The 243,793-nt window shown below is 42.0% G+C and overlaps 1 protein-coding gene and 1 long non-coding RNA gene across 2 annotated transcripts; one reads left to right on the forward strand and one right to left on the reverse strand.

Annotated features, from left to right (window-relative positions):
- Positions 1–21,195: 21,195 nt before the first annotated feature.
- CLNK (cytokine dependent hematopoietic cell linker) lies at positions 21,196–235,135 on the forward strand. The gene is made up of 19 exons (XM_054253475.2): positions 21,196–21,308; positions 36,193–36,245; positions 124,249–124,320; positions 136,816–136,844; positions 150,429–150,466; positions 156,420–156,561; positions 157,480–157,586; positions 163,832–163,877; positions 181,663–181,688; positions 181,902–181,921; positions 183,287–183,397; positions 192,339–192,366; positions 196,113–196,131; positions 198,251–198,332; positions 202,323–202,363; positions 207,142–207,275; positions 212,344–212,421; positions 218,241–218,396; positions 231,229–235,135. The coding sequence occupies exons 2-19, from the start codon at positions 36,235–36,237 to the stop codon at positions 231,373–231,375; spliced, it is 1,287 nt and encodes a 428-aa protein (XP_054109450.1). The 5' UTR covers positions 21,196–21,308; positions 36,193–36,234; the 3' UTR covers positions 231,376–235,135.
- On the reverse strand, positions 158,307–160,407 carry LOC128931638 (uncharacterized). The gene is made up of 3 exons (XR_008480306.2): positions 160,318–160,407; positions 159,892–160,048; positions 158,307–159,767 (listed from the first exon to the last, which is right to left on the reverse strand). It is a non-coding gene; the product is annotated as an uncharacterized LOC128931638 (long non-coding RNA).
- Positions 235,136–243,793: the final 8,658 nt, after the last annotated feature.

Raw genomic sequence — 243,793 nt, forward strand, 5'->3', positions numbered from 1 at the left:
ACCATGTTCGGGCCATACCCACCCTAGTCTCTTAGCACTCAGATGCCAAATTGACCACCTTGGTACTACTGGACACATTTAGGACTGAATTTAAGAGAGGAAGAGGTCAAGCCAACAGGGACCAAGTCTGCTTTGATTAACCTGTGCTGCAAATCTGTTGGGTGCCAGACATTTCACCAGACACTTCATAAAATTGTGTCATTTATTGCTCCAAGGTCAGAGCTCTGAGCTTCAAAGGTGTGTTAATTACTCCCTGCTTCCACAGCCAGGAAGCAGACTGCCTAATATGTTGGGTACAGGGAGGCTTGACCTTGTGGACACAAAGACTCTATCAGCACCAGCTGCTTTGGGCAGAGCGGTCATGACCTGGGTCTAGAGGCTGTGTGTTGTCTAGGCAGCTCCACCCTGCCCAAACTGGAGGGGCAGACAGAGACCTACTGCAGCATATGATTGATCAAAGTGGAGGGCGGGAAGTGGTCTGGAGGCTGCAGCATCCCCAGGGGCTCAGAGTAGGGAGCTGGTATCAGACAGCAAGGAAAAAAATATTTTTCAAATGGCAAAAGAAAAATTAAGTTTGCAGTTCCATTGTTGTGTGTAAAAAAAAAAAATCAAGAATAAAAGTAAAAATGGTTGTAAGTTATTTTATCCTGAATTTATTTTTAAGGCCAATGACAACAAAAGAGCTCTTTTACATGAGTCATTTTGCAAAACAGAAAACATAATTTCCTGAAATGACATTTTACAGAAGCTTAAAGGAAACCACTATTTGACATGAGAAAGATGGATTGCAATTACTTGGAGTCTCTCTCTCTCTGTGCCTCTCTCTCTCTCTCTCTCTCTCTCTCTCCCCCCCCCTCTTTTTTTCTTTCTCTAGAATGTCCTTTTTGCTCCCTTCTTTGGCCACATATCATTTTTGCAAATCTCAAATATATTACTTTATCAGAGAGGTTTTCCCTGACCAACCCCTTATTTTAAATAAGATTCCCCTCCACTGCCATATGCTCTGAGAGAATATTGTACCATTTCTTCATAGCACTTACTGAAACTGTGATTATTATTCTGTCTGTGTTTATGTGACAGGTGCTCAGGATATCATGAAATACAATCCATGCACCACATGACGTTTCGGTCAACAACAGACTGTATATACAACAGTGGTCCCGTGAGATTATAATACTGTATTATTACTGTATCTTTTCTGTGTTTAAGTATGTTCAGATACAAAAATACTTACCACTGTGTTACAATTGCCTCCAGTATTCAGGATAGTAACATGCTGTACATATTTGTAGCCTAGGAGCAATAAGGTAATATAGTCTAGGTGTGCAGTAGGCTACACCACCTAGGTGTGTGTGTATAAACTTCATGATATTGGCATAACTACAAAATCACCTAATGACATGTTTGTCAGAACATACGCCCCTTATCAAGTGACACATGACTGTATAGAACCAGAAAATATTCTGCTCTTTGGAGCTTACAGTGAGACAGTTTCTGCAACTCTTAGTTATAGTAAGGAATGCAGAATCCAGCAAACAAAGGGCTTTGAGACAAGAAACCCAGGAGCACGTAGCAGGGGGTGCAGGCAAGTCTTGCCTAGACATTAAACAAATCCCAAAACGTGTTTTTCTTAGAAATGTGTTTTGTTCTATTTATCCTACCAGTTCACTCAGTATTGGTCACATATCATGTACTCAACAAATGGTTATTGAGTAACTTAGACAAAAAGTAGTTCATTCCTGGCATGTGGATAAACAGTGTAGTTAGTGCCTGTGGCTCCAGGTTCAAAACTGAGCCAAACAGGTCTAAAAATTAGACATTTAGACTGTTATCACTAACCTCAAAGCCCATGCCTACTCTTATCTTTGAGGTGATACTAAACCTAATTAATCACTTTTTATTTTTAACTTAATTGTCCTCTGGGCTGAAGACTGTCCTGTTGATGCCATCTCCATAACGAAACACACCTCATATGACATGCACTTCCACTGGACTTTCTCTCTGTCTCTTAGTGGTCCTTCTCACAGTCATCCTTGGCTATTTCTAAGCTGCTGGCTCCTCAGACTTTTCCCTCTGTTCTTCTACCCAAGACCAGCATAAATCAAGTGAAAAGGAAAAGTGCAGCTCTTATCTCAATAGGGGTTCATTTGCTTATTTTACGTGTTTAATAAGCACTTATAAGTTATAGGCACTATTCTAGGTGTTTCATAAATGATAATTCATTTAAGGCTGATAACTTCTACAACTTAGGAGTAAGCCTGGCCAGAGACAGGATTCCAAACTCCTATCTAAGAAATAGTAGTCCCATATTCACCATGAAATACTACACAGCCATAAAAAAGGATGCGTTTGTGTCCTTTGCAGGGACATGGATGAAGCTGGAAACCATCATTCTCAGCAAACTAACACAAGAACACAAAACCAAACACCGCATGTTCTCACTCATAAGTGGGAGCTGAACAATGAGAACACATGGACATAGGGAGGGGAACATAATACACCAGGGAGCCTGTCTGGGGATGGGGGGGGCTAGGGGAGGGATAGCATTAGGAGAAATACCTAATGTAGATAATGGGTTAATGGGTGCAGTAAACCACCAAGGCATGTGTAAACCTATGTAACAAACCTGCATGTTCTGTACATGTATCTCAGAACTTAAAGTATAATAAAATAAAATAGAAAAGAAGTGGCAGTGCAAGAGCATGGCATCTAGAGAACTTGGGCTGCACCACTATCTCCTCCAGAACACTCTTTCCTGAGAAATAATTATGCATGTCGCTATTCTACAAGCACAGCTGTAAGATGCGCTTAGTGCTTCTACCCAGATTTGCTGCCTGTCAGCACTTCTGTCTCTATCCATCCTGTGATGTGCATGCATCATTCTCAGCAGATCTCCCAAGTAGCTCCAGCCCTAAATAGCCAAAGTAGGACTGACTTCCTCCTGCCTACTTGATCTTAGGTGTTTCCTTCAGCCCACCTAAACTGGCCATACTCCTCAGCACCTTCCTCTTCTTCACTTTCATGGCCCATTGTTTTCAAGTCTACTTTTTGCATATTTCCCAGTCCATCTTAGGCTGAGTGTTTTTCCTGCCTGCAATGTCCTGTCTTCCCTTGGTATCTGGACACTTGTGAGAGCCTCTCAGCTTGTCTCCTTCCTTGCTCCAGGTCTTTACCCACAAGTTTCCTCCTGCAAATGACATGGAAAATGGAAATTAGATCATACCACTCCTGTATGTAAAATGTCTTCAATGGCTTCTCATTGTCTTCAGAATAAAGTGGGGATGTCTTTACATGCAAGGGGCATGGTAAATATGCTGACCTGTCTAGTGTCACCTCTTGGTTCTCATATCTTCACCACCTGTGTGCCAAGTGGAAGATCTGCAATCCTGCCGTGTCCTCTCAGTGCCTTTGCGTCTGAATAGGCAGCTCTTTCTGCATGGAATGTGCTTCCCACTTCTTCTGACTGCTTAACCACTCCTTCTCCCACTGACCACTGCTGAGATGGTGTGAGATTCCTCTTAAGAGTATGAACTCTGGAGCTAGTCTACCTGGATCTCACTTTCAGCAGATGTACTTGTTCTTGCTTGGCGACTCCATGTCACCTCACCTTTCTGTGTCTCATTTTCCCATCTATAAGTTGGGGATCATCCAATCTACCTCACAGAGTAACTGTAAGGATCAAATGCGCTAATAAACATGATCCCTTTTATATGGTGCCCTGTAGCAAGCACTATGAATGTTTCTTAGGATCCACTCCTGCATATAATCAGATTCATGTCTGTATGCTTCCATTCACAAAACAACTTGCCTATTTTCAGCATCTCACAGCACAACAGGCTCTTTGAGAAAGAGGACTGTGTTTTATTTTTCCTTCCAGCACCTAGCACAGGACATGCAAGGGCTAGGAGTTCAGTGAAGGTTTGCATTAGCAGCAAATAACGCTGGTTTTCAGCTGGGTTCTCACACACACAGCCTGATACAAGGGGCTCAGCACACACATGTTTAATGGAGGACCTTCAGCCACATTGGCTAAGAGAGAGGCAAGGAAGATAATACTTTTAAGGGGGAGACTTTATTTTACATTCACAGGCAATAGATGCAACCAAGACTTAAATTGCCAATGTCTGCTTGCAAAACCTATAACACAAGTTTACGCATTTCCTTGTCAGAATATTGACAAACAAATGAAACAACTATAATTCATTCATGGCTAGGAAAGTTGGATGGTGGCAGCCCCGTGGACATCTTTAAAGAAGAATTGGAAGAAGGAGTTGAAGGCTTAAGGCAATTTTGACTAAGCAAAAGTTAGAGAGCTGGTAAAGCTGTTACAGGTGCAAACGGTGATCACGATTTTCCAGCAATTTAATTGTAACAATTTGCTGAAATGTTTCAAGCAATAAAACAGTGGACTAATTTTATTTTCAAAAATCAAAACATCTGTGTAATTACATGTGTATCATTTTGTACATATACAAAATACACATATACATATAATCAATATTTTCATTCCACAATGGCACTTGTATATTAGTTTGCTGTTGTCTACAAAAACACCATGTTTATTTTACTGTATGAAAGATATAGGGATTTTTGTAAGTAATTTTCTCCACCCATGCTTGCTGCCTTACCAGCTTACAGAAGAATGTAAACTCTTTTACGAGCCACCTGCACCGAATAAAGGGTCGCATAGCTTAGAGTCCAGAGGCCTGAGCTCCAGCATGATCACTGCATTCAAGCTGCATGACTAAGAAATCTTTCTCTTCTCTATGTCCTGAGTTTCCTTATCTGTGTTATCTGTAAAATTCGAAATGTCACCCACATCACAAGTTTGGTTCTGAAATTTGAATGAGGTAAAGATTTTTGGAAACTGTGAATCCCTGTGAATGTATAATAGCAACCCACCTAAGTCTGTCTTGCACGAAAATAAATAATTCCAAGATCTCTGTAAAGTCAACCTGAATATTTATTTGGCTTTGGAGCTAGACAGACTTTGATTCCAAGGTTCAGGTTCCACCTGTTAGCTGTTATTCTAACCACAATTACCTCAGTTTCTTGTAAAGTAATTATATCAATCTCAAAGCATTTACTAAATGTATCTGATGTTGGATATACCATGTAGCCTATCTCATTTATCATAATTATCATTCTCACCTTCTTGGCCCCCAAAGTCAGCATGTTCTTCATCTCATTATGCCTTATTCCACAGACAGCCATTTTTCCATAGATAGCCATTCTTCCCTTCGCAAAACCTTTCTTCTCTGATTTCTGTGAAAATGCAAAAACTTTATGAGTACATTAGTGTTCTCCACACAAACAGAGCTAATAGGCAACACATATATACACACACACAATGGGTGTGGTGGAGGGCACATGTAACCCCAGCTACTCAGGAGTCTGAGGCAGGAGCATCACTTGAACCTGGGAGGTGGAGGTTTCAGTGAGCTGACATTTTGCCACTGTACTCCAGCTGGGGCAACAAGAGTGAAACTTCATCTCAAAAAATATATATATGAAGGATGTGCGTAGGTTGTATACAGATACTATGTCATTTTACGTAAGGGACTTGAACATCTATGGGTTTTTTAATACAATTCTCACAAATAAGGATGACTGTGTGTGTGTGTGCATGTGTGTGTGTGTGTGTGTATACACATATATGTGATATGTGTGTGTGTGTATGTGTGTGTGTGTGTTTAACAGACAGAGAGAGAGAGAAAGAGAGGCAAGGATTTGGCTCATACAATCACGGAAGCTGAGAAAGTTCCAAGATCTGCCATCAGCAAGCTAGAGACCCAGGAAAGCCAATGTGTAGTTTCAGTCTAAGTCCAAAAGCATGAAAACTGGGAAAGCCAATGATGTAAGTTCTAGCTGAAAAGGTGACAGCCTTGAGACCCAGAAAGAGTCAATCTTTAAGTTGGAAGGATGGAAAAGACCAATGTCTCCACTCAAGCCACCATGACAAAGAGTTCCCACCTACTCAGTCTTTTTGTTCTATTTAGGTGTTCAGTTGATCAGATGAGACCTACCCACCTGCAGTAGGGAGGGCAATCTGCTTTACTCACTCAATTGTTAATCTCATTCAGAAACACCCTCACAGTAGCACTCGGAATATGGTTTGGCCCAATGTCTGGGCACCTCATGGCCAAGTCAAGTTGACTCATAAAACTAACTGTGGCAATTAGAGTTCACAAGAGCTCTTTCACTGCTTAAGTTGAAAGATGCTCCCTGACCTTTCCTTGCAGGTTTTAGTTAGGGGGTGAATGCATCCGAGAAATGTGAGAATTTTGGAAGGTGTTCTATCAAGAGACAGAAGGAACAGGTGGATCTGTTTACGGAAGAAAAAAGCAGAGAGCACAAAGAACAAAATTAGCTTCACAGATTTTCGGAAATATGAACAAACCTGTCTTATGCATATTGTCACATTTATCTTTCTATTAGTCACCCATTTATTCATTTATGTATTCACTTAGCAATTAACATTTACTAAGGGCATAATAGTGGCATGGGTATTTCACCAGGTACAAGGGTCAAAGATTCAACTGCAGTATGGACCTTGCCCTCAGAGTGTCCCTGTAAACTTGACCATGTTTATAAATGTATTCAGAATAATGTTTAATAAAACCCTATCATTGCTAGTTGAGAAGTTGCCTTTAATGTTACCTAGTATAAAATCACCATCACCCATGACACCACTCTCACCACCAATTTGCAGACATGTGACTATAGGAACTTACAAGGAACTTACAAACCACCTCCTGAGTTAATAGTTTATGGATGTTCACCTCTCATGAAGGTCTCCATTCTGAACTACAATCTGCTTATTGCAGCTTTTATGCCCACACTCCTACTCATGTTACAGAAATTAACACAAAACAGACATATACCCTGTTCTGGCCTTCATGGTTCTGTGTGATGATTATCATGATGGAGACAATGAGGATTAGTATCTATGATTTCTTGACATATTATGTATCATGGTTCTTTTATAATGAGCCGCGTTTTATTCTCACAGATCCAAAAAATGAAGGCAAGTGGGCATTGTCCAAAGGAGTAGATCAAAATTTAGAAGGATTGGGTGCAGTTCAATGTTCCCAAGAGAGTGAAGAGCCAGGTTAGCCTTGGGAACCACTAGGCAGCTTCACCGAGGAGGAGCCAGCAGAGAGGAAATTAAAAGCAAATGTATTCTCTGCACACTCAGTGGCCTTCCAAAGTAGATGAAGAATATACTCTGGCATGAGAAGCCATTCTTGTTGGACTGTTAAACTTGGAGAATAATTATTTGGGGAGGGGAAAGAGGTGATAATTATTTTCTCTCTCACACTGTCATCCATTGCTATAATCCTGTTTTCATTGCACTTATACTTGCAAGGACCACCTGTGGCTTATTTTGCTCACCAAGAGAAAGGATGGACTGGAATTCCCTGGAGAGACTGACCCCAGTTCCAGTGGAGTCTTCCTCATTAAGGCAGTTATGCAGGCTCATCTGACATTGTCTTAGTTCTCAGAAGCCCCTGCCTGCTCAAGTATTCATGTCTCTGAACTCCGGATGTTGGATGAACCACAGTAAAACTCAGGAATTCCTCATGAGAAACTTTGGGGTGGGAGAAGGCATGGGGCCAACATCAGTGAGATCACTGCCTTGAATCTCCATGGTAACCCTGAGTCCAGGTGCACAACTGACTTTCATGAAGGGATTTTAATATTTCTTTTGCAATCTTGTGTGTCTGGAACCATTCACCGGTGGCAGAAAATGTGGAAAGGTTGAGGAGTGACAGTTGGGTTTCCTAGTCATAGCTAGAGATTTTTCAATTGTTCCAAGAAAATAGGAAGCCAAAGATTGATTCTACACCCTGACCTTCTTCCTCAGTCTAGACTAGACCGCTGGTTCTCAGGCTATCATGTGCATAAGAATCACCAGGAGAACTTGTTTAGAATGCACAGTCCTGCGCTTGAAATTCAAAGATTTTAATCACTGGTCTGAGGGAGGTCCCTGGAATCTGCATTTTTAACAAATCTCCTGATTGATCCAGAGAGAACACTGTAAACTCAATCTTAGAGGGAGCCTATCTTGACGTGGGTTTCCCAGAAAACAGAGCCTAAAGCATTTATGATTGACTACGTCATTTGAGAAGGCAAACCTAGGGAGGCTGGAATGAGGGCAACTGGGAAAGCGGCAGGCTAGGGGGAAGAGCCAACACGAGGAGATGTTCAGCTGCTGATTTTCTCATATCATGCCCAAGGAGTTGCTCCATCTCATTTTCTTGTGGCGCTCTTCTCCTATGTCCCTTATAGGCCACTATGTCCTGAGGAGTTTCTCTGGAGGACAAAAGTGCAGAAAGCTTATTTGCCAGCTTACATCTTCCAATGTTAAAGTTAAAACCCAGAGTTTCAACTCCTCTAGACTGCCCGGTGGTTGGTGCATGGACTGCAAGCAAGCCCTAAAGCATCTCATGCCTCAGCAGCAACTCAGTTGCTCAGTGCTCTAGCAGGAAGCTCAAGGTGGAGACATCAGGCTGGGTGCTGGCAGGTTGCAAAGTGGACGTGGAGCAGGTATACAGACGGAGCCGGTGAAGCTCATGGTGAGTGTGACTGTACCTAGAGCTGGGTCTAAACAGGTGACGTAGGACCAAAGAACAGCAAGTCCAAAAAGACCTGTAGTGAAGACCCATCTGATGAAGATTCCAGGCTCAACCTCTGGGGATACAGAAGCAAACTCCTCATGTCATCTACTTAAAGAAGAAGCTCTAGGCCTGGTGGGGTGGCTCACGCCTATAATCCCAACACTTTGGGAAGCCAAGGTGGGTGGATCATCTGAGGACAGGAGTAGAGATCAGTCTGGCCAACATGGTGAAACCCCATCTGTACTAAAAATACTAAAATTTACCAGGTGTGGTGGCACATGCCTGTAATTCCAGCTACTCAAGAGGCTGAGGCAGGAGAATCACTTGAACCAGGGAGGCGGAGGTTGTAGTGAGCCAAGATCGCACTGTTATACCCAAGCTAGTCAAGGAATGCGCCACACTCTGAGATTTAATTATGAGTCCTTTATTATGCCGGCAACTGAGAGGTGGCTAACGCCCAAAATTCCCTCTGCCCCTAAGAAAAAGTTAGGTGGTCTTTTATACCCTAGTTTTGAAGGGGAGGGGGAACCTAGATGAAGCAAATTTCTCACAAAAGCAGAGTAAGCAAAAAGTTAAAAGATAAACTAGTACATTAGAAATAAAACAATGCCAGGTGCGAGGGGTAAAGCTGTCATGAAAGACACACAACTTACAGATAATGAGGGCTCTGGGCACTCAACAGCACCTGCATTCCCAGGCTCTGCTGGTGCCACTTAACTCTTCCTCTTATCAACAAATGCATTCCTGGAGGTGCCCAGTGTCAGCCTGCCCCAGCTACATGCTATAGTTACATAGTCAATGGTGGGAACATAACTAGAAGGAAGAAGCTATGATGGAGTCTGTCCGGCTCAGGAAGCTAACATAAAGCCTGAGCAGCTTTTAGTCTGAGAAAGAGAGAGTTAGTTTTAGCTGGCAAAAAGCAGGTTATCACAGCACCACTACACTCCAGCCTGTGCAACAGAGTGAGACCCTGTCTCAAATAAAAGAAAAAGAAGAAGCTGTAATTGTGAACGAGGACAAAATGAGATTCTCGAAGACAGAGCAGGGGAATTGAATGTTCTGTGGGGTAATAAATGAAACTCTGAGCTGGAAATTCCTCTCCTCTTCCCCCTTCATTATGTTTACCTCTATGTTGTAGAAAATGGGCTGGTGCACCACGTACTTGGAAAGCTGGCCTTGTCCAGGCTGTGGGGATACAGAAGCAAACTCCGAGAATATGACTCAGAGGAGAGGGTTTTATCCCCCATCATCTCTTGCCTCTGTTAGCATAAGACCTGGGAGGCCTTGACGGGCCAGGACAGGCTTAAAGAGAATCAGGTACAAAATGGGCCACTGAGTTTAGTCTGAGAGGAAAGGAGAAGCATGATAGAGCATGGAGTTGGCCAGGTATGAGCTAGTTAAAGCACAGACTCAGCTGCTTTCTGATTTTATAACATTCAAGCTCTCACAGCTTCAATCTCCTTCTTTTTATTCATTTTTAATTTTTAATTGACAAGTAAAAATTGTCAATTAAATTATAAATTAAGAAATAATAATTGTCAATTAAATAATAATTGTCCATATATTTAAGGAGGACAATATGAAGTTATTGCATATGTATACATTGTGGAATAATTAAATCACACAAATTAGCAAATGCAACTCACATACTTAACGTTTCTTTGCGATGGGAACATTTAGAATGTATTCTCTTAGCAATTTTGAAATCTATAATACATTACTGTTAACTATAGTTATCCTGCTTACTAGAACTGGCTCCTCCTAACTGAAACTTTGTATCCTGTGACCAACACCTACCCTTTCTCGACCACTTCTCCATCCCTGCCAGACCTCTGGCAATCACCATTCTACTCTCTATTCCCATGAGTTCATTGCATGATTATTCACAGCAGGCAAGATATGGAAATGACCTAACTGGCCGTCAACAGATAAATGGATAAATGGAATATATTCAGCGTTATAAAAGAACATACTGTCATTTGCAACAACATGGGTGAAGCTAGAGGACATTATGCTAAGTGAAATAAGCCAGGAACACAAGGACAAATGCTGCATGATCTCGTTATTTTTAAATGAAAATAATGACCACCCCTGAGAAATAATGGTAGTATAACACCACAACATAATACAGTCATGAATCACCCAATGACTAGGGCAAGTTCTCAGACATGCGTAGTTAGATGATTTCATAGTCAGGCAAACGTCGTAGAGTGTACTTACACAAACCTAGGAAAGTATAGCTTCCCACACAGCCAGATTATATGGTATAGTTCATTCTTAGGCTTCAGATTTGTAGCAAACTATACCATATAATACAGATTCGTAGCCTAAGAACAATAATCTAGGTATGGTGGGAAATTACAACGTAATAGTTACTATTTGTGAATCTAAACACATCCAACATGGAAAAGGTACAGCACAATTATGGTGTTTAACCTTTTAGGACCTTCGTTGCGTATACAGTTTATCATTGACCAAAACATCTTTATGCGGCGCATGCCTATACATGCCCAGGTCTGAGGACTAAACAGATGCTCAAGCACTGTGAGTGCCCTTGTTCTTTACCTCAAGGTGTCTAAAGGTGCGAATGGTGAGCTGAAGGCCCACGCCTGGTCCCACCTGCTCGGATAGAAATTAAATAGAAATTCAGAATCTAGTATGAATCAGCAAAAGAGGGAGTATATTTGGCTGTACTTATGTCATTGGTGCTTCTGCTGCTGAAAAGACTGACACGGCAATTGTAGGATGCTGGGGGGTGATTTAGGGACCGGGCCTAAGAATGGTTCCCTCGCCTCTACCACAAGCAGTAGCAAAGGCTGGAAAAGCTGGTACACCATCTCCAGAAGATACAGCAGTATTTTTGTTGAAAAGCCTAGAATATTTGACTGCGTTATCTCAAGTGCTATTTAAACAAATTATAGCTCCTATTCCCAGGATCTCTGGCCACTGGAGCTTCAAGATGGTTTCAAACAGCAATCTCCTCACTCTGCAACACATGGTTATGGTCTATATGCATCCCTAAGAAATCTCGTATCCTTAATTTAAGATCATATTTATTAAAAACAATGGTTTCCCTGAGGATTAAAAGGGATAGGGAACTAAAAATGTGTAATCTTTAGGCATAAATGTGGGTTTTCTATAGGAATTTTCAAAACAATGATGCATCAGAGTGGTAAATATATGGCTCTATATCAGGCACGTAGGGCTGCTATAACAAGTGCCACAAACTGTTTGGTTTACAACAAAAGTGAGTCCTCTCAAGGTTCTGGAGAACAGAATCCTAAATCAAGATGGAGACATGGCCATTCTCCCTCCAAAGCATCTAAGCGCGGATCGTTCCTTGCCCCTTTCAGCTTCTGGCAGCCATAGGCACTCCTTGGCTTGTGGCCACATAACTCCAATATCTGCCTCTGTCTTCTCATAGCTGTATTCTCCCTGTGTGCCTCTGTTCCTTCAAATGCAGTTCTCTTTTCTGTATATCTCTCCTTTTATTAAAAGAGTGCCAGTTTTCTTGGCTAAGGACTACCCTAGTGACTTCATCTTAACTTGATTACATCTGGAAAGACCCTTTTTCCAAATAAGCCCACATTCTAATGTGAGTGGGAGTTAGGACTCCAACACATTTCTTTGGGACAGGCAATTCAACCCAGAACAGGCTCCAAAACCAAAATATCGCTGAGAAATCCAGTCTGTAATTATAACCAACTTCGCTCCCGAGTCTCTTCTCCCATCAGCGACATCAGAATCACTTCACATTGCTGTAACATCTACTAATCCCTTTGACACTCACTGTTACCAGACTCCTTATATCAGGCTCAAGGATAACCAAATAAAACAGCTGTGTTGCAAGCCCAGATGGTTCCTGAATGGCCCAGAATCAGTGCTTCCTCCCCAGCTGAAGTTTGTGGTATATACGCTAACCGGCCTATCATGAAAATTATGTCCCCAGATTAACTGATCAGTATATATGCTCAATCCACACAAGATAATCTCTCAATACAGGAGCCATAACTTGATATAACACTTAGTATGGACCAATATGGCTTAATGATCAAATTATTTGGCATAAATTGTGAAGTATATTTAACCCTTTCTTTTCCTCTTTTCTGTCTGCTATTCTACAGGACTGAGTAAGTGCACTTTGCAGGTGCCCGGAGGAGAGCATGAACAATACAGATATATCCCAAGTCCCGTGGAAGTTTTATCTTTTTTTATTAATATTTGCTGATCACCTACTATGTGGCTGAGGATGTTCTACATGTTAGATTTCAAGTGAGACAAAACCCCGCCCCCACATAACATGCATTTTGAAAACATTTTCTTGTTTTCTCCTTATTGTGCCTTAGAATTCTTTCCTCCACATTTTGGATTTGTGTAATCTCCTTCTTAGGATCTTAGTCTGCCATAAAATATTTTGAGAATTTCCTTTTCTTTTCTTTCTCTTTCTTTCTTTCTTTTTTTTTTTTTTTTTTTTTGAGATAGAGCTTTGCTCTTGTTGCCCAGGCTGGGGTTCAATGGCACGATCTCAGTTCACCGCAACCTCCACCTCCCGGGTTCAAGGGATTCTCCTGCCTCAGTCTCCCAAGTAGCTGGGATTACAAGCATGTGCCACCATGCCCAGCTAGTTTTGTATTTTTAGTAGAGACAGGGTTTCTCTATGTTGGTCAGGCTGGCCTTGAACTCCCCACCTCAGGTGATCCCTCCTCCTCAGCCTCCGAAATTGCTGGGGTTACAGGTGTGAGCAATGCCTGGCCTATTTTGAGAATTTTTCATGCATGGATCTGATCATTAGGGAGCCACGCTGCCACTCAAAATCCCAGTCTCAGAGTGTTCGTGTGCAAGGAGACCAGGGGACTGTGCAAAGACATCCAGGCTTAGAACCCAAGTCGTGGGATCACCAGTTGCTGCCTGTGAAGGCGGCCCTGCCTTTCAATCTTGCTATGTCTCTGTTAATATACCGGCAAGGAAAAGTGATCTGAAGGTTGAAAATCTGAGCTTGTCCTTGCCCAATAGCTTACGAGCTGCAGGATCCAGGCAAGACTGGGAACTTAACCTCTATGTGTCTCAAAAAATTATGCTGAGGAGTTTGCACGTTGTAGACTAATACTTCAAATGAAGGAAAGCAAAGTACAGGAAAATGTTGGGAAAGTGTCAGTTACTCTATTTATACCAACCATTATTATTTCTATTTGCCTTAAAGAGAGGAAAGTAATTCTGGTTCCCTTCTCATTCTTTCTAGAGAAGAAAATTAAAAAAAAAAAAAAAAAAAAAAAAAAAAAAACGTTTAAAAAGAGAGAGGCAGGGAGAGAGAATGAGAAAGTTGAAAAGTCTTGTGTCTGTATAAAAGTCAAAGGTCTGATTTTATTTTAAGAGTTGACATTGGCTTTGTTTCTCTTATCTTCTATTCTAGGAGTCTCCTTGTCCCACCCGTAGATTAGTAATCACACGTGCTAATACAAAGCTCACCAAGCGATTCTTTGGTGGTGTTTTGTGCTGTTTTTTTCTTTCTTAATCTGATTCTTGCTTCAAGACCTAAATTCAACCAATTTGAGGACAGATGGTGTGGGACTCTTTGCCCTGCCAATTTGGAGACCCTGGCAACAATTCAGCCCCTGCACAGAGAGGGAATAATGTCGTCAGCATGGATTCAAAATACTACAGTGTTTTTAACCTTGGGGAAAAGTGTTTGGCACATAACCCAAAGCAGATTTTTTTGTTGCTGTTATGGATAATGTCACTCCCAGCCAGATTTGTCTAAACAAGGCTCTGCTCAAGATAAATTGCTAGCAATGAATACAATTTAAATGTAGAATTGAGAAACATAGCTATTCTGATCCAGAACGAGATTTGGAACTGAGGTCTCTGTCTTGGTTCTTCCCCCTACTCACCTTAGTGGCCAGTCACTTCACCTAGTTGGGACTGCACTTTCTTATTTGAAAAGGTGAGGTTTAGACTATTATCATTTCAGTTCAACTATTGCTGAGCGATGCAAGGTGGGTCTTTGGTCTTGCAATGGATTCCAAGATGAGAAATAACTGTGGCCACCCTCAAGGAGTTTTTAATTTATATTAATACATATTATACACCCAAAGCTAATTCTTCCCTCAGAAATTCTCATGAGTTTCCTCTATTTGGAAATCTCTCCTCTCCAGAGCTTCACTTGGTCTTTTTCATCACTCAGACCTCAGCTCAAACCTCACCTCTGCAGAGATGCAGACTCAGACCTCCCTATAAAAGGTTCCCACCCCACACATCACAAGCCACTCTTCAATACCCTGTTGCACTGTTTTGTTTTTTTTTCCTGAGACAGAGTTTCGCTCTTGTTGCCCAGGCTGCAATGCAATGGCCCAATCTTGGATCACCTCAAACTCTGCCTCCTGGGTTCGATCAATTCTCCTGCCTCAGCATCCTGAGTAGCTGGGATTACAGGCATGCTCCACCACACTCAGCTAATTTTGTATTTTTAGTAAAGATAGGGTTTCTCCATGTTTGTCAGGCTGGTCTCGAACTCCTGACCGCAAACGCCTTGGCCTCCCAAAGTGCTGGGATTACAGGCATGAGCCACCCCTCCTGGCCCATTCATTTGTTGCACTGCAGTTTCTCTTACATGTTTACTTATTACTGGCATTTCACAAGGTCCAGTCGCCTCTGCCTCTACCTGCTCCCATGGCCTCAGTAGAACAGAGCTACCAATGTTCTGAGAGCCCTCGTGGCGACAGAACTGAAAGGGGACAACAGGGCATGAATGAATCTATCACTAGTGTTGTGAGAACTTGGTGACTCTGAGACTGGTATAGGCAAATGTATAACAGCAATAATGATACCAAAGCTTTCTCAAAAGTATAACAATAATGATACAAACACAGGGGCATTATTGTAATGATTAAATTCTGCATTCATGCAAAGTGCCTAGCACAATGATAACATATAATGAGGTCTTAATTAATGTTAGCCCCATGAGGTTCTTCTGGGGAAAAGTAGTGTGAGCTCAGCAATGAATTTGTAATTAATGAATATTTATTAATTGGTAAACTTTTATCATTTTTTGGAAGAAGAATTGGGAGAGGTAAAGGAAACCAAGGCAGAGATTTTCAAAAAGAACTTTTTCTACATTCACTTATCACCTCTCCTTCTGTGATTTCCAAAGAACCTAGATATGAATGCAACAAAATCAGACTAAGAAACAATACAAAAATCAGAAACCATGTTATGCTCAAAATGACTGATGAGCTCTTATACCGAGCCCTGGATTTGCCCATGTTGGGTTCTTCTGTACTGTGGGATACTTTAGTCAGGGTGGTTGGGCCAGAAAGCAGGAGACACTTGGAGATCCTTGCTGGAGAAAGGTAGGAACACCCCCACCCCAATGTAGTTCCCAGACTTGACTAGAGGCGTTCGAATGCCAACCATGTTTATTTACTGAGGTGTTGACCACGAAGTCATTTCTTAGCAGCCATGAATATTGTGTAACTCATGCCGTAGACCGTGGCAGTTAAAATTCAGAACATCCGAAATCCAGCAGAGGACATGACTTAAGTTCACATGGAGCTTCCCCTTTCAAGAGTTCTAGCGGTGTGAAAAAGAAATCACAGTTAATTGTGGGGAGGCTCATAGCATGTGTCCTGAAGGAGACAGGCCATGAGATGAGATGGGAACAGCAATTAGTGTGAGTTGAGCTCCTCTCAAGGGCCTGGAGTCAAACTGCCCGAGGCACCAATGTAAACAGGTGCTAAACTGTAATAAATCAGAGATACTGGCACTAATTAACACAGGTTTCCACTCATATAATTTGTTAAAAAAAAAACATGGGTTGTAATCCATTGAAGAAGCTAGCACTCTGAACTAGGAATTCTTTAAACAAACAACACACCCTTCTGTGATACTGTTCAATAGTTCTCTTTTGTTTTGAGGCTGTGTGTGTGTGTGTAAGTTGCAAGGTGCAACCCCAGGCCTGGAAACCAGCCTGAGACTAGCTGTGACAGGAGCCTGAACTTGGCAGTCATTACCAGCTGAAAGGATGAAACCAAACACTGAATAATGTCAGGGTGTTTACCCAAAACCAGGGACTTCTTTCATCATTTAAATTTGTCTTGTTGGAAACATTTCAAAAGAGGACAGGGTATAGTGGCTCATACCTGTAATCCCAGCACTTTGAGAGGCCTAAATGGAGAATTGCTTGAGATCAAGAGTTTGAGACCAGCCTAGTCAACATAGGGAGATCCCACCTCTACAAAACTAAAGAAAGTTCACCTGGTGCAATGCCGTGTGCCTGCAGTCCCAACTACTCAGGAGGCTGATGCAGGAGAATCACTTGAGCCCAGGAGTTCAAGGCTGCAGTGAGCTATGATAGCGTCACCACACTCCAGTCTTGGTGACAGAGTAAGATCTTGTCTCAAACAAACAAACAAACAAAACAAAGAGAAGAATAAAGAAAAAGAAAACTTAGTTAGCAAAAACAGCGAGAAAGTGGTAAGGTTAGGTAAGGTTTTGCCATCTTTTATTTTTCCCCCAGCACACTGCCTCAATTTTAGAAAGAGGAAGTGAATTAAGAATCAAATCTGTTTCTGCACAAAATGTTTATTCATAAGAAATCTGTTTCTTGGGGGAAAACTGGGTGGCAGGTACTACATAGGACCTTTCTGTGCTATTTTTTTTCTTTCTTGTGAGTCTGTAATTGCTTCAAAATTAAAAGGTTAAAATAATAAAAATGATATTTAAAGCATAGATAAAAATGTCAGTTTTTTTCTCATACACACTAAATGCATAGCCGAAGCTGAAAAAAATTTTAAACATGTTCTGTTTGAATAGATTTCAAGTAGTTAACAGATGTGTTATGCCCATATATTCTTACCTGCCTGTATTTGCAAGATAATTTTATCATTTCATGCATTAACAATGATAGGAGATTAGTAGTAACAAACTCTTTTTAAAGGAGAGAATCGGTCAGGTTATGTAACTCGTCTACATTTATCCAATTAGTGTAACTGGGTGGGATTTGACCTAAGCCAGTGTAACTCCAAAACCTGACAGTCACCTGGCAAATTAGCCTCCCAGCAGGCCATGCGAGAGCCAGGCAAAGTGGCCTCCCAGCAGGCCATGCGAGAGCCAGGCAAAGTGGCCTCCCAGCAGGCCATGCGAGAGCCAGGCAAAGTGGCCTCCCAGCAGGCCATGCGAGAGCCAGGCAAAGTAGCCTCCCAGCAGGTCATGCGAGAGCCAGGAAAAGCTCTTTCCCAGTCATCCAGGCACCATGGTCCTACTCGAATATGATTGACCTTAAAAGTCCTGTTTGGGATTTTTCTCCTTGTTTTTTGCTTGCTTGTTTGTTTGTTTGTTTTGCTCCCTGTAATTCTTCCACATGATCTACCCAAGAGTTTCATGCCTTGAGTAGATTATCCAGAAAGTAAAAACTTACCAAAATCGGTAGGTCAAGCATTGACTCAGAAATATCCCATTTGAACATAGATTCAGCTCTCTATATATGGCACATACTCCATTCAATCACTTATCCGCAGCTGAGTATTTCTGATGGTCCCATACTATGCTTTAGTGGCACTGTGAGACAGGCCCAACAAAAGCCATGGGGGCTAATGCTAATTATAGCTAGGCACATACTAGACCTTTGCAGGAGGTAAGTAATTTTATCCTAATAGCCACTCCTCCAAGTAAGTATTATTATCCTTATGTTACATATGGCACCCTGAGTAGTCAAATTCCTTGCCCAGATCTAGGCACCCACTCTGTGACACATCTGGATAATTGTAACCTGGTTGGCAAAACCCATATGTCTCTGGATTTATACTTCTTATTATGACTCAGGGTCCATGAACACAATAAACTATGAAAGAGGGGGATGGGGGATAAGAGGCAAGAAAACTCATAAAGCAACGAACACAAAACGAATGATCACCCAAAGAGAAGATGAACACAAGGGAGTCCCTCTAACTGTGGAATGTGGGACAGGCAGCAAGAACATGCGAGTTAGAACTTGCGGCTGGCCTCCCTTGCTGCTTCCTTGCTCCCTCTCCATTCTAGCCACCTTTTGCTATATAGGCTTTTCCAGTGAGCTATGCTGTTTTTCCCACCCAGGCATCCAGAATGACAATACCTTTGGTCTTAAATGTGCTCCCAGACACCTGCTTTACTCTTCCCTTCTCCCCTCCCTCCTCTTCTCTTTCCTGCTTCCTTCCTTCTTAGAAGCCTTCTTTGTTTCTTCCTTCCTTTCTTCTTTCTTCTTCCCTCCCCTTTTTTCTCCACTTCTGGTCCAGCAAATGTCTACTTATTATCAACACCCCAGCTTTCTTGGCACCTCCGCAGAGGAAATCTTGCCTGAACTCACAGAGTAGAACCCATTTGCCTCTTACACATTTCAGACCCTCTTTGTTCCTATCTTAATGGTTTATTTCTTGTTCAATACCTCTCTATCCTATTAGATTCTAAACTCCATGAAGGAGGGACAAGATATTTTTTGCACCTATATATCCCCAGTGCCCAGTGCCTGGTAGTAGTGGGTAGAGGATGTGAATATCTACTTGTCAGGTTTTGGAGTTATACTGGCTTAGGTCAAATCCCACCCAGTTACACTAATTGGATAAATGTAGACGAGTTACATAACCTGACCGATTCTCTCCTTTAAAAAGAGTTTGTTACTACTAATCTCCTATCATTGTTAATGCATGAAATGATAAAATTATCTTGCAAATACAAGCAGGTAAGAATATATGGGCATAACACATCTGTTAACTACTTGAAATCTATTCAAACAGAACATGTTAAAATATCTACATGTTTAGTCAATACATGCCTGATCAGTAAATGCAACTATTCATTACATTTACTAGTAATTGTAGTCTTATATATATCTGAAGTCCATTCATTTGTTTTCACCTCTTCTACGCCATAAGCTCCATCAAAGGATTAGGCACATCTCTTACCTAATTTTATTTTTCAGCACCTAATAGAGCTCCTGATACATGGTACATATTCAACAGATAATGAATTAATGAATGATATTCCAAGAAAAATGCTATAAATATCACCTACACTGTTATCAACTTTCTCATTAGACCAAACTGTCTTCAGTTCTTCCTTGGTAAAAAGCAAGAATATTCATAGACTTGAGTTCTTATTGTGGTCTAGCCATCAATTGGATGTGAACATGGATTTTAGATTATTTTCCAATAAAGACCAAATAATTCACTTTTCTGTATTAACCTCTAGAATAATTTTCTCCCGCATTCACTCTGAACTTGGCCATGTGACCTGCTTTGGCCAATGGGAGCATGGCAAACAGGATGCAATCAGAGGCCTGGAAAAGGCTGGAAGCTGGGACTTCCCCTCTCCCACTATCCTTGGAGCCCCAAACCCACCATGTAAATGGGCCAAGATGGCCTGCTAGATAACAGGAAGCTATGCAGAGGAGAACCGAGGCACCTGGCTGACATGACTGCCAACCAACAGATGCATGAATGTGATAATCCTAGATCATCCAACTGCCTCCCAACCCACTAGCACAGATCAGTTGATCAAGTCTCATTATGGGACAAATATCTCCCTGTTAAAGTTCATTTGTTAAAGTCTTAAGCCCCTAATACCTCAGAATGCCATCTGACTTAGAGACAGGGTCTTTAAAGAGGTAATCAAGTTAAAATCAGGTGATCAGGGTGAGACATCATTCACTGTGGCTTCTGTCCGGATTAAGAAGGGGTAATTTGGACAGACACAGGGGGAATGCCATGTAAACACAAAAGCAGGGATACAAAGACACCCACAAGCCAAGGATAAAGATCTGGAACAGATCCTGCCCTTACAGCCCTCAGGAGGAACTGACCCTGCTGAACACCTTAATCTCAGACTTCCAGAGGCGAGGACTGTGAGACAATACAGTTTGAACTTGTGTTTTGTTTTGTTAGCCACTCAGTGCTTGGGACGTTTTTATGAAAACTCTAGAAAATTAATATAGGTCCAGACCAAAAGAAATGAGCAAGTGACACACACACAATCATGAACTAAATAAAATGGTTACCACTTTAAGCCCCTGATGCGGCAAAAGCTAATTGATAAAGTGGTTAAATTACTCCAGTTTCCCTAGTCTTCAGTGTTCACAATTACAAAATGGGGTTTAAAGTATGCTCCTTACATGGTTATTAGTGAGATTAAGGAGGATAATGCTGGCAAGTTGCTTAGCAATGTGACTGACTCGTAATTAGCATTCATCGAGTGCTTATTTTAGTGTTTTCCTTGGGGTGTATGTTAAGTCAAAACCAGAATTATTTACCCAAGGAAATATAAACCTCTACCTTTGAATTTATTGTAAATAATCTTGGAGTTTGTTATGCAATTCAGCATCAATTTGCATAAAACTAGAATGTCAAGTCCCTAGAAGAGGAAACAGGTGCTAGGGTCGGAAGATTTTAGCCTCTGAAAGCCTCATTTATTGCACTGCAGCCTAAGAAGAGGAAGTCCTGCTGGCCCTTGGGTCAGAACTCTCAGGTCTGTGGCTGCATGTCACAGGAAACCAAACCTAAAAGGGACCTATCAGGAGGTTTTCTGCTGAAAGGCACTGCTCAGCATTGAGAACAATTCAACACACGGCCTTACTAATTTCCAGCACCCCCGAGATCTCTGCATTGCCTCCCCTCATCACAGGAGACGGTCGCCTCAGCCTTTGGTGCCTTCCATGCTGTTCAGGTAAACTCATTAGGCCAGCTTGTCCGAGTGGGCATTTCATGGTCATCTCATTATAAATGATCATAGGAAAGACTTGAGCACCAAGCCAACATGTGTTTCTAACATGGAAGTCTGGGCCTTCTCTATAGCATCAAAGGAGCAAGAAGAAAGTCCTTAACTCAATTGTTAAAAGATTCTTTCATTCTTTGGGAGAAGGAATCAAGATACTTGCCCATAGAAAATTGAAAGACTAAATGTTTTCAATCTTCTTTTCCTGGAGCTTGGACTCCCTGACTGTTTGCAACTGAAATCTAAAGACCAGGCCCCAAGGCTGGCTTTCCTGGCTGATCTTCATTAAGAAAGCCCCCTAGAAAGAAAGCCTCCATTCAAAGTAGGTCATTCAAAGTAGAAGTTAACTCCTGGAGCCCTGTGGAAATATATTTTTAACATTTTCTAAAGTAATAGGATTTTCTTTCTGCTTTGGTGTAGAGGAGACTTAGACTTTGGAATCACACAGACATCTTTCCACTCACGTGAGTGAGGAGCTCAAAAGTGAGGTTAAAGTTGGGGTTAAATCCTTACTCTTGAAAAGAGCCAGGAGTCATCTCTGCCTGGTTTTTCTTGGATAAAGCAAACTGGAGTGGGACAGAAAAGAAAATAACTACCATCAAAAGATAGATACTTTGATTTTAAAAGGTGTTGATATGTCTAAACTTTTTATCAATACTCTTTTTATTAGTTTACACAGTGTTACTCATCTGGCTTATCTGTTACCAGTGTCACTTGTCTGTTACCTACCTGGCTATTTCTCTGGTTGTCTCTCTTCACCTGTGTTGTGGCACAGCATCTCAAAAGCGTTGTTCTTTGGATTCCCAGGGGTCTCCCAACCCACCAGGAATAAGCATTGCAAATATCAAGAAGACAATGGTAGACCTAGTTAATTGAAGGCCTACCAGAGAAATGGCAGAGCTTCAGAAATCCTCTGAGAAGTTTAAGATACGATATGCCCTAGAGAAGCAGGAAAGGTAAATGGCATTTACTTACCTCCAGCTCCTGCTGGCCTAGAATGTTGGCTATTACTTTCCCCAGTTTACATATGAAGAACTTGAGTTATCTAAGTAATATGTGCAAGGTTGTCCAGTCACTAATGTCAGTAACAGAATTCAAAAGGAAACTGATTTTCCTTACTGACTGATCGGAATGGTGGTCAGTGTTGATCGCAGTTTCACAGAGCTCATCCTTAAACTCATTCCTGAACAGTTTCTGACACTGACCATCTAAATGGTAGTATCTCTTTCTTATTTCCAACCAGCCCTCTCAGATGACCCTATAGGCAAGACTATTTGAAAGCCAATGCTTATAATTTTCTGTATTATTTAGCCAGCTCTGGCCTGAACACCAGGGGATTCTGTTTCTTGCTCACTTTGCCACAAGTCAGGTGCTGTCTCAGAAAGACTGTAGGATTTGACACTTGACCAAAATGGTGAGGATCATGACTCTGTCACTTGTACCAGGAATGTTGCTTCACATCTGATCCTCAATTTCTGCATCTTTTTAATAGAGTAAGATCATATAAAACCTGTATTGACAGTTATTTAGCCTCAATAATATAACATTTGTATTACACGAAATATGGTATATTCTTAACATTTAGTAGATATTCAATAAGTGTTGCCTTCTTTCTCCATTACTTTCCTTTCCTCACTCTAAATTGGCTCTGATTTTTTTTTCATAAAATATACCCACAATTACCATGGAATTGATTACAACACATATGTTTACACATATTATATTTTAATCTCATTAGAACATAGTGATATTCTACAGTTGTATAGCCTTCTGTAATCTAGGTCTATGAATACATATTTTCTTCTTGAATGATTTTAACAACTTAGTGAAGTAGACAGAGCACACATTAGAGTATTTAAAAGATGAAACTGAAGCTTAGAAAAGATGAGGATAGACAATATGGTGAAATGGAAAGACACAGGGCTTCACGATCATCAAAACTGGATATGAATCCAGTGTGTGACTTTACGGTTTGCCTTTAGCTAAGTAGCTTAACCACTCAGATCTTCAGTTGGCTATTGTTGGTGTTGTGTAATTTGAAACTGGGTGGAAGAATACATTTTGTGTGTCGCTGTAAGAGTGAGAGCAAATGTGCACACAGTGTCTGACACAGAAGGGACAGCCAGGAACTGGATGAATGGTGGCTGTGTGGTGTTATGCCCATAGTCACATGAAGAATAGCAGAAAGACTTGGAAGTATCCTTTTCCGAATCCCAATAGATGAAGCAGTTATATCCACTATCACAAGCTACTGACAACATCTGCCAAGACTTCAGTTCTGCAGTTCCAGGCTGTACCTAACCCCCAGCATGACAAACAGAGAGACATAAAATGGTCAAAGGGGCTACATTATTAACCAGAGAGATAAGTATTTGAATATAAATTATATTTATGATTTTTAACAGATTGTACCATTCACTGATTTTATCAACAAAACTAAGGAGCATCAGGTTAGAGATCAGCAATAAAGAAAAAATAACCACACATGCACACCAAACAAGAATTGTATAAAAGGAGTTATTATAGGACTACTTTCTGTGTTTATTATTTATTGTTTGTTACTCTTGTGGGCAGAATATTTGGGAATAATTATCGTGATTATTCTGCTTAATTTTAATCATGTGTTCCAAAGACCAGTGACTTATAGGTTACCATTTAAGTGTTTTTAGACAAGAAATGCTCATCATTTCTCATTTTTTAGAAGGCGTACTTAATTCTTACGTTACAAAATCGAATTCTGAAGTTCAGGCAGGCTCCACACATGTCTGTTTCATGCAATGAATAACAAGATATGCTATAAATGAGACCCAGGTCCACCTGAGCCTGGAGCTCCTGCTCTCTGCATGGTACGCAATCAGTGTCCTGCTTGTGTGTCCCCGGTCACGGTCAGAGCGTCACTGTATTCCAAACTAGCCAATGGCATTTCAGGAACTCCTAGATACATCACAGGCATTAGCCAAATATGTATTTTAGTCGTTTCTTTTAAATTTCATGGGTGATACTAATTGAAACACAGCTTCCTAAAAACTTATGCATGAGAATCAAAATTCCATTGTGTTTAAATGGTACTGTGGTTTGTCATGTGATCTAAGATAAGCCAAAAAAGTCTAGATGCAACATGAAAAGTTAGTATCTTAATATCCATGTGTTTGGGTCATAATCTTTAACTATGGTAGGTTCTCTGTTCAATTTAGTTTAAGATAAAGATGAGGGCTAATAGCCCAGGTCCAAACTCTGAGAAGCCTGAATTTTTGTGGATTGCCTAAGGAATCCCATTTCACCATCAGGTTTTGCAGATCCAGAAGGCTAATTTTATCTGAGCCACACAGAGTTGGTGGAGCTCAGGAGGTCAGTCCACTCTGGCATGCTGGCCTATGCATCTGTCTTTGGTGATTTTGTTCAAGTGTACTCAAATTATAAGTTCAGATAATTGGCATATTCCCTCCCAGAAGACAAATGTGCACAGGAAACTAAACTGCTGTTGGACAGTAGCTTGGTGAGCACAAAGGCAGAGCTGCATCATTTCAATAGCTGGATTTGCTAAGCTATAGGTGGTCTGATGCCTTGGTGGGCACCTGGAAAGCCAGTCTGCCCAATGGCTACCTGCAAATATTTATATACCAGGATGTCCTCACTCATGGGCAAGTCTAGGAAATCTCCCAAGCAGCTTTTTCTGTCTGGGCATTTTGCACAGGACACCTCCACACTGTCCCCATCCCAAACTCCTAGTTCTCTACATGCTCTTTTCACTACACCATGCCATCCAGTCATTGAGACATGGATAGCCTGGGTTTGAAATCAGTTACTTCCTGGCAATATGATTATTTAACTTCTCGGAACCTCTGTTTATCCTTTATAAAATGGAATAAAAATATCTACGTCTTGATTTTGTGGTGAGAAGTGAGATTTAGTACATAAAAATGCATATCATGGTGTCTAGCAATTGCTAAGGACAAAGTCAATGGTACTGGCTGTTATCATCATTGTTAGCATTCTGATTAGGAGTTTATTTTATATTTAAACAAACCTTCCTTAGATTCTTGGCCTTTTGTCCTCTTTTAGGAAATTTGACCTGAAGAAGTCCTATTTTAAGATGATTTCTACAAAAAGCTAATTTCTTCATATTCTTATTTATTTTTTATAATTCATCTATCAAAGCCCTGGTGGTGTCTCACAATTCGTCAAATGTACTAATCTTCTGAAAATGTTAAGATTTAATGAAAAATGATAGAAATTCTTTTGGAATATCTTCCTAGCCAATCTTAAATTCTCAGAGTCCTTCATGGCACTGATACATAGAAATTATTCAGTAATTGTCTGTGGAACTGTACTTGCATAGCAGTTATATACTTTGCAAAGTGCTTTCACTTTCATCATCTCATTTGGTCTTCAAAGTAATCCTGTGTGCAAAGAAGGATGAGCACTCACATAGCTTCATCTTTCAGATTAGAGAAACTGAGACTCAAGTTGCAGAATTCACTGTATAATTCAGCACAACTGGGCTGAAAGACTTGCCTCCCATCTTGCTAGATAAGTGATCCTGAATAAAAGAAGAGAAAAAAGACGTAGCTAATTATGCAAGGGGAAGTTTAATTCAGGAGTTAGGTTCTAAATGTACTTGAAGTTACAGATGAAATGATGATCTCATCTGGATCCGCACTGTGCATTTGTTCAATGGACTGGCTTGGCTCAGGAAATGTCTGCTGCACAGAATGACAGGATTGTTCAATACTGAAAAATCTAGGTCATTTGGATAGTTGCTGTATAATGGAAACTAAATTAAACAAAATGCCCTACATACAGTTCTTGTAAGCAGTAAATGGTATTATTATTATTATTATTACTTGTATTAGTCCATTTTCACTCTGCTGTAAAGAAATTCCCTGAGATTGAGTACCTTATAAAGGAAAGACGTTTAATTGACTCACAGTTCTGCAGGGCTGGAAAAGCCTCAGGAAACTTACAATCATGGCAGAAGGGGAAGTAGGCACCTTCTTCACAAGTTAGCAAAAGAGAGGAGCGAGCAAGGGCAGGGAAAACTGCCTTATAAAACCATCAGACCTCCTGAGATCTCACTCACTATCACGAGAACATCATGGGGGACCCCCTGCCATGATACAATCACCTCCACCTCCCTTGCTCCCTCAGCACCTAGGGATTACTAATTGAGATGAGATGTAGGTGGGACTAGAGAGCTAAACCATATTACTACCATTGTAAATTGTATTACTTTTTTTCCAGTCTTGATTAGACTATCTGGGCTTTTGTGTTCCTCTTTTGGATTTTAAATTTCCCTGAAATTTTTTTCAGGCTCTCCTGATCATGAAACAGCTCCTCAGAAAATCACCAGTATACAGCAGATGCTTAATAAATTGCAGTGTTTTGCCATTGGCTTTTAGATGCCCATGGGGATGGTGGGGTTCACTGGCTCTATCTTCACCCCATCTTCACCCAAGGACCAGCCTGTAAATTGTGGTAAATAAATAGCAATCCCTAAGTCTTAGTTTATTTTCTTATACATTTTTTTCCTGTAAAATTTGTCTTCAGTGCCACCTCAATGCATTAATCAATCAGTGGAAGAACAATCACAGTTGGGTATGTTCTGATTTAATCCAGGGCTAGAAGTACCTGCCCCTTGTCAGTTGGTTCTGCCATCATTTATGAAAGCCAAAAAAAAAAAAAAAAAAAAAAAGAAAAGAAAAATAGGGGCAAGACAGAGGTAAACTGAAAAATAATAAAATATAATATCTGTTAGGATTTTGGCAAACTTGGAGATTATTTTTCTACAGTCTCACTTTATGTGAACAGTAAAATCACTTTAAAAATAAGAGCAGAGAGAGGCAAAATCCAAGGAAAAGAGGTGGAGGAGGAGAAGGGAGAAAAATAAAGGACACAGGAAGGAAAGGAATATGAGAAAGCTAAATGAACAAGAAAAGGGATAATGAAAGAGTCTGTTCACCACAAAGTGGAATAAAAGGAGAAAGAATCTTACCACTGAAGAAGAATACTCTTTCTGCGGAATCAGACAGCTGAAGAGAAAAAAGGAATTTTTTTTTAAAACAAAACTCAACAGGATTAATAAATTCAGAAACTATAGATTGCATCAGTTCATTAAGAGTGTTTTCAAAATCATTTAAAATAAAAAATGAATGCATAGTCACATTGCCTTGAGATACTTAAGGGAAGTTGCTCATTACCAAGACAGTCATAAAGTCTTATAAAAATATTCCATACATAATAGCACAAAAACTAGGAGAGCAGTTTCTCTTACCCCTCAAAAAAAAAGAGGAAATCTATAGTAGCCATCCATTTGACTTCAAATGCCTCTACTCAATGGAAATCCAATAAAATTAAATGTTATATTTAATTAAATTTAGCTGATTGACCTGACCAGGGTATAGAATTAGAAATCCAATCAGCATATATTTTCCTCTAAGTATGAGCATCTCTAAAATGTAACTTTCTCATTTTTGATATGAAAATTAAAGAAAATACATATAACTCTGAATCGTAACCAAATGAATATAACCTGCATCTGAGAAATCTTGATTGCAACATGTTTACTGAAAACCCCTACATGTGTGTGCAAACACAGACACACATAGACACATACACACATACACCCACACACTCTACTGTCCTCTTCTCCAAATATACACTAATTGCTGTCTTTCTCAATTCCAAAAGACATTTACCATTTTGGATATGTGTGATATGATTGTGCAGAAGGAGTCAGATGTGTATTGTGTGGGTTTTATGTTATTTTCCTGTTTTCCTGTTTTAATGAGGAAAAAAGCCTTAAGCCTTCATATAGACCTTAGTGTCCAGCCTTGACCCAGTTTTAACTGCACGGCTACCTCCTACCTTCCTGGTTCATTCAAAGCATTTCTTTAGCCATTCGCAGTTTGCTTTTGGTCATTTCCTATAACTAGAAAGTATGTTGTAGCTATTATTAGAATGATGTTTCCTAAGATTTAAAATAAACAGGGACCAGTATTTTTATGAGCATTATTTTCTAGGAATAAGTAAGTAATGTTTGGGAGCAAAACGATTTCTTTACCCTAAAAGAAATTTTTTCTTCATGAAATATTAATTTTGGGTCAGGTAAAATGCAGCAGCAATATTTATGATAAATGTCTCTTTGCAAGCTCAGTTTGGTAGTACTGGTGATTTCCCAGTGGATAACAAGAGTTCTCAAGGATAACAAGGAAATGCGATTTCTTGCATTACGTATTTCCAATTGTTTAAACTGCTTGTATTAATTATTCTTGGATTAAGACATACAGCAAAATCCAGCCTATTTATAAAACAAGGCTGTGCTTCCTAACGCATTCACTCAGACCCCAGGTGGGTTCTGAGCTCAGAAGCAGCCATCAGGGTTTTAATTCCCAAACCGAATGTATGTTCTTCAGAAATCTTATGGATACTTTCATCTGCAGAATGCTATTTTCTTTATTTTAGTTTTCTAAAATATAGGTGTGCTTTTTTAACCCTCAAATCTATTACCTCTTTTTTTTTATAGTTTACATTCTAGGATTCATGTGCAGAACATACAGGTTTGTTACATAGCTATACATGTGCCATGGTGGTTTGCTGCATCCATCAACCCATCATCTATGTTTTAAGTGCATGCATTAGGTATTTGTCCTAATGCTCTCCCTTCCTTTGCCCCCTCCCCATAACAGGATGCAATGTGTGATGTTCCCCTCCCTGTGCCCATGTGTTCTCATGGACTTGGACATGGGTATGGATGAAGCTGGAGGCCATGATTCTCAGCAAACTAACACTGGGACAGAAAACAAACACTCACATGTTCTTACTCCTGAGTGGGAGTTGAACAACAAAATCAAATCCATTATCTTTACAAAACATTTTTTAAACCACAAATTACTTAATGAGATGACCAAATATAATCATTGAGACCATCAGCTCCAAAGCTGTAACGCTGTTTGGTCCAAATAGATGGTTGAGACAGGGGTCTCTCTACTCAGGATATGAGTCACCCTGTGCACCTCTCTTTGACATGGTCCCCTTAATACCTGGAGGAGAGTACAGTGAGCCCTGTAGGGAGATAACACACACCACTTCTCAAACTGGGGTTCATTTTGGTTCCCCAAAGAGTTCCAGGTCAGGGTTTATAAAGTATATGGGAAGGTATTAATGAAATGAAAGCACAGCAATCCAACCCAAAGTAAATTAATTACGAGCATATTCTGGCGCTTTTGCCTAGGCTTTAGGGCCTGATATACACTCAGGCGATTCTATTGCCCATGTTGGCATTTGCAATTAGATTTGCATTGGCATCTAGCACTTAGTACAGTGGTGTTTTTCCTGCTGGAGAAGTAAACTAGCATCATGAAAACAGGCAGCCTCTCCTTGTGGACTCCTGGAGGACCCTGGGCTCCTTTGCACCTCCACACTGCTCCACCCAACACCTCTCCTTCTGCCTGGTCCAACCCTGATGGTGAGTTCCTGAAGGTAGGGCGTGGTCTCCTCTTGAGACCTTCAGAGCTTCTTTCAGCTTCCCCATGGCAGAGTCGACTGTGGACCTATTAATATCACCCATGCCAAATGCCCTGCTGAGACTCTGGATTCCACAAGCAGAACGGACAGATGACACCCCAGTGTCACTTCTCTTTGACAGAGAGAGCTATGGCCTTTATTTCTGAGCCTAACCAGGAAGAGAAACTGAAATAAATGCCTCAATTCCTATAGAAAGTGAATGCACAAACACCATGAGATGTGCTCTGTTTCTGGGGCATTCCAGCTTCTAAAGGTCCCCTAATCAAGGCAAGAAGAGGTCATACACTCTTTGATCCAGGTCAGATCTTAAAGTAAGACCCCTTGGAGAAAGTCCTGGAAAGCTGGGGCTCCAGAGCCTCCACTGCCACAGGCTGGGGATCCTGCCTCCCCTTCTATTATCATGGCCCACATGGGGGTTGGAATTACTGCTAAGGAGAGTTGTGGCAAAGCTGGGTAAGAGACTGTTCCACAGGAAGCTATGTAGATTCCTCTGGGGCTTATTTTTCTCTGTGCTCCCAGACACCTTATATTCCCCTATTTTTTTTACAGATCTGTATCTAATGTCACTCCGTTACAATCACTATAGCACTATGGAGAAAACAGATAAACACAGTGATGGCAGAGACCATGCCCTGTGCTCTGTAATTCTTAGTATCTGGAATGTGACTGGGACATAGTAAAGCCTCATAAATAGTTGCAGATACAGTAGTAAATGCTACCCTGTACAACTGCAAGAATTTGGACTTTACTTCCTCACTGCCTATAAATAAGACCTGATAGAGAAATTGATGCTTGACATGATTAGAAACCTTTTCCATGATCAAATTGTTAAATGTCTGGATGTGGTAGGTTGTTTTTTTTTTAATTTTCACTAAAAATTGACTCTAAAATAACCCTAATCCTGTATAGAGGATTATTAGCAAGCAGTGCCATTTCCTAAATGTCTATTTAAGATGAGTTTGAAAAGCAAGGTGGATGAGCATGTGATTATTTTGTGCTTTCCCTGAGAATGAGAAAATGTAGGTGTGTTCAGTGACAAGCTGCCAGAGCGTGGTGCTGGGCAAATGGAGAAGGGAATAGATGACACTAATGTCCACTCTCTTCTGCCTCCCTGCCTGTTAAAATACCTGGGACATTTACCCAATGTCCATGCCTGGGCTTCTCCCTAGTACAACCGAATCAAACTTTTGGGGGCATTATATATTTTGAGGTTTCCAGGTAATTCCAAAGCTCAGGCAGATAGAAGATTCTATGACTACATCAGTGGTTATTAGCAGCAGGTAAGCATCTTTCATTTCTAGCTAAATCCAGTGCCACTTTAAGTCACTTAAAGTGATATAAGGCATTTAATTAATCTTCAAGTTCAGGTTCATATAATCACTATTTCCCCATGTCTTAGATAGAGTATTTTTTCATGTAATCCTCATAAGAGTGCTAAAAGGGAGCTGTTGTGTTACTCCCATTTTATAGATAAGCGCATGGAAGTTCAGAATGGTTAAATGGCTTTCCCAAAGCACTACTGTGAGAAACAAATTCACCTGTCCAAACCCAAAGAATGGACTCCGAGATCCGGAGAACGGCAAACGTGAGACTTTTCATGGCAGTCTTGCAACATCCTGTGTTTAGCATGCACTCACACCCGGCACAGTCTCAACAAGCAATTTATCCGGTAGTGCGCAGGTCCCTCCCCAGTTTCCTCATAGGATGAGTACTATGGGGTTCCTATCTTCCGTGACGTCGCCTATTTATTGTTAGGCAGGGGCTTTAGGTCTTCTTTTTTTAGGGTTGTCTTGCTGCACTTTGCAGCCGCCCACAATGCACCACAATCCTAGTTAGCTCAGGGGATCTTTAAGTATTTGATTTATGACCTAAGCAGCTGGGCAGGCTGGTAAGAACAGATAAAGTGACCTATTGCATACTAGTAAACTATTATCTTTGACTAAAATTCTTTGGTTTGGGTGAGGGCAACTACGTTGGAAGAAAAGCTATTTCTTCTGTAGTTTGCTGACCTAAGCCGATTCAAGGCACTTTGTCTTGGAAATGGACCACGATTATACATTATTTCCTTTAAAACTAAAACATGTCAGGACCAGTGGGCTTCAAATGCTAGCTGATTGTATTCGGCCAGGTAGAGCCAAGTACTTCACTTTCATGAATTTCAGTTTGGTTTTGTATAAAATGAGGATCATAATACAGACCGTGTGAGGTTACTGAGTTGGGGAGACGGGAGAATGTATAACAGGTGATCTATGCTCATTCCCTTGTCTTTGAAAATGCACACATCAGGAAGGGAAGGGCCTGTATTGTGTATAACGTATTACCTTCATAAAGCTGGTGAACAAAAGACTCTTTCTGACTGACTCACCACATCCTTTACACGATGACTAAGATCAGATCAGAGTGTGGTGCTGTCAGTGTGTCAGCCCTTCTGAGTAGAACACAGCTCTTTGCCCTGTAGAATGCCTCTCTTGTCTTGCTGATGACACTGTGTGGCTAGCTCAGTCTCTAGCATGGGTTGCTGAGACCTCAAATTCTGCTTTTTTTTTTTGAGATGGAGTTTCATTCTTGTTGTTCAGGCTGGCATGAAGTGGCACGATCTCAGCTCACTGCAGCCTCCTCCTGGATCCAGCAATTTTCCTGCTCAGCCTCCCGAGTAGCTGGGATTACAGGCACCCACCACCACGTCCAACTAATTTTTTTTATTTTTAGTAGAGATGGGGTTTCACCATATTGGCCAGGCTGGTCTCAAACTCCTGACCTCAGATGATCCACCTGCCTTGGCCTCCCAAAGTGCTGGGATTACAGGCATGAGCCACTGTGCCCGGCCTCAAATTCTGCTCTTTAAAATGATGGAAGAATTTGGGTTCTCTCTATATTTTTAAATTCTTCTAATACAATAAATTGCTTGCATCTCTCAAAAGCTACTAATAAAATATTTTTAGCTTTTACTCACAGTTTAAGATACAAGTCTAATAAGCACTGATGTTAACAATCAAATAATATACAGAAATTTATATAAGGCAAAAATTAAGGATTCCTCCCTGATCCCTCCAGTTTCCATCCCTGCTATCCTATGTATTAGCAATTTGTCAGAATCTTCTGCAGTTTGGCTCTGCACAGAGCTCTATTGGAAAAGACAATAAGATATAAGAAATGTAATGGCAAACTCTAACTTTTGAAACCATTTTTGTCACCAATTATTGATGGATTGTAATTTTTTTAATGAAACTATTTCCATTTCTTTGAGCTGAAGAAGATCTATTTGGCCTAAGCCGCTCATTTTTCAAGTGAAGAAACCAAACCCCAGAGAGCTCCAATGCCTTACTGAAAGCTACATGGTGCATGGCAGGGCTGGGACTGGAAAGCAGCTTCCCTGGCCACCTTGCCAGACCTCTAACTGGAGGCAATAAGCCTTGCAGAGAACTGCCCTGCATCTGTGGTCCCCTTACGCTGTACATGAGAACTGGCCAAGAGCCAGGCATGCCGGGAGCCCTCCGTAAAGACCGGTTTATTTTGTCCTATTTCAATGCTACTTAATGCATTCGAAAGAATGGAGTAGCTGTACAAGCAACTGTCATTCAGAGGCAGATACTCTTTTTCCTTTTTGAGACGGAGTCTTGCTCCTGCCAGGCTGGAGGGCAGTGGCGTGATCTTGGCTCACTGCAACCTCCGACTCCCGGGATCAAGCGATTCTCCTGCCTCAGTCTCCCCTGTAGCTAGGATTACAGACATGTGCCACCACACCCGGCTAAATTTGTATTTTTAGTAGAGACGGGGTTTTACAGTGTTGGCCAGGATGGTCTCGATCATCTGACCTTGTGCTCCTCCTGCCTCGGCCTCCCAAAGTGCTAGGATTACAGGCATAAAGCACCACCCCCTGGGCATGTGGTAGATGCCCTTATGGGATAAGGGATGAATTTGTCCTGTATGACTGTAATCCAGTAATTTAATCTCTACAAATATTAATATTCAAAAATTGGCATCAATAACCCTACATACCCAAATATAACATGACTGATGCTAAAGCAACCTGCAAATATTGCTTTGTTATACAAGTAACTGCATATCCGTATTTCATAACATTTCACAGTTTGTAAGACATTTTCATATGCACCAATTTATTTCACACTTAAGACAGGCTGTAAAAGAAAGATACTGATGCTACTATTTATAAACTAGGAGAGACCAAGTGATCCTCAAGGCCACACAGCTAGGTAATGACAGCACTGGAACTGAACGGAGGTCTCTCAACTTCCAGTCCAGCACCCTTCCAGTATTTGCTGTGCATTCTTTATTTTACACTAATGAAGGCTCAAGTCCTCTTTCCCACCACCAGGATGGAGACGACTTCCACATGAGGCCATGAGTTAGACACTCTACACACTGTCCACACTGGGCCATCTGTGAATGAAAGCCTAACAGCCGCCTCCCCTGTCCCTGCTGTCAATATTGACCTACAAGCATAAGATAAGGGGATGAGGCAGCGGGGTGAGGGCAGAGGAAAATACACAGGGTGTCAGAGGACATACAGCTTAGTTCAAGTTCTTTAGTATGTGTTACCAGTATGGGTTGAAGATCACACAGTTCAAGTTCAAATCCCATCCCCTGGCAAGCACGATCCTTGATCATCTCAATCCAAGGGACTTTCCCTTGATCTTTTTCAGGCACTACCAACATCCCAGCTATCGATCCTTCTAGTTTCACCAAAATGTGCAAAGCCACTCTGGCACAATGTGCATTGTAACATCTTCACACCTTTACACATGATGTTACACTTGCTCGGAACACCTTCCTTAAGTTTGAACCCAGAAGGCCCAGACTTACCTGGTAAGATGCAGTTCAAGTATTCTCTCTTCTATGAAGATCACCTCGGCTGACTCTTCAAGATAGAGTTAGGATTTGTTATGTTTTGTTTTACATTCATCTTTTTGTTGCAAAAGATTTTAACAACAGCCATCATGGAGAGATGCAGAGACTGTAGAAGTAGCTTAAGGTCAGAGACTGTGTCTCACTGGGCACAATATTTGCACAAAGTAAATTTTTAGTAAATGGTAGTTTCCTAAATCAATGGATGAATGAATGGATGGATAGATGGGTGGCAGAATATACTAAAAATGCTTAAGGTGTGGTGGGGTGCCACATGCTGACAGGTTAGGAAGTGGAAATTTCTGGGTTCTCTGGACCTTGGCTCTTATTGAATATGGTTGTTCTTGGTCACATAATTTAATCTTCCTGCATCTCATCCTTAACTGTGAAGCCCACTGTCTACCCTACTCCACTCAGCTGGGAGCCCAGGGAAGTTGATGGATATTAAACCATATTAATAGCTCCTTGTCCTTGGCTTCCTATTGAGTTTGGCTAACGGGAGATAGCATCAGGAGATCCAGGGGAGAAGGAGCATGAGATGGAGATTTTCATTCCACTCACCACAGCTCCCTCCCTGCAGGTCCCACAACTGAAAGCCACAGCTCCTCTTCCTGCAACCCAGGAAGAAAGCTCTGTCTCTGTGTCCCAGTGCCCACCTGGTCCCCAAACCCCTCCAAGCCCAGGCATGTGACAGTACCCTTATGTTACCACCTCCAGATACTTCACTGTCTCCTGTTCATTTGTTCTACTCTGCCCACACCTTTTAAATGGTCTCCTTATTAAGCTGTACTCAAATTACCCAATTTGACAGTGTCATCTGTTTCTTTCTGGAACCTCAGCTGATATCCTTTATGCCTCTCAGGGTCTTTGAGTAGATTATATGTGATTATTGATACGAGGCCGAAGCCCTTACTGAATACTCCTAGCGTCTCTGCTGCTAATGTATATAGTAAAGTAACATAATCTCTCCTATGTGGGTGAATACAAGGCTCAAATAAAATGTTGCATTCTATGTAAAGGGATACAGAACTGTAACTTCCAATAAATATTTCATGGTAAAGTCACACTTGGAAATGAAAAGCACCCCTTCTCCTGCCGGCTCTGGCTCGGAGCAGAGCCAGCCAAGCCTGGCTAACGTGCCCTCGGTGCCCAGGGGAAGCACACAATTGCACGCCAGGGAAAACCAGGCTCAGTTTATGTTTGCTCAGCTCCCGGGGGCAGATGGGATGAATGCTGACAGAAAGAGGACAGCCTGTCAGAGAAAGAAATCCCCTCCCCCACAGTGTTCCAGAAATAAGCAATTCTTGACCTGGATTGATTCTCTTCCTGTCATTTCCTCCAAATCAGCACCTGCATCCAATTTTAACAAGAAGCAACGGCGGCTTGTTCCCCAGAATTAAAACATGGTGTGGATGTTCCAGTAACGAGTTTGCTTTTGTTTCCACAGGCTGAGTTGAAGATCCCTCTTATCTGCTGGGTGTCAAGAACTATGAACAGGCAGTAAGTACCATGGCATTACTGCAAGCCCCAACTCCCTTTTCTTAGCTGAGACAGGACATATTTCCTGGAAGATGAACTAAGAAATGATGCCGCTGTGCCCCCTCTGCCCAACATGGAAAGGGGATTTTCTGAGGCCATGGTTGAGAGTGTGCGCTTTGGTGTTTAGAAAACTCTTTTTTCCAGTAGCTGCATTTTCTTAATGACAGAGCACTGGTTCTCACCCAGCATGGGGATGTGGTGGTGCAGGGATGACATATCCCAGCACCATGATGCTAGAAGAGCACCCAGTCACTTTCCATCCCTGGGCATGAGGGACTAAGTAAAAGGAAGTGGTGTATGCACTTTTTCCCACCGGAGGAAGCCTGGAGTTCCTTTCTCTTTGTGGAACCCAGAGAGTGGTGTGGTCAGTCTCAGACACCCAAATTTGTGCCTGAAATTAAAAAATGCCATCCTTTACAGTGAAGAAAAGGACCTTGAAATTGGCAAAGTTTGGTGTCCCAGTTTTAAAACGAATCTCCTTATCTATTTATTTGCTTTATTTTGCCAGTCAGAACGGTAGTTTTGTTATTCCTCTTTGGTGTGAAAAGCGGAGTGATTGTATTAGAAAGAGCATGAGTTTCAGAGTCAGACAGACCAAATCCCTTGCCCTGTCATTTTACATCTGTATACTAATGGAGAATGATGATATCCTAACCCTCTGAAAGTTATGCACGAAGTTAATTAACCCTCTGAAAAGCAGAATCTGACTTGGGGAGGAGGACTGCCTGGCTTCTGGGTGGATGTCTTGATCCTAGAGGGAGGCTAGGGGACAGAACACGATAACCAGGCAATGGCTGCATCTCGCAAGTGGGCACTGGCTGGAGGGCTCTGGTCCAAGAGACAAAGGGAAGAGCAGGTGGGAGAGCAGCTCCAGCATCTCAGCTACCCACGGATGCTGACAGGTGTCCAGGTGGAGTGACCTGACTCACATCCAGGCCCAAGGGATGAGAAGTCTGGAGCTTCTGTTCTTCCTCTTGCCATGAACAGCACAGCAGGAGCTCTCTGGCATGTAGTCCACAGATGGGCTCCTCACTCAAGGAAGAATTAAGCTCATCAAGCAATCCTTCTTTGCCAGGAGTTATGACCTTTTCCTCCTCGAGCCTTAGAGCAAGACTGGGTGGCTAGTGATACAGCAGGTATCACTAGCTCCCTGGAAGATGAGCTTCTTCATTGCAATGCCTTGTCTGAGATGACTCAGAGCATTGAGATGAAGGTGGAGCTGGAATTCAAGTCTGTCTGACTCCCAGTTCAGTGCTCCTTCCATTCTTCTCCCCACCGTGGGAAACAGAGAAAGCACCAGTAAGGCAGTCAGGGCTAATGTCAATCCAGGTGAGCTGGTTAACCTGTGGTTGCACCACAAAGGGGATGAACTCTCAGACCCAAGGTTGGCATTGGGGACAAACATGGCAAACAGCAGTTTCATTGTAGGATAGATGAATTAGAAGTTTGCGTTGATGACATAACCAGCACAGCGGGTGTATTAGTGTCCTGGGCTGCTCTAACAAATTTCCACCACATGTATGGCTTAAAACAGGAGGACTCTATTTGCATACAGTTCTAGGAGGCGGAAACTCAAAATTAAGAGGTCGGCAGGGCCTTTCTTCCTCCAAAAGCTCAACAGAAGAATCCTTCCTGGTCTCATCCGGCTCCCGGAGGCTTCTGGCTTTCCTCGCCTGTGGCCATATCACTCCACTCTCTGCCTCCATTTCACATGGCCTTCTCCTCTGTGGCCATATTTTCTTTTATTCTTCTCACCTCAAATCTCCCTCTGGCTGTCTGATATATACATATATTTGTCATTGGATTTAGAGGTCACCTGGATAGTCGGAATGATTTCTTATCAAGATCCTTAACGACATCTGCACATTTTCCAAACAGGGTCGCATTCACAAGGGTCAGGGATTTGGATATAGACGTGTGGTAGGGCCACCATTCGGTCCACGGCAGCAGGCACTACCTTCACACTCTCTCCTCTTCTTGGGGGGCAACGTGGGATGGCTTTGAAAAGTGTGGCAATATTTGCCAAGAGCATTTGCCTGGCTTTGTAGCTGAGATTCCCACCCCTTCCATCTCTGCTTCTATGTCTTTTAATAATTCCACCCTGTGCCAAGGGCCTCTTCTATAAGAGGAGAGGTTTTCCCCTTTTATGAGGACTTTCAGTGGCTTTGGTTTTTAGGCAGGGAGTTGGTCTCCGTTGAAGCTTTCCAGAGGGAAGCTTTGTGGTTTCAGCTTTGCAGTCAGGTTAGATCTGAAGCAGGCAATGTGTAGACCAGAGGACAGTCAAACCATCACCATTTCACAAGCATTAGCTTCCTCTCATTAGGATGAGTTCACGTGGAGCCCACACACTTGACTCTGACACCTCAACATTAGGCACCCGCCTTGATGAATAATTCTTCTCTCCCGAAACTCAGGGCATCTTTTTTCTTCCCTAATCCCAATCTCTTCTTTACTCTTTCCTCTTGTGCAGCCTCAAACCAGTCAATCCATATGGGATTGCTGCTGGCCTGTCCCAAAGTGAAAAGCAAATATTAAAATTAGAATCCCCCCTGCACCATCCCCCCTGCCGGTACACTTACACATTAAAGAGAAATGCATAAGCTGGCACTATCCAAATGAAAGCTAAGATGCCCTAGTACACTCTGTGTTTTATTCTCCACCTTCAGGTTTCCCGTCCAGGGTGTCCTGAGCTGGAAGATGATGTTGATCTAAGTGCAGACTGCATGCCAGCAGTGTCAGCACCACCAGGGAGCTTGCTAGAAATGCAGAACCTCAGCTGCTACAGCATAGCCCAGGCATACTGAGTCAGAATCTGTACTTTTACAAGATCCTCAGTTGATTCCTGGATGCGTTAAAGCCCGAGAAGTGCTGAACTAGATCGGGAGTTCTCAGCACCATTTCCTTCCCAGCACACTTGAGAACTCACCTACAGTAGTCGCCAAGGCATGACTCAGAGAAGGCAGCCACATATGGGGCTGGGTGTGAGTATCCTTTGGAAACGTGTGCCCCCCATCACCATACACACAGAGGTTTTTGTTTTGCTGTGCCTTGTGGGGTAGTACTCACTTCCTCTGTCAAAATTATTAACCCAGCCAATTCAAGGTAGTAGATTTTAAACCTGAAGGAATATTAGAACCATCAGGGAGGCTTTAAACAAAAGCAATTTTGATTTCCTTCCCCAAAGCAAAGAAACCAGAATAGTTGGATATCAGTCTTGTCTTTTATCTGTTAATGCTCAACTGAATGTAATCTACAGCCGCTTTTGTGGAATAATGTCTCACAATTCTGTAACCTGGAATTTCTTACAATTCGGACCTGGACTCCTAAGCAGACTTTGTAACTACAACTAATTTCCTACTGTCTTAGTCTTCTCAGGCTGCTATAGCAAAATAGCTCAGACTGGATAACTCAGAAACAACAGAAATTTATTTCTCACAGTTCTGGAAGCTGGGAAGTCCAAACACATGGGGCCAGCAGATTCTGTGTCTGGTGAGAGTACTTCCTGGGTCATACATAGCTGTTTTTTTTGCTGTGTCTTCACATAGTAAAGAAGGGAAGGAATGTATTTTCTGGGAACTCTTTTATAAGGTCACTAATCTCATTTCAGGGGAGTTTTGCCCTCTTGGCCTAATCACCCCCCAAAAGCCCAACCTTTTAATACTTACCTTGGTGATTAGCTTTCAACATATGAATTTAAGGTGTTCAAAAGCATTTAAATCATAGGAGTATCTCTCATTAAGCACTTTTACAATGAATCAATTAATAAGTACAAATGAATGGATGATATAGAAATACATATTTTATATGTACACGGTGATGTGAACCTATGGGCATCTCTAAGTGTCGTTGGATTTAGGGGTCTCACAATATAAGCATATGCACACATATTTGTATATGACTGTATTAGTCAAAAGCACTTATTTGTTGAGTGTACATTTCACGCACCTCATTTATAAAGATGAATCAGATCTAGTCTCTGCCCTCAAAGAAGATTAGCCATATGTAGAGAATTCTTTCAGTATTACATAGAGTGATGAGAAAACTCCACAAGTAGTAAGAAGAGGTCCTGATGGCATGATTCTAAATTGCTTCTGAAATTAGCAGGCTATTTTTCATTGACTTTCCGTGCAACGAAACTTGCAGCTTCCCTAGCAATGCATTAAACTGCAGAAAGCCTCATTCCTGGATGCTGTTAGAGAAGAGCGGACAGACTCAGCAGTGGCCCCATTACACCGCAGGGGCTGGATAAGGGCATCTTGGGGTTTGGTTTCCAGTACCTCTTCATCATTCTGGACAGGACTGATAAGAACCTTGACGCTGTGGCTCTGAGTGCTTGGGAAGAGACAAAGTCACCCAGGTGATTGCTTCCGGACTCTTTCCAGTAAGCCAGTGTACTGTACTGGCCTGCCAGGCTCTTTTGGAAATTTGAGTGAAAGACACTCTTGCACATCCCAGATTGGGGATAGATCAGGAAGCAAGGGTCTCCAGAGTGTCCACTTTGAAATAAGGCTTAAAAAGTTACTAAGCTTGTTTTGTTCATTAGCGAAATTATCCCCAGCACTGATGGAAATTTTAGAAAATACACAAAAATACGCAGAAGAAAATGAAAATTACCAATTATCCTAACACCCAGCACTAACTTGCTACAGTTGTCTTAGTTCATTTTTCTATATCTACAGGTAATATCTTAAAATTTTAGAAAATCTGCTTTAAAAACTCATTCTTTTAAGTCATTCACTTAATAACAATGTTACCTTTTCTGACCATTGTCCTACATGATTAAATTTTCTTTAGAATCATGGTGTTTTGAAGCTGTGACTTAAATGAGGTTTACCACCCCTTCTTCATAATTTCAAAGTCAAAGGGCTTTGAAATACTGAAAAGCCTTTATAGCGAATTTGACAGAATAACCTGACATGCAGCAAGCTAATGTAAGTCCTCATTCATCCTAATTAATCTATCACATTTCATTACAGAAATATTAGCATGTTTAATAACCAGAGGTTGTTCCAGTACTCACTGGAAATAGTACATAGTAGACAGCACATGCACTCATTACTTTTCTAAAATCCACAATATTCTGAATTCCTGGCCCCAGGGATTTGGATCAAGGCTGGCAAACCTGTATTTTATTTGGCAGTTTATTTTATCTTGCCCTTGGTGTTGGACATTTAAGTTGTTACCTATAGAGTTTTATGAGGCAGTTTTATCACCAAGATTAAACTTAACACTATATACTGTAGAAGTATTAAAGCAGACAGTGTTGTGGTGCTTCCCAGCTGCCAACACTGTGTATGTGGCATACATTTGCTAACTCTATCCTAATTGTCTAATACTATGTAGGAACACGAGTTCAAATTATCTAGTAATAACCTAGCACTTCTTTTCTTGTATATGGAGTATGTATTTCCTAGTTGCTTGTTTTATAAAGAATTTTGATGGTAAACAAAGCAGTAACATACAGGTAGAGATTTAGAGGTGGAGAGAGTCCTAGAGGTATAGAATTCCACCTTACACACATGGTTATAATTTCCTTAGCAATAGCTCTGTGAGACAGAATTGAGAATCTTCTCAAATACTCTTTTGAAAAGAGATTATCTCTTCTGAGGCGATGACTTAGGAAACAGCAAGAAAATTCCTCTTTGTATTAATGTCAACAAAGCCACCTTCAAGTCAATGTTAATCATTGACATTTTACACTTTCCTAGGCAAAAATAGTGATATATCTCTGCAATGCTTTTCTCACTTGAATTCAGTGTTTCCTTTCAAGAAAAAGCATGAAAAGAACACAGAAATTGTTGACCCTTTCTGACATGCCAGGCACCATGCTAGTCATTTTCCACGAGGACCTGTGTCATACTCTGCTCAGCACTAAAACAGCCTTCCATATTGCCACATAAGAACAACTTTCCCAAATTCAGGTTCAGGAGTAAAACCGACATATTTCTGACTCCAATATCTGTGGTCTTATGTCATAAGACACAGTGATTAAGAACATCTCACTTGTGTATTTCTCATCACGGATACATCACCCGAGTGAATGACTGTTTTGCTCATTAGAGGCATATTTTCTCTTTGAAACCTTGCACAATAAAATGTATTCAATCCCTAGGTGGGGATGTATATCAGCTCCTCTTGAGAGGACTCAATGTCTGGCACACAGGAGATGTCCAATAGATGATACTTCTCTCTGTGTGTATGAATGATAAAACTCCATGTAAACTCCAGATCATTATTTGCCTCCATGACATGTGTGAACAACCCCTGCTTTCAACCACCAGGGGTACCTTCATTTTGATTTGCTGGAATAAATAAGTGTAAATCCCACTGAATCCAGGGAAAATGAGAACCAGCAATTTTGGCACCCTGAGATCAGAGTCCTACACCCAGCTGTGTAGTCAGTATGGCCGTCCTCCTAGTTACCCAGAAGTAATTATGAACCGACTCTTGGGCCAACCAGGTCTGTCCTCTGTTGCTATGAAAGTCACATAGGTAGGATTCAACTTCGTGGTTGGCTGGTAATTAAAAAGCTGCAAGCTGTGAGGGAACATAGCTGAGATCCAGAGAGAGACTTGGCCGGAGGTTGCAGACATGGCCAGTGATACTTTTGCAGGAGCAGCGGGTGCGGTTGGCTTGAGATTCAATAAAGATGGTTGGTGATGAGGAAATAGAAGATTTTAAGACAGTCTTCTCTCTCTCTCTTACTGGCAAGATTGCCAGCTGCTGATAGAACTAGTTGACTTAACCAGCTTATCACCACTTGGGAAAATTCCAGCTGAACAAAGTCTCCTGCTGACTGTCCACAGGTTAGAGTTTTCATCATTATGGTCTTTGAAAATGTCACACAGAATAATAAAGGCTCTGATGTATTTAACACATGAGTTTATTGTTATCATATAAGTAATGTGCATTCTTTGTAGAATATTTAAGGTACAAAAATATATACATTAAAGGAAACTACCACTAATTGAACCACTGAAAAATGGTAAACAGTATTGGATATTCTCTTTTAGGCTTTCCAGTACATCTATGCATTCTGTTTTGTTTTTAATTGATGTATCATATGCATAATGTTTCCCAACGTTACTATAGTCATTTTATAGCTATGCAATCTTTCATCCCCTAGGCATCCCACATTTTATATTCTTCCACTGCAGGAAAACAACACAACTCATGAACCAATTTGACAAATTCAATTAACATGATCATGCCCAAATATTAAGAGGCTGTGTTTGATTACATGGAACTAAGGAAAAACAATCATCCTAGAAAATATTGTGAGCTAAGCCAGTGTTTAGAGAGCCTGAACCATAATGACAGTTTGTAATAGAGTAGTATTTGATTATAAAAACATACAGGGAAATCAGTAATAAGGTCCAACATTTATGGTTGCTATTTTCCCCATGAAGTCCACACCGCTGGTCATTTGCATGTCTATAATTTACACTGACCCAACATTCCCCTACAGATGAGACATAAGAAGGTAGAGAAGTTGACCTCAGGAAAACTTTGGTCAAGTTCAAGTACACCTGATAGCAAAATTGTAAAATGATTGCCGAAAGTTTTGAATTAATATGATTTGGGGCCAATATCAGAAAGTCCTAGAAAATGTATCCACTGGAAAGGGGAAACAAAGGAATTCCTGGAGCTCTAGATGCCTAAAATTTCAGAATTCCTGGTAAAGAGAGATCAGATCACAGTAAGAGGAGAGGAGTGCTGGCCACAGCCAGGTATCAGTTGCCTCCAGCTTGGTTTTTCATTCTTGCCTTCCGTTCTCTACATTGTTTTGTGGGGGTGGGGAGGATTTTTTCTGAGAGAGGTCAGAAAGGATTCTGTTGAGGTAATCCATGAAACGAGATGATAAAGTCAAATATTTATCTGTCTCCCACGGTGGGAAGAACAAATACTCCAATAGAAGCATCATTCTGCAGTAATCTGACAGAAATACTGCTTGTGCCATGTGCCGATGGAGCTGTGACATTTTAGGAACTTAGCCCCTCTGAGCCTCATTTTCTTTATTAAATGAAATGGTAACTATCTCAAAGGGTTGTTGAGAAAATTAAGTGACTTAATGCATACAAGATGTGTGGCACTGTGTCTGGCACTAGGGAGCATGCCATAGGTGCTGTAGCCAATTGAATCAGGTTGGTGCAAAAGTAATCACAGTTTTAGCAATTACTGTTTTCTGTTTTGTTTGTTTTTTTGTTTTCTTTTGTTTTGTTTTGTCGAAATGGAGTTTTGCTCTTGTTTCCCAGGCTGGAGTACAGTAGCATGATCTCAGCTCACTGCAACCTCAGCCTCCCGGGTTCAAGCAATTCTCCTGCCTCAGCCTCCCAAGTAGCTGGGATTATAGGTGCCTACCACTACGCCCAGCCTATTTTTTTGTATTTTTAGTAGAGACAGGGTTTCACCATGTTGGCCAGGCTGGTCTCAAACTCCTGACCTCAGGTGATCCACCCAGCTTGCCTCCCAAATGGGCAAATACTTTTATTTTATTTTATTTTATTTTATTTTATTTTATTTTATTTTATTTTATTATTGCATTTTAGGTTTTGGGGTACATGTGAAGAACATGCAAGAGTTGCATAGGTACACATATGGCAGTGTGATTTGCTGCCTTCCTCCCCATCACCTATATCTGGCATTTCTCCCCATGCTATCTCTCCTCAACTCCCCACCCCTAGCTGTTCCTCTCCTATTTCCCCACTACACACCCCAGTGTGTGATGCTCTACTCCCTGTGTCCATGTGTTCTCATTGTTCAACACCCACCTATGCGTGAGGACATGCTGTGTTTGATTTTCTGTTCTTGTGTTAGTTTGCTGAGAATGATGGTTTCCAGGTTCATCCATGTCCCTACAAAGAACACAAACTCACTGTTTTTGATGGCTGCATAATATTCCATGGTGTATATGTGCCACATTTTCCCTGTCCAGTAGCAAAAACCATGATTACTTTGACACCAGCTTAATATTTTCCAGAAGTGGCTACAAAAATATATCCCACCCCAGATACTTTTCTGCAGTGTATCCTGGACACTCCCCATTCAAGGACAAATCTTTTTCTCCACCCCACTTAACTTGCATGGGCCTACAGCAGTTGTGACCAACAGACTGTGACAGAAGGGACACTATGTCAGGTCTGTGCACAGTCTTTAACTGTCTGGCCAGCTCTGTTTCCTGCCTTTAGAAGCCAGCTTCCACCAAAGTCATGCGCTGTGACCGTCCTACTGTGAAGACACCCAAGCCTTGTGATGAAGCCCTGGGGAGACACCCTGCAGAGAGATAGAGAGGCTGGTGGCACTAGGCACCCACCTTGAGAACCAAGGATCCAGTCCGGACATTCAGCTCAGTTCAGCCCTGAAATAACCATCTGAATGAAACAGCACCAGAGAACCCTAGAGGAAACCACCAGCTGAGAACCAGGAGAGATAAAAAACAAATCGTCATTTTAAGCTACTGTTTGGGAGTGGTGTGTTAGGAAGCGACAGATGACTGAAACATATTGTCCACTGTTTATATCATCACCACAATCCACGCTTCAGTCAAGGGCCTTTCCTGTTAGATATTCAGGATACAATTTAAAGATTCATAGGGCTTGATACTCCACCATGAAGAACATTCATTGTAGGTGAGAATCACAATAAATCAGCAGTGATAGTGGCAGAGCAGGATGCTAATAAGAGGTCGTCTGTTCTGAGTGTGTGCAGTGTGCTAAGAGGACACAGACGAGTGTGTGGTTTTTCTACTGGGAGCAAATATTGGCAAGGGGTGTGGTGGCAGTAGAGGAGACATCCTCACAGAGGCGGTGATGTGGGCTGACCTTGAACAGTGGGATGTTACCAAGCAGCAAATGGAAGAAGACAGTGGGGATAGATTTTCTCAAGTAATTCCAGCAGCTGGAGAACTTCTACCCAGATTTACTGTAAAGAATAACATTAAGATTGATAATTTGACTTATGTCACTCAGAAACTCATTCTGAGTAATTGGAGAGTTAATTCGAACTACTTAGGATAGATGGTGGAATTTGATTTTTCCTATCTCTCCATTGGCGGGGAAAAGAAGAAGCTGCAGTGCAAAATCAGAAGGAGAATAAAGGCCTGAATCTGACGGGCAATTTTTAAAATCCTGTGTTGGCGGGATGGATTCTGCTGCCCTGAAATGCTTCCTCTCGGGTAGGCTGCAATTAGAGGCATTTGTGCTGCCATTTGCTGCCATTGTTGTTTGTTTGAACAAAAAATTCTGTGAATAACGAAAATTCTACATCCAGTTCATCTTCTGTAGATTTTTCTAAGAATTCTATCTGCAAAGATCCGAAGAGTTTCATAAAGAAGAGGCATGAAGTATTTCTCTACCAGCTTTGTCAAGGTTTCATTTTCTCCTTTATTTTTTCAATTGTTTTAAATATTGATTAGATACAAAGAACAGTAATAAAATATGCATGAGGCATAAAAAACAATAAAATATATTAGATGTGTGTGTAGATTCTCGGTTTTTATAAGTTATCATTAATTTTGATGTTTTCATTCCACCTTTCATGTTCCCAACTGCTCACCTCCAACAGGCAAAAACTATCCTGAAGTTTGGGTTAATCATTCACTTGCTTTAATCTTCAGTTTATATCATGATAAATACTTTGGTTTTGCTTGTTTTTGAGATTCCTGCCAAAAGAATCATGTTACAGATTTTATCTTGCACCCCGACAACTGGTTCTACCAGTTATGAGCTATGAGATCTTAAGAGAGTTAATAAGCCTCATCATACCTGTTTTCTCATCTGCAAAATGAAAAACAAATAGTGTGGACTATGCAGTATTCTTGTGAGAATGAAATGAACTAATTTATATAAGACATTTAAAACAGTGTCCAAAACATAATGTGCTATGTAAATGTGAGTTCTGATTGTTCTACAGTCCGTTTTATGATTGTCCCAATGTACGTTCCAAAGATAATCCATGCTATTGTGGATAGCCATACTTCTTTCAATTTCAGGGACATATAGTATTACTTTATGTGCATGTAATATCATTTATTTACACACTCTCCAGTCAATAGACGCTTGTGTTGTTTCTTAAATATTGCTTATGCCAGTGCTGTTAAAAACATTCTAGTTTGTACAAGTGTCTTAAAGCATATATTCAGGAGTATCTGTATAGAAGGTATATTCCTAAGATTAAAACTTCTGAGGCTCAGAGTAGGGATACCTCCAATTTTACTGGGCAACGTCACAATTGTCAAAGCAACCAGGCTTTCTACCCACAAGTGTGCCTCAGTGACCCAGTTTCTTCATGACCTTGTCTGACTTCCGTACTGGCAGTTTTAATTGTTACCAAACCTGTAGGTGGCGTTAGTCTGTATTTTGTTGACTATGGTGTAGCTAAACATCCTTTCAGATATGTATTGGCCATTAAGCCTTTCTCTTCTGCACACAGTGCCTGTCAAATCTTTTGCCCACTTTTCTGTCAGGCATTTGTCGTTTTCATATTGATTTGTATGCATTATTTATTTATTCTGTAAACTTTTCTCAGTTTGTGACTTGAGTTGTTGGTCTCTTTTGATATTTCCTTTTGGTGACCATAATTTTGGGGCAATGAGTCATAGCAAACTTATCCTTATAATTCATTCATTTTGTGTATTGTTTAAAGAAATTTAATATGAGATCATAGCTTCCTACATTGAATTGCAAACATCATAAAAACTGCCTTCCCTTTTTAAATCTTTAATCAGCCTGGAGTTGATTAATTTGTGTATGAGGTGAAAGGGTTTGGGGGTCTTTTCTTTTTTTTCATGGATAAATAATTTACTCAGCACAGTATATTAAAAATGCTATCCCTTCTCCACTGACCTGCAATGCCAGCTCTGTCATAAACCAAGTTTTAGTATGCGGGTGGTTCTGTTCTAGGTTTTCTTTGCCATAATTAATGTATCTATCCCATATCAGTGCATGTGTCCTAATTAGTATAGCTTTATTGTAGCTGATAATATCTTAGCATTTATATTCTCCAGCTAGTACTTCAGCAGGAAATTGGCTCTTGAATGGCTACTCTTTCATGTAAATATAGAAAACACACACACACGTACACACACTTTTGGGATTTCGTGTTGGAATTACTTCAAAATCTACAGATAATTTAGATGATATAATGACATCTTTATGATGTTGAGTTCTCTAGTTCATGAACATGTTATTTATCTCCAGAGAGACCAAAAGACAGAGAGAAATTCTTCAACATAATTCCACAATGATTCATAATTTTCTTTCCAAAAGACTAGACCTTAAATTCTTTTGAGAAATCTTCTTTAGGCATTTTACTTATTTTAATAATATTGTAAATGCTAAGATATCAATGTTTCATTTCTTCATGTCTGTTGCTGGCATATATTTTTTTATGATGATGCAGACATCAGGATTCCTAAAAGTTTGATCAATTCTAATAATCTGTTTATTCGTTTATGTTTGTTATATAAATAATTATATCATCTGTAAATAATTAAATTTTATTTCTTCCTCTCCATTTCTTTACTTTTTTTTCCTTACTTGACTACACTGGTTAGGCTAGATTAGAGTGGTGATAGCAGCCACCTGCATTCTAAATCTTAAGGGATATGCTTTAATGTTTTACCGCAAAGTACAAGTCTTGTTTTCAGACTTAGATAGGCTCTGAATATCAGGTTAAAGACGGGTATTCAAAGATACTTAAAATATATATATATATTTTAATCAATATTTTCCATATTTATTAAAATGATTACATATTTTTCCTTCTGCTTTTCTTAATTAATAATTTATATTAATGGGTTTGCTAATGTTAAACAAAACTTGAATTTCTGAGATAAATTCAACTTGGTCATGACATCTTATTGTTAAAATATTGGTGCAGTGTCTCATTAATGAGTATTAATGAGCATGGCCTGTAATTGTCTTTCTTTCACTTTCCTTGCTGGTTAACATCACATCTGTGCAAGCCTCATCAAATGGGGTTGCCGTGTATTTCCCAGTTTTCTATTCTGGAGAAGATTCTATTTAATGGGGAACACATTGGACCTTTATCAGTAAACTGATCTTGGATTGGTATTTCCTTGGGGGAAGATTTTCAGCTATTGGTTCAATATAGTAGATGGTTATAGAAAGATATTTAGTTTTACTATTCAGCTTACTTTGTGAGTAATTTTCGTTGCTATATATTTTTCTAAACGTGTTTGTTCACTAACATTCTGTCATCATTTCAAACTCTGTTGTGCCTGTAACGGTGTTCCCTTTTTCATTTCTAACTTTGTCTGCTGGCGTCCTCCCTTTTGTTCCTGATTAAGCTTGCCAGAAGTTAATAAATTTCAGTAGTCCTCTATATTTTCATTTTATTTTCTATATGAGTAATTTCTTTTTATTATTTCCTCTGTTTGGTTTGTGTTCTCAGCAATATGAGTTTGATATTTCACCAATTCACCAACTTAGGTGCTTTGTTAATTAAAATTTAGCCATTCTTTTCTACTATATTTCACAAATCTGCTTGATTGTTTGTATGACTCATTTTTATTTCTATATGAAAGTTTCTTTTTCTTTAGTTAAACAGAGTATTTATACTTTGTTCACATGTCCACTAGTGGATATATGACATATAACATCGGTCCACTAATTTTAGCATCTAGACTGAACAGCTAATCCAATTGTCTGTTGTTTCTTCTAGCTCTTGCTTTGCTGTTGTTATCTGAGGGTTTCTTTTTTTTTTTTTTAATTTTGTCTGCATGCTCATATTTCTTAGAAATTAATCCATGGGAATGCTTTAAGGCCTGGGTTGAAAGTGTGCTCCTCCAGAGAAAATTTGTATTTGTTTTGTCATTTGCCTAAAGGAACTATGAAAACAGGCCTTCCTTACATTACTCAGATTCAAGGTTTCTAGACAATCTAGGCTGAAAGCCCACACATATCTGTTAATTCACAGGAATAATTGTGTCCCGTAAGTACCAATGTTTGAGCGTGCAGAGGTAGGCTTATCTCTAGTTCACCCTTACCCTGAGAGAGCAGCTCTTTGGGAGCCAGTTTTACACAAGGGGTGTCTCCTACTAGATTCTTTCTCTTCACTCTCTTGCTAGATTATTCCACAGAGTAGAATGTCTGAGCTTTGTACCAACTCTCCCATGTTCTGCCAGGCCATGAAAACCAAAGACCATTTTCCTGTGCATTGGCAAAGTAACCAAGGAGAAAGCAGATTTCATTTCTCTGCTTCTCTTTCTAGATTCTCATCTTTATTTACCTTCATTTAGATTTTGGGATCTCTCTGAATGCTCCCTACTTTTGGCATCTATTAATTGAAAATAAGCTTAGTTTTTTTTAAAAAAAAAAAAAACAACTTTTTCTTCTTTTGCCTGCCGCCATCCACATAAGATGGGACTTGCTCTTCCTTGCCTTCTGCCATGATTATGAGGCCTCCCCAGCCATGTGGAACTGATCCAACCGCAGAGTTTTTGAGAAAACTCGGAATTGGTCTTTTCTCGGGGACAATAGCCTCAATCGGTAACATCCCTCTTGATGTTGCCAAAAGTAGGATTCAAGGCCCTCAACCAGTTCCTGGAGAGATCAAGTACACAACCTGTTTTAAAACAATGGCAGCAGTCTATCAGGAAGAAGGAATTTTAGCTTTGGACAAAGGCCTGCTTCCTCAGATTGAGAGACTTGGACCAGGTGATGCAGTGCTGCTGCTGCTTTATGAATACACCTCTTCATGGCTTCAGGAGAACTGGTGTTTGCCTAGGAAGTGATTTTCCCTCTTGAGATCATGGATATTTGGTATGTAGCACCATGAAGAAGAGAGGCTATTATCAGCCAGGTGTATAATTATGAATGAGAAAACTGTTCAAAAACAAAATATATTTTAATACTTTAAAATTATCTTTAGACAACTTGAGATGATAGTTTGGGCCATATATATAAAACTATGAGAAGAAAAAAATATATCAAAAACTGCAATTTGAAAAAATTATTAAAAAAATGTTTTTAAACTGAACATAGAAAAATAGCATACAAATCATATATTTCATAAAAGAAGTATAAACTTTGTCTCCAATATTGCCCTTTACTCTCTCATTTTCAATGAAAATTCACTGCATTGATCAGTATTTTCCCTAAGAGGTCTAGAAATGGTTAAACCACCGAAAATAAATCAAATTATTCAAAGAAAGACTGGGTTAAAAAAAAAGTTAAGCCAAAATTTAAACAGTTTTTATAATGAATTAAATTTTTCAGTAAATAATATTTAAAGAGCACAAGAAAAATGTTTTTAAAGTGCACTAAAATGACCTTTTAAGAAAGTTTAATGTTATGAATCCTACTTGAAAATGTAGATCTGTTGGTTCTCTTTAGTAACTATGCACATCTCAGCTCTGTTTTCTTACACCTACTTTATATCTCACACTCCTGTAAGATAATAAACAGGCATTTTCAAACACTATTTGAAACAATGTTGAAACACTGTTGTCTAAGCATGTATTTTTAAATTACGATATTCAAAATCTCTTCTAATAAGTAGAAAACCTGAAATAAAGTTAAACTACTTTCCTCTACACAGTTCTCTTTGAAGACCAGTTTTCTTGATGAGATATTTTCACGTTAAATCACAAGTTGGAAGCACTCTTTGGACCCATTTGTGCCCTTAGTATTTACATCCAAATGCCTTTGTTCAGCCTGCTTACCTGTGCCATTCTTAGGAAGAATGTATAGAACAGAAATGCATTTCCAGGTCATTGGTTTTAAACGACAGCTTCAGGTGTGACGTCGGCTGTCTGCAATATTAAAATGTATATGATGAAGGGAAAAATGTTCCAAAAAAGAAATACCCTCAGCATTTCCAAGGATTACTATGCTAACATGTACCACCAAAAACAGCTCCTTGGTCTTGATGTAACCAAACTTGATTTTATGTCTGCATCCAGAAATGATGCTGATTCAGTAGCTAAAGTCAACAAGAATACCTGAAAGTCACCATGACACCTGTCCTAAATTACTACTATGGGTTATTCTTACTATGGGACTATTTTGCTAAAGCATCTTGAAAATAAAAAGTAAAAGATAGCATGGTAATTATTACTTTTCATTAATTTAGAGCATTTGAAGTATAAAAATAAAAGACTTTTTGACATACTCTCTCTACGTAAAAAAAAAACTTTGCTCCTGAAGGTTAATCATGATATCTATTTATTATGCTACAAAAAAATAAACAATATACTCCCTGTGGCATTCAATTTCTTATTTTCATTTTAACAAAATTGTAGTTAAAAATAGAGAGGAGGATTTTATGTTTTTCATTCCATCATCGATACTCTGATTTTTACATGAAGTAACACGTCTGTTCTTTGCTTAATGTGATTCGCCAACATTTTACAAAGGCACATTTGATGAACAGGAACTAAGTTCTTATTGCAGGCCAAACTTTGTGCTATTCCTATTCGAATACATTATCTCGTTAGATTTAATCTTCAGAGATAAAGGATTCAAGAGCTACTCTATATATTAAGATGCAAAAACGAGATCTTGGTTTGAGAGATGAAAGAGAGAACGATAGCTGAGGTTGGTAAGTATAACCTGTTCAACCTCTCATTGTCAGGGAAATGTGAAATAGATAAGATGCATGAGATGTTGGAGATATCTTTGAGAAGGGTTTTGTTTGTACTGAGCTTCTGTGTTCTTTCAAGCTTTGGGCATGAATGTCTAGAAGAATGGAACAAAGGAGAAACCATTGACTCAGAACCAGAAAGCCAGAGCCCTCATATTCTCTCCACTACTCAGAACCTCTATGAACCCAGGCAAAGCCTTTACTCTGTAAGCCTTGGATTTCTTTATTGGAAAAAGAGATGTAATAACTTCTACCAGTTTTCTCCACCATCTTTCATATGCCCATGCTTGAAATGGCAGAACTTTTGATCATGAAGATAGATGACTACAGCTGCTGTAACAAGAGATTATGTGAGAAAAGATTAAGCTTTGAAATCCACCAGTTCAGGATTCCGATCTTTTCTCCGCTAGATAAGAGTTTCATGATATAATGTATGTAAAACACATGATAAATATGTGGCATTGAGTGTCTCTTAATTTTTAGTTCATTGAACTTGGAGTCCTGAGACAATAACAGCTCCAACATATAATGGCATTTGAGATTCAGATAAACTGGTCAGTTTCCTCCTCTCTTACATAAAGCAAAGATAATAATGTATGTCTCACAAGACCAGTCCCCTGATGCCACTTGAGATAATACATGGGAAAGGTCTTAATCACTTCAAAAGGACCACAAATATGAGATATCTCATTTCATGGTAATTTGTTCAGTGAGATATTTAACTAAAAATATCAGTAACAAGATAGGGAGTCTTTCCTATAACACCAGGATTCAAGTGAAATATGAGATATTATATTATTTTTTTCTGGTTTCTAGCCTGTGTAGAAGGTGAATCTTCAAGGTCTTGTAGTGTCTAGAGAGGAGTCACAGTGAAATCAGTGGATTTGATGCAATAAGATATAGAGGAATGAGCACTGATCTAGAATCTGGAAATCCAGGTTTCGGTTCAGAATCTATGACAACTTTTTGAGGATAAGAGAAGGAGCACCTATGGGATCTAGGGCAGCTAATATATCTATGTTCAACAGGTTTGCATATCCATCACCTATAATAGTTTCTTGCATGAGTCAGGTCGATGAATAAGTGAAACAATTTTTTTACAGTTTGTTTTCCCTCTGTAAAATACTGATTATAATGCCTACCTCTTAGAATTACTTGGATACATAGGAAAGGCTTCACCTAGGACATAGTAGTTGCTTAATATAGAGTATGTCCCTCCCTGAACTGCTAATAAGAATCTCATATTTGTATCCTAGGTGGATTTAATATGACTTATTTTTCTACAAGTCAGAGCTCAACCACATGTCTATAAAATAAGTGCTCTTTCTAACTCCAAAAGGCTATGTCTTAAATTCCCTTCTTGTTCTTCACTGGAATTAATAGCAACAAACAAAAGAAAATGAACAGATTCTGCTGGCAAAACTCAAAATCCAAAGGAGACACATGTATAACTATTTCTCAGTCTTCAAATACTTCAAAATCCACCAGCTCAGATGCCTCATAACAAGTAGTAAGATAGGAGACAGAAACTGAAAATGTCCAAGGACCTCCAACAAGCCTGAGATTCTGTGATAAGTCCCCATGTTTCAACAGGTAGTCACAGAGGGAAATGGTTGAGAAAATGAATGATCTCTTGATACATAATAAGTTTTTGGTGGTTACTCCAGGGCCAGCCTATGATGAGCTATAATTTCTGTATATCACACAGAGACTGGACCCACTTATTAGAGGTTAATGAAGTAAGACTCAGTCCTTATCCCTGAGGATATGAAAGGCTATAGGGATCTGGAAGGCACACAAATGACAGTATCACCTGGGAAACACATGGATAGAGATGTATACAATGTTCAGTGATGGCAACAAAAAGAGAATGAAAAAACCTACCCAATGATAGGCTGTCTTGAAGACATATGTCTTCAGTGGAGTCTCAACAAGAAGAGTCTTGATTCAGTGATTTCTTCCTGTTGCCAAATCTATGACTTGTGAAATCATGCACACAGTTTGTTCACAGAGTTACTGTAGGAACATCTGAACAAAGTTGATCTTAAGGGATAACGAATAGTTAAGAATAATGGTTTGAATGCAGATGTTTGCTCTCTTGCAGAACATATTTTACCCATGATAATGTTCAGCCTTACATGCTAGGGAAAAAAAAGAGCAGATGAGAGAAGAAAGCCCTTCTCTATCTTGATTGCAGTGTGGCTGGGATGTCATATTCCATGCCAAGAAGCATGCAGCTTGGTGGCCCACTTCTGTCTTCTCCATTTCTGTCTTTCACAGGCTAGTTTCACTGGCACTGAGGAATTTCTTCCTGGCAAAATGAATTTGCTTGGGCACATCTGCTCCAAAGCTGATAATATGTCTTGGAAACCCATTATCAGGCCATTTCACTTAGCACTTCAAGTCTTGGGTCTATTTCCTGAGCTGACACATAAGTGACATAGACTGTCTCTTAAAACGCCACAGCTCTCTGGATTTAAAAATAAACCTTAACCTTACAAAATTCAGCCTTTAGTTCTCTTTAGGCTTTATTTAAAAGAAACATTCAAGTTAACTAAAATGCATTTAGAATTTGAAAAATTTTTTAACTTTTTAATTGATATATAATAATTTTATATTTCAAAAGTATGGGTGATATTTTGATACAGGTATACAAGGTATACTTGTTAAATCAAGGTAATTAGGATATCTATCACCTCAAACATTTATCTTTCCTTTGTGTAAAGAACATTAAAATTCTTCTCTTCTAGCTATTTTAAAATACACAATAAATTATTGTTGACTCTAATTTCCCTACTGTACTCTTGAATACTAGAAGTTACTTCTTCTATCTAACTGCATTTTTGTACCCATTAAGCAACTTCTCTTCTAAGAAGTTATGTACATAGTTTTTTGTTGCTGTTGTTGTTTTGTTGTTGTTGTTGTTTGTTTGTTTTGAGATGGAGTCTCACTCTGCCACCCAGCCTGGAGTGCAGTGGCATGACTTTGGCTCACTGCAACCTCTGACTCCCGGATTCAAGCAATTCTCCTGCCGCAGCCGCCCGAGTATCTGGGACTACAGGCACGTGCCACCACGCCCAGCTGATTTTTTGTGTTTTTAGTAGAGTTGGGGTTTCACCATAGTGGCCAGGCTGGTCTCGAACTCCTGACCTCGTGATCGACCCACCTCAGCCTCCCAAAGTTCTGGAATTATAGGCATGAGCCACTGCACCCAGCCTACACATGCAGTTGTAATGAAAGTTTATCTGTGTGTGCATATGTGCAATTTTATAAGTACCTACTATGTATCTGGTACATATATTATCACATAAGCTAATCCTAAATATTGAATGAGGTTTAAACATATTATTATATTTAAAGTAAATGATTAAGCAGTTAAGTATTTAAATTCACATCCATCTGACTTAAGCACTTGTATCATTTCTATTTAACCATGTAAATTTATAAGGGTCTCAACCCTCGGAAAGGAGAGGAATAGATATTTCAGGATGAATATAGAATCTTAAAACAGTAGGGTTAAATGCTCCCTCGAAGCACATTTATTCACTGTGCAGGCATTTAGTGTGCTCTGTAGTATGGGCTGAGCAATGAGTAGACTCTAGGGACAGTGACATGAAATGTCTCCGTCTGTCCATCATCATTCACTTGTGTCTTCACATCATACTATTAGCTGCTAGAGGCAGCGAGGCTCAAGGCTGAGACGTAGGGTGGATGCTTGACATTGCAGGGGACACCTACCCAAGGCTGGAGCGGAATCCCAGAGAGGAAGGAGATCAGGGAAGGCTCTCTGGAATATGTATTTATTTTCACCATTCACCCCACTTCCTTTAATGGCTCCAGGTCAACTCATAAAGGTATTTCAAGATTCAATCACAGGCAAAGTAAACAGTACGTGCAAGTGCAGAAAGATGCAAGATGCTGACCCAGCTCTGAACCGAGATCTTCTAAGCCTTCAGATCTAGCTAGGATTGGCGTAAACGCCCTTTTTATTCTTTGTAGAAATTTGAAGCCTTGCTGAAGAAGTATATGAATCCCCAGAACGACTATCTTCTCATAACTGTCACTGGTTCAGAGTACAGGGCAGAAATTGAGAAGCAGCAGAAAAACTGACTTGACTTAATATCTAGCTGAGCCATATTCAAGTCAGTGAGAAAAGGAAGATCAACAACACCGATCCTGTTTTGATTTTAAAATTTGATTTTTATTATAAATTGTTTGCATTAATGTTATGTTTTAAACATTGCATTCACGTTGATTACTGACATTTTTTGGTTCCCTCTTAAATTTTGCTCTCAATACCAGTGCCTCACCTGCCTCACCCTGTTCTTCTTCCTGAGCCTCCACTATATTCCGAGTTGCACAGTGTAGACTGGCTGGGCTCAGACTTAGGCTCTGCCTCCTCCTAGCTGGGAAACAATTTACAAGTGACCAAACCTCAATGTTGCTCAGTTTTCTCATCTATAAAATGGAGACAGTTGTGAGGTTTAACTGAGTCAATACATGGAATGTAGAAGAGAACCAAACACCTAGAAAGCACAGTTGTAAGTTGTTATGAAAGCACCTAAATAAACATGAGCAATCGTTGCTCTTCCTTCCCCCACTATAGCAATAGCCAAGACAAGCAAAGCTTCGTCTTTGTATGTGACACAAATATGCTCTATGTGTGAAACAACTTAAATCACCCAAAAGACAGATTCATTCCTTGTGACTACTTCGCGTGCTGCTCCGCCCCTCATATGGCTCAGCTTCCTGACATCCCACGGGCTCCCCCTTTCTCCCTTCACTAAGGAGGGTATCCTTCTTGCCTTCTTGCTTCTGCGTTGCCCCAATTAGTCTCTATATTATACATAACACTTTGATTTTTTTCGAGTCCTTTCAAAAATCAGTTTCAGGCCTGCATTCATAGCCATGCTCACTGAGATTCACAGTAGAGAGAAGGAATTTCCATGTAACATGATCTAGGGAACTATAGTTGTAAAGCATCTAAGAGCATAAAATAATTGAGGAACATAAGATATTTGAAGTGGTTGGGGAGCCAAAGATGTCATGGTGGAATTTCCCTCTGGGACATTTAAACATTTATTTGTGACGCTGAGAGTTGACAACTGAATTGGTATTTTGGCATGTTATAAACTAATTTGAACTCTGATTGGGTGTATATTAAAAAGTGGAAGACATGTGAGAGTGGCGATACTGGTGTAGCCCCTCCCTCACCCATCCTGTACCTATCCTGTTGTTATACACCTGTGCATGGCTGCATAGCTTTCTCCCAGTGTTTTCTCCTTTGTTACTTTAGCACCTGTCCTTGTGGAAGCAGGAAATTACTAGACAGTAGCAGCAAGAAAAAGAAGGAAAAAAAAAAAAAAACAGTCACTATTGGGCAACCATGATAGACTATTTTCTTATTTCTGAACTGTAGGCACAGTCGGAACAAGGACTGTGTCTCTCTTCGTCATTATTTTATCCATCTCAAGGATATATAGCACCGAGCCTGTTTCAGAGTAGGCATCCAACACACTTTCTGTCGATTAATGAGTGCTAGAGCAATTGATTAAAAGGTGAGCAGAAACTAAAGTTGGTATCTCATGAGTGTGAAGTCATATCAGTTTCTCCCTCTGCAGCCATCACAGAGAGGAGTAAATATAAAGAAATATTTATAACTTGCAGGAAGATGCATTCTTCTCCAGGTGACGTGAGTTAGAAACACAGCCAGCAGAGAAAACGTGAAGGTAGGAATCACATACTAGCCAAGATCCAGAACATTTACATCCTGAAGTTGGACCACACAGTTTTAAGTATCATGTCTGTTTTTCCGTTTGTCTGTCTGTTTTTCTATACATGCATGTATATATAGCCCGTTTTGTTCTAAGTAGATGTATCTGTCATCCATCAATACAGATTTTCCAGATACCAACTAAGATAAACATTTAAAAATGTGAGTTACAGCTTTGCAGCATTTAACATTTTAAATGTCCTTCAGTATTCACTATTTTCCGTACCCTTCCCAGGAGCTTAAAGGAATTCCAGAGCAAACATAATTCTTGCCATTTTAGAGTTGTGATAACTGAGGATTAAAGAATTTAGATGACTTTCCCAGCTACCCATATATAAATGGCAGTGCACCCAGTGAGTTAGATTGGGTCATTGTTGTTTGCACTGATTACTCCCCCCCCCCACGTTTTGGTATATAGATGAGGAGACTTCAGGGCAAAGTTTTAATGACTTACCCACTTGTATACAGGTCCAAGATGCACTAGTACAGTCAGATGACCAGTTTTTTCTTTCTAATGCTCATGATGTCTTCTCGCTCCTCATTCTTTTCTCCCTGCTTCCATCCTGGCAGTCCACTCTGCCTAGAAAGACCTTTAGGATATAAATTAAAATGGTCTACCTTTAGGGTATAAATTAAATGACTCTCCAGAAAAAAATGTCCCTTGTTCTCTGAACCTCAAGGAACATCCTCTCTGTGCCTGTTTTCTCTCCCTTTGCATTGGTTCATGTCACCGTGGCTTTTCAATCAGAAGCTCCCTGAGGGCAAGTGCAGCGTCTCAGCCATCTCTGTATGATGTAGCACAATTCTGAGACATGTCAGGCATGTGGCAGGAAGAAATGGACGTAAAGTAAGAGTGTATATGGCAGTGTATGCTGAAAATAGTAAAGAACTATGTGTGTGGCCAATTTCTGTGTTTATTTTTACTTTTATTTATGCTTTTGCCTTTATTGAAATTAACTTACACAGTTTGTTTCTCATATGTTAGGTCGGTGTATGAGTCCGTTTTCACACTGCTCTAAAGATATACCTGAGACTGGGTAATTTATAAAGAAAAAGAGGTTTAATGGACTAACAGTTCCATGTGGCTGGGGAGGCCTCACAATCATGGTGGAAGGCAACAGGCACATGTTACATGGTGGCAGACAAAAGAGAATAAGAACCAAGTTAAAGGGGAAACCCTTTATAAAACCATCAGATCTTGTGAGACTTATTCACTACCATGAGAACAATATGGGGGAAACCACCCCAATGATTAAATTATCTCCAACCAGGTCCCTCCTACAACATGCAAGTATTATGGGAGCAACAATTCAAGATGAGATTTGGGGCCGGGCACAGTGGCTCACGCCTGTAATCCCAGCACTTTGGGAGGCTGAGGTGGGTGGATCATGAGGTCAAGAGATCAAGATCATCCTGGCCAACATGGTGAAACCCAGTCTACTAAAAATACAAAAATTAGCTAGGCATGTGGTACCTGCCTGTAGTCCCAGCTACTCGAAAGGCTGAGGCAGGAGATTCATCTGAACCTGGGAGGCAGAGGTTGCAGTGAGCTGAGATTGTGCCACTGCACTCTAGCCTGGGGACAGAGTGAGACTCCACCTCAAAAAAAAAAAAAAAAAAGATGAGATTTGGGTGGTGACACAGTCAAACCGTATCAGTAGGAAAGTTGTATTTTTGAGAGTGCTAAGTTAATGGATGATGTACTTGAAGGACGCATTTTTGTCATTCATTTATTTATTCATTTATTCACTCATTCAGAAGAAGAGGTCTAAAAGCACTCCCAGCAGCTGGGGGAATAAATCTCTGGGACAGCACCTCACAGTACAGTATCCACTACAGTCTTGACATAATGTTTGGATTCTATCCCAAGGGCAGTGGGGTCTCCATAGGAGTGAGAGTAGTATCTGCAGTTACCCCTCTACTCCATATAGGCTCCTGTTTCCGCTGAAGTCATGCTGTTCTCTTACTACAGACTCAGATTATCAGAAACCCCAAAGATGGGAACCACTTACTGTCTCTCTGCCTCCACAGAGGCTTCTGCTTCAACTAGCAAAACCCCAGTAACAATAGTGCCACTCCCCATCCCTCTCATACCAGTTCTCCAGCCCCAGCAGGCCTGTGAAATCCCACTGAGTCAGCCCTCCACACACCCCTAGCAAAGCTCCCAGGCTCCCACTCCAGCTGTCCCTAAAGAGGTTCATTCTTCTCTGCTTAAGGGTCAAAATCATGCTAGAAAGTTTAAACGTGATTCCCTGTATTCTCCCACAGCTTCAACACGCCCAAGGCAAAAATCCTACAGAAATCCAACGCTTTAATTTTTCTACATGAAAAATAGCCCTGACATGCTCAGGAGTTGAGGACTGGGCAAGCTTCCAAAGGCAGCTGCCACGAGGCCCGCTTAGCTGTGGCTTCACTTCTGTAGCAAAGGTCTGCCTCTGAAGCTTGAAGCACAGGCTCCTAGGTGAGCACTTCCTGCTGGCTTCCAGCGTCGGCTTTTTATCTGCCTATAAGTAGGTTTCACGTTGCTGTTTATAGTTTTTGCTACAAGGACAGTTCCTGGGCAAGGAAGCAGAAGCCTGTGGTGCTTGGAAGAAGGCAGAAGCATGATGATGGAAGAGGAAGAACAATAGTAACAGCTCACACTAGTGCAGCCCTTCCCAGTCTGCATCTCAAGTCTGGTGATGTGAACTAATAGCCTGGCCATGAGATCCATATTTTGTTAAGGAGGTGGAAGTGAAGAATGTGTGTGCAGTTTCCTTAATGTTGCATGGCAGCTAGCAATAGAGGAAGAATTATAATATAAAAGGTGTGTGAGTATGTATATGTGTGTGTGTGACACAGAGTGAGAGAGAGACACTTTCAAAACCTCTTCAAAAATTTTAGTCCATTGTCCTCCTCCATACAGCAATGCCCTAAATAACCTCCTTGCCAGAGGCTTCAGAAACAAGAACCGTACTCACTGCCTTGAGAGTTAGACTGTAGTGTTATTGATTCAAATGACTGAAGAACAATAGCCCATCATCACACTGAAAATAGAAGGTAGTGTGGAATAGTGAAACAAAGCCCAGACATTAGAAATTGGGCACTTGTGAATTGCGTCTTAGTGATATTCCACTTTATGTGCATTATGGAAGAAATAACTTCATATCGCAATGCCTCCAATGTTTCACCAATGTAGCAGTAATTTCTTTCATGAGAGAATATTTGTCAGGCACTCAGAGCAGCACTATCCAACAGACCTTTCTATGATGATGGGAATGTTCTAAATCCGCTCTGTCCAGTATGGTAGCCATTTGACACATGTGGCTATTGAGAACTTAAAATGAGACTAGTCCAACTGAGAAACTTATTTTTATTTATGTTTAAATGTTTAATTAATTTTAATTTATATTTCAGTAGCCACATGAATGCATGGCTACCATATTGGACAGTAAATATCTAGAAACTACTAATTTATGGTCTTAATTGTTCTCCATGACTTATATAACCCGAAAGTCTTTTCGTTTTATGGATGAGGAAACTAAGTCACTTCCTAGAGGAAATTCCACTAGGCTCTCATAGGGGTATCTCATGCCATTAGTTGGTTCCCAAGCTGAGAGCTATAGAGAGGCCCCTCTCCCCCAGCCCAGCAGGACATATGCAAGCCCTAAAGCCAGTTGATCATGGCCTGAGCAGAGAAAGTGCTTTGGACAATGAGCCACAGCCACTGACAAAGCATTATTCATTGTGTCATTGCTGAGGCATCCTGTCTAACCCATTCCGGTCACCAGCGGGAGAGGCTGGCTGCGTAAAGGACTCAGAGCCATTCAGTCAGTTTCATGCAGCCTCACTCAGCAGTGCAAGAAAGGACCTGAAACTTGATGTTCGGCTCTTTTTGTATGGGCCAGAAATGTCTCTAACTCACCAGGTAAAGAATAGTCTGAAATGCCCACTTCAATACAATGATTGTGGGCCTTAAAGGATGCCTTTTGGAAGGCATCTGATATGAGCCGAATTGTGTCCCACAAACATGTGTATGCTGAAGCCTTGACCCCAAGCATCGCAGAATGTAGACTGCATTTGGAGACAGGGTCTGTACAGAAGGAACTAATTTCAACTGGGCCAATTAAGTTGGTCTCTAAGCCAGTGTGACTGATGTCCTTATGAAAAAGAAATTTGGGCACAGATGTACAAAGGAGATCACATAAAAACACAGATAAGACAGCCTGCTACAAGCCGAAGAGAATGGCCTCGGGAGAAACTTGATCCCAGATTTCTGGCCTCCAGACTGTGAGATAACACATATTTGTTGTTTAAGCCACCCAGTCTGTGGTTCTTTTCTACGGCAGCCCAAGCAAACTAATACAGCATTAATTTGATAAATCTCCCCAGATGAATCTAGCAAGAAGCACAGGTGGCAGGTCCAGCTTTAATTCATCAAGGAATGATAATCATAGCAACACCAGTGTCAACAGCAACAATGGTCACAAACAATGAAAGCATTATAGATTTTCACAATTACTATACCCCTGTCATGTACATTTTCAAGTTCACAAAGTCTATATTTAATAAAGCTGAGTCACAAATATTAATTCCTAGACTCCTCAACCCTGGGCAAATCCCATGTCATCATTTCATATACCTGCTTTTCACCAAAGCTACCTTTGATTCAGGGTTACCATTCTCCCCAACTTTCCTAAGACTGTTCACGTTCATGCTGTTTTCCCAGAGTAATTATTAGTAGAGCCCCTTTTCCCCCCTCAAAGCATCTGGATGTATATAATTTATTATATAGTCATCCTACATATAAGCTATACTTAATAGTGAAAGTTTTCCCAGGGTGGTTATGAATCCTCACTAGAGCATGGTGGCTGTCAGTACGGTAAGGAAATGTCTATTGGCAATCGGTGTTCTCACAGGCACACCTGTGGGTGCAAACGCAGGCTGAATGTCAGGCTGTGGTGTAGAAAACATGGCACAGTTAAGGGCTAAATTCAGGAGACCAGTACCTTGGTTTGGACCTGCCACTGGCTTGCAGTGAGAGCATAGGTGAAATGAGAGAATTAAAGTAGATGACCCTGTGCTCACTCCAGCTTTAATTTTCTGGTTAATTCAATAATCACCTAATGTGTTTAAGGGAGCCTTTGAGAGAGTATGCAATAAAGGAGGAATGATGGTCATGGTCCAGGAGCTGGGAATCTTTTGGAAAGGTAGGACATACGTGTGATTCTAATGCTCCAAAATATCTGAAGAAACAACCTTGCAGTAAAAAAAAATTTTTAATTGTTACTTACCACATAAAGGTCTATTTTTTGGTTCTCACAAAGCTTGTTGTGAGTACAGCAATTCTCCTTGGCAGATTTCTTCCAAGCAGTGATACAAAGGTTCCAATCTTGTAGCTTCCCCATCTGGAACAGGCATCTGAGGCTGGAGATGGAGAACTGGGAGGCAGTAGGTACAATACACTCCCTTTTGTTCGAGCCCTATTGTCTGGAACTAGTTGCACGGCCTTGCCTAAGGCTGGGAAATGTGGGAAAGCACACGGGTCCTCAATAAGCAATAGGTGCCTTTGATGAGCAACCTCACAGAATCCCGAGAATGATAGAAAAACATTTATTTGCTGTTTCCATGTCCTTAGCAGCCTCTGCAGTCTACCTGTAGTAGGCACTTGGGAGGCCCTGCTCCATCTGCAACACCTGTGTGCACAGAGCCATAGTGCCCAGCCTGGGGGAACTGTTTCTCTCCTCAGAGTCACAAGTGTGGGTGGAGTCCAAAGAATGAGAGAGGGACAGGAATTTACAAAAGAGATATATATTGGTATGATAGATGCTCTACTTTGAAGAACTGGGAAGACTTAAAGACCTTGCCTACAAAAGCTTTGGTGGGAAGGATAAAGTGGGGGAGCAGTGACCAGACAGCACCTTTACCAGGTAGCTTCCATCCTTCCAAATTCAGTCGTAATCAAGCGTTTCAGCCTCACAGATACAAGGTCCTGCCTGCATGCCCTGGCTCCAGACACACTCCCAGGTGTGTGGTACGAGAGCTGTCTCCATGCCTTGCCATGCTGCTGTTCCTTCTGCTATGCTCTCCTCCCCTCCCCTCTACCCAAGACCACTCAGGCCTCATGATACATTTAGGTGTCATCTGCCTGTATGCTTTCCTAGGACGGCCATAACGAAGTGCCACAAACTGGGTGGCCTAAAGCAACAGGAATGTATTTTCTCTCCCATCTGGAGGCCAGAAGTCTGAAGTCAGGGTTGTGAGCAGGGTCGTGTGCTCTCTCCTGTCTTCCAGTGTCTGCTGGAAGTCATTGGCATTCCTTCCCTTCCAGCTGCATCACTGATTGTGCTCAATCCTTACATGGTCGTCTTTCACTCTGTGTCTGTGTCTTCACATGTGCTCCTCTCTCTGTGTGTGGTCCTCTCTGTGTCTCTTCTCGTCTTATAAAGGTACAGGTCATATTGGATTGAAGACCCACCCTACTCCAGGATGAATGGAATTTACATCTTAATTGCTTCTGAAAGACTCTGTTTCCATATAAATTCACATTCACAGTACCAGGGGTGAGGACTCCAACACATCTTTTTGGAAGACACCACTCAACCTTGACAGCATTTGGGAAGTCTACCCAGCCTTCCTCAAGCAGAATTACTCCCTGCCTCCTCTTTGTTCTCATTAATCATAGACCGTCTGTTATGTTTGTTCTGTGGCAGGAGTTAGCGATTTGCACATCTTCCTTTTGCACTTTGTGAGAAAAGCAAGTTGCAGAGAACACATCTCATGTGCCATTTGCATATCTCTAGCAGCATTCCTCATGAAGCCTGATGCTGTGCAGAGAAGCCTAATCTAGAAGAAGAAAAAAACATGGATTTTGGAGACAGGCATTCCTTTCAACCCCAAACCTGCCATCTCCTAGCCATGTAACTTTGGACAAGGTCCTGTAGGTTGCCCTATAGGTTGGACAACCTATAAGCACTTCATTTCTTCATCTTTGAGATGGAATGATAACCCAACCCAACCCATTTAATTCATGAGAAGAATTTATTGGCTTAGAAAACTGGGAGATTCCAGAATGTATCTAGATTCAGACAGAGCCCTATGCAAGGATTTAAAGGACATCAGCAGGTCCCTCTCTCTTGCTCTCTCCATTTCCCTGCTGATGCTCTGCAGTACCAGCTTTATCTTCAGACAGTCGCTTTCCACGTCCAGCAGAGATGGTGGAGAGTGTCTAAGTATATATCATCTGGAGAACATGCTATTCCAAGGAAAGAAAAGGCCTCCCGCTCTTGGTGAGAGCATGTATTGTACAGCCAAATTCCTGCCAGGAGATTAGTGTCAGAGGTGGACAGGATCAATCAGGCTCTGCCATAGGAAATAGAGCAATCTGATTAGCCAGGAAGGATCAGCCACTTCGCTGTCCAGAGAGGCAGATCACGTGACTGAGAGCACTACCAGTTGAGGAAGTTGCCGGTCACAATGGGGCAGTCAGAATAAGCAACATGTGTCCAACACAAGATGTCGGAAACTCAGGAAAATCACAAAGCTTCATAAACGTGTTGTAGCATCCAACCTCCCTTTAAATTCTTGTCAAAACTCTGAATGCCTAAATAAGTAAATAATATAGCACTTGACCAGTTGGCAAATAGGTTGTCAATCTAGAAACCAGGTTAGAAGATGCTTCATAAGATTGTCATCTCTTTTGAACGGGGAAATAGTCAAAGGGCTGTGACGATGGGAAAAGCTCTAGACCGGGAATCAGGAAAGCCAAGATGTCCACCTGCTTCAACTGAGGAGCCATGCAAGTGGGACAGGCCTTTCCTCTCTCTGGGCCTCAATTTCTGCCCAGAAGTCCCAGTCCCAGTCCAACTGCTCGTTTTCGCAAATATTTTTTTCCAGCAATGATATTCTCAGATCCTCCTTCATCTCTAATGACTTTCACTAATCTGAATAAACCTGAAGGGAAAAGTGAACTGTTCTGCAGGAGGTTTGCATAGGAAGGAAGCAAAAAAGCTTCAGAAGGCAGAGCAGTGACAGGTATCTCACAAAACCAAGGTTACGTGGGGAAAGCTGGAAATGCAGAGGTGCCTCTGAAAAAGCAGTAGGGCAACTGAAAGTACTTAGAGTAATTAGCGCTAAAAATTCACAGTCCTTGAGAGCGCAGTGTAAGCCCAGTAGGCAGAATCCAGGCTGCTGGGTTATTTTCTCTTCCTTAGATCAAATGTGGAGAGTTAGAAAGCATGAAGCTTGAGTTGCAAGGGAAATGACAGGCAAATGAAGAAAAGAGAACTAATTAACTGCAGCCTCGTTCCCCAGATTACAAAGGGCCGAGTGCACACAGCAAGCTGGCTGGGAAGCTGGGAACAGTGGGGTCTCCAGGCTTGCCCACTGACTTGGTGCTTATGTGGGGCATACCTCTCAAAATGACCATCCAGGTGACTCCTTTTATATCCAAAAATCCCCTTGGAAAAAAGCACTTTTTCAAGGCAAATAATCAACCTTCCTCCCCTAGCCTCTACTCTGTGTCCCTTCTCTTCTCATAGGCCTTACTGACGACCCCGATGGCCTCCGTTTCTCTTCTCTGACTCTGGCACCTTCACAATGCAAGTATTGTCCAAGGAGAGTGAGTTCCACAGGGTGACGAAGGAAAGGGCTCAGGGTGAGTCCATCAGTCTGCACCCAGCTCTACCTGTGTGATCTTACACAGGGGCCTCAACTATGCTGTATCTCATTTTCCTTGTCTGTAAAATGGGAGTTCTAATTCTGACCTCACCAGTTGGCCTAAGTATTAATGGGAAATCAGTGCATACCTATTACCATTATGTGACTGAGCACCCAGCATTGTTTAACCTTTTCCACTACAACCAACCTCAAGGGGCTGATACAGGGAACAAATGAGATATTGTAACTGAACATGCATACAATATCTAGCACAGATTATACTATGATTTCCAGTTCTATTACCATTTGAGTGACGGATTTTGTCTGCTTCTGTATGTACGTCCTTCAATCCCATTACATTCCTACTGTTTGGTATGATATGAAGCAGTTATAAATGAGTGAAGTACAAGAATGGCAGAATTCTTCCTCTTTGGAGACCTTGCAGATAGACACCTGCAAGCATTGGTTCTAGGGTCAGATGTTTCTGGATTAGGCACGGGTCTCTGTCAAATTTCCTAGCTCGTTTTCTTCACTTGCAAACCATGAACACAATCAAATTCCCCATGTGGGGAATGAGAATTCAATGGGAGAATGTTGATGAAATGTTAACCTATCATCTGGTACGTAGTAAGTGCTCAGTAAACGTGTGCTTGCATCTGATGCTCTGGGAAAGCCACAGCCCATTAGTTGCAACAAAGCTGACGAAGAATGTAGCTCATGCATAAATAATAATGCTCTTGACTTGAGAGAATGCACATTCTCTAAACTTAAGAACTTTTAACTTAGCTTCGATGCTATAAAGGCAAGGAATATCCAAATTTAAAATGCTTCCAAGCTGGGTGCAGTGGCTCATGCTTGTAATCCCAGCACTTTGGGAGGCTGAGGTGGGCAGATTACTTGAGGTCAGGAGTTCGAGACCAGCATGAAGAACACGACAAAACCCCATCTCTACTAAAAATACAAAAAGTAGCCAGACATGGTGGCGCATGGCTGTAATCCCAGCTATTCAAAAGGCTAAGACAGGAGAATCACTTGAACCCAGGAGGTGGAGGTTGCAGTGAGCTGAGATCACAACCCCTGCACTCCAGCCTGGGTGACAGAGTGAGACTCTGTCATAAAATAAAATGAAATGCTTCTGTTATGAGAGAGTTAGCAGCCACATCTGATTATTTGGGCCTAAGTCTGAGGCATTTTACAATAGTATTTGGTTCCTAATATATGATGAATGCAAACGTGGTGAGAGCATGGGAAGTTGTGCAAATGAAAATTGAGAATTTTTCTGTGAAAACTGAATAAAAATTGCAAAGGTAACGTGAGTGTGTGGCATGATCTTTTCTTTTTTTTTTTAATTTATTTTTTTTTATTGGATTTTAGGTTTTGGGGTACATGAGCAGAGCATGCAAGACAGTTGCGTAGGAACACACATGGCAGTGTGCTTTTCTTTCCTTCTCCCCTTCACCCACATTTGGCATTTCTCCCCAGGCTATCCCTCCCCACCTCCCCCTCCCACTGGCCCTCCCCTTTTCCCCCAATAGACCCCAGTGTTTAGTACTCCCTTCCCTGTGTCCATGTGTTCTCATTTTTCATCACCTGCCTATGAGTGAGAATATGCGGTGTTTCATTTTCTGTTCTTGTGTCAGTTTGCTGAGGATAATGTTCTCCAGATTCATCCATGTCCCTACAAACGACACAAACTCATCATTTTTGATTGCTGCATAATATTCCATGGTGTATATGTGCCACATTTTCCCAGTCCAGGCTATCATCGATGGGCATTTGGGTTGATTCCAGGTCTTTGCTATTGTAAACAGTGCTACAATGAACATTCGTGTGCATGTGTCCTTATAGTAGAACGATTTATAGTCTTTTGGATATATACCCAGTAATGGGATTGCTGGGATCTTTTCATTAGTAAGAACATTCAGAAAGACAAAGAGAATTCTGTTATGTTGAAAAATGGCGGCAATGTGCACCAAGAACGTTTAGCAAGAGATGAGGAAAAGTGAATGTTGGGCACTAGGCTAGACCCAGGGTCCAGTGGTGAGCAAAAGGAGATGTCCATGACCTTGTGGCATTGCAGTGTAGTGCAGGAAACAAATATTCCACAAATAGTCACACAAAGCTTGTAGATGCTAAATGAAAGTTGTGTAGAATGATATTGTGGAACCCTATGCATGTTGCTTGGGCGGAATTAGAAGCCGCTTTCCCCTCCTGATGTATTCCTGTTGAATCCCTGCTAAGGGCTAAGGACACTGTCTTCACCCTTTGTGGGCTTGGAGACAGAAAAAAATGATGGTGGACATGGCAGAGGTCAGATGGAGAGAAGTGGGAAGACCCAAGATAGTTTGGAGGGAAGATCTCCAGTATTGGTTATGAACTGGTCCAGAGGCGTGAGATGGTCAAGGATGATGCCTGGATGCTCGTACTGTATAGCTGGGGGAAAGAAGGTGCCATTCACTGAACCAAGGAAGTCTGGGAAGATGGAGTTTTGAATGTTAAGAGTTATGTTTTGGATATTTTAATTATCAGATGCTTGTCAGGCATCCAATTAGAAGCAGGTGAACTAGGCAAAAGCTATTCATGCCTTCAGCTGCCATGTTATACCGCAACTCAACCTGCAAACCAGGTAATGTGTACATTGAGCTTTCTATTTCTGAAACAGAGGGTAGGTGTTTCAATAAAAAGACAGACCTCAGACACAGACACATTTGAATCCTTATCCCATTGTCCAAGAGCTGTGTGTGATATCTGAAAGACAGTTGAGAAAATCCTCTGCTTGTGTGAGCTTCACTAAAAAGTAAAGGTAACTGCTATGTCACAGAGTTGCTGTGAGACTAAAATGAAAATTTTCTAATTGGCAGACACCTCCATTGAAATACTTCCCCTTTTACTTGTTCATTTCCCTTTCTCTCCCCTATATCTCAGTTACTTGGTAATGAGGCTAGAGTGAATTAATATTAGACATGGAATCAAAGATTACCGAAATTGTTCTGTAATGTTTAAAATTATTTGCCTTGCCCCTAGTTCCTGACCATTGCATATACATGTCTAGATTGATTGATCAATCAGTCACCTATCCACCAAGGATCCTCATCTTATTTTCACACAACACAAAGATCTGAAAAACATTCAGCTGCCCGTAATTGTGACCTTTCCTCACTTGCCATTTCATTTCCTTTTCTCTTGGTCTAAGTATCTGTGGCCAAGGCAGTATTTCCTCTCCCACCTGTCTCTGGTTTCCAGCCTTCTACTTACCCAGTGCCACCCATCCTAGAACAGAACATAATTAAGTGACTTCCCACAGAAAGCAGCTGGAGCACTCAGCCTTTATGAAAGAGCTCGTACCTTAGACACTTGGACATGCTTTTCCATCAATATGCTCCAGGCAGCAGTCACTTGGACTCTGCTTAGAACCTATAGAGTTCTTTGGGGCTGACCTCACCATGTTTACCCAAAGACTGCTAGACATCGGGAGGAGCAGGAGGGACACAGAAGGCCAAAATGGAAGCTTTCCTTAAACTATGAGAGTGGATCCGGAAATGCTGATTCCCTAAAGCAGCACTGGCATTTGGAACCAATGATCGGTGAGGAAAAGTCAGGAAATCTCTTCCTTTATGTTTCTCCTTCATACACTGTGTAAATAACATCACTACAGCCCTTATTTATTTCTCCATCCATTTATTCCTTCAGCAAATATGCATGGAGTTAAACAGCTTGGTCTAATGAGAGAAATGCCCTTAATTCTGCTTACCTGTATATAAGCAGATGCCCATCACAGCACCTATAGTGTAGTGATGCCTAGCACAGTGACAGGCCAGTGGTAAGCACCCCATAAATAATGGTTTATTGTTATAATTACTGAAGAAATGTACAAATGTATGAATAAATGAAAAGATGGGCTGAAACTTGATGAATGAATGAATGAGAAAGAAGGATGCTAAGTTTGTGTAGCTAGGGAATGGAAATGAGGTGGACTTGGGGAAGGTATATAAGCCTTCCCTCTCCGTCTATACGGCTATTATTAATTTTCTTGGCTCTTCCCCTCCTAGAATTCACAGCCTATTTGGAGAGATAGTGGCTCCATGATATGTGCTGTGAATCCACAACACATAGCCCAGAGCTCAGTGTAGAGTGAGCAGAAAGAGTGGAAATGACTCTGAGCTTCTGGCTCAGCAGACACAAGTTGGATTCCCAGCTCTGCCTGTGAGAGCCTGGGACAGTCTTTTGAGCTCATCGGATCTTTATTTTTTCCTTGAGAAAGAGTCACAGGAGCTTCTCTTACAGAATGGTCACAGGGTCCAGTGGGTACACGTGTGTCATAGTAACTTGCCGATCATCAGCTACTATAGAAAGGCAAAGTTGTTCAAAGAAATTAGCAGGCTCAGGAATGAGCAAACAGACAACAAGCCAGATTCAATTTCAGTTCCAATCTATAATATTTCATCACTGTCCACAAGGATGATGAATCTTTGCAGACAATAATCAAATTTTCTGGAGTAGGAGCAAGGGAGGCTATTCTCTGCTTTATCCTTTAATTATTCTCAATCTTGCAGGTATTTCTTTTTCCCCAGGATCTCATAGATTTTGCACTGCCATTGTCCCTAACACCATGCATGACCTGCCGTGGTCCCTAACACCATGCATGACCTGCCGTGGTCCCTAACACCATGCATGACCTGCCGTGGTCCCTAACACCATGCATGACCTGCCATTGTCCCCTAACACCATGCATGACCTGCCATTGTCCCCTAACACCATGCATGACTTGCCATTGTACCCTAACACCATGCATGACTTGCCATTGTCCCCTAACACCATGCATGACCTGCCATTGTCCCCTAACACCATGCATGACCTGCCATTGTCCCCTAACACCATGCATGACCTGCCATTGTCCCCTAACACCATGCATGACCTGCCGTGGCCCCTAACACCATGCATGACCTGCCGTGGCCCCTAACACCATGCATGACCTGCCGTGGCCCCTAACACCATGCATGACCTGCCATTGTCCCCTAACACCATGCATGACCTGCCATTGTCCCCTAACACCATGCATGACCTGCCATTGTCCCCTAACACCATGCATGACCTGCCGTGGCCCCTAACACCATGCATGACCTGCCGTGGCCCCTAACACCATGCATGACCTGCCGTGGCCCCTAACACCATGCATGACCTGCCGTGGCCCCTAACACCATGCATGACCTGCCGTGGCCCCTAACACCATGCATGACCTGCCGTGGCCCCTAACACCATGCATGACCTGCCGTGGCCCCTAACACCATGCATGACCTGCCATTGTCCCCTAACACCATGCATGACCTGCCGTGGCCCCTAACACCATGCATGACCTGCCGTGGCCCCTAACACCATGCGTGACCTGCCGTTGTCCCCTAACACCATGCGTGACCTGCCGTGGTCCCCTAACACCATGCGTGACCTGCCGTGGTCCCTAACACCATGCGTGAACTGCCGTGGTCCCCTAACACCATGCGTGACCTGCCGTGGTCCCTAACACCATGCGTGACCTGCCGTGGTCCCTAACACCATGCGTGACCTGCCGTGGTCCCCTAACACCATGCGTGACCTGCCGTGGTCCCCTAACACCATGCGTGACCTGCTGTGGTCCCCTAACACCATGCGTGACCTGCCGTGGTCCCCTAACACCAAGCGTGACCTGCCATTGTCCCCTAACACCATGCATGACCTGCCGTGGCCCCTAACAGCATGCGTGACCTGCCGTTGTCCCCTAACACCATGCGTGACCTGCCGTTGTCCCCTAACACCATGCGTGACCTGCCATGGTCCCCTAACACCAAGCGTGACCTGCCATTGTCCCCTAACACCATGCATGACCTGCCGTGGTCCCCTAACACCATGCATGACCTGCCATTGTCCCTAACACCATGCATGACCTGCCATTGTCCCCTAACACCATGCATGACCTGCCATTGTCCCCTAACACCATGCATGACTTGCCATGGTCCTTAATACCATGCATTACTTGCTATGGTCCCTAAAACGATGCATGACTTGCCGTGATCTCATGCATGACTTGCCGTGGTCCCCTAACACCATGCTTGACTTGCCGTGGTCCCTAACACCATGCGTGACTTGCCGTGGTCCCTAACGCCATGCGTGACTTGCCGTGGTCCCTAACGCCATGCGTGACTTGCCGTGGTCCCTAACACCATGCATGACTTGCCATTGCTTGGTGAAGACTGAGGGGATAGGAGAAATTTTTATTTTCAAAGATTTATGGAATGTTTTTAAAGCCTTGAAAATAAACAAATTTGAAGAGGTTCTAATTTTGGAAAGCTTGAGAGAGACTGTGGCTCTCTGTTTGTAAAAGAATTTCCCAATGAGCAGCCAGCACAGTAGGTAGTTCCTGATAGGCTCACCTTCACACTGCCTTCCCTGCTGAGCTCTATAGTTTGCAACACAGTGTCTTGAAAACTAGTTGGGCCTGAGAGACATTGGCCTGGGTGGTCTCTTCATGAGTAAATGTGCGATCTCCTTGAGGTTTGCTGAAACACTGAAACTTGTGCTGAGGTTTTCTTGATGTGGGCATCCCCTTGCTGATGCCTGGTGGGTGTCAGTACCTCCTCACCCTGCCCCAGCTGTGTCCACTTCTGATCCCTAAGATGTGTAATCATCAGGGTGCCTCATATGTGAACATCCCATGACCTTGACTCTCAGGCTGCCAGCATGTCTTGGGAAAGGGAGCCTGCCTCACCTCTCTTCTGGAAAGCCCAGGCCACGTCGGTGCCAAGAATAAAGCACTATGTGTTGAAGAAGGACCTGCACTCAACCTGTGAGGGAGGCAAACATAGGTGCAAAGGGAAGATGTCTCCTTTATCCTCTGAAGTTTCACTGATAAATCAATTCATGAAAGGCAGATTAGTTGAAGAAAATGCATACAAATTTATTTGACCGTAGTTACAGGTGAGCCCTTTGGATGAAGCCCCAACTCCACCATGGGGCACAGAAGCCTATAAATCGTCTTGGGGTTACAGAAAGGATGGGGGCATGGGAGCTGGTCATAAGGTTATGGGAGCAGAGAGAAGAGGACTTCTGCTGAAGGATGTTAAGTGGCTACTAGGGAGAATTTAAGAGGCTTAAAAACAGGCAGTCATCCGGGGCAAGCTCTGTTGGGCCCGCAGAGCAGACAACGGTTTGTGACAAAAGTCCGTCCAGGTGTGTTGACAGATTTTAGCCTTCTTTCCTGCAATATGGGTTCAGTTCATGAAATCTCAGAGAAAGGGCAGGAGATGACTGTTTTCTTCTTTGGAGGTCTGGACTTTAGGCAGACAAGGAACTTCGGTGAGTCTTATGCTTTGGGAGATATGGCAAGATGTAGGGGGGCCTGAAGGAGCTTAAAGCACCTGGTTCAGTTCAGCATGTACAAAGTATCATATTTTGGGGTATCAGTTTCTGAGCCCCAACACAGGCATTGCAGTCTTCACTGAAGAAGGAGCAGAGACCACTGTGCACACTTCGTCCCAGGGAATGAGGAGTTGAGCCCATCCCTGCCTGCCTCTCATGATTTCATCCTCTGCTCTATTCTCAATGTGCTGGGCCAGATTCTAGGTACTGTCATATCCGAGAGAGCAGGATCTCTCATATCCTAGATACTGTCATATCCTAGAGGGCAGGATCTCTCATATCCTAGATGCTGTCATATCCTAGAGAAACAGACACTCCGTTTGACAAACTTAACATCAATACAGACTGAAAAAAAGTAAATAATCTCATACATGAATATTTGCAAACAACTCTGAGGTGATTTCATCTGAGTTTTGAGTGTGCCTTGAGTTGAAATCCGAAGGACAATTGGAAAATTCAGCAGAATGAAAAACACAAACAAGCCTCATCTAAGAGAACTGCATGGAGAGAGGCCTTGAAGTGAAGGGAGAAAGGCCTTTTAAGGACATGAAAGGTCAGTAAGGAAGTTTGTGTGAGGAGGAAACATTGAAGTAAGGCTTCGGAGACTATTAAAGACCAGGCCATATAGGTCCATGGGGCATTGTCCCAACAGCAAGAAGCTATTACATGTTTTGAGGCATGAGAGTCATATAAACAGATACACACCTTGAAAAGTTTCCATAGGCTGCTTTCTGGAAACAGATTGGAGGAGGCCAAGAGGGAACATGGAAATGCCAGATAAAAGGCTGTATCCAAGAGAGAGGTGGTGGTCTCACAGCCTGCTAACCCTCATGCCCCACGTCAGTCTCTCTAGCAGCAGAGTCCAGGACCTGGATTCTGGTGCAAGAGAATTATAGGGGGGTGCTTACAGGAGAACCCTGCAGGGGAGAGAGGAGACGGAAGGAGGAAGAAGAGTTATGGGGAGGTCTGACCTAAGCCTGATTTCTCAGTGAGCTCTGGAGCTGTACTATATCACAGACTTTGTGCAGCCCAGAGGTGAGGGGCTCAGGCAGTCTGTAGCCCAGGATGCCTGTCGGGTGGGAGTGGGGAACGCAACCTCTCAGACATCACCAAGCTCTATGGCCTCTGTCAGTCAAAGGCAACCCTCCCAAAAAAGGATGAAAATGATTATCTCAATTGACGCAGAGAAGGCATTTGACAAAATTCAACAGCCCTTTATGCTAAAAACCCTCAATAAACTCGGTATCGACGGAACGTATCTCAAAGTAATAAAAGCTATTTATGACAAACCAACAGCCAATATCATACTGAATGGGCAAAAACTGGAAGCATTCCCTTTGAAATCTGGCACTAGACAAGGATGCCCTCTTTCACCACTCCTATTCAATATAGTACTGGAAGTTCTAGCCAGAGCAATCAGGCAAGAAAAATAAAGGGTATTCAAATAGGAAAGGTGGAAGCCAAATTGTCTCTATTTGCAGATGACATGATAGTATATCTAGAAGACCCCATCGCCTCAGCCCAAAAACTCCTGAAACTGATAAGCAACTTCAGCAAAGTCTCAGGATATAAAATCAATGTGCAAAAATCACAAGCATTCGTCTACACCAATAACAGACTTCAAGAAAGCCAAATCAAGAACGAACTGCCATTCACAATTGCTACAAAAAGAATAAAATACCTTGGAATACAACTCACAAGGAACGTAAGGGACCTCTTCAAGGAGAACTACAAACCACTGCTCAACGAAATCAGAGAGGACACAAACAGATGGAGAAACATTCCATGTTCATGGTTAGGAAGAATTAATATCATGAAAATGGCTATACTGCCCAAAGTAATTTACAGAATCAATGCTATCCCCATCAAGCTACCATTTACTTTCTTCACAGAACTGGAAAAAACCACCATGAACTTCATATGGAACCAAAAGAGAGCCCGCATAGCCAAGTCAATACTAAGCAAAAAGAACACAGCGGGGGGCATCACACTACCGGATTTCAAACTATACTACAAGGCTACAGTAATCAAAACAGCATGGTACTGGTACCAAAACAGAGATATAGACCAATGGAACAAAACAGAGGCACCAGAGGCAACACAACATATCTACAACTATACAATCTTTGATAAACCAGACAAAAACAAGCAAGGGGGAAAGGATTCCCTGTTTAACAAATGGTGTTGGGAAAACTGGCTAGCCATGTGCAGAAAGCAGAAACTGGACCCCTTCCTGACACCTTACACTAAAATTAACTCCAGATGGATTCAAGACTTAAACATAAGACCTGGCACCATAAAAACCCTAGAAGGAAATCTAGGCAAAACTATCCAGGACATAGGAGTAGGCAAGGACTTCATGAACAAAACACCAAAAGCATTGGCAACAAAAGCCAAAATAGACAAATGGGACCTAATCAAACTCCACAGCTTCTGCACAGCAAAAGAAACAGTCACTAGAGTGGATCGGCAACCAACAGATTGCAGAAAAATTTTTGCAGTTTACCCATCTGACAAAGGGCTGATATCCAGAATTTACAAAGAACTCAAACGGATTTACAGGAAAAAAACAAACAAGCCCATTCAAAAGTGGGCAAAGGATATGAACAGACACTTTACGAAAAAAGACATATATGAGGCCAACAATCATATGAAAAAATGCTCATCGTCACTGGTCATCAGAGAGATGCAAATCAAAACCACATTGAGATACCATCTCACGCCAGTTAGAATGGCGATCATTAAAAAATCTGGAGACAACAGATGCTGGAGAGGATGTGGAGAAAAAGGAACACTTTTACACTGTTGGTGGGAGTGTAAAGTAGTTCAACCATTGTGGAAGACAGTGTGGCGATTCCTCAAGGCCTTAGAAATAGAAATTCCATTTGACCCAGCAATCCCATTACTGGGTATATATCCAAAAGACTATAAATCGTTCTACTATAAGGACACATGTACACGAATGTTCATTGCAGCACTGTTTACAATAGCAAAGACCTGGAATCAACCAAAATGCCCATTGATAATAGACTGGATTGGAAAAATGTGGCACATATATACCATGGAATATTATGCAGCAATCAGAAATGATGAGTTTGTGTTGTTTGTAGGGACATGGATGAATCTGGAGAATGTCATCCTCAGCAAACTGACACAAGAACAGAAAATGAATCACTGCATATTCTCACTCATAGGTGGGTGATGAAAAATGAGAACACATGGACACAGGGAGGGGACTACTAAACACTGGGGTCTATTGGGGGGAAAAGGGGAGGGCCAGTGGGAGGGGGAGGTGGGGAGGGATAGCCTGGGGAGAAATGCCAAATGTGGGTGAAGGGGAGAAGGAAAGAAAAGCACACTGCCATGTGTGTTCCTACGCAACTGTCTTGCATGCTCTGCTCATGTACCCCAAAACCTAAAATCCAATAAAAAATTTAAAATAATAATAATAATAATAATCTGTCAGAAGAAAAAAAAAAAAAGGATGAAAACAGGAGTAGTGAGTAATCACCCTGAAGCAGCAGAAGGAGGAGTTCCCTGACCCTGACAGTACCTACTGCAGCTCCAATCATGGGTCCAAGTGGCAATGTCGTGTGATCAGTGAATCAGACCCAACGTAACACTCTATGCTATTAAGTAGAAAGCAATGACGATGGTGTGAAATAAGTAACCAAACAAAACTTCCCTGGCGAATGGATTTTTAAAGGTATTATTTCCTCCAAAAGCCGGAACAGAGGGAGAAAAGGGCAAATCTGGGGAGTGGGGGGACGATTCTCATTTTGTTCAGGCTCTGAAGTCCTGTTGCAGGGCCAGGCTTTGAGGTGTGTGTGATGTGCTTCCTGTTCCGCAGGAAAGTGGTAATTGTGTTCCAACCCCTGAGCCACCTTCCAGCTCCACAGTCCTGTGGCTAGTCCTGGCCCCCTGGGAGGTGGCTGTAAAACTCAGTGTTCATCAAGTAAAACCAACTCGTTCTCTGTGGATATCAACCCTCCTGCCAACAGCTTCGAAGAAAAAGGAAAGTGTAAGTCTTTCGGAAGGGAAGGGGAGACTGCCCTGGACAGCCCTTTGACCTCTCTGCTGAAGTCGTAGTTGGTTGGGTGAAGCTCACAGAGCCTGACTCTCATGAGAACCAGATTCTAGCGCTAGTCTGTGGATGAATGTGGCACAAAATCTCTCCGTTTTGCAGGTGAAGAAACTGAGGCAGGGAGAGGTGAAGCAGCCTGCTCAAAGAGCACAAGGGTAGAGAGAGGCAGAACCAGGAGTAAAGCACGTGTCATGACACCCCATGTCAGACATTAAAGTACACGTCTGCAACCGTGAATTTGGAAAACTCTTAAAACCTGACAAACTGTAATGCAGTCATCAACTATGATTTCAGGGAGGTACCTCTCATAATGCATATATCATAATGCATATATTTTTACCAAAAATTTGTTTACATATATGTGTGCCATAAACCAGAATATGTCAACATTTGAATTACATGATTTGTGCTTTCCTGTTTTTTCTTCTACTTTTCTCAATTTTCTCCACGTGTTAATTTCATAATAAAAATAATCTATAAATATAAACTTAAAGAGATCAAGACCATCCTGGTCAACATGGTGAAACCCCGTCTCTACTAAAAATACAAAAAAATTAGCTGGGCATGGTGGCGCGTGCCTGTAATCCCAGCTACTTAGGAGGCTGAGGCAGGAGAATTGCCCAAACCCAGGAGGCGGAGGTTGCAGTGAGCTGAGATCGTGCCATTGCACTCCAGCCTGGGAAACAAGAGCAAAACTCCGTCTCAAAAAAAAAAAAAAAAAAAAAAGGTTAAAAAAGAAAGGAAAGGTGAGAGCGAGGAGGGAGGAGCTGACTTTCTTCAGTTGTCTTACAGGAAAGAATTTGGTGTGAATAAATGACATTCAAGAGAATCAGAGGAAAGGCAGATGGCTTGATGTGGGTCAATGAAATAAAAGGCAAGAGAAGGAGAGCATGAATGTGAAACAGAAAGGGGAGAGAGGAGCCGTCTGTCTAGAATCCAGGCATCCTGGAGATAAAAACTGCTCAGATCATTGCCCTCAGAGCAAATCTCACTTCACAGATGTAACAATGGGACACTGGGCTCCGAGGCCACTTCCCCAAGTCTGCAGGCACCGAGGCAGAGCTGTACTGGGCAGGCGGACACTGCACAGTGGACGAGGCATGAGCCCTGGCCAGGGAGACCCAGGTTTGAAGTCAGCCGCACCCCGTGTCCCCCAAGATTCAGCCTCTACAGCTGAAAGGTGGGAATTATTTCCACATACAAAGGCTTCTGTGAAGGTTAAATTAAAAGGACATTGAAACAAATGTGCCCAGTACAGAGATGGTCACAAACATTGGCTTCCTTCCATATTCTAGAGAATTCCTTTCCCTTCTGAGAACCCTCAGCCTTGAGCTACGCTGGTCTCAGACACATCAGTAGGAGTTTGATTGGTAGCGTGGTGGACCGGCGTTAATTCAGCCAAAGTGGAAGGCTTGATGTTGGTACTTCTCCCCTGTCTCTGTCTCTCTGTTCCTGTCTCCGCTTTTCTGACTCTCAGGTTCTCTATGTCTCTCTGTCTCTGTGCTTCTCTGTCTCTGTCTCTCTATATCTCCTGCTGTCTCTGTCTCTCTGCCTCTTCCTGTCTGTCTTTGCCTCTCAGTTTCTGTCACTCTGTCTGTGTCTCTCTGTTGCTCTGTCACTCTTTCTGTCTTTGTTATCTCTCTGTCTCTGCCCCTCTGTATCTCTGTCTTTCTGTCTCGTTGTTTCTCTCTGTCTCCCTGATTCTATCTATCTCTCTATGTGTCTATCTCTCTCTGTCCCTCTGTCTCAGTCTCTATCTGTCTCTGTCTCCTGCTTTCTGACTCTCTGTCTCTCCCTGTCTATCTCTGCCTGTCTCTGTCACTCTGTCTCTTTGTGTCTCTCTCTGTTGCTCTGTTTGTTTTTCTGTTTCTGTCTCTCTTTATCTCCTGCTGTCTCTGTCTCTCTGCCTCTCCATGTATATTTCTGCCTATCTGTCTCTGTCACTCTGTCTCTCTTTCTCTGTTTTAATCTCTGTCTCTGCCTATCTCTATCTCTGTGTCTCTCTGTCTTTCTGACTCTGTCTCTCTGACCCTGTCTCTCTCTGTGTCTGTCCTACTCTGCCTCTATCTGCCTTTTACACACAAGCACATGCACCCACCCACGCCTGTAGTACAATAACCATCTGGCGTTCTTCATTTCCAAAGTCTATTAATGATCTCACTGGGTCTAAGGGGACCAGTGAGAAGAAGAGCAACGAACCCAGAAGGGCCAAGCTCAGTGCAGAGGCAGCAAGGAAAGCAAACACAAACTGTTGAAATAACCTGCCAGTGGTGTCAGCCTGTCATGTTTGCCCTGTCTCTCCCCTTACACACCAAACGCCTCCCTCTGCAGAGTGGAGAACAGCTCTGCTTTCAATGACATCGGTTAATGTTTCCCTGTCACAGCAATGCTCAAATCCTGTCAGCCATCCCCAGGGCCTGGTGGATTGGCCTGTTAAAATCTTGCATGGCTTAACAGCACCATGGGCAGGAGATCTTCCTATCAAAGGCATCTCTGAGCTAAGGCTACTGTGATCTTGGTGTGCCTGCAGCTTTGGGCATGAAAGATGCGTTCACATTCACAATGCCAGGATGGTTATTATTCTACTGCCCAGTAAAACTACTGTGATTTGTCCTTGGAAACTACCAAGAAAGACATCACAGTCTCTCGTCTCTGAAATCAGAGAAATAGAGTTGAGAAAATGTTAAATTCAACCTGAGTTTCCACCCATGTGTTTAGAGACGTTGGGCTGGTCAGCTCCCTCTGTAAGTCTATTTCTCAGCCATAACACAAAATGTTTGGGCAGAATCACCATTTCCCAAGGTGTGTTCCTCCAAATGCAGGTCATCAAGATTCTGCAAAGGAATCAAATGAGTTGTTTCATAACCAAACAGTATGGGAAGCAGCTCAAACTCTCTGGAGTTTCATGATGCTTGTTTGCATATTAAAGATCCTGAAAAGTCCTGCAGAAATTATGCCTGTTGTGTTTGCTATCAAAGAGGTTTAAAAAAAAAAAACTACTGGACACTAATCTTTGTGGAATATCTACTGTTTAACATGGCTTGAGGTTATCTTCATCAAATAGCTACTGTGTAACATGGCTAGGGGTTAGGGCTCAGCATAGCACGTTAAGGCTCACCTGTTCCAGCATCTGCATTCCTCCAGCTCACATGCTCTGGATTGTTTAGATTGTGTAAAACACTAAACCATTTAGGCTATTGACTTTTCCACCTAGGGATGGGGAAAATAAAAAGCATTCTTTTCAGAGAATTCTAGGTTGTTGCAATCACTGGCACACTCTCATTTCACAGGAATGTATGTTTTAGGCACATCTCAACTTTTCAAGTTAGATACGTACCTTGCTGCACATAATATTTAACATGTTTTCTTCCTTTCTTCACTTTTCTATACTTCTTATCTTTCTTCAATCGTGTACATTTCTTATCCTTTAAGAGAAGACCTCGCTGTCCTGACTTGGGAGTTTCACCAAAGGTTTTCTAGGGCTGGGTTCTTCTTCTGTAGCAACTGTATTTTTCTTTATCTGGGTACTTTTCACACTAAACTGAAATTGCTTATTTGCCTATTTCCCTTCTATACTAGGAGTTCCTACAAGACAGGGTACAAAGTTTTAAGTATTTTATCACCTGTAGTGGTTAGCATTTAATATCTGAAACTCACTTTAGATATTATTTATATATCTAATTCATTTAAACACTATGTCAGGTACCATCTTATTTAATCCTCTCAATTATCCAATGAAGTAGAAGCTGGCCCTTCACCTGATTTATTGATGAGGAATTGGAGGCTTAGAAACATATCCTGACATTGCCTAAGGATTAGAGGCTGCATAACTACAAAGTTAGGGGCTGAAATTTAAACCCAGACAGTCATATTCCAGAACTCTTACTCTGACCACCATATTATATTACCCAGAGGCACTGAGGAGATGCTCGGCAAACATTTGTTGAAAGAGAAAAGTATGAGGCTTTATTAAAAGAGCATTCCATAAGACAGCTGCTTCTCTGATTTTACATACTCTGAATCTTGGAGCAAATAGTCTATCGACCCTCTCTAACCCAGGTATCTGTCTTGAAAAACCTAGAGAGGGATTTATTAAGTCAGGAGTTCATGAAGCCAATCAATGTGTTTACTGAGTAAAGAGAGACTCATTTTCTGGAATGAGAACTGTATGTAATATAGATTTGTAATTAATATTTAACAGCTTTATCAGGGTATAATTTACTGCTATGACCTAAATATTAGTATTTACCCCAAATTGGTATCTCAAAGCCCTGGTTAATCCCAATGTGATAGTATTTAGAGGTGGAGCATTTGGGAAATAAATAGGTTTGGATGAGGTCAAGGGGATAAAGCCCCTATGACAAAATCAGTGCCCTTGTAAGGGATGAAGGGACCAGAGCTCCCTCTCTCCAACAAGTGAGGACTGTTTGTACGCCTCACTTGGGGAAGCAGCTGTTTGTACGCCAGGAAGGGAGCCCTCACCAAGAACTTGACCATGCTGGCACCCTGATCTTAGACTTTCAGCCACCAGAACTGTGAGGAGAAAAAACTGTGTATGATTTAAGCCACCCAGCCTATGCTATTCGGTTACAGCGGCGCAAGCTGACTAAGACATTTTCATAATAAAAATCATTGTTATATACTCAAAATGGGCAAATTTCATAGCCTAATTTTTATATGCATTTGTACTGCTGTTCCATCCACCAAACCATGACAACAAGTTTTAAGACCAAAATTATGTTCTTTCTTGGCAAAGAACTGGTGAAAACTTCCAGATGGTGTGGGTGCTCCCTTTCTGCCTTATACTGTTTCAACCAAGGTTGTGCAAAGACCTTCTTTCCTCATGCCCGTGTTGCAGTTAGCCATAAGTTGTTATAGCCTGTCACCTCCTCTCATGAATTGTTAGCACTCAGAGGAAAATGACATTTGTTTTACATTTTTAAATGAACCCAAGAATAAGCGAAGTGACATACTTGTCTGGAGAAAACACAAGACCGAAAATCAGGTCACCCAAGTTTGCCTCCCAGCATCACTCCTTTATTTTGCCTTTACAATTAAAAGTTAAATACATATAGATAAATTAACACTATTTGCATACAACTTTTATTTATTTATTTTTTATGATTATACTTTAAGCTCTGGGATACGTGTGCAGAATGTGCAGGTATGTTATATAGGTGTACACATGCCATGGTAGTTGACTGCATCTACATAGATATTTTGCCTAATCCTATCCCTCCCCACCCCCTCACTGCCCAACAGGCCCTGGTGTGTGATGTTCCCCTCCCCGGGTCCATGGTTCTCATTTTTCAACTCCCACTTATGAGAGAAAACATGCGGTGTTTGGTTTTCTGTTCTTGTGTTAGTTTGCTGAGAATGATGGTTTCCAGCTTCATCCATGTCCCTGCAAAGGACACAAACTCTTCGTTTCTTATGGCTGCATAGTATTCCATGGTACATATGTACCACATTTCCTTTATCCAGTCAGTCATTGATGGGCATTTGGGTTGGTTCCAAGTCTTTGCTATTGTGAACACTGCTATAATAAACATATGTGTGCATGTGTCATTATAGTAGAATTATTAATAATCCTTTAGGTATATACACAGTAATGGGATTTCTGGGTCAAATGATATTTCTGGTTCTAGATTTTTGGGGAATTGCCACACTGTGTTTCACAATGACTGAACGAATTTACACTCCCACCAGCAGTGTGAAAGTGTTCCTATTTCTCCACCTCCTCTCCAGCATCTGTTGTTTCCTGATTTTTTAATGATTGTCATTCTAACTGGCATGAGATGGTATCTCATTGTGGTTTTGATTAGCATTTCTCTAATAATCCGTGATGATGAGCTTTTTTTCATGTTTGTTGGCCACATAAATGTATTCTTTTGAGAAGTGTTTGTTCATATCCTTCACCTACTTTTTGATGGGATTGTTTGATTTTTCTTGTAAATTTGTTTAAATTCCTTGTAAATTTTGGATATTAGCCCTTTGTCAGATGGATAGACTGCAAAAATTTTCTCCCATTTTTTAGGTTGTCTGTTCACTCTGTTGATAGTCTCTTTTGCTGTACCAAAACTCTTTGGTTTAATTAGATGCCATTTGTCAATTCTGACTTTCATTGCCATTGCTTTTGGTGTTTTAGTCATGAAGTCTTTGCCCATGCCTATGTCCCGAATGGTATTGCCTAGTTTTTTTCTAGGGGTTTTATGGTTTTAGGTCCTATGTTTAAGTCTTTAAAACATCTTGAGTTAATTTTTGTATAAGGTGTAAGGAAGGGATCCAGTTTCAGTTTTCTGCATATGGCTAGCCAATTTTCCCAATACCATTTATTAAATAGGGAATCCTTTCCACATTGCTTGTTTTTGTCAGGTTTGTCAAAGAACAGATGATTGTATATGTGTGGCATTATTTCTGAGGCCTCTGATCTGTTTCATTGGTCTATATATCTGTTTTGGTACTAGTACTATGCTGTTTTGGTTACTGTAGCCTTGTAGTATAGTTTGAAGTGAGGTGGTGTGATGCCTCCAGCTTTTTTTCCTTTTGCTTAGGATTGTCTTGGCTATATGGGCTCTCTTTTGGTTCCATATGAAATTTAAAGTAGTTGTTTCTAATTCTGTGAAGAAAATCAATGGTATTTTGATGGAATAGCATTGAATTGATAAATTACTTTGGGCCAGTATGGCCATTTTTACGATATTGATTCTTTCTATCCAAGAGCATGGAATGTTTTTCCATTTGTTTGTGTCCTCTCTTACTTTCTTGAGCAGTGGTTTGTAGTTCTCTTTGAAGAGGTCCTTCACATTCCATGTAAGTTGTATTCCTAGGTATTTTACTGTCTTTGTAGCTATTGTGAATGGGAGTTCACTCATGATTTGGCTCTCTGTTTGTCTGGTATTGGTGCATAGGAATGCTTGTGATCTTTGCACACTGATTTTGTATCCTGAGACTTTGCTGAAGTTGCTTATTGGCTTAAGGAGATTTGGGGCTGAGATGATGGGGTTTTCTAAATATACACTCATGTCATCTGCAAACAGAGACAATCTGACTTCCTCTCTTCGTATTTGAATATGCTTTATTTCTTTCTCTTGCCTGACTTCCCTGGACAGAACCTTTAATATTATGTTAAATAGGAGTGGTGAGAGAGGTCATCCTTGTCTTGTGCCAATTTTCAAAGGGAATGCTTCCAGCTTTTGGCCATTAAGTGTGATATTGGCTGTGGGTTTGTCCTAAATAACTCTTATTATTTTGAGACACCTTCTGTCAATACCTAGTTTGTTGAGAGTTTTTAGCATGTAGAGGTGTTGAATTTTATTGAAGGCCTTTTCTGCATCTATTGAGATAATCATGTGTTTTTTGTCATTTGTTCTGTTTATGTGATGGATTATGTTCATTGTTTTGTGTATGTTGAACCAGCCTTGCATCCAACGGATGAAGCTGACTTGATCATGGTGGATAAGCTTGTTGATGTGCTGCTGGATTGGGTTTGCCAGCATTTTATTGAGGATTTTTTTTTTTTTTTTTTTTTGAGACCAAGTTTCGCTCTTGTTACCCAGGTGGGAGTGCAATGGCGCAATCTCGGCTCACCGCAACCTCCGCCTCCTGGGTTCAGGCAATTCTCCTGCCTCAGCCTCCCGAGTAGCTGGGATTACAGGTGCGCGCCACCATGCCCAGCTAATTTTTTGTATTTATAGTAGAGACGGGGTTTCACCATGTTGACCAGGATGGTCTCAATCTCTTGACCTCGTGATCCACCCGCCTTGGCCTCCCAAAGTGTATTGAGGATTTTTGTATCAATGTTCATCAGAGATACTGGCCTGAAATTTTCTGGCCAGTTGTGCCTCTGCCAGGTTTTGGTATCAGGATGATGCTGGCCTCATAAAATGAGTTAGGAAGGAGTCTCTCTTTTTGTGTTGTTTGAAATAATTTCAGAAGAAATGGTACCAGCTCCTCTTTGTACCTCTGGTAGAATTTGGCTGTGAATCCATCTGGTCCTGGGCTTTTTTTGGTTGGTAGGCTATTAATTACTGCCTCGATTTCAGAACTTATTATTGGTTTATTCAGGGATTCGACTTCTTTCTGGTTTAGTCCTGGGAGGGTGTATGTGTCCAGGAATTTATAAATTTCTTATAGATTTTCTAGTTTATTTGTGTAGAGGTGTTTATTGTATTCTCTGATGGTAGTTTGTATTTCTGTGGAATCAGAAGTGATATCCCCTTTATCATTTTTTATTGCGTCTGTTTGATTCTTCTCTTTTCTTCTTTATTAGTCAACAAAATATATCTATTTTGTTGATCTTTTCAAAAAACCCACCCCTGGATTCACTGACTTTTTTTAAGGGTTTTTCATGTTTATCTCCTTCCGTTCTGCTCTGAATTTAGTTATTTCTCATCTTCTGCTAGCTTTTGAATTTGCTCACTCTTGCTTCTCTGTTTTTTTTTTTTTTTTAAGTGTAATATTAGGGTGTTGATTTTAGAACTTTCCCGCTTTCTCTTGTGGGCATTTAGTGCTATAACTTTTCCTCTAAACATTGCTATTGCTTGAACTGTGTCCCAGAGATTCTGGTACACTGTATCTTTGTTCTCAATGGTTTCAAGGAACTTATTTATTTCTGCCTCAATTTCATTATTTACCCAGTAGTCCTGCAGGAGCAGGTTGTTCAGTTTCCATGCAGTTGTGTGGTTTTGAGTGAGTTTCTTAATCCTGAGTTCTAATTTGATTGCACTGTGGTCTGAGAGGCTGTTTGTTATGGTTTCCATTCTTTTGTATTTGCTGAGGGTTTTACTTCCAATTATGTGGCCAATTTTAGAATAAGCGTGATGTGGTGCTGAGAAGAATGTATATTCTGTTGATTTGGAGTGGAGAGTTCTGTGGGTGTCTATTAAGTCCACTTGATCCAGAGCTGAGTTCAAGTCCTGTATATCCTTGTTAATTTTCTGTCTCATTGATCTGTTTAATATTGACAGTAGAGTGTTAAAGTCTCCTACTAGTATTGTGTGAGTCTAAGTGTCTTCGTAGGTCTCTAAGAACTTGCTTTATGAGTCTGGGTGCTCATGTATTGGATGCATATATATTTAGGATAGTTAGCTCTCCTTGTTGCATTGATCCCTTTAACATTATCTAATGCCCTTCTTTGTCTTTTCTAATTTTGTCAGTTTAAAGTCTGTTTTATCAGAGACTACGATTGGAATTCCTGCTTTTTTTTTTTTTTTTTTTTTGCTTTCCATTTTCTTGTTAAATATTCTTTCATCCCTTTATTTTGAGCCTATGTGTGTCTTTACATGAGAGGTGGGTCTCCTGAATACAGCACACCGATGGGTCTTGATTCTATCAAATTTGCCATTCTATGTCTTTAAATTGAAGCATTTAGCCTGTTTGCATTTAAGGTTAATATTGCTATGTGTTAATTTGACCCTGTCATTATGATGCTAGCTAGTTATTTTGCCCATTAGTTCATGCAGTTTCTTAATAGTGTCCATGGCCTTTACAACTTGGTATTTTTTGCAGTGGTTGTTACTGGTTTTTCCTTTCTATGTTTAGTGCTTCCTCTGGGAGCTCTTGTAAGGCAGGTCTGGTGATAACAAAATCTCTCTGCGTTTGCTTGTCTGTAAAGGGTTTTATTTCTCCTTTACTTATGAAGCTTAGTTTGGCTAGATATGAAATTCTGGGTTGAAAATTCTTTTTGTTAAGAATACTGAATATCTGCCTCCAGTCTCTTCTGGCTTGTACGATTTCTGCAGAGAGATAGCCTGTTAGTCTGATGGGCTTCCTTTTGTGGGTAACCCAACCTTTCTCTCTGGCTTCCCTTAACATTTTTTTCCTTCATTTCAACCCTGATGAATCTGAAGATTATGTGACTTGGGGTTGCTCTTCTCAAGGAGTATTTTGTGGTGTTCTCTGTATTTCCTGAATTTGAATGTTGGCTTGTCTTGCTAGGTTGGGGAAGTTCTCCTGGAGAACATCCTGAAGAGTGTTTTCCAACTTGGTTCCACTCTCCACATTACTTGCAGGTACACCAATCAAACATAAGCTTGGTCTTTTCACATAGTCCCATATTTCTTGGAGGCTTTCTTTGTTCCTTTTTATACTTTTTTCTCTAATCTTGTCTTCATGCTTTATTACATTAAGTTGATCTTGAATCTCTGATATCCTTTCTTCTGCTTGATTGATTTGGCTATTGATACTTTGTATGTTTCGTGAAGTTCTCGTGCTGTGTTTTTCAGCTCCATCAGGTAATTTATGTTCTTCTCTATACTAGTCATTCTAGTTAGCAATTCCTCTAATCCTTTTTCAAGGTTCTTAGCTTTCTTGCATTGGGTTAGAACATGCTCCTTTAGCCCAGAGACGTTTGTTATTACCCACCTTCTGAAGCCTACTTCTGTCAATTTGTCAAACTCATTCTCCATCCAGTTTTGTTTCCTTGCTGGAATGGAGTTATGATCCACTGAAGGAGAAGAGGTGTTCTAGTTTTCGGAATTTTCAGGTTTTCTTGCACTGGTTTTTTTCTTATCTTCTTTGTTCTTTGAGGCTGGTGACTTTCTGATGGGGTTTCTGTGTGGACGTTCTTTTTGTTGATGTTGATGCTATTCCTTTCTGATAGTTTTCCTTCTAACAATCAGGACCCTCTGCTTCACGACTGCTGGAGTTTGCTGGACGCCCGCTCCAGTCCCTGTTTGCCTGGATATCACCAGCAGAGGCTGTAGAATAGCAAAGATTGCTGCCTGTTTTTCCCTCTGGAAGCTTTGTCCCAGAGGGGTACCCACCAGATAACAGCTGGAGCTCTCCTGTATGAAGTGTCTGTCAAGCCCTGATGGGAGATGTCTCGGAGTCAGGAGGCATAGGGGTCAGGGACCCACTTGAGGAGGCAATCTGTCCCTTAGCAGAACTCAAGTGCTGTGCTGGGAGATCCACTGCTTTCTTCAGAGCCCATAGGCAGAAACAGTAAGGTCTGCTGAAGCTGTGCCCACAGCCACCCCTTCCCCCAGGTGCTCTGTCCCAGGAATATGGGTGTTTTATCTAAAAGCCCCTGACTAGGGCTGCTGCCTTTCTGAGATGCCCTGCCCCTGACCAAAGAGGAGGAATCTAGAGAGGCAGTATGGCTATCCACTCCTTTAAAACTATATGACCACAAGCCTCAATTTTCCCATCAATATAATGGGACTAATATCTCTTATAACCCCAGGTTCCAGGCTGGCTATGTCTCCAACAATCTATATGGTATTTACCAAATAAAGGGGTAGAGAGTGCAAAGACTTAATATATTTTTTACTCTTTGAAATCTTTGATGCCTGGATTTTAAGAACTCAAATTTCCAAACAAAAACTTTTTTCTTAGTCTCTAAGCAGCCATTGTTTCAAAACCACTTGCTTTTATGACCTAGACTGCAAATAACAAGTCCTGTTTTGCTCAGATGAAAGAGTGATTTGAGAACCATTTAACGGTGTACATTTTCTCAGCATCGCAATCACAGAAATACCTGGGCTAAGTGCCTCAGTGCTGATCCACTGTGAAAATTTGCAGAGTGTTCAATTACCCCTAGAATTGTTCATCTCTTACCTGAGGAGCCCCAGAGTCTAATCACAGGACAATAAGCTGCAGTTGAAAAATTTTTCACAGCACACAAAGAAAGTTCACAGAGAAGCCACAGCCCCCACAACCCACCTGGAAAGTGAATTGTTCTGCTTTTTCAACACACGTATCATCCTTTTCTTGACAGCGTGTTCTTAATGTCTTCCTGGAGAGGACAGAATAATAAATAATAACAATAAAACTGACATTGGTTTAGCAGATCTAAGGACAGAATAATTCAAGGGCTATAGAGTCCAGTGACTGACATTTGTAGATCTTAACTGGATCTGATTGGATTCAGACACATGTCAAATTTCTGGACACAACTTGATCAAAGATTATCTGTCCCTTTATTTGGTAAATATCCTATAGATTTTTAGGGGCATAGCCAACCTGGAATCTGGGGTTACAACAGGTATTATTCCCATTATACTGATGGGAAAATTGAGGCTTGTGGTCATATGGTTTTAAAGGAGTGGATAGCCATACTGCCTCTCTAGATTCCTCCCCTCTGGGCAGGGGCAGAGCATCTCTGAAAGTAAGGATAATACTCATTATCCAGTGGGTATCCTATGAGTCCTCTTGACTGGACCCCAGAATAGAAAGACCTCCAATCACAATTGGTTTTCTTGGATTGAATTATAGACTTCTTCAGTTATTCCTTATTCTACAAACATTTAATACAGGTCAACTATCTTCCAGCAACTATCCTTGGGGCTGCAATTAGAAGACAGGTAAAATACAGTCCCTGCCCTCAAGAATCTCCCTGAGGTGTCCTGTTACCATTCTGCCCTCTCCAGGAAGACAGGTGCAGGCAGGCACCTATTAGATGCATCTTCTAACAGGCACCTATTAGACACACCTTCTATTGTGTTTCAATAACACCTTCTATTGTGTTTCAAGAACAGGCAAGCAAGCCAGCAGTTACAGTACTGTACTGTCAACATTATAAGAGAAGTAAGAACAGAGCACCAGGAGAATTAGGAGCCATGGAACAGGTGCAGGCAGGCACCACATGCTAAAGAAGGCAGACCTGCCTGGATCTCGATTTTGAGAGCAGAGTAAGAACAAACTGACTCTGGAAGTGTGGGGGAGCCCCACAGCCTACGCATGAGAAACCTTATGAATATGAGATGCTGCATGCCCTGTGAGGAATGAATGGCACCTTTGTAGCAAAATGTAAGGTGATGGGACAACTTTGTTAGACAGAGCCCCACTGAGTGGCTCCAAATAAAATCAATAACAATTGTTTGACAGTTAAGTCAGTGCCTAAGTGAGGTGATTTTAGGATAGGTGGATTTCTGGCATTGATGTTGATTGACATGGATACTCTGGGTGACAAACCTCTCTGAAAAGGACAAAGCAATGGATTCCAAATGAATCGACAGCCTCCTAGTAAAATGATGCATCTGAGGAACGACGCTTGTTACAGCTACTACCTATCCCTATCATGTGACTGGAGTATACAGCTTCCTGATTCCAGATTCAAATCTTTCATTTTCATAGCGAGGAGTTGTGAGTGCTTAGGCTCTGAGGAAAGGGAGGAGGATGGGTCTAGGAAGATGAGACACAGGCTCAGTTCTCTTCCCTTTTCTTAATGCACAGAATTTCTCACTTGGCTGTGGAGAGCAGAGAAACGAAGGGACTGTCCAGGCCACAGATTTCTCACATTCTTGTGTGAAAAGAAAATGGGCTGGTGAGTGAGGCTCCCTCTTTCTGTACCATTGAAACCCACTAGAGAATATTCAGACAGAGTATTGTGGGAAAATGTCCTGGGCTTTGAGCCAAACAGCAGAATCTGGCCTGCAGCAGCCACTTACCTCTTGGTGACTGAGGTAGGGTTTTTACCCTACTTAGACTCAGTTTCTTCATCTGTAAAATAGAAATAGTAATGCCAGCTCCACACAATGCAGGGAAGACTACTTGAGAGTCTTTGTGTGGATCACACAGCACAGCATGCTGACCGCCTTTCTATTTGTGGCTGTTTGTTTTGTTCTATCTTTTGTAGATCATAGAGATCTATTCCAAGCCATTCATTTGCTGAATGCCCCTTTTCCTTTCCCTTTTATTTATTTTCCCTTTTTCCACCCCAACACCCCTGTGTACACAAACACACTTATGTTTCCTGCAGAAATGAAGCTAATTCTTTTTTTGTTTCTCTTTTTTTTAAAATACATATTTTTTATTGCACTTTAGGAAATGAAGATAATTCTAACACTCAATTAGTGAAGTCGTTGCCACACAAAGAGCAGCCAAGGTGCTGTGAGAGGGAGGGTGGCTCATCACATTTCATTTCATTCCGAACAAGGTTAACCACATCGTTATTACCAAAACACAGTCCCAAAGGCTCCATCTGTCTCTCATTGATGTCTATTCCCGGTTTGCTGGCAGCAGTTCAAGGAGTCTGACCGGTATCGAAACACAAAGCTCCTGAAACCAGAGTGCGTTTATTTTCCTAGCAGGTGATTACAATGCTTAGCTCTAATTTAGCGTGAAAAGGCTCCAGCGATTGCCTTTGGAGATAGCTGGGCACTGTTAGCATGAAATACAGCACTCGGTTCATGGGTGTTCACCTACCTGCAGGTGTAGCTCCAGAAGGGCTAATGTGTTATCAAGTTGCAGTGGAGCAGAGCAACTGGCGGTATAGAACACAGAGCTACAGACAGCTTTTCCGCGGTCAAAGACAGAGCCTGAGACACTCATTGATGATTGGTCAAGGCTAAAAGAATGCCGGCAACATGTACTTATCTCCTGAACCTTCTTTTAGATATAAATTTATTTAGGCATACTGTATGGTTTGGTTCTGTGTCTTCACCCAAATCTCAGGTCCAGTTGTAATCCCCAGTGTTGGAGATGGGGCCTGATGAGAGTTGATTGGATCCAGTGGTCAGAGTCCTCCTGAGTGAGTTAGCACCATTCCCTTGGTGCTGTTCTCGTAATAGTGAGTGAGTGAGTGAGTTACTGTGAGATAGGGTTCGTTAAAAGTGTACAACACCTTCCCCTTTTCTTTCTTGCTCCTGCTTCTGCCATGTAAGATGTGCCTGCATCTTCTTCACTTTCTGCCATGATTGTAAGTTTCCTGAGGCCTCCCCAGAAGCAGAAGCAGCCAAACAGGGTTCTCCTGTACAGCCTGCAGAACCACGAGCCAATTAAACTTCTTTTCTTTATGAATTACCCAGTCTAAGGCACTTTTTTATAGCAGTGCAACAATAAATGAAAACAGCATGTTTTACACATCATATAATGCACTCATTTTAAAGTATACTATTTAATGATTCTTTAGTACATTCACCAACTTGTGTAACTATCACTATAAATCAGTTTTAGAAGATTTCCATCAACCTAACATGATTTCTTATGCCCATTTACTGTTGGTAACATTGCATTTTATTTCAGTACCTCACCCCCACCCACTTCTCCAGACAATTACTAATCTTCCTTTGTCTTTACAGATTTGCCTTTTCTAGATTATTCCACATAAATGGAATCATTCAATAGGTGGTCTCTCGTGTCTGCCTTCTTTCACTTATCATAGCATTTTTGAGGTTAGTTGACATAGTATGTGCAACAGTTTATCCATTTTTATTGCTAAATAACATTCCATTGCATGGTTATACATTTTGTCTATCTACTCACCAATTGATGGGCATTTGGGTTGTTTTCCATCTAAGGCTCTTATTGATAATACAGCTAGGAATGTGAGTGTGTAAGTCTTTGTGTGTACATACATTTTTATTCCTCCTGGGTGGATGCCTAAGAGTGGTATTACTGGTTAATACGGTGTATCTGTGTTCAGCTTTTTGAGAAACTGTCTCCAGAATCTTGATTCTTTTGTAGAAGCTCATTTCCTCTTTGCTCTCCAACTAAAACACTAGTGATTCAAATGTAAGGAACATCCTTCCACATGTCTCCCTACAGCCCAGGATGAAAATCAAAAACAGAAGGAAACAAAGCTGTTTTTTCTCTCCTGATTGCATTCATAGTAGAAACATGCAGAGTTGGAACCATAAAATGAGCCTGCCAAGGAAGTGATAAACTCTTTTTTCCCTCTTTTTCAGTCTTTTCTGGCTATATGGTACAAGTAAAACAAAGTAACAGTAGAGATAGTGAAAATCAAACCACAAGCTTCAAAAGTAGTGTCTGACTCATGAATCACCAGCTAAAGCCTTTATTTTTAATGTTCTGAGCAAAAATTAACTATTATGTCATTGCAATTTAATTTACCAGAGAGTTTTGTGCACCTACCAAGTGCCTAGTACAGAAAATGATGGAAGTAGAAATTTCAAATGAATAGGCTGGGCATGGTGGCTCATGCTTGTAATCCCAACACTTTGGGAGGCCAAGGCAGGTGGATCACCTGAGGTTGGCATTTGGAGAGCAGCCTGACCAACATGGAGAAACCCCGTCTCTACTAAAAATACAAAACTAGCTGGAAGTGGTGGCACGTGCCTGTAATCCCAGCTACTCAGGAGGCTGAAGCAGGAGAATCATTTGAACCCGGGAGGTGGAGGTTGCAGTGAGCCAAGCCATTACACTCTAGCCTAGGCAACAAGAGCAAAACTCCATCTCAGAAAAAAAGAAGAAGAGAAAAGAAATTTCAAATGAGCAGCTTATAGTCCCACTGGTGAGAAATCTGTATCTTATGATTACATGCCACACTGTAGTTCATAAGGGGATTTTGGATATTTTTCTCCCCTTTTGCACACATCAATCCCATTAACAAAGATTATTTTAGGGGAGAAGAGGAAAAGGAAGATTGAACTTGGAATGGTCCCCAGTTTTACATCTCCAGCTATAAACAATAGATACTAATTAGTATATTAGGCAAGGGATAAGGAGGTTCTTTAATTTATATATGTATGCATTGGGATGAGGAGGGGAGGAAAGAAGGGAGGAGAGGAAGTTCTATGGGATTTTTGTTTCTTTTGTGTTGCTATTCTTGAAAGGATAGTAACATTAACTTATATTGTCCACTCACTCTCACACTACACCTAAGACACTATTACTGTTCGCACTTTAAAGATAAGAAGCATGTGGATCAGAGCAGTAAAATCATCATTAGGCCAGAGGCCCAGGGTTTCATTCCAGGTGTGCCATGTACTAGCTATTTCTAGCCCCGAAGCTGAGCTCGTTCTACCAAGGGATGCTATAAAGGGCAATGCTTTAAGGTGGGTTAGCCAGCAATGTTCTGGTAAATTTAGTAAATGTTGAACAACTCTCTAGAAAAAAAAAGTATGCCTATATATATAAAGTGTGTGTGTGTGTATATATATGTGTTTGTGTGTGTATACATGTATATACATATGCATGTATATCATATACATGCGTATATATACATACATACATATATCAATATATATACCAGTGACATTTATAACAAAGTTGTGTGTATATATGTGTAGATGTATACACGTGTGTATGCACGTATGTATACACGTGTGTATACATGTATATACGTATATATGTATATATACGTATATATAAGTATACACACGTACAACTTTGTTATAGATGTCACTGGTATAAAAGATGTATAGTACATAACTTACAAATAATAAAATATGCAGTACTCCTCATTATAAATTCCATATAGTCAGTTGCTTCTCATAGAATGATTTCATTGATTTTTGCTGAATGCTCCTTTTTTAGCAAATCTGTGGTTGCAATTGACAAATGATTATAGTTCTGACATCAATATTGGTTGATATTTTCCTTTATAGTAAGGAGTAAAACAAAAGTACAATGACAAAGAAATACGAGAACTTCACCTTTTCTTCAGAGATGTGGGCAACTTCTTTGTTGAATCAGATAATAGTTTTCGATACTGGAAGAGTGCATCCTGTTTTGTGCTATTCACAGTGTTATAGATATTGACACAGCACACTTTTTAAGTTAAATCTGCTTTATTAACATTTCCTCCATTATCTTCTGAAGTCTAATGTGTCAACAAAGCAACAGACTGACTTGTAGTACGTGCCAGTTTCTATGGTGTAAATACTCCCGCTGTGGCCAATGTCTGGCTGCAACTATGACTTCACTAAATTGAAAGTGGTGAAGAGCTGAAAGTAGAATATTTCCACCATTCAGATAAAATAGATGTACATAACATCAAGACCATAGATAATAGCAAAAGGTGATAAATAATTAGAAAGTGACGCATCTTGTATATTCATTATCTTTGCTCTTTTAGCCTAATTTATTCAATTATAATTTTATATAATTTAATTTTTAATGATGACTATTTAAAAACTGGTGTGCAAAATTCCTGAAAATTTAATGCAGAAGTCAGCTGTGCTGGGGAGCATAAGCCAGCTTCAGCACACCACTGATAACCCAATATTGCCTCTGCCCTTCTTCTATGTCTCCATGCAAGTCTGACATTGAATGTGTCCTTTATTGCTGATTCTCTATGAAAATGTTGCGGGCTTTACCAGAACACTACCATTGACTAGTTGACCTTGGAAAAGTATTTGACCTCAGAGAGTCATTTCCTTATTTGTAAATCGAGGATGATTGTCCCTTCATCTTAGCATCACTGTAAATACAGGTAAAGTAACCAACCAGCACTGTGGCAAGCCAGCATACCTGCTCAGAAACTATGAACTTGCACTCTCATCTCCCTCTCAAAAGTCCTGGGGTCTATACCTGGAGCACGTGCATGGAGAACTCCACTGGCCCTTCTTTGCTCTTCTTTTTATTTGTTTATTTTTATTTTTATTTTTTGAGACAGAATCTCACTCTTGTTGCCCATGCTGGAGGATGGTGGTGTGATCTCAGCTCACTGCAACCTCTGCCTTCCAAGTTCAAGGGATTCTCCTTCCTCAGCCTCCCAAGTAGCTAAGATTACAGGCACATGACATCAAGCCTGGCTAATTTTTGTATTTTTTAGTAGAGATGGAGTTTTGCTATGTTGGCCAGGCTGGTCTTGAACTCCTGACCTCAGGTGATCCACCCGCCTCAGCCTCCCAGAGTGCTGGGATTACAGGCATGAGCCACTGTGCCTGGCCTCTTTCTTGTTTTGTAAGATAGAGTCTCACCCCGTTGCCCAGACTGGAGTGAAGTGGCACAATCTCAGCTCACTGCCGACCTCCACCTTCTGGATCTAAGTCATTCTCCTGCCTCAGTCACCTGAGTAGCTGGGATTACTCAGCTAGTCAGGATTACCTGAGTAGCATGCACCACCATGCCTGGCTAATTTTTGTATTTTTAGTAGAGATGAGGTTTGGCCATGTTAGCCAGGCTGTCTCGAACACCTGGTGTCAAGTGATCTGCCCTCCTGGGCCTCCCAAAGTGCTGGGATTACAGGTGTGAGCTACCATGCCTGGCCCCTTCTTTGCTCTTCTAATCTCTGTTTTTAATGTACCCAGAACTGATAGTGACCAGATGGCCTCTGTGATTAGGAGAGCGGGTCCTCATAGGAATCAGTCACCACAAGGCTCTTTACGTATTGATTTTTTGATCCTCACAATAGTTCTCTGAAGTGTTCTCATCAACTGTATTGCGGATAAGAGAAATAAATCCCAGAGGGATCACATCGACTTTCTCCAACTTGAACGTGCACACAGATCCGGTGGCCTCTCATTACAATAAAGATCCCGATTCATTGGGGCTGGGGTGGTATCTTGGATTCAGACTGCCTAACCAACCCTTGGGAGATGCTGCTGGTCTGGGGACTACTCTCTGACTAGCAAGAAATGGGAATGCCCACGCTGAAAATCAGATATGGGCCAGTTAGCCAATTTCACATCCCACGCTGTTAATGTCCATTATATTCAACCTTCTGGAAAAGCATGAGTCTATGGAGAAGAATTCCTGGAGAAATAGGAGCATTATAAATACCTGTCGAACCAAGGAAGAAAACTCAGCTCTTCCTTAAGGGAACCGGGGCTCTTTGTGGATAAACCTAGCATACCCAGGTCACCTGGCATCTCTGTAATGACAGTGTTTACCATTATTTGAGCCACTCATCAATGTGCTGGTCACCATACACAGAAGATGTCTAACATCCTACAGAAATCTCCTACCAGCAGGCTCTCTGCAGACATCTCACCCAGATCTGCCAGGGGAGGAAAATTTAATCACAAAATTTACTGAAGTTTGAGCCAAAGACTCTCAGAGCCCAAATCATCTAAATTCTTACATTATAGCTGGAGAAATTTCAGTCCGGAGAGGGCAGGCACACCATGAGTCTGAGGTTGCTTTCTCAATCTCTGGTTGGTATGGTGGTGGCCACTGAGGGTGCTCTAGGCACTCAGGGCCCTTGGTCAGCACCTGGCTCCCTGCTTCCTCTGGAATCCTAAGTAAATGCTCCAGGTGGGACAGAACCTGTCCTGCAGGATGTCAGAGACAAAGCCAGCTTTTCCTGCAGAAACCCCACAGCTGATGTGACCAGCCCTGTTCTCCTTTCTAGCGAGGCTGACCTCGACCACCCCAATGAATGTTTGCACCCACCTACCCACCCCACCCAGCACCCTGATTCTGGCATCTGCTCTGTGGTCCTTCCAGAGCACCCCGTCACCTGCTAACATGCTATACCCATTCCTGATTCATTCTGTTTGCTCTTGCTGTCCTTCTCTGTTCCATGGACAGAGACCCTTTCTTGCTTTGTTCCATAAGAGTTAGGCACCTTCTTTATTTTGTTCACTGATATATCCTGAGCACTGAGAGTAATTCTTGGCCCACACTGAGAACTAAGAAAAAATAAATGTGTTGTTGAATTCATTTTGGTAAAAATTTCTAGCCTAAATACTTATTGAGGACTTGTTCTATTCCAAGCATGGTTGTAAGCATTTTGCATGCATTATCTCATTTAATTCTCAGAATGTTCTCAAGATAGAGCAGAACCTAAACACCCTCAGTGCCAAATGCTGCTATTAAACAGTCCCCAGGGAACACAGATGAGATGAATTGTAATGATTAACTCTGACCCTGGCTTTCTAGGTTTGATTATCTTCTGATAAGTACTTTGAATACTCATGTCACCAGACAATGCAAGAAGATAGATCTGCCGCAGCCCAGAGCTCATCAGCATGGCAAAGCAACTGTGTACCAAGGGCAGTAGATAAGCCCTGGGGTAAATCTGGGCTTCTAGCTGCTCCCCATTTCCATGAAACCCAGCATGATACAAAAGAAAGAAAGTCTTTGGGTCAGATAGGCCTGATACTGAATGCCATCAGGCATTTACTACTGTGCAGCTGCAAACAATAGACTTTGCCTCCCTGGGCTTTTTCTCCCTATCTGTAAAGTAGAAATATGGCTTAACCTGAAGTGTTGTCAATAGGAATAATTGAGAAATGGGTCGGGGTGGGCAGGAGGCTGACACACTCAGCATGACACTGTGGAAGTGGTACCTTTCACAGGCCAATGCATCCATTGCCTTTTGTTTTGGGGAATGGCTTCAAACTCAGGCTTCTCTCTTGGGACCATGACGTTGGACGGTCCTCACACAAAAGCTCAGTTGTGTCACTTCACAGCAATCTGTATGGAGCTCTTCCTGTGGGCAGTGGCCCCTTCTAAGAGCTGAGAATATGGAAATACAAAACATGTCTTTTGTTTTCTTTCACTGAGAGATAGGGGCAGGTTTCATCAGCTCTGTCAACACTCAGTTACTGAGAGGATCAAGTGAGATGGGCCTGGCACCAGAAAGCTTGCCTTCGAAGTTGACCTGTGCACCTTTTCACTGCAGACACTGTGGGAATAGGGGCTGTGACATGCTGCGTTTACCGTTTACAGACAGAGCTCTGGCCAATTGTTCATGATCGTTGCTCTTTGGGGGCAGAAGGGGAGCTGTAGGGAGAGTGTGGAGTGTCAGGGACCAGACCATGGAGGGCCTGTGAGCCATGTTCCAAAGACAGACTGTGACCACAGGCAGCAGGAATGCCCGATTTGAGAATGAGGATCCGGGCTGCAACACAGCAAATAAATTGGAGGAAGTGAGAAGTAGTGAGAAGGAAGGGGAGAGAGTGCTGGAGATTCCCAGAGGACAGAAGGCAGGACCCACCACCAGGAGCCAGCACATCATCAGACCTCACGCTCTCTTCTCATTTCCCTTCCCTACCCTGCTTTCCCTTCTTTTCTTTGGACCTGCTGGAATCATAAAGTATAGTAGTGAGAGATGGAGAAAAGACTATTTTTTCTGGGGGCTCCTTCTCCGGAAGCCCCTCCAGCACTCACGGGAGGCCCCTCCTAGCTTTCCTGCAGAAGAAGCTGCATCATTCATGTTTTGTTTTGTTTTTTTTTTGAGACTTAGTCTCCCTCTGTCGCTCAGGCTGGAGTACAGCCTCTACCTCCCAGGTTCAAAATGATTCTCATTCCACCTCCCAGGTTCAAAATGATTCTCATGCCTCAGTCTCCTGAGTAGCTGGGATTGCAGGCATGGGCTACCATGCCCAGCTAATATATATTTTTTTTTTTGAGACAGAGTCTTGCTCTGTCACCAGGCTGGAGTACAGTAGCCCAAACTCAGCTCACTGCAACTTCCGCCTCCTGGGTTCAAGAAATTCTTATACCTCAGCCTCCCAAGTAGCTGGGATTACAGGCACAAGCCACCACACCCAGCTAATTTTTGTATTTTTAGTAGAGACAGGGGTTCACCACGTTGGCCAGGATGATCTCAATCTCCTGACCTCGTGATCCACCTGCCTTGGCCTCCCATAGTGCTGAGATTACAGGCATGAGCCACTGTGCCCAGCCTGATTTTTATATTTTTTGTAGAGATAGGGTTTTACCATGTTGCCCAGGCTGTTCTCAAACTCCTGACCTCAAGTGATCTGCCTGCCTCAGCCTCCCAAAGTGCTGGAATTACAGGCGTGAGCCACCGTGCCCAAGCCATTACATCTTTTACACTTGGGCTTTTTATGAGGTATCTAATTACCAGGTGCAAATCAAGTTTTTATTATGAGTTTTGTGTATGTGTGTGCGAGCGCGCTTGCTTTTTTCATGGTATTTTCTATCACGCCTCCAGAATCTTCCAGGTATGACCATCTATAAATTAGATCCCACCCAGAACACATCTATGGACCTATAAAAAGAGTAATTCACTGTTGTTATTGCATTTGCCCATTACATACATTGATGGTGTGTTAAAATCCACATCCCCTGACAGTCAAGACAGAGAAAAATAAAAGGAGAAAGCATTTGAAAAGATGAAATGTAAGGCCTCTCTGTGTAGGTTCGTTTATTTCTTCTTGCTGAATCAAAATTTAAACAAAAAAGAAAAGGAGGCAAAAAGCTTTCATGGGGTTTCTGGAAATCTGGGCATCAAGGATTCAGGATTAGTTTCCTGTTTTCTAAATTAGATCAGCTTTTTTTGTCTTTCTCTTTTTCTTTCCTCAAGAAGATTAAAAAGAAAAAAAAGCAAGCCTTCATTTAAAAGGCACATAACGAGGCTTAATTAGAAAATTAATACTAAAGAAGTCAAGGCCAAATAAAAGGGACCCAGATCACCTCAGACAGAGCCAGAAGCTGTAACGGAACCTTCTCTGTCTCTCAGCATCTGGTTAGCTTGGAGGGATGATTTCACTTCCCAGGGTCTCATTTTTCTCATTTGTAAAATTGGCAGGTTCAAGCAGATGATATGTATTTTTCCATCTAGCTTCATGCTTTAAGATTCTTTGAGACTACAACTCTGGGAAATGAAGGAGCTAAAATCAAATGCCACCCTCCAACTTTGCACCTGCAATCCATAGGCAGTGCTGGTCCATTCTGGAATACTCTGAATCCCTTTTCTGCCTCAGTAAACAAGAATTAGTTATTCCCTTGAGGCATTCCTGCCTCCAGCAATCTTGGATCTTCTCATGCACAAATATTTCCTCTACTGCTCTTCTGTGTGAGGGTCTTGACAGGTGGTCCCTAATGTCAGGAAACCCAGAGTTTTGGTAGATGTGCACACAGATGATGACTGTGCAAGTGGCAGTCCCTGAAAACCAAAGTCTGATCCATTTCAATGGAGAACCCAGCGCCTTACTCTGAGTCAGAAGCTACAAGACAGGAATGCCTCAAGGGAATAACCAAATCCTGGTGGACTCCAGGGACTGGAAGAAGATCAGAGAATGAGTTACCTCCTGACCAATAAGGAGTTCTGACTAGGTATAAATTCAATAGGCAGCTGTTAGAGCTGAGTGCCAAGGGATAATCGAGCCAGAGCCAGGTAGACTGTCCTGAAACCCGGCAGCCATTCAAATCAGGAGTAAACAAAAGTAGGAGTATGGGAAAAAGAAAGGAAGGGAATGAGAGCACCTTGCTCACTGGCTTGGTTCCCAGTCACTTGACTGTCAGCTTCATGAGGGAAGCACCTATTCAGTCTTGTTTAATGTGACCCACGCCTGTTATGAACTGAATGTTTGTGTCCCTTAAGTTCCTGTGTCAAAATCCCAACCACCAATGATGGGATTAGGAGGTGGGGCCCTTGAAGCCCTCAGGATTGGCTTTAGTACCCTCATAAGAAGAAATATGAGAGAGATTTTTTTTTTTTTTTTTTTTTTTTTGGCCACATGAGGATACCACAGGGAAACAGCTATCTGCAAATCAGGAAACAGGCTCTCACCACGTGCCAGTTGTGAGGATACCTTGAGTTTTGTACTTCTCAGCCTACAGAACTAGGAGGGATAAATGCTTGCTATTTAAGCCCCCAAGGCTGTGGTAATTTGGTATAGCAGCCTGAATTGACTCAGACAATGCCTAATACGATACCCAGCCCATGGTGGCTACTTAATGCATATCTGACTTCAGGATAACATTAGGGTTTTCTTCCCAAGTTTAATTCAGTTCAGTAAGAATTTTCATCATTGTTAAGGAATTGGTTCCCATGACCCAGACACAGAGCCCTTTAGGAATAATCAACAAGGATGCAGAAGGAGAGGCATGGGGTTCAGGATAAAGCTGGGGGCTCAGGAAACACAGCTGTTGTTCACTAAGGAGAAAGCAAGCATCATTCTAGTTCACAGAGGAAACATGTTATACTCGCCTAGATAGATTTCGGAAAGATGGTTGGAAAGGATGGCATCTGTGCTGGTACCAGAGGACCAAAGGAGAATTGGAAAATGTAGAGCGGGGAGAAGAGGAGGAAAAGGTAGAGAATGGGCCTAGTAGGCCAAGGAGACTGCTTGAGCAAAGTACGTCTCAACTTCCTATATTTCAGCTGAGTGAGAAGTCCAGTGTGCTTGGACTGTAGATTGCAAAACAAAACTGAAAAGTTGAAATGATTACTAAGATAAAATTATAAAAGATCTTTGAGTGGAAAGGGATTCGTGTCAAGGAGATCAATGAAGGAATTCTTGCAGGGGTCCAGGAGAAATATCAAGAGGCTTTGGTAAGCACAGGCCACTCCAAGTTCCCATGCCATGTTACATATGCACATGTCTCAGAGTACATGGAATTTTCAGGACTCTTCTACTAGACCTTCAGCTGCTGATAATTCAGGACTCCTTGTCCTCTCTGTTTAACACAGGGACAGAAAAGTGCTCAGGACATAGTTGGTTATCCACCATGGACAACATCAAACAGCCTCAGTCTCTGATTTTACAGAAGCATTAACAGAGCTTAGAGTTATGAATGGTTAGTGACTTAGTTGAGTGACACAATGAATTGATAAAATAGTTAGGGCTTGGCTGGGCACCATGGCTCTTGCCTATAATCCCAACACTTTGGGAGGCCGAAGAGGGTGGATCGTGAGGTCAGGAGTTCAAGACCAGCCTGGCCACTATGGTGAAACCCCAACTCTGCTAAAAATACAAAAGATTAGCTGGGTGTGGTGGCATGAACTTGTAGTCCCAGCTGCTCTGGAGGCTGAGGCAGGAGAATTGCTTGAACCCAGGAGGTGGAGGTTGCAGTGAGCCAAGATCATCCACTGCACTCCAGCCTGGGCAACAGAGCAAGACTCTGTCTCAAAAAAAAAAACAAAAAAAAAAAAAAAACAAAAAACAGGGCTCAAACCTGAATCACACAGCCAAGCTGTCAGTTCCATTCAGCTGGCTGTCCCTGGACTTATTGTCCAGGATTGTGGCTTCAAATGAAAACTCCACAAATGGGAAGCACTGACAAGATGTATAGGACTCTCTGAGCAAGGTCCCTAATGCTGCAGCTGCTTCTGAATAGAAGTTTGTCTTATATTTGAGTCATGTCCGCAACTTTGGCCTACAGACATATTGCCAGGCGGGACAAAAACAGCCTCCAAATTCAGTGGGTTGTGCTTCCTCGCATGCAGATGCCCAAGGAGATACAGTACTTTATAGGATTCCAATCTCTGAGCAGGGTTTGCAATCATGTCTTATCATCGGTGTCTGTTTCCCAGCAAATGAAGCTTCCTGCTAGATCGCAAGGCACAGGTTCACTGCAACAACTCAGATCAGGAGAGAGCTTGTACTATGGCCAAATGATAGATAACAAGGCCCACTGTGTCTTTACTGGCAGCTCAAACTTCAGTATGACTCAGATGGGGGAGAGCAAGCGTGCCACAGCAGGGCAGCAGCAACCCGTTGGGAACCTCTCACCTGTCCTTGTTCTTTTTAGCAGAAACCAGTTCAGAGCTTTGCTCAACTCTTGTGAGATCCATCAGCACAGACACTCTTAGGGATGCACCTTCTCCCCCATTCCTCAGACACCCAGGGTTGCCTAGAATGGACAACCAATTATCAATAGTATCTGTTCATTGAAGTGACAGGTTTTAAACCAAGATATGACTAACTATAGGAACCAACTGGCTAGAGGCCCTGAGCCTCATTTCTCCTCTGTAAAATGAGGACAACATGTGTATCTGATTTAAGAGATTGTGAGGATTAAATCAGCTCACCCAGGGCAGTAGCTGCAATAACCAAGGTGCTTACTACCTGTTAAAGATGGTTTTTTTCCCTTCTATCTGTCTAGAGGCAATTTCCAATGAATACATCTTTATGATACATATTAGTCAGAGCTCTATAGATAAACAGAATCAACAGTATGTATATATAGTCATGCACCACATAACATTTAGGTGAATGATGGGCGTCATATATGATAGTGACCCCATAAGATCGTAATGGAGCTGCAAACTTCCTATCACCTAGTAATGTTGCAGCTGCTATAACACTAATGCAACACATTGCTCACATGTTGGTGATGATGATGTTGGTGTAAACAAGACCGTGCTGCCAGCATATAAAAGCATAGCACATGCAATTACATAAAGTACACAATACTTAGTAATAATGAATGGCAATGTTACCGGTTTATGCATTTATTAGCTTATGCTTTTTATTATTATTTTAGAGTATATTTCTTTCACTTATATATATATTTTTAAAAGTTAACTGTAAAACACCCTCAGGCAGTTTCTTGAGGAGAGATTCCAGAAGAAGGCATTGTTATCATAGGAGATGACAATTCCATGTGTGTCATTGCCCTGAAGACATTCCAGTGGGACACGGTGTTGCAGCGGCAGGCAGTGATAGTGTTGACCTTGACCCTATGCAGGCCATGCTAATGTGTGTGTGTCTTAATTTCTTAACTTCTTAACAAAAATGTTTAAAAAATAACTGATATCCAGAATTTACAAAGAACTCAAACAGATTTACAGGAAAAAAACAAACAAGCCCATTCAAAAATGGGCAAAGGATATGAACAGACACTTTACAAAAGAAGACATACATGAGGCCAACAAACATATGAAAAAATGCTTATCATCACTGGTCATCAGAGAGATGCAAATCAAAACCACATTGAGATACCATCTCACACCAGTTAGAATGGCAATCATTAAAAAATCTGGAGACAACAGATGCTGGAGAGGATGTGGAGAAATAGGAACACTTTTACACTGTTGGTGGGAGTGTAAAGTAGTTCAACCATTGTGGAAGACAGTGTGGCGATTCCTCAAGGCCTTAGAAATAGAAATTCCATTTGACCCAGCAATCCTATTACTGGGTATATATCCAAAGGACTATAAATCGTTCTACTATAAGGACACATGCACACGAATGTTCATTGCAGCACTGTTTACAATAGGAAAGACCTGGAACCAACCCAAATGCCCATCGATGATAGACTGGATTGGGAAAATGTGGCACATATACACCATGGAATATTATGCAGCAATCAAAAATGATGAGTTCGTGTCGTTTGTAGGGACATGGATGAATCTGGAGAACATCATTCTCAGCAAACTGACACAAGAACAGAAAACGAAATACCTCATATTCTCACTCATAGGCGGGTGATGAAAAATGAGAACACATGGACACAGGGAAGGGAGTACTAAACACTGGGGTCTATTGGGGGGAATAGGGGAGGGACAGCGGGGGAGGGGAGCTGGGGAGGGATAGCCTGGGGAGAAATGCCAAATGTGGGTGAAGGGGAGGAAGGCAGCAAAACACACTGCCATGTGTGTACCTATGCAACTGTCTTGCATGTTCTGCACATGTACCCCCAAAACCTAAAATGCAACAAAAAAGAAAAAAAAATAATAACAAAAATTTTGAAAGTTTAAAATTAAAGTTTACGGAATACATAAATAGCAAATATCTTAGTGCAGCTATACAATGTATTTTTGTTGTGTTATTATAAAGGTCAACATTTTAAAAATTGAAACATTAACAGAGTACAAAAGTTAGAGTAAGCTAAGTTTAAAGAAAAAATATTTTTAAAATAAATTTAGTGTAGCCTAATATACAGAGTTTCTGAAGTTGACAGTAGTGTACATTCATGCCCTAGGCCTCCACGTCCATTCACCACTCACTCACTGACTCACCCAGGGCAAATTCCAGTCCCGCAAGCTTCATTCGTGGTAAGTGCCTTGTATTTACCATGTGTACCATTTCTTATCATTTTCTATTTATTTTTACTGTACCTTCCTATTTTTAGATATCCGTAGATATACAAGTACCATTGTGTTACAGTTGCTTACAGTATTCAGTAATATGTTTTTGGGTTTGTAGTCTAGGAGCAATAGGCTATACCACATCACCTGGGTGTGTAGTAGGAGAGTCTATGTTTGTGTCAGTACACTCTATGATGTTCATACAAGGACACATTTCTCAGGTCATATTCCCATCATTAAGTGAGAGAGAGAGCACGCAAGAGAGATTTATTTTAAGGCATTGGCTCACAAGATCCTGGGAACTTGCAAGGTTGAAATCTGTAGGGCAGGCTGGCAGGCGAGAGATTCGGGTAAGAGTCGATGTCGTCTTAAAAGTAAATTCCGCAGGGCAATAGGCTGGAAACTCAGGCAGGCTTTTTATGTTACAGTCTTGAGGCATAATTTTTAATTTCTTCTTGTTCAGGAAACCCTAGATTTTGCTATTAAGGCCTTCAACTGATTGGATAAGGCCCCCACCCACCCCCACCATTATGAAGGATCATCTGCTTTAGTCAGAATTTACTGATTTAAATCTTAATTACATCTAAGAAATAGCTTCACAGCAAGGTCTAGACTGGTGTTTGAACAAACAACGGGGCACCATAGCCTAGCCAAGTTGACACACAAAATTAACCGTCACACCATGAAACTGCAAAGGCAGTGAATGGGTGACAAGCAGTCATTAAAACATCCCATTGGCAGAAATTCATTATTGGACGTTCCTCTCAAGTTCCTCCATGAAGGGTCACAAGCTCAAATTTTCAGGGGGTATTTCACAAATTAAAAACATGAGATAATAGGGAATGAATGGTGGGGCCTCGTGAACTTGAAAGAATAGACCCTAATCACATATATTTAAACTTTAAAAAAAAAAAAGCCGTGACAAGAAGGCTTTTTGTGCCCTGTGCTCTTGCCAGGATGGACGGTGATTGGCATCTAGACCATGGTGCATCCCAACCCTAGACCCCTCACTTAGTTGCTCAAAGAGAGTGCTAAAAATCTCCTAGGTTTCGAAGAAGTGTGTGCAGGAATATGCAATTTGAAAGTTTACACCTAGCACGCTTACAGCCTAGGGACCACATGGAATGAAGAAATGGACATCTATCACTTGGCTACAGTTCTAGAACTGCAGCTTTGCCTCTCTGTTATTGAATAAGCCACATTTCTGACCTGGCTGAAATATGTTAATTACCAGCTGCCCTTCTTGATGCTACTGGTTGTTCAACTATGATATTCTTTAGTCATTTGGGGCTAGAATTGGGCCCTAGAGAATAAATCTGATCACAAACATGTAATCAATACATGAGGAAGGTACTATACCCCACTCTTTCCCATGTGTACATTGGGAATCAGATTAACTGCATAGCTTGCACAGTTGGCAAAGCTGCATTCATATCCAACCATTCTACTCACTCCAAGGGGACACCTGCCCTCAGGATTACTCCTGCCTTTAGCCCATCCTTTCTCCTTCTGATTCTCTTCTACTGAAAAATATAGCCAAAGCCCATCTTCGTTTCTTTGCATCCTCAAACTCACTAAAGAAAAGAGTCAGAATCCAAGATGATCTTGTACTACATTCTGTGAGTCTCCATCCAGGTTTCCCCCTCAACCTTCTTTGGGAATTGCCTTGGCTGAGCAGGGTTGCCTGACCTGAGCAGCCCACACCCACTGACTGGGCCACCCAGCGGTGCATAGACCTGGCCTTCCCACCCCAGTGTGGGACACTCAGAAGAGCCCTCATTCCCTGTGGGGGCCACTGAGGCCTCTGTTGCAACTACATCATGGCCCATTTTTCCCTCTGCCCAGTGCTGCCTCTTTCTCTTCCCCACGGGGGCTGGTCCCAGGAGCACTCCAGAAAATGCTTTCTGCATGGCCACCTCTGTCTCAGAGTCTGCTTCCTCAGGAGCCAAACCTGTGGCAGTTCCTGAAGAGACGAGACATGTGATAAAGAAATTCAGCAGGATGGGGACAGAACAGGACTGTCCTCACAGGATCGTTCTGAGGATTAAATGGATTCACATGTGGTGAAATACCAAAGAGGACCAGTTAGGTGAAAATCTTACTTAAGTTTCTCACAGTTCTGATTTCATTATAATGATAGCCTTATACCTTATTATCCTTCATGATGTTTATATCAAAAATCCAACTGTAGAAGACCCTGGAAGACAATTGCGGCTTAAGAGCAATTTTAGTGATTTTTCAGCAGCCTGCAAGCTCACTGTGAGTGTATAGAATGAGAAGCTTCTGGAACAATCAGAACTTAAACTAAAAGTCCATTGAGAGAAGTGTAGTTTCATAACAGAAGAAATGGCTTCCTTTCTGGGCTGGTCAGCCTGCACCTGCTATATTGTGTGTAGCTGGGAGCATCTCACTGTAAAAGTGAGAAATTAGAGGAGAATGACCAAGATGGGTTCGAGAAGATGTCTTTAATTCTTGGAATAGTCTTCACTGTCAACTCACTGTGTCACCTGTCTGGCAGGTTCAACCCCTCGCTGGTTGTCACCACCTACTGAAAGCCTTCCTTGACTACACCATCACTTAAATATTTGACAAGCTTCTTCCTCCTTTTTCTTCTAGACCATGGGTACATTATTTTTATCACTGTGCCTATTGCATTGCCCGTGTTTGGATGTGAGTCTGATTCATTTTTTCATCTCTTAGGACACATGAGATGTTCAGTGCCTGCCTTTCCTGTGGCTGCCATAACAAATTGCCGCAAATCACATATACACCTGGAATACCATGGAGCCATAAAAAACAATGAGTTTGTGCCCTTTATAGGGACATGGATGAATCTGGAAACCATCATTCTCAACAAACTGACACAAGAACAGAAAGCCAAATACCGCATGTTCTCACTCATAGGCAGGTGTTGAACAATGAGAACACATGGACACAGGGAAGGGAGCATCACACACTGGGGTCTGTTGCAGGGGGCTAAGGGAGGGACAGTGAAGGGGGAGGTGGTGGAGGGATAACATGGGTAGAAATGACAGATATAAGTGATGTGGGGATGGAGGCAGCAAACCACCTTGCCATGTATGTAACTAAGCAACAATCCTGCATGATCTGTACATGTACCCAGAACCTAAAGTACAATTAAAAAGAAGAGAAAAAAAATTGCCACAAACATAAACGTACTGGCTGAAAACAGAGATTTACTCTCACCATTCTGGAGTCCAGAAGTCTGAAATAGCAGTTTAGCTAGGGTCGTGCTCCCTCCAAAGCCTCTAGGGGATGGTTCTTTCCTGCCTCTTCTGGCATTTAGTGGTTTCAGGTGTTCCTTGATTTGTGGCAGCATCACTCCGGTCTCCGCCATCTTCACATGGGTCTCTTCCACAGCCTCCTAGTAGAAGAACACCTAGCATTGTATTTAGAGCCCACTTTAACCGAAATTCATCTGATCTCAAGATCCTTAGCTTAGTGGCATTATTAAAGATGCTTTTTCCAAATAAGGTCACATGTACAGTTTTTGGGTAAACATACAGCTTGGCACACATCGTTAAATCCACATATCAGTTCAACTACACTGAACTGGCTTCTATTAGGTCTACATGAAAAATAATGAGGGTCTGCAGAAGGCAATTTCACAGGGAAAATAAGAGAGACATGGCAAGGAAAACACGAAGGAGGACTAGACGGGCGTCAATGACTGGTCACGCAGGAGGGAGATGCAGAAAGGGAAAAGGAAATCAAAGATCACTGCAAAGTGTTGGACCTGAAGGTGCTGGAAGGGTGCTCAAGAAAAGAGGCTAGACTGTGTGGGGTGATGTGCTCTGTTTTGGCAGGATGAAGTGATTGCAAGAACAATTATTTGGTTGGTTCACTGATGTTCTGTGCCTCAGTTTCCCCACAAGCCTATGGCACTTCTAGCTTTCCATGATGTGCTGAGGTCTCAGTGCGATCAATTAGCCTGTGTTGGTTCCCTGGAGGACACTTGACCAGTGTTCATCACAGGCAAATATAGAGCAGCAGTTAAAAATGCTTATGTGAGTCATTTCACTATGTGGGTGGGATGGGCTGAGTGGACAGTAAAGACAGCTGGTCCCAGATGTTTGGGGCCTTGTAAAATGATGTGCTTCTACTTAGGAGACTAGTAAATGGTCCTGTCCTAGTAAATGGTCCCAAAGTGTGGCAGCCAACCTGGGAACCTTGAGCATCTCCTTTCAATGTCAAATCCCAATTCAATGCAAAACAAACAATTTTGCCCTATTACTCTTAACATTCTTTAATAACATTTTCTGTGATATGTTGAGAGTTTATAATTCTTTCAGCATTGTACACTTTTTAAAAGTATCCCTAAAATCTGAACACAGGATTCAGATTTAAGTCAGAGAAACCTGGTAATGCTTGTTGCTCTTTGTAAGTATTTTAAAAACAGGCTTTAACTACTCACTGTCCAGGCCTACATGACTATATTTTCCAGCCTTGTTAATATTTTCCTTCAATAATCCACTGTAGGAAGAACAGCTCCTCCTGCCCATTCTCCATCCTCCCCACCTGCTTTCCTTCTTTCTCATACATTCCTCTGCCGCTTCCAGCTGGGCCTCCTCTGGATTCCCCTGCAACATAACTGACACATACTCTGCAAGAGACGGGCAAACTGATGCGGAGCCCTGGTTCTTCCCCCTACTGGCCTGGTCACCTGGAACTATATCCTCTCCACTCTAAGGCCCGGTTTCCTCATCTGTAGCATGGAGCTGAGAAGAATGCCTGCCCATTTACTACTGAGGGTTGCTGCAAACATGGAATAAAAAGAGAGTTTGAGTTCAGCTCTCTTCTTTAAAAGGCCAAACCTCTTCAGCACCTTAAGCATCATAACGTGCGAGGGTTCATTTGTGTAAGATGCAGGATCTTTTTTCTGTTGTAACAGGCACCAGACAGGTTCTCACCTTCATTAGTCTTCTTATGGTAGATGGAGTCATCTTTTAGTTTCTATTGTCCTTCCGAGCAGCCCTTTTTCTCCCATTTTACACAGCAACATAAGATCAGCATTCTTCCCAGAAACACACTGGCTCCCAATGACCCTCCAAATAAAGTCCACATTTATCGGTTTGCTATTTAAGACCTTAGTTCTAATACTAATAAATACTTTAAAACGTAAATTTTTATAGGGCTTAAGAGTTTATTAAGTTTTTTATATACCTTCTTCTTTATTTTTTTATTACATTTTAGGTTTTGCGGTACATGTGCAGAACATGCAAGATAGTTGCATAGGTACACACATGGCAGTGTGTTTTGCTGCCTTCCTCCCCTTCACCCACATTTGGCATTTCTCCCCAGGCTATCCCTCCCCAGCTCCCCGCCCACGTTGTCCCTCCCCTATTCCCCCCAATAGACCCCAGTGTTTAGTACTCCCTTCCCTGTGTCCATGTGTTCTCATTTTTCATCACCCACCTATGAGTGAGAATATGCAGCATTTCGTTTTCTGTTCTTGTGTCAGTTTACTGAGAATGATGTTCTCCAGATTCATCCATGTCCCTACAAATGACACGAACTCATCATTTTTGATTGCTGCATAATATTCCATGGTGTATATGTGCCACATTTTCCCAATCCAGTCTATCATCGATGGGCATTTCGGTTGGTTCCAGGTCTTTCCTATTGTAAACAGTGCTGCAATGAACATTCGTGTGCATGTGTCCTTATAGTAGAACGATTTATAGTCCTTTGGATATATACCCAGTAATGGGATTGCTGGGTCAAATGGAATTTCTATTTCTAAGGCCTTGAGGAATCGCCACACTGTCTTCCACAATGGTTGAACTACTTTACACTCCCACCAACAGTGTAAAAGTGTTCCTATTTCTCCACATCCTCTCCAGCATCTGTTGTCTCCAGATTTTTTAATGATTGCCATTCTAACTGGCGTGAGATGGTATCTCAATGTGGTTTTGATTTGCATCTCTCTAATGACCAGTGATGATGAGCATTTTTTCATATGTTTGTTGGCCTCATGTATGTCTTCTTTTGTAAAGTGTCATTCATATCCTTTGACCATTTTTGAATGGGCTTGTTTGTTTTCTTTCTGTAAATCTGTTTGAGTTCTTTGTAAATTCTGGATATCAGCTCTTTGTCAGATGGGTAAACTGCAAAAACTTTTTCCCATTCTGTTGGTTGCTGATTCACTCTAGTGACTGTTTCTTCTGCTGTGCAGAAGCTGTGGAGTTTGAATAGGTCCCATTTGTCTATTTTGGCTTTTGTTGCCAATGCTTTTGGTGTTTTGGTCATGAAGTCCTTGCCTACTCCTATGTCCTGAATGGTTTTGCCTAGATTTTCTTCTAGGGTTTTTATGGTGCCAGGTCTTATGTTTAAGGCTTTAATCCATCTGGAGTTAATTTTAGTGTAAGGTGTCAGGAAGGGATCCAGTTTCTGCTTTCTGCACATGGCTAGCCAGTTTTCCCAACATCATTTATTAAACAGGAAATCCTTTCCCCCTTGCTTGTTTTTGCCAGGTTTATCAAAGATTGCATGGTTGTAGATATGTTGTGTTGCCTCCAATGCCTCTGTTCTGTTCCATTGGTCTATATCTCTGTTTTGGTACCAGTACCATGCTGTTTTGATTACTGTAGCCTTGTAGTATAGTTTGAAGTCCGGTAGTGTGATGCCTCCTGCTGTGTTCTTTTTGCTTAGAATTGACTTGGCTATGTGGGCTCTCTTTTGGTTCCATATGAAGTTCCTGATGGTTTTTTCCAGTTCTGTGAAGAAAGTCAATGGTAGCTTGATGGGGATAGCGTCGATTCTGTAAATTACTTTGGGCAGTATAGCCATTTTCACAATATTGATTCTTCCTATCCATGAACATGGAATGTTTCTCCATCTGTTTGTGTCCTCTCTTATTTCTTTGAGCAGTGGTTTGTAGTTTTCCTTGAAGAGGTTCCTTACGTTCCTTGTAAGTTGTATTCCTAGGTATTTTATTCTTTTTGTAGCAATTGTGAATGGCAGTTTGTCCTTGATTTGGCTCTCTTTAAGTCTGTTATTGGTATATAGTAATGCTTGTGATTTCTGCACATTGATTTTTATATCCTGAGACGTTGCTGAAGTTGCTTATCAGTTTCAGGAGTTTTTTGGGCTGAGATGATGGGGTCTTCTAGGTATACTATCATGTCGTCTGCAAATAGAGACAATTTGGCTTCCACCTTTCCTATTTGAATACCCTTTATTTCTTTTTCTTGCCTAATTGCTCTGGCTAGAACTTCCAGTACTATATTGAATAGGAGTGGTGAAAGAGGGCATCCTTGTCTAGTGCCGGATTTCAAAGGAAATGCTTCCAGTTTTTGCCCATTCAGTATGATATTGGCTGTTGGTTTGTCGTAAATAGCTTTTATTACTTTGAGATACGTTCCATCAATACTGAGTTTATTGATGGTTTTTAGCATAAAGGACTGTTGAATTTTGTCAAAGGCCTTCTCTGAATCAATTGAGATAATCATGTGGCTTTTGTTTTTGGTTCTGTTTATGTGGTGAATTACGTTTATAGACTTGCTTATGTTGAACCAGCCTTGCATCCCCTGGATGAATCCTACTTGATCATGATGGATAAGTTTTTTGATGTGCTGTTGCAATCGGCTTGCCAGTATTTTATTGAAGATTTTTGCATCTATGTTCATCATGGATATTGGCCTGAAGTTTTCTTTTCTTGTTGAGTCTCTGCCGGGTTTTGGTATCAGGATGATGTTGGTCTCATAAAATGATTTGGGAAGGATATCCTCTTTTTGGATTATTTGGAATAGTTTCAGAAGGAATGGTACCAGCTCCTCTTTGTGTGTCTGGTAGAATTAGGCTGTGAACCCATCTAGACCTGGGCTTTTTTTGTGTGGTAGGCTCTTAATTGCTGCCTCGACTTCTGACCTTGCTATTGGTCTATTCATAGTTTCGGCTTCCTCCTGGTTTAGGCTTCGGAGGACACAGGTGTCCAGGAATTTATCCATTTCTTCCAAGTTTACTAGTTTATGTGCATAGAGTTGTTTGTAATATTCTCTGATAATGGTTTGAATTTCTGTGGAATCTGTGGTGATTTCCCCTTTATCATTTATTATTGCATCTATTTGGTTGTTCTCTCTTTTATTTTTAATCAATCTGGCTAGTGGTCTGTCTATTTTGTTGATCTTTTCAAAAAACCAGCTCTTGGATTTATTGATTTTTTGAAGTGTTTTTCCTATCTCTATCTCCTTCAGTTCTGCTCTGATCTTAGTTATTTCTTGTCTTCTGCTAGGTTTTGAGTTTTTTTGATCTTGCTCCTCTAGCTCTTTCAATTTTTGACGATAGGGTGTCAATTTTGGATCACTCCACTCTTCTCATATGGTCACTTATTGCTATATATTTTCCTCTGGAGACTGCTTTAAATGTGTCCCAGAGATTCTGGTATGTTGTGTTTTCGTTCTCATTGGTTTTGAAGAACTTTTTCGAAGCTGTGAGTTCTGAGTTAGTTTCTGAATTCTGATTCTAGCTTGATTGCACTATGGTCTGAGAGACAGTTTGTTATGATTTCAGTTGTTTTGCATTTGCTGAGGAGTGCTTTACTTCCAATTATGTGGTCAGTTTTAGAGTAGGTGTGATGTGGTGCTGAGAAGAACGTATATTCTGTGGATTTGGGGTGGAGAGTTCTGTAAATGTCTATCAGGTTTGCTTGTTCCAAGTCTGAGTTCAAGCCCTGGATATACTTGTTAATTTTCTGTCTGGTTGATCTGTCTAATATTGGCAGTGGAGTGTTAACGTCTCCCACTATTATTGTGTGGGAGTCTAAGTCTTTTGTAAGTCATTAAGAACTTGCCTTATATATCTGGGTGCTCCTGTATTGGGTCCATATATATTTAGGATCGTTAGCTCTTCTTGTTGTATCAATCCTTTTACCATTATGTAATGACCTTCTTTGTCTCTTTTGATCTTTGTTGCTTTAAAGTCTATTTTATCAGAGATGAGAATTGCAACTCCTGCTTTTTTTTTTTTTTTTTTTTTGCTGTCCATTTGTTTGGTAAATCTTCCTCCATCCCTTTATTTTGAGCCTTTGTGTATCCTTGCCTGTGAGATGGGTTTCCTGGATACAGCAAACCGATGGGTTTTGGTTTTTTCATCCAATTTGCAAGTCTGTGTCTTTTGATTGGTGCATTTAGCCCATTTACATTTAGGGTTAATATTGTTATGTGTGAATTTGATACTGCCATTTTAATGCTAGCTGGCTGTTTTGCTCATTAGTTACTGCAGATTCTTCATTTTGTTGATGCTCTTTAGCATTTGGTATGTTTTTGGAATGGCTGGTACTGGTTGTTCCTTTCTATGTGTAGTGCCTCTTTCAGGAGCTCTTGTAAAGCAGGCCTGGTGCTGACAAAAATCTCTGAGTATTTGCTTGTTTGCAAAGGATTTTATTTTTCCTTCACTTATGAAGCTCAGTTTGGCTGGATATGAAATTCTGGGTTGAAAGTTCTTTTCTTTAAGGATGTTGAATATTGGCCCCCACTCTCTTCTGGCTTGTAGAGTTTCTGCCAAGAGATCTGCTGTGAGTCTGATGGGCTTCCCTTTGTGGGTGACCCGACCTTTCTCTCTGGCTGCCCTTAGTATTTTCTCCTTCATTTCAATCCTGGTGAATCTGACAATTATGTGCCTTGGGGTTGCTCTTCTTGCGGAATATCTTTGAGGTGTTCTCTGTATTTTCTGGACTTGAATATTGGCCTGCCTTACTAGGTTGGGGAAATTTTCCTGAATAATATTCTGAAGAGTATTTTCCAGCTTGTATTCATTCTCTTCGTCACATTCTGTTATACCTACCAAACGTAGGTTAGGTCTCTTCCCATAGTCCCACATTTCTTGGAGACTTTGTTCATTCCTTTTTGCGCTTTTTTCTCTAATCTTGGTTTCTCGTTTTGTTTCATTGAGTTGATCTTCGACTTCTGATATTCCTTCTTCTGCTTGGTCAATTTGGCTTTTGAAACTTGTGCGTGCTTTGCGAAGTTCTCGTGTTGTGTTTTTCAGCTCCTTCAATTCATTCATATTTTTCTCTAAGTTGTCCATTCTTGTTATCATTTCCTCAAATCTTTTTTCAGATCTTTTTTCAAGGTTCTTAGTTTCTTTGCATTGATTTAGAACATGCTCTTTTAGCTCACGGAAGTTTCTCATTACCCACGTTCTGAAGTCTGATTCCGTCATTTCATCACACTCATTCTTCATCCAGCTTTGTTCCCTTGCTGGTGAGGAGTTTTGTTCCTTTGTAGGAGGTGAGGTGTTTTGGTTTCGGGTGTTTTCCTCCTTTTTGTGCTGGTTTCTTCCCATCTTTATGGGTTTATCCACCTGTCATCTGAGTAGTTGCTGACTTTTCAATTGGGTCTCTGAGTGGGTGCCCAGATTGTTGATGATGAAGTATTTCTGTTACTTAGTTTTCCTTCTAACAGTCTATCCCCTCTGCTGTAGGACTGCTGAGGTCCACTCCAGGCCCTGCTTGCCTGGGGTACACCTGTAGCAGCTGCAGAATAGTGAGGGGTGCTACCAGTTTCTTCTTCTGCTATCTTTGTCCCAGAATGATGCCCGCCAAGTGTCAGTCTGATCAGTCCTTTTTGAGGTGACTCTTTGGATATACAGGGGTCAGGGAGCTGCTCTAGGAGGTGGTCTGTACTTTATAGGAGCTCAAGTGCTGAGTTATGAGCTCCATTGATCATTCAAGGCTGTTAGGCCAGTACAGTTAAGTCTGCTGCAGCAGAACTCATAAAACCCCATTTTTCCCTCAGATGCTCTGTCTCGGGGAGTTAGGGCTTTCTTTATGAGTATCTGTTGCACCTTCCTGCCCAGCTAGAAGGCAGTCTAGTGACTATTTCCCTGCCAAGGCTCTGTCCTGCTGCCATGGGCTCCGCCCTGTTGCTGTGGGCTCCACTCTACTGTCATGGGCTCTGCCCTGTTGCCGTGGGCTCTGCACTGCTGTCGTGGGCACTGCCCTATTGGCAGAGTCTCTCTGTTATGGCGGGTTGCCTTGGCAATGGCAGGCTGCATCAGCAATGGGAGTGTACATCAGTAGGCGTGGTATGCCTTGTTAATGGCAGATGCCCCTCCCCCACCGAGCTGCACCATCCTGAGTTAGCTGTGCCTTCAGTGAAACTCTCAACCCCGAGCGTTTCGAGTCACCGTTTTGTTTGTCCCTGTGGGGGTGGGACCCGCCAAGCCTGATCACCTGGCTCCCTGCCTCAGAGCCCTCCTTTTTTTCTTTTAAGTTGAATGGTTGACTCTCTCCCAGGTGTTTCAGTCGGCTGCTGTTAGGGCACCGGGATGTGTGATTTCCCGTGCAGCGACCCACCGCACCAGCTCAAACTCTCTTCCCAGGAATCTCCTGGTCTGGCTCACTGTCCAAGTCCCATTTAATCAGACGGATATGCTAATCTGCCCTCCCAAATCTCAGATTGCTGGTTTAACAGGACACCCAGACCAGTGCATTCTGTGCAGAGTGCTGCTGCGCTGTGGTGCCGGCTGAAACCGCCTCGCGAGAGAAAACAGCTGTGCTGGCATCCCGTGTCTCTCCTACACCTGGGAATTTCCCCGTTCTGTGGGCAACAAAGATCTGTCTGGAAATGGGGATTGAACTCACCCACTGCGTCTTCACTGAGAGCTGCAATCCTGATTTGCTCCTTCTGCGCCATCTTGGCAGTCCCCCACTCTTCTTTATTTCAGCTATGCAAATACTGTATTGTAGAATTGGTTGGGATATTAAGTGAGTACAGTTATTTACATAATTATGCCATGCAGGGTGCTAAGTGCTTGGGATAAAAACAAGAGACAGTCTTGTTTTTGAGGACTCTGCAGTTCCTTGGTGAAGACAAAGTTTGAACAGATATACTAAGACCAGGGAAGTGTGGTAGTAGGGTGACAGGAGGAGGGGGTGAGGAGAGACACTTGGCAGATGCCTCTGTGTACCTGCCATGTCGTTCCATTTGCCCCAGTTGCCCCTTTCTCTTCTCTACCAGTCAGAATTCTACCTGTCAGAATCCTACCTGTCCTTTAAGACCTGGGTAAGATGTCACCTATTCTACAGTGTCCATCCACTCTAATGGCCCAGAGTAGAGACTAGGCCTAATGCAGGGTTAGGTTAGACACAGGGTAGACTTCCAGCACTTAATTTTGTTCTTTAATGTTCACAAATGTCTTGATTTTACAGATAGTAATAAAGACACTGTCTATGTAAAGGTATCTCCACTCATCCTCGAATACTCAAACCCACATGATCGAACCTGAATTACAGATGTTGTTCAACTTTTTAATATAGTCATTATTTTTCAAATTGAGTTTCTAAGACAACATTCCACTGTCTGCCTGCAGTTTAGGGAGCTTCTAGGATTAAATTTTACTGGAACCAGAGAAGTGAAGATGCAACTGGAAGGGTCAGGATTATTTGTAAAGCTTTACTCTTAAGACAGGATAGAAGATAGCTGACTCTAGAAGCTTTCTCAAAATTCCCAACCTGTGGCGAGATATTGGTCAGAGTTCTTGTACGCACACACTGAAAACTGTTAGCGATGTATACCTGGGAGTGACACAGTTGCATTCGATCATAGTAATAGAACATAAATGACCATGGAGCGTGATCTATGGCCGGGGAAATTGTATATTGCCTTGTGTCCACACTCATCATGCTTTCAAAATATTAGCTAATGTGCATTCATAAAAGACAATGTGGGTACAGAACAAGTTAATGTTACCACCATAAGGAAGAAAAATACCTAATCCAGGAGTAAACTTGCTCTGTAGGAAAACTGTATCAGTTTCTACAGGTAAAGGGAAGCAATAAAAACAACAGAATATAATTTGTTTGAATCCTGATTTAAGCAAATCAATTGTTAAGACTTTGTAGGATTATAAAAAACTCGAGTATAACTGGCTATTATGTGAGAACAAAGAATTATGGTCAATTTTGTTAGATATGATAATAGTATTGTGGATAAATGAGAAAATATATTTCTTAAAATGCATACTGATTATATGGGGTTCAATGACATTATGTCTATATTTAATTCATCATACTTTAATGAAGAAAAACCAGGGCTGGGCATGGTATCTTATGGCTCTAACCCCAGCACTTTGGGAGGCCTAGACAGGACAATCACTTGAGGCCAAAGGTTTGAAACCAACTGGGCAACATAGTAAGACCCTATCTCTACCAAAAAAAATTAAAAGTTAGCTGAGTATGGTGGCATGCACCTGCAGTCTTAGCCACTGGGAGGCTGAGGTGGGAGGGTTGCTTGAGCCCAGGAATTCAAGGCTGCAGTGAGCTATCATTGTGCCACTGCACTCCATCATGGGCAAGAGAGACTCTTCTGTAAAAATATATATATATTTTTTTCCACCGGGCATAGTGGCTCATGCCTATAATCCTAGCACTTGGGGAGGCCAAGACAGGCAGATTTCCTGAGCTCAGGAGTTTAAGACCAGCCTAGGCAACATGGTGAAACCTCACCTTTTCTAAAATACAAAAAATCAGTCAGGTGTGGTGGCAGATGTCTGTAATCCCAGCTACTCAGGAGGCTGAGGCATGAGAACTGCTTGAACCTGAGAGGCGGAAGTTGCAGTTAGCTGAGATTATGCCACTGCACTCCAGCCTGGACAACGAAGTAAACTCTGTCTCAAAAAAAAAAAATGTATTTTTAAAATTAGAACAAAAGAATAAAGGTACAAATAAACCAAATATGACTAAATCTTGGTAACTGTAGAATCTGAGTGATGGCAATGTGTTACATATTATCCTAATGTTTCTTCCTTTGGGGTTTGTTTGAAATTGAAACACTTCATAATAAAACATTATTTAAAAGACAAAAAAAAAAAAAAGGCCAAACCTGATTATCTAGAAGGGTCACAGGTAGCTCCCAGGCTTTTGGGTTCTTGAGGCACCTAGGAAGAAGTTGAGAAATTCCCAGACTGTGTCTCATACTCCCAAAATTGGCTTTGTTAAAGCCATGTAGGCAAATGCTACATGGGCTGTCAGGGCACAGAAATTATACATATAACCTCTCACTAAGAAAAAGGTCTGTGTCTGCTGGAGAATAACCAACTAGAAAGACTGAGAAAATGGTTCAATGTTTATCTGAAACTTAGTAGAGAAGTCAGAGTGCAGATGGAAATTTGAGGGCTCCTTCTCAGTGAAGGGGGTAGGTCAGAATTCCCCTGGTATCAGAAAGATTCAAAGGACTCTATCCAATTAACTACATGGTTCACTATTGTGTATGCATGAGCCCATATTCACAGGCCATTTATGTATTTGTTATCTAGGTATCTATTCATTATAACACAAACATTCCTGCAAGCATGCAGGGTCAGTTACCCAGTGTCCTGGGAGAGAAAAAGATGCCCAGGATACAACCTACCCTTGAAAGACTCCAGTGCAAGGGGACACGGACATGGATGTGCATAATGAATGCATGTACAGGGCATTTGAGAAGATAAGATTCTTTACTCGTGTATGGCCTGGCTCCCTAAACACACTAAAAACTCCGGGAGGCAGCATTCATCTGTTCTTTAATTACCATACCCTATTGCCTAATGCAGTGCCCTGGCATGGAAAAAACCCAATAACTGTTTGTCGGGTAAATGAATGACTGGACTCACAAACAAACGAAATGGATGGCAATAGATAAGTATGCAAAAGTACCAGAGGGACTCAAAGCGGAAGAAGTACAAATGAATTCATAGGGATGTCATATTTGAACTTGACCTTGAGGAATAAAAAGCATTTTGCCAGGCCCAGAGGAGGCAAAAAAAGAGTAATTAGGTCAATAATGGGAGCATTAAAAAGAAGTCTGGCCAGAGGTCACAGTGTCGGGTGACCTGAGGTCACAGTGTGGGGTGACCTGGCAGAGAGAAAGGGTAGCAGGAAATAAAGGAGCAACAGAAATGGGATTCGGGGCCACTGGGGCAGGAATCTTAGCGATTGTGGTTAAGACTTTGGGTTTTATCTTGCAGGAAATAGGGAACTGATGAAGATTTTCAAGGAGGTGACTTGATAATATTCTGCAATTAATAACTAGAAAGGTTGTTCTTGCTGCAGTCCGGTGTATGGAATGGAGCCCAGGAGGCCAGGAAAGCAGTTAGTGGTAGATACTGGAGGCCCCCCTAGAGATACTGCAAGCAGAAGTAAGGCTGAATATGTTAACTGGCTTATGGGAGTGACAAATAAGAGACAGAGTCAGGAGGCATGTAGAAAATCTGACTGTTCGAATAGGGTAACAGGTTAGGATGATGGCAATGACAGAGGGGAAGGAATGGGAAGACTCAAGGTTAGCATCTGGGATATGGTTTGAAAATCATGTGAGCAATGGAGCCTCTCACTAGGAAAAAGGCCTGTGTCTGCTGGGGAATAACCAATTAGAAAGACCCAGAAAATAGTTCAGCGTTCATGTCTGGAACTTGGTAGAGAAGTCAGAGTACAGATGGAAACTTGTGAATTTAGCTGTATTCGGATAGAAAAAAAAAACGACGAATAATGGAATATGTGAAATAGTGCAATAATGAAATTTGAAAATAAAAAATGGAAAAATTAAATTAATTTTAATTAATAAATAATGAAATAAGTCATCATCTTTCTAGATGGTCAATTTATATAGTGACAAAATAAGTCCAAACAACTCACAGATTTTTTAATTTATTATGTTCTGTTCTATGGGCTACAGGCAGAATCCCTGTAGATGAAGAGAGAACCCCAAGTCCTCATGAAGTATTTCCTGGACTTCTTTAGTTTTGTGTGTACATGCATGTGTGTCCATGGAGCTCCTTGGTGGGCCAGGCACTGACCCATAATATTGAATTAATATATTCAGCCTGACTTCTGCTTTTAGCAACTCTAGGCTGTCCTCCAGCATCTACCCCTAACTGCTTTCCTAGCCTCCTGGGCTCCAATCCACATACCAAACTGCAGTGAGAACAACATTTCTAGTTATTAACAGCAGCATATTATTAAGTCACCTTGAATTTTGCAGGCTGCTAAGCCCTGCAAATCTCTGCTGTGGTGGAGATGGAAGATCAACAGTCAGATGTGAACACAAGTTACCAGCTAAAACAAAAGTAAAATTAAAATTCAGGCAAGTGCTGTGAAGGAGCAAGTCTGAGAGGTCGAGGAGGATTCTCTGAGGAAGTAGCGCTTGAGCTGAGTTCAGAAGTAAGGGCTGCAGTTAATGAGAATAAGGAAGACAAGGGCATCCGAGAAACAGTGAATGGTACCCGAAAGAGCCCCATGGGTGGGAGCAGAGAAAGTCCAAGGACCAGGGAGAGGCAAATTTACCCCAAGTGGAATTGTTAGGACAAGGAGGGTAACCAAGCTAAGGAGGCAGTTTCCAGGAGCATTGTGCAAGGCTGAGATTTGAGGAAAAAATCACCAGTCAGTGTTTGATAGAGCTCATGAAATGACTACAGAAGAAAGGAAAGTGTGTGAAACGTGGCTGATTAGATGAACTAGGAATGCGTAACAATGATGGTTTATGACAGTGGATATATTTAATGAATGTTAGCAAATTAACTCAATGAAAAACAATTTAATCTTTTCATAGAAAGTGCCTTAGCAAAGTGCCTAAATGATATGGGAGCTCAATAAATATTACTTGATCAGAGTTGCTAAAGAGTCTGTCTTCCCACGTTGGATAATGTTTGCTAGATTTTTATCAAATTCAACAAACATAGGAAAACATCTGAGACATTGCTGGGCTCACGGTTGCTGTTCCTCAAATTTCTTAACAGCCTCTCATCAACCATGTGGCAAAAGTATGATATTTTACAGAGGAGACAGATACTGGCAGAGCTTAAGGAAGATACCAAGGTCACCCTGCTGATGAGGGACAGGCAGCCCACGTCCTTATCCTGACTGGGCACTTATTCTGCCTCATGCTACTGTTTTCTGTAAAATAAAGCTCTTACATTTAAAAATTAGGTAACCGAATTACTTTAAACATAGATTTTCTTTGACCTCAATGGTACCGCAAAGACAGATTCAGAACTATGTGTGAGACGTAATTATTTAAATCTAACTGGGTGGTTGTTTCTATGAATGAATGCACTTAATTAATTTTTTCCCCTAGCTTCTTGCTTTTTCCCAGCTGTAATTTATTTTCTTTCATCCCAGGGGCAATAGAAGGACAACTAAAGAAGGATCCAACGATTTGAAATTCCAGAACTTCAGTCTGCCGAAAAACAGGTCAGAATATTTACTTGTTTATTAATAGAGGAGTGAAAAAAAATTGTAATTCTGTAGCAAATAAGCTGAGCATCACACACACGGAAATTGTCAGTGTGATGGAATGACCGGCAGTGACTTAGAGTCAGATAGAGACCAAGGTGCAGGAGAAGGGGCTTGGCGGGGATGGAAGAGCCAGCTGGTGTGTGATACAAACCTATGCTGAGAAGCCCCCACCTCCACAGCTTTGCAGTCCAGAACTCTTTCCACTGACCCCTCCCAGGCTCTGAACAACCCCAGAGAGAGCCAGTGATGGGAGGTTTCTATTCCTCTGCCAGTGAATGATTTGAATCATGGATCATGGATCAGGCCACAAGTTTGCCTTGGAGTCTCATGGCAAGCAGACAAGAGACAGCCAAGTGCTTGCATTGTTAGCTGCTTTGTCCTTTGATTGAGAAAAACGTTTACTGAGCAGTTATGGCATCAGAACTTGCAGAGGCTACTGACAATGCAGAGACAAAAGACAGTCTTTACCTCAAGGGCCCCGCAGACTAGTCAAAAAGCTCAGAATCGAGTGCTAACTTGATGGAATTACTGACAAGAGACAAGACCTAAAGTCAAATCCAGCTCTGTGCTGCCCAGCGCTGTCCAGCACACTAAACCTGGGCCACTTCCTCATGTGCAGAACTGTTCTCCGTTCTGCACATGAGGATGTGCAGGCAGGACTCCCTGGCCAAGCCTTCGTGGGGTGGCTTCTATTCCTAGAGGTACCCAAGGGTCTTCACAAGCTATATTCATCCTCCAATCCCAATTCAAGTCCATTCATCAGACATCCTTCAATCCCCCCTACTATGTACCAGACACTAGAAGCAGTCTTGGAATCCTAAAATGTGCCGGAATAAATAGTTCCCCTAAGCAGACTGAGTGAATGCCAGTAAGATGATAGAATACTTGAGGTGTTTTTTTAAAACCACTTTGAGATGAAGGAAATTTGTGGATGTTCTCAGATTTCTTTAATGTTTACATTAAATACATTTGAATAATGCATTTTAAGTCCGTTTTCCTTATTTCTTGACAATAGCAAGAGATGGGAGATGGAAGGTTTCGAAGCCTTCCTTCAAATGGAGAGCGTTGAAGCAATTACATACATCAAAGTAATATTTACAGTTACATTTGGAGGGAAAAAAAAGACAGAGAGAGAAGAGCAGTGCTTTTTTCTGAAGCAAATTATTTCAGAATGTGTCATAGCACTCTGAAGATAAATTAAAAAGAGCAACAGATGATGTTTTTGCAACCTGTTCCAAACTATTTATAAACCTAAATTTTAAAAAAATCTATAGACATACAAATCTCTATACCACTGCATATTTTATAATGAATGTATTATATGAATATAAACTACTATTTGAGATATATAAATCAACAAAACTGTCTGAAAACTACAAATTTTTGTCTACCATCTTCCTTTAACTGTTAACCAATGTATTTACTCCTGTAAAATTTTTAATTATCCATATTTGATGATAAGGTAAGGAAGAAGCTACTAGTGGGCAGCACTGCAGTGTAGAATGAGTCCATTGGATCAGATCTCAGCTGACCTGCTTATCAGCTGTGTGGCTCCAGTCAAGCCTCTTTTCATTCCAACACCTCCTGTGTTTTAGAAATGGTATTTGAAAAAGTAGACTCTCTTGTTCACTATTAAATCTCTTGCACCTTCCTGTATTCACATAATAAATGGATGACCCACAAGGTATGCTAGGAATAGAGTAGGTTCTCATTAAATAACACGGACTAAAAGTCACTGAGTGCTCACTATGTGCTAGGTGCTGTTGTAAGAGCTAATAGGCAACTCGCACTGGATCCCAACAATTACACACTTATTAGTCTCCTTTTTACAGGAAAGAAGAATGCAGCCCAGAGAGGGTGAATAACTTCCCTCGAGGCACAATGGCTAGTTGTAATATGGCAAATGGCAGCTGTAATTATTATTATTAATATCGACAACCCTGGTGCTCCCCGCCACTGCTCTCATGCTACGTTACGTGTGGGAATTAACTCTCCTGAAAGCTCAAGAGGGCTGCTTCCCCCACAGCCCAGCCACCCCAAGCTCAAAAGCGCATTGACCACCTGGTAATAAACAAAATAAAATGCCAAGCTGAGTGCTGGTCCCCACTTGGATGATACGGCCCGGGAGGATCTCCAGGAAAAATGCAGATCACATCCACATTCATTATCTATGACCTGTCTGCAACATTGAGATGAATGTGTTTCATAACATCCCATGAAGATTATCTCACTAAATCCCCAGTACCCACTTTTATTTTGTACTGTTTCCTCATGTATATAGTGAAAGAAAAACACCAATTGATGTTTCTCGGTTAAATCCAAATTCTGCTCAATAACTGAGCCCTCGATATGCACCAGCACTTTGGCATTTAATCTTCACCATAATGCTCTAACGTAGGCATTTGTATTCCAATTTACAGATAGGGAAAAATAGTCTAAAGAGGGTTACATGTTTTTGTCACAGTCCCAGTAGAAATTGGTACCAGTTGGATTTGAATGCAGAGTCTAGCTTCAAGTCAAGGACATTTCTAGGTTCCAAGTAATCAAAACTTCCTTATATGTCAGCATATCCATATGAATGCAGGTTTCGATTCTGAAGAGTCACTAATCTACTCATGTCAAGTCTCCCCACCATGAGGAGGGGGCATGTGCGCAGCCCCTGGAAAGCCCAGCCACATCTGTAGCAGGGAGGCCTGGCAGCTGCGGTCCCTAGAGCATGAGCCTGGGACCAGCAGCTTCAGCATCATCTGGGAACTTGGTGATGCAGATTCCCAGACTCTGGCCTGTTGCACCACTTCTGGTGTACCTGGGTTGAAATAAGCCCTCCCTGTGGGTTCCAATGTTTGCTCAAGTTCGAGAACCTCAGATGGAAGCCTGGTTACCAGGAATACAAACTTCCAAGTTGGAGTGAAAGGCCCCTGGGCTGGAATTTTGCTTTGCCCCCACTTGCTGAGTGACAGTGAGTGAGGTGGAGGAAGTAAGATGGAAGGTAGAGGATGGTGGGGAGATGGGAGAAGTGGTGGGTGCAGGAGCTGTTTTCCCCACTGGGAAAATGTCTGACCCCTTCCATTAACCTCCTTAAGTTCTCTTTGTTGGGCACTGGAAAATTCAAAGATGATCGAGACGTAGTCCCTGACACCTGCATGCTCTGTCTGGTGGGAAGCAGAAGAGTGGGTGTGAACTATAAAATACATACATAACAGATCGTAAGCCTGTGCCATGCACATGGCAGACATACACACAGGACCAGGGAACAGGAGGGACACAGGGTCAACTAGGGAGCTGAAGGGCTTGCCAAGTCCTCACTAGTGAGCAGCAGCACCAAGGTTCCAATCCAAGTCTTCTTGCCAAGCTCCAGTCTCCTTTCCATCCCCTACCCTTGACAGCACTGCTGGGAAAAGTGTCACCACACTATCCACATTCAGCCCCTTCCCATTCATCACCTCATTGGCTATGGACTTCTTCCTTTCTGCCATAGCGCTTGCAGCAATAGTTAGGTCCAGGGACAAAGTGCAGGCAGCTGTAATTTCTCAGGGCCCCTGAGGCCCAGTGCCCAGTTGTCATCCTTTGGAGACTGCAGTCTTTTTTTTTTTTTTTTTTTTGAGACTGAGTTTCACTCTGTCACCTAGGCTGGAGTGCAGTGGTACTATCTCAGCTCACTGCAACGTCCGCTTCCCAAGTTCAAGCAATTCTCCTGCCTCAGCCTCCTGAGTAGCTGGGATTGCAGGCACCCACCACCATGCCTGGCTAAGTTTTGGAATTTTAGTAGAAATGGGATTTCACCATGTTGGCCAGGCTGGTGTCAAACTCCTGACCTCAGGTGATACCCACTCTTTGGCCTCCCAAAGTGCTGGGATTACAGGTGTGAGCCACCACTTCGGGTCTGGAGTCCTCTTCTATTCTGTACACTGGGAGGCCCTCTACTGGGCCCTTCCATCCAGGTAAGACCAGGAGCCGGCTGACTACCACCTCCGCCTGCTCTCCTGACTGCTCTGGTCTGTCCCACCTGCCCTGAGCCACTGTAGCCCTGAAACAGCCATAAGGGTCACTCTTCTCACTGTGGGCCACCTCCCTGTCAGAAGGCATAGTGCCATCCAGAAAGACCTCACAAGCAGAGAGCTTTACTACAGGTTCTAGGTTCTTTCACAGAGGATGCAGGGAATAGAACATGGTGCTCCACTGGCTTTCCGGGAGTTGCCCTCAAAGGGCTCCTACAGAGTAGATGCTCAGGCCAGGCACTATGGCACACGCCTGTAATCCCAGCAATTTGGGAGACCGAGACGGGTGGATCATTTGAGGTCAGGAGTTCCAGACTAGCCTGGCCAACATGGTGAAACTCAGTCTCTACTAAAAATACAAAAATTAGCCAGGTGTGGTGGCAGGCACCTGTAATCCAAGCTACTAGGGAGGCTGAAGCAGGAGAATCCCTTGAACCCAGGAGGTGGAGGTTGCAGTGAGCTGAGATTGTGCCACTGCACACCAGCCTGAGCAACAGAGTGAGACACTGCCTCAAAAAAAAAACTAACAAACAAACAAAAAAATTAAAAAACAGAGTACATGCTCAAGAAACACTGGCTGATGGGAGAGGAGGAAGAAGGGAGAACCCAGGCAGAACCGTGGGGTCTTACATTGTGGATACCCTGGGACGGTGTTGATCTGTAGCACACCAAGAGCCTCCCATGGTGACTGGCACTCACTGGATACTTAAATAGATGTGAAAAAGAAACTTTAATAGCGAGAGAAGGATGGAGAAAAGAGAAAGTGGGGGAAGTTGGGGAGGTTCAGAGAGGGGATGAAAGGATTTCAGGAGTTGTTCCGCCCACTAGAGGGATGTCTGAGCTAAAACAGGTCCAGCAAATCATCCTGCTACCCTGCTTGTCTGCTGCAAAACCCACAGAATGTCAGATCTTTTGGTTTTCATTGTCTAACATTTGTTGGGAGCATTGATAGGAACTGATAGGAACAGGACTATAGCTTACACAGACATGTTTTCTGCCTTCAGAGAACTTAAAATCTAATTGAGGAAAGGAAAAAACACACGATTTTACCATATGAGAGTTAAGTAATAAATTAATAATGATATGTCTTCTTCTAGATTTACTAAATGCATGATTTGAGCAAGAAGTGCCACAGGTGCTCAGAGGAGGGAGGAGACCAGATGGGCCCCAGCAGGTCAGGCTTCTGAGGAAGTGGGAGCCTTACTCAGCTGGGCGGGTCTTGGGGATATGAGCTTGATGGGAGTTCTGAGCAGCACCAAACACCTCCAGTGTTTTCTCCAGGTTCCCTTCAGGGAATTGCATGCCCCATATATTTCTTATAAAAATAAAATAGGTAAGAGGAGAATTCTTGAAACCAATTGGGAATGCCTTCAAGAAAGAACGAACCCATGTATTCACTTATTGAAAATGAGCCTTGGCCTGACTCCACCTTGGAGAGAATTTCATCTGGATCAGGAGAAGCTCTCCAATCTCTAATCTTTAATGAAAAGGTACAACCAATTTAGGGGAATTTAAGTGGAACTTGTGCACACCCATGGAGTAGGTTCCTACCACGCGCTAGACACTCCGTTGGCCTTGCTGGGATTGGACAGGTCCATGGGTAGACCCAGACGTGATCTGCAGTGTATGTCTGGACCATCTCACTTCAGGATGCCCCTCTTTTCTATGCTTCCCTGTGCATGTTCATGTGGCATTCATTCACACAGGCATTCACTCATTCTCTGTCATATAGCAACACATTGCTGTGCACATGCTCCAGGCACTGTATTAGGCACCAGGTCTCCCTTTTAGGAGCTAGAGGTTCAATGTAGGAAGTCTGAGAATTCAACTTGCATTCTGTTTTAGTTATGTCAGTGTAAGTTCCATTACCATGGCACCAGGAATGTGCCCAGCGAAGGAGAAGAGGGCATTGGTGGCCACATGGGAAGCAAGATATACAGTATGTCCAGGCCATCACTACCTATTCCCTGGAACATTGTAAAGCCCACTCCTTCTCTCCCAAATCAATGCTGTGTGTTAATATGTTACTTCTATGAGACACAGTTCTAAGCATCCTTTAGCCTTGCAGATGTCCACACTACTTCTAGGATGACACAGGCTTTGCTAGTTCATCCCTCCAGATTCCCTACTCTCTGAGCACATGGTACATTTCCAAACCATAGTCCCCACAGCTCCACTATGTAAACATTCCACCTTTGAGTGGTGGAGACAAAGGAAGGAGAGATGTATCATCAAACAGGCTCGGTGTGATTCCCAGGGGGGCTAACCTCAGCTAGCTAATCCATCTGCAAAATTAAAGGGTTAGTTTATTGTCTTTAATGTCTTTTATGGCACTAGTAATATTTTATAATCGCCCTCAAATTGAGATAAAGGTGCTTCCACCAAGACTTGCTATGAGGTTTGGGTGAAATCATTTTTGTAACATGCTCAGTTCCAGATGCAGGGCGGACATTCAACCAGAGGGAAGAAGGTGATGATGAACGCAGAAACTTTCCACCCTTCCTTGTTTTTCACTAGATTATATTTAAAATGAGTAACTCTTAGAAGTATAAATTGTCTTTCCAAATTTAGGGAATCTTATTCTAGAGTAGCCTTTTAATTTCAGGGGACGAACTTAAAACGAGACATGGTGCTGAGCCAGTTAATTTCAGAGGTTTGAGAGAGAGAGAAGGCTGGCAGTGTGAAATCACCCTGATCATTTCCCGAGAGTTTTGCTGCTGAATCCTGGACTAGTAGTCGGTGCCTGGGGAGACCCAAAGGACTGCATACCACACACGAGGGGGCAAAGAAAGATTCGTCTCCATGCCAGGAGCTTGACCCTGGAGACAGAACCAAATCCCTCTCTGTGGGACTGGACTAACACACCATGCAAACTCTGTTCCCATGGATAAGTAGAAGGCAAGCATGCACGGTCCACTTCATCAGAGCCAGTTCTGCTGGGCAGCAGGAGAGAGAAGTGGAGGAGGGGGATGAGTTTACTTCAGTAGCCTTTAAAAATTAAAAATTATTAACTGTGTTTAATTATTTAAAAGTATGACAAATTAAAAATAATTCAGAATTTAACATCGGTATTTGTAATGAGCTTTAAATATTAAACACCACAGGCCTCCAGAGGTCAGGCTTGTTCACTTCCTGCCGCAGTGTTGACACCTGCTTACACACACCGGAAATAGCAAGGAGGACGTGCTTTCTTCAGGCCCAGACGTGAAGGGGAGCAGAGATAGGGAAGGCAGAAGGGTGGCTGCCAAGTTATAACACCATCCAGCTGTGGCCCGTGCGCACATGGCCATGTTATTGATGCTGTTGACAAAAGGAAGCTGGGTGCATCCTTGTCATTCCCTGGCAAGCGGCAGCTTACTAACACATGGGTCTTGCTTGAGTGCAGATAGAGTGCATCAAATCTCCATGAAGTCTGCTAGCAGTTCCCTTCATTAATCACCCCGGGCTGTCAAGTTGCAGCATGTTAACACAGGAGTCCTTTCAGATAGCTCCTCCCTTGCTTGTGTCAAGACAATGTCCACAATCCATCTAGGCAGAGCTCTGGTGTTCAGGACAGCTCCCTGATCTCCCTGCCTCCCAGACCCTAGGCGGCTGTTCCCAGTCCTCCACTTTCTCCTTCCTGCTTTGTTTCTGCAGCTCTCTGGCTCACAGCAGCAGGCTCAGCTGGAATAGCAGCACCATTCCCTGTTTTGCTGATGCTTCCTCTGCTAATTCACTTGGCTTGCATTGACGCACGGAGAGCCCCAGGGTGCCTAATCCCGGAAGATGTGACATATGAATGAGCACCATCACTCTGGAGCCCCACTGAGAGGCAGAGTAGATTAGATAAACCACTTGCACAATGCGGAGGAAGCTCCCAGACGAGAGAACTCCGCGGCTAAGCTGCTGCTGTAGGCCTGTAAAGAAGAAGGGATTTGGAGGGAGTCAAACAAATCCCAGCTCTGCTGATTGCTTGTGCCACTTCAGGCAAGATGCTGAATTTGTCTAAATTTTAGTTGCAATCTACAAAGCGGAGCTTAAAATGCCTAAAGCCTGAGTCTATGCCTTAAACGTCCGCATCACCGCCAAAAGTTTCCTCCCACCCTCTTTACTTATTATTGTGTGTACATCAAGAACAATTAACATAAGATTTACCCTCTTAGCCAAACTTCAATTCTATGATATAGTACCACTAAGTGTAGGCACTGTGCTAGCCAGAAGATCCTGAGAACTATGTACCTGGTCTAACCAAAGCTTTGTACCCTTTGACTAATATCTTCTCATTTCTCATTTTTTCCTCCACCCAGCCCTTGGAAACCACCCTTCCACTCTGCCTCTATGAGTTTGACTATTTTACATGTATCATAAAAGTAGGATCATGTAATATTTTCCATTCACAAGTATATACTTATATCCAGCCTCATCGAGTTGTATACGTTAACTATGGATGGGTTTTTGTATGTTAAAAAAAAATGGGCCAGGTGCAGTGGCTCACGCCTGTAATCCCAGCACTTTGGAAGCCTGAGGCAGGTAGATCACGAGGTCAAGAGATCAAGACCATGCTGGTCAACATGGTGAAACCCCGTCTCTACTAAAAATACAAAAAATTAGCTGGACATGGTGGCGCGTGCCTGTAATCCCAGCTACTCGGGAGCCTGAGGCAGGAGACTTGCCTGAGCCCAGGAGGCGGAGGTTGCGGTGAGCCGAGATCGCACCATTGCACTCCCGCCTGGGTAACAAGAGCGAAACTCCGTCCCAAAAAAAAAAAAAAAAAAAAAAAAAGTAAACAGGAACATTGAATTTCAAAGTAAAATAAAAATTGTGAAAATGAATGTAAATGGGTTGAACAGACCATTAAAAAAAAAAATGCCTGCCAGCCGGAGTGGAACCTGCCTCGGTACATAAACGGGTTATTTTCCCTTCTGTTTGGTGCCACTCTTTTTAGATGTCAGAAGACTCAGTTCTGCCTCCAAGTGTCTGAGACTGTGAACAACCCACTGGCCGCTCTAGGCCCCAGTTCTCCCATTTAAAAACCTAATGCATTGGACAGCATTGTCCCCAACATGCTTTTTAGCACCAGCTTGCCTTTGAGTCTAAAATCCAGATAAGGCCAGGGTTAGAAGATGGCCAGAACTCTAGTTTAAAAGCCAAAGTTTTTCTGGAATCTCAGGAACACTTTGCCTTCTATTTGAAATTCCTGAGCTCAGATTTGCATGCCGCTGGCGCTGGATGCTCTGCGTTCAGGCAATGGGATGGCTTGTCACGCTTATATTAAGCTCACTGTACACAGTCACAAAAACGTATCATTTACATTTCTCATGTCATGAGTTGTAAGTCCTGGGAACCTTTTGAGGCCTTAATCAAAGACCAAGATGTCAGAGAAGAGGCCATATGTTTTAAGTGTCAAGAGAAAGCTCTCAGGCCCTCGACAAATGATCTGCTCCTCACTGGCTGATTTACTGTTAATTTCTGCAGAAACTCCGGCAGCTTGAAAGGGTGCCAACTGTTAATTACAAGGGCTCTGAGGTCGCAGCTGCATGGTGCAGGCTTTGCCATTTCCTATAGGCTTTACCATTTCCTGCAGGCCTGGGGTAGGGGAAACAATTGGGACCGGAAGGGCGGATAGGCTGGTGTCAAATCCCTCACTCTTAGAGGTTCTGTGCAGTGGGCAAGTTTCAGAGCCCTCTAACCCCCCTGTTTCCTATTCTGTAAATTTGAGGCAGTAACAGTAAGACCACGGGTCATTTGGGGGTTTAAAAATGATGAGCAGGCTGGGTGCAGTGGCCCCCACCTGTAATCCCAGCACTTTGGGAAGCCGAGGCAGGTGATTCACCTGAGGTCAGGAGTTCAAGACCACCCTGACCAACATGGAGAAACCTTGTCTCTACTAAACCTCGTCTCTACTAAAAATACAAAATTAGCTGGGCATGGTGGTGCAGGCCTATAATCCCAGCTACTAGGGAGGCTGAGTCAGGAGAATCACTTGAACCCGAGAGGCAGAGGTTGCAGTGAGCTGAGACCACGCCATTGCACTCCAGCCTAGGCAACAAGAGTGAAACTCTGTCTCAAAAAAAAAAAAAAAAAAAAAGTGGTGAGCAGAAGGCAGCAACGTAGGCTGAAGTCAGACTCACCTCGTAGACCGTGGTCTCCTGGTTACAGATACCTTACTGCTTACCTATTCTGTGCCCAATGTCCCAGACACCGAATAGACCTCATAAATATTTACATCTGGCGTGTGTTGCGATGTTGAATTAATTGCTCCTATGACGCACTTTGATTGCCTTGGAGGAAAGCTGTAATGCAAAGGCCTGTGATTATTAAAGGCACAAACAAGTCAGCTCACGGAAGCAGCGTCCTCAGGAGCCTTCCACTACCTTGGGGCTTTTCAAAGCATTGCCCACAACCTAGGGAAAAGGTGTTTCCAAAAGGACCCCAACCAAAAGTTGGATTGTGGCTGTGCAAAGACCTGGTCAGAAAGTGAGACCAGGCGTGGTGGCTCATGCCTGTAATCCCAGCACTTTGGTAGACCAAGGCAAACAGATCACTTGAGGTCAGGAGTTCGAGAACACCCTGCCCAACATGGTGAAACCCAATCTCTATTGAAAATACGAAAGATTGGCCCAGTGTGGTGTAGTCCCAGTTACTTGTGAGGCTGATGCAGGAGAATGGCTTGAACCTGGGAGGTGGAGGTTGCAGTGAGACACACTCCAGTGACAGAGTGAGACTCGGCCCCCCCAAAAAAAAAAGAAAAGAAAATGGGCAAAGACATGTACAGATAACTTACCAAAGAAGACAGATAAATGTCCCAAAACCTTTCGGCAAAAAAGAAATTCAATCTCACTAGTCATTAAGGAAGTGAAATGGGTAAAATGAGGAATCAAGTGCCACGTAGGCAAAGTGGTTCTAAGGTATAGATTTAAAGGTGGTGAGATACAGTGAGACGATCACACTCCATGGGTAAGACTATAAATTAATATAAATTGGTGCAGCTCATCCAGAAAGCTACTGAGCAATAGGCAACAAGGGGCCTAGAATGTTCATGTTATTTGACCCTCTTAATTGTGACTGATAACATGTCTCTATAGAAAGATTCAGAGATGAGGCTTAAAGATTCAAAGATGCAGGAATAATACACACGGCAACATGATTTTTAGGAGTAGCAAGAACCTAAATGCCCCTTCGAAATATGTGGATCAGGGGTCTCCAACCCCGGGCCACAAACCAGTACTGGTCTGTGGCATATTAGGAACTGGGCCGCACAGCAGGAGGTGGACAGTGGACTAGCGAACATTATCATGTGATCTCCGCCTCCTGTCAGAGTAGCTGCGACATTAGATTCTCATAGGAGCGCAAACCCTACTATGAACTGTGCGTGGGAGGGGTCAGGATTCATGCTCCTTATGATGATGACCTGAGGTAGAACAATTTCTTCCCTTCATCCTGAAGCCATCCTCCACCCCATCCGTGGAAATAGTCTCTTCCAGGAAACTGGTCCCTGATGCCAAAATGGTTGGGGACCACCGAGGTAGATAATCAGTACCTTGTTTTTGAATAACATTTGAAGATATAGAATGTATTTGTAACATCAAACTTCTACACATTCTTTTATATTATTTTTTCAAGAGATCTTGCTAGGTTGCCCAGGTTGTACGTGAACTCCTGGGCTCAAGTGATCCTCCCGCCCCAGCCTCCTGAGTAGCTGGGACTACAGGTGTGTGCCACCATGCTGGGCTCTTTTATATTAAATTTATACTGATAAAAGAAAAACTTCGCAGAATGGAATTTAAAGGAGCTTAATTGAGCAATGAATGATTTGAGAATCCGGTGGCCTTCTCAGCAAGAGGAGGCTCAGAGACACCAGTGCAGCCACATGGTGGAAGAAGATTTATGGACAGAAAAACGAAACTGATGTATAGAAAACGGAAGAGAGGTGGTACAGAAACAGCCAGGTAGGTTACAGCTCAGCGTTTGCCTGATTTGAACAGTTTGAACCGTTGGCTACATTTGATTGGCCAAAACTCCGTGATGGGCACAAGTGAAGGCTACTGTCCATTTACACCTCCACTTTTTATAGTTCATGATGTTCAGAGAAATCTTTAGGCAGAACTTAAAATATGTAAGGAGGCGGTTTTAAGCTAAACTTGATTTAACAACACGTCCATGTGTTTAAATGTATGCATGCACCTTCAGGTACGTACGTATGCAGCTATGTACATGGGAATAACCAAAATATAATCTGTGGTGTTAATTTTTATTTTCTTCTACAGGCTATTTTCTAGAAAATAGAAATATGTACAATATTTCTATATATAATAGAATAACGTGTGACTTCAGGTCTATGATAGAACATACATAACGTAACTTCAGAGGCTGACTTGTGCAATGACCCTTGATGGCTGCCTGTTCCTATGTGGGGGATGGTCAGTGGAGGCAGAGCAGTGGACACTTAACTTGGTTCTCTTTTCTGCCCTAGGTCGTGGCCTCACCTCAATAGTGACACAGGTGAGTTGGGGCTCTCTGTCACCTAAGTGGTGGGAATGGCAGCAAGGGTCTGTTGGGCTGTTATTTCCATTTTTTTTTTAATTTCAATAAAACTATGGCCTATTCGAAATGACATTAGCTACTAATGCCATTCCTTCCAGTTGCCCCAGGGCGCGGCCTGATCTGTGACTCTCGCAAGCTTTGGAAACTGGCTGGCCGGATGGGGATCCTGGCTCTCTACTTAGCTGTGCAGCTTGGGATGAAGCACAGATCCTTCTGAGCCTGAGTTCCTTCACCTGTGTAATGGGTATAAGTCTACCTCAGTGCCGGTCCTGTGGCGACTCACTAGTTTACCCCCAAATATGGGTGGAAAGAATGAATGGTTCAAAACCCAGCTTTGATGCTTCTCCTGTATCTCTCTTCATAGCCTATCTGCTGGTACTAGACACTTAAAAGGAGCCCATTAAAGTTTGAGTAAAAGTATGTACTATTCATCCGGGAGGGTTATTATTTCAGGGAAAGTCCCACAGAACTTCCCTAGAAAGCTGATGTCTACAGATGACTGGAATGGGGCAGAGAAATGGAGACATTGTCCAGAGGAAGCATGCAAAGAAGTGATGGAATTGTGAAGAGTGACGCCACCAGCAAAGGAATTTGCAAGTTTCACCCTAGAACACATTGGCACATATAACTCAGCATGTCCCACCCAGCAGCCAGGAGAACTAGGCAAAAGCAAAAGTGAAACTGGGAAATACGAGTTTACACAGGGAACGGGCCTCCAGCCTTAATCCCTCTTACAGAAATAGTTTTCATTCAGATTCCCAGTCAGGCCTAACCAAGGCTATGTTCTCTCAAGGTCGATGTTTCCAAATTGTGTGAGGGTCGTTAGTATCAAATGCACCTGTCCACCTACCTGCACCTAGCATCCCCTCCCAGCCTGCACTGGCATCCTGGAGGATAGAGAATATTCTAAGGGGGTTGTACCTGGGAATGAAGTGACTTGTCTGATGTGCTTGGTGACTGGTCAATCGTAAAGCACACAGGTAAAATAGAGCAGCTAGCTCCACCTGCCTGTACCCTCTTTTTTCCATCTTGCTCCTCTCCTTGGTTAAGACAGGAAGAAACACACAGATGGACATTCCTTTTCCTTAACAACAATCTAAACACACCATTAGGAAAAAGTGAACAAATTGAAACCCCACAAAAGTCCATTGAGACAAAGTCGCCCAGGCCAGCTCATACACACTCAAACGGACACCTTACTAAAAACAGCAGCAAAGCATGACATATCAGTCTGTCAGAAATGACAGCCCAACAGACTATGCATACTTATGAATCAGCGCAGGCATACTTACGAACCACTACAAATGTCTGCTCGAGTACAGCAGACCTGATATAATTAAGATATGCATGAGGATTTACAAAAAAGACGGTGCCTGACGGCGGGATCTATAACATTCCCAGATACTTCAGGTTGTTTTTAATTTTTTACGATGGGATTATTTGAAAACAGGAGAGGGCATTCATGTGAGAAAATACTATGGAGCCATTAAAATGATGATGATGAAGCATATTTATGGTCATGGATATGTGGATAGCATGTTATTTTGTGAAAAAGGTAAAAACAGCATACACAGAGTGGTCATACATGTATAAACTGTGCAGTGTGTGGGGTTATGTGTGTGTATCAGTGACTTGACTATAACCAAATATTTGTATATTTGTATTATTTGTTTGCTAAGGTAACATTTTAGTACTGTTTATTCCCTTGTTTTTTGCATATCTGTGTCTTATAATTTTCTACAGAAGTGTATGTTTTTGTAAGCTAAAAACAATCTATCAAAAAATATTGTTTAGAAAACTTTTCCAAGCCTGGGGAAGACACACACACTTAAACTGGGACAACCTGTCAAGGTCAGTACCTTCTCAGAGGCTGAGACACAGAGAACAGTGCAATGTTTTCCATGAAATAAACTCATGAGTTTTTCTCCTTCCACTAAATAAATAATGAAGTTGGAAAAGACGGCCCTATTTAGAAAGTGGGTCCTTCTATCTTAAGCCTCCACATATAATAAAAGCATTGATGAAGATAGATATTAGCTGATTTGATTTAAAAGACAAGAAATTTCATTTTGTCCAGGAAAATGTTACTTTTTAGTTTTTCTCAGGAAAGCAGTCTTTAAGGTTGATTTTTCCTTCTTGTAAAAGAAAAATTAATTAGGATTTTAGGACAAGAGGCAGACAGGCAGGTATAGAATATGTGAGCATTTAATGCCCCCTGCTGGCTGTTTCTAGATGCTGCAATGCCTGTATTTAGCGGAGGCTGGCATCCTCCTGGTTCTCTCCCCAAGGTGCTGGGAATCTTTGTGAACAGGAACAAATTGAAAAATGACAGTTGAATTGCTGGAACAAGCCAAGATTTTAAATCATCCCAAGATTGGTAAACCCAGGGATTAACATTATCTTCAAAATTCAACTACAACAGTTAAAAATCACAACAATTAAAAATGAATACTTCAGGGTTTAAGCTTTTTGGCCAGTGTATAAGGCCAGGAATCCTTACTTTTAACAAGATAGTTTCAATTCAAGTCGTTCTGGGCCATTCTTCTTTAGAATTGCTGGCTGAGGGTTAAAGAGAGAGAAAGAAGAAAATTATCCAGACTGTTCCCACCAAGAAGCTGTTCTCAATTCTCTAGATAACAAATGTCTCTACATTTTGTTTGAATTTTTAAGGAGCACTCAAGGAATGCGACGGAAGGCAGCTGCCTTCTCTATCACCATTCACCCATTCATCCATCCATCCATTCAACCAATATGTGGTAGATCCATATAACCAGCTTTGGGCACAGATGAAAGAAAGAAAGAAAGAAAGAAAGAAAGAAAGAAAGAAAGAAAGAAAGAAAGAAAGAAAGAAAGAAAGAAAGAAAGAAAGAAAGAAAGAAAGAAAGAAAGAAGAGAGAGAAAGAAAAAAGAGAAAGAAAACAAAAATTAAAGGTCCTGGTGACTCAGGTAGTCTGAGAATGTATTACTGTATTTTGTAGATAAGGAAATTAAGAACTAGAGAACAGAAGTCAATTTCCAAGGGCCACCTGGTGAGAACATTATGCCTGTTTTTCAAATTCCCATTCAATGTTTCCTGTGTAGCTATTTCTGTGAGTTTGGACTATTTGTGGCTTAGAATTATTAGCTCATAATCTTCAGATCAAAGAACTGCTGTTCAGTGAATAAACTAAAATGCTCAGAGAGCTAGATCACTAAGTCTCTCTCTCTCCTCTCTCTTTATATGTGTGTATGTGTGTATATACACACACTCATATATATACACAGTCCTGTGTCACATAGTAACAGATATGTGTTCTGAAAAGTACATCGTTAGGGGATTTCAATATTGTGTGGACATCATGGAGTGTGCTTACACACACCTAGACTGTGTCGCCTACCACATACCTAGGCCATATAGTTGTGCTTACACACACCTAAACTCTGTTGCCTACCACATACCTAGGCCATATAGTATGGCCTATTGCACCTAGATTACAAACAAAACATCCTCTACAGGATGTTACTCTGCTGAATATTGTAGGCAGTTATAACACAATGCTAAAAATGTGTGTATCTAAACACAGAAAAGATATAGTAGAAACACAACATAACTTACTGTAAATGGAGCTTGCGGGACTGGAAACTTCCCTGGATGAGTCGATGAATGAGTGGTGAGTGAATGGGAAGGCCTAGGGCACTGTAAGCCAATGGAGCCATTCTCATCTCTTCACTTAGGCTACCTTAAATTGATACAACTCTATTTTTTCTTCAATAATAAATTAACCTTAGGTTGCCATAACCTTTACAATTATAAATATTTAAAGTTTTGTAACTTTTTGACTCTTTCCTGATAAGACTTACCTTAAGCACAAATGCACTGTAGCATTTTACAAAAATGTTTTCCTTCTTCATATCCTTATTCCAGAAGGTTTTTCTGTATTTTTACTTATTTTTTTAATGTTTTAGCCAAAAACTAAGACACAAATGGACACATGAGCCTAGGCCTACACAGCGTCAGAATCATCAATATCACCGCCTTCTGCCTCCACATCTTGTCCACTGGAAGGTCTTCAGGGGCAGTGACAGGCATGGCGCTGTCATCTCCTAGAATAACAATGCCTTCTTCTAGAACTTATCCAGAGGGACCTGTCTGAGACTGTTTTGCAGTTCACTTTTTCTAATAAGTAGAAGGATGCTTTAAAATAACAATAAAATTGGCTGGGCATGGTGGCTCACGCCTGTAATCCCAGCACTTTGGGAGGCCGAGGCGGGTGGATTGCCTGAGGTCGGGAGTTAGAGATCAAACTGACCAACATGGAGAAACCCCATCTCTACTAAAAATACAAAATTAGCTGGGCATGGTGGTGTGCACCTGTAATCCCAGCTATTCAGGAGGCTGAGGCAGGAGAATCACTTGAACCTGGGAGGCAGAGGTTGCAGTGAACTGATATCACACCATTGCACTCCAGCCTGGGCAACAAGAGCAAAACTCCATCTAAAAAAATAAATGAATGAAAAGTAAAAAGTGTTATCTAGTAAACACATAAACTAGTGTTATAGTTATTTTATCATTATGAAGTAGTACATACTGAACATAATTGTATGTGCTAGACTTTCAAATGACTGGCAGCACAGTGGGGTTATTTACACCAACGTCACCACAAGCACGTGAGTCCTGCACTGTGCTATGACGTTATAATGGCTACAACACCATGAGTAATGATACGAATCCGATGAGTGGAGGAACCGCAGGGTCCTTAGTCTTGTGCCAAGCTGGTTAAAACGACACAGACACGTGTAGAGTCGTTTTAAGGAGTGCAGAGTTTAATTGGCAAGAAAGAAGGAAGGAAGAAGAAAACAGCTCCCTGGTTCAGGGACAGAGGAATGGGGGATTTGAACAAAGAGAAAACCTCATGTATGGCAGAAAAGTGGTTGCTTATATGAGGAGGCTGGAGGAGGTGGGGCCTGATTTGCATAGGGCGTAGGGGATTGGTTTGACCAGGCATGTCATTCATGTAGCCTGTGAAAAAACCGGCCCTCCCACCTTAGCCTTTTAATATGCAAAGCAAGGTGCCATGATGTTCTACACAAAGAGAGGGTGCAGATGTGGGGCTGGCCATGTTGCCAGGCACATGTCGGGCAAGGGCAAGAAGGGGGCGGGAATCACCATGGTTGTGTGGACCCGGTTTCTAGTGGCTTGCCTTTGCATATCAAAGCTTGCCAGAGGCTCTGAGAGCTGGGGCTTTCCTGCTAGATGAGAAACGTTTCTGGAGCTGCTCTAAAAGAAACAAAAACTTTCCAAGGACCCTTTCTCCTCTCTATTTGCCTAAAACAATTTCTTAATAACTCCTGTAACAGTAATAGGAATTTTTCTGCTCCATTATAATGTTGTGAGATCACAGTTATCTATGTGACTCATCATTGACCAAAGCATGGTTATGTGGCATGTAAATGCATATTTTTTCCTATATCTGCCTCTCTCATTTCCTTCTTCCTTCTTTTCTTCTTCCTAATTATAAGCCACATAGTCAAAACTCATTGACTATCATAATCCTTTACTCAGAAATGCTGAAAAGGAATACAAGGAAGTTGATTCCCCCTTTCCCTACAGACATAGACTGACGCCAAACTGAAGATGTTGTGAAGTGTGGAACCTGCCAGGGGAAAGGGCATAGACTACCGTATTTCTCATTATACTGTGGTAAAATCAGCTTGATGCCCTCTACCCCCAAATGCCGTATGGTTCCTAAAAGACAGAAACAGAGGATGGCCTCACAGTATAGAGAAAAGAAAGTGTGTGGGATTGTCAATCCAGACCCCAGAGTCTGAACCCTGGTTCTCTCACACCAACAAGGCTTAGGACCTGAGGATGAGGAAAAAGGAAATACAGCTACATACACACAGTCCCCAGCTTGTGCCTGGTGCTTTATAAACTTACTCAATTTAGCTTCACAGGACTGCTCTTATTATTCTCACTGTATAGACAAGGTAAACCAGCCAGGCACGGTGGCTCATGCTTGTAATCCCAGCACTTTGGGAGGGTGAGGCAGGTGGACCACTTGAGGTCAGTAGTTCAAGACCAGCCTGGCCAACATGGTAAAACCCCATCTTTACTAAAAATACAAAAATTAGCCAGGTGTGGTGGTGCACACATGTCATACCAGTTATTCAGGAGGCTGAGGCAGGAGAATTGCTTGAACTCTAGAGGCAGAGATTGCAGTGAACCGAGATCATGCCACTGCACTCCAGCCTGGATGACAGGGTGAAACTCCATCACACACGCACACACACGCACACACACACACACACACACACACACACAAAACAGATAAGGTAAAACAAGTCCAAGAGACGTTAGAAGATTTGGAAAGAAATCAGTGAAGTAGAACTCAAATCCATAACAATGCACTTGTTGGTGTTATGTGCCAGTTTTGGCCTCTGTATTTTTTTAAATCTTATAATAAGGGGACACCCAGATGATGGTGGCCACTGAATCCCTGTGCCTCACAGCTGAAGGGGAGCCAGCTTAAAGAACCCTTGTGAAGAATCAGCAGGTGGATGTCAACAGAGTTGAATGCTGGAAAATCCACACATTTTGTTTAAAAATCAGCACTAAAAATGAACAAGTTCTCGATATAGATCTGAAAGTAGAGCTAACGACCTAGGCTGAGTGAGAAGGATTTAATCGTGAAGTAAAACTTGAAAAGACAAACACAGAACACAGCATCTTGATACTGGGCGCTGAGCCAAGAAGTTATCCTCTGGGAATTATGAGTTGATTTCCCACCTAAATTCCATTGACCAAAACTTCTCAACAGCCATTTGAGGGTAGGTACTATTATTCCCATTCTACAAGTTAACCCTGGTTAACTGAGGCTTATAAGTAATTGGGTTTGCCTAAGTTTACATCGCTCAAGAGTGACAGGGCCAGGATTTAAACCTGAAACTTCTCGACCAGCTCCCATGAAATACATGCTGCCTTCCTCTTGCCTTTGATCAGCAGCTCTGCTCTGTTACTGCCAAACACTAACCTCCATAAGGAGATAAAACATCAAAGACTGCAAGGCACTTAAAAAAAATCATGGGCCTTAAACACGATAGATGCTTATTTTTTTCTCTTATATAAGTCAAGTCCCAAAGTAAGCAGTCGGAGGCTCTTTGGCAGCTCTGATCCTGGAAGTCCTCAGAGACCCTATTCTTCTTGCCTTCTTGCTCCCTCCCTTGTATTGGCCTAATCTTACAGCCTAAAATAGTGATGTCTGTACTCCAGGCAACAGGATGGAGAAAGAAGAGAAAAAGGAGAAATAAAAGGTGCAGCCCGGGTACACTGGCTCAAGTCTGTAATCCCAGCACTTTGGGAGGCTGAGGCAGGTAGATCATCTGAGGTCAGGAGTTCAAGACCAGCCTAGCCAACATGGTGAAACCCCATCTATACTAAAAATACAAACCTTAGCTGGGCGTGGTGGTGGGTACCTGTAATCCCAGCTATTAGGGAGACTGAGGCAGGAGAATCGCTTGAACCCGAGAAGTGGAGGTTGCAGTGAGCCGAGATCATACCACCGTACCACTGCACTCCAGCCTGGACAACAGAGCAAGATGCTGTCTCACACACACACACACACACACACACATACAAAAGTGCATAAAAACTTCAGGAAGTATCCTAAAAATTGTGACTTGATTTTCCACCTAGATTTCATTGACCAAAACTTGGACTCATGGCCATGTGTAGCTGCAAGGAAGATGTATAGTTCCAGGTGACCGTGTGCCCAGCTAAACAGTGAGGGGTTCTAGTACCTGAGAAGACAGAGAAAATAGACATGGGGAGACACACAACTGTCTCTGCCACAGAGTGGTTAGTGACAGGTAGCCAGGACTCACGGACCTCTCAATTTTCAACACATATTTTTTTAATTATGCTTTAAGTTCTGGGGTACATGTGCAGAATGTGCAGGTTTGTTATATGGTATACACGTGCCATGATGTTGTGCTGCATCCATCATCCCATCATCTGCATTAGGTATTTCTCTTAGTGCTCTCCCTCCCCTATCCTCCTGCCCCCGACAGGCCCGGGTGTGTGATGTTCCCCTCCCTGTGTCCATGTGTTCTCATTGTTCATCTCCCACTTATGAGAGACCATGTGGTCTTTGGTTTTCTGATCTTGTTCAACACCTATTATTAAATCTAGCTGGCAACCTCCAGATTTGGAGCCAACCCTGATCATCGCCACACCTCTCCTTCCCTTCTTCACTCCCCCAAGTCTTCTCTTGTAACTGAAATGAAACCAGAAACTGGTTTTGCTTGGGGGACCTGTCTGGCTTGAGAACGTCTGAGAAACCTGCTAATTGACTTTCCTTTCTAGAGAAATAGAAAGTGCTAAACCTCTGCAAGCTTCCTAATTTTATTTCTCTTCTCACACAAGATAAGCATATTCTTGCCATGGGACCCACTGGGAATTCTTCCAGTCCAGGATTTCCTTTGAATGTGAATATCCCACGACAACAGCATTTGAAGGTCCACTGGCTACCCTGTCCCTGAAAAACCACTAAATGGGGACACAGATGAAGGCACGGTCCTGTACCTCCAGAGACTTAAGCTCACAGAAGTTTTTCCAAATGAAAATAATCCAAGAGTCTCTATTTACTTAATGGCCTACCTTCCTTTGGAAGGGAATCAGAGCTTCTAGGTTAGCGGTTCTAAAACTCTGGGGTGATAAATGTCACCATAGGAGCTTGAGGAGAAAAGCAGACTGGTTGAATTGGTTTGCTCTGGGGCTCAGGTTTTGCCTTATTTACTTTTTTCAGCTCCCAAGGTGAGGCTGATGCAAATGGTGAGGAGACGCCAGTTGGATGGGTATTGGCCAAACACCCCTGTCATCCTTGGCTGGGCTTCTGTAGGTGCGAGAAGAGCTGCTGAAGGGCTAGAGTAATTGCCTTCTGCCTATCAGGAGACCCCCTGGGCTTTACACGGCACATATCCATCTTCACTTCCCTCTTAAGAATAACTTTCAGAGGGACATTGGTTTTTTTTGCAAAAAGATGTTTCCTTGAGGGAAACATGGAAGTCAGTCATTCTCTGGAGCTGTCTGATGTCTGTAGGTGATGAATGACCCTCCACACATGCACACAACACAACCATAACTCTCCCGGGATGCAGATGTGAAATCTACTGAGAAACTCTCTTTCTCTTTTTTTCAAAATGGCCCTAGGAAGCCAATCTATCTTTCAGGTCCAGGAAGATGCAGAGGCCTGAAAGGGTTTGGGTGAGCCACTTTGGTGGGGACCCAGGTCCACGAGAGGAAGTGTAAAGCTCTATTCCCTCAGCACTGGAGAAGGAAGATTCTGCCGCAGCTTCGTGGCTCGGCCATGTTCCTGCTGTACCGGATGCTGTATTTCACAATTGACTATTTATTTATTGTGCATTCGCCATATGCCCATCTTTGCTCCACGTGGGTTGCAGAAGCCCTCAGGAGCCTGAAGTCTTGCCATTGCCTGGGGGAAGGCAGGTAACACAGTCTGTAACAGGATTATTTACTGGCTGGCTTTGTTCCTAAATGCTATGGAGAAATTTTTTTTTAAGTATGAACCAGGGAGGACTACCATCTATAATGAATAAACTACAAATGTTAGCAGAATATAGTATAGGTTTGTTTCTTGCTCACATCACCATCCAATGTGGATCAAAGGAAGGCTTTTTCCAAACACTCATTCTGATTCACCTCCCTTTTACCCAATGGCTTCCATCATCCCCATGGGCCTCAGGGTCTCTGTCCAGCCACCGAGGCAAGAACAAGATCATGGAAGGTCAAGTAGGGCAACCTAGAGTCCATCGCAGCCAACGCCCCAGGGACGAGAGGTCCATGCTGTGCCCACCCACCTGCCCAATGCAGGGGAAGGAGAGATACGTACAGCAGCCAAGCACTGCAGGGAAAGGAGGCTGGCCTCATGTACACGTGTGGGCAACATTCTCACTGTCGTACCAGGTGCCAGGGGTGGTGAGGAACGGGGCTGCAGAGGTGCTTTTTAATTTTTACCTAACATCAGTGGTCAGGGAAAACCACTCTGGGGAGATGACATTTCAGATACAGTTGGATGGTGGACAAAGATCCACGCATGGGCAGAGCCAAGAAAAGAGGGCTCTAGACAGAGGGATGGTGTGTGCAAGCTCCTGCAACAGCATGAGCTGAGTGTGCTGGGAGACTCAAGGGAGAAGATTAGGGAATTTAGAGTGAAGGAACTGAAGTTTAAGAAAACTATAGACTGGGCGCAGTGGCTCATGCTTGTAATCCCAGCAGTTTCCTAGGCCAAGGCAGGTGGATCATTTGAGGTCAGGAGTTCAAGAGCAGCCTGGCCAATGTAGTGAAACCCCGTTTCTACTAAAAATACAAAAATTAGCCGGGCCTGGTGGTGTCCTCCTGTAGTCCCAGCTGCTCGGGTGGCTGAGGCATGAGAATCTCTTGAGAGGTTGAAGCCACTGAAGTCGGAGGTGAGAATGAAGTAGAGGAAGAGTTTCATGATTATTATTACAGAATCGTGAGACTGGCTTTATTCCAGACGATGGAGATAGCTACAGGCATTACCGTAACGAGCATTTGCAGGATGGGAGATACTGGGCTTAACTCAAAATACAATAAGTACAAGTGGAAATTTATAGCCAAGGGAGCAGGGTGAGGGTCTGGGAAAGGAAGATTACAAAGAGAAAGCCTTTTGTAAAAAAAAAAAAAAAAAAAAAAAAAAAAAAAACGAAAAGAATAAAGCCAGAAGAAGATGTAGAAATGCTTATCATTTCATGGTTCTTCTTTACAAAGGGTGGGGGCAGAGGTGGATTCTGGCTAAACTGACCTGAAAGGATTCTTGCTGAAGGCAGGCCAGGGTGATCAGACATCCTCATGGAAGGAAGGTGGCAGAGGAGAGCCCTGATTAGATGAGAGGTGGAGGGTGAGCAGGCGTGGAGAATGGGAGATTCTGGCTAAACCGACTTAGTGGGAGTCTTGCAAAAAGTGGACAATGCAGAGATGAATGTGGAATCCCACAAGGTAGGGCCTCATCAAGAAGAGAGTTCACGGGAGCCTGACTACAGTTTGGTCCTGGAGAGAAGAGGCAGGAAAGGGATGAGACCAGAGAGCAGGGTGGAGGCAGGTTGTGCTGAGCTCTGGGGGCCACACCGGGCACCTGGACTGTAGGACATGGGCAACAAGTGACATGAACTGATGCACAGTGTTAGGACCATGCTTTAAAATGGCATTTCCAAAACTCGGCACCGATGGCACAGATAGGTACTCTAGGAGACTGAGAGATAAAGATAATTCCTTTCCTAAAGAACACGCAAGAAAGAAGTCATCAGATCCTGCCTATTTGTATTTCAGGGTCATGGTGAGTGAGACAGAAAATACATGCTTTAACAATTCAATGAAATTGATGAGGCCTGGAGTGGTCAGAGAGAAAAGCAGGGAAATTGGAACTGAAAGGACTGTGAGCATCTGGAAAGCAAAGGGGAGGTGGGAGGGAGAAGGGGCTCCAGGCAGGGTCTACACCAGCAGACACAGAAGGGGCATGAAGCGTATTTGGGGAATCCAGGAGAGTCTCAGGCTGGGACGCTCGCCTCCGGTGAGAAAAGAGACTCCGCAGCTCCCCGAGAAGACATCAGCATCATGACCGCACTCCTTGAGGCCAATTGCCTAATATGAAATTACACTGAACCCTGAATTAGATGGTGGCGTTGTTTTCCTGGATAACGAGGGCCAGAACAGGTCCCCAATAATTCTGAGCGCATTTGCTCTTTCCAGGCCAGCTGGTCGTTGATGGGTGACCTTAATAATTTAACTTGATTCATGAGAGGGTACAAATTGCTGCTCTAAAGGGCTGGAAAATGTGTTGCTTTCTCGGCCAGGGATCTCAGTGGGGATGTAATTGTGCTGGGTCAGGAAGGTGTCATCAGCGCCCCAGAGCTGCTATCCAACCACAAGGAAGGGCCGGGTCCGAGGGCAGGTACAGGCAGGATTCTGTTCCTCCAGGCTCATTATTTCAAGGAGATTAGCTCTGTCTCATTAACACTCCTTGTATGTACTGGTCCTAGGCGAATTCCAGAACTGTGTTTCCACCGAGCCAAACTTGCATTAATTTGTACATTACACCTTAGAAAAGACTTGGGCATGCTGATACAATTAACAACCCTTTATTTCATATTTTGGTAAGATAAGGGAATTTAAAATGAAAGAACAAAAGTTTAAGGAAATAATAGGTCAGGCACAGTGGCTCATGCCTGTAATCCCAGCACTTTGGGAGGCCAATGTGGGCGGATCATTTGAGGTTAGGAGTTCCAGAGCAGCCTGGCTAACATAGTGAAACCTCGTTTCTACCAAAAATACAAAAATTGGCCAGGCGTGGTGGTATCCTCCTGTAAACCCAGCTTCTCAGGAGGCTAAGGTATGAGAATCACTTGAACCCAGGAAGCGGAGGTTGCAGTGAGCTGAGATCACACCACTGCACTCCAGCCTAGGTGACAGAACAAGACTCCGTCTCAAAAAGAAAATAATAAAGCCAGAACAAGATGTAGAAATGCTTATCATATCATGGTCCTCTGCAATACCTAGATCACATTCAGAAATTTATCCTGAATTTCTCAGCATCCAAAAGAAGAAGGGAAATATCCTTACATCAAAGCAAACCAGTTGCTAAGAAGCATGCAGCTTCTGCTCCTGAGACCTGAAAGGAACTTCTCACACATGTGCTAATAAAGAGAATTTGGTTAAAAGAAACGATTTTTTTTAAATGTCTGTTTCTAATGCTCGCTGATGCAGGCTAATAGCAGGAAACTACAATGCAATTTAGGAAAATAAAGTTTATGAAGAACAAAAAACTGCAGTGGTTTTGAATAATCCGAGGATAAAATTTTAAACACGGAATACTGTGTGGGCTGAATGACCCTAGGCAACCTTCCAGAAAACAAGCCCAAATAAGAGTGTTGAGTGCTGAGAAAAGGCAACCGCTGTGTCTTCATTCAAAAGACACCTGGTCCATAACTCAATTGTTCAATAGGGGGTCTTGTGCCTGGCACTAGGAATAGATAAGTGAGTAGCTATGTCTCCTGTCCTCAAAATACTTATAGTCTATTTAAGGAGACAGATGTATGGACAGATTATTGCAATTGCAACATGCCGTGTGTGCCTTGTGGGGGAAGAGAAGGGAAAAATAAACCTCATCATTAGCTGAGCTGCTGCTGGCTCATGACTCGGGGAGCAACTGATATGAGAGGTCTTCTAACATTCTGTTTCTCTAGCAATGGGAATTTTGACCTGCTGCAGCAGCGGTGAGGTTTCTTACCTCCAGGTCACTGTTTGATTTAAATTTGATTTTCTTTTCTCCCTTTTCATTGTCCCTGTTTTCCAAGAGTAAAAGGTAGAATGGGAAATAAAGAAAAACGCACTTTAGTCTTGAAAAATTACAATCAAGATAAGTTAATTAAAACTGACAAAACATTTCTGTAGAAAAAGTGGGCCCAGCCTCTCTGATTTTGGAAGCTACCACAGTGATTAAAATAACACTCGATCTGCTTGTGTTGCAGGCCAGTACCAGAGGGTTAACAAGCCTCTCCCCGACTGGGTAAGTCAGCTGCTTCCCCTATCTATTTTTCTCAGTCTTTCATATTTGCAGAGTAGGTGGATTTTTTTTCAAGGTACTTGGTGAAATTTTTAAAAATCAATAGCAACGACAAGAAAATAATAATAATAAGTTTTCCAAGTGGCATACTTTCCTGGCAAGAAAAACTACGTTTTAATTCTTGGGTATAAAACTCTATTTCAATTCCTCAGCTATAAAATGGAAATAAAAATTAATTAACATGGTCATTGTGAAGGCCGATAAAGTGAAAATACCAACACACTGGGCTGGCAAGTGCATTATGAGAAATGCACTTCCTAACACTCATAGTAAAATTTCAAATTGAGATAAACTTTCTTGAGAGCAATTTTATAATACTAAGTAAGTAACATCGAACATGTGTTAGAAACATAGTCTCCAAATTCATATGTTGATATGAATTACTGCCTTTGGGCAGTAATTAGATTTAGATAAGGTCACCTGTTAGGACCCCCCATGATGGGGCTGGTGACTTTATAAGAAAAGAGAGACCTGGGCCAGCGCTCACCCGCCTAGCATGTGACGCTCTGGGCCATGCTATGATGTCGTAAGATGGCCCTCACCAGATGTGGCCTCTCAACCTTGGACTTCCCAGCCTCCAGAGCTGTAAGAAATAAATGGATTTTTAAATCAATTAGTCAGTCATATATTCTGTTATAAGAACAGACATGAACTAAGATAACACCATTTGGACAGAGTCAAAATTATAGATGCAACCACACCTAGAACCCTTCGAATTCTCTGCTCTTTATTTTCGAGGTGCAAAACAAATTTTATTTATTTATTTATTTTTAATTTTTAGAGACAGAGCCTCACTCTGTTACCCAGGCTGGAGTGCAATGGTGTGATCTCAGCTCGCTGCAAACTCCACTTTCTGGGATTCAGCAATTCTCATGCCTCAATCTCCTTTGTGACTAGAATTACAGGCACGAACCACCACGTTTGGCTAATTTTTGTATTTTTAGTAGAGACTGGGTTTTGCCATGTTGGCCAGGCTGGTCTTGAACTCTGGACCTCAAGTGGTCCACCCGCCTCAGCCTCCCAAAGTGCTGGGACTATAGGTGTTAGCTGCCACACCCAGACATGCAGAACAAATTTTAATTCTTTATGCTGAGTTCCACTGGGGATGTGGAGGGGAGACTCGTTTGGGCCCACCTACCACATCTGTGATCTTCGTGACTTTGGAAAGTTACCAATTCTAGTTTTTATATTTGTAAAAGGAGGATAAAATTTCAGCTTTGAGGGCCAGATTGGGGAATGTGCATGAAAATATGTTTCTTTTCATCCTTTTGAGCTCTCGGCATCACATGCTGCTGCTTAAATCTTACAAAGCTTCACGTTTTAGCACCTGGATTTCACTCTCAGGCCCAAATGAAAACCAAACACAGTTTTGCAAATGAGGCAAGAGGTGAGCATTCTGAGATGCAGGGAGGATAAACAATTGCTCGGTGGCTCCACATGATGATGAAGGAATGCAGGATCAAGAGTCGTGTCCCTGCTTATGTATAACACAATGCTGGCTGCAGATTCTAATGCAGAGGTGCATGTCCCAGAATTCCTATGATGACCATTGCATGTGAGTGCATCTGTTGGGGACTGGTGTCCATTCCTGCCAGTCCAGCATTCAGACCCAGAGCCTTTGATGAGTACCTGTGTTAGTCTCCTAGTGTTGCCATCACAAAGTGCCGTTATCTGGATGGCTCAAACAACAGAAGTTTATTGTCTCATGACTCTGAAGACCAGAGGTCCAAGATCAAGAGAACTATCCCCTTGTGATGCAAATGACTACCCTCTCCCTGTGTGCTCACATGGCCTTTCCTCAGTGTGTACATTCAGGGAGCCGTGGGGAGAGAGAGGGAGAAACCCAGAGAGAGAAAGAGAGAACTCTCTGGTGTCTCTTTTTATAAGAACACTAATCCTATCAGATAAGAACCCCTTATGACCTCATTTAACCTGAATTACTTTTTTAGAGGTAACATCTTCAAATATAGCCACACTGATGATTAGGGCTGCAACATACAAATAGTGTGTGAGCAGGAGGGCGTAGGGTGGGGGTAGAGAAACATTTAGTCTCTAATGATAACCAGAGCAAAAACTAAGGTTAGAGAGAAGTTGTTAAGGCCATCTTTTATGGTAACTGTTCTTATTAACAGTACGGATATGTCGGAATCCCATTTTACAGATGAAAAAACGAAGCTTCAGGGCGAAGGCATATCTCCAATGTAGCAAAGTGAACACTTTAGTCAAATGAAGAGTTTAGTCCCAAGACACTTACTCCACCTCAAATGAGCAATACCAACAGTCTATAACCTGGTGTCCTGGCTCCATTTCCAAAACGGAAAAATGACAAAAAATGGCAGCCTCGGCCAATTCACTTGGCGGGGGGCGGGGCTGGGGGTTTATGATCCCATAGAATTTTCTCAACTATGCATTTTACCTAAATTCTCTCACCTAAACTTGATTGAATGAATTAGAATTTCAAAAGTGATGGTACCAGCTTTAGCACAAAATTTCACCTTGCAGTTGCTTTTATTGTGATGGTGTTACGTTTTAGAACAACATACAGAGAGTGGTGTCACTTCTTGAGGCCCATGCTTAACGATAAAGACCCAAATAACTGCATCAGTCTTCCGTTGCTGCCATGACACTTCCCCACAGATTTGGCAGCTTGACCACGTATTATCGCACGGTGGATGCAATCAGAAGCCTGGGCACAGCATGGCTCAACTAGTTCCCCTGTTCTGGGTCTCACAAGTCTGAAAGCAACATGCTGGCAGGGCTACATCCTCCTCCAGGGGCTCTGAAGAGGCACTTGCTTCCATAGCATCCAGTTCCTTTCTGTTGTAGGACTGTGGTCCCCATGTCCTTGCTGGCTGACTGTTGTCAAATCCTTCTACTGTTGAATTCTCTGTAAATTGTCCTTCTCCAAGATCACTCCTTCTTTCTCTTCTACTTCCTTTCTCTGGCTTCCTCTTCTGCTTTTTAAAGCAGCTGTTTTTGAGATAAAATCTACATGCCACTGAATTTACCCATTTTATGAGTCCAGTTCAATGGCTTTTTAGTATATTCACAGAGTTGTATAACCATTACTCCAATCAATACATTTTTATCATCTCAAAATGAAACGCACTTTCCCTCTTCCCCCAGCCCTCGGCAAATATCAGTCAACTCTTTATTTGTAGGTCCTCCTGTTCTGGACATTTCATATGAACAGAATCATGCAACATTCTCTTTTGTATATGACTACCTTCTTTCATTTAGCATAATATTGTCAAGGCTCCATCTTATAGCATATACCAGTATTTTATTCCTTTTCATTGCTGAATAATATTCCCTTGTGTGACTATATAACACTTTATTTACTTATTCAGCAGTCCATGGACATTTGGGTTATTTCTAATCTTTTAAGAATAACACTGCTATAAAATATGTGCTAGTTTTTGTGTGAATGTGGAATTGCTGGATTATATGGTAGCTCTGTGCTTAACCTTTTGAGGAACTGCCAAAGTGTTTTCCACAATAGCTGCACCCTATTACATTCCCATCAGCAATGCATGAGAATCCCAAATTCTCCACATTATTGTCAATCCTCAATATTATCTTTTTAAAATCATCTTGTTGGTATATATATGGCTGACATCTCATTATGCTTTTGATTTGCATTTTCTTTTCTTTTTTTAAGATGGAGTCTCACCGTCACCAGGCTGGAGTGCAATGGCATGATCTTGGCTCACTGCAACCTCTATCTCCTGAGTTCAAGCGATTCTCCTGCCTCAGCCTCCCAAGTAACTGGGACTACAGGCACATGCCATCCTGCCCAGCTAATTTTTTTGTATTTTTAGTAGAGGCGGGGTTTCGCCATGTTGGCCAGGATGCTCTCGATTTTCTGACCTCCTGATCTGCCTGCCTTGGCCTCTCAAAATGCTGGGATTACAGGCGTGAGCCACCATGCTCGGCCAATTTGCATTTACTTTTCTTTTTTTTTTTTTTTTCTTTTTTTGAGACAGAGTTTCACTCTTGTTACCCAGGCTGGAGTGCAATGGCACGATCTCAGCTCACCACAGCCTCCACCTCCTGGGTTCAGGCAATTCTCCTGCCTCAGCCTCCTGAGTAGCTGGGATTGCAGGCATGCACCACCATGCCCAGCTAATCTTTTTTGTATTTTTAGTAGAGACGAGGTTTCACCATGTTGACCAGGATGGTCTCGATCTCTTGACCTCGTGATCCACCGCCTCAGCCTCCCAATGCATATCCTTAATGTCTAATAATACTGAACATCTCTCCATGGGATTATTGATGATTTGCATATCTTCTTTGAAGAAGCATCTATTCAGATCCTTTAGCTACTTTAAAATTTGGTTATTTGTCTTTAAATCATTGAGTTGTAAGAGTTTTTCATGTATTTTGGATTTAAGCTCCTTATCAGATACATGATTTGCAAATATTTTCTTCATTCTATAGTTGCTTTTTTATTTTTTGTGGTCTTTTGAAGCACACAAGATTTTCATTCTAATTAAGTTCAATTTATCTATTTCTTTTATTGCTTGTATTTTTTGTTCCAAGAAACCATTGCCTAAGCCAAGAAATGAAGATTTACTCCACTATTTTAAGAGTTTTATAGGTTTAGCTGTTAAATTTCTATGCATGGCCCATTTGTATTTAATTTTTGCACATGATATAAAAAAAGAGGTTTGACTTCACCCTCATGCATGTGAATATCCAGTTGTCCTCGGACTGTCTGTTAAAAGACTATCCTTCCCATCAGCGAATTGTCTTAGCACACACTTAAAAATCAATTAACCGTCAGTATGAAGGTTGACTTCTGGGCTCTCAATTATATTCCATTATCTACATGTCTGTCTTACTGCTAATACCACATGTCTTGATTACTGCATCTAGGTAGTAACTTTTGAAATAAGTGTCCTCCAACTTTGTCTTTTTTTTTGCCCAAGATTGTTTTGGCTATTCTTGGTTCTTATTTTCATAAGAATTTTAGGATTATCTTGTCAATTTTTGCAACAACAACAAAAAAAATAAGTGTATCAATTTTCAAAGTGTTTCTATTTTAACAGTGTTAAGTTTCCCAATCCATGATCATTGCTTGTCTTTCCATTATTTAGGTCTTCTTAAATTACTATCAACAGTGTTTTGCAGTTTTCAGTGTACAGGTTTTACACTTCTTTTGTTAAATTTATTTCTATATATTTTATTCTCCTTGATGCTATTGCTAATATAATCATTTTCCTTTTTAAAACATTTTTGTACAGATGAGGCCTCACTCTGTTGCCCAGGCTGTTCTCAAACTCCTAGCCTCAAGCAATCCTCCTACCTCAGCCTCCTAAAGCACTGGTATTACAAGCACGAGCCACTGCACCTAGCCCATTTTCTTTCTATTTTCAATTTGTTAGCACTAATTTATAGAAATATGAATTTTCATTACTAGTATATAGGAATACAACTGAATTTGGTATATTAATCATGTATGACACCTTGAGGAATTGTTTATTAGATCTAATAATTTTTTAGTGAATTCTTTAAATATAAGATTATCTTATTTGCAAATAGGTCCTCTTTTTGCTTCTAAGGGCTCATGTGATCACATTGGTCCCACCCAGGTAATCCAGGATAATCCCCCTATTTTAAAGTCAGCTGATCAGTGACCTCCATTACATCTGCATTGTCCCTTCACAGTAGTACCCAGATTAGTATTGATTAAGTAATCAGAGATGGAAATATTGGGAGATCTCTTTAGATTTCTCACTAGCACAAGAATTAAGCTTCCATTTAAGACCTCAGATGCTAGACTCTTAAATACTTAACTTGCAGCTAAGAAAATCTACTCCACTCCTGCACTGTAGTCTTTCTTTGTCAACATTGTACCTTCCTTTGACTCACTGGAATGTTACCACCTGCTTAGGAAAGAAACTTTCCTGCACTCCTGGATGGAGCAAAAAGCCGCAGTAATGATGACTACGAAGACCCTGAACTTCAGATGGAAGAGACGTGGCAGTCGATTAAAATCTTACCAGCCCGCCCTATAAAGGAATCTGAATACGCAGGTAACGTTTGGGGGTCTGCCTAAAATATGAAGATGCATGTACCTGCTGCCATATTGCACACTATTTAAAGGTGCGATTTCTGAATTAAACAACCCTAGGTTAACATCTGCCCCTGTGACTTACTAGCTGGTGACCTTGAGAAAGTCTCTCAAATTCACTTTCTCTATCTGAAAATAGGATTCATAATAATAGAAGTTGCCCTAGAGAGCTCTTTTGAAGATTAGATGAATGATGCCTGTTGAGTTCTCACCAGAGGACCTGGTACCAAGCCAGAGATCTGTAACTCTCAGCCACTGTTATCGTGATGCCCTCCTTTAGCCCTAGAACAAATGATGAGCATAACAGAGGGTGGACAGGCAGGGATGGGGCAGCGTGGGAAATGTGAAGATGAGGTCTGCATAGAAGGCAGATTTTTTTTTAAAAAAAAAAGGCTTTTTAATTTGGTTAATTCATTTTTCACTCAGCCAGCCTATGAGCATCAGCAGGGCATGACAGCAGAGCTGCAATTGTTAAGAATAAAGAGGACCTAATTTCTAATTTCACACCTGCCTCTGTCTCTAACTGCAGCACATAGGGCAGCTTCAGCGAGTTCCTTGAGATAAAACACCCTATTGTAAGGGAAAAGAGAAAGCATTCACAATTTCCGAGGGCCTGAACCACTAAAATAAATCTATTGAAGTGTATTTGGAGAAAAACATCTTGTAAATGATGATGACTTTTTTTGTTCATTCATTCAACAAGCATTCATTGAGCATCACTATGTGCCAGTTTCCATGTTAGGATTGATCAGGGCACACAAAGACAAACAATGCATGATCCCTCCTAATTGTATGTGTTTGTAGATGTGCAGATATTTTGTAAATTGTAATGTGCGGAGTCCACATAAGGTATGACTTTAATATTTTTCTGTTTGCACAGATACACGCTATTTCAAGGGTGCAATGGACATTTCCCTTCCATTAGACACCAGGACCTCTATCCCCATTGGACAGCAAGCCTGGAACACACAGACGAAGTTGGAAAGAGTGAGTAAAGGCTAGACCTTGTGACCCAAACATGTATAGGGCTCTTCCTAACCAGCCAGAAACTGCCCCATCTCCTGTCCCTCAGGCGATCTCATTAGGGAAAGAGCAGATCGAGCTCATTGAGATGGACAGGAGGTGACTCTTATGACTGGTAGCATCATGACCCTACCTCTAGAAGCAAGGAGAATTCAGATGTCTTGAAGATTGTGAGCCAGAGAGCAAGCTAAGGACATTCACATGCTTCTCATCTAATGTTCATTGCATTCTCCAGAGAAAGAACATGAACTCAAGTCTTTCTCATCATAATATAAGATTTTGTCCAGAGTCTCAGCCCAACGTGGTGAATTATGAGCTGGGAGGTAAAAGTAAGTCATGAAACTTCTCTAAGCCTCCCCGTAACTTTATCTACCAAACAGGGAAAAACAGAAAATCCTACCATGCTTATTTCAAAACGCTGTTTGAAAGCTATGAAAGATAATTTTGCACCACTGAACTCCAGCCTGAGCGACAGAATGAGACTCTGCCTCAAAAAAAAAATCTAGTAAATGCAAATGCCATAACTGAATACATAGAATTTTATTTTTAATAAAACATTTCCTAACACTCCATTTTTTTTTTTTTTTTTGAGATGGAATCTCACTCTGTTGCCCAGGCTAGGGTGCAGTGGTGCAATCTCAGCTCACCACAACCTCTCCCTCCTGGGTTCAAGCAATTCTCTGCCTCAGCCTCCCCAGTAGCTGGGATTACAGGCTCCCCCCACCATGCCCGGCTAATTTTTGTATTTTTAGTAGTTGTGGGTTTCACCATCTTGGTCAGGCTGCTCTTAAACTCCTGACCTCGTGATCTACCCTCCTCACCCTCCCAAAGTGTTGGGATTACAGGTGTGAGCCATCACGCCCAGCCAACACTTAATTTTCTTAATAGAGAAATGCAAGAGATTGCCCCTGGGATTGCAGTTATCCGTCATAACATTGTGGTGCTCGTCACTGTCAGTATTTTCTATGCAGATGTCTGTCATACAAGGGAGGCCTAATTGTTATGTATATACCTGCTTTGTTTTTCTTCTCGCAGAAAGTTCTGGTTACAAAACAATTTCCCATGTGATAAGCAAGCATTCATAAACATCATTTTTATAGATAAAGCATAACCCATTATGGGATTTTCAAATTGTTTTACTAAACCACTCAGTGAAGACATTTTAAAGGCTTTTAATATATATTGTAAAATTTCCTTTCTAAAAAATTATTTCCATTTACCCTCCCAGAAGCCCTATATAGGAATGTCCACCCCCTCAGAAATATCATCAAAACTGGCTATTATATTTTCAATTGCATTTTTTAAGAAGAGATCTCACTATGTTTTTTTTAGTTTGCACCACAGTTATGATTGAGTATTACAGTGCTTTCAAATATTCCTCACGCATTACATATTCACATTGTCTATTTAACTTGAGGGATTCTGTTCATTTGGACAGAAAAATGAAACTACAAATTTTACCAAGCAAGACCGACCGTTTACACAGAAGATATCTGATAGAGATTAAGGGGGCAAGACGACTGATGAAAAATCAAACACTTCCTTTTTACACAGGCACAGCAATGATGGAAAAACACCTCAATCATTCACTCAACAAATTCATTCAAGAACTGTGTCATCAATGCCTGCTAGGATCAGACACAATTATAGACTCTAAAGATACATCCGTGAACGACCAATTCCCTGCTCTCAAGAAACATATATGCTAGTGGTAGGAGACCAATAATAAATAAATACACAATAAACAATAGATAAGCAAATGTGCTTTGAAAAATAATGATAATGCAGGATAAGGAAGGTCAAGGAAAAAAATTCTCAGTAGAGATAGGACTGAAAGAATGAATGCCATTTAATCCTTAAAACAATCTTGCACCAGGAGCGGTGGGTCACCCCTGTAATCCCAGCACTTTGAAAAGCTGAGGCAGGTGGATCACAAGTTCCGTAGTTTGAGAACACCGTGGACGATATGGTGAAACTCTGTCTCTATTAAAAATACAAAAATTAGCCAGGGTGGTGACAGGCGCCCGTAGTCCCAACTATTCAGGAGGCTGAGGCAGGAGAATCACTTGAAACGGGAGGTAGAGATTGCAGTAAGCCAAAATTGCACCACTGCGCTCTAGCCTGGGCAACAGAGCGAGACTCGATCTAAAAAAAAATAAAAATAAAACACAACAATCTTGCAAAATCATCACTCTCATTTTAATGGCTCCAATTTTATAAGCTCTGTGCCTTTGGACCTGTTACCCTCTCTGAGCCTTCATGGTCTTACCTGTAAAATTCCATTACTGTCATAGTAATACATAGAAAACACAGTATTTCTATGTACTTTCAGCACAAAGGCTGAGGTGGGAGGATCACTTGAGCCTGGGAGTTTGAGGCTGCAGTGAGCTGAGACTGTGCCACTGCACTTCAGCCTGAGTAAGATCCTGTCAAGAAAAGAAGGAAAGGAAGGGGAATGGGGAGGGGAAGAAAGGAAATGGAACTTCAGTAAGATCCCATGAATGGATCTTTGTACTTCCAGCCTGAAGCACAAAGCAATCAGTCCATAGAGGACATCTGTATGAGGTCAGGTGCTATTTTAGCCCCAGCACCTAGCATGGTGCCTTTGTAAGAGGTTTTCAACACTGATACTGGTTAAATGAATGAAAAATAACAAACTTTCAATCATTTGAACTCAAGCTTTAAAAATAAATACCTGTTTAATAGGAAGAGAGACAGAATCCTTCCCCAGTTCAACTTCCGTTCACGAAGAAGACTTTCTCAGTCTGACCTTCAAAATCCTTCTACTTTCCTGCTATTATTTGCTACTGTCGTCAAGATCCGCATCTAGGGCAGTCCCCTAGGGGCTGTGTGAGAGGGAGGAGGGCATTTCAGAACACTCATCACCAGAGCATAAAACACAGTCACGGAAGGAGCATTCCAGGGAGACTGGACCAGCGGCTGAAGGAGGGAACGCTGAGCCAAAAGTTGAGCTGAACCTTCCCTGTGAATGACTGACAATCCCTTTTTACATATGTAAGCCTTCATGAGTAGAATTACTGTTTCACAATGGACAATTCTCATCTGATTATTTTAAAAACAACCGTGCCAGGATTTAAGCCTTTATTCTTACACTTTCCGTTCCTTCGTATCATGTTTGTAGCTTCCTGTTAAAAACAAGCTTCCTTTGGTTAGATGGCTTTGTAGGTGGAACTACAATCTCAGTACATTAAGCCAAGTGAAATCATGCGAGGAAAAAGGCTAGGGCAAGGTGTGCACGATTTTGGAGGGGCATTGTCTCACGAATTCAACACGTGTTTGGCCTCAATTCAGATAAAGAAGAAGTTTTAGCCAGGTGCAGTGGTTCATGCCTGTAATCCCAACATTCTGGGAGGCCGAGGCAGGTGAATTGCCTGAGCCCAGGAGCTCAATCAAAACCAGCCTGAGTAACATAGTAACATCTCATCTCTTTAAAAACATGAAAAAAAGAATAGCTGGGCATGGTGGAGCATGCCTGTAGTCCCAGCTACTCTGGGGACTGAGGTGGGAGGATCACCTGAGCCTGGGAGGTTGAGGCTGCCGCGAGCTGTTATCCTGCCACTTCACTCCAGCATGAGTGACAGAACATACAAAACAGAAACCAATGCGGGGGTTGTTTTACTTTTGTAATCCATGTTGTACATGCCAAGCATTTATCAAGCAGATTATCTTTTTTGTGGCAATCTCATTCGTAGGAGTTGATTCTCACTAGTTCTGCACATTTTTGCTGTGATTAAACTATCTGTGAAATGTATCTTCAGCCAGGTGTGATGGCTCACACGTGCAGTCCCCATGTTTTGGTAGGCCGAGGCAGGTGGATTGCTTCCGCCCAGGAGTTCAAGACCAGCTTGGGTGACATGGTGAAACCCCATCTCTACAAAAAGTACAAAAGATGCATGCCTGTAGTCCCAGCTACTTGGGAGGCTGAAGTGGGAGGATCACTTGAGCCTGGGAGGTCAAGGCTGCAGTGAACTGAAATCATGCCACTGCACTCCAGCCTGGATGACAGAGTGAACTCCAGCCTGAGCAACAGAGTGAACTCCAGCCTGAGCAACAGAGTGAGACCCTGCCTCAAAGGGAAAAAAAAAAAGAAAAAATGAAATGGATCTTCAATAATTTTTATATGGGCCAGTTCTTATCTAGACCCTTAGATGGGTTACAACTGTCTTGCCCATCCTTCTATTTATTGAGCATGTACTGTGTACCAAGCACTGTGCTTAGCGATGAGGGTAGAAAGGCGAACCGGTGTCCACAGTCTAAGGGAGGAGGCACTGACCCAGATGGGCAGTTTCCATGTTCTAGGAAGTGCTCAGATGGAGGTGAGCACACCAGTGCCTTTGGAGGAGTCTTAGGAAAGAAGCCATGCAGTGCAGTAGTACATGCTGCGTTGTGATCAGTGGTGCTCGGTGGAATGTTTCGGCCCCCCCAGGGACTTTTGACAAAGTCTGGTGACATTTTTGGTTGTGCTGACTGAGTGCTACTGACATCTAGTGGGGAGAAGACAGGGATGTTGCTAAGCATTGTACAAGGCACAAGAATTATCTGACCCGAATCTCAATTCTCAATAGTGCCCAAACTGAAAACCAGTTAAATGCACCTGTGAATCGAAGCTCCTACTTCTCTTTGCTCCTTCGCAGTCTAGCATTGCTACAGGCACGTAGTAGGCACTAGCAAATATTTATCTGATAGAAATTGGAACTCTCCCCAGGGGTAGGGCAGGAAATATTCCTGGGCCTGGGAATTCTCTAGTAGTACTGCTGACCCTGAGCATGGAAGTCCCGCCTGAGATGGAGACAACGGGGAACATCTGCATGCGTGACCAGGCTAGCAACGCAGGGTGGGGCCTGAGCACTGAGAGAGACTCCCTCTGTGGAGCAGGCATGCAGGGAAGACTAAAAGACGAGGGTGCAACGAGAACATCGAAAAAACCCTCCAGCACCCCAGTCACCGTAAGGTAACTCTGGAGAAATTGGAAGCAAGTGGTGCAATGAAGGAGACAACGGCCATGATTAAAAAATCCAACCAGCACTCAACCCTGACTAGATATAACCCAAAGAAGAAGGGCCATGCCCTTTCCAGGCATAAATACTGTGGTTCGATGTTCCACAGAGGATAAGAGGTGACAGGGTATTCAATGAGCCCCTGACCCACCATGCCCAACTCAGCCTGGTGCCAATCAAGACTAATACGAAGAGCCTAATGTTAAGCTGGGCTTAAAGGTTTTCAGAGACATAGGGAACCCTTTATGACCTTCCTCTTCTTCACCCTTACGTCTTCCCATTGTGTACCCCTCAATCCTTCACTCGTGTCTTTAATAATATTAATAGTTCACTAATGTCTTTAATAGTGACACATTTATTCAGTGTGGTTAGTGTGTTCTTGACACATTGCATGGTGTGTTCTGTGTTATCCTCCCATCCTCAAGAAGGTATCAGTGTTTTTCTTACCTCCATTTCACAGATGAGGAAACTGAGCCTCAGAAGGCCGAGTAATTTGCCATGTCCTCACAGTCGGCAGGAGCTGGAGGTGGAATCCTAACGCAGCCCTTGTCACAAGGCCATACTCTGACCTGCCCGCCTCATTGCCTTCATGTACCTGATCCAATAGATGGATGTTCATGTTAACTCAGAGACATGAATGAGGCCGAGGTGGGTGGATTACAAGGTCAAGAGATCGAGACCATCCTGATCAACATGGTGAAACCCTGCCTCTACTAAAAATATAAAAATTAGCTGGGCATGGTGGCGCGTGCCTGTAATCCCAGCTACTCAGGATGCTGAGGCAGGAGAATTGCCTGAACCCAGGAGGCGGAGGTTGTGGTGAGCTGAGATCGTGCCATTGCACTCCAGCCTGGGTAACGAGAGCGAAACTCCGTCTCAAAAAAAAAAAAAGATGACAAATCTGAAGTTTATAATATACTCAATGCTTTTTACAAAGCCAGCAATAGAGGCAGGATTGGTTCTCAACCCCACATGTTTTTATACCAAACACCCCTCAGGCCACTGCACCCTTCACTGGCAGGGGTGCATGTATTTATACTTGTTTGCTGACAGCCAACCATACATTGAAAACCAGAGGGTTTAGGGACTTATGGCTTTATCCTGGGGAACCTCACCACAGAGAGTGTCGAGATCACAGATGGTCTCATAGTCACAACTGAAGATATAATGGTGCCACGTTGTCTTGTACAGGTGGACAAACCCATGTCCAAGGACATCAGGAGCCAAAACATAAAAGGTAAACTCATGTCACACGAAGTTTAAACGTAAGTATGAAAACATTTATTTTGCTTCTGAGAACCTCTTGCATTGTTGTTTGTGGTCATGCGTGATCTTAAGCAAGGTGATCTACTTAATTACACTTCAGGAAGTTACTAATTTTAGACAGAGTCTCGCACAGTTTACGCCTATTTATCACCTTACCTTATTAATGATGAAACTGATTGTGAAAACTCACATTCTCTGTGGTGCAATTTTGCAAATGAATTGTTTTGCAACATATGGATTGCATTAAATATATAATCACGTTATCTCTCTAAGCATACCCCCGAAAGTCACAAGATAGAAATCTAATTTTAAAGCGTCGATTAATTAATATGAAAACAGATTTTAAGGCTTTAGGCAAAACAACTCAATTTGAACACAAAAATGCAGGTACGAACCTGAAAGCAAATAATCAATTTCAGTAGTGCTAGAGGCATAAATGGAAGATAAGCCACAGAAATCTTAATGATATTGTATCCATTATAGCTTCTCTCGTCATTCCCTCATGCCCCTATCTCCTCTGACAATGTTTTACTGGAAAAGATGACAGTGCCAAGATTTACTGTCCCCAATAATTGAAACATATCAAACTCACTTTTCATGTGTCTAATGCTATCTTCTATAATGTATTACTAGCACCATCTTTTCTTTAAAGGGACGGTGTACCAGCAAGGGTCCCAACAGGAAATAGACTGCACATTCAAATTAGGATAATTTAAGGAAATGTATGCCAAAGGAACTATTTACCAGGTGTGGGCAGTATAGGGAGAAGAAGGGATGGTGCCAGAACACAGCTAACAGCAGTGGGACTGGCCCTACCCCCAGGTGCAAAGGGATGAGGAGACAGTTACTGAAAACTACAAGGAGCACACCACCTTGAAAGGAGCAGTGGTCACTGGACGCCACCTGCCCAGGTAGTCTTGGGGAGAAGATCAAGGGAGTAAACACCGAGCTCTTTCTCCAACCTCTCTGTGACCTCCTGCTTGGGCTTTCCAATGGGTACACCTAACTAGAAATGAGAGGACAGGGCAGTCCCTGTGTGTCCTTTCTGGTCAGTGTCCCAGGCAGAGAGCAGGGTAGAGCAGGGTGAAGCGGGAGGGAGGTTCTGGAGGGCAGATGGAAGACACTCAGAAGGAAGCACCAGCGCAGTGGAAAGAGCACGGAGAAGAGCTGAAACGCAAGCACACTCCCGGGCTGTGTAACCTTTCTAAGTCCTCCTTCTCCTTTTTGTCAACCAGCAGGTTAAAGAACGGCTGGTGAATTAACATAGAGGAAGTATTTTCACTTCTCTTAACAGAGAAAGGGATGGGCAGCATAGAGGGATCACAGACCAGACCAGGATCATCTGATACACAAATGGCCTCAGTCATCATAATATGCTTTGTAGGCATTCATTGAGAAATGAGTCCTGGAGAGAAATCAGATGAGAAATTAACTTCACAATTGCCATCTTATTTACAGTTCACTATGGGCATCCACCCTCATTTCTTTGGCTGCAGAAATTTATTTGACCATTATTTCACATATCAGTATGTCTGTTTACCTATCACCTGTATGTTTATCTACCTTTGCCTCAGTTCACAAAGATATTAGTTAGTAAAAGCTTGAACAATGAAACAGAAGAAAATCTAGATAGAGGACATAATTAAAATGAAGATAAAATGTAAGATTCCCAGGCACACATCACTAAATTCTATTCTGGTTAAATTGTGAATTTGCCTCTGAGCTACCTGGTAGTCTAAGCAAAAAGGGAATCAAGCTTCCTTACATGATATGAATTTCCCATTACAAAAAAGAAACCAGTTCCTCAGGGAAAGCACCAAAAACATATCTTTCAGGATTAAGTTAGTGCTGTGTCTGTTTTACAGCAAATGTTGGCTGATATATGAGTCCCATGACCACAAAAATATGAGCATTTTGTAAAGCAGACTCCAGTGTAAGCTGAGACCACGACTGCAAAGAGGACTTCAGTGAAAGCAAAAGGTTCAGAGACGTTGAGGCTTTTGGGGTGGGGCAGGTTGGGATGGAGGACTTCTTCAATATGAGTTATTTTTTTTTACATCATCCTCCCCTTCATCTCCATAACTGATGGTTCCCCATCACCATGCAGAGCCCTAAGCTACCATATCTAGAACAAGGCTGGAAGGGGGAAAATTAATATGAATGCCCCCCGTTTTAGGATCAGGCATCTTGCTGAAAAAATGCTTGGATGATTTATGTGTTTATTACAAAATTCTGTATTTTTGATGCAAACAGATTCTCAGATAATTTATTCACTCTCATGAAATGTCATAAAAAAAACATCGGTTGTTTCAGTAATGGCAGAATTTTATGGTGATATTTTTCATCAAGTTGAGCAGTTATAGATTTATGTTAATGTACATTTTATGTCATTTTTCTTGCAATCATATTCTGACATTATCTGGAAACTGTCAGATTTCAAGAACTTATCTTCCCTAAGCTTGACTTTTTGTTTTTCATTCCCAAAAAATGGGTGAAAGTTTATTTGGCAGCAAAGTATTTACAATACAAGTTATGTGTGATGAACCACTAGCATTAACCACAGATCTAGAAGAAATCATCTTATTTCCAGATAGGGATAGCTATAATTTTCAAATATAGTGTAGCTTATTTTCCTAGAAAAACCAAAGCTGAGAATAAAAGAAGCTAAACTGCATTTTCTCTTTGCTGTAGATGTGAACCAAGCACAAACTCTAAGCCAATTTCCTCTGAAGTGACAAGCATACCATATACAAGAATAAATTTATAAAGAAATACAATAAACCTCCAAGAAAAGAAAAAAAAAAGAGAATTATGCATAGGCTAGTGAACATGTATATCCAGAAACACGAGCTGATTGAAAGGAAGCAAAGTAGAATTCCACAAAATGCCATCAAAAGACCTTTATACTAGTTTGCTTTTAGACGAGTTTAGATGCTGAAGAAATTAGAATCAGAAATGAGTTTAATGTGGGTCAATTCCCTCATTTTACATAAGGAAGCTTAGCAAGGGAAGTGGTTTGCTCAAGGCCATCGGCAAATAGTCACAAGACCAAAGCCAAGGTTTATTCCACTATGGTAATGTTGCCAGGGTTTTCTGTGTTGGCTAGTGTATAAAACGCGTTCTGCAAACTCTCCCTCACATTCCGTAACTAATATCCCATTCATCCAGACTATACAAAGCGCAGGGCCAGAGTGAATTGATAGATGATACTGCTCCCTAGTGGCAGAACTTGGCAACACACAATATTGCAATAATGAGATGTGGTATCTTCTGTCCTTTGCAGAAATAACTCGCCTGAGGTTGCAGAATTGATCATCAATAAATGTAATATTATTCCCCTAGCATTTTTAGATGTAAATGTATTTCGGTCACAACCCGTGACTCGAAAGCAACAGAGACATTGATATAATGCTCATTCGAAGTTAACGTTGACTTCATGAAATCACTCATTAATTGAACTAAAGAACAGTATTTTATCTCACTACCACACAAGAAAAATAATGCAGCTCCGAGAAAAGGAAAGGAATCTGTAACTGCTTAATGTAACAAATTCATTTTCTGATAGAGAGATATGAAGTAGCCACAAATAGGAGACTGAAAAAGTATTTAATAAAAGAAGCTCCAGAAAATGCATATCCCCAAATAATAATTCCCCAGTGAAGATTCGGTTACCAATAGCATTGCAATGTACAGAACTGCCTTTTGCATAGGCAAAATCTGCTCCTCCCCATGAAACCATTTCAGAATGACTAGATATGCATGCATAATGAAAAACACTTTTTCTTTTCCCTGTAATTTTGGGGTGTTCACTAGAATCAACCATCCCAGTTTGCTCTGGATGGAGGGATTCTTCAAAAGCAGGACATTCCAAATGAAAACCAGAGACGTCTGGGGTAAACTGGAACAAGTGGCCTCTATACCTACATGGTCAGCAGAACGGAAAGGTTATTTTGTTTATTTAATCAAAAGTTTAAAAAAAATAGCAGAATCTCCATGATTCAGCCCCTCCTTGTAACTGAGACACACCATCCCTCACAGATGCTCGAGTGGCCCAGGAGCCTCACCACCTTCCCAGGAAGCGCACGCTACCTTTAAGCGGCCCCAGCCCAGCTGTTTACTTTCAGCTCCATCTGAGAAACGGCAGTGTCTTCCTACAGCCTCCTCCCACTGGTCCTTGCTCTAAGTAAGAAGCAATGAATGAAGCTCTAAGAAGCTCAAAGTAAAGTTATCTGAAACTAATTGTGTGAGCTCTTGAGAGTCATATTAAATAAAAGGGAAAGCCAAGTGTGGTGTCTCATGCCGTAATTCTGGCACTTTGGGAGGTCAAGGCAGGTGGATCACCTGAGGTCAGGAGTTTGAGGACCAGCCTGCCAACATGGTGACACCCCATCTCTTTTAAAAATACAAAAAAAAAAATTAGCTGGGCATGATGGCTTGCACATGTAATCCCAGCTACTCAGGAGACTGAGGCAGGAGAATTGCTTGAGCCTGGGAGCAGAGGTTGCAGTAAGCAGAGATTGCACCACTGCACTCCAGCCTAGGCCACAGAGCAAGACTTCGTATCAGAAATAAAATAAAATAAATAAAAGGGAAACTCTGAATGCACTAACCTTGAGAAACACTGAGTTAAACAAAAATAAACAGATCATCTTTACTGCCCAAGTTTTTAGAACATTGTGGATCTCCAGAGGGGGACAGGGCATGGAGCATTTATAACATACATGGCCATGGAAGCTGCTTTTTCTTGGGTCATGTTCTTTGGCCCATGCTCCTTAGAAAACGTTTGAGAAAAGCCTAGACCGACACATATATTAGTTTCAGTTCTAGGTTCACAGTACATTTCCCACTCAGAGTGGTTTCTCGGGTGTTATAAATGATCCATTGTTTGGGGCGGATATTCCTCAATCTATGAAAGCCACATCTATAGACATCTTGCGGACATAACTGCTTCCGCCCTGCGTGCTCTCCCTTCCTCTTCCTGACAGTCCCTGGGGGTGTGTTGGACAGCGATAAGCTTGCCCTCTCTCTCCTCTACTTAGTTTTTCCACAAATCCACATCACAATGTGAAGAAAAGGCCATTAATAATAAACATGAAATTGGAGTCGTAAAAGTTGCTTGCATGGAAAGGATCGAGAAGATTGTAAAGCAGGAGGAAAATGGGCACACATGTAACCACCAGAGGAGTTCTTCCTGCCCACTGCGTAAAGAGAGACCATGGCAGTGCCATAGAGAAAGAGCTGACCACGCCACGTGGGAGATGTTCATACTCAAATCATCTTATTCAAAGCTCATAGGTTAGGGGATTTTCAAAGGCAGTTTGGGGGAAGGGATGGGAGGGCAAGTAACAGGTGCTTGCTGCTGATTGGTTGGTGTGGGGATGAACTCACAGGGGTTTGAAGCTGTCTTCCAGCTGACGAACTGTTTCTGGGTGAGGCCACAGGTTGGCAGTATGATGGAGCCATTGGGTTTAGGTGGAACCATAGATATCAGACGTGCATGCCAAAAACGAGAAAGCGATCTTCAAAGGCCACTCTACAATAGTGGGGTTATTCGCAGGAACAACTGGGGAAGTTGCATGTCTTATGAACTTGGGAACAATGGCTGACAATCATTTATGTCTGCGCCTTAGCAGGACTTAGGCTGTTCTCTTCTCCACAGCCTGATGGCTTCCCGTTAGCTTTACAAAAGTGACTGAGTTTTGGGCAAGGCCTATTATCATTGAAACTATAGCCTGAATGTCTTCCAAAGTTAGCTTGTCCCAATAGTGCAGGAGTAGTTAAGGGAAAGGCAAGATGGGGAGTGAGTTAGCTTAGCTTACTATTAATATTATAATTCTCTCACGGATAGAATCTTCACAAAGGCAGTTTCACATAGAAGGAACGTGTATCTCATTTCATCATAATTCAACCAATAATACATAGTACCTCTTATGTGCTCAACACTAGGGCTGCTGTGAGCAGCCTGATTATCCATAAGCCCCATAATAAGCACTCTGTTTATACGTCTGTTTTCCAACTAGACAAAGAGCTCCCGAAAGGGAGGACACACCGCGTATTTACGACAGTTACAACACTGCCTAGTGTGCTTGTGTGATCCTAGGCCACTTTGTTTAAAATTACCTCATGCCTGGGCACTAAACTGGCCCTGAGTCATGTGAGACCTTAGGCCTGGAGGAGCCTGCAGTCTGCTGATTCCTATACTAAGTATTGTGGGAACTCAAAAAAGTGCGTACTTAATTCTGCCTTGGAGGAAGAATTGCGTCTCCCAGGAGGGCTTCATAGGACATTTGACTGAGGTGTGAGACAGTGTCCTCAGGGGAAGTGATGTGTGATATGCAGAAGCAGCTGAGGCCCTGTGCAATGGTCATGCCTGTAATCCCAGTGTGAGCTAATATGTCAGGCTGAGGTGGACGGATCACCTGAGCTCAGGGGTTCAAGGCCAGTCTGGGCAACAAAGGAAAACCCCATCTCTACAAAAAATACAAAAATTAGCTGGGTGCGGTGGCACATATTTGTGCCACCAGAGAGGCTCAGGTGGGAGAATAGCTTGAGCCTGGGAGCCAGAGGTTGCAGTGAGCTGAGATCGCACCACTGCACTCCAGCCTGGGTGACAGAATGAGACCCCGTCCCAAAAAAACACAAGAGGAAGAAGCTAGAAGGTGGTTGTTTAAGTAATGCTGGACTTGGTGACAAGTAGCCCTGGGTTCGAATCCCAGCTTTACTGCTTCCCAAATATGAGACCTACAACAAGTAATTTTACCTCTCTAAATTTCGGTTTCCACGTGTATAAAAACAGAGAAAACCGCACCTACATCCTTCAGTATTCGACTTCCTTAAAGGTGAAAACCGACACAAACCCATGGCACTGTCCTTGACACATAGCAGACGTGCAGCAAAGGCACGTCGAACTGCGCTAGAGTTTGTCCTCCTTCCTTTACCCTCTGTCCTTCTCCTAGCTCTGGAAAGTTTTCCAGACTCTCTGAAGGCCCAAAGCAGTTTCACATAGAAGGGAAATACATCTTATTTCATCGGAATCTTATTTCTCATGCCCTGTGGAGATTTTTCTTTAGCATATACAGTAAATCACTTAGATGAATGTATAAAATGTTTTAGATGAACTTTTAAAAATAAGCTAGATGTCTCAATTACAGAGACGTTGGTTTATGAAACATTGTCTTCCTGACAGCAAACACCTGGCACCGGATGGGGCACACGGTGGATGAGAAGTGGCCTCGTTTTCTGGGCTGGCACCTGAAGTTTGCTGTCTCACAGAGTCTCACAGCCACATAGATCGAGGATGCAGACACACAAAAAGTGAGGTTAAGAGCAGAAAATTTACAGGCAAAAGAAAGAGAATAGCTCTCTGCTATGGAGAGGGGCCCCAGAAAAATGGGTTACCAATCTATAGTGACACAGGGGGTTATGGATGAGCTAGGGAGGAAGCACTGTCTGTTGTACATAGGGCATGAAAACCCGATCAGGACCAGCTGTGCCATCTACCTAGGGCAGGCATCTCTGGCAGCCCCACCTCAATCTTATTATGCAGGTGGGTTCTCAGCCTGAGCTTCTCCATGCTGCCCATTTCCTTCTTACTGCACACGTGCTAACGAAAAAAGGGAAGATGAGGATTCCGTGGTGGGCATGCCTGGCCCAAGGTAGCCATTTTTTTGTTGGTATAGCTGCAGGCCTCCTCCCCGCCCCACCCTGCTACCGACCGCACAAGCTTCCAACTTCCTTATCTATTTTTGCAGCTCAATCTTTCAGGCTCTTTGTTAAAAAAGAAATGATTTATTGGGCTTTTTTTTTTTTAGAAGAAAAGTTCTGCTGGGGACTCTTTTGCCCTTACTATCTGCCTAAATAATTTCTATTTCCTGTATCAGATGCATAGCAAATATTTCTCAAATTAAATCTGTAATGTAGCCCATTTTAGTAGTTTAGTAGGTCCTAGAAGCACCTGGAGATGAGGCTGTGGCCTCAATCACACATTGGCATTAGGTGGGCACCTGTAGAGGGGCAAGTCAAGAAGCCTGGGTGGCTTCTGGCCCCATTTGTCTCTTTCAGAGTTTAGCTATATTATATTCCTTCGCTGGGCCTTAATATCTGATCTGTAGAACTCAGTGGTCCAGCATTTTGTGAATTCATGGATATGATTCATGCATACAAATCCAGCTACCCTACCACCCATATCATCCTCTCCTTTCCCTTTCTCTATTCCCTGAGATACTCAGGTCAGGGGAAAAGATATCACCCAGGCTTCCTTTGGAAAAATGTTTCTATCCCACATCTCTCACTAACCCTAGCATGAAAGCAGCTGAAGTACATGTTCCTAGGAAAATACACTTTCTGACCTTATTCGAGGAGCCGCTAGAGCAGGCAGGTTTCTCCCCCATCCTTGGTTTTGCCTAACTTAATCTCTTCCCATTGCAACCCAAACAGTGGTTTCAGCAGTGTGTGGTTTCAGCAGTGCATGTGATCAATTTCTGGAAGTTTCAGCAGACTTGGAGAGGTTTCTCAAACAGGCCTTGCCAAATATACATTACTAGCCACTTGAAGCATAAGTTGCTTCTGTGGACTCCTCCATAATTAATTATCAGGACATCATATACTAATGGTTTGCTTTCATAAATCATAAAGGTCTTAAACACAATAAATTTTTTGATTGAGACCATGTTCATCTAATTTTGTCCCAAGTCTGAATCTCTAATGACAGAGCATTACACTTATGTTCTATTTCTGAAAGTGTTGATTTGCATGATTGCATTTCATAGTTAAAAGGTATTGTAGCTGGGGGTGGTGGCTCATGCCTGTAACTCCAGCACTTTGGGAGGCTGAGGCTGGTGGGTCACTTGAGCCTAGGAGTTCGAGAAAACTCAGTAGCCTAGGCAACATGGTAAAAGCCCATTTCTACATTAAAAAAAAAAAAAAAGAACATTAGCCAGGTGTGGTGGCGCACACCTCTAATCCCAGCTACTCGGGCGGCTGAAGCAGGAAAATTGCTGGAACCGAGGCAGAGGTTGCAGTGAGCCAAGACCACACCACTGCACTCCATCCTGGGCAACAAAGTGAGACTTGGTCTCAAAAAAAGGCGGGAGGGTATTGCGCATGTTATATATTTAGCACAAATTGAACAGTAGCTAAGTGAAAAACAAAGACAGCGGTCCCCCCTTGTCCCCAGTGTCACTTTCCACAGGTTTAGTTAACCATGGTGAACCGAGGTCTGAAAATATCCAGTGGAAAATTCCAGAAATACACAATTCCTAAGTGTTAATTTGCACGCTGTTTCTGAGTGGCAGGATGACATCCTGAGCAGTCCCGCTCCAGTCATTTCTTGGTCCAGCGTTTCCGCTGCTGTGTCCGTTACCCACTCGTTAGCCGCTTAGCAGCCGTCACGGCCATGAGATCCCCTGTGCGGTATCGCAGTGCTTGGGTTCAAGTCACCCTTATTTTACCTAATAATGGTCCCCAGGTACAAGAGTAGTGATGCTGGCAGTTCTGATTTGCCAGACAGAAGGTGTCAAGTGAGTCCTTTCAGTGAAAAGGTGGAAGTTCTCAACTTGAAAAGGAAAAAATATATATTGTATGCTGAGGTTACTGGGATCTACAAAAAATGAATTTTCTATCCATGAAATTGGGAAGAAGGAAAAAAAAGTATGTGCTAGTTTTGCTGTCACATATCACCTTTATCAAAGGTCTGTCTGTATATTTAGGAAAAGCATAGGACATAGAGGATTTATTCCTATCCTCAGTTTCAGATATCCACCGTGGGCCTTGGAACATTTCCCCCCAGGATAAGCTGGGGGGGGCTACTGTGACTTCAGTGTACATTTACATAGTTTATTTTTAATAATGGCCATATGTAAAACCAGTTCACAGAATTCCTGAAAGTTAAGCAAGTGCCCCTTGCAAGCCAGCACCAGCCACCCTAAAGAACAATCTCTTAACTCTTTCTCGTTCTCCAAGAGGCCTGCCTTTAACCCTCCCAGAGCACAGTGATATTGACAATGTCTTCATGGTTTCACCATAATGAGTTGTAGTGGAAACAGTCAAACCAAGGTGCATGGGATTCTGCAACCATGCTATGCCCACCTCAATACAAATGACCCCAAAAGCAGTCATTTTGACAGCTCATGTGACATCTGTCTTGAGACCGAAAAGCAGAGTCTCTGGGCAGATGGTGCTAATTACACCCTATGACCATGAGGTGGCGAGCATGCCGGGCTTCTCCAAGAGAAAACTGAAGATGGGAAAGACTGAACAACTGTTTGGCTCCTCTTGTTTGACAGAGAACTTTTCCTAGCATTTTAGAATATTTGGGTACTTCACTAGCAGGGTGAATTCCCATTTTCCCTCTAATTTTTCATACCATTATAACAGCAGTAACTGCAGCTGTACATTAAGAAGTGTGCCTTGAAGTGCATCAATGCATCTATTCCACACAGGAATTTCTGTGAAGTATAAATAAGCACTGCTTACTCCTCCAGATGGGGAAATCCATTCACTCCTCAATCCATTAGCTTATTTCATAAACATTTGTTAAACACTTGCCATGATCCTGCCCACAGTATGAACAGAATCAAGATTCAATCTTAACAAATTCAGCTCCAATGCTCGCTCTCCTCTAAATATCACAAATACTTGACTTACTATTGCTTTATTAAATAAAACCCCCAAATTTAAAAAAGCTTGCTAGAATTTATCTGAATTAGCATCAAAGCTGTAGAACAGTAGATAAGCTACTTTGCTTGTTTGATCCAGTTTTTTTTTCACGTGCAAAGTTCCTTAAAGTTCACTCTGACCTCTTACTTTGAAGGACTTTGGTTAAGTGAATCACTAAGCAATGAGTAAGTGAAGCTCACGGCATTAGTGGTTGCCAGCTGGCATTTTTGATGTGGCTGAAACCCCCATGGATTTTTGTAGCTATTGCTTATATTATCCTACAGAAGAGTCTTAAAAGTGAAAGAGGAATGCTAAGTGATGCTAGAAAAAAATTCTACATTATAATGACAACATAGGACACATGGACAGTGTGTCATAAAGATTCACCCTGAGTAACACAAAAGACCCTGAGTGGCCAAGGCAATCTTGAGTAAGAGGAACAAGGCTGGAGCCATCTACACCTCCTGATTTCAAATAACATGACAGGGCTGCAGTGGTCAGTGGTACACTAAGCATGTCCACAAGTAGGGCAGAGTGCAGAGCCCAGAAATAAATGCGTGCATTGATTAAACTAATTTTTGACGAAGGCATCAAGAACACACAATGGAGACAAAATGGTCTCGTCAAAGAATAGTGGAGAGACTAGATATTAACATGCAGAACAGTGCAGGACCCTGGTCTCACACCATTCAAGGAAATCAACTTGGGGTGAATTAAATCAACTTGGGGATATACCCCAAACTACAAAACTCCTAGAAGAAAACATGGGGAAAAGATCCTTGACATTGGGTCTTGCCAATGACTTTTTGGGCATGAGACCAAAAGGACAGGCAACGAAAGTAAAAATAAACAAGCAGGGCTACATCAAACTAAAAACCTTCTGCCCAGCAAAGGAAGCCATCAACAGAGTAAAAATGCAAACTATGAAATGGGAGAAAATATTTGCAAACCATATACTTGATAAGGATTAATATTCAATATAGGCAAGAAACTCATACAACTGAATAGCTGAAAAAGAGCGACCTTATTGGAAGATGGGCAAAGGATCTGGGTGGACATTTGTCCAGGGAGGAAACACAGGTAGCCAACACATAGAGGACATGGTTCTCAGCATCACTGGTCTTCAGGGAAATGCTACTCAGAGCCACAGTGAAATAGCACCTCACAACTCTTAGGATGGCTACTACTTAGAAAAAGGTGGCAGGTGTTGGCAAGAATACGGAGAAAAGGGATCCCTTGCACACGGTTGGTGAGAATGTGAACTGGTAGTGTCATTATTGAAAACAGAATAAAATTTCCTCTAAACAATTAAAAAATAGAAATACCATATGATTCAGGAATCCCACTTCTGAGTACATATCCAATTGAAAACGGGATCTTAAAGCACCATCAGCACTCTATGTTCATGGCAGCATTCTTCACCATAGCCGAGCTATGGAAACACCGAAGGGTTCATAGACGGGTGAACGGATAAAGAAACTGTGGAGTGTACATGCAATGGAGCATTTTCCAGCCTTAAGCGGAAGGAAATTTTTCCATTTGTGACAATATTGACAGACTTGGAGGGCATTGTGCTGGGCCAAAGCAAGTCAGACATAGAAAGACAATACTGTGGAGTCTCACTTACATGTGGAATCTAACACAGTCAGACTCGCGGAAGCCAAGGGCAGAATGGTGGCTGCCAGGAGCAAGGCGGAGGGAGAAATGGGAAGGTGAGGCTTAAAGGGGACAAAGCTTCAGTTATGGTGCATAAATAAACTCTGGAGATCCACTCTGCAACCTGGTGCCTATAGCTAATGATACTGTACTGGGTACTTAAAGTTTGCCAAGAGGATAGATGTTAAGTGTTTGTATCAAAAAGTAAAAATAAAATAAAGTAGCAATAACAAAAAGGGCAGGAGCCAACTTTGGTAAGTGACAGATATGTGGTGGTGACGGCTTCACGGATTCGTACTTATCCCCAGATTCAATCTTATGTGTACAATAAATTTGTAAAGTTCTTCTGTGTCAGTGATGCCTTAATGAAGTGGTTTAGAAAAGATTCACCATAGTTAAGGCAATGTTTTTACCATGTTGTTCAAGACTTCATGTGATCTGGGCACTCTCCCACCTCTGCCATCACCTCTCTGGGCTTACTCCCACCTTGTACTCATCCCACCTGCCATGATTCAAATGTCCCCTCCAATTCTCATGTTGAAACCTTATCCCCAATGTGGCAGTATTGAGAGGTGAGGCATAAAGGGGTAATTGGATCATGAGTGCTCTGCCCTCACGGATGAATTAATCCATTCATGGATTAATGGGTTAATAGATTAATGGATTGTTGTGGAAGGGGAACTGGTGGCTTTATAAGAAGAGACACCTGAGCCAGCATACTCAGCCCCCTTGCCAGCTGACACCCTGCACTGCCTCAGGACTCTGCAGTGAGTCCTCTTCGGCAAGAAGGTTCTCATAGGTTGCACCCCCTAAGCTTTGGTCTTCTTAGCCTCCACTACTGCAAGAAATAAATTCCTTTTGCATATAAGTCATCACTTAGTTTCCAGTATTCTGTCTTAAGCAACGAAAAACAGACTAAGACAGAAAATAGCCACCAGGAAGGGGAGTGTTGCTGATAATTAATACCTGAAAATGCGAAGCAGCTTTGAAACTGGGCAATGGGCAGAAGTAGAAGAATTTGGAGGCGCAGGACAGAAAAAGTCTCAATTCTGGTGAAAGCTTAGGAGACAAGAGGCTAAAGTTTGGAACTTCTTGGTAATTAGATAAGTGGTTGTGGCAAGAATGCTGACAGAGATACAGACGGTAAAGGCCATTCTGATGAGGTCCGAGGGAGAACTGAGGCGCAAGATACTGAAAACTGGAGTAAAGGCCATTCTGATGAGGTCCGAGGGAGAACTGAGGCACAAGATATTGAAAACTGGAATAAAGGCCATTCTGATGAGGTCCGAGGGAGAACTGAGACGCAAGATACTGAAAACTGGAATAAAGGCCGTTCTGATGAGGTCCGAGGGAGAACTGAGGCGCAAGATACTGAAAACTGGAGTAAAGGCCATTCTGATGAGGTCCGAGGGAGAACTGAGGAGCAAGATACTGAAAACTGGAATAAAGGCCATTCTGATGAGGTCCGAGGGAGAACTGAGGCGCAAGATACTGAAAACTGGAGTAAAGGCCATTCTGATGAGGTCCGAGGGAGAACTGAGGAGCAAGATATTGAAAACTGGAATAAAGGCCATTCTTGTTATAAATTGGCAAAGAACCTGAATGAATTGCTTCTATGCCTGAGGGTTTTGAGGAAGGCCAAACTTGAGAGTGATAAACTAGGATATCTGGCAGAAGAAAATTCTAAATAAAATATAGAAGGAGGCTGGGCACGAAGGCTTACGCCAAAATCCCAGCACTTTCGGAGGCTGAGGTGGGTGGATCATGAGGTCAGGAGATTGAGACCATCTGGTTAACATGGTGAAACTCCATCTCTACTAAAAATACAAAAAGTTAGCTGGGCATTGTGGTGCATGACTGTAGTCCCAAGTACTTGGGAGTCTGAGGCAGGAGAATCACTTGAATGTGGGAGGTTGCAGTGAGCCAAGATCATGCCACAGGCCCAGATTTCTAGGATGGAAGAAAGGTTTCAGGGGACAGGATTGGGGTATGTCTACCAGCTTACTGCCCACAACCACCCTGGGACTCAGCTCCATACACCGCAGCATAGCACTTCACGACTGCCTGGCTCAAGCAACCCCAGCTGAGATTCTTGTACTGAAGCTCTGCAACGTACAAGTCATAAACCTTGGCATTATCTGTGTGGTGCTAATTCTGCAGGCTTGCAGAAATCAAGAGCTGTGAAGGCTCAGAAACCTCCACCCGGATTTCAAAAGATGTCATCGAAGGCCTGAGCACCCAAGCAGAGACTTGGTGCAGGTGGAGACATTGCAGAGAGCCCCCACTAAAGCAATACAAAGCAGATATGTGGTGTTGAAGCTAATGCAGAGTCCCCACCCGGGCAATGCCTAATGGAGCCATGGGAGCAAGGTCACTGCAGAGAATTCCCACCAGGGTAATGGGAGTGAACCTGCCACCAAGACCCCTGAGCTGTAGAGCTACTGGTGTGCAGTGCCAATCTGGGAGAACTGGGTGGCCTAAGCCCAACAAAGCTATAGTGGTTGGGCATCCTGAAGGCCCCAGTCCTTGCTCCAGCGTGTACAGAATGCCAGACATGGAATAAGAATAAACTATTCTGGAATCTCAAGACCCAGAGTCTTCTCTCTCGGGTCTTGTTAGCCCTTTCTTCTTGCTTCTTTCTCCGTTTTGGAATAGGAATGTGTACCTTATACTTATCCCAAGATTGCATCTTGGAAGTAGATAACTTGTTTTGATTTCATAGGCTCAAGGATGAGACTCTGAACTTTGGACTATTGAGTTGGTACTGAAATGAGTTAAGGCTTTGGGGCTACAAGGATGAATGAATATATTTGTATGTGAGGGCATGCATTTTGGTGAACCAGGGGGTGGAATGCTGGTTTGAATGTCTCCTCCAAAACTCATGCTGAAACTTCAGCCCCAAGGTGGCAGTATTGAGAGGTGAGACCTTTAAGAGGCAATTGGATCATGAGGGCTCCGTTTTCATAGATTAATCCATTCACAGATTAATGAATTAATGGGTGTTGAGTTATCATGGAAGGAAGACCAGTGGCTTTATGAGAACAGGAAGAGGGACCCAAGCTAGGACATTAGCACAGTCAGCACCCTCGCCATGTAATGTCCTGCACATCTTAGTACACCTCAGAGTCCCCACCAGCAAGAAGGCTCTCACCACGTGCACCTGTGTGTTCTTGGACATACCTAATTTCAAGGAAATCACCGAATTTTAAGTATTCTGTTTTAAGCAACAGAAAATGAATTGACACCCCCTGAGGACCTTTGCCCTTGCTGTTTCCTCTTCCAGAAATCCCCTTCCCAAGATATCCACAGGACATGCTCCCTTGCTTTCCTCAGGCCTCTGATTTCATCTTCTAACCACAGATGCCTCCTCAGACCAGCCAAAAACACAGTAGCCCAGCCCCAACTCTCCGGGCCCTGCTGTCCCCCAGTCTGCTTTATTTTCTGTGTAGCACTTGTCATCACTTGTGAATGTTTATTTATATTATTGTTTACATATTTCCTAAATTCTGCCACTGGAATGTAAGTTTCATGGGAATAGCAACTTTATTTGTTGGTATGATATAATTTTTATTTTAATTATAAATACATTAAAAATGAGTCTATGCCTGACACATACTATGCGCTCAATAATAAATCAGTGAAATAAAAGAAGATAGATGTCCCATTCAAAACTCACAACCCCCGAAGCAAACTGGGTAGGTATCTTGAAAACCGTAAATGGAATTTTCCTATTCAGCTACAGGAACTCAGTCTCTTTATTGAATTCTTTTTCCGGTGAATTGAACTGATCCCCAGTAGATATAGTGGAAAAAGTTCTCTTGGAAAGCCAGCATCTAGTTTTTCAGGGAAAGTCATCAACGCAGGCAGCAAGATGATCCACCAGGGAGCTCCGGAAGTGAGGCCAATAAACAATCAAATGAAAGGAAATTAATTTATGTTTTCTAATTTTGTGGCTTAAGCAAGCATCATGTGACCTAAGCTTTTTTGTGATTTCCTTGAAGTAGTCAAAGATCTCACATCAACTAGATTGCTCCTGTTTTGAAGTACATCCTGGGTCATATTTTGTGTTTTCACAATGCCAAAGACATACATTACTTATGGGTGCAATCAGTGTTTGCAATTCACATAAAGAAGTTAATCCTACCTATTGCAAAGTGTCTTTCAAAACTGAAAACAGAAAGGAAGAATGGTAATTTTATTCGTATTCTTTGAAGTAATTATCTTAGACCTAGAAGAGCCATTAAAATTATACAGACCAGTTTGTGTTGTGTTGTGTTGTGTTGCTGTGCGTTGCATTGTGCCAGTTGGACCTTTCACCAAGAGGAATCTAAAGAGAAGGTACAGTGGAGAGCAGGCTGAAGTTAAGCCTTTAATGACATGGGGTGGTAAACCAGTAACCAGTCCCCCTGCACCCAGGCACCACGGGACTTCCAGGGGAAAGTGCAGGGGGCTCTTCAGCACATGGTTAAAAAGTACTCATTTAGTCCAACCTCCTTGTCTCACAAGTGAGGAGAGCAAAGGGAACTCGGTGCGAAGCCACCCAGCCAGTTTTCAGTGGAGGTTTAAGTCTCCTATAGCAGGAGATAGACATTTTCTCACTGATTTCCTAACAGTCCTATCAAATAGCATTTATTATAACACACCCATTTTTAGAGATAATCAAACATTGCTTTTCCAAGGAGCCTTCTTCTGACAACTCAGACTAACTTAGGTCTCCCACATATTCTTTGTCTTCTCTATTTGAAATTCTCATCAGATGGTTGGTGATGCCTTCAGTGCAGGTCTACCCACTAAGGTATAAACCCTACCAGTCATCTTCACAGTCACATCCCCAGAGCCAGAAGCTTGGCCTGTGAACACCCCAGCTAGAAGCACCTTGACAGGAAGGACTGAATTTGTCTTTTTACCCTAGTGCCCGGTACTGTGTTTAGCTCAGATTAGAAGCTCAATAATTATACTGAGTCGTATTACAGAAATAAAACTACCGAGAGGTCAGACGAGTCTGTTTCAGGCTCTACTTGGGCTTTTTCTAGGGTTAATTGGCCTGGAGAAATTATCTCACCTAGTTTGTCCTTAGTGTTTTCATCCATAAAATAAAGAAGTTGGATTCTGGAGGTCTTCAGAAATTATTCTATTTTGAAGAGTCGTACCACATGCAATGAAATCTTCATTCTACCATTTACTCACTGGGTGAGTATAGGTGAGGTATTTAAGCTACCTACGTGTCAGTTTCTTTGTTAACACAACAAGGGTGAGGATTTAATAAGACCACATCACTAAAGTGTTTATTATTATTCTGGGTATCTCATAAGATCTCAACAAATATTAACTGATGTTATTCTCAATATTATTATAAATAAAAATGATTTTCCTGTAAGCATGTATGAAATCAATGCTCAATGACATTTTCCATAAATTCACTGGTATTCCCTCTTATGTTTTAGGAGACACATCTTTAAGGAAGAATAAGGTAGGAGAAATCATTAAAATGCATTTGTTATTCATTATGTACTTTAGAAGCATAGCAATATAGACAATGCAAAAGCTCACGCAGCTCTTGAAAAATATGTCCTATAAGTCTGGTCACAATTTGTCATTTCTACTTGTAAACCAAAAAACTGTTAACCATTGGCCCTACTCACAGAACAATAAACTTAATTTAGGTTTCTCCTTTCTTTTTCAGATTCCTTTACCACCTCCTCGGTAAGACACCTTAAAATAGCATTTTGTTTCTCTGTACACTGAAATAATTTGTGCCAGCATCTGAAAAAGAGAAACACAAACATTTGACATTGAAAACCTAATATTATTTCAGAGAAAGAGATGCATGTAGAGAGAAAGAAAAACTAATATGAGATGTTCGATGAGCAGGATTAACCAGGCCTTCATTCATCCATTTAAACATTTATTCAAAGTTATCTATTCAATATACCTTCACTCATTATTTCTTGATGAATGTATTCCTCCCTTGTTTCTTTCTCTTCCTCTCCATTCTTTCAGTACAGAAATCTGCTGGATGATATGCTGGGTATACTTCTGGTAGGCCTAGATTCATATGAAAATGGAATATGCCCTCAAGGAACTTAACAATATATAAGTATCTATTTATGTGATATATACACAAATACTATTACATGTATACATATCTATGGAGAAAAGAGCAACAGGCAGCTGCAGAGGCTCTGAGTGACTGGCCACTCTTGCTCTGTTTGGGACCCATGAGCACCTCTGCCATGGCATGCCTTACACTCTCTGGCAATCACTTCTTGACTTCTCTCTCTTCCCTTCTAGAGGGAAGCAGCTTGAACCAAAAACTTTATCTTTTTCCTCTCTATATCTCCAGCATCCACCAAAGTACCTGATACATTTTATGAACAAATGATTGAATGAGTGAATAAAATGAGTGAGTGAGGCGTTCACTGACTTTCAAACATTTATATATATATATATATATATATTTGGAGGCAGAGTCTGGCTCTGTTGCCCAGGCTGAGTGCAGTGGCATGATCTCAGCTCACTGTAACTTTCATTTCCTGGGCTCAAGTGATTCTCCTGCCTCAGCCTCCCAAGTAGCTAAGATTACAGGTGCATGCCACCATGCCTGGCTAATTTTTGTATTTTTAGTAGAAATGGGGTTTAACCATGTTAGCCAGGCTGGTCTTGAACTCCTGACATCAGGTGATACACCCACCTCAGCCTCCCAAAGTGCTGGGATTACAGGCCTGAGCCACCAATCCCAAACACATTTTTGTATTTCTTTGGGTAGCTCTAAGAACTCAGGTCTCCTAGTCTGGGATGAATGGAAGGCTGTTATCATTTTCTCCACAGGCCTCCTAAAGCCAAAACAGGTGCACTATGGAAGAGCATGTGACTCCCTGTAGAAAATTATATCAGGCCCTTTATAAAACAGTGCCAGACCTGACCAGGCTTCTCCGAAGTTAGCATCCCAAAACTGGCATTTTCAACCCAAAGCTGGGGACACTGAGGGCAGAGCAATGTGGATTCAGGGCCTAAGGCATCACTGATGCAGCAAACCTTCTCAGGACCCTACTCTGACTCTCCACGCAGGCCTCTGATCACACTTCCGAAGAAGTACCAGCCCTTGCCCCCTGAGCCGGAGAGCAGCAAGCCATCTTTCTCTCAGAGACACACCTTTCCGGAAGTCCAGCGAATGCCCAGGTGAGAGATTCATCATTAATGGTGAAATGGCCAGCATGAGTATGGGGATGGGGGAGGGGAACAAGGGAAACCAAACAAAGTACCTGTCAGAGCAGGCTCCCTAATGGGCGGGGAGTGTATTGGTTGGTGGCTCACACCTGTAATCCCAGCACTTTGGGAGGTGGAGACAGGTTGATCATGAGGTCAGGAGTTAAAAGACCAGCCTGACCAAAATGGTGAAACCCCATCTCTACTAAAAATACAATAAAAATTAGCCAAGTATAGTGGAAGGTGCCTGTAATCCCAGCTACTCAGGAGGCTGAGGCAGGAGAATCAGTGGAACCTAGGTGGCAGAGGTTGCAGTTAGCCAAGATCATGTCACTGCACTCCAGCCTGGGCAACACAGTAAGACTCCATCTCAAAAAAAAAAAAAAGAAAGAAAGAAAGAAAAGAGGTTTAATTGACCCACAGTTTCACATGGCTGGAGAAGCCTCAGGAAACTTACAATCATTGTGGATGGTGGAAGGGGAAGTAGGCATGTCTTACATGGCGTCAGGGGAGAGAACCTGTGTTCAGAGCAAATGAGGAAGAACCTCTTATAAAATTTTCAGATCTCATGAGAACTCATGCACTATCATGAGAGCAGCATAGGGGAAACCGCCCATGATCCAATCACCTCCCACCTGGTCTCTGCCTTAGCGCCTGGGGATTACAATTAAATATGAGCTTTGAGTGGGTAAACAAAGCCTAACCGTGTCAGTACTAGAGGAAACTAGTCCTAGAAACCTATGTTTTGATTCTTTGCAGGAAATACAACTTCTCTGTAACAAAATGAGTTATTGAAAGAATTGCTCATTTGTGGCCTGAATTAGTTAATAAAGAAAATGTCAAATGCCAGAACAGAATCAGCATATTTTATGTAAGAACTGAAAGGGGATTCAGACTATTTCAGGACCGATATTGGCCCCCAGCTTCCCATCACCCAGGCTGGAGAAATATAGCCATGCTTGAAAACTCTTTTATCAAAAACATTATTGCCTTTATGAAAAATAAATATTATAAAACCAACCCTCTGGCATTAAATACCGATGATGGCTCCTTGTTCCCAAATGTGTGGGACATTTGGCAGCTGCCGCTAATCACAAAATGTGACAAACTCGAATGAACCTATTTTATTTTCCCAAAAGAGTTTAAATTTCCAAAATTACCTTATTTTGAAAGTCAGAAAAGAGATTAGCGTTTTCTCCTTGTTTTTGCATAGAATGAAGGATTTTTTTTCTTATTTTTCATTCTTCTTCAATCTTGCATCAGCGGTTTGGGGCACAGGCATTATTTAGTGAGGAAGCATTTCGTATGAATACAGAAACTCAGGCTCTCAGGCTCATTTTGAGCTTCTATGGGAAATCCATTCATCACTGAGTCTAATGGGGAGCATTAAATAGCCTAAAATGTCATTCCACCTTCTGTGGTGAATGTCTCTTCAACTTTTCCCCTCCTATAGCCCCACACAAGCATAAGTCTTCTGAGAAACACCCTCCGTGTTGTCTCTCCCATGGAAGACCCTCTTTTCTGTTCCCTTTTCAACTGTGATGGTGCTATGGGAAGGAATAGAGGCTCTTAAGTCTAGTTTCAAATGGTCTGGGTTTGTATTAGTTCTCACATTGCTATAAAGAAATACCTCAGACTTGGTAATGTATAATGAAAAGAGGTTTAATTGGCTTACAATTCCATAGGCTGTACAGGAAGCATGATTCTGGCATCTGCTCCGATTCTGGGGAGGCCTCGAGAGACTTACAATCATGGCAGAAGGCAAAGGGGAAACAGGCTTGTCTTACATGGCAGGCTCAGGAGCGAGAGAGTGAGGGAGAGGTGCTACACTCTTTTTTTTTTTTTTTGAGACGGAGTCTCACTCTGTCGCCATGCTGGAGTCCAGTGGTGGGATTTCTGCTCACTGCAACCTCCACCTGCCAGACTCCCAGGTTCAAGCAATAGTCCTGCCTCAGTCTCCTGAGTAGCTGGGACTATAGACATGTGCCACAACACCCAGCTAATTTTTGTATTTTTAGCAGAGATAGGGTTTCACCATGTTGGCCAGGATGGTCCTAGTCTCTTGACCTCATGATCTGCCCGCCTCGGCCTCCCAAAGTGCTGGGATTACAGGCATGAGCCACTGCACCCAGCCTACACTAAACAACCAACCAGATCTTGTTATAACACCTTATCATGAGAACAGCACTAGGGGGATGATGCTAAATCCTTCATGAAGGACCTGTCCCCATGATCCAGTTACCTCCCCCCAGGCCCCATCTCCAAAAGTGAGGATTATACTTCAACATGAGATTTGGGTGGGGACACAGATCCAAAGTATGTCGAGGTTGAAATTTAGATTCTACTTCTCATGAATGGTGGATCTGGGGAAGTGATTCTGAATTAGGGGTGACTTTATCCTTCCTCTCCCCAGTGGACAGTTAGCAATGTTTGGAGATACTTTTGGTTGCAACATCTTGAATAAGGGACGTTACTGGCTTCTAGAGAGTGGAGGCCAGGGATGCTGCTAACATCCTGTGGTGCTCAGGACCACCCCACAATAGAGAATAACCTTAAAAGGTTAATATTGCAAAGGTTGAAAACTTTGCCTTAGCTCTTCTAGCAAAGTACTAAACTAACCTTTTCTAAGCCCAAGGTTTTCCTCTGCAGTAAAATACAAATGATATTAACATCTACTACCTACCTCATAGGCTAAGGTGAAAATTAAATGAGCTAATTCCTATAAAGTGCTTAACAATGCCTGGCCAGTACCTATTTTTAACCAACATGTATTACACTTTTATTACCTTGGCCCTTCTCCATTGGTACCTATGTTACTCCACGAAGGGGTGGAAGAGGAACTGACTTGTTTCAGTACCCATATAACCTGGCACAGTGCCTGAAATATGGTAGTTGTTGGGTAAATATAAATTTCCTTCTGCAGCTTTCAAAGGAACCCAACCAGACCGGGAGTAAGCAGATTTGCGGTGCTTTGATTTCCATTTTCAAAGAGGAGAAACTGGGAGGCAACAATAATAATAGACCATCAAAGCCATGCTGCTGTGTCCTCAGAATTGGAAATGTAATATGCTGCATTTCTAAGACTCCTGGTGAAACAGTGTAATATGTAAACGGCAGATCAAACCTCGGAGAAGGAGACAGAAAATAGGATCAATACAATATTGAGATGCATGCAGTGGCTCACACCTGTAATCCTAACACTTTGGGAGACCGAGGCAAGTAGCTCACACATGGCAAGGAGTTCAACATCAGTCTGGCCAACATGGCGAAACCCAATCTCTACAAAGATACAGAAAGTAGCTGGGTGTGGTGGAGCATGTCTGTAATCCCAGCTGTTCTGGAGACTGAGGCATGGGAATAATTTTAACCCAGGAGACAAAGGTTGCAGTGAGCCAAGATCGCACCACTGCACTCCAGCGACAGAGGTCAACAGAGGGAGACTTTGTCTCAAATAAATAAATAAAAACTAAAATAAAATATTGAAGATGATGAGGTTGTTCATTGTGGAGAAAAGAGGATTTTATCTTCTTTCTGTTTCCTCGTGCTGGAAAGAACAGTATCGTGGGACCCAGTAGCAGTGAGTTTGAATCCCAGTTGAGCCACTTTTGGCTGTATGATTTCGGAAAAGCTCTTTAACAACTCTGAGTTTTGCTCTTCTTATTTATAAGAAAAGAATAACCTTCCTCATGTGATAAAGTGATGATGAAAAGGTATGCCATTCCTGTAAAGTGCCTAGGATAATATCTGTCACAGCACAGGAAAAGAAGGAAAAAAGAAAAGAAAGAGAAAGCAAGTAAGCAAGAAAGAGAAAAAAGAAAGAAGGAAGGAGGGAGGGAGAGAAAGGGAGAAAGAGAGAAAGAGAGGGAGGAGGAGAGGAAGGGTGGAAGGGAGGGAAGAAGGGGGAGGAAGGAAGGAAGGAAAGAAGGAAAGAAGGAAGGAGGGAGGGAAGGAAGGAAGGAAGGAAGGAAAGAAGGAAGGAAGGAAAGAAGGAGGGAGGGAGGGAAGGAAGGAAGGAAGGAAGGAAGGAAGGAAGGAAGGAAGGAAGGAAGGAAGGAAGGAGAAACCCACCTTCTCCCATCTGTTCTTAGCAGAATTAGGAAGCCAGCATCCATAACCCTATACTTTTCTAGAAATAGAGACTGTGTTTTATAGAACAGTCGTTCTCATCCTGGCGTTACACTTAAAATAATTAGAAAGCCTATTTTAAAGCACTATGTCCAGTATCTATGTTAATTGCTCTGAAGTGGGACCTGGGCATCAGAATTTTTAAGGCTCCCCTGGGTGAAGCTAATAGGCAGACATGGCTAAGAACCCAGAGGGAACCAGGTTCGAGGAATACATCCACCACGAAAGCTTTGAAGGTGTTTAAGCCTTATCTGTGCCCGAGTTTCCGGAGTCTCACATAATGCTCACTCGACTGCCAAATGCATCCCTCTGTGGGCCCAAATCGCACCAGTCTATTGGGTCACTGTCTTGGTGATGTTGACGTCTTTAGAAGTTGCATTTGATATCTCTGGGGGTCCTGTAGTTATAGTTTGCATTTATTTAATCATTTTTAGATGTGTTGAGGATCGGGCTGGATCTCTTCACTAAAACACCTCAAGAGAGTAACTACATTTCCTCTTATTGAATTTTTCCACCAGACTTGTAAAGTATGGTTTCCTAAGCCTTGAAAGGGTAGAGTGCCTAGTTCAGTGGATGGCATACATGCTCAGAAAAATAGTACTTCCCTACTCATTGGGCACCAAGCTTCAAAGAAGTTAGGTAACTCAAAATCACAGGGTTGCCATTTGACTATTTAGGGGAGAAAAAAAACCTGCACAGCCCCATATAAGACACTGGGGATACCACGATAAATGCGACAGCTTTGCTTCTGAAAGTAAGAGATGTACTTTCAAATTCATTTTTTAGCAGGGCCCACATGGGTAGTAACATCATCATTAGTGATGCCCAAGTCCCATGTAATCAACCACATAAGGATATTGCTCTGAAAACAGACGGAACTTTGGCAATCAGAGCTTCTGCAGCCGAACCATGCAGCAGAGTGCCTGCCCCCTCTCTGCCAGCTGTTGGTAAGGCACTGAAATGAACTGCCTTCCCTAAGGCAGAGGCCAAGATTTACATCTGGCAATCAACTTTATCAGTGCAGGCAGTTAGACAGCTACAGTCCTTTGCAGCAGGCTGTGCTCTCCCTGGTTGGCCGCTGTGGTTCCAGCTATTGTGTTTCAGGCCCCATTTGTCTCTGCCAGCTCTGCTATTCTCTTTTTTAAAGCTAAGCCTTGATTTCACAAAACGATTACTGAATTGAAGCCATTCAGCAAAGGAACACGTCACCCCAGTCATTCATTGACAACTCAAAACCAGAAGGGAACTTTGGAGAATGTTGGCTGGGCATTCTCAACCACTTACCCTCCATCATTATGATTTTTACACTGTCCGTGTACTTAACGATTTTCCTGCTCTGCTCATTTTTTCAACTTAAATAAATTTACTTAAAAGAAAGACATAATTATCATAAATAACTTCAATAAAGATAGCTTCAAACTGAAACTTTGAGCTCTGGGGAACTTTCCCTCTGATAAAAGGGAAAGTAAGCAAATATTAGAAGGGTGTTTCATATCTACTAACCACTGCATTGAGCCTTTCTCCTTGACATAATATGAAAGACAATTAAAAAGGGAATAACTTTTCTATGATGGATCAGTTGCAGTTTTAATACGATTGTCCATGCACCAAGTAAAATCATCCTAAGTAACAGCAAGAGCAATCAACAACATTTTCTGAGTTGTAACTACACACAAGCCCAGTGTGAAGTCTTTTATGTGTTAATTCATTTAGTATCAAAACAGCACTATGAAAAAATCGATATTACTATCTCCAATTTACTGATAAAAATGAAGAAATTGAGAGGTCATTGTCTCATATGTTCTTTAAGCTTTAGTACCCGCAATGGCCCAAGGTGCAGGGTTCGGCCAAAATATCATTTAAATGGAGGACCCAATCTTTAAGAAACAAAACACCCCCTTGCCTAACTGTGGCTTTCCATTTTCTTTTTCTTTCTTTTTTAAGTAGAGGCAGGGGCCTCACTGAGACTCCTGTCCAGGCTGGTCAAACACCTGGCCTCAGGCAATCTGGCTGCCTTGGCCTCTCAAAGTGCTGGGTTTACAGGTGTGAGTCAATGCACCCAACCAGCTTTCCCTTTACAACCAGCAATGCCGGCATCACATCAATTCATGCAATCGCTACTGCAAAAATATATGCTCTGATGATTTGGGAAGTGAAAACAAAAAAACTTTATAGATATCAAGAAACCATGATCTCTTAATAGAATGTACGGTTATGGAGATACACAGATTTGTATTTATGAATGGAAACTATTGATTTTAAAGTACACACTTCATTATTATTACTGTTTTTTAGGTTGTTGCCATTGGGGGAACTGGGTGTAGGGTACACAGAAATGCTCTGTATTATTTCTCACCACCGCACGGGAATCCATAATTATCTCAGACTAAAAAGCAAATGTGAACGTTAAAATGTTCTGCAAATGTAGAGTGTTATCTCATTCCAAATAGTTTCCACATCACATTCTTTCATTAGAACCTTCAACAATTCTCTTCACTACTGTCTGGATTTATCAGTTTTACATGTGGGAAAACTAAGCTTCAGAGAGAGAATTTAACTTATCCAGGGTGACAGAACCCACAGATGACAGAGCAAGAATAAAGTTCATTTAAAACTAAGCCAAAAACTAAGGGAGTCTCAGGAAGGCCTGTATTTATAGTAAAAGGTAATATACTTATCTTTGTAATGAGGACCTCTTATGCACAGGAAAAAATTGTGAAAATATTAATGACCGTGGTTTTTTTGGCCATCTTCAGTGGACAGAACTTGCACAAACATGTGTTCAAAGCTCTCGAAGAGTTAGAAACTCTTGTTTGCACAGAAATGCCTTCTTACCATCACTTGGGTTCTCAGTTAAAATTCCATTTATGAAAGCTGCACATTCCAAGCCCTAGCTTTCCTGAATCCTCAGATTTCAATCTATAAAGTGTATTGCCCTATTTATAAATCTAGTGATTTTATCCAAACAGAAAGACAGTCACTCTGCTTATTCTTCCACAAATGTTCAACCAACTAGAGTGAGATAGGTTAAAGAATCTTAGTAAAACTGTTACAAACTCAATTAAATCTTCTTAAATATTTGAAATATCTTCATACACTTAATGTACTTGATTTTTAAGTACGTCTACTGTTGACAGGGCAGGTTTAAATGCTAGCCAACAAAACTTTAACAATTTCTGTAAATCCAGTAAAGTAAATGTATAAATTAAAAAAAATAATTTCTCTTAAACAGTTCAAACTCTTTAAAATGGAAACAAACACATCTTGACTCTTCTAACTAACTTCAAATCTACATTTCAAATTGAAGCCATACAGCCAATCTGTCAGTTTCCTTAATATGCTGGCTTCTTAAACATTAATACTGAGATTAGCCACATTTTAACCCCAAAATAATTAATACTCTGGCTGTTTGTTCTACTTCATTACCTCTATTCAAATCTCTTTGTCTTCTCAGGTTTCTAACTAAAATGGGGAGGGAGGGTGTAAGATGTAAGAGGCTCAGACTGTGAAACCTCAGTATAGTTGCCCATTGCAGATCTGAGGCCAGGATCTAGCATCTGAGCACTGTATGTCTCTGGGATCATCCTACGTGATACAGCCTGACTCCTAAAACTCTAGATCAATAGCTTTAAACCGTGATCATCAGCACACTGAATATTCCCATATTCCTCAGATCTGGTGTTTTCACTGACAGAGCTGGGGAGTTGGAATGTATACCCTCACTCCACTCCCTTCACAGTTTCTTCACCATTGACCACGTTCTGACAACAATGCACAGTGAATGCCCAACATTGTTATTGATTGATTGACTGACTGACTGAAATAGCATCTCACTCTGTCACCCAGGCTGCAGTGCACTCAACAATCTCAGCTCACAGCAACTTCTCCACCTCCAGGGCTCAAACCGCTCTCCTGCCTCAGCCTCCCGAGTAGCTGGGACTACAAACAGGTGCCACCACCCAGGTAATTTTTGTATTTTTAGTAGAGAGAGGGTTTCACCATGTTGGCCAGACTGGTCTTGAACTCCTGAGCTCAGTGATCCGCCTGCCTCAGCCTCCCAAAGTGCTGGGATCACAGGTGTGAGCCACCGCAGCAGGCCCCAACATCATTACTTTTTATTTCTAGCAATTCTCACAGTAACACGCATGAGTACTCTTGCTGCCATTTTGCAGATTAAAAAAAAAAAAAATGAGGTTTGGAGAAGTTAATTGACTTGCCAATAGAATGAAAAGCTTGAAGTTTATCCTGAGACCTTTCCAAAATTCACATTATTCAATTCCATGTTGGAATTTTTTCTCTACCATTCAATTTCCCATCTTTTTCCTCTCTCCGCTCTTTATCAGCATTCTTTCTCTTACACTTGCCTTCCTGGGATTCCACTGCACCTGACAGCTTCATATTGAAAACTCTTCATGTTCCCTCAAAGTAAAAAACTAAGAGCTTGAAAACCAAGTTAATAACAGGTCTGACGTGCTAACGAAACTTGACGTAGGAAATCAAATGTCAGGAGAAATGATGATGTTTTTCAATTTCTCCTAAAATGAGACGCAAGTTTATTCATGCCCTTTCTATTACCACCTTTTATTTTGGCTCTTAACTTTGTCTTTTCCATAGAAAATTAGGAGAAAAATAACCTGGCTTTAGTTTTATGGAACATTGATAAACACTGGACTATGGGCTGTTAATTTGGCAATGAAAATGTAATCAAAAGTTTGTAAGGCTCAGAATGATTGTATCTCAGTCATTATGAACTATGTTTTATGTAACACTGTATTTCTTTTTCTTGTAGTCAGATAAGCTTCAGGGACTTAAGTGAGGTAAGTAGCAATTTTATCCTTGGAAACAAAGAAGGGACTTTGGAAGCATTAAAGGTCTGCAATAGGCAAGATTCTGTTTCCTTCAGACACTTTATTACACTTAATTCTCACAATAGCTATGCTCAAAACGCATTAGTATCTCGATTTTAAAGATGAGAAAGCGAAAGTAAAACAAGTTTAGCTCCAGATTTTAAACCAAGATCCTATTTGGCCACCATGGACATTCAGGGTTCAAGGTGCCCAGTTCCACATGGAAGATATCCAGTATCTACTGATCGCTTCCAGTGTCTAGCATTACAGGAATAAAGTGTTAGAAATTGTATTGCACTTTGCTGTTTGTCCTTCATAAGAAAGACAGGAATGCAAAGTAGAAGGAACATGAGATTCCGCGTTGCACAAGACCTGGTTGAAATCCTGCTGTGCCACCTACTTGCTTGGTAAACTTCAGAAAATACTCCCAATCACCCGAGTTTCTGCTTCTTCAGCCATGACATAGGGATGGGTACATTTCTGTGCAAAGTTGATGTGATAAAGTCACAGCAAGTGCATAAATGGCCAGTGACAAGTAGAGGCTCAATACATGGCATGAAAGTCTTGTGCGAGAGAGCTGTAGTAGAGCCTTCCAAGGGGACTGACTCCCTTCAGTGTCCAAAGAGGAAGTTCACTAAGAGGATAGTGGGGTCACCATTACTGATGATAAGACTGTCCCACAGCACAAGTGGCCTCAACTCACCCCCACTGGACTCGAAGGAATTTTGTTCTTGCCTTTGTATTTGACCAATGCTCTCCTCTAGATCATAGACGTAAATTTCTTTCCTTGCTTTCTTTCTCCTTTGTTGGTTTTATGAGAATGTTAAAATCAAAAACTCACATTTCTAGTTTGTCACTCAAACAAGACATTTACTAACCCTAATCTCCCTAACCCACAAGACAATCATGTCAAGAAAGATAACATACATAACTACTTGATGAGAAGAACAGTTCTGGTTCCACTGAGGACTTCCCCAGGCTCATGCTATTCTGGGAGGGGTTGTACTTCCTTAGTGTCTCCAGGAAGGAGCAGGCTGGGGTGATGCTCAGCTGCTGGGGGATTCCACACATCCAAGGTGCCTGAATCCAGGACTCCACCCGCTTCTTCCTATAAGGCAGGCTTGGGTATCTACAGTGGTAGTTGGCTGCTACTCACAATGACCTCAAATCACAACCCACTGGTCAGTCTGAGAGGACGGTAAGCCCTCCAATCACAAACAAGCAAAAAGGAATTAGGGGACAGGGAGTCAGCCTTAGATGGCAGGAAGTGTGCAGGCTGGTTTGTTTTCTTTTCAGCGTTAGTTGGCATTCTGCTAGAAGTTGATATTGTCTAAAGAACAAGAAGGTCTAATGGAAAAAACACATGCTTGCTCCTTATCTTTGGCCAAGACATTTCCCCATTGTTTGTTTGGGCTGAGATTCAAGACCATTTCTTCGTGACAAAAGCCCATCAGGGCAAACTGTTTGTGCCTGCACTCAGTGCCTGCCTGAATGCTATCTTGTGGACTGGAATCTTTTATGTTCACATGGCATTTGATAGTTTTCAGAAAAAGGAAAGACTCGTTTCATTTTGTACTCACAAAGCCCTAAGAGAAAAATGAAATCCCAGAGAGGTGGCAAACTTGGCCAGTCCTTATAGCTGGCAGGAGATAGGGCCAGTCCTGGCAATCCCAAGGTCTAGGTGTCTTCCCCACAGCCATGTCTCTCTGCCTTAAAAAAATACAGAAATACCTCTGAGCTAAAATAACTAAACAGAATATGGAAGGAAGGAATGAAAGGAGGGGGCAGAGAGGGTGGAAGAAAGAAAGGGAGGAAGGAAAAGGGAAGGAAGGAGGGAGGAGAAAGAAAGAAAAAAGGAAAAAGAAAGAGGGAGCGAGATCATAAAAGAGATACTACTATTTAACTTGACTATTTTCTAACAATAAAAAAGTTACAGAAGAAAAATGAGCGATTTCATTCTACTTTTCTAACTACATTTGATTTTAAATTCGGTAACCCTCAAGCAAAAAGTTGGTTGGTCTCAGTTAAAGAAAACAACTGCTCCCTCGGACTGAGGGATTCTCAGCACTGTTCCAATCTCTTCTTCCCCTTACCTTTGACAAGCCTGAGAGCAACTGCTGCTTCTGATTGAGCACTTTGAACAACCAGGTTCAAAGACCCGGGGGAGACTCAGTAGGCATACTTTCCAACCTCTCATTAGGATGGATTCATTACCCTTTTTACTTAGCCTATAGATTTTCTTTGATTTTCTGTCCATAATGAAATGTATGTCCTCTTTCCAGAATCCTAGGGAATGCCAAAGTCTTTGAAATAAAAAGCCTTCTCTGTTGGCTGGCTTCGGAAGAGATATACAGTGCCTCTCTACACAATTTGCTGCCAAAAGTTTCTTATCTATGAAGCAAATATGAGTCAGGACAGCTGGGCTCAGGGTCAGTTTAGCCTTCAGATGACTGCGGGAATCTCAGTGAATGGCATGACCCCTTGGGACCTCATCTGTAACCAACTGTTTTTAACATTTCATGGACCTCATACCACTTTGAAAATCTGATGAAAGGTATAATAAACCTTTCTCACCCCAGAAAAAGAAAAAAAATAAATGCACATACTTATAGAGAAAAAAAATAATTTTTCATTTCAGAAGGTTCCTGGACCCTCCTAGGCCATTCAGTGATCTCTTTCATCCCCCTGGTTAAAGCAGTTCTTATCTAAATGATACCTGAGGTCCTCCTCAACTGATGCAATTTATAGATAGACTTCATAAAGTTATTTGCAGTTAAATAAACACTGCAGCAAACACGGTACCTACTGTAATGCTTTTTGCTTCTTCAAGGTTAGAGTAGGGCCCCAATATACAAGCCCACTAAGCATGAAGATTTTCGTAATGAAGGATGATCAAGAATTCTACCACCATCAGGAAGGAAGGAAGAAGAAAATGTTTAGGAAGATAAATGGCTACGTTTAAAAAGGATAACATAACTATTTCCTTTTTAAAAAAATAAAAATTTCAGAGCAAGTATAAAAAAAAGTTAACCATAGCCTTATTGCTTAAGCACAACCTTTACTAGTATTCGATCATATTACTTCCAATCATTTTTTTCTGCATGCAAATATACATAGGTATAAAATATAATCACATAAAAATATATCATGGGTCCAGTTTTTATTTCAAACTTTTCACGTAACATGGATGCATACTTATAATCCTATTTCATTCTCGACAGAAATACTTACAATGTCTTTATAATATTCTAGTAAGTGAGTATAGCACCAAAATTAACGATTTTCACTTATCTGGGCATGTAGATTGTTTTTAATGATTTAACTCTGTAAAGTTATAATGAAATAAACATCTTTGTGCATAGAACATGGCTCAGATTTCAGGTCATGTCTTAGAGTCTCATCGATGGAATTATTGAGATAAGTATAAGAGTATTTCTAAAGAGTTTTATAATTATGGTAAATTGCTTTCAGAAAGAGTCAAAACGATAGGTAGTCCCATCAGCAGACTGTGGACTTGTCTGTTCCTTCACACAAAGATTAAAAATGTTTAATTTTTGTTTAGGTTTCTGAGGAATTTCGCTTTTTTTAAGAATATAAACTATGCTAACAAAAATTTTACCAAAATTCTACCAACCGAAAGCTCTAAAACACACAGGGTATTATATTAAATTCTCTATCATCAATGTCAGTAAACATTTGTTTTTAATTCAATACAGGTCCTTGAAGCAGAAAAAGGTGAATTATTTACATTTGTTTTCTTACCCTAATACTGATAGAGTGGATTCTGTTTCTAGATCTACGGTGTTTATGGTTACTGAAAAGGATGGACTGTTTAGAAGTCTGAAATGGGGATGCATGTGTGTGCATGAGGATCATGAGTCCTCTAGTCTAAACTGGTGATTTAAATCCAGGGTAGGCCACACATCTTTCTGTAGCCATAGGTTACTGACCAAAAGGCATTATACTGTCACCCTCTACCACTTTGGAAAGACATCGCTGGTCCACTGCTCCAAAGAAGCTCTTGGTATCTCTGCCTCTGATGTTAGCCATGCACGCACACATGCCTCTTTCATGTACACACACATACAAGTACACACATGCACATACCTCTACAGTGTTGGTGTCGCTGTGCAAGTATGCAATCCAAGGTCACTCATATCCTAAATGGCAGGATGCTAAGCAGGAAGTATTTTCATATTCACCTTTGAAATCCTGTTCTCCATTCCTCTAGAATGCTGAATTATGTCCAGAGGCAAAGGGCCTGCATCACAGACCAAAGAGTTTGCAAGAGACAACATAGTTCAACAGAGCAACATTAGGTTAGGATTTCAGAGGCTTGCCACCAATTCACTGTATGGTTTTGCTCGAGTAGCTTTTTCTCTGTGACTCTCAGGTCAGCTCTTCTCTATATGTTGACAAAGCTAAACTTGAAGGGAGGCCTAACTTAGGTTTATGGATTCCTCATGGGTCCCTGATGGAGGAGTAGGAGTTTGTTGGCAAGCCTAAATAATTCACAAGCCTAACTGAAACATGCCCTTTCCCACAACAAAGGTCAACATCCTGACTAAAATGTTCAGGTAGTTCGGGTAGTTTCATCAGGTAACACAACAATGGTTATTAACACAACAATGTGGCATTTTTCAGCTCAACAGGGGCAGATACTCTGGGTGGCTGTTGATGACATGAAGTGATTTTATGGGATGCATGATTAATGGACCAGTCACTGACTCACATTTCAAGTAATCACAGTCCTTCAGTCAAAGGTGTCCAGTTTGTGATGAACCTTGGGCAGAGTACAGAGCAACAGTCACAATTAAAATATGTCGGTGCCTGTGTGCATCCTTAGCTTTATTACTTATGGTCACAACTGGAAGAGTGTTTTATGAGATTTTATATCGTAGTATTATGATGTGCCCTTGGCAACTCTGGATGGCTAGTTAAATCTATCTGTAATGAAAAGAAAATAAAAAGCAGTAACATCAATTGCATATGTAATTACTAAATAACTCCAGATTGTATGGTTGGCAGAACTTTTAAAAATTTGATGATCGAGGAAGGAAAAAATTGAGAAACTGTATCCCTGGTTGGAACCAGGTAGGAACGGCTGATCTACATCAGAACCCTGGGAGATCACCTGCCCTGTCACAGGAGGACATGAGAATACAAGTACCATGACCAGTGGGGCACCCCGATCTCCTCCGTCATCCAGAACAGTCCTTTCCTTTAACTTTCTTCTTGTGAAGCTCTCAGCTCAAATGCCATCTCTCAGAAGGGTCTCTCTAGCCATACAGATAGTCACTCTGTATCCCAAAGCAGTACTTTATTTCCTTTATATCACTTGTACTGCCTAGTAGAAATGTTCTTTTTGACCTACTTGCATGCTATTTTCTGTTTCCCTTCATTAGCATGTAGGAACCATGTCTTTCTTTTTCTCCACTGTATTCCCAGACTCTGGCTGAGTACTTGTCTCATAGCGGCTATTCAGTAAATATCTGTCAAATGCTATAAATGAATGAATGAATGAGACTGAAACTAAAAATCTTTCAAAATCACGGGTCCAGAATAATCCCTAAATACCTTCCAACGAAACATTCTGTCTTTCTGGGAGGTTCAATGATGTGTTTTAGCTTGTTAAAGATTCAAAGCAATTTTTATAACCTCAGAAAAAGTCACACTCAGGAGCCAGAAGAGTTATAGAATACACGTGAGTTACAGTTTCCACTGACCATCAAGAGCCCCCTCCTAATAATCAGAGATTACATGGAGAAAATTATAGTAGTTCCAGGGGGCTTCTACTGGTTCTCAATTATTCTTATTTTGCAATCTGACCAAATTATGTCACTGTTTTATATAGTTCCTCATAACCAGAGGAAGCCCAAATCAACTCATCTGTTGCAAAACAAAAATACTCAAGAGATTCCACTTGCCATTAGCAGGTAAGGAGCCAGGAATCCCTTTTCAGGTCTCAGGCTGGGGGTCAGGCCATGTGCTGTCTTGGATAAATGGATCACTAAGACTTTCTGAGAAACAGAAGTCTTTTTTCTGAAGCCCAATAAAGAGGCTCAAGAGAAACTTGTGAATCACAGCTGTTACTGATTTTAATAATGTTGTTCTTTCTGAAATTTATAAATGATTGATTGTTATAGAAGTTTGGGGCATTCTAAGGAGTAAATATGAATCAGATAGGATGAACTGGAAAGGCTGCTAGTCAGCCTGGGAGGAAAAGTCGGTTGTTTCAAACTGTTCCGGGTTGATGACCACGCCAAAGCTCAGTTACTTCTGAAGAGCGATTTATGAATAGATGACCAAGTGTTGTTGAAAGTGCCATCATCAGATTAGATCCTTGCCTGCACTACTTACTGTGACAACCGTCAGCCCAACTGAAGAGTTAAAGAAGCCAAGGCTCAGGCAGGTAATTCATTGCCCAAAGTCACTAAATTAGTAGTGACTGCCCTAAAACAGAATCCAGGGCCTCCGGTGTTAGTGCCGAAAGGCCCTCATGATCTCACTCTGGCCAGTGGCTCTGACCTCAGTTCAAGCCACTCTCCCCTCCCTCTCGGCACTGCAGCCTCATCAGATGCCTTCCAACAGCCACAGCGCCACTTCATGCATGGCACTGGCGCACACCATGCCCCTGCCGGTAGCACCTGCCCCATATTTGCTCCTCTCCACCCTCTCCCTACTTGGAAAACTCCTGTTCCTCCATGGAATCCAGCTTAAAGCTTAATGAATCCAGGAGATAATTTGTTTCCATTCTTCAGATGAAAAACATGAAGCTGAGAAATACTGAGCCCTTTACCACGGAAGCCAAGCCCAGCCTCGAAGCCCAAGCACTGTTCCGTAGCCAGTGCAGCCCATAAATCCTGACTATCCCTGGTGACTGCCCATGGCTAAAATGCTGCCTTTGATCTATTCAATAAGTATTTACTGGGAATGTACGATGTTTGTGGTGAAACAGAATGAAGAGCAGCACGGAAGTCAGGCTGCCTGACTTTTATCAGCAGTGAACCATGTGACTTGGGCGACTTCACTATCTTACATGAGACACTTAGGGCAGTCAGGCATGTTGTAAAAGCCCAGTGAACATTAGCTGTCATTCCTTTTGCCAGGCCCTGTATATCAGGGGCCATGATCACAGATCACCATATCCTATTCCTTTCCCCTCCTTAACTTTCTTCCCTGGTCCCATCTGGCACCTTCAGTAACTTTGTTCTCATTTCTTGGCCTATGGGTACTGGGACATGCAGCTTCATTGTGCTTTGGGGGCTGTCTGGTATTTAAGTTCCGAAAAGCTTAAATACAAAACTATAATACTCTTTTCTCCTTCTCCTTCTCCTTCTCGTTCTCCTCCTTCTTTTCTTCTTCTTTCGAGGCAGGGTTTTATTCTGTCCTGCAGTGGCACAACCACAGCTCAATGCAGCCTTGACCTCCCAGGCTCAAGCGATCCTCCCACTTCAGCCCTCAGAGTAACTGGGACTGCAGGTGCACACCACCATGCCCAGCTAAGTTTTGTATTTTTTGTAGAGATGGGTCTCACCATGTTGCCCAGGCTGGTCTTGAACTCCTGGGTTCAAGCAATTCACCCACCTTGGCCTCCCAAAGTGCTGGGATTACAGGCATAAGCCACCATGCCCGGCCCCCTTTCTTAATGTAATTTTCTAAAAGGAAAAAATATACACAGTATAGTGCAGTGGAAACATAACAAGTTCTCAAGTTGTAGCAGTTATTTGATGCGGTTTCATTCACTTCTTTTGTTTGTTTGTTTAATTTGATGAATTAAGACTCTTGATTTTTCCTCCTCTCTTAACTGGCTGCTTCTTCTAATTCCTCATCTTGGACTTTTTCCCAAACTGACTTCTAAATGTTGGTATTCCTCAGAGTTCATCCGAGGTCCGCTTTACTATCACTAAGGTCTGTGTAACCACATCTATCCCGAGCATCAAATGTCAGCCCTGTGTTGATAATTCCCAAATCACTATTTTCAGCAAACCACCTCTCTTAGCTCCAGACCTGTGTATCTAGGGACCCCTCGAGCAGTTTTCCTTAGCTAAGTCCCAGGCAGCACAAACTCATAATGGTGAAAATCGAACTCTTCATTTCTAGTCTCATTCCCAAACTTGTAATATCTTTCTGCAAAGCTTTTCATCCCGGTAAACACAGTAAGCTCTCTTTCCCATCTTCACTCCTCCTATCCCATCCACTTTCAACTCCCAAAATTATACCTCTAAAGCGTGTGTTGAATGTGTCTATTTCCTCCCCACTCGCCTAGCTCCTTGCATGGCCCAGCCACCATCAGCTTTAGCCTGGACTGTTGCGCTAGCCTTCTAGTGATGCTGATCATCGCCACATCCTGCCTTTCATCTAGAAGGAACTGCTTTCTGGTCTTTTGCATCAAAGGCCATGCCTCCTTGCCTCTGGGCTTTTGCTGTGCTGCTCCACCTGCCTGGAATACTCTCTCCTCCTTGCCTCTGGGCCTTTGATGTGCTGCTCCACCTGCCTGGAATACACTCTCACTCCTGTTCACACAGGGGTCCACTCAGTTAGTCCTTTCTCCCACAAAGCCTTTCCTGAGAACAAAAGCAATTTTGTCTTGTTTACATGACCTTTTACTACCACAAAAACTTATGCTATGCACACCTTTACCATAACATTTATTAGACATTATAATTATGGTACAAGGACGTGTTTCTTTCATAAAGTAAGCTTCATTCAGGCAGAGGCCGTATCTTCTTCATTGTCTGTTCCCTAGAACATACCATACTGTGCCTAGTAAGTGTCCAACATGTTTGTTAAATGAAAAAGTCATCATTTTTAAATTTTTTAATTATTTTGCCTTTATTTTTTCCCTTCATATTCCTATCAACTATGTACTTCTTGGATATCCTCAGAGGATATTTCTGTTCTTTCAACATTTTCTAAAAATCCTAAACTAGTAGAGCAGAAAAATTTTGCTATTCCCTACTTTTTCCCAGACATTTAACAAAATTGTACACTGGCTGCTAGTAAAAGGATTCCAGTTTTAACAGAGTCAAATCTTGAATTTCAGCAGAAGTCTGACTGGCAATGACAGAGTAGTGTGATGGTTGGATGAACTGCTGGTGTTTTTATCTACAAAACAAAACACATGACCCCAGGCTTTTATGGTGATAACATAAACCATATATATGCTCAGTTGATTTCACTGGCGCTAGAAATGGATCAGGTTTCATTTAATTAACCCAGAGGCTTTAGTCAATAGCACAGTCCTTGAAATAGAGCGTCTCTCATATAATTAGATTTAACTGTAGTAGCACCTGCAGCTTATATTGATGCTGACCACGATACAAAATGAACCAGAAAATTATAGCTAAGTAGTAAGCAGAGTGCTAAGAAAAGCCACTGATGAACAGTCCTGGTAGCATCATTTTTGTATTTAGAAATCCCTATTGTTATTTTATTTGACTTATAGTTTTATAATCTCTTTTTCTTTGGGGGTTTCTTATAATCACTGAATTTTCTTAGCTCGTATTTCTGGAAGTAATACAATAATTTCTATATTCTTCATCCACTCTACAGTTGACTTTCAGTTAGTAAATAGTTTCTATAGACTATAAGCCCCAACCAGCAAAATACGGTTTGTAGTTACAAACCAAGTTTAAACTCATGGCTCCAAAAAGTAAAGAATAATGATACGTGCTCACTGAAAAGACATGAGAAGAACTTATATGGGCAATTTGTTCCATGTCTAATATTGCCAGCTTCAGAAAGGAGGAGAACATGCCTCCTAGTGCCTTTCAAAATAAATGATTCTTCTAGCATATCCAGTAAGATATAAAGTGCCTTATAAATGTGACTTCAGGCTATTATCATTGACCCTGCCTCTGCGTGGAATTTTACCATCAAGGGAAATACTGACATTCTTTGAATTCTAACATATTTTCTTACAGTTCTTCATTCATAACGAGCGACCACAATGTGCAAAACAGAGGTAAGAGCACTTTAAGAATTATAAAATAAACGGGTAAGCCATGATACTGTGATACCGCTGCACTGTGACTTAACTGTTGTGAACCCCAGAGTCACTGAGCTGACGTGTACAGATGTAATTAGCTCATTCCCATTGTGTTACTATGACATAGTTTTGATCCATGATTAAATATGGTTACTTAGGCAGTTTCTAGTTTTTCCTCTTGTGAATATTGTGCTATGAACATTGGTATAGATGTCTTCCATGTATACAATGTGATCACTTCCCTACATAAGACTTAAATGGCTGTCTTAGGCTATGCATCTCTTCAACTGCCCTAGACGTGTTTTGCAAAGGTAGACATTAATTAGTCTCACCGAGTGTGAGTCCCCATTGTTCCCCACACTCTCCAACAATTGTTTTTGACAAACTTTTAATTTTTCCCAATCCATTGGGTGCAAAGCAAACCTGTCTCAAGAAAAATCTGTGAAATGAAGAAAATAAAACGGACACCTCTTACTGTTTGTAAAGTTAAAAACCAAAAGGATATCCCATCTGTGGCGATGTCTGAAGCGGCATGGAAATACAGAGTTATGTGACTGTTTGTGGTGGGTGTTGATACTATGAATTATTTTGCACAAACTAGATTCATCATATCCATTTGGATTTCTTTTTTTTTCACTCTGTGTGCCATGAGGACTCTGTGTCGACATCTGGCACTGGAATCTCTCTTTGTTGAGCACACACACACAAAAAAGGGCCTGGAGGCCTGGAGAAGTTTAGGCCTGGGGGAAGCAAAGCCCACAAAGTATTGTGGAGAGGATGAGGGCTCTAGTGATCCTGCTCCTAATTCTGCCTCTCTCCTTATACTAAGATCGCTTTGAACACGTTAATTATTTAAGTTCCACATTTCCCCTTTCATAAAATTCAAGTAGTAATGTTAACTGATATATTCATATTAATATATGCGCGCGCGCACACACACACAGCCCTCTGCCTGCCACATAGTAGGTAACTGATACATTTTAATGTCTTTTCTTGTTTTCTGCATTCTCTTTTCTTCTTCCTATCCAACTGACCCGGGGAGACCTAAAAGTTGTGTCACTGGCTTCCATCATGCCTTCCTTCATATCATTTCTCCATATGCCATCTGGACCTGAGGCTGGAAAACCAAGCTTATCAATTCACTTCCTCTCATATACATATTGCTAATGAGTTTCCCAACAGATGATTCCCTTATTTAAAAGGAGCCCAAAGAGGGCTGAGATAAACCCAATGGACTCAATCCCGAGTCATCAAATGTCAGGAACGGGAGTCCTAAAGGTCAGATCTAGGTGGATGAAGATGAAAAGACTTGGAGCATCCAGAGGAAAGTCCAGGGGCTGACCAGGCCAAGAAGGGGCAATACTTATAGAGGTTTCCTTGCAAGGATGGGGAAGCAGAATCATAGCCTAGAAAGGAATCCTGAATCTTAACTTGAAATATAATATTGGCCGGGCATGGTGGCTCACGCCTGTAATCCCAAAACTTTGGGAGGCTGAGGCGGGAGGATCACCTGAGATAAGGAGTTGGAGACCAGCCTGGCCAACACAGGAAAAACCCCATCTCTGCTAAAAATACACAAATAAGCCAGGCGTGGTGATGTGTGCCTGTAATCCCAGCTACTCAGGAGGCTGAAGCAGGAGAATTGCTTGAACCTGGGAGGCGGAGGTTGCAGTGAGCCAAACTCCAGCCTGGGTGACAGAGTGAGACTCTGTCTCAAAAATAAAATAAAATCATGCACAAATAAAAAATAAAGAGCAACTGAATAATGGAATGGAGTGATGGAAATGGCCTTCACAGACATGAGTCTGGCCAGTCAAGCGTCCCAGGGCTATAAGTAGATCATTTGTACTGGGGTTGCTTAGGTTGCTCTCAGCTCACCTCACCTTATCTCAGAGGAAACAGGTTACTGAAAGAAGCCTGGGATAGATGGGGGAAATGTTTGAGTCTTCATTAATTCCTGTTTCAGTAAACAAACATCCACCAAGAACATGGTTTGTACCAAAACTCGGGCTGGCGCCTATAATCCCAGCCCTTTGGAAGGCCGTGGGCAGATAACCTGAGGTTAGGAGTTCAAGACCAGCCTGGCCAACATTGGGAAACACTGACTCTACTAAAAATACAAAAATTAGCTGGGTGTGGTGGCAGGAACCTGTAATTCTAGCTACTTGGGAGGCTGAGGCAGGAGAACTGCTTGAACCTGGGAGGAAGAGGTTGCAGTGAGCCAAGATTGTGCCATTGCACTCCAGCAGGGTAAACAAGAACAAAACTCGGCTTTGAGCAGTGGCTCACACCTGTAATCCCAGCACTTTGGGAGGCTAAGGCAGGCAGATTATGAGGTCAAGAGATCAAGACCATCCTGGCCAACATGGTGAAATTCCGTCTCTCTAAAAAATACAAAAATTAGCTGGGCATGGTGGCACACACCTGTAGTCCCAGCTCCTCAGGAGGCTGATGCAGGAAAATTGCTTGAACCTGGGAGGCAGAGATTGCAGTGAGCTGAGATCACAACACCGCACTCTAGCCTGGTGACAGAGTGAGACTCTGTCTCAAAAAAAAAAAAAAAAAAAAAGAGCAAAACTCCATTTCAGAGGGAAAATAAAAAGCTACGATAATTGCTCTCATTAGAATAAAATTGTCAATGTATCAGAAGTACTGTTCTTCTTAGTAAACTTGTAGATAAATTTGGCTTTTTGATTACAAGAAGCAGAATAAGTGCCTATATAATCTAAATGTGACGGAAAATGGCATGTATTTGCTAATGTTTAATTAATATTTCATCTCAAAAATTTACCAGATCAAAAAAAAAAACCATCCTTTCAAAGTTCTTGTTCGGTTGATAACCATGACCGTAACTTTGGTTATGTTTTTTTAATAATGAATTACAACTAAAAAGCTTATAATTCTGTATTCACTCTGATGACATCTTTTTCATTTCATATGTTATTTTTGCCTAGTATTTTACTTACCTAATGTTTGTATATCCTCAAGGTTTTGTGATCTTTTTTAAATAGTTACCCCTTGCTTACAATTACCAATACATTTACAGATGTTTTGCTTGGTATTCCTTCTCATACTTCACTCCATGTTTGTGGTCTAAATTTTTAAAAAATATTTGTTAGTATTATTGACTGGAAAGACATGCAATGAAAAGAAGCTCTTTTGATTGAGGATGGAGAAAATACCACATTAACATTTGACAAGTGGAAGTATCTTTACGCTTAGCTGTCATGTGAAACCAAAGCCCTATCAATGAACTTCTTATATTCTGCTGCTTTAAAATCCCTCGGTCTATCTTGTACTTGAATTTATCTTTTATGCAGGCAGGATTGTGCAGCGTCATACATTGGTCACTTGGAAAATAATGGATAATGGACACACACAGGCCTTCCACTGTTGATATATGTCATTATGTATTTTTTTTTTTTTTTTGAGATGGAGTTTTGCTCTTGTTGCCCAGGCTAGAATGCTGTAGCATGATCTCAGCTCACTGCAACCTCTGTCTCCCAGGTTCAAGCATTTCTCCTGCCTCAGCCTCTCAAGTAGCTGGGATTACAGGCATGCACTGCCATACCCAGCTAATTTTGTGTTTTTGGTAGAGACGGAGTTTCACCATGTTGTTCAGGCTGGTCTCGAACTCCTGACCTAGAAATCTCCCCACCTTGGCCTACCAACGTGCTGGGATTACAGGTGTGAGCCACCACGCCGGCCCTTTATGTAATATATTTTTAAAATCACTTTTGCACCACCCACCACATCAGAAAAGTGTAAATGTAACAGTGGCAGATACAAGATTCCTCAAATTCCAGTTTGCGCTTGCAAAATCTGATTTTATAATCAGTAACAGATACTGCCCCTTGTTTTCTATAAAGTGACAGACTCACTTTGTTTATTTTTAGTAACATTTCTGTCAAATATCCAAGTCAGAATAACAATAGTTTGTCAGTCATTCTTTGGGTTAAAAAATATGATGTTTCATTTTTTAAAGTTATTTTTTCAAGTTGAAAAAAATGGTGTTCCCAAAATAGGGAACAAACTGTTGATGTTTAAGAAAATGAACAGAGTTCATTACATACAGAATAGAGTAGACACTTGGGGAAGGAATGAGGATGAGGATGGAGAAACATGAATAGACAGTTCATTCAGAGCCTTATGGACAGAAGGAAACATTTATATTTTCTTCCAGGTGGAAAGGAAATCATGTCAGAAATTTTACCAGGGGAGTGGCAAAGTCAGAATTCCGTGTGTGTGTGTGTGTGTGTGTGTGTGTGTGTGTGTGTGTGTCTCGGTGCAGTGGCTCGATCTAGGCTCACTGCAACCTCTGCCTCCCAGGTTCAAGTGATTCTCTTGCCTCAGCCTCAAGAGGGCTCTTCCATGTCCAGCTAATTTTTGTATTTTTAGTAGAGATGGGGTTTCACCATGTTGGCCAGGCTGCTCTCGAACTCCTGACCTCAGGTGATCCGCCCATCTCCTCCTGCCAAAGTGCTGGGATTACAGGCATCAGCCACCGTGCCCAGCCCAGAATTACATTTTTAAAAGATGACTCTGAGCGCCCTAAGGAAAGAGAGGGGGAAGGGCAAAGCTACAGCCAGAGAATAAAACAGAATTACGGTCACTGAGTGAGCTGATAGTGGTGTAGACCGAGAAGATCCTCACAGATATAGGAAGTAGCAAAGGGTTCCAGCTCCTTTTTGGAGGTGGGGGACAGTCTGCACCAGTCACAAAATCAAACTGAAATGTGAATTTAACCTTTCCAGATCATAGAGGAGGCATGCAGTCCTGTTCTCCTCAGAGATGCCAGTCTCCAGCCAGCTGCATCCCTCATGAAAATGTACCGCCCTATAAATACACAAGCTGGAGGCCACCTTTCCCTAAAAGGTCTGATAGAAAGGTAAGCAGACGTATCTCCGCCAAGTTCTTCTAGATGTACTTGGCATCTAAATAGAGCTTTCCTGAACAGTGCCCAAAAGGAGATTATTTATGTTGGACTTTAACTTTTTCCTGTCTGGCTGGATATTACTGGGTTTTAATATTTTTAAGTATTTTCATATCTTTAAATACGTTGCTGTATAACATACTACATTGGTCTCTCACCAGATTCTTTGATTGGCATGTTTCTAGATTCTAAAGTATTTTTTAAAATTAATCCAAAAATGCAGATATTTAGACATGTGTTTTATGTTCTGGCCGTCCAACGATCTTATGGGGAGTTAACTGGGATTTACAGGTTGCAATTTTTTTCCAGCAAAAAATTTGTGTATGACATACTCATTTCAGTTGAACAGTTCAGCAACCATTATTTGAGCAGTTACTATGTGCCAGACAATGTGGTCGAGGTTATGGTCCCCACCCCAATGGAGATGTAAAGAAGAGAGAGACGCAAACGGTTACGGATGTGTTCTTGTGTGTCCTTCATCTATTTTCTGGTCTCTTTCTAAAATATGCTCCTTCCCTACAATTGGTTATTTTTGGACCGTTTTTCATTTACATTATCCTGTGGTGGGGGATAAAGCTTTCACTGTATCTTGTACGCTTTTACCCCATCACCTTGGGATGTTACTTACTCAAGTCTTTCACTGTAAAGCCCCAGAGGATGTGCCTTTTCCAGGTATCCATCCCATATCCTGCTATTGCTCACTGTCCTGCTACAGAGCTTTTGAAGATTTCTAATCAGAAGCAGAGTGTACAGGATATCTCTGGTAAATTCCTACGGTATCCTAAAGCTCTGTTGTTATCTTTATATACATATTAATTTCTACCTAATTCTAAAAAGGGTCTCATAATCTTAAATTCGACTCTAAAAAATATTTTCACATTCTGACCAGGCACAGTGGCTCACCCCTGTAATCCCAGCACTATGGGAGGTTGAGGCAGGTGGATCACCTAGGGTCAGGAGTTCTAAACCAACCTGACCAACATGGCGAAACTCTGTCTCTACTAAAAATACAAAAATTAGCCAGGCATGGTGGCAGGCACCTGAATCCCAGCTACTTGGGAGGCTGAGGCAGGAGAATCACTTAAACCCGGGAGGCGGAGGTTGCAGTGAACTGAGAGAGATCATTCCACTGCACTCCAGCCTGGGCAACAGAGCTAGACTTCATCACACACACAAAAATTACACATCCTTTATTTATTGCCCCTTGTCATGCACTCGACTTCCTTTTGCTCTGTCATCTTCTTCATAAACATGGGGATCTCTTGGTTCTAACTAGAGATCTACGCAAGATCACACTCCCTCCCAGATCCCGGATTCCTCATAGGCATAGCAGGCTTGGACCACATCAGGATTTTCCCGATTCCAGCTATCTGAAAATACATTCATGATTTCTGCCATATCTATGCACTATCAATAAAAACATTTACTTAATACTCTTTAAGTTGACCTGTTTTCACTTTATATCAGTACTCTGGTTAGTTTTTTTAAAAACCAGTATTGTATATTGTAGAAAGTGACTGTAGAAGTAATTCCATTCCTTAGTGTATGCCCAAAAGAATTAAACGCAGACGCTCATATATTTGTACACCCATGTTCATAACATTATGTACAATAGACAACATATGGAAAGAACCTATATGTCCATTGACGGATGGATAAACAAAATGGTATACACACACACAATGAAACAGTATTTAGCTCTAACAAGAAATAAAATTCGAACGTGTCATACAGTATGCAAGAAGCTTGAAAACATTATGCTGAGTGAAATAAGTCAGACTCGGAAGGCAAATATGTGGTTCCACCTATACAAGGTACCTGGAATAGGCAAATTCATAGAAACAGAAGATAGACTGTATTGTCTGGGCTCTGAGGAAGGAGGTGGAGGTAATGGAGAGTTATTGTTTAATGGATACAGCGTTCCAGTTTAGAGTCATTAAAAGCTTTTGGAGTTGGATAGTAGCAATGGCTGCGAAGCAATGTGAATGTAATTAATGCCACTGACTGAGACACCTAAAAATGGTTAAAATGGTAAATCTTATTACATTGTTGACGAAAAGAGTCAATTTCTGGAAAATATTTGAAGAGATACCTTCTGAGCCAAATATGAGTGATCATGGCCCATGATACAGCCCTCCTGAGATGCTGAGATCCTGAGAATGTGTGCCCAAGGTGGTCAGGGTACAGTTTGGTTTTATACTTTTTAGGAAGATAGGAGACTTCAATCAAATACATTTTTTTTTTTTTTTTTTTTTTGAGATGGGGTTTTGCTCTTTTTGCCCAGGCTGGAATGCAGTGGCATGATCTGAGCTCACTACAGCCACTGCCTACCAGGTTCAAGTGATTCTCTTGCCTCAGCCTCCCTAGTAGCTGGGGTTACAAAAGCACCCCACCATGTCCAGCTAATTTTGGTATCTTTAGTAGAGACGGGGTTTCTCCATGTTGGCCAGGCTGGTCTCGAAGTCCTGACCTCAGGTGATCTGTCTGCCTCGGCCTCCCAAAGTGCTGGGATTACGTTTAACAAACACACCGTTACAGTCCAGAAAGGTGGGACAGCTAGAAGTGGGGCCTTCCAGGTTATAGGTAAATTTCAAAATTTTCTGGGTAACAATTGGTTGAGTTTAGCTGAAGACCTGCGATCAAAGGGAATGTCACTGATAGCTAGAGGGCTAATTATCAGTTAAGGGATTGTGAGGACCGAAATTCTTACTGTACAGATGAAGCCTTCTGGTAGCAGGCTTCAGAGAGAAGAGATTGTAAATGCTTCTTATCAGACTTAAAGTCTGTGTTGATGTTACTGCTGGGGAGATATAATGAGGCATGCTTGACCCCTACTTCCCGTCATGACCCAAACTAGTCTAGCAGGTTAAATTTTAACAATGCCCTGGCAGAGGAGGAAGTCCATTCCGATGGTTGGGGCAGCCTTAGAATTTTATTTTTGGTTTACAATACTTTTGCTTAATTTATTTTAAAAAGTAATTGCAATGCAAACAAAACAAGCTATTAAATTGTAGCAGGATTCCGCTACCTGCTAATGGCTGTCACCATAAGGATTGCTCTTCTTCTGTTAAAGAAGAGATTTGAAATGTCAGAGAGATATTAAGGACATATTAGAACCAAAATGAAAATTCCCTCTTGAATTATTCAGGGGTCTAGAAAGAGAATTAGAAGGGGACTTCCTTCCCGCAAGTGATGTGGAGATACATAATTCAGTTTCTGAGCACCAGCTAAACTCACCAGCCATCCCCCATGACCACATTTGGAGAAACACAGGTCTAATCTCTAAACGTCCTCCCACTTGGACAAATAAATAAAAACAGAGTAGATGAAATGTACCATGACCGATCCCTGCCATGTCCATGGATTGGCCAAGAGTCCACCTGGAATCAGCAGACCCCAAGTTCAGACAGCTTCAGTGGGGAGATGGGGTTCCAAGGCTTCCTTTATCTCCAGAGCCTGTCACATGCCTTTGCTGGAGTGAGGCAGAGCTGGCCCCAACAAGGGCTTTTTCAGCACCAGCTCTCCCCTGGGAGTAGGGAATAGGTCAAATAAGAGGTGACTTTTGGGCCAGGCACTGTGGCTCACATCTGCAATCCCAGCACTGTGGGAGGCCGAGGCATGTGGATCACCTGAAGTCAGGAGTTCGAGAACAGCCTGACCAACATGGTGAAAATTACCTGGGAATGGTGGTACACACCTGTAATCCCAGCTGCTTGGGAGGCTGGGGCAGGAGAATTGCTTGAACCCGGGAGGCAGAGGTTGCAGTGAGCCAAGATTGTGCCATTAAACCCCAGCCTGGGCAACGAGAGCAAAACTCCATCTTAAAAAAAAAAAAAATGAGGTGACTTTTGGTCCCAGTCTTGATGCAAAAGAATGGCTGAGCTGGGTAGGCAGAGGAGAGGACAAGGAGGGATTCCAGGCAGTAGGGCAGTTCTGGTCTTTCCTGAAGCTGTGTGTGTCCAGAGTACAAGCACTTTGTCTGGCCAGACCCATGTCTGAAATAGGGTGTCAGGAAGTGAGGCTGCAGGGTTGAGTTAGACCTAGCTCATGCCTTTCCAGATGCTGTTCACATCAGCGTGTTCTCATGTGAACAGAATCAGAATCTCAGTATTGGATGGATCAGGTTCATTTTTCAGTGGACCAGAGACTAAATAAATGAGAAACCAAAGACGTGATGTCGCATACTTAACTCTCGCCAACGATGTGACAGGTTTTGACTTTCTGAACCCTCACTGTCCATCTTAATTAGGGTTAATACTACCTGACATGCCTACTTCAAAGAAGTGTTGACGGGATGGATTGACATGCTACTGCATAAGGAAGGACCTTATAGACGCTGGCCTCACAAGGGGGTTAGTTCATATTATGATCCTAGGAACTCTGTGAAGGAAGTGCAAGTCCATGATGCATCTCCCTGACTGCTCTTCCTTCTCCCAGTTAGTCTGGATTTTATAATCAAAAGAATTTAAAATCATTTAATATTGATATAAAACAAAGCAGTGTGGCACAGGGAGAAGGCTAGATAAACTAGGACCCAAATCATAGCTCAGCCACCTGTGCCTCTGGTGAAGTGGCAGAGATTGAGCTCTTTCTGCACCTCTTTCTCCCTCCCTTCTGTTTGTATGTGATGAGGGCAGTACAGGCTTCACCAACAATACACATTTCCACCTCAACAAGCCTCAGTTGCTGAAGATTCAGAAAGCAGTGATAGATAGAGGGCTTATGATCTATTCTGAGGGTGGTGCTAAAGGACCTTTCTCAACAGATTCTCACAGACTTCAGAACTCCAGTATAGTAAGTACTGTACGTACAGGACAGTAAGCTACAGTAACTTTTTCTCTGTCTCTCTGCCCTAAGCATCTGTGGGCTTCTCCAGGTCAGAGACTAAATGTTGGGCGCTGAATATCTACTATAGATGAAACTATGACTAGGCACTGGTGGAATAAAAGTAAATTTTGAATTAATTAATAATTCATACTTCTTTTTAACCCTAAAATATTTGTTTATTGATTCGGTATTGCAGGATATCCAGCACAATGAATGGTACGTTGGAGAATACAGTCGCCAGGAAGTGGAAGAGGCATTAATGAAGGAGAACAAGGTAATGCCTTCTACATGGCCCATCATCACTATTTCTATAGGCATCTTATGGTTTTCTGCTCATGGGTTGCAAGATGTAACAAGCAACAGCTTCAATGTAGCATTTCCTGCATCACCTCTTGTAGTTGAAAAGAGCATTTAACACGGACAGTTTCAGGCCTGATGCAGTGGCTCATACCCGTAATCCTAGCACTTTGGGAGGCTGAGATAGGTGTATCATTTGAGGTCAGGAGTTTGAGACCAGCCTCACCAACATGGTGAAACCTCATCTCTACTAAAAATACAAAAAATAATTAGCCAGGTGTGGTGGCATGCGCCTGTAACCCAAGCTACTCAGGAGGCTGAGACGTGAGAATTGCTTGAACCAGGGAGGTGGAGGTTGCAGTGAGCCAAGATCGCGCCACTGCACTCCAGCAGAGTGAGACACTGTCTCAAAAATAAATAAAATAAAATAACAAAACAAAAAACAAAACAACATGGAGAGTTTCAGACCTCAGGGTGGTAGAGCTAATTATCAGCTGTGTGGCTTTCTCAAGTTCCTAAATAACTTCCCGTGTAGATTTAGTCATTCGTAAAATGAAACATAGTAAAATCAACCCTAAGGAACTATTTTCAACATGAAATATAGAAACTGGGCTATAGAGGTCACAATAGATGGAGTTTCCTTCTGCTTTCTTCAAGCTTTGTCTTCTTAATCAAGGTTTGCCCAAAGTACTGTTGGGTCTTTATGTCTCACTTCTTCGAGAAAGGAGCAGGGATTGTGAAGGCTGCAGTAGTCAGGAGAGAAAAGGTTATGCCGCAGCAACAACCCCATGATCTCAGTTGCTTAACATAATGAAACTTTGTTTTTGTTTGCATACCATGTTCAGGATGGGTTTGGGTGGATAAACTCAGGCTGCTGGGGGCTCCATCTCAATGGTGGGCTTCCACCTTCACACTCTGGCTCCTTTCTCTTTTTTTTTTTTGAGACAGAGTCTTGCTCTGGTGTCCAGGCTGGAGTGCAGTGATGTGATCTCAGCTCACTGTAACCTCTACTTCCCAGGTTCAAGTGATTCTCCTGCCTCAGCCTCCCAAGTAGCTGGGATTATAGGCACCTGCCACCATGCCCAGCTAATTTTTTGTATTTTTAGTAGAGACAGGATTTCACCATCTTGGCCAGGCTGGTCTCGAACTCCTGACCTTGTGATCCACCTGCCTCAGCAACCCAAAGTGCTGGGATTACAGGTATGAGCCACTGCATCTGGCCCACACTCTGGCTCTTAATACATCCCTCAGAAGTAACATATTTTACTTCTGCTTACATATCTTTGACCAAAGGACGTCACATAACCAACCTTAAGTTCAAAGAAGGTATGGAAGTGCGAACTTACCAGATGTGGCCAAAAGGAGAAAAGAACTGGAATATTTATACTCAGGTCAAATGACTACCACAATCCTCATCCCAAAGAGCAAATAATTTTCAAACAAGGACTATGTGCAGAGAACTATACGAGATTGCTTAGAAGTTATAGAAAGTGTCTCCAGACTGCTGCAACATCGAAATCTATCCCCAGCTAACCAGTACAATGGTCATTGTTGATGGAGGTAACCCAAAATGAATGAATGAATGAATTAGTGAATAAATGATAGGCCTACAATAAATTTTCATAAAATTTTAAAAAACCTAACTCCCAGAATTGATGTTGTAAAATTAAATAAATTATATATATAAGTTGCAATGATAAACAGAAGCATGCCCCCTCCAAAGATGTTCACATCCTAATCCCCAGAACCTATGACTATGTCACCTTCCTAGAAAAGGGGACTTTGCAGATGTGATGAAGGCAAGGATCTTGAGATGGGGAAGTTACCAAGCATTATCTTGGTGGTCTCAACGTCATCACAAAGGTCCTTGTAAGAGGGAAGCAGGAGTGTCAGAGTCAGAGGAGAGATGTGATAATGAAAGTCGAGCTCAGATGAACAGGAGAGCCACACGCCTCTAGAAACCGGAAAAGTCATGTAAACAAAGCCTTCCCTATTGATTCTAGCTCAGCAAGACTCATGTTTGACTTCTGACTTCCAGAACTGTAAGAGAATACATTTGTGTTTTATGCCACTGATTTCATGTTTGTTTGTTATAGCAGCAGTAGGAAATGATACCATTGCTAAAAAGTATCTTGAATATACATGGAATAAATGGAACATTCCATTTCCTAGATGAGGAAACTGAGGCTAAGCCAATGTGTTGGTCAGAAAGTAAATACATCGGAAGGACATGCGTTCAAGATCAGTGCGCTTTTCACAAAATCCCAGCTGCCTGTAGTAGCTTTCACAGTTCTTTTCACAGCCCAGGTGGAAAGCCTGGGTGGTTGGCTGATGCAGCTCCTCGAGGACCTTCCTTTTTTCCTTCCAGGGAATCTGTCCATGCCTTGGTAGAGTGGTGAACCTGGTGATGGTAGATTCCAACCCTGGCTCTCTTTCTCGGCTAATCAGTGCTCGGTGCACTACTGCACTCACAGAGCCTGTTTTCCAGAAAAACTACTCTTAGTAGACCTGCTTCCAGTAACCCATGCATGGATTATGCTGGAAAAGCACTACTCATGTTACCTGATGTTTTTCTGGCAGCATTTGGGCGCTCAGCAAATGCTCGCTTCCTCTCTTTCTGTAGGCCTCTTTCTGCCTCTTCCCAAGAAACATTAAGAAAATAAAATCTCAGTTAAATGACTTCATATTTTCCTTTTCTGTTTGTCTCAGTCAGTTCTGTCAAAATGTGTTTCCCATTTATGAAAGATAATTTAATTTAAATTTCAGGATTACTCAGATTTATTTTGACAAATTCATTGCAAAGTTTAAGAGGATAAACCCAAAACTTGGCCATGAGTTTTGGCCTCCTCTCTCTTTCTGATCTTTGGCAGTGCTCTGTGCTTGAACATTAAGGATTCACTTATGACTAAACATTTTAGGCAGAACAAGTTCCAGAAAATTCCTCCGTCCTACTGTATATACTCCGAGGCTTGTGTATTTAAAGAGGAAGAATTTGGTTTGGTTTTGAAATATTCCATTTAGTAACTGTGACACTTTAGGGGATTCACTTAATTAAGCCTTTAGACCTTTATTCCTTTACCTGTAAAATGAGACTAAAATACTTCCATCAACGTTTATGTAAAGAACCTATAAATGGACCAGGTGTGGTGGTTCATGCCTATAATCCCAGCGCTTTGGGAGGCCGAGGTGGGTGGATCACCCAAGGTCGGGAGTTTGAGACCAGCCTGGCCAACATGACGAAACCCCTTCTCTACTGAAAATACAAAAATTAGCTGGGTGTAGTGGCTTGCACCTGTAGTCCCAGCTATTCAGGAGGCTGAGCAGGAGAATCACTTGAACCTGGGAGATGGAGGTTGCAGTGAGCTGAGATCAAACCATTGCACTCTAGTCTGGGCGAAAGAACAAGACTATATCTCAAAAAGAAAAAAAAAAAAAAAGGAACCTGCAAATGAAACAATGTGTGTAAAGTGCTTGACACCTTGAGGGCAATTCTCAATGCACCTTAAGCTGCCAGTATCATCATAACATCACTATAATGTTACAGTCTTATTTATAATTTTGTATACTTAAAGTATTGTTATATTGCATTACATAGTATTATTACCATTATATATCTAAATTTATATTCATTAAAGAAATATATAATTATATGTAGCTTTTATAAAATCTAATTATAATTCATTATAGATATATATCACTGTATATTTTATCTATATCTATCATATCTATTCTTTTTTTTTTTTTTTTGAGACAGGGTCTCACTCTGTTGCCCAGGCTGGAATGCAGTGGCGTGATCTTGGCTTGCTGCAATCTCTGCCTCCTGGGTTCAAGAGATTCTCCTGCCTCAGCCTTTAGAGTAGCTGGGATTACAGGCATATGCCACCATGCCTGGCTAACTTTTGCATTTTTAGTAGAGATGAAGTTTCACCATCTTGGCCATCCTGGTCTCAAACTCTTGACCTCGAGTGATGCACCCACCTCAGCCTTCCAAAGTGCTGGGATTACAAGCATGAGCCATCTCACCTGGCTTCTATTTATTCTTCATAGATCATGTATAATCCTCTATACAATACACACAATTACACTTACAGATTTTTCAGTGTTTTTCATCATATAAATGACACAATGTAACCACAAAACTAAGCCTGGTAGGTGTGTTTATGTTCAGGAGAACTGCTCCATTTCTCACTCTTTTACAACAAGATCTTAGTATCATTCTGAATTATTCCCTGGAGTGTAAAAATTATTTCTAATCGATATCCTGTTCTCAGCTCCTGGACCATTTGACACTGTTGACCTGCTTTTGGAAACTATGAATCTCCACATCTTGACTTCTGTCACTCTAAATCTCCTGGTCTTCCTTCATCTTTCAGATAGTTCCAGGTCTTTTCTGTCTCTGCTTTTTTGCCCTGTACTTGCCTTCACCTCAACTTAGGCTACAATACCTCCTCCCATACAGGATCTCTCCACTCAGTTTCATATCCATGACTTAGAAGCCTCACGTCTCTTTCAGGAACCCTAATCTTGCATAGACATCTTTCCACACAGAAGTCCAGTTTATTAGGTAAAACTTCTTCTGCTCGAAGCCCGCAATGGCACTCACTGTCTCTAGAATAATACCCAAGCCTCAGGCAGAAGAGGAAACATGTGAACATCGGAGATGAATATAATAAGAAGGGGCCAGGAGAAGGGATTTTCCATGCAGAAAAAGTAGCACATGTTGGCATGGTTTGTGATCCTACACAAATCTCATCTTGAATTGTGATCCCCATAATGGCCATGTGTCTAGGGAGAGACCTGGTGGGGTTGACTGGATCATGGGGGCAGTTTTCCCCATGCTGTTCTAGTGAGTGAGTTCTCATGAGATCTAATGGTTTTATAAGGGGCTCTTCTCTCTTCACTCCTCACTCTACTCTCCTCCTCCCATGTGAGAAGGTCCATTTTGCTTCCCCTTTGCCTTCTACGTGATTATGTTTCCTGAGGCCTTCCCAGCCATATGGAACTGTGAGTCAATTAAACCTCTTTCCTTTATAAATTATCCAGTCTCAGATATTTCTCTATAGCAATGTGAAAACAGACTAATACATCATGTAAAATCTGGGAGCCCCAAATCAGATGGTGCCTTTGGGAAATGGTGGCTTGGGTGGAGCCAGGAGCCAGGAGCAGGAGGCTGCAGGAGCAATGAGAGATCAAACTGCGAGATAGGTTGGTCATGCTAAGTTCATGGGCACTATGCCCAGGTCAGTAGGAGATAATAAAATATTTTCTTATTTTCTTTTTTTTTTAACCAGAGTCCCACTCTGTCCCCTAGGCTAAAGTGCAGTGGCGCAATCTCGGCTCACTGCAATCTCTGCCTCCTGGGTTCAAGTGATCCTCCTGCCTCAGCCTCCTGAGTAGCTGGGATAACAGGAGCCCACTACCACGCCCTGCTAATTTTTGTATTTTTAATAGAGATGGGAGTTTTCTGTGTTGGCCAGGCTGGTCTCAAACTCCTGACCTCAGGTGATCCACCTGCCTTGGCCTTCCAAAGTGCTGGCATTACAGGCATGAGCCACCACCCCCTAGTCTTGATGAAAGATTTTCAAGAAGAGAGTGTCAAGATCCAACTGCTACACATCTCAGAAAATGACAAGAACCCTTAGACATGCAGACACTCGGTAAAAACTTACTGAATTGTGGTTTACCGAAAACTAAATCATCTGGGAATCTCATGCATGCAAACATCATTGTGGCCACCATTACAAGGGCAGAATGCTGACATGCCTGAAAAGATGACTGGTACTTTTTCTGCTTCAGGATGGTACTTTCTTGGTCCGAGATTGTTCCACGAAATCCAAGGAAGAGCCCTATGTTTTGGTGGTGTTTAATGGGAACAAAGTCTACAATGTAAAAATCCGCTTCCTGGAGAGGAATCAGCAGTTTGCCCTTGGTACAGGACTCAGAGGAGATGAGGTGGGTATAACTTAACTGCCTTCCTGTTCCAGGCTAAGTGCAAGAAATAAAGGAAGAGTTTGGGAGATGTTGCCCTGGAGGAGGGGGATGTAGGCTGACCTCCCCTCCCCTTCCACGAACAGCTGCACATGTCATACACTTTGGCCCACCAGGCCAGTGGCCAGTTCTGACCATTTCATGAACCTCATCCCCTGCTTTGCCTGTTAAAGAAACTCATTCTATAAGACACATCTAAACTCTGCCTCCCAGGAAGCCTTCAGGGGAGCATATACCAATGTCAGATTCCTTTTCCTCCTCAGCACTGAACTGCCCACTACAGACTTTTCTGATGTCTGTCGGAATTCCTTATCTATCTATGGATTTGTGTCCCCAGAATAAATGTGAACTCAGACACAGTGTTTGGGCTATGTTGAGCATGCCTGTTCTCAGTACCCATCTGCCGGTGGGGAAGAAAGAATGAATCAAGTAAAATATTTGTGAATAACTTATAAATCAATCCACAAGAAAGGGGAAATTTTTACTAAAAAGTGTATATGCCAGGCCTAGTCTATCTGCATTTTTTTTTTTTTTTTGAGACAAGAGTCCCACTCTGTCGCCCAGGCTGGAGTGCAGTGGCACAATCTCAGCTCACTGCAACCTCCTCCTCCCAGGTTCAAGTGATTCTCCTGCCTCAGCCTCTGAGTAGCCAGAATGACAGGCATGTACCACCACACCTGGCTAATTTTTGTATTTTTTTTAGTAGAGGGGTTTCACCATGTTGGTCAGGCTGGTCTTGAACCCCTGACCTCAGATGATCTGCCTGCCTCGGCCTTCCAAAGTGCTGGGGTTACAGGCATGAGCCACTGTGCCTGGCTAGCATCACTTGTTTTGATCCTCAACAACACTTCGATGTCATGATTTTTCCTATCTCAAATGTAGGAAAACTGAGGCTCAAAAAATTAAATAAATGACCAAAGACACACAGGCGTAACGGGAGGGGGAAGGACAGGCTGCTCTTGCAACTCTTCTGTTGATAAAGGAAGGGGTAAAGGAAAGAAGGTATGAAGTGAGTTACGCGTCACCGTATCTAAGGATGTGAGCTCAGGCAGTGACTTAACTTCTCTGGGCTTTAATTTCCTTAAATGTAAATGTGCTTTTAAAGCCTAGACTTCAATAATTTAGTGATTCTCATTTAACATCTACGAACGGAATCGTGTCTCTCTCACTCCAGAAAACCCACACATGGAAGTCCTAACCCCCGGTAGCCCAGAATGTGACTGTAATTGAAGATAGGGCCTTGAAAGAGGTCATAACTTTATGAAGGTCAAATGAGGTTATTGGAACGAGTCCTAATCCAATATGACAAGAGGAGATTAGGAAGCAGACAGGCACACAGAGGGGACCACATGAGGACACTGGGAAGAGACGACCATGTGCAAACCAAGGAAAGAGGGCGTGGGAGAAAGCAGCCTTCTAGCACCTTGATCTTGGGACTTCAGCCTTGAGAACTGCAAAGAAAGAAAGTTCTGTTGTTTAAGCCACCTCGTCTGTAGTGCTTAGTGATGGTAACCTTGACAGACTAACACAGGATCAAAACAGAACTTTCACACACATACCAATTGTTTTTCAGCAGATAACAAAATAGGGCACATTGCCAGGGCCGCCAACATGCTTCAGGTAGGCATGTGTGTGAACTCGATTCACAAGCTACGTGAAGATTCCAGCTTAAATCCCGTGTCTGACTCAGAGCACTTTTTTAAGACTCAGAGAGGAGTAGTCAGCACCAGTGAGGCAACCACGGAGTCAGTTCACCATCCTTTGCTGCAGCCCAGGAACACTGTGACATGAACAAGTGCATGAGTGAATCATCAGATTAATATATAAATCTACCAGGCACCACCACATTAAGAAAGTGCTATGTTAACACAAAATCAAGAAGTGGCCAGTTCATCATTTTGGGAAGAGGATTGGCAAGTTCATAAATGTGAGACCCTTAGAATCAGCGCCTGGGACCTATCAAGCCCATGATAATCATTAGTTATATTTTTGTAACTATTACTGAGTCATTTAAATAACTAGGATATATTCCCCTAGATACCTATGGTAATGGACTTTCCAGCTCAATGTTCCTTTATCCTTCTATATCTTCTCCCAGCTCATAGAATTTCTCACCGTTAGTAAAGCATTATGTAGTTCTTATTTATTTACTTTTTGAAATGGAGTCTTGCTTGCTCTTGTTGCCCAGGCTGGAGTGCAATGGCACAATCTCGACTCCTGGGTTCAAGCGATTCTCCTGACTCAGCCTCCTGGGTTCAAGTGATTCTCCTGCCTCAGCCTCCCGAGTAGCTGGGATTACAGCTGTGCACCACCACACCCAGTTAATTTTATATTTTCAGTAGAGATGGGGTTTCTCCATGTTGGTAAGGCTGGTCTTGAACTCCCGACCTCGTGTGATCCACCCACCTCAGCCTCCCAGGGTGCTGGGATTACAGCCATGAGCCACCACTCCCGGCCAGGAAATCATTATATAATTCTTAAATGCTTGGGTTTAAGGGTTTCTCTTCCTTAGGTAATAGAGGATGTGGACATGGTGTGCCTTTACGTGTACCAGGCCATTGGGCCAAATGCTGTTTAATTTGTTCTCTCATGGAGTTCTTGAAAAAGCTCTGGAAAGGACATATTAATGAACCCCATTTACCAGCAAGGAAACTGAGACCTGAGCATAGTTACAGCTTTTTCTTGTTCTGGAACATGCGCTACTTCAGTCTGCTAATAAAGAAGAAGTAGAGTGACTGTGATAATATCCTAATAGCTTAATCAGACTGTCAGCCGGTTCACTGCCTGTCTTGGCAAATAAGGAGCGTCTCCTATGGCAGGCCACCGATTACACCGTCAGCCTCCAGATGAGCTGCTTTAATAATTGTCACCAGGGATCCCTTAGAGAACCTACTGTCTGTCTTAAGAAGCTCCTTTCTGTGTTCATCTGGAATTTTCTCCTCCTTTGCATTCCTTATTGTTTTTCCCATGTACGTGTCGAACATACTTTTCCACAGGTGAAAGAATCAGTTAAAGCATTCATTAATAATATAAATATATATACACAAATCAAGCAATGAGAAAGAAATCCAAGGCAGAATCCTGAGTTTTGGTGGTTCTTTATATGCACTGAAACTGTTCCGTGCGGTTAGCCATTAATAACTAATTTAATCTATTGAATCCTTCTATTGAATCCTCATAGCCACCCTCTGAGTTAGGTGCTGTCAATATTTCCGTTTAACAAATGTGAAACTGAGGCACAGAAATGCTAGGTATCTGGCCCAAAGTCACAGCTAGCAAATGAGAATGCTGGAATACAGTGTATTTTGCAAAATGCTGACTTCCGTTACCAGTTGAAGGTGTCCAGGTTCTTGGCACCTCGAACAAAGAATTGGTCAAAACAAACAAAGCAAGGAAAGAATGAAGCAACACAAGCAGAGATTTACTGAAAATGAAAGTACACTCCACAGGGTGGAATCGGGCCCAAGCCTAGGGGCTCAAGGGCCCCCTTACAGAATTACCTGCAGTTTAAATATCCTCTAGAGGTTTCCATAGGTTATTTGGTGTGCACCCTGTGTAAATGTAGAGGATGAAGTAAAGTTACACAGTCATTTCGGCGGTGTTTGCCTTAAGTACATGGAGAGGTTATTTCCTGTCGTAGCTGATGGGTTTCCATTTGACTTGGTTCTAGAAAGTCCTTAAGTTCCCTGCCTCCAGGCCCTATTCTCATGCCTCGCTTCCACATACATGGCAAATACAACTAATCCCCCACCTGTTTGAAAACATTTCAGGCTGAATCACAGTTAAGGAATAGTTAACGCTTACTTGGAGTTTACTTTATGCTGGAGAGTAGGTAAAAAATGACAGTTCACAGGTCATTTCTTCCCGCTTCCCCTCTGAAGGAGCTGAGCCCTGGTGTAAGAGGAAGACATCTGGATTTCACTCAACTCCCTCAAGCTTTTTACAGCCTGAGCCTTTTGTCTTGCTGAGGAAGAATTACACCTCTTTAAAACAAGATAAAGTCACTTTGCATAGCAAGGCTCTGCTAAATGCAAGCCAACAACCAGCTAGTTTAGCCAGTGTTCAAAGAAAGCAAGCATCTTCACCCAACTCAGCAGGAAAAACATAATAAGAAACAGCCAGCATCGTCAAGGATTATTTTAATTTCTTGTGGTTTTGTAGCTATCTTGCAACTTTTGAATTTAACCACACAGATGATGCAGCCATGCCTAACTCATAGGAGTTATTCTCAGTGTGACATGAGATGATGTAAATAGTGGCAGACACATAGAGGCAGGTGCTTAATAAGTATCACTTCCCCAGAAACTTCGCGGTTTAAAACAACAGAAATTTATTCTTTCACAGTGCTGGAGGCCAGAAGTCCAACATGATGGTATCAGCAGGGCCATGCTTCTTCCAGAGGCTCCAGGGGAGAATCATTCCTTGCCTCTTCCAGCTCTCCACGGCTGCCTGCAATCCTTGGCTTCCTTTAAGGCCACATCACTCCAGTCTTTGCCTCTATGGTCACATGACCTTCTCCTCTTCTCTGATCAAAATCTCCCACTGCTCCTATCGTTTTGTGTGTGTGTGTGTGTGATGGAGTCTCACTCTGTTGCCCAGGCTAGAGTGCAGTGGCGAGATCTCAGCTCACTGCTAACTCTACCTCCTGGGTTCTAGCGATTCTCCTGCCTCAGCCTCCTGAGTAGCTGGGACTACAGATGCCCACACCACCACTCCCGACTAATTATTGTAATTTTAGTACAGACAGATTTTTACCAAAATGGCCAGGCTTGTCTCAAACTACTGACCTTGTGATCCACCCGCCTCAGCCTCCCAAAGTGCTGGAATTACAGGGTTGAGCCACCAGGCCTGGTCGCACTGCTCCTATCTTATGAAGAAACACATGATTGCTTTTAGGGCCTACTGAGATAACCTCAGATAAGCTCCCCTTCTCAAGATCCTCAACTTAATCCTGTATTATAGCATATAAAATAGTATTTACTCTTTTACAATGTAAGGTCCTATTCACAGATTCTGGGATTAGGACACAGACATATTGGAGGGGGAATCATTCAGCACCCCTTGCTCATTTACTTATTTATTCTCTAAGCATTAATTGCAGTATGTTAGATTCAGTGTTGCATTCTGGGAACACAGAAAGAGTAATAACAAGTCCCTGTTCACCTGTGCTGATCTCTGTGGGCACCTAAGCAAGAATGAGATTGGTAGAACACTGGCCCTAGCCAGCCAAGCAGGCACCTGCCTTGAACAACCTGCACTTTGGGAAGCGAGACTGCTGCCAAATGTCAACCCTACATCTCAGTTGCTTGTGTTGTTTTTGAGATGGAGTTTCGCTCTTGTGACCCAGGCTGGAGTACAATGGCGTGATCTCGGCTCACTGCAACCTCCACCTCCTGGGTTCAAGCAATTCTCCCACCTCAGCCTCCTGAGTAGCTGGAATTATAGGCATGTGCCACCATGCCTGGCTAATTTTTTGTATTTTTAGTAGAGACAGCGTTTCTCCATGTTGGTCAGGATGGTCTGAAACTCGGCCTCAGGTGATCCGACCGCCTCAGCCTCCCAAAGTTCTGGGATTGCAGGTGTGAGCCACCACAGCCGGCCTATATATCAGTTTTGTAAGTCATATTTGTCAACATTTCTGTGAAATCTCAGAGAAGGGAACAATTTCAATTTCCAGATCTTTCCTTTTTGTTCTGCAAACGTTTATACGTTTCTAAAAATCACCATATACATGATAAACTAAACTTTAAAGACTAGAAGATAGGGACAAATAATTAACCCGTGGGTTTTTTTTTTTTTTTCCACACCTCCCGTCTGCTTCCTCCTCATCCTTCTTGCTTGGCATTTCTCTCTCTCTTTTCTCCCCATTTCCTTCTTTCACTCTCATGTGTGCATGCAAACAGATTTATTTACTTTTCTGGCAAGGAAACATTGTCCACAGTTCATGTATAGAATAAACACAAAAGGTTTAAACAGATTTTAAGATCTAGTATTAGCATAACATTTGTTGCCCCTGGAAAAGATGATTCAGTATGCAAGAGCTTCATTATAATTTTTTTTTTTTTGAGACAGAGTCTCCCTCTGTTGCCCAGGCTGGAGTGCAGTGGCACGACCTCGGCTTACTGCAGCCTCTCTCTCCCCAGTTCAAGTGATTCTCCTGCCTCAGCCTCCTGGGTAGCTGGGACTACAGGCACACACCACCATGCCCAGCTAATTTTTGTCTTTTTGGTAGATACGGGGTTTCACCTTGTTGGCCAGGATGGTCTCCATCTCCTGACCTCGTGATCCCCCTGCGTTGGCCGTCCAAAGTTCTGAAATTACAGGCGTAAGCCACTGCGCCTGGCCAATTAAAATCTTTTTTAAAAAGTCTCTTCAGGGTAATATTTCAGTTTCGACCCCATCATTAAAAACCAATAATAAGAAAAGACCAGGCTAGGCATGGTGGCTCATGCCTATAATCCCAGCACTTTAGGAGACTGAGGCGGGAGGATCACTTGAGGTCAGGAGTTTGAGACCAGCCTGGTCAACTTGGTGAAACCCCATCTCTACTAAAAAAACAAAAAGTTAGCCGGGCGCCATGGCACGTGCCTGTTATCCCAGCTACTTGGGAGGCTGAGGCAGGAGAACTGCTTGAACCTAGGAAGTGGAGGATGCAATAAGCCAAGATTGTGCCACTGTACTCCAGCCTGGGCGACAGAGTGAGACTCCATCTTAAAAAAAAAAAAAAAAAGGAAAGACCATGTGACTAATTTCACCTGTCTTGCTTCCTACTACCTGTTAAGATTACAATATCGTATGAAATGTCGTCCATGTAGCAGATTATTAAAACAATTAATGGCAAATGTATTATTTCAGGACATACTTAAAGAAAACAGGAATGAGAACAGGACAAAGAAATAATCCTCCTTCTGAAGACTGACACTAGGAAAGATTTCCTTTTAGCAATGTGGATTCAACCAAGTTTGTGAAAGAATTCTGTATGGAAAGTGTTTGTTGTCGTTAATAACTTGTTTGTTGTGCTTGGTTTAAAATTGGAAATGAAATACAGAAAATTATCATCTTCCTAAAGGCTTACAGTAATGGTCTATAAACTTCTTGGTGATTTCATTGCTCTCCCATGATGTTCTTGGCAAATCCAGAAGGGAGGAGTTAATAGCAAGGCCTGGTATTTAATGAGCACTCACTGTGTGTTACACATCCTTTTCAGTGCCGCACTGTTACTGAGCACTCACTGTGTGTTCCACATCATTTTCAGTGCCGCGCTGTTACTGAGCACTCACTGTGTGTTCCACATCCTTTTCAGTGCCGCGCTGTTACTGAGCACTCACTGTGTGTTCCGCATCCTTTTCAGTGCCGTACTGTTACTGAGCACTCACTGTGTGTTCCACACCCTTTTCAGTGCCACGCTGTTACTGAGCGCTCACTGTGTGTTACACATCCTTTTCAGTGTTGTACTGTTACTGAGCACTCACTGTGTGTTACACACCCTTTTCAGTGCCGCGCTGTTACTGAGCGCTCACTGTGTGTTACACACCCTTTTCAGTGCCACGCTGTTACTGAGCGCTCACTGTGTGTTACACATCCTTTTCAATGCCGCGCTGTTACTGAGCGCTCACTGTGTGTTACACATCCTTTTCAATGCCGCGCTGTTACTGAGCACTCACTGTGTGTTCCACATGCTTTTCAATGCCGCGCTGTTACTGAGCACTCACTGTGTGTTACACATGCTTTTCAGTGCCGCGCTGTTACTGAGCGCTCACTGTGTGTTCCACATCCTTTTCAGTGCCGCGCTGTTACTGAGCACTCACTGTGTGTTCCACATCCTTTTCAGTGCCGCGCTGTTACTGAGCACTCACTGTGTGTTCCACATCCTTTTCAATGCTGCGCTGTTACTGAGCACTCACTGTGTGTTCCACATGCTTTTCAATGCCGCGCTGTTACTGAGCACTCACTGTGTGTTACACATGCTTTTCAGTGCCGCGCTGTTACTGAGCACTCACTGTGTGTTCCACATCCTTTTCAGTGCCGCGCTGTTACTGAGCACTCACTGTGTGTTCCACATGCTTTTCAGTGCTGCGCTGTTACTGAGCACTCACTGTGTGTTACACATGCTTTTCAGTGCTGCGCTGTTACTGAGCACTCACTGTGTGTTCCACATCCTTTTCAATACTGCGCTGTTACTGAGCACTCACTGTGTGTTCCACATGCTTTTCAATGCTGCGCTGTTACTGAGCACTCACTGTGTGTTCCACATCCTTTTCAATGCTGCGCTGTTACTGAGCACTCACTGTGTGTTCCACATGCTTTTCAATGCTGCGCTGTTACTGAGCACTCACTGTGTGTTACACACCCTTTTCAGTGCCGCGCTGTTACTGAGCACTCACTGTGTGTTACACATCCTTTTCAGTGCTGTACTGTTACTGAGCACTCACTGTGTGTTACACATCCTTTTCAGTGCCGCGCTGTTACTGAGCACTCACTGTGTGTTACACATCCTTTTCAGTGCCGTACTGTTACTGAGCACTCACTGTGTGTTACACACCCTTTTCAGTGCCGCGCTGTTACTGAGCACTCACTGTGTGTTCCACATCCTTTTCAGTGCCGCGCTGTTACTGAGCACTCACTGTGTGTTACGCACCCTTTTCAATGCTGCACTGTATATGCATCAATTCCATTTCACAGTCAGGTCCGATCATCACCATCAGTGTTCATAGAATAACTGAGGCACAGAGAATGCAAGAAACTTGTTGACAGTCACACTGCTAGTGGTTGGGAGAGCTGGGCTTTGAATTCAGGCATTTAGGTTCCACAGGCCCTCCGCTTACAATTAACCTTATGTAGTAGAAATTATTCTCCCCATTGGACAACAGGCAAAGTACCCTACCTTAGCATCAGGTAGAAACTCATATTTATTGTATGCGTAATATGGGTGGTGCTATGGTCTGAACATTTGTATTCCTCCAGAATTAATGCATTGAAATCCTAAGCCCTAAGGTGAAGGTGTTAGGAAGTGGGGACTTTGGAAAGTGTTTATGTCTTGAAAGTGGACACTCACAGATGGGATTAGTTCCCTTCTGAAAGAGGGCATTGCTCTTTTGACCATGTGAGGGCACAGCATTAAGGCAAGAAAATGGGCTCATCAAACAGTGAATCTTCCAGTGCCTTGATGCTGGACTCCCCAGGCTCTAGAATTGTGAGAAATAAATTTCTGCTGTTTCTAAGCTGCTAAGTTTACAGTACTTTTTGTTGTTGTTTTTTGAGATGGAGTCTCTTCTCTGTCTCCTACGCTGGAGTGCAGTGGTGTGATCATGGCTCACTGCAACCTCTACCTCCCGGGCTCAAGTGATTCTCCTGTCTCAACCTCCCAAGTAGCTGGGATTACAGACACATGCCACCAAGGCTGGCTAATTTTTTATATTTTTGGTAGAGATGAGATTTTACCATGTTGGCCAGGCTGGGCTCGAACTCCTGACCTTAAGGGATCTGTCGGCTTTGGCCTCCCAAAGTGTTGGGATTACATGTGTGAGCCACCGCGCCTGGCCTAGTTTTGTTTGTTTGTTTGTTTTTAGATGGAGTCTCACACTGTCACCCAGGCTGGAATACAATGACACAATCTCGGCTCACTGCAACGTCCGCTGCCCATGTCCAAGCGATTCTCCTGCCTCTGTGTTATAAGTAAAATTTTCAGTGCTGCAAAAGAAGTAGTATTTGAATATAAATTTCCTTGGCAAGGCAGTTTACTTGTATAGAAGGGTGCAGATCACAGATAGAACAATGGTGAGCGCACAATTGGACAGAGGGGAAGGGGCACTTATTCCTGATGGAGGTAGCCCCTACTGCTGTGTCGTTCCCCTATTGTCCAGCATTAGATCGCACAGTCTAGTCTAATTCCAATTGCTGATTTTAAAGGGAGCAGGGGTACGAGCCAGAGTGGCAAGGTGGGTAGTTTGGCAGGAAGGACATTACAGGCAGGTCAGAGCAGGTAGCCAGGGGTCAAAGCAGGTGACCGGAGCAGGTGACAGGGATGAGTCAGGACGGAGCAGGGGACCAGGGGAGAAGATGTGAACTACTGATTAGAACTGGTGGAAAAGGTTGTTTACTGAAACTACAAGGAAGTGAAACTTTAAAATGAAGAATTAAAGAATAAGAGAGCTGAACATACTGACATACTGATTCTTTGAAGAGAAAATTGGGGTTTACTACATCTAACACTCAGCCTCCCAAGTAGCTGAGATTACAGGCGCATACCACCACACCTGGCTAATTGTTTGTATTTTTAGTAGAGATGGGGTTTCACTATGTTGGCCAGACTGGTCTCAAACTCCTGACCTCGTGATATGCCCATCTTGGCCTCCCAAAGTTCTGGGATTTCAGGTGTGAGCCACCACGCCTTCCATCCTACTACCTTAACAGGCTGAACACACTAAGTCAGACTGACACATAGGTTATATCATTGGACACGGCCACAGATCCAGTAAAAGGCTCAGGGTGACAAGGGACTTACAGAATGAACCGGGACTCTTTGGGTATAGAAAGAGAAACCCTAACTCAAATGAGCTCAGGTGGGAGAGGAGGAAATTGGTTGATCCATGTAACCAGAAAGGGCAGAAATGGACTAGATCCAGGGACTGGTTAACATCAAGAAATTCCCACTCTGCATTTCTTTCCCCACATTTTTGTCCCCACCGTGGTATCTATTTGCTCTTCAACCTCTCCCCACCCCCATGATGGTAGGAAGGAGGAGATGATCCTGGAAGTCACAGGTTTTTAGCTTTTTAACTCCTTTCCATTCAGTGTGCTTCTAACAAAAAAGAATGTTCCCTCCCAACAGCCCCGAGGGAAGCCACTGAGTGATCTGGTGAGATTATTAAGCTCAACTGACAATTTTCACAGCGCATAGCCCCAAATGAAATTATTTGTTTGCATAGGAAATTATTTTCTGCATGCTTCCAACAGAATGTCATCTCTGTGAGGTCCTAACTGGTCAATCTCATTCCCTGTTGGCTATTCCTGAGGCCTTCCAACATTCCTGCACCTAGGATACCCTGGGCAGAGGAAGGAGTAGACAAAACCAAATCAGAGGCAGAGTAGCCCCCACTGCGGCTCCGTTTCTTCAGGCTATGTCATCTCTACCTTAGTTTGTTGGAACATCAGAGGTCACGAGCTATAGGCAAGGTTGAACAATAAAAAGAAGTATCCAGAAAAGTGAGGCTTCATTCCTGGTCTCGGCCTCCCTAACCAAGGGACTCTGAGTAAGTTAGTCTGCTTCTCTGAGCTGAAATTCCTTTAGCTCTTTAGAGAAAATAATTCCCCGTCCCTGTTCACCTCATAGGCTTGCTAAGGAGAATACAAGCTGTCTTGCAACTGGGGAGGCAGGTTGAGCAAGCTCTTCCTGATTATCTCCCAATATTCTCCTTCAGGAGCTCATCCAAACTCACCTCATCAGAACTGCTTATATGCAGAATGGACACTAGAGACTCAGAGAGGGAGAGAGTGAGAAGGGGGGTAAGGGATGAAAAAAATCACCTGTTGGAACAATGTATATTATGAGGGTGACAGGTATGATGAAAGCCCAGGCTTCGCCACTATACGATTCATCCACATAACCAGAAGCCACTTGTACCTCTAAAGCTACTGAAATTAAAAAAAAAAATTACTGTATATGCTCAAGTCTTCTCAATACCTGTCCTTGTGCATGGCTCTGTACATTCTCCACTTTTAATGCCTTCAAACCCTCCTGTCTGGAATGAACCATAACATAGCCCATTTCAAGTCTGTATCCTTGACAAAGCACTTCCCCATTTCCCTAAACCCGAAATAATCTTACTTTCCATTAAATTGTCATACCACTTTATCTGTATATCTAGAAACACTGAAATCTGCAGTCATCTCATTATTTCACAAGAAGTCCAAGGCAGGCAGCTAAATTGGCTAAGCAGCCCTGTGGTTGTCTCTGTTCCGCGTATGCTGGAATTCCTTAGACTTCATTGCTGGAGGGCAAGCTCACTGCAGGCACTGCCTCCCAATTTAATACATTCCTGCCTGAATCTTCTATATTTTTGCTGGTCAGAGCTAAGGTTGAGGTTTGGGAGGCAACAGAGATTCCAAGGCCTGATTGCTGTGTAATTAACGCATCTGAGTTGCTAGGATAGAAAGGTTGTGATAACAATAGAATGGAACTTAACCAATGTGATCTGATTCCAGAGAGGGAAAACTCCATGTGGAGGAAATTTAAAGAGCTGCCATAGGGTTCACTTTTGGGCCTCTTAATAACTTTTTTTTTTTCCTCCCTTGTTAATCATTCTTCTCACTCATCCTTCAAGCTTGCCCTATTCTTTTTAAAAACTACTTCCAGCCGGGTATGGTGGGTCATATCCCTAATCCCAGCTTGGGAGGCCAAGGCAGGTTGAACACCTGAGGTCAGGATTTGAGACCAGCCTGGCCAGCATGGCAAACCCTGTCTCTACTAAAACTACAAAAATCAGCTGGGCATGGTGGCATGTGCCTGTAATCCCAGCTACTCGGGAGGCTGAGGTAGGAGAATCACTTAAACCTGAGAGGTGGAGGTTGCAGTGAGCCAAGATCAGGCCACTGCACTCCAGCCTGGGTGACAGAGCAAAACAATGTCTCAGAAAACAAAACAAAACAAAAAGCATTTCCTGAAACATCTTTACCATACAAAAATTGCTACATGGTTTACCTCTTCCCCATGCAAAATGAAGCACCTTACCTATACTTTAACCTGAAGACGCAAAAGATACTTGAAAAATCATTAACTTTCTTTTCTGTATTTCAGAAATTTGATTCAGTGGAAGCCATCATCGAACACTTCAAGTATTTTCCCATTACACTAATTGATGGGAAAGATAAAACTGGGGCCCACAGGAAGCAATGTTACTTGACTCAGCCACTCTCTCTCACCAGACACTTCTCCCCTCTGTAGTGTGGTCTTTGTGTTATCTTTGGTTTACTGGATTCAATGCTTCCATCGTCTCACTGATTTCAAAAGATTATATTGTGTGTCTTCCAAGGATGACTTTTTTGACTTTGTAGAAAAGAAAAACACTCTAGAACAGAAAGTGGAAAATCAATCACGATTTTAAAAGTTCAAACCACAGAGAAAATATTTATTTTCAAACCACAGAGAAAATAAAAACATTCTAGTATCTGGCCACTGGAAAGTAAGTAAAAATTAAAAAAACTCAGGTTTTAAAAGTATCTTCTAAACGACAACAAAATTCTATAAATATAGCCATTATGCTCATGATACAGGCAAGCAGCAAAGGTGACCAGAAGCTATTGCTTAACTGTTTGCAGCTGGTGCAGAACAAGTCTATGGGAAATTCCCAAATCTATGCTCTTTACAGGACGCTGTGCCACCTTTATATCAGCTCTTTGGTCTTACACATCTGCAATGTGTGGATGATTTCTTACACTAAAGATGTTGGTGAATATTAGCTCTCTTTTATTGTAATCCTAGAAATTCATGTATAAGAAAGAAATGTGATATGGAAAACCAGCAATTGTGAATGTCACCTTGAAGACAGAAACTGAAAATACTCTGACCATACTGTGAAATGCCTATGGGACCAGCCTCCAGCATCCTCTGCTTCTAGAAGCTTTAAGTCAAATGGAATTAACACATTCATAGTAAAGAGCTCAGATTATATCCTTCTCTAGCTGTCAGCCAAGCATGTGTCTGAGGGAAACTAAAAATTGTATTAACAATTCCAATTATGGACTTCCATTCAAAGATGAAGAAAAACTGTCCTCAAATTAATGCTAATTCTCACAGTAACATTAGACATGTCATGATATTTATTCCTGTGCTGGGCATGGTAGCTCATGCCTTCATTTAATAAAATAAAATTAAGAGGATTTAATTTTACTCTTGTTTTACAATAAAGATGAGGAAGCAGAGGCTTGAAGAAGCTATGAATCTTAATCAGTTATGAGAAGAGAGCCCCAGATTATAATCTGCTTTGCCTGGCTCCATGCAAGCTCATCTTCCCAGGCACATTCTCCACACTGTGGCATTTTACTATCAAGTTGAAAAGCGATAAAAAAGAGAAAGAAACAATTTGAAAATACAGATTTACCACTGTAAAATAAACTCTTCTACTGGCAATAGGCTTTAAATATATATATATATATATATACTGTTGAAAATAACAGTATATAATGATGCCAAATGGTAGCAAAGCTTACACAGGAAATTCTAGAGTATTTATATAATTGTAGCGTTAATGCAGAAAGAAAACTGAAAAGCATTAAAAGGCAATAGAATCAGATGAAAACAATACCAGCAATGCCCAGGATCATCCCTTCTGTAAGACAGCAGACAATGAGCTCTCGGAAAAGCTCTTAGCATCTACCCACCATCCACACACCTGCTCTGGTGCTCTTCCTTCACAAGGTAAATGTGAAGTGATGCCTGTAAGTTACATCTGAAGCATTGAATGAAGCAGCTCTTTGTAAAGCTGGCATTTTTGAGACCTAACTGAGCCTATCTTAGAGTGTGCCTGAAGAAGATTACATATGAACCAAGAAATAAGAATGTTTACATTGAAGCTTGGATATTAAGGAACTCACGGTCTGGCCAGAGCTAAAAGCTGTATGGTTGCTGGTCATTCTCTTCTGGAATTCAACTAGCCATGGACAGTATGGAAACAAGGACTCTACAGAAGGGTTCCAGGCTCATGTCAAGAAAGACTCTGACCCTCATCCTACAAAGCTATTGGGAGATGACTGATAACTCCAAACTCACTGACTCATTGAGGCCATACCATTCAATGCCGTGTTCTCAAGAAATGTCTATGAGTCCTCTCAACCATTGCTGTTGATAAAATAGGTGAATCTCAGGTGGAGGTTAGCATTTGATGAGGTGTATATTTGAAACAATGTATTATCACCTCTTATCTTTATCACCTTATATCATACATACATGATATAATTCCAAAAAGAAAAAGAAGTAGAAATTAAGTAGCCTTAAGATGACAGCAAGAACAAGGGGAAAAGAAAGAAAAAAAATTAAATATTTTGCAATAAAAAGCTCACAATATTTAATCTATTTGAACATTTCTACAAAAAATATAAAATTGAAAATATTGACATGGGCTGCTTCGGATGATTGGGATTTGAGGGATTGTGTTAGTCGGGTTTTCTAGAACTCAGACTCCAAGACAGAGTTTGAAGTGCAAACACTGATTGGAGGTTAATGTTTGAGAAAAATCAAAGGGAGAAGAAACAGAAGTATGGGTATGGGGTGGACTTTTAGGCTGCCACCTGTGAAAGGGAAGAGAGGAGGCGTGGGAGTGAGTAGAAAAAGCACAAGATTGAGATACAGTTCTGGAGGGTCTCGGCCAGCTCATGGTGAGGCCCAAAGCAAAGTCTTCCCATGGAGGAAAGAGTGTCGTGGTGGGTCTCAGTGCCCCACGATGCTAAGTCATGGTCTGGGGCTATCCTGGAAAACAACAAAAAAAAGACCTGCAAATGTTGTGGCAGATCCAGAAGGCGAGGCTGGATTCTGGCCACTAACTCTCTGGCCAGGAAGTTCTTTCAGTGGAGTCCCAAGTGACCCGCCTCTGGCCTGCCACAGCGACATTCTGAATTCACTGTTTTCAGTGTTGATCATAGTAAGGACAATTACATTTACATTTTGCTGGTAATGGATGATTAAATAATAAGGGTATATAAATCTAATTGTATTTGTTTCTTGCAACACTTCTGTAAAGAAGAGAGGGCAGCTATTTCTAAGCATTTTACAATTCAGAAAATTGTGCTTCATTGGCCAAAATCTCACAGTGACGTAGTTGTGACTAGAACCAAGGTCTTCATACACAGTTATACTATTCACAGTCTACCTGCTTTATTAGATCTGTAATTGAATATTGCCCAAATTCCAGTGTTTTAATCTCTTTTTAACCATTACCTTATGTTTAGTTTAAAAGTATTACTTGATATCTGGTTTCAACAGAGTAAGAGAATTTTAGTTTTATCCAATTACAGCATTTACACATTCCAGATATTTTTTGGACTAAATAATTCCCATTCTGGAGAAACGTGCATAGCCTCATCGTTAGTCACGTATTGTGTTAGCACCTTCGTGTACCGCATGTGTATTCATTACTAGGCACTGTTGTAGATGTTGAAAATGGAGCAGTAAATAAGAGAGACATATGACAAATAAATATACAAAAAAAAATAAGATAATCTAGGTTGGTTTTCCATTACTCAGTTGGATTTCTATTTTAACACTTATCTCTGAGTGCTTGTGGGGTGAGGCCAACATTAAATGTTTTCATGAAGCTCCCTTGAGATAACTTTGAAAAGTCCTGAGTCAGAAAATTTAAAATTTTCCCAAATTTCTGTGGGGAGTATGTCTGTGTGTGCACATGCATGTGTGCATGTGTGTATGTGTGCATGTGTGTATGTGTGCATGTGTGCATGCGTTAGTGTGTTTGAGTAACTGCATCATAGCTGTAATCAGTTAAATCTCCTTTTCTAATTACTGTGGAGGAAACAAATGAACTCCATTGTCAAATGTAGCCATTTGTCATGTATGTGTGTATACATATACAAGTTTTTATGAGACAGCCTACATTGTATAATATTAGCATTATATTTGTATATCTTTCCTTATTCTGAGCAATATTTGTTCTAGCTAAGCACATTTACATTCATAATTTATAGCCATGCTAATTTAAAAAAAGCAAATATGTAATTAAATATTATAATTTTCTCTGTATCTGAGTATTGAAGAAAGAAATTCAAAACATAGCTTAATTTTGTTTCATGCCCTATTGCCCCTAAAACCCTTTTGAAATTACATTTAGGGAAAATTTAGGATAAAATTTCTAGAACAATTATTGATGTATGAGCATTATGCTAGACTTTGGAGGTGAAGATGAAAAAGACACAATCCCTGTGATTGAGAGCTCAGAGCCTGACAGGCAAGATACACATGTAATAACCATCTTAACATGTGTGAGTTAATATCTCATTGTGGTTTTGATTTGCTTTTTCCCAATGATTAGTGAAATTGAGTACCTTTTCATATGCCTGTTGGCCAGTATCAAAAAACAAAAGATAACGAGTGTTGGCAAGGCTGTAGACCAATGGAAACCCTGTGCATTGCTGGTGGGAATGCCAAGTAGTGTAGCCACTATGAAAAACAGTAAAGAGTTTCCTTAAAAATTGAAAATGGAACTATGATATTCAGCAATCCGACTTCTGGGTATGTATCCAAAAGAAATCAAATCAGGATCTTGAAAAGATATCTGCACACCCATATTCATTGGAGCATTTTTCACAATTATTCCAAGATATGGAAACAACCTAAATGTCTATAAAAAGTGAATGAATGGGTGGAGACAGTGGCTCATGCCTGTAATCCTAGCATTTTGGGAGGCTGAGGTAGTCAGATAATTTAAATTCAGGAGTTCAAAACCAGTCTGTCCAACATGGTGAAACCCCGTCTCTACTAAAAATATAAAAAAATTAACTGGGCTTGATGGTGGGTGCCTGTAATCCCAGGTACTCAGGAGGCTGAGGCAGGAGAATCACTTGAACCCAGGAAGCGGAGGTTGCAGTGAGCTGAGATTGTGTCGCTGCATTCCAGCCTGGGCGACAGAGCAAGACTCTGTCTCAATAAAATAAAAATAAAATAAAATAAAATAAAAAGAATGAATGAAGAAAATGTGTTATACACATACAATGGAGTATTATTCAGCCTCAAAAAAGGAGGAAATCCTGCCACATATGACAAGGTGGATGAATCTGGAGGACATCATGCTAAATGACATAGCCAGGCACAGAATGACAAATACTGCATGACTCCACTTATATGAGGCATCTCAAATAAACTCACAGGAAGAGAGAATAGAATAGTTGTCACCAGGAGCTGTGGTGAGAGGGAAATGAAGGTTTGTTGTTCAATGGATATAAAGTTTCAGTTACACTAGGTTAATAGGTACTAGAGATCTGCTGTATAGCATTGTGCCTGTGGCCAACAATGTTATCTACCTAAAATTTTGTTAAGAAGGTAGACATCATGTTAAGCTTGTTAAGTGTTTTTACCACCAAAAAGGAGATGGGGCCGGAGGAAATGTTTGGAGGTGACAGATGTGCTTATTATCTTGATGGTGATGATGGTGTCGTGGGTGTACATATATCTCCTAACTCATTAAATTGTATACATTAAACATGTCCAGATTTTTATTATATCAATTATACCTCAATGAAGCTTTTTTTTTAAGCAAAAGATAACACATGTTAACAAGATCATGTAATGCAAAATAATAGATTTGGAAATTCTTTCCCCTGTACCACCACTGCATTGGTAGGCAGACATGGGATGTATGGGGAGGGATGTAGTTGGGAAAATTTCCCAGAGAAGATGTTCAGGAAGAGACTTGAAGGGTGTGCCCAGATTGCAAGCTTTAGAATGAACTTGTCTAACCCTCAGCCCATGGGCCACGTGCAACCCAGGATGGCTTTGAGTGTGGCTCAACACAAATCTGTAACTTTCTTAAAACATTATCAGATTTTTTTTTGCAATCTTTTTTAAAGCTCATCAGCTATTGTTTGTGTTAGTGTATTTTATGTGTGGCCCAAGATGACTCTTCCAGTGTGGCCCAGATTCAGTAATGGGCCACGTGCTTCTACTCCTAAAGCAGGGGTGTTCAACTGAACACGCTGTTCAATTGGTACTCCTGTTTTAGGGGCACTATTCTAGGCCGTGGGGAATAAAGCAGGGACTACCGATTTGAAGGGGTAAGTGAATACAATAGAGGCAGCGTCTGTAAAGAAAAACAAGATTATTAAGTGGTTCTGGGTAAATTGGCTCATCATCCAGAAAAAAATACAATTATGTCTCTACCTCAAATCATATACAAAAATATTTTACATGAATCAAATACTTAAGAGCAAAAAGCAATCTTTAAATTGAGTCTTACATCTTTGTCTAATAATTTTTAAGACTTTGAGACAGAGAAAGAGTTTTTAAGACAAAAAATAAATTATCAAGGGAAATATTGATAGATTCATTACACCAAAGTATAAAATGTTTACAAAAGTTAGACAAAATCAAAAGACAATTAACCTAATATTATGAGGAAAGGTTGTAAACACACACACACAAAGCTGGATACCCACTCCTGTAAGTTAAGAAAATTGGTAACAATTAAGTACAATTAAGATTAATAGGCAGGGCGCAGTGGCTCATGCCTGTAATCCCAGGACTTTGGGGGGCTGAGATGGGCAGATCATGAGGTCAGGAGATCAAGACCATCTTGACCACATGGTGAAACCTCGTCTCTACTAAAAATACAAAAATTAGCTGGGCATGGTGGTGTGCCCCTGTAGTCTCAGCTACTCAGGAGGTTGAGGCAGGAGAATTGCTTGAACTGGGGAGGCAGTGGCTGCACTCCAGTCTAAGTGACAGAGCAAGACTCTGTCTCAAAAAAAAAAAAAATTAACAAACAGCTAGCTAAAATAATAAAAAAACTAAGTAAAAGGACACCTTACTAGCAAAAAATAAAAGAAAAAGCAACAGATACTGCAGACATTGAAGGGATACTAAAGAACTATCAGGAACGCTTTTATTCCAGTGAAGCTGAAAAAGATGACTTTACAGATGAAAGTCCATACAAGAAGAAATAGAAAATCTGAATAGCCCTTCATTGTTAAAAGAAATGAGAAGATTTCTCGTGAAAAAAAATTTCTAGACCAAAATGAATCCTACCAAACATTTTTAAAAGCTAATATTGAGTCAGGTGAGAAGCAAGCAGAGCTGCTATAGAGGCTTCTCCCAGAAGGGGCCTCAAGAGAGAAGGGTTAGCTATGGCATCCCTGATTAGAAAGTATGACCCAGTCCCGTAAGTTAAGATATCCAGCTTTGTTATTGTGTGTCTATTACAGCTGGTCTGTGATGGAATTAAGAGAGAATGCCAATAGCCATTATCATGGAGCTATCATTAAAGACAAATGATGGCCAGTCGAGGTGGCTCTCACCTGTAATACTAGCACTTTGGGAGGCCGAGGTGAGCAGACCACAAGGTCAGGAGTTCGAAACCAGCCTGACAACATGATGAAACCCCATTTCTACTAAAAATACAAAAATTAGCCTGGCATGGTGGCAAGTGCCTGTAATTCCAGCTACTTGGGAGGCTGAGACAGGAGAATTGTTTGAACTTGGGAGGCAGAGGTTGCAGTGAGCTGAGATCATGCCACTGCACTCCAGCCTGGGCGACAGTGAGACTCCTTTTTAAAAAAAAAAAAAAAAAAAGGGACAAATGACATGGAGCCTAATGGAGAAGAATGGGAGATGGAGTCTGGCTCCTGTGGTCCCTCAGTACTAGACAATGGACCCACTCAGAGGGAGATTTCAGCCAGAATGCCTAAAGAGAGGCCTGAAGAGTGAGCAACCCCTATGAGAATGGCAAATGGGCTTCCTGGCTACCTATTTGTGAGGATTGGTACTGAGTGTCAACTTGATTGGATTGAAGGTTGCAAAGTATTGATCCTGGGTGTGTCTGGGAGGCTGTTGCCAAAGGAGATTAACATTTGAGTCAGTGGACTGGGAAGGGCAGATCCACCCTTAATTTGTGTGGGCACCATCTAATCAGCTGCCAGCACGGCTAGAATAGAAAGCAGGCAGAAAACTGTGAAAAGGCGAGACTGGCCTGGCCTCCCAGCCTACATCTTTCTCCCATGCTGGATGCTTCCTGCCCTCGAACGTCGGACTCCAAGTTCTTCAGTTTTGGAACTAGGACTGGTGCTCTTTGGTCCTCAGCCTACAGCCAGCCTATTGTGGGACCTTGTGATCATGTGAGTTAATTCTTAATAAATCCCCCTTTGTGTGTGTGTGTGTGTGTATACATTATATATACACATTAGGCTCCGTGTGTGTGTGTGTATACATTATATATACACATTAGGCTCCGTGTGTGTGTGTGTGTATACATTATATATACACATTAGGCTCCGTGTGTGTGTGTGTGTGTATACATTATATATACACATTAGGCTCCGTGTGTGTGTGTGTCTGTGTATAAAATATATACACATTAGGCTCCGTGTGTGTGTGTCTCTGTGTATAAATTATATATACACATTAGGCTCCGTGTGTGTGTGTGTGTGTGTGTATACATTATATATACACATTAGGCTCCGTGTGTGTGTGTGTCTGTGTATAAAATATATACACATTAGGCTCCGTGTGTGTGTGTCTCTGTGTATAAATTATATATACACATTAGGCACCGTGTGTGTGTGTGTGTGTATACATTATATATACACATTAGGCTCCGTGTGTGTGTGTGTATACATTATATATACACATTCGGCTCCGTGTGTGTGTGTATACATTATATATACACATTTGGCTCCGTGTGTGTGTGTGTGTGTGTATACATTATATATACACATTCGGCTCCGTGTGTGTGTGTATACATTATATATACACATTAGGCTCCGTGTGTGTGTGTGTGTGTATACATTATACATACACATTAGGCTCCGTGTGTGTGTGTGTGTATACGTTATATATACACATTAGGCTCCGTGTGTGTGTGTGTGTGTGTGTGTATACATTATATATACACATTAGGCTCCGTGTGTGTGTGTGTGTATACATTATATATACACATTAGGCTCCGTGTGTGTGTGTGTGTGTGTATACATTATATATACACATTAGGCTCCGTGTGTGTGTGTGTGTGTGTATACATTATATATACACATTAGGCTCCGTGTGTGTGTGTGTATACATTATATATACACATTCGGCTCCGTGTGTGTGTGTGTGTGTTCCATTAGTTCTGTCCCTCTAGAGAACCGAGCCTAATACAGATTTTGGTATCGGAAGTCCGTTAGATAAAAATAAAGTGAGCAAACAAACCCTAGAACATTCCTCAGTGCTTATTGGGAGGCCTGGCAAAGGACAATTACCCAGAAACCCCCCCCCCAGCATTTCCAGGCTTCATGCATATCTGACAGCTACTTCTATAATAGCAGCCAGAGAAACATTAATTAAAATAGCAACTACCTAGCACTTTTACCCGTCACACTAAGTCAAATTAAACATTCAGATAATGTCAAAGGCTGATGAGGATGTACAAACTAAAATTTTCATCTACTAGTTGGAACATCAATCAGTGTAGCATTTTGGAAAGCAATTTAGCAGTATTTAGTAAAATGCAAAATGTATGCACCCACTGTAATAAGACTTCCAATTAAAACATAGCTAAATAAGAAGCCAGACACAGTGGCTCACACTGTAGTCCCAGCACTTTGGGGGGCCGAAGCAGGCAGATCACTTGAGGTCAGGAGTTCAAGACCAGCCTGGCCAACATGGTGAAACCCTATTTGTACTAAAGGTACAGGAATTAGCGGCACTTCCTGGGTTCAAGCAATGCTTGTACCTCAGCCTCCCGAGTAGCTGGGACTACTGGCATGAGCCACCACGCCCTACTAATTTTAAGGGTAATTAGTGACTCCAATTTCCAAGCCTTTCCAAGTTTTCATAATGGAAATCAGATTGTTTCTTATGGAACTTCCTCCTACTAGGCTAACATTTTAGCTTCCTCCATTTTGTTAACTCAGTTACCATTTGTCCATTTAATTTCCATCATCCAGAATTTTGTTGACATCTATCTTCTTCTTCCATGTCTTCTTCCATTCCTTCTACCCTATGTTCTTGCCTTTTCAATTCCTTTATTGATTTGGTCACTGCACTCCAGCCTGGGCAACAGAGTGAGACTCTGTCTCAACAACTAAACAAGAATATAACTGAATAAGAACGTAACTTTGATCCCTGTAGAAACTCAGTTACAATCAGGAAGCTCAATAAGAAACAAGCTGATTGCCATTATGAAAACTTTGAAAGACTTGGAAATTGGAGTCACTATTTACTCTTAAAAACCAGTAAAGGGGGCCAGGTGCAGTGGGTGGATCACCTGAGGTTGGGAGTTTGAGACCACCCTCACCAACATGGAGAAACCCCATCTCTACTAAAAATGTGGCACATGCCTGTAATCTGAGCTACTCAGAAGGCTGAGGCAGGAGAAACACTTGACCCCGGGAGGCAGGGGTTGTGGTAAGCCGAGATTGTGCTATTGTACTCCAGCCTAGGCAACAAGAGCAAAACTCTGTCTCATAACAACAACAACAGAACTGGTAAAGGGACTGGGGTGAAAAGAAGAGTTATTCATCAGCAGTCGTTATAAGAATCCATTATAATCAACACATCCCTCACCTAGGAACCAGAGGTTTACTTAGCCAGGATATCATCCTTCCCCACCTCGGGCAGCCATCAAGACAATGCATCTCCAGGAAATATTTTGAATTAAGCATATAAAATACGGTTGAAGGTGGGAGATGGGTGCTGTGCTGAGAAACGGGGTTTAGGTGAAAGTTTCATTTCCAATGTTTAGAACCCCCAGTGCCTTTTAAATATTTGATTCCAAGGAGGAACTGATAGAATTATAACCCTTAAACAAGAGAACAGAGCAGTTCTGCTACAAATACTGATCCTTCATAAACGATGTCGTAAAAGAACAGACTCCCTGATGAAAGAGCAGATTCCTACTCTATCATGCTACAATGAAGCTCACCCATGCACATAGAAATTTCAGTCCACATGATTGTGCCTCACTCTTACATGTGAACTATGAGAAGCTTGAAGGAAAGCTTCTAATGGGAAAGGCATGGATTTTATTTCATTTTTGAGACAGAGGGTTGCTCTGCCACCCAGACTGGAGTGCAGTGGCATGTTCTCTGTCCACTGCAACCTCCGTCTCCTGTATTAAGCGATTCTCCTGCCTGAGCCTCTCAAGCAGCTGGGATTATAGCCGCCCACCACTGAGCCCAGCTAATTTTTGTATTTTTAGTAGAGATGGAGTTTCACCATGTTGGCCAGGCTAGTCTTGAACTCCTGATCTCAGGTGATTCACCCACCTCAGCCTCCCAAAGTGCTGGGATTACAGGTGGGAGCCATCATGCCCAGCCAAGACACGTTTGAAAATGCTACAAACCAGAAAAAAAAAAAAAGAAAACTCAAGGGAGAGAGATAAAATGGAATGCTGAAGAAAAAAATACTACCACGAGAAATATAGTTAATTTCATGGAGAGATAAGCCACTGAAACCACACAATATGAGTAGAACACTATTTAAATAAATACATATTCAAAAGCAAAACAGAGTACTGAAAGGGAAAAATAAGTATATTTGGAAATTTTAAAACACTTCTCAGAAACTGATAAAGTAAGCAAATAAATAAGGATATATAGAAAATTCTAACACCACTATCAACCAAGTAGACTTGTCATTTACAGACTAGTTCACAAAACAATATGGAATACACATTATTTCCCCAGTCCACATTGAACATCCAAGAAGATCCATCTCCTAGGACCTAAAACATATTGCAACAAATTTTAAGGAACAGAAAAACTGGAAAGATTTTATTCTGTGAACCATAATATATACTTTTTAAAAATTATACTTTAAGTTCTGGGGTACATGTGCAGAACGTGAAGGTTTGATACATATGTATGCAAGTGCCATGGTGGTTTGCTACACCCATCAACCTGTCATCTACATTAGGTATTTCTCCTAATGCTATCCCTCCCCTAGTCCCCCATCCCCCAAAAGGCCCCAGTATATAATGTTCCCCTCCCTGTATCCACATGTTCTCATTGTTCAACTCCCAATTATGAGTGAGAACAAGCAGTGTTTGGTTTTCTGTTCTTGTGTTAGATTGCTGAGAATTATAGTTTTCAGCTTCATCCATGTCCCTGCAAAGAACCTGAACTAATCCTTTTTATGGCTGCGTAGTATTCCATGGTGTATACATGCCACATTTTCTTTATCCAGTCTATCATTGATGGGCAATTGAATTGGTTCCAAGTCTTTGCTGTTGTGAACAGTGCTGCAATAAACATGTGTCTTTATAGTAGAATGATTTATAATCCTTTGCGTATATACCCAGTAATGGGATTGCTGGGTCAAATAATAATTCTGGTTCTGGATCCTTGAGGAATCACCACACTGTCTTCCACAATGGTTAAGCTAATTTACACTCCCACCCACAATGCAAAAGCATTCCTATTTCTCCACACTTTCTCCAGCATCTGTTGTTTCTTGACTTTTAATGATTGCCATTCTAACTCGCATGAGATGACATCTCACTGGGGTTTGATTTGCATTTCTCTAATAACCAGTGATGACGAGCTTTTTTCATATGTTTGTTGGCTGCATAAATGTCTTCTTTTGAGAAGTGTCTGTTCATATTCTTCACCCACCTTTTAATGAGGTTGTTTCTTTCTTTCTTGTAAATGTTTCTTATAGATTCTGGATA

Source organism: Callithrix jacchus, chromosome 3 (assembly GCF_049354715.1).
Source record: "Callithrix jacchus isolate 240 chromosome 3, calJac240_pri, whole genome shotgun sequence".
Taxonomy (NCBI): domain Eukaryota; kingdom Metazoa; phylum Chordata; class Mammalia; order Primates; family Cebidae; genus Callithrix; species Callithrix jacchus.

What these genes read in the sequence shown, in the direction of transcription:
- CLNK (XM_054253475.2), top strand. An exon ending in AAAGGAATCTGAATACGCAG is followed by an intron (nt 156,562 to 157,479) that starts GTAACGTTTGGG and finishes CTGTTTGCACAG; the next exon opens with ATACACGCTATTTCAAGGGT. An exon ending in CAGGAGCCAAAACATAAAAG is followed by an intron (nt 163,878 to 181,662) that starts GTAAACTCATGT and finishes CTTATGTTTTAG; the next exon opens with GAGACACATCTTTAAGGAAG.